The 268247-nt window shown below is 43.5% G+C and overlaps 1 protein-coding gene across 6 annotated transcripts; it reads left to right on the top strand.

The window, feature by feature from the left end:
- The first annotated feature begins 94674 nt into the window (after positions 1-94674).
- Positions 94675-267844, top strand: LHFPL2 (LHFPL tetraspan subfamily member 2). 6 transcript variants are annotated; one of them, XM_061189382.1, is made up of 5 exons: positions 94675-95063; positions 109014-109092; positions 185394-185451; positions 242356-243001; positions 263643-267844. In XM_061189382.1, exons 4-5 carry the CDS (start codon positions 242572-242574, stop codon positions 263897-263899), a joined length of 687 nt encoding a protein of 228 aa, XP_061045365.1. In that variant the 5' UTR covers positions 94675-95063; positions 109014-109092; positions 185394-185451; positions 242356-242571; the 3' UTR covers positions 263900-267844. The 6 variants fall into 6 exon arrangements, with proteins under 6 accessions (XP_061045365.1, XP_061045364.1, XP_061045367.1 ...); XM_061189381.1 differs by having other exon boundaries at positions 94675-95183; XM_061189384.1 differs by lacking the exons at positions 94675-95063; positions 109014-109092 and adding an exon at positions 165477-165508.
- Positions 267845-268247: the final 403 nt, after the last annotated feature.

The raw sequence follows: 268247 nt of genomic DNA, 5'->3' as shown, positions 1-268247 counted from the left end.
GTAGAAAAAGCATCCAGCTTTGCTCTTTACTGATAGAATGACCATGGACAAATCATTTAACCTCTGTGCCTCAGTTTTTTTACCTGATGAAGTGATGGGTTGAAGTAGATAATCCCTAACTTCTCTTAGATCCCTAGGGTCCAGAACAATTCCTGGCACATAGTAGATGTTCAATAAATGTCGGTTGATTGACTCTCAACTGACTGAATTCTAATACAACAGTGAGAAATAATAGCGTGCTAAAAATAGCCTGAGATTGTGCTCAGTCTTAAAAAAAAAAAAAAGAACTAATTTGGTGATAGAAGTCAGCTTGGTGCTTTCCTTATGGGGGAAGGATACTAACTAGGGAGGGGCATGCTGAAACCTTTTGGGGTTTAGAAAATGCTCTATATCTTGATCTAGTGGTCTTTACATGGGTGTATCCATATGTAAAAACTCACTGAGAGGTATACTTAATGCACTTTACAGTTTATATGTTATACCTAATTAAAAAGTACTTTAAAACAAAAAACACCTGTCCTTAGAACAAAAAGAGCACTACATACTTATAAGTTACAAAAATGTACCTGGAACACACAAACATTTGTACATAAAACATTTTAAATGCTGCAAGGAAATCTATTTGATGAAACTTTTCTGTGAATCCTTTTGAAAACACAAATTTAGGTTTCTGTATTTACAAAACCTGAATACATCGATTTAGATTTCCTAAACTGAGATTTTGCTACCCAGGTTTTCCTGAAGGAGTCACACCCATGTATCAGTGCTGGGGGAGGGGTGTAGAGACCAGGAAATGACACAACCAAGACTGAGGGCATGGCCCCTGGCCCTAAAGGGCTTATGATTGGATTCTGTGGTACCAAGTTATTTCTAGCTCAACAGTTTTTAAGAATAGTCCAGCCAATACTAAATGTATTGAAGTAGTAATTATCCTTCCCAATCACCACTTAAACTTAAAATCTATTTTTTGTCCAAGTAGAGAATAGTCATCGCTTGTGTAGATTGGTTAATTTTCAGGCCATTCCAAGACCAGCCTGCTCACCCTGGCATCACCCTTACCGATCACCAGAGCAGGTAGGTTTGACTGACGTAGAGGTACCTGCCACATCCCTTTCACCTTTGTCCCATTGCCATGGGAGCCACCCACCAGATGGCACAAAGTCGAGGAGGAGAGCAGTGACTCACGCTGTCCTGGGCCTGACGTCAGGGCTCTGTGACCATCAGGAAACTGGAGAGACAATTTCATTCTCAAACTAATTCACTCAAGTAACCAGTCATTGAGCTTAAGCTATTTCATTTAATAACCGTTATTATTTTTCTGATAATAGAGATAATATGCATCATTGTAAGAATTTTAGAAAATACAGAAAACACATATCAAAGAAAATTAAGCAATCAATAAGCCACCCACCCAGAGTTAGCCACCATTCACCTTTTTTTACACCCCTTTAAGAGAGGAAGTGACCCACTTCCCAGATTGGTTTTCAAATCCCATTGTGCCCAGCTGAGGTCTCATTGGAGACTCAAGATGGTAGATAAATAAAATGTTGCCATTTTTGGTAATCTTGATTTTAATCCCATTAACGAATTGTAGATGATCCCAGGAATGTTACCCTAAAGGGGCATAACTTCTCCTCTCCCTCCTCTCCCCCTCCCTCCCTCCCTCTCCATGGGTCTCAACAGGGGACCTGGGCACAGAGAGGGCCAGTGTACGTACCATCAATCAAACCAGCAACTAGGCACCAAACTCTTATTCACACCAGAGTCTTGCAGAGAAGAGCAGAGGGGATAAACATAAACACATACTCTCCTCCCCTCCTGGGTGAACAGGACTTATTGTGTTTTTATTTACATTAAATGAATCAAAGCTCAGATTGCCCATGTGCCAGGATTTTGTAGCTGGGATCACTCAAGTCCATGCTGTGAAGGCTAGGACAAGGGCAGCTGATGGCAGCAGGGCCGGATGGGTGCACTGGATCAGACCCCACTCCCAGGAAGCTCACCTACCAGGGAGCACAGATGGGAGACACAGCAGACAGGAGGAGGAGGTCCCAGAAAGGGCAGAGGCAAGGTGGAGGGGGCTCAGAGTCAGAGACAATGCACCTTAGCGCCCGGCAAGGGAATTCATTTTCCCTTAATTTTTGCTTCTTGTTTTTTTACACCCATGAGAGCAGTGAGTTCTTTCTATATAAACTATTTTTACATTTGATTAGAGGAGCCTCTGATCTGTTAGGGAAGCAGCGGGTTTGGTATGAAAACATTATTGTTGGGGCTTCACAAGGGCGCATCTGGTTTTCCCTGGTCCTTAAGCCAGGGCTTGAGCAAAAGGGTTTGGGTTTAACGCATGCAGGTGATGGAAATATGTGGCCCCCGACACCCAGAAAGAGGAGAAGGGCCCTTCCCAGGGGCACCTGCTTGTGTTCTGTCACTGAGGTCCGCAGATACTCCTTCCCTGCAAGAGAAGTGGCTCGAGGTCCCCGGGCAGCCAGAGCCAGGAGGCCGGCCCCCACGGCCCCTTGCGACCCCACCCAGACCTCCGTGGCTCACATGGGCCCTTTCATTGCTGCATGTCTTAACGTGGTACTTTTCCTTAAATTCACATTCTTTACTAGAATAAGTACTGTAAAGACATTTTTTTTTTTTTCTGGCCGCGTTGGGTCTTCGTTGCTGCACGCGGGCTTTCTCTAGTTGTGACGAGCGGGGGCTACTCTTTGTTGCGGTGCGCAGGCTTCTCATTGTGGTGGCTTCTCTTGTTGCGGAGCACGGGCTCTAGGCACACGGGCTTCAGTAGTTGTGGCACACGGGCTCAGTAGTTGTGGCTCGCGGGCTCTAGAGAGCAGGCTCAGTAGTTGTGGTGCACGGGCTTAGTTGCTCCGCGGCATGTGGCATCTTCCCGGACCAGGGCTCGAACCCATGTGCCCTGCATTGGCAGGCGGATTCTTAACCACTGCACCACCAGGGAAGCCTGAAATGCTTTTTTTACCACTGTGGTAAGGGGAAAACTAATATCCTGGGTAATCATAAAAATACACACAATGAATACTCTTAATAAATACACACAATAGGTACTCAATAGATAAATAAATTGCTCTTACATTGGATCTAGGAACTGTTCCTGACCTGGAAGGAAAGAGTATTGAAGAGTGGTTAACTTTTTCACTAAATGATTCAGTGTCACCAGTGTCAGGGCTGTGACTTTGGTCTGGAGACAAGGAAACGCCCCGAGGGCCAGCCGCCCGTTCAGCGTGTGCCCAGGCCCCAGGCGGTGCTGGTTGGCGCTCCACGTGACTGGTAACTCTGCTTGCTGATGCGCTGCTGTCCCCTTCGCCTGCCATGGCCTCCAGGAAGAATCACAGCTGTACTCTTCTCCCAACAGCTTGTCTTGCTCGTGTGCCTGGAGGCCCCAAAGCAAGGCAAGCATTCGAAATAAGGTAAACATATAAGCACAAAGAAGAAACCAACATACACATCCTCTGCAATACAGCAGGAAAATCACAGAGGATCCAACCACAGGAAGAAGCCAGGAAACTCAATAAACAAGTTGGAGGCGATGCGACATACGGAGATGAAATGTTTAGAAGAAATAAACACTGAAGGGAGGAAAAAAGAGGCAACCTGGAAGTTCTTGGGTTAAGAAGTTCCCTGAGCCTTCATTTCCAGGATTGTAATCTGTGGTCCCAGGGACTATAAAGCCACCCTCCCAGGAGACTCTGTGTCACAAATGCCTAGAAATTTCTTCTGCTCTGCCTCACAGCCCTCTCACACCCCCTAGGTGCCCAGGTGGGCCTCGTCTGGTCCTGTAACGTAGCTCATCAGGGATGTCATATCTTGCTAATTATAGAGGCAAGGCAAGGAATTAACCTTCATTGAGGACACGCTGTATGCCAGATACCGTTTGACTTTTACAATAGCTACTAAACTCCTCACAGTAATATCTAATCATTAGGTAAATGGTTTTACCATTTTAGAAACTATCTTGCGTGAAGTCGCACAGCCAGTAGAGCTGGAATTGGAGCCCAGATTGCTTTTAAAATGTCCCAGCTCTCTACTCAGCCTCCCTGCAACCTCTAGTACTCAGCTTCCTTCCCTTCCCTCTGTCCTGCGCCTTTAAGGATCATTTGTAGGCAGTCCTGTTCTGACCATTTAGGACTGGGGAACCTCAGGTGAGTGATACTCAAAGCTAGAGTTGAGAACTCAGCCCCGAAGAATGTTTGGGATGCGTGGAGGGCAGGGAAGCCTTGAAGAGGCTAGTGTAAGAGTTCAGCAAGAGGTATGAGATTAGTAGGGTAAAAAGCTAATTGGAGGCTTAGAAAATAAAAAGCATTTGAAAGGAGTTGGAATTACTCAGCCTGGAGAGGAAGTTTATTAATGTTTTTCACGTATTTCGTAGGAAAATCGCCTTCCCCCACGCAGGGCTCTGAGGCTGGTGACCATCCTCCCCGTGAACACAGAGACGAAACCGACAGCACAACGCTAATAGGAGGAGGAGAGGAGAGTGACAGGTGGGTTCTCAAAACGCACTGCAGCTTCTGAGAGGGTGCTGGCTGGAAAATGGAATGGAATGTCCTATCTTGTTCTGTGACCAGTTGGCATCAACTAGTCTCTAGCTGCACTTACCATCTTGCTGAATTTTGGAGGAGGAAGGGGCTCTTACCAGCAACCCTGACTGCTGTCTTTTATATGTCAGTAGAACCTCAGTCCCCCTCTGTGTTTAGGGCTCTGAGATGAAGCATAACAAACATTTCAGATACATAGGCTATTTTGTACAGTTCAGTTTGTAATGATTTATCTTTGGGGGTTGGGATGAAAGAAGGTAATGCAAAGGTTAGCCTGTGTATGTGGACTTTCTTATGAGGAACATTACTTTGTGAGGATCTCTCCTTGAAAAGAGGAACACAAATAATGACCGTGTGGTTCAGATGGTATATTTTGGTTTAAATCGTTGTATAAATGAGAGAGCTCCATATTGGTCAACAGGACCTGGTTAGAGAAATGCTTTGATTTCTATAGTTAAACATTGTTGCCTTAAGTCAAAAGTTAAGTGGCTGAGCCATGGTAGATGATGCTGACAACTCCTCTAATGGGTTGGGAAGGAAAAATGTCAGTGAGAGGCAATTCGCTGCTTCTCACACAGCCGTGGAAGCTGTCTGCCCCTGAAGGCAGGCTCTGGTCTGATGCTGCAGGAGGGCTGGGCTGCTGCGGGGCTTCTGCTGGCTTTCAGACTAAGTCATCCCACTGATTACCCCTGGGCAAAGCCACCTAGTTACCAGGCATGGCCAAGCCAAGGCGGAGCTAGTCCATCCTCAGATGAGGAGGAAATGCCGTCTTGGGTCAGGGAGGGCAAGATGAAGGGCGCAGGTAGTGCCATTGCCCTCTCCTCCTTTGTACACAGAACACTGGCAGTGAAGAGAACTTGACCTTTTCTCGGTACTTATTATTATACAATTTAAAAATTCTTGCTGGTTTGACAGGCTTTAAAATGGAACATTACTGTGTGTTTCTTTCGGTGCCGGGAGATTGGACTTTTCCATGTATTTATTGGCCCCTATGGCTATTTTTCTGGGTGGCCTGATCAGCCCATCGCCCCCTCCCCAGTCTCACTGGCCCTGTCATGGGTTGGGGTGCGGGGGAAACAGTAGCCCACGCTGAGGGTAACGCAAGGAAAAGCCAGCCTCTGTTCGGACCTGAACCATTTTCTCAGCTGAGGCTGCTAGCCTCCCGTTTCCAGGTGGTGCGTTTCAAGTTGTCAGTTGCCTCTGCTTTCTATTCCGTCTTTGGAACTGTGTCAGCGGGCAGGAAAAAGTAAGGAGGCGGAGGGGGGACGGGCAAGATCCTTTTCCTTTCTTATGGGCAGAGCCAAACTGAGACTTGTGAGCCCCCTGCGAAGACTAATGGCGCTCCTTCCAAGTGATGTTCCTTTAATATCGGAATATTAATATTGAAATAAGAGCACTGGAGGCGGGGGGAGGGTTGGAGCCGGAGAGGGAAGGCCACTGGCAGCCGCCCAGTCGTTCCCCTGTGATCCCAAACTCGGCAAGTCTGGTCCCAATGGCACACCCATTTTCCCCACTTGGCAAAACAAAAGCCCTACAGGTAACTGAGTCACCCTTCTTAGAGGCAGTTTAACAACCCCTGGTTTCTTATAAAGCATACCCCTTGGGGTGATCTCACCCCCGAGGGCCATAGCCCACCCAGCCCCATACAGGAGTGGAGTTCTGGTGACCACAACTGTGTGTCCCTGGTGACAGCGCTTTCACACCTTCAGGCCCTCATCCTTGGGCTGGCCCATCCCTGAGTCTCAATTTACTGTGGCGGGACCCCTGAAGCCCATTTCCTCCAAGCGAGCGTCAGTGGTGGAGGTCCTCTGTATAACTGAAAACTTTCTTTCTACTTTTAGCCTTTCTTTTTCCGGTGTGAATAATCCCAGAGCCTTTCATCTGACTCTGTACTTCTGTCAGCTCTTCCGATCTGCCAGCACTCCTGTGATTCCAGCCTTGATCTAGGCTAGCCCATAATTCCCTCTTCTCTTTCCTCTTTGCTGGACTAGCTCATCCTTCGGGTGTAAACGTAAAGGTGCCTTCCCCTGGGAGGTTTTCCCTCTAGCCCTGCTGAACTGGACCGGTGTTCCTGACTGGCCCCTCTCCTGTGAGAGAGGATATCACACTTATTGTTATTCACAAATAAATGTCTGTCTTTCCCACCAGGCGGAAGTCTCCTGTCTGGTTTGTTTCATGGAATATCTTTGTCTCATGAAGCAGTGCTTGGCACTTAGACATGACTAGTTGAATGAATGTTCCGTTTGTTGAATTCAAAAGCCATACCTTCTGATTTCAGGATGACATTGCAGTCCCTGACTTCAAAGCCTGGCCCTTGTCCCCAACCCTTCCATCCTACCTGCACACCGTGTTTACTCAGCCTGATGGCAGCCCTGCCCCGCTGCCTGCTCTGGGGAAGTGTGTGTCTGGAGCATTGGCTTTCTTCAGAGGGCTTTGTTTGGATCAGCTGGAAGGACTTCAGCACCTTCATCAAATCGGGGTGAACATTACACTATCCAGACTCCTCAGGCAGGTTTTGTTTACTCTGGGATCTCCTCCAAGATATCAGCTGATGGCTTCGAACACTTTTTATGGTCTCACATTTGGACAGACTCAGATTTTCCTCCTTCATCTTCCAAACCTTCCCTAAGATTTTCCCCCTTCATTTGTTCAAGCTTTATTATAAATGCTTTTCCCTGTGTGACTTTCCCTGCAGAAAACTGGCTGCGTAGCTTCTGCCTAGAGCTGAGAAGTCCTGCAAATGCCAAGGACTAGCTGCAAAGGGCAGGCGGCATGTCTCCTGATGCTCTTTAGTTATCCATCCATCTTTAAGAGGCTTTTCTCCTTCCACAGGGTGGAGTAGGTGGGGTTTTTGGTGCAGATACAGTGGAGGTAAACTAATGGTTTCCTTAAGGAAAGTGGAGTTGGAAATTTTTTTTTTAAGGTCGGGGTTGGTGTTAATAGAGATCCACTCTTAGTCACCCAGGCGCAGACTAGGATAGCATGAACCTCGGTGAAAAGTGTTGACACAAACGTATTTAGGGGACTTCCCTGGTGGTCCAGTGGTTAAGACTCTGTGCTTCCACTGTAGGGGGTGTGGGTTCAATCCCTGGTTGGGGAACTAAGATCCTGCATGCCACATTGCGCAGCCAAAAACATACATACACACACACACACACACACACACACAATGTATTTAAAACACACACATACATTTGTCGGGCACCTACTATGTCTGGCATAACCAGTAACAAAAATACATAAGCCATGGTCTTTACCATCAAGGAGCCCACAGTATACTAGGACAAGGACAACATGGAATGGTGAGTGCCACGTAGAGGTAGGGAGGCGGGAGTTAAAGATAGGGAGAGCAGAACCATCTGGGTTGCATGCATGACCCCTGACCTGGCAGCACTGGTAGTGACTGTGGCAATGGGACCTAGAAAGCCAGTTTTAAAAAGCCTCAAATCCCTGGGGCCCAAGATCCCAGATGTCTTCACGGTCATCAAGATTGTTTGGAGAGTCTCATATTTTTCTCTCAGCTGGACTCCGAAACCAGGGAAACAACCAAAACACAATACTCCTGCCCCATGTATTGATTACCTATTGCTGTGTAGCAAATTACCACAAAATTACATCTGGAGACAAAGAATATTATCTTGTAAAACAAAGAATGTTGCCCACCATCCACTTCTATAAGGATCAAGTCATTAGCCACTGCAATTACTGATTGACAGTATACCCCAAAAGGAATGCAGGACGAGGCACTCTGTGCTTTGGGGGAAAAGACCCCTTAGAAAGTTAGATATATCTCAGGAAAACTTGTTTTGTGAACCTGGATTCTTGCATCTTCCACGTACTTAGCAAAGCATTGAAATCATTAACTGAGATAGTTCCTCGTAAGTAGCAGTAACTTTCTACTGAGATATAGGCTTGACTGCACGTACTCCTTAGCCAAAATCACACATATACTGGCCTTTTCCCTACCGCTTCAGAGGAGTTCCTCGCAGCTACCTGAGAGGCTCTCTCCTGGGCTACAGTCCTCAGTAGGACTCAACTCACGGCTCTTACATTGTGTGTGTGTGTGTGTGTGTGTGTGTGTGTGTGTGCGTGGTTTGTTTTTTCAGCCAGCAATCTCCTCCAGTTTCTGGGGGTAAGGAATCTGGGCGCATCTTGCCTGGGTGTCTCTGGCTAAGGTTTCTCATAGGGTGGCCATCTCAGTGAAGACTTGACTGAGTCCGGGGGTGGTAGGATTTGAGAGAGGGCACAAGTACCCATGATGGAAGCCACAATCATTTATAACCTACTCTCTCAGAAGTGACATCCATTACTTCTGTCATGGTCTATGTGTTAGAAGCCAGTCACTAAATCCAGCCCACACTCAAAGGGAGGGGATTACTCAAGGGTGTGGATACCAGGGACAGGGATCCCTGGGGGCCTTCTTAGAGGCTACCCACTGTGCCTCTCCCCTGGCCCCATTCTCCTCCCTTTCTCATTGCTTTCTTCCCAGTTCAGGTTTCGCTTATAAAAAGGACTAGTGATTGCTTCCCTCTTTCCTCTGTGTCACCGAGAGTGGGGAATGGCCTTACATCAGAGCAGGATGTTAGGTTGGATGTGCTGCTTGTACAGGTGGGGGACCCAGAAGCACTTGGCGGTGCTAGCAAAGCCTCCCTCTCAAGAGGCCCAGTACTGGACTTCCCTGGCGGTCCAGTGGTTAAGACTCAGTGCTTCCAATGCAGAGGGCACGGGTTTGATCCCTGATCAGGGAACTAAGATCCCACACTCTGCCTGGCTAAAATAATAATAATAATAATAATAAAGTTTAGCTTTAAAAAGAAGAGGCCAAGTACTGAACGGGAGGCAATATGTTCAGGAAGAGGTCATTTCTGGAAGTGTTTGGCTAAAGGGGAGCCATTTTTCAAATTATGACTTGAAGCCCCGGCCTGTCCCTTGATGCTGCTAAGTCATCTGCCATCTTCTAAAGATGCTTGTAGTCTCCTTGAAGGCACAGGGCCGAATAGCTATCTTGCAGAAGAGTACAGTTTCTGTGCCTTTTCAGGGCTAAGCCTTTCCCATATGGTCACAGAGGTCAAACTGTTCTTGGTACTTTCCCCATCTTCCCTTTCAGAACTTCCAATCCCTTCCTGGCTCTGCAACTCAGCATAGTCACCCTTAGTACCCAGTCATCCTTGTCTCCTGTGAGCTCTCTGCAAGATCCAGTCAGTCCTTGCCTCCATCTTAGCTGAGAAGCTCTTAAGGTACAACTCCTTCGTGGGGACAGGCAGGGGCCCTTGCTTATCCCAGGGTTCAGGATTTAAGCCCCAAAGTTATAAGGTGGCATGGGGAGCAACAGTTGTTATAACACAATGGTGATGAATGAACTTACCCACCACTCATAAAAGGTGTCATGCAAATACCTTGATCCTAATTAAACCAGCCTCCTTCCTAACCAGCCACCTCCTCCTCCTTGTCAGTCATCCTCCAGCTGATTTCCAGTGTCTTACAAATGCAGAATAAGGTGCAAATCGAATGCACTTTGATGAAGTTGGAGAACTACTCACTCATGGGTAAACCCCCTAACAAAGAAGGATCTGGCAGAAATGGAGCAGTTAACAGAGGAGAGAAAATTGACAGGGATATTGACACAACAGGCTATTCAAAAGAAGGTGATTTGAATATCAGAGATGGAAGAGTGGCCCTCAGGAAACTGATGAAATTCTTGAATATTTTTGCAAAAATATTCCTTTTTATCTTCCTGTCCTTGAATGTAAAATGAAGGAAGACATACTGTGTTGTTATATAATTTTATCAAACAGCTAATGCCAAAAAAACACAACTCATTCTTTTTATTAGTATAAGAATTGGTGCACAATTACACAACATCCATTTTATAGAGTAGATTAAATATGTATGTATAATTTTTGGTTTTGTTCGAAGATCAAGTTCTAACCAAACCCACTTTTTTCCTTCCTATTTACTATGATATTTTAGGTAAGGTTGGTGAGGGCACTGTTATGAGGTGCAAGGCAGGTCTAAGGAAGAAAAAAGACTATTTTAAGCAGAGGCAGCAGCTAACGGGATGTGGAATGGAACTTTTCCTGTAGTCTCAGGTGTTGGCTAAAGCTCAAAGCTCAAGCCAATGTGATAAGAACCCGCACATTCTAAGGAGAGGTGCTACAGAAATCCCACAGGATGTGTGAAGGAAAGGCTAGAGGTTCCTGAGGGCTCTTTGAAGGGAATTTGTAAGAGGAGCAAGCTTGGTTTTTTCCCTCCCTCCCCATGGGGAAGGGGATCCAGCCACCCAAAGCAAGAAGAGAGGGGGGCCAAGAGACCCTCAGGTTTGGGGGTGTCTTGCAAGAAAGGGAGACAAACTTGCCTCTCATTTCAAAGAAGCTTGTTGAGTGGTGAAAACACGTCGGCCTGCATAGTGCTGCTACCGGAATGGAGGATGCCAAGCATCTTGGGAGAGCTTGCCTGTGTCTCCTAGAGTCTGGGGCGTGAAGACTGGGAGTTGTGAAAGCAGGAGGCTAGAGTGGAGCTGGGTGACAGGGATAGCAAGATGAGGCTCTGCCATTTGAAAGGCTAAGAGTGAGAAGATTCCCATGCTTGCTTTAGTAGTTAGAGGGCTACCTTCTGGGGCAGGGGGTTCCAGCAGAGAGAGAGACTGAGAGATCAGCTGGAGACTGCAGTGCGGGAAGTCCCTGTAGTGGGGGTGGAAGAGGGTACCTCAAAAGTCCCATTAATATGCCTTACGAGAGAGCTAGACTGAGAATGCAGGGGACTCCAGACCTCCAGACACAAGCCACACACAGTGCATGTGTTGAACATGATGACCCCTTTGCTCTCATTTTTCCTCATCTGCTAAGCCCTAGAGGATCCGGAAAAGGTGGGATGGGGGAGAGAGGAGGAGGGTGAAGGAACAAGCCATGCCCCCATCTCCATTATAGGGCCGTAACCACCATGTCAGACCCGAGTCGGAGGGAGGGAAGAAACATTAAATTGGAGGTGAGACTCAGGTTGGGTGTAGATTGGAGCTTTTAAGATCCTGAAATGGAACTGATATTTGAAAGTGATCGAAGTTTTGAGATCTGCCTGGAGAAATCACCAAAGAACAAGAAAGGAGACCCAGACAGAGCTCATTGGAAGACAGTGGTTTTGGGGGAAAAAAAAAAAAAAGGACTCTTACCAAGTTCAGCTTGCTCAAAAAACTGATGAAGTGTTTGGGGAAGAGTAGTATTCCAATTTGGAATAGAGGAGTTTTCCCATTTCACAAGTGTACTTACTCCTGGAATTTCATACCCAAGACATCACTCCTTTCCTAAAAGAATGCACAGTCTAGTGGGAAAACTGGAAAGAAAGTGATTATGGAATATAATACAGTGTCATATTGGGAAAGTACAGGGCACTATATGAACAGAGAGGAGGGCCACCAACCCGATCCTGGGGGCCAGGCAAGGCTTCCAGTGAGGTGATATCTTGGTTTTTATGGAAAAGTCAGAGCTGACCAGACAAGGGGGGAGTGTTGATGAATTAACTTTTAGTTGTGTTGGTCATGTAAGTATCAACTGAAGAAAAAAAAAAACACACAACCTAAAAGTTGAGAATTACGTTTTATTCGGCAGACTTTCTGAGGACTTAAGCCAGGGAGGCAGCCTCTCAGCCTCTCAGATCCCTCTGGAGGACTGCTCCAAAGAGGTGAGGGAGGAGCCGGGATACATAGGAGTTTTTGCAAGAAAAAAAAGAAAATATCCAGGTAGTCAGAACATCAAACGATTACTTTTAATTAAATAAAAACCAGACATCCCAAGTTAATGAAGTTAGCACTTTTCTGTGTATGGGAAGATGCAAGAGTCTGGGCTTATTGAAATCACTGCTTTGATATACACCTTGACTATTAGGGCCAGCATCCTGCTTTTCTCCAGCCTGAATCCCCAAAGAGTGCACAGTCGGGACAGCTACAGTGGCTGATGGCTTGATGGCTGCCCCATCATTTGTTGGCTGATATGGCAGGTGACATTTTTCATCCACATACGTGAATATGGGCCTGGAGGTCAGGAGCCCTGTCTGTGTACTACAGATCGTGATTTGGCAACATCACCAGAGTGCAGAGTTTGGAGCCCTGTAGGTGGATCAGATCTCTCAGAAAAAGTACATATAGAGAAGACAGAGGCTGTGGCTACAAGTTGGTCAGATTTGGATGCACTTGAGAATACCTGTCCCCAGGACCTCAACAGCTACATCCTGTTCTAGGACCCTGGGGCAGGTAAGTACATGAAGAATGTAGCCAAACAGAGGAACCCCCCAAGGAATGGATGTTTGAGGGCTTTAGCCCAGGACCTCAAAGAGGAGCCCTAGCCCTGGTGAGCTGGGCTTAGGTAATAGAGCTGCACAGACTCTCTGGACTGCAGTAGGCAGATCTAAGAACAGACTGAGTGGCCACCTGTCCTCATAAGCTCAGATGCAAGTCTCCACTCTGTCTTATCGCCTTTAGAGAGAGACCAGGTAAACCCTAGAAAAGGCATGGCCCAAAAGATAAGGAAACAAAGAGAGGTTTATACTGGTGCTTGGAGCATTGCTGATGGACATTTCACCTTTAGGACATGTGCTTTCCCAGCAGCAGATGGCCACTGGCTGACGCACTACACCAGATAGCCAGGAAGATAAGAATCCCAAAGAAGGGGCCAAGAGAGAAGGCACCAACTCCAAAATTTGGGGCTCAAGAAAGGGTCTTGGCTCTGAAGTAACTATGTGCCAACCAGTTTCCTCCTAAGAGTTAAAGAACCATCCATGCCCCTAGAGGCCAAGAGGGATCCCCAATATTTGAGGAACGAATAGAGGAAGAAAAATGGGACATGACGCTTGGAAAAGTGAGAGAAACAGCAGGAGGGTGTGTTCCCATAAAAGCTGAGGGAAAAGAGTTTAGAAAGTTGATCAATATAAGAGCAAAATCGTGTCCTTTGGATTTAGTGGGGGTGGTCACTGACCACCTTGACAAAACCAGTTCCTGTGCAGTGATGGATTCAGGAGCCAGAATGCACTGAGCTCAGGTATGAATAAAATGTAAGCAACTGGAGGGAGGGAGTAGAGATTGCCCTTTCCTGATGCTGCCTATGAAGAAAAGGCAATAGTGTGAGAAACAAGAAGTACCTGTAGGAATGTAATGGCATGAGAGAGGGTTTTTCTCTTTTCTAGTTGTGAAATCTTAGAGCTTGTTTGCATGATGATGGGGAAGAGGGAGGGAGAGGTTGAAGAGGTGAACGAATGGGTCATAACTGATAAAACAAAGACTCAGGAAGCAGGGAGGGATGGATCTAGAAGAGCACAGGCATTGCACAAGTAATTAGCCTTGGATAACAATAGGAACAGTCTGTGACTAAGCTAGGGAAAGAGCAAAGAGCAGAGGAGATGGCGTAGATATAGGTAAGTGATAACTGGAGGGGAAGAAAGGTTGATGTTTATTTGCTTTCCTGGTGGGTAACAAGGGTGGTGAATAATATATCAATGAAAGCATTTTGTACTTTCAAAATATTTGCATAAATATTTAATCCTCCCAAGAAGCCAAAGAGATCTTCTGGTTGGTTCCAAATCTGGGTACACACCACAGGTGCTATATTACCCTTGGCTCTGAATTGGTGTTCTCTCCTCCCACACTAAGAACTAAGTTAGAACTAAGCTAAGAACTCCCTCAAACTAATCTTTCCCCACACACTGGCCCAAGCTAACTCATAAGTATTTCTTACAGCTGCTGCCATTGAGGGACTCCAAACAACAATGGGTTCTTTTCTACCTTACCTCTGTGCCACAAACTTCCCTGCCACCCAGTGGCAACCAGCACCAGCATGGCTCTCCCATGTTCGTGTTCTGGCCTGTTGCAAAAAAGGACCTTGACCAAATCCAGATCTATATTAGATGCATGGTGCTACCTCTTGGCTATAGCCAAGAAATATTCCCTGACTTAATGAGGGTCCAACTTGAGATGATTTGGGTTGAGGACACTTTGGCCAGTTATCCACTCCAATTTCTTACAGTGACTCAATATCCAAAGGACCTGAGGCAGTGGCCATGCTCCATCAGTCTCTCAGATTCCAGGCTGTTGTTTGTCCCACAGTCTTTCTCCCGGACCTTTCCATTCTCAGGTAGCACCATTACAACCATCTCTTGGGATCCCCTAGTTATTAGTTCACGATGGGAAGGAGGGGAGAAGAGCAAGGTTAAAATTGCAAAAAATGTGAAAGGCAGAGAATTGCATTGGATCAAAAAAAGCAACCCTGTGACTATTAAGTTAGGTGACATCTTTCTGCTTTCGTGCCAGTTGTTTTGAAGGCTACTCTGAAAGAGAAAATTGGAAAATGCTTTGGGCAATAATGGCATCATTTGACTAAAAAGATGCTTTCAAGACCAACATTTATTTGGGTATATAGACATATATTTGGGTTGCACATTCTAATGTATTTGTTTAAAAGTTTCGTTATTTTATGGTCATAGTTTATGACTCTATCAAGCAGGGCTCTGACAGTTAAAATGAAGCTCTTCCAGCTGAGATAGAAAGATTTCTTTTTTTTTAATGTGGATTCAGCATCCAACTTTGTGCCAAGTATCTTTAAAACTTTCCAGTCCAGAAGAAGATTGAGGCTTTTTGACATTGTGAATCAACAGTGCAGTTAAAGGTCATAGGTTTTAAAAATTTGACACAGTTTAGCTTTGACTTGTACATTCAAGAGGCAGATCTTTTTGACCCCAGAGCGAAGATGAGACTGCTAAAGCTGCTAGGGCAGCTCCAGAAAGCAAAATCGCTTTGTTCTGAAAGCAGCTGTTTTCCTGGTTGCTGTGATTTAATGTAAACCAAACAGATTTGCCATGCACTGGGCAAGCAATAAAACACAAGCTGGGACATTACGTCTGCTCAGGGAAACTGTCCTGGTGACCCAGGACAATTAATACAGTAGATCGTCCTGGCCTCTCCCTATCACCTCCTACCCTTTCTTTCACTTTCCATCCATTTCAGCAGCCAATCCAGCGGGCTTTTTGTACTTGTTCCAGGTGCCATGTTAAATGCACTGGACACAGACTTGGGCTCCCCCAGGCTTGACCCTTGGCGCAGTCCAGGCCTGATGGACACACTCCCTGTGGCCCTCTTATTCTTGGCTGTTTCAGGAACCACCTCTCAGTACCTCCACTGGACAAGGCCCAGTCTCTCTGGAGAACAGCCAGTAACTATCATAGTCTGTAACTCCTGTGGGGACCACGGGGCAATATGCAACAGGTGGGTTGTAGCAGGGAGTGAACAAAACACATTTCTCCAAAAATGCTCAGATCCTAAGTTGCTCTTTTTTTTTTTAAGTAGATGTCTCCCCAAAGAGGCCCTTTTGAATGCTGTCCTGCTGCTGGAGAAGTGCCTTCGTACCCTGACTTTTGCAGTAAAATCCCACTTAGGCTCAGTTTACATTTACTAAGCTCCCAATGTACACAAGTCATTGCAAGTATATCTACTCTGATTCTCTCCTCTCCCTGAAAACCCTCCCCAGCTCCAGGGCAGAACCAGTGCCACCCGGGCCCCATCTGCTGGGTGTCAACAGCTCTTTCCTCTCATGAAAACTATACATGACCATAGGTTTGGGTTTTTTTCTTCATTTTGGAAGAAAAGAAAAACATGCAGGGTAAGGACACAGTTATGTTGTCAGAGTGATTTTTTGGCTTTTGGCTAACTCTTGGTCTCGTGGGGGGAGAGAGGAGAAGGCTTGGTAAAAATTAGCTCAGTTTTTCCTTTTTGTAAACACAATCTGAAAAAAAATGTAAACCAGCTGAGTCAGCAGAGCATTTGCCTGCCCCAAATGGAGGCATTTGTGGTATCAAAGAAAGTTTACTTAAAGACATTTCAACTTGGGTTTCCTGTGAATGAGTTGGGAAGCAAGTGAATAGATAACACCTGAATGGAACTGGACTTTCTTCATTCACACAGTCCCCTAGAAACCAGTGCCCTTTATGGAAAACAGGGAGGTTTTTGTTTGGAGGATAGGTCTGGGGCATTGGAAGAAACCTCACACCAGAACACACTTTGATGTGCCCTGGATTGAAATTCTGTTTTCCCAGCCTTCAGCCTTGGGGTGGACATTAAGAGTGGGGTAACACTTCAGAGAAGGTTCTTGGACAGCAAGGTTTTCTCCTCCAAAATTATGATGCTAATAATCCAAAGTATACAGCCACGGTGGCTCAGGCAGCCAGCCCTACCTTAACAACACAGAGTTAGCGGAACCATATTTTTATTCATAGCGTCATAAATCAAGGCTCTTGGTTAAGGTGTTATATTCTACGGCTATTTCCTCTACAGAATACAGACTGAGTAAAGCACAAACTTTCCTACTCATGGTATGTGGTCCAAAATATGTTTAAAAGACTAAAGCTCATTAAGTTGTTTGGACTCACACATCAATTACATTTATATCTAACAGATGTAATATCCTTACTTTTTTCCATCTAAGTCAATCACACACACGCATTTGGCACCTTCAAGGAAGGCAGTGTTTCAGGCTGGCATGCGGAAGCCTTAGATGGGGTCCTGGCCATTGGGAAACTTCATTAAGGAGACACAGAACTGCGTGAAAAGTACTGATGTCTGCAACTTACTTGAAAATGCATTTTTAAAAGCAGATGAATTGATGGGTAGATAAGAGATTTAAAAAGTACGTGGTAACTCATTTATAGCAAAATGCTAATTATAGAATCTAGGTGATAAGTATATGGATGTTCAGTGTATAGTTTTCAACTTTTCTGTATGTTTGAAATTTTTTGTAATAAGACATTGGGGAGAAAAATCCACGTAGCTCTGACCATTGAAGAGAGCAAATGGCTTTCAGCTCTCACAGACTGGGAAGACCACAGAATATAATGATGTAGGTTACCGAGTCCTCGCTGTTCACTAAGCACTTTATGTGTACTATCTCATCTGCTCTCACAACCACCTATGAAGTACCATTATCCTCACTTTATAGATGGGACACACAACCTGGAAAAAATGGCGCAGAAAGGTCCAGAAAGCATGAAATGTTTGCGCAGAGTCACACAGCTGGTAAGTGTCAGGTTCAGGGTTTGAACCCAGGTCTGACTGACTCCAGAACTCAAAGCCATGACTAATGTACCACACTTGGGCCCCAGTTGTGGATGCCTGACATGGTGCCTTGTGTTGGGAGGAAAGCACTTGATGTTTGGGGGAAAGTGGGAGGGATGCCCTCATGCTAGCCCCGCCTTCCCCTCTAATGGGTTTCAAATGGTTTTGTTGTTTAATTGTTAATAGACACCCAGACTGCCACCTGGGAGTGTTATTCTGGTTTCATCTCTTTTTTCTTTCTCAATTTGAACAAGAAGTTTACTTAAACAACAAGCTGCTTGACTTGAAAGAAAAACTATATAGAATGCATTCCTTTTAGAGTAATTATCCCCACTTCAAGACAGATTGTCCTATGTGTAACAGCTACATACAAAAATGTTTTCAAATTGCCCGTGGTTTTACAATGATAAATGAAAAACACTGAAGGTCTACAATAGAACAAACTATGCACGGATTTTTTATGTTGTTGTTTTTTGTTAAACAGTGAGAGAGCAAAACAACTTACCGGAATGTAAAGATAAGAGCTGAAGGAGCATGCAGCTAATGGAAAGGGAGAATTTCCATGGAATCAGGAAGTTTTCCCCATCCCACCTCCACTTGAAATTGATCAAAACATACTATTTAGATTTTTTTTTTTTAATGCAGCTTGTTTGTGCACATACACCACTCCTGGATATACAATAAAGGAACAGGAAAAGGAAAATAAAAGAATAGAGAAAACTGTTTTGTAGTCAGGATGTGGTGGAAACAGATTGTGGGTTTTTTTGTTTTTGTTTTTTTTAATTTATTTATTTTATTTATTTATTTTTGGCTGTGTTGGGTCTTCGTTGCTCTCCGCGGGCTTTCTCTAGTTGCAGCGAGCGGGGGCTACTCTTCCTGGCGGTGCGCAGCCTTCTCATTGAGGTGGCTTCTAGCTACGGCACACAGGCTCAATAGTTGTGGCTCACGGGCTCTAGAGCACAGGCTCAGTAGTTGTGGCGCACAGGCTTAGTTGCTCCGTGACATGTGGGATCTTCCCGGACCAGGGATCGAACCTGTGTCCCCTGCATTGGCAGGCAGATTCTTAACCACTGCGCCACCAGGGAAACCCCAGATTGTGGTTTTCTAATCGTGAATGTACTCGTGGTCTGTAGGAACAGAGTTCTGGAGTAAGGTACCAGATTCCTTTTTGGTAGACACGGCTGGAACACATTAATTGTATCTTCATCCTCCATTTCCACTTGTGCAGGTGTGTCGGTTTCATTGATTGGCTGCCCATGAAATCAGAATCTGGTCTGTCTCACTGACAAACCCTGTTGTTTACAACAGGCTTCCATTAGGTGGTATAAAAATGCCTCTTAATCTTAAACTGCACCACAGAACCAGTCACCTTCAAGTTAATGTCATCTTCGTTCTCAGTCTTAACTCCTTCCTTGGGCTCTTTGTCGACCTTGGTGAGTGCTGGGGTCTCCTCAGTTCTGCATCACAAGAAGGGTACCAGATCCACACTGAATGAACATCATCTCATCTTGCCTCTTAGTGTCCCTGTGGAGTTGCTTCCAGCTATTTGTTGAATAGATGAAATATGACAACACTCCCTAAATCAGGCCCTTGATGTAGTTTTCAGCTGCCTGGGCATTCTCCCAGAGTTTGTAAAAAGAAGAAGAAAATCATTGAAAAACTAAATACTCTAGGCCCTCCTTTTTCACTTCAAAGACCCTTAATATCTCTTGACTGAGGTGCAGAGCCTTTCACATTGTCACGGGGGTCGGGGGGTGGGGTGGAGGGGAGGGGTTTGGCCATCAGACCTGGGTGCTACTTCTTGGAGGGTCTGGAAATCCCAGTGCAGCCCCAGGGAGGCAGCCTGAGGGTGCTGATCCAGTCAAGAGCACCAAGGCAAGGGTGCTCGGGTCACACAACAGTATGACTGCCCTTTGCCGGCCCACATGAGGCTGTCTGTTCAGGCCTCAGATTCAGCTTGTTTGGGGTTTCTGTTGTTTTCCCCTTCCCTCCACCTTTTAAATAGAGGAGAGTAGGCTGCTTCCCACAACTAGGGAAAAAGAATTAAAGCCCAACTGGATAGCTTTCCCACCTGCATGCCAACAGCTCTCTAAACCCACCACTGCCCTAGAATAGACAGCAGGAGAAAGGATTTTAAAAACCAAAGACAGGGAGCAGGGAAGGAATTTCTCAGGGCTGGGCCTCTGGGTCTTCTCTGAGTTGGCCCTCAAGATAACTCAGAAGTCAGGCTGTCAGAGGAGCATTTGCTTGTATTTAATGCCCTCCAGGGACTCTGAGCCCAGGGGTTCTAGCCGGAATCACTGTTCTGATTTCTCGGGGATGTGTTTGGTGTTTAGGCTTCACTAGACCACTCAGTTCCAGGACAATGCGCGTGAGGGGTTGTGCACGGGGGTGCTGAATGCCAGCCTCCCTCATTCTGGACTGAGAATCTCCGTCAGCATCTTGCCACCACTTTCCATGGAAGGCTCAGATCTGAGCCTGGCCCTTCAGGCCTTTAAGTCAAAGTATTGTGGGGTCAGATGGCAAAAGCTTTAGAAATGTTCAAAGGATTCTTAGAGATCATCTTATCTAACCCTCTCTCTTTTTTTTAATCTTGGTAAAATATACATGACATAAAAGTTATCATTTTGACCATTTTTAAGTGCGCAATTCGGTCACATTAAGTACATTCAAAATGTTGTGCAACCATCACCTTTACTCATTTACAGAATTTGTTCATCATCCCAAACTGAAACTCTGTACCCATTAAACAATACAGCCTTTTTTTTTTTTTAAACAATGAAGAAATCAACCAAAAAGGAGAAGGGCTGGCCCAATGTCATGCAGGTAGGACAAGGGTTTACAATCTTGGAATCAAGGGCTCTGACACATCACCTGATTTCTTAAAATAGGATTTTACACACACACACACACACACACACACACACACACACACACCCCTATATTCACTAAGTACTCAATTCCTTGTTCTGGAAGCCGCACTTTCAGAAGAATGTTGGCAAACAAGTGGGTGTCCAAAAACAGCAGACAGGATGATGGCAAGGGACCTGGGAACCCTGTCCCTTAGAGATAGAAGGAGTTGGTGATGGGGGAATTCAGGACAATAATGGGTGTTGTCTTCAAAAGGTTTAAAATACAGTGTGGAAAAGAGATTGAACACACCTGGCTCCAAAGGGCAGGACCAGATGGAGGAATGCACATGGCAGCAAGGTCATTTTTATTAGAAATGTCAAAGATCTCTTTAATAACTCAGCTAAAGCAGCAGGCAGTGAGCTACTGGAGATGGGGAGCAGAGGCTGGATGACCACCTGTGCTGACATATTGGGGAAGGAATTTATGCAGCTGAGAAAGTGTCCCTTCCCCTCCCTTCCATGAGTCACGTCATGAAAGAGTAGGAAGATGATGTCTGAGACCGAGAACCCGCCTACTTAATCTAGCACAGTTCCTGTTCTCCTGGGCCAGAGTCCTGAAACAAAGGGCTCTGGAAGCATTTGATGAGAAGGTGTTCGTGGTTTTAGCTGATGACGCACTTGGGCAGTGCATGGAACGGTTGGACTGTATACTCTCCAAACTGTAGGTTGTGACCTGTCATGAAATCAATATACTCAGCAATTTTTTAAAAAATGAAATAAAATTGAATAGAATATATCAGAGTGCAACACGATGGTAGGGGTAAATATTAGTCATTTTTCAAGAAATATTTTTGGTTATATTGTGTGTGTGTGTACTACTTCAATGTAAAATGTATGTTTTACCATGGGTTTAATTTTCTTTAAAAGTTTAAAAGCCACTACTTAACGCAAAGCATGGAACAGACATGTCTGGAGTCTTCGAAATGGATCACAAGTTGCTAGAAATGTCACATGCCAGAGGAGAGAGGTGACGGTCCCCGTCAGGCAGCTCTGACTGTTTGCTTTCTTGGCTCAGTACACTGTGACGTTCGTGTCTGTGTCCCCAAAGTTGGTCCCATAGGGTAAGCAAGTTGCTTGGCCGAGAGCAGTCAAAAACCTCTGCACACCTGAGGAGCGGACAGAAGGGCAGGTCTGACTTTTTGTTAAAGTCTTCCCATCACGCTGAGGGAATGTGGTGAAAATGAATTTTGCTCCTCAGAGAGTAAAGAGAAACAAACCCTGGAGACAGAAAACTAAGGGTACATGCAATCCTTCCCTCCCTATCCCCATACGGATCCCCACACCTGTGTGCAATTACTTCACTCTGTCTCACCTTAAATCAGGAATTTCAGTCTCCCTGGGACAGGACTATGTGTGCATATGCTGGGGACTGTAATTAAAAGGGAACTGCTAAGAAGTTCTAGAGAGGGTTTTGAATGGATAGGCACATTATGGAGTGCAACTTTTTGGACCACACTGTGCAAGAGGATGTCTATAGTAAGACCAGGAGACAGTTATACATATATAATTATATATATACACACATGGTGTTTTCCAAACTAAGGGATACTGCTGCCAGTTCTCTGCTGAATCCTTTCTATAATGCAGGCATGTATAACAGATCTGTTTTTGTCTGTCCAACATCCCTTCCCAGTTCTGACATCAGTATCCACCTTCCTCCACTTCCTACTGACAGTTGTTCCTGTCCTGCTACCCATTCCGTGTGGTTCTCGTGGGACTGCGAGTCACAGTGTATTGCCCCATCCCCCTGGCTTCAGGGATTGGTCCATGGAAAAGGCAACATACCCAAGCTGGGCCAATCAGGGATTTTCCTTATACATTATATTAAAACAGTAGGCAAGAACTCAATTTTTCCTGTGGGGTTGCTAAGCTTGGAAGCTGTAAGTTCGAACTGTTTTTGGCCCCATTTTCCTCCAGCCACGTTGAGGAAAACTACTGACAGAGTAAGAGAACAAGAAATCTGATGACAGTCATGCTACTTTGGCCAGTTCTACTCCCTACCACCCCCAAGCCCACCCCACTCATGTAAACGGACATATAGAGGGGTGTGTACGGTGGGGAGAGGTGTGTGCTTGTTGCTTAGGCTGGTAGGAGTTGGTTTTTTGTAATTTACACCTGAGAGAGTTGCTTCAGCATGCCTATAATGGATTGGGTTCAGGATTTAGAGTGTTGGAAATGTAGAGCCGATTCTTATTAACTGTGTTCAAGATATATAACTTGTCCAAACCTAGGTCTCTTCATCTGTACAAGGTATTTGCGAGGCTTAAATGAGCTGATAGTGTGAAAGTGCTTTGTATGATGATAAAACATTGTCTGAATGTTAATTACTAATCCAAGCACCTTTCTCCTACAAAAAAAGGGGGGGTGGGGAGTCTCCCTCGTGACCCTCCCAGCCAATCCACTCTACCCAAAGGAACCACTGTTCTGACCTCTTTCATTAGAGATTGTCAGAAAACCTGGATTTGTATCGCAATGTTGCTAATTATCAACAGTAAGACTTTAGACTAACTTCTTTGAGCTGTAGTATTATCAGTAAAATGGAGTTAATTAAAAAAAAAGAAAAAAGCCTTGGAGGGTCATTGCAAAGTATACTAGGCTTTCTAATATAAGCTTTCTAACAAAGATCCTTACAATGTGGTGAGCTAAGGAATAAGTGGTTTATTTCTCTTCTATGAAACCATCCAGGACAGGTGCTTGGGTTGGTGGGTGGCTTAGGCACCAGGTCTGATAGCAACTCATGGGTTTTAAGACCATTACGTTTTACACCAACTTAACCAACAGGAAAGGGGGAAAGAGCATGGAGGAGGCAGCTCCAGTTGAGTGTGGCACGCTCTTGCTCAGGATCCACTGGTGAAGGTGTAGACTTGTGACCACACTTGGCTCAAGGGAGGCTGGGAAATGTAGTCTCAGGCTGAACAGCCATGTTCCAGCTACAACTCTTGCCAGCGATGAGGGAAGAACAGATTTCAATGGAGAGCCACTGCACAAGGTGTAAAAGAGATAGTGCATTTAAGGTGCTTAGAATATTCCCTAACACAGGGTAGTTCTCAAATACTAGCTGTTGCAGTATTGTTAATTCTCTCATGCAATAGGAATTAGGAAAGAAAGCTTTTCCTCAAACTAGGCTACAAAATGACTCTTTCTAGGAAAAATGTTTCTGATCTCACTATCATATTCTGCCAGGTTCCCTTGGCAGCTCTCAGCACATCACTCACCCCTTTTCTCCAAGGACCTCCATTCCTCTGGCCCGAAGAGCTTCTAAAATACCCCCTAGTGACAATCTTGAAAGACAAGCCATGGAGAAAGTCCAGCGTCGTCTGCTGGAATGCCCCTTTTACTTATGAGATGAGCTCAGAAGAGAAGACAATTAATGATAAATGGGTGTTAGACTTGTTAAATTTGCCAGCCAGTTTTGGCCGAATTATGAATTCATGCAAACCAGTATGGAGACTCTGGGGATCTCTCTTGTTAACTCTGACACTGACTACCTCCTCTTCTGCTGACAGACTCCTGGGGGAGACGGGGTGTGGTGGGCCCCTGGCTGTAAGAGGATGGCTAAGATTGACGGTACGCCTTCTGATGCCATAAATAATGCAGGCCTCAGTTCCATTAGCCATGGAAATTTGCACTAGGAAACTAATGAAGTCTTTAATTATAAAGTTCTAGCTGTTTAGTCTTCCAAGGATACAGGGTTCCTAATTAGTACTCTGGCAGAGGCCATAAGCAGGGGGTGGGCTGTGCTGTGTAGCTGGATGTGTGAGAGACCACCCACAAGGCCAGGATGGCAGGAAGGCCAGAAGAGGGCTTGTTCATGAACTCAGCAGATGGGCTGCCAAGGAAACAAAATTCCTCACCGCCATTTTCCCTGCCCCTGACCCCACACTCTGGACCGCCCAGATCCGGGAGGAATTGGGCCTCGCTGAGGACAGCCCACCTGCACTTAGCTCATCCACAAACGTTACCTGGTTCCTTAGCAACCTTGAGCATCTCCATGAGTAATTAATGTGCAGTTTCACCCATCAGCTGTGAGTAGGACTGACTTCTTCCACCCTGCTTGTTATAGTTTCCAGCTGTGACCAAGTACAGGCATGGCTTAGAAAAGAAAAAGAAGTAGGAATGATTGTCTCCCCTACATGGACTATAAAGGCATATGGGGGAACCAGGAAGCGCTTCTTTGGTCAGTCACTCTTATGAAAGTGCCTGCAGGGTAGAGGTGTCTGGGTGGGGATGGGGAGGGGAGGTGGAGTGGTAGGATGGACTGCCCGAGGCCGTGTCCACACACGCAGTGTGAAGTAGAGGCCATTCTCCTGATCATTTGGGCTAAAATTCTTTCACTGAAAGATCCAGAAGATTGAAGCCAGGTTGCTTATCTTTATTTATTTCTAGCCTGACTGTCTCAGAAAATTACCTCAGTTTTCTGTTTCACTTCACTTGTCCAGCCAACCTACAGGGAACTCAGTTAATTGCCGTGTTCCTGACAAGGTTCAAGTCCCAAGTCCAAGAGGCCGCTCCTAGAGGCAGCCACGGTGTTTAGGTCACTGCAGTGTCACCTTCCCTATCACTGAAGGGAACTGGTGCCAACCTGGGGTAGGGGACCACGAGAATGCCATGTTGTCTGAACACTAAGAGCCAAATGGACCCCACCGTGGATTTCCAAGGGAAGGACCAAAAGACAGAGGAAGCCTATACTAGAAGCATCCAAAGCCCCTTCGGGTGGTATCCATAACAACTGGAGGAAACAATGGTAACAGGCAGCCTGACTTCAGGCTGTAGAGACTGCCCAGGGTAAGTCAGAGCTAATAAAAGTGCTCTGTAATGTCCCTGCACAAACTGTTGAGGTGCTTGCAAGCCTCAGAGCATTTTCACTTTGACCTGGAGCCCCAGAATCCATTCAGCTGGTGATTAATTGCAGGAAAGATCCTGGGGAATAGATCAGGAACAGAAAATGGTTTGTATCCGTGTGATCATTAAAATTTGATCAAAAGCTGGACTTGGCTTACATTTGGATGGCGTTTTCCGAAAGCAAGTTCTAAAAAGCAGCTCTCAGTCTTCCCCACCATGAACTCTCCTTGAATTCCCAAGTAATATGTTGAGGCAACACTGCATGATGAGTCAGAAAGAAGTGGAGCAAAGCAGATGAGTGCATTGGGATCTTTTTAGGTGGTAATGTGGAAGGCAAAGCAACAGAAATCGTTTCAGCCTTAAGACAACTGGTAAAAATCAGAAATCTTAGTAACAATGAGTATGGTTGACTTTTTTCTCTGTATTAAGAAGAAATAGTATACAAGCAATGTGAAATTTATATCCTGGCTAGGTCTTTAGTTAGTAAGTCTGAAGTTTGGACTTATAACATTTTCCCATAGTTACAAGGCCAAAGATCCTTATGTTGTAGATGTCACCACAGATGACCGTTACTCCAAAAGCATCCCATCCATCCATCCAGGCTGCACTGAGGACCACTTCTCCTGGGGCCCTTGTAGCACCTGAATCCACCCAATTTCACCTTATTGCACTGTTGTGGTTGCGTCTTTATATCTGTGTCCCCTAATAGACTCTAAGTTCATTTTGAGAAAACTCTCTGGCTTTAGCTCATTGCTGGATCCTCAGTAAGTGTTCTGTAAAGATCTGTTTAATGAAAAAAATGAGCCATTGTTAAGTTTTCAGCTCTTCCATAGAAATCTATACATTTCAACAGGAGAAAAATAAAACCCTAACTCTGGTTTTTTATAGATGATATCTGTTGTTCCCTTCTCCCATCCCGATATGAGTATACCCCATGTGGGACCATTCCTCATAAAGCTATAGATTTCCATTGCTTCTGTTGGAAAATGCATTTTGGCTTCGAGCCAGGATCTCAGGACTCCCAAAACGTGTTTATCCTGCTTCAGTGTTTTTAATGAAGACAGTTGCTTTCTGCCTCCCCACCTGCTCTTTTCTTTTCTTTTCTTTATAAACCACCCCCTGCACTTAGTGCATAAAGAGGATGTCTCCTAGGTTGTCACAGCAGAAAGAATGCCACCTACTCACATTCATAAGCACATACTTGTATCCTGGGGAACATTCCTTAAGTGATGTATTTGTATCCTGGTAACTGCCTCTTCTTCCTCCTTCCCTTCCCCTCCTTTCCTTTCCTTTCCTTTCCCTTCCCTTCTCTTCCCTTTTCCTTTACATTTTCCCTTTCCCTTTTCCTTTTCCCTTTCCCTTTCTTCTTCCCTCCCTCCCTCCTTCTCCCCCACCTTCCTTTCTTCCTTCCTTCCTTTCTTCCTTCTTTTCTTCCTTTCTTCCTTCTTTTCTTCCTTTCTCCCTCCCTCCGTCTCTCCCTTCCTCCCTCTCTCCCTCCCTCCCTCTCTCTCTCTTTCTCTTTCTTTCCTTTTTTTCTTCCTTCCTTCCTTTCTTCTTTTGAAAGGAAGGAAAATAAGAAGACAGTTTTGAACTTTTACTTTCTCCTGTCACAAAATCATTAAGAACTCAACTCCCAGTCTCTTCTCTCTTTGCATTCTCAGTTAGCCAAAAAGAAACAGGTATTCCCATCCGCTTTGAGAGCACCTACTTCATTTCATTTTTATTCTTTAACACTATTTCATTTGTGCATTCCTTAGCTTTGCTCTTACCATCTTGCAATATGCAAACACATCTCTTTCCATCTTGAGTTGCCGTTAACTCAGGGAAGATTTTGCCCTGGCAGTCTGGATTGTGGAGATTTGTGACTACTCAACTGGTAGGTGACTTTGGCGGTTGGGGTGAGGTTTGGAGATGGCAAAGGTATGAGAAAGTCAGTTGGGTAAATAACAGGTAAAGACTAATCTGCTTTGAAGGCAACATCTATCCCATTCATATTTTGTGAAAAATATTTACATAGCCAAAATAATATAAGTAGTGAATATTAATTTAAACAAAATATGTTATAACTATTTGGGAAGATGGGGAAAGAGAGAAAGGATATATTGGGGGTGGGGTAGGGGAGCATAAGAAAATTTTAAAGAGTTAAATTTAGCTCTTCCATAATAGAAAGTCAATAGACAATGTCCAACAGTTTAAAATCAAGAAATTTCCCCATACTTTAATATATAACATTTTCATTCATTTCATGCAGTCCAAAATACTTTCTAATTTTCATTGTGATTTCTTCTTGGACACAGGGATTATTTAGAGGAACATTTCTAAATTTCCATATATATGGACGTTTTCTAGTGTATTTTTGTTACTGATTTCTTTTCAACTGCAATATGGTCAGAGAGCATATGCTATATGACTTCAATCCTTAAAAATTTGAGACTTGCTTTATGACAAGTATATGATCAACTTGTATGATCAACTTCTCCATATATGCCTTAAATGAATATATACCCTGCAGTTGTTGAATACTCCATGTTGTCTATTAGATTATTTCTTAGTCATGTTGCTGAAGGTTCTGTGTTCTTACCGATTTTTGTCTGCTTATTCAACAGTTACAAAGTATGTTTTTAAAACTCCCAGTAAAATAATATTTTTGACTATTCCTATTTAGTTCTGTCAATTTTTGCTTTATATTTAAGCCATATTTTTTAGGTGAATACAAACTTACAATTGTCATATCTTCCTAATAAAATGTACGTTTTATCATTATTGTGTCCCTCTTTACAGATATAGTTTATTGTATCTGATATTAATAAAGTTATACCCACTTTCTTTTCATTGGTATTTACATTATATTTCTTAATCCATCGTTTTACTTTCAACACTTCTGTATTTATATAGATATAGATAATTCTTATAAGCATAGTTGTTTAAAATATGAGTTCAAAGATATTTGACCATTAATTGTCGCATTGCATTTTATGCAATTACTGTGATATTGGGGTTTGTAAACTTATTAAGTAACTTACTGTTACTCTTATTTGGTCTACATTCTTTTTTCTTTCCTCTCCTTTCTTCTTATTTTGAATTTTTCCCCAGTTTTATTGAGAAATAATTGACATACAGCACTGTGTAAGTTTAAGGTGTACAGCATGGTGCTTTGATTTACATATTTTGTGAAATGATTACAATAGGTTTAGTTAACATCCATCATCTCATACAGATACAATAAAAGGAAAGAAAAAAAATTTCTCCCTGTGACGAGAACTCTTAGGATTTTGTCTCTTAACAACTTTCCTATATATGATACAGCAGTGTTAACTACAGTTATGTTGTTATTACATCCCTAGTTCTTATGTTTCTTATAACTGAAAGTTTATACCTTTTCACCGCCTTCCTCCAATTCCTCCCTCCTCGCACCCAACCACAAATTTGATCTCTTTTTCTATGGGTTTGGGGTTTTATTTTTGTTTTTTAGATTCCACATATAAGTGAGATCATACAATATTTGTATTTTTCTGTCTGAATTATTTCACGTAGTAAAATGCCCTCAAGCTTCATCCATGTTGTCACAAATGGCAGCACCTTAAAGTTACATTGCCTTTTTTTTTTTTTTTTTTTATAATGAAACTCTCTAGGAGTTAAGCTGGCATTTTATTTTTTTATTTATTTATTTTTGGCTGTGTTGGGTCTTCGTTTCTGTGCGAGGGCTTTTTCCAGTTGCGGCAAGCGGGGCCACTCTTCATTGCGGTGCGCGGGCCTCTCACCATCGCGGCCTCTTTTGTTGCGGGGCACAGGCTCCAGACGCGCAGGCTCAGTAGTTGTGGCGCACGGGCCCAGCTGCTCCGTGGCATGTGGGATCTTCCCAGACCAGGGCGTGAACCCGCGTCCCCTGCGTTGGCAGGCAGACTCTCAACCACTGTGCCACCAGGGAAGCCCCCATCCATTGTCTTTTGTTTTACATAATTTTACATTGCTTCTGTTAAACTCACTTGTCTGTATCATTGTTGCTCCTTGAGTGTTGTCTGTATCATAATCAGGATCAGTTTAAGATTTTTCTCTTTGTTTTTAGTTTTACAAGTTTTACTATAATGTAACTAGATGTGGTTTTCTCCTTCTTTTTAAAAAATCTGTTTGAGATTGGTGAGATTTGTTGAATATATGGCATATCATCTGTCATCAACTTTGAAAAATTCACATTCTTTCTTCAAATAGTACTTTTGCCTCATTCTCTCTCAAATTTTTGGTATCTTCTTACTGTATCTTTTTTTTTATCGTTGCCTGTATGTTGTCCATTAATTTACCTCTTCACAGTTCATTCTGAATTATTTGCTCTGACCTATCTGCCATTTCACAAATTCTCTCTTCATCTGTCTTAAAGTCTTTGTTCAATCCATCTACTGAGTTCTTAATTTCAGTTGTTATCTTTTTCAGTTCTAAGATTTCCACTTGGTTCTTTCCTATAGTTTCCAGTTCTCGTCAAAAATTCCCAGTCTTTCCGTTTGTCTCTCTGAACATAGTAAACAGTTAATATGAGACTTTTCCTGATACTAATTACCATATCTGAAGCTCCTGTGGGTCTGTTTCTGTAGTTTGTTGTTTCTGATTTTGTTTGTTAGTTTGTTTCATGTTGTCTCATCATCTACTTGGTTATTCTTTATTGTGTGCCCAGCATTGTATTTGCAGCATTGCCTGTAGGATCAACTTTAGGTCTAGGGTGACATTTTCCTCCAGAGAAGAATACCACCAATTTGTGTTACCTCAATCCAAGCTCAGAGATGAGCTCTTGTGAAGTTGAGCTCCAACCCTTGTAAGGCGTTTCTAACTCCAGTTCACCCTTATTCCTAGAGTAATCTTTTTGGGGTCTCAATTTAGAATTCACCAGAGGTCCCCTTGGTGAGCACTAGTCCAATATGACTGTCAAAAGTGACCTTCAGCCTTTCAGCCAGCTCCTTCAGAGTGGCAAAAGTCCCCAGGGAAAACCATCTTCACATGCTGGGTCATTCCTCAGCCTCTCTCCTCTAGCCTGGGAATTCTTTGTTATCTTCATTCCTCTCAGATGCTCTCAAGCAGGCATTTAAAATATTTTGTCCCCCTCTTCTAATTTTCTTCAGTGGCTGCACTGGTTTAAGTTAGCCAGTCTATCATTACCAGAATATCAGCAATTTTTAAAAAATGAGTATGGAATCTACGTAATGACACCACATCATTACATCACTGAGGTTAAAAACGTATATCTCAGTTCCAGAGTGATGTATTCCATTTCTATACCAATATTAGAGCATAAAAATACTTTTTCTTATATTAGAAACTAGGAAGAAAACTGCCAAAATTAGAGTCACAATTTGGGGATTTCCAATTTTTTTCTTATGGTATGAAGTAAACTGATATAAGATGTCTCTCCCCATTTTCAGTCTTCAACTCTAATTTTTAAGCTTATTTTAGATATATTCTCACAGGGTAAAAATATATAAATGTAGAATTGCATAAATTTGGTTTGGCCTCTATTCTTTTAAGGAAAGTGTGAAAATGTTTTGGCCCTTGAAAAACTCAGACTTCAAATTTTTAAAAATTCTATATTTCTAAGATTTCTCCTCCTTCCCAAAGAGTATTTAGGTCCTTTCTCACTGGTGGCTATCTTGTGCCAGAATCCCGGGGAATCCTCACTTTAAAGGAACCAGCATCATGGTCATAAGACAGCAGTAAATGTGGAATTTTAAAAATTTAAAACAGGCAATGGTATCTAAGGTCTGAGATGACCAGAGTCCAAGGAAATCATTGAAATTAACATGTGCTGGAGCCTCTGGAATTGGGATTGAATAATTCCTGAGCTCAGGATCTTGTCAAAGCAGATTGAAGAATGGTTTTTGCTTGATATATTTTCCAATTAAATAATCTTATACACTATGCTTCCCCATAACTGCACCATTATAACTGGATTAGAGCATTTGGGATTTGCTTTTTAAAAAATCAAGCAGTTTATATGTAGATTGGAAGATTTGGACTTAAAAAGTTTGCCCAGTGCAATCTTGATACTCCCTTTCTTTACTGAGGTATGTAGATTAGAAGATCCTTTCAAGTAGATGGTGATTCCTTTCCATCATAGCAGGTACCTCTAGTTAGGTGAGTGAGTGACTGACTGACTATAACTTCCTGAACGAACTATTGTTGGAATAGAGCATAACCATCCATGCTGGAAATGCTAGCTGGCCACACACCAAGATCAAGCAATCCCAGTAAAAGTTGCCTATTCATTTTATTCATAAAAAACATTTACTGAGTACTTCCCATGTACCAGCACTGGGAATAGAGCAGTAAAAAGTCAGACTTGGTCCTTGTCTAATGGGACTTATGTTCTAATAGAGAAAATATAATAGTACTTAGCAGATAAGCTAGAGAATTGCAAGTTGTGCTGTGTCATCAAAAAATAAGCAGGATGATGTGAAAGAGAGTATCCAGAGAGGCCACTTTAGATAAGGGGATAGGGGAGAGTCTAAGGAAATCAACCTTGGCTGGAGGCATGAGACTGAGCCAGCCATACAAAGATCTGGGGAGAAAGAGGTCCAGGCAGAGGGAACAGCCAGAAAGGTATAGTCAAGGCCCAGAAAGGAGGCCCCATTAGAATATAGAGAGAACAGGAAAAAAAAAAGAGATTAGGAAGGTGGGCAGGAATCGTGTTTTTAGGGATTTAGAGGCCTTTGTAAAGGTTATATGTGAATCTAATGGTGAGTGAATATTTTCTCAGTATGGAGTGATCCAATATCTTCCCCATAAGGCCAAGGAAATTTATCAGGATTGATCTGTCATAAACTGCCTAGAGGTCTGTATTCTATGGGAAAAGCACCGAATCACTAAACCCAAAGTCAGGCCACCTGGAGTATTGGTCTCAGCTGTGCTCATAGTAATGGGATCATAATGATACCTGGCCAATCCATTTCATGAAGGTCTTATCAAGTCTGGATGGACAAACTCATCTGAAAGCGCTTGTCAACATGGAGAACTGCATGAATACACAGTGTTATTCTTTTGATTTCTGGCACAATCTATCACCTGTAATGATCCTTTCAAAGAAATTTCAGAGGAGTAACAAGCCATCTGGGTGTTACATCCTGGGTAAAGCAGAAAAGTCTGTGCCCACCTACAGGGCTGTAGGAAGGATTAAATGGAGTGGGCTGTGTGTATGTGGCACACCCAACACCCGCCCCAGAGGCTGTGGCCTCCGCCTCCTACCAATCTTGGTTCAGTGCCTTCTGTTCTATGTTTATATATACTATATCACCTCTAGTCACCACTTCAAAACATACCTGTCCTTCCCTGATGAGTAGTGATTTGAGCATATTTTTATAGACCATTTTTATGTTTCCTTTTGTAAAGTTTCTGTTCAAATATTTGCTTAGTTTTTTTTTTACATTGGGTTGTTTAGCTTTTATTACTGATTTGTAACATTTCTTTATTCTAATTTTTTCTTTATGTATTCTTGATATAGAATTTTTGTTTTAATCCATGAAAAAGGTAATAAACAAAAGCTTAGATGGGTACAAGGCAAAAACAAAACAAAACAAAACAAAAAAACTTACCTATCCTGTGACCCATGTTCTCATGATTCTTCTCTGTAAGGTAAAGAAGGATTCATTTATGGTATTCCCGCCAAATTATACCACTCAGATAAAATGCACTAGTTTCCAGAAGGCCTAAGCAATAACTTTGATTTGGGGAATATCAGGTACTGCAGAAGTCATCAGTAAGACAGAGAGAGAAAGAATTCTGGATTTTTCTGGACTCCCCAAATTACATGGAGCGCATAGCTGCTGATTCTGCCCATAGGTAGTGTTGGCTTTCTCCAGAATGTTAGACAAAATCCACACAACATTGATTGTCCATACATTTTCCCCCTCATTTGCGTCTTATTACCCAATTCCAGGCCAGATCACCCCGAATAATCTACTGCTCTAACACTCCCCACACTTAATCCAACATTTTCAGCAGTTTTCTCCTTCCTTCCTCACTAGAATACCTATAGCTAAGGTGACAATATATATCCCAGGATGATCATGGATTCTACCTGTTTTTCTGGCATAATTATCAATATATTGATCGCTCTTTCAAATGTGTGCTAGTTTGGAAAATAAAATACGTGGTAACCTTACCTGTAACTGAATGAATTTGAGCGAAGCCTGAAGGCAAATCTAGGGTGAGGAAAAAGAAAAAGCAGAGCTATAAGGCCAAGTTTAGAAGGTGCCAACCATTGTCTCTCCTGCATCCCCATTCCCCTACTCACTGGTCCTCAACCAGATTTGCTGGCATCATAGTGGGGATGAGACTGGTTCTCAGGAGAGGTGTCTGATAAGCAAACTGAAAGCAAGAGATTCACAGAAATTAGAGGTGAAAAGACTCAAAAGATAAGGGAGGATGGTCTTAAGGGGGCATCAAAAGGTTATATACACCCCATGAGGATGTGGGAAGACAGCATTTTGTTGCTTGAATTTTATCTCCATTCCCGAGGGGTTGGTGAGGTGCACAGTACTGACATCTGGGCTGATTCCCTTTGCTCCTTACCACTCAGGTGTTCCTGCCAAGGACCATAGAGGACTCACCCTGACCAGGCAGGTTGCCAGGATTAGATCTGGCTGCCTGGACAAGGAGGTAGGAGACCATTTGTCACTTGGAGACCATGGGAGTTATTTTCACTTTGATGAGCAAGTTTTTAATCTGCAAAGTAAAGAGAGCTAACCCAGATAGTCTCTAAGGCAATAGTTCAAAATATTTGTATATTGTTTAAAGAATTTGAAGAACTTTCTCCCTTAGGCCATTTTACATTATTTAAAATGTTTCTTTAACACAAGATGTAATTTCCAACACATGATAAATATGGACATTTTAAAAACCTTGTTACATCATTCTTTAAAATGTATCCAAATACCACAGCCATTTTATACCCACCATCATCATTTTGAAAATATATCAAAAAATTATTCTTAAATACATGGAAATTTTACATTGTTCCCTTTTCAGTTTGAAGTCATTTTATTCTACTTCCCCCAAAGAATTTTACCCTTGATATAATTTATCTGTATGCTTGAAAGCTTTTTAAAAAAATCACTCTCTCATTCTCTGATACAACAAAAGTGTGTGAACACATGGAAATTTAAAAAATTTCCTGTGACCATAAAGCTCAAAGGTAAAAAAAAGAAAAAAAAGAAGAAAAAAACTTTAGATGGAGTTATCACTACAATTGATCTGACCAACTGTAATCATTAAACATAAAAGTAAAATTTTATTGGAAATGTATCTCTTGGTAAGATAGATAGAGCTGCCTTAGTTTTTGTTTTTTAATAAACTTATTTATTTTTGGCTGCATTGGGTCTTCGTTGCTGCGCGCGGGCTTTCTCTAGTTGCGGTGAGTGGAGGCTACTCTTTGTTGCGGTGCGCAAGCTTCTCATTGCAGTGGCTTCTCTTGTTGCGGAGCACGGGCTCTAGGCGCATGGGCTTCAGTAGCTGTGGCTCACAGGCTCTAGAGCACAGGCTCAGTAGTTGTGGCACACGGGCTTAGTTGCTCCGCAGCACGTGGGATCTTCCCAGACCAGGGCTCGAACCTGTGTCTCCTGCATTGGCAGGTGGATTCTTAACCAGTGAGCCACCAGGGAAGGTGGGAGTTGCTATAGTTTTTAAGCAAGTTCAGTTATTTATGGTTGAGTATAATTTATCACATCAAAGTTATTCCCCTTTTTTTGTTTTTACAAATGTCAATGCTGAAGAACGTTATTTATATACGAGCAGATGGCAATGGAAGGATTTTTCTTACAGCAATATCACTCTTTTCTTTGAAGTCCTGAGTTATATGTAAAAAATGGCCCTGTGATCCATTATTAAAAATAATTTTTAATGTCCTATCAGCTGATAACTCATAGGTCCTCTTTCAATTATTTTGAAAGCCAAAACTTGGAAACTACCTTTCGCAAGAAATTAGACTTGCAAAAGGATTTATTTCCCAATCTTTAAAGTTGTTCACTTTCTCAAAACCAATATTTTGAAATGTTCTTTTCTTTGGCCTCCCAGGGGTCTTGCCTCTCTGGCCAACACCCAGAATAAAATGCAGGACAGGTGAGACTAACTTTTGTCAAGTAAGAAAAGGAGGACTGGGAGAAAAGAAGTGAGAAAGTAGAACCAGCCCGGCAAGGTACTTTCACAGACAAATGAATTGTAGGCACGAGCACTTGTATTCATTCTACATCTAGAAACTGATTCCAGCCTCCTAACCCATGAATATACACCCTGGAAGAAAATCTTTCTGATCCTCGGGACTACATGAACCTCAGTTTAAAGATCCAGCTCTAATATCTAAAAGTCCAGACAGTGTTAAGTTAAAGCAAAACAACTGAAAGAGAAAAATTTCAAGATCATTTTGTTTATTTATTTCTGATTAGGTAATACATTCACCTGGTATAAAATTAAGAGGCATTGAAGCACATACAGTAAATCTCCATACCCCCACCCCCTGCCTGTCAACCATCCATTCTTTTTTCTAAGCAATGGGTGTAAATGTGCCTTGTGTAATTTGTGGAGATGATCTATGCATATTCATGCAATTATGATCAGAGATATTCTTTTCTTCCTCCTCTTTCACAATTGCTACTGTACTATACATACTGCCTTGTACCTTACTTTTTTGTTATTGTTTTGCTTAGAAATTACATTGCAGTTTTTTTTTTTTAATATCATCATACAAAGAATAATACCCTCATTCTTTGTTGAACTGAACAACATTCCATTGAATGTTATAATTTGCCTAAACAGGCCCATATTGGTGTCCTTTTAGGTTGTTTCCAATTGTTTCTATTTAAACAATATTGTGATAAATATATTGTACGTATATCACTTTGCATATATGTGAATATATTCATTGCGAAACTTCTAAAAGTGGAATGTCTGGGCCAAGGGCCTGTATGTATTGATTTTAATTAGACGTTAGTAAATTGCTCATCTCCAAGGAGGATATACCAATTTAATCTACCACCAGCAAGATATGAGAGTGCCTATCTTAGGTATCTATAAATTCTGTAACTACTCCTATAACAAATCATCCCAAAACTTAGTAGCTTCAAACATCAGTGATCATTTCTTATCTTTCATAGTTTCTGTGGGTCCAGATGATGAGTCACTTGGCTGGGTCATTCTGGTTTGGGATCTCTCAGGAGGTACATTCAGCTGGTGGCTGGGGTCATTTCAAAGACTTCTTCAGTCAAGTGTCTGGTGCAGGACTGGGAAGAACTGAGTCTCCAGGTGATGGAATTGTGGGGACACTCAGGTGTCTGTCATTTCATGGTCTCTCTACACAGTCTCTCCAACCTGGTGGCATCAAGGTCGCCAGACTTCCTTTGGAAGCAAGAGGCAAGAGAGGTCTCTGGACCACAGGGTTTAAGAGGGCATTTTTTTGAAGGCTGACCCTACACTTGTACACCCTTGAAGATGAGTGCTTTCTGACATTTTGCGCCCTGGTTCCTCTCTTGCCTCATCCTATTCCCAACCCTGCTTATATGTCACATAGCATCTCTTCCACACTCCATTCTTCAGAAGAGTTACAAGCCCAGAGGCAAAGGGAGGGAACCCAGAGGAGGGAACTCCATCTTGATAAGAACAGTGTCAGTCACATTGTATAAAGAGCGTAGCGGATATATGCTCAAGTTTTGTACCTTTCCAATCTGAAACATGGCTTTCTATTTGTTTTTTAAAATGAACTTCTTTCTGAATATAATTGAATTGTGCTTTTAAATTTGCATTTCTCTTATTGTGAGTGAGATGAATATCTTTTGAGTGTTTACTTCCTCTTTGGCTGTCTTTAGCAGCTTTGTTCATTTTACTGTTGGTTTTCTATTGGTTTATGCCCATTTTTCTATTGGTTAAGCCAATGTGGGAGGAGGGGAGAAAGCTAATTTTTCTTTTGTCTGTGATGTGAGTTACAAACATTTTTTCCAGTTTATTGTTCACCTTTTGACTTTGCTTATGGTGGCTTTGCTTTCTTTTTTTTAAAAATTATTTATTTATTTATTTTTGGCTGTGTTGGGTCTTCATTTCTGTGCGAGGGCTTTCTCTAGTTGCGGCGAGCGGGGGCCACTCTTCATCGCGGCGCGGGCCTTTCACTGTCGCGGCCTCTCTTGTTGCGGGGCACAGGCTCCAGACGCGCAGGCTCAGTAGTTGTGGCTCACGCGCCCAGTTGCTCCGCGGCATGTGGGATCTTCCCAGACCAGGGCTCGAACCCGTGTCCCCTGCATTAGCAGGCAGATTCTCAACCACTGTGCCACCAGGGAAGCCCTATTTTTAGTTTTTTGAAGAACCTCCAAGCTCCTTTCCATAGTGGCTGGACCAACTTACACTGGTGGCTTTTCCATGAAAAAAAATTGTGGGTATGTGTAGTTAAATTTCTCTTTTCTTTTAGCCTTCTGGGTTTTTTGTCATATTTGGAAAGGCTTTTCTCACTCTGAAATTGTGAGTGTTCCCATGTTTTCTTCTATTCTGTGTGTGTGTTTGGCTTGGTTTAGTGTTTACATTTTTACCTTTGATGCAGTTAGTATTTATTTTAAGGTGTGAAGTGTGGATTCAAATGTCCTGTTTCCCAATGGCTCTCCAGTGTTGCCTGTGTCATGTTACATTCATGAGCTCTGCATGTCTTTTCCTTCTGTCCCGCTTGTTCCTGTGGGTCTTTATGTGATGGTCCCACACTGTTTTGAGTATTGTAGCCACATAATGTATTTTAACACCTGGTAGGATTACTTCCCCTTATTTATCATTTTCCTAATTGTCTAGGCTATTCTTTCTAGTTTATTTTTCCATGAACACAATTCCTTAAGTTAATTGCATGATGATATTACCAGTCATGAACTGTGATTAGGCTGAGATATTTGGGATTTTCTGCACATAAAAGAAGGAAATGGGAGGTAACTTGATGTCCTAGAAAGAAAACTGGCACTTACAGGGACAAATTTCAATCTCACATCTGCAGAATATTCTGTGGCCTTGATCTAAGCCATGATGATACTTAAATAGAAATGACCCAGAGTGGTAAAGATTAATGAGGAAAAAAAAAAAAAACCCTAACTTTTTATAAGATCATTTTCCTCTCTTAAGAATTTTAGTGTGCCAACTCTCTCAGGGTAATTGAATCTTTCTTAATGATTAGGAATCATGCAAAATTTCTGATTGTTTGTCTGTATTACTGTTTGGGTCTAGTTTGCCAAAAAAGCAAATTGTTCCTGAAAGCATGGTAAGGGGGTAGTGGATGGGATTCAGTCTTTAGAGGTTTTATTCACAAATATCGTGTTAGGCTTTTCCATATTTTTCAACAAACCAATGAATCTAATGAAAATCTCTTAGAAGTACATTTTTGTTACTTTTCCATTTCAGTTTCAGGGTTGTAAACATTCACATTTCTGTGTTCTGACTAATGTACAACAATATTAAAATCATAGAACTTGGCTCTTATTGCAACTTTCCTACTGAAGGGATCAAAGGCATTTGCTATTGTTCCTTCCTTGTTCTCCTGGGATACTGTGAGATCCTTCAGAGTCTCTTGCGTTACATACTTGTAAAATGCCTTGGATTGGCAGAGGTTTTGCTATTATTATTTAATAATGTGTCTCAGAATTTCAGTATTTCTATCATGGGAAAAAACCAAAGCTCGAAAGTTCAAATAAAGGATGAATAAAAAGCAAACAGAAACTGAAAACTGTATTGTATATCGAATTGTGGCTCCAAAAAGATATGTCCAAGTCCTAACCTCTGTACCTGTGAATGAGACCTTGTTTGAAAATAAGATCTTTTTTTTTTTAAGTTAGTTTTTAAATTGAGATATAATTGACATATAACTGTATAAGTTTAAGGTATAAAACATGTTGATTTGATACATTTATATATTGCAGTATGATTCCCACCATAGCTTCAGCTAACACCTCTATCACATCACATAATTATCATTTCTTTTTTGTGGTGAGAACATTTAAGGTCTAGTCTCTTAGCAATTTTGAAGTATCTAATTCAGTATTATTGAATATTGGAAATAGGGTCTTTGCAGATGTATTTTAAGTTAAGTTTCTCAAGAGGACATCATCCTGCATTTAGAGTGGGCCCTCAATCCAACAAGTGGTGTCCTGGTAAGGGAAAGGAGAGAAAGATTTAACACAGAGAGACACAGAGGAGCAGTTGGTATGAAGACAGAGGCAGAGACGGGAATGATGTGTTTACAAACCAAAGAACACTAAAGACGTCCAGGCAGTGAGCAAAAGCTAGGAGACAGGCATGGACTGGATTCTCCCTCAGAGCCCCCAGAAGGAACGAACCCTGCTGACACCTTGATTTCAGACTCCTAGTCTGCAGAACTGTGAGAGAATACATTTGTTATTTTAAGCCACCCAGATGGTGGTAATTTGTTATTGGCAAAAAAAAAAAAAAAAAAAAAATGGCAGACACAGGAAACTAATATAGACCTCTTTACCCATCAAGAGAGGCTGAGCAGAAAAGCTTTCATTCTCAGAGTCCAGGAAAATCGTGAAGTAGAAGAAATACCTCTACCCAGCTTCCTCGCTCCCCTCAGGTCCCCCCTACTGGGGCTCCCAAGCCCCAGAACCCGCTCTGCAGGCCTCACTCAGACTTCTCCTCTGTGATTCACTCTCCCCCAGATTCAGGAGTATCCTCACTTCCTCTTCAAATTTTCTCCTGTGCCCAGACATCCACCCATGATCAGCTTACAACAGCTTGCGAGCTTGTTCACAGCATGGTGGAAACCAATAACGTGGGGTGTTGACCTTCTCAGGAATAGTTTTATTTTTGAAACAGTTGGAAAGGGCCCTATCACAAAGGAATTCTCTCTCCTGGTGCAATCTCTGGAATTGGCATGTGGTGGGGTGGATAATTTTGCAGAGGGTCTTCTCCCCCACTTAGTCCTCCCTGCCTTCTCCCCGTCACTGCTTCCCCAGGACCCTGGATTCTGTGGCTTCATCAGAGCAAAGGAAGGACCCCATCACCTCCATCTGCACAAATGCCCTTTCCAGGCCCAGCGCCCTGCAATGAGTGGAGGCCCGGGTGGGCAAGGCAGATTGACCTGGAGGTTAAGGCTTGTGGGGTGCTGTGGAGAAACTGCTTTGAAGGAAAGGAGATCTTCCATGAGGGCTGTGTGGCCAGAACTGGCTACATAATTTTCAGGGCCCAGAACATATTGAAAATATGAGCCCGTTGTTCAGACTCATTAAGCATGTCATGATGGTGACAGCCGAGCACTGAACCATGGCAGGGCCCTTCTTTTTTTTTTTTTTTTTTATGGGGTATAGTTGTTTTACAATGTTGTGTTAGTTTCTACTGTACAGCGAAGTAGAGTTCCCTGTGCCATACAGCAGGTTCTTATTAATCTATTTTATACATATTAGTATATATAGGTCAATCCCAATCTCCCAGTTCATCCCACCCTACCCCACCCCTGCTTTCCCCGCCTTGGTGTCCATACATTTGTTCCCTACATCTGTGTCTCCATTTCTGCCCTGCAAACCAGTTCATCTGCACCATTTTTCTAGGTTCCACATATATGCGTTAATATACGATATTTGTTTTTCTCTTTCTGACTTACTTCATTCCGTATGACAGTCTCTAGGTCCATCCACATCTCTACAAATGACCCAATTTCGTTCCTTTTTGTGGCTGAGTAATATTCTATTGTATATATGTACCACATCTTCTTTATCCATTCATCTGGTGATGGACACTTAGGTTGCTTCCATGTCCTGGCTATTGTAAATAGAGCTGCAATGAACATTGTGGTACATGACTCTTTGAATTATGGTTTTCTCTGGGTATATGCCCAGGAGTGGGATTGCTGGGTCATGTGGTAGTTCTATTTTTAGTTTTTTAAGGACCCTCCATACTGTTCTCCATAGTAGCTGTATCAATTTACATTTCTACCAACAGTGCAAGAGGGTTCCCTTTTCTCCACACCCTCTCCAGCATTTATTGTTTGTAGATTTTCTGATGATGCCCATTCTAACCGGTGTGAGGTGATACCTCATTGTAGTTTTGATTTACATTTCTCTAATAATTAGTGATGTTGAGCAGCTTCTCATGTGCCTCTTGGCCATCTGTATGTCTTCTTTGGAGAAATGTCTATTTAGGTCTTCCACCCATTTTTGGATTGGGTTGTTTGGTTTTTTGATATTGAGGGCACGGCCCTTCTAAACATGGGGCCCTATGCCACCACATGGGTTGCGTGCCCATGAGGCTGGCCCCGCATGGGAGTCACCAAAAGCTTTGAATCAGAAGTGAGGGGCTGTGGTAACTTGGGTCAGTGGGCATCTATTTGTGGACTTGAGCTCATTCCAGAAACTGTGTAGCACAAAGAGACGCTGCCACCATCAAAGACATGGGCTTGGCAAGGGGACCTCAAGGGAGGTGTTGTTCAGGCTGCCCAGATGAGTTGGTATAGGTGATGGGGGAAAAAAAGTAAAACAAACATGATCAGGTATTTAAAATTCCTCTAGCAGGAAGGCTTCTGGTAGCTGAGGGAGCTCTTGTTTTTGGACCCCAAGGTCATCTTGCCTCTGCAGGATGCTCTTGCCTTTGCATGAACCAAGGGGTAAGGGTGTTGGAATGGGGAGTTTAGGGTGAGGGGGAAGGTTAGTTTGCTGATGCTGAGGGAGCTTACAGGGAAGGTGAGAGATCTGGGAGGAAAGACACATCTAGGGGACTTTTCTAAATGCAATTCTGTGTGGGTGGTGTAAACACCCTGCTTCTATACCCCTGGGCCCCACTCCTACCCCACACCCTGGCAAATCTTCAGTAAAGGAATGACTTCTCAGGAATCTGTGTAGTGAGCTTTCTTTGGGGGCATGAAGAGAAGGGTTTAGTTCAGGTAAGGGCAGAGAGTTGGGGTGAGGGCTAGTGTATTGCAGCCTTGTTAGCACAGACAGGTAAGCTTCTGCAGAAGTCACTGAATTGAAGGGGGCAGCTGAGCTGAGCAGCCTCAGAAAAATCTCAGTGAAAAAATTTTGCATTTCTTTTTGGTCCCTGAACTTGGAAAAATCAGGAGGGGGAAAAATATGGCTGGTGGGCCCAGTCTGGTTGGGGTGGGTCCAGTTACTGTGGAGAGAGGTGTGTGTGTGCTGGACTGGTGTTGGCTTAGTTCTGGAAGCCAGGGGCAGAGTCCGGAAGAGTACTGAAGCCTCAGGCTCCCTCCTGGTTGACAGCAGATAAGGCCCTGAGAGTCCCTGGAGCTAAAGCCAGGCAATTTCTGTTCCTCCTGCCAGACTAGCTTTGGGCTGTTTCCTAACCAGGTTCAAAATTGTTGCACTATTACGTTCTCTCTGGCTCCGGATATTTTGCTGATGGGTATAACCTTATTATTTTCCTAGTCAGCAAACACTGGGAACTGGTATTTAGTCTAGAAAGTGTTATCTCTATATAACTAGTTGGTGGGTTGTGAGTATATTTGGTTGAACTCACTTGTCAAACTGGTCTGAGGCCAAAGTACACGTTTTAGTAACTGTCAGTTCCTGAAACGAACTCAGCATATTTTCTCTTTCAAGTAGCACAAAAAGTTTTTATTTGTCTGAAGTAAATGGCCAACAATGTCCCACCTAAGCAGGTTCTACAGATGAAATACCTCAAGATATAATGTGCCCCCTAAAAACCCTGAGAATGTGTCCACTAATGTTTAATTTCTGTAAACTACACTGGTGTGAACGAAGCAGGAGCCATGGTTGATGTTTGTCATTCTTGTGTTGGGTGGAGCAAGGTATTTCCAGTTACCTGGTTCACCTCTGAGGCCACTTTTCTGAGAAACACCACCACCTTTTACCGCTCTTCCAAACTAAAACCTTAGCTGACCTCAGCTCTGGTGAGATTCCCAGGCACAGCCCACTTGCATATGACACAGCAGAAAAAAAAAAAAAAAGACATTTACTCCTAGTGGCAGGTTTTACCTCCAGTTCTCAGGCACAGAATTAACTCAGGGGGCTTCCCTGGTGGCGCAGTGGTTGAGAGTCTGCCTGCCAATGCAGGGGACACGGGTTCGAGCCCTGGTCTGGGAGGATCCCACATGCCGCGGAGCAACTAGGCCCGTGAGCCACAATTACTGAGCCCGCGCGTCTGGAGCCTGTGCTCCGCAACAACAGAGGCCGCCATAGTGAGAGGCCCGCGCACCGCGATGAAGAGTGGCCCCCACTTGCCGCAACAAGAGAAAGCCCTCGCACAGAAACGAAGACCCACCGGAGCCATAAATAAATAAATAAATAAATAAAAATTAAAAAAAAAAAAAGAATTAACTCAGGTATGTAATCTTCTAAAGCTATGGCTTCAAATCTACTATATGTACATTGGTCTCTGCTTATGGAATTGCTATTTGTATTCTTTTAAGCAGGCCAGAAAATGTTAATATTATAAACTCCTAAAATGTCATTTGGTAGCAAAGTTTAAAAATATATTGTGCCCTTAAGCCACAAAAATATAGTAATACTTAATTTTAGGACTCTATATTTTAAGTTAGGGTTGTATGTGGCATTTGATCCCTGAAAAGTGGTGTTTGCTAGTTTCAAGTAATCCTCTGCCTTTTTCATCCTTTACCACTTGTTATCTCTCCATTCCAGCCCACCACTCCTCCCTCACCCCCCACCAAGAGAAAGCCTGCAGGAGGCCAGTGGTTTTATTCCATTGTTTAAGGGACTGAGTGAAATCAACCACTTGGGGATTCCATCCGTCAAATCCAATGTTTGGGTTTGTGTCGTTTGGTAGATGAAAAAGTCCAAATTGGCTGTTTCCCAGTCCATTCTATATACCACCATGTGAAAGCCAAGACCAAGGGTCCTCCCAGGAAACAATAGAAAATAGGTAATTCTGTGAGCTAAGAGGCCAACAGTTCTCCATCTTTCCCACCAAAGCCCCTTCAAATTCCAACATGTTTGCTTGTCCATAGTCTCCAGAAGTGGAGGGCAAAGGAGCAGTCACAGCAGCCAGGTTCATTCAATTCATTCATTCATTCATTCCAACAAACATTTACTGAGCACTTACTATGTGCCAGACACTGTTCTGGGTCTTGTGGCTACAGCTGTGATCAAGATGTTGATGTGGAGGAAGAAGGTTCAAGAACCCACAAATCATACCATAATAGATGTAAGGTCAACCCCGGAGAGAAATATAGTCTGAGAACCTTACGCCAAGGACATTGTCATCGACTGTCTCTGCCTCTGCCCTCCATCCCACATCCATCCCATATCCATCCCACATCCATCCCAACAAGTGAATATGGCCAACGGCAGAGACCTCTCTCTTCTCATGTAAGACTACCCTTCCCATCAGTCCCAGCTTTGTCCCCTAGAACTTTACAGAACCATCATGCTGTTTCTTCCTGTGATCACCCTTCCACCGTTTGAAAGCAGCTGCCATGTTTCTATTATTCTTCACATGAAATATAGGGACAAGAGTGTGGGAGGATAGCCCCAACTGAGTCCATGCTAAAGTGCAGAAATGCCTGCGCTTTTCTGGAAACTGCTGGGGTGTCTCCACCAGAAGTCTGTTTGAATGAGAATGTGAAGATCCTATTAGGAATGAATTCACCCAAGGAGAGGAGTAAGACTAAGGTAACAGCTTGACCCACCGCTAAGCCTTGATCACTGGGAGAAAGGGACAAACCTGAGCAGAACTCTGGGTCCCAAAACAGAGTTTTAAAATACACAGGTGTGGGACTTCTCTGGTGGCACAGTGGTTAAGAATCCGCCTGCCAATACAGGGGACATGGGTTCGAGCCCTGGTCCGGGAAAATCCCACATGCCGCGGAGCAACTGAGCCCGTGCACCACAACTGCTGAGCCTGTGCTCTAGAGCCTGCGTGCCACAACTACTGAGCCCACGTGCCACAATTATTGAAGCCCATGCGCCTAGAGCCTGTGTTCCACAACAAGAGAAGCCATTGCAATGAGAAGTCCGCACACCGCAAGGAAGAGTAGCCCCCGCTCGCCGCAACTAGAGAAAGCCTGCACGCGGCAACAAAGACCCAACGCAGCCAAAAATAAATAAATAAATTTATAAAAAAATAAAAAAATAAAAATGAAATACATGGGTGTGTATATGCATAGAAAAGGAGGTAGACAAAATGGTGATTTTTTTACTTTCTGAGAGGTGGGGTGATTTTTAATGTTTTCTTTATACTTTAAAATATTTTTAATATTTTCTACAATAAATACATAAAACATACTAATAGAATAAAATTTTATTTAAAAAATCATGTAGAAACTAATTTTCCATAGTGATTGACTTTCTCCTTTTCACTGTAGAACAAAGGCCCTTTAGTTTACATTAATAAACAACCTTCATAAAATGCTGTTGAGATCAGCAAGCATGCATTGTACAATTGTTCCTGTGTTATTTGTTGGTATTAGCCCTCTCTCTCTCCAACTGTATGATAGAAAGCACCTGGCACCTGGTCCATAAAGACACTTTAATAGACCTTAATGACTTTCTTTAAACAAGCTGCCAGCAAATCTTCATTAGCATCTGTATAGTTTGAAAAAATAAAAGTGACCACCAGTAAAAATCTATTTCTCCTAAAAGATTGCAAATGATCTCTCTGAGAAGGCTGGAGACCAAGACATTAGGGCAAAATTTCTAGAGCAGTTAAGCACTGCTTCTTAACACATAATCACGTTCAACTAAAATTGATTTTCAGATTTTTAAAAGATTTACGAAAGTGATCAAAAACATTCACATGTGTGAAAATGACCATCCAGAGAACTTGGGTTGTAGTTACAGGATTTAAGGAAAGAGTAACTCTAAATTATATTTTGTGACCAAGTGATATTGAATGCATGGGATAAGATTTCTGGTAAACATCCTAATGCTTCCAATACTATGAATTCCGTTTTTCTTAACTCTGATTGTTGGGTGGTCATCAGATTCTGTTTCTTTCTAACGTGATGGTAATCACACAAACATGCTGTTTTCTATTTCTTTGCTGGGTTTAAGGTTACAGGGTGAAAATGGTCACAGTATACCAATTTTAAGGCTGGCTTACTTCAGACACATGTTTCCAGATGGGCCCTGGGATGGGATGGGATCTCCTTGGAAACCAGAGGCATTGAGAAGTTCGACAAAACTGGGTTAGGAGTAAACTTGACTCATTGACAGTCCATTGATGGTCTTTGGTCTGGAAAATGCTCTTTAGTGTAACTGAAATAAGTATTTCAAAATCGAAGTGGAGCGGGGAAGACTGAAAAGGTTAAAATTATTGTCCAAGACTTGAGGTTTTATGGACCAGTTTTTTTTTCTTCTCCAACTCTTATTTAATCTTTTTTTTTTTTTTTTTAACAAATACTTTTTTTTTTTTTTGGCCATGCCTCGCAGCTTGTGGAATCTTAGTTCCCCGACCAGGGATCAAACCCGTGCCCCCTGCAGTGGAAGTGCCAAGTCCTAACAATTGGACTGCCAGGGAATTCCCTATTTAGTCTTATATAATGATGACGTCTTCACAGTTGCTACAGAGGTAACTAATTTAAATGGGACACATTGAAGTGACTCTTGTTCCTAGAAGGAAGTATAGTATACATGAGGGATGCCTCTCACCTCAGAAGGAAGGTGAGTTTAGGGAAAACAAACTTGGAAAAGTTCACTTTTTTAGCTTTAGGAAAATATATTTGGGATCCTCTAAAATTAACTTGAAATGAACCCCATGTTGCATCTGAGCTAGTGATCTAGTAGTTCACCCAAACATTCATTTAAAGTCAATTCTCAACTGTTAGTCAATTCTCAACATTCTTTTGTGTGTTTGGGAGGTCTTCTTGCTAGAAGCACAATTTAGTGTCCAAAACTTGAACTCTGAAACCAATCTGAGTTCAAATCCCAGCTTCATTACTTACTAGTGTGACCTTGAGCAAGTCACTTAATCTCCCTGTGCTTTGGTTTTCCACATCTATAAAGAGGAAATAATAATAGTAGCTACCTCATACAATTGGTGTTAGGATTAAAAGAGTTAATATACATAAAGCAGAGAGAATAGTGCTTAGCATATGCCATGTAACTCCTCTCTATGTTGTTATTATTATTATTTTTAGAATTAGCCCTTTCTTTCCAAAATGTATGAAAAAATAAGAGTAACCACTGTTATTATTGTGGCCTAAAGGAATGAATATTTTTCCTGAAGTTTCTAATTTATTATCAAATTGAAAATCGAGCATTGGAGAGAATGCAATCCCATATTTCAAAATCATAAAGGTATTTGTTTCTCTACAGGTTTCTTTTTTGTGGTTCATTTTCAAATGTGACAGATGTGCCTTCTTTAAAGGGGTATTTGATGAATTCTGTATATGGGAGAAAGGCTGCAAATGTCAGTTTTTTTCAAGATAATAAAGCAGTGAACCTAAATGAGATTTTAATCTAAACCTTCTATAGGAGTAACAGCCCTTGCTATCATATTATATCATCTTCCCGTTCACTCCAGCGTCCTGTTTACCTTTTTTTCCTGCAGCTGTTTGTTGCTTGTTGACACTGGAAAATCCCCTACTCCCAGGACCCATTTAGCCTTCCAGGTCTTCATGAAACTATTCTCCCCCAGACAAGATAGATTTGTTTTGTTTTGTTTGCTTTTCTTGTCTTTGGTTCACTTTTCCTTTTATATTTTCATTTCCTTCAAGAGTTTTAGTGCGATTCTTTCTTTTCTCTTCCATTCCCTTTAATAGTTACTTGGCGTTTCCTACATGTGGGCTACACTTTCTGAACTGCGTTGCTCTGCACCTCTTTGGAAGACCTGCTTTCATTTTTCCTGTCCAGGTCATTTGTGCAAATCATTAAAGTTAGAGAATTAGTACTAATGACTGGTCAACTCCATCAATGCAGTCTCCCCTCTGTGAAAGTTTACTTTCCTGGTTCAATGTCTTTTACTGCAAAGCTTGTTAAGAGCCGTTATTGCTTGAAGAAGGTGCCTCCTGGAACCTTAAGACTTCCTGTTTATGCACAGGGCAGGGCCCCGTTGAACTCTTGACAGTGTGGGCAGCTCCTGAGCTTTGCCAAAGAGCTTCAAGTAGGATCCAAGAGGAACCACGACTGGGACTTAAAAGCAAGTGTCTGCTTAGCTGCCATGTCTCTGCTAGAGGCCGTGAGGAAGCACCCAGCCAGAGATGGGGACAGATTTGGTGCTGCCAGTAGAGAGGGCTGCACCAATGTCAGGGTCCCAGCAGGGCTGCCTTTGAGTCTGAAAGTGTCCTGGCTCTGGAAGAGGAAAAGTTACCCTTTTCTAAGTCCCCGGGCTGAGTGGATAAAAACCAAGGACTGAGTTCCCATAATCGTGGAACCAGACAGACTGTTGTATTTAGCTCCTGTTCATACAAATAGTGTTTATAGAAAATCCAGACTTCCCCAATTCCCTTCAGTGTCCACCAGGGTCTAGAGGGGTCATAATCTGTTTCCACTATAGTGTGACACTTGTCACAGATCTGAGCAGGTCTGCAGGAGCTCCAAGTCTTCTGTCCCCTGCTGAGTTTCTAAGCCCTACTCTGTATCACATGCTCCCTCTCTATAAAGCTGTCCCTATGGAATAATTGTTACTCACAATGCCAGCAAACTCCTGTCTCCAAGCGGGGATCTCTTCCCGGATTGGGGAGTGGGGCGCTTGAGGCTAAATTAATCATTGGAAGCTGCTTGATGAAGCAGAATCTCAGCAGGGAGTCCTGGAGAGGAGCCAGGACAAACCCAGCAGGCTTGCCCCCAAGGTGTCAAGTTTCTGGGTCAGGAAGAACCAGATGAGGCACTCGCCCACATGGCCAGAACAACAAAGCCAAGGAAAGAGTGTGCATTTTTCATCATGCAGGAGGGAAGAAAGCCATGGATTCAGGACCAGCCCCCTGAGGGGGTCTCACCCAGGCCTGGAGAAGCATGTGCCCCTAGAATGCCCACCCTCCGGCCAGGTTCTTGCTAGCATGGCCCTGAATAAAGCTGGCATCATCATGCATCCTGGTTCCCTGTTATCCGGGCTCCACACCATTCAGTCCCTTCCTGTCGGTGCAGTCATATTCCAGGTAGCAGGTGAGATACAGCTCTGTTCCAGTATAGTCCTCCTAGATTAGACATACAGGGTTAGTATGTGTTGTATTGTTAAAGCCCACCGCCAGTATTCCTTCTAACCAGGTTCCAACTGTGCAATTGTAGAGAAGAGCAAACGACTCCTTAAGGTTATCACGTCTTCCTCCTTTTAAAAGCCATTTTCATCCTTATATGCTGGTCTCACAATACTGCTTATCTCTTACCTCAATAGTCCTGTGTAATAAATGACCACAAAATCTCCATGACATATAATGGTAACCAGCGTTTTGCTTGGGTGTCTGGGGTGGTCAGCCAGGCCATCTGCTCGGGTGCCTCACACATCTAAGAGTGGGCTGGCTGTTGGCTGGGTGACCAAGGTGACTGAGATCAGCAGGCTAGCCCGGGCGTGTTCTCATGGCATGGTGGAGGAACACAAGGGAGGGAGTGGAATCATGCAAGCCACTCTATTTTCTGTTTATGAGGTGTTGCTAACATCCTACTAGCAAACTCAGTCACATGGCCAAGCCCAGATTCAAGGAGTAGGGAAACACATTGCCTCTTTAGGGAGAGGGGCCATAGAGTAACATGGCAAAGGGTGCTGGATACAGGGAGGGTTGCAAATATCACCCCCATCCTGGTCTCAACTGGGGTTAGGCTCACTCCATAGAGAAGATAAACTCCCACAATAGCAATCCCAACATAGTGATGAGTTACAACCCACAAAGTCAAATCTTTGTCCCCATGAGCGATCTAGAGAAAGATCGCTTTGTTAGAGTGCTAATAACAAGAAATATTTACCACAAAGTTGGTTCTTGTTTGTTTGGTTTTTTAAACAAGTGTTGGGAGATAATTCTCCATGGATCGCTCTCATTTCTTCATGTCTTGTGAATAGAGGCACTAACTGCCATTTGTTCCTAGCTGTATTTCCAAGTATGTTTATATAGCAAATAGACTTGGAAGATAGAGTAGCTCCCTGTGGAGCAGGGTCAGAGAGCAGATGTTTTCCTCTAGAGCAAAAGCCACCAGACCTGCTTACTGCCCACTATAAAACATTCAAGTTCCCCAAGCCCAGGGTCTCAGTTGTGACACAAGCCACTGTCTGTGCACATTCACCTGTGTCCCTCAGCATTGCCCCCATGGGATCTGGGAGGGAGGGGGTGTCAAGAGGCACCAGTGCAGATGTGAAGCTCATGCTGCTTGCTGTGCCATGGACAATAAAATTTTTTGTCTCTGACTCAGGAGTCTTCTACAAGCATCTATGAAACTATGGCAGGCTACTTTGCTAGTTTGTAATTAGGGCAAAAACTTAGACCCTTCATGATTCTTGACAAGTCAGGTAGCATCTTCCCAGTCATGTCCATGTATCTTGCTCCTAGAAACACCATGATCTATAGCCACTACCATAGAACCCTCCCTGTTGGCCAGAGCACCCTGATTGCTACCCTGTCCTTCCCGCACATTATGGCAATTCTGTCTCCTTTGCTCTGATGATTAACTGCCACCATCCAGTCTGTCATTTCAGAATTCTGTCATTTCCACTGATACTAGGGAGCCCATTTCTGTGACAGCATCTCCTACTATCAACCCTGGTCCCTACCAAGAACAACCACCACCAAACTTCTCTAGGATGTCAGTGCCTCCCTCACCTGTACCCATTCTTGCCTTAGTGAAGGGAACTTTCCCTTGGCCATCCTGAGGTGTATAGTACATTGGTGGTTCCTATGGTCTTGCACAATAAATCTATTCTAACATTCCCACATATCTGAACTTTATGACCTCTTCATCAACACAGTGCTAAGGCAATTCAAACATTTCCACTTCATTTCCTGTGGCCATTGTTTGGTGCAAACTTCAAGGAGCTATCCCAGCAGTATATTAGGATCAGTCCTAGATATCATTTCCCTGATGTTCAAGCATGGGAGAGGGCTCCTATATCAAAAAATTCTCCCCTCCAGCCTTGTATTCTGCTCTTGCCACCAATTCCACCTACCCACCCCTGCCCCAACGGATTCATTTAAGACCCTCCCCTCATGTGATCCTTGGTTCCTACTGGTCCATAATAACCGGGTCCTGCAATGTCTTTGGTGTGTAAGATTTTTACTCCTGGAGAAGGAGCTGTGTTTCTCTGCTCAGACTATGTTGGGACCTACTCTTTTTTTATTATCTGGAGACAATAAAAGGAGGCAGGGTAATCTTGAGGCACAAAGACATCACGGATGTGTCTGCTCTCCTCTGCAGGGGGAGGGGCTTCAGAGGAGTGTGCTTCTCAGGCCCATCAGTCCAAATATCCCCAAACCAAATCTCAGGTCTTCCCCTTTTTTTTTAACCCTGACTTTGACATAAGAGATTTGTTGAAGCTGTGATTTAATTTCCTCTGCAGCTCTGCCATTTTTATAACTATTCTGGGGCCAATTTTGAGCACATTCTATCCTGCAACTGCTGGAGGCCTTCTGGCTTTCATATCATACCTTCAGTTGATAGTTGGCTAAACTGAATCATTGGTTTTTCAAGACTTCCAGAAAGTTAAAATCAGGCCAGCTCCCCAATCTTTTAATTTCCCTTACCGCCATTCCATTCAAGTGTTATAGCTGCCATATAACCCAGTGTTTCATCTTTTACCTGTACCTGTACAGGTGAGTCTTAGGGACCATGATGCTACTGCATGCCGGGGGTTATCCCTGCCACACTCCAAAATCCCATCTGGAGAGCACGCTTTTTAGGACCACTGCTACCAACTCTCTTAGCCTTGGCTCTCTTAAAAGCAGAGTCTGAGACAAAAGCTCGTGTCAGCTGGTTTTCTTGGGAGTGACCCCAACGAGTAGGAGTGAGGAACCAGGGGAATAAAACTGGGAAGGAGGGAAAGCCAATGAAAGAATACAATGTATAACAATGTTTGCCTCACCCCACTCCTATTAATGATTGAGTGCTCCACTATTTATGTCTTTAATATTTTGATTAGAATATCCTTTCTGGGTAAATTTGAATATTTTTAATGAAGTTGCAATCTTTTTCTCATGTTTTTAAATTGCTATTCTGTTTGAGATTTTTTTCTTTCTGTTCTTTGTTCATTTATTTATTAAGATCCAGGCTTGGTTTTTTAAAAATATCTTCAACCATTTTCGTAGTCACTCTTATACATTACTAGTAGGATAAATATTGATAGAACATTTCTAGAAAGCCTTTTGCAGTGTGTATCAAGAATTTTTAAAATGTTTCCAACCTGTTGAAATCTCTCTAAGACAAGCTGGACCCAGGGCCCTGGAACAGGGTAGGTTTCAGGGAGCATGGCTTAAGGGTCTGGGTAACACAGGGTTGACTTTTCATGGTCACTTTCGCCTAATTTGTTGTTTGTATTTGTTGTTGTTATTGTTAGTGATATTTCAGGGCATTAGAAATTTTAAGCTTTTATCTGTTCAAACCTGTTGACTTTAGAAAGTCATCCCCCACCTGAAGTCAGAAAATTTCAACCATATTTTCTTCTAGTTTTTTCTCCAAAGATTTGATATTTTAAAAACATTTAACTCCTCTAGACCTATAAAACCACTAACATAAAAAATGTAACAACACCAAGTGCTAGAGAAGGTGTGGAGAAACTGGGTCTCTCATACATTTCTGGTGGGAATGTAAAATGGTACAATCTCTCTGGAAAACAGGTTGTTAGTTGCTTATATAACTAAATGCTACCATACAACCCAGCAATTATGTCCTTGGGCTTTATTCCAGAGAAATACAAATTTATGTTTACACAAAAACTTATATGCAAATGTTCACAGCAGCTTTATTCACAACAGCAAAATATTGAAAACAGCCCAAAGTCATTCAATTGGTGAATAGGTGAACAAACTGAGGTACATCCATACAACAGAATAAATACTACTCAGCCATAAAAAGGAATAAGCTATTAATGGCTGCAACTAGATGGACCTCAAGGGCATTATTCTTAGTGGAAAAGGACAATCTCAGGAGGTTACCTGTGTAATCCCAATTATATATAACATTTTTGAAATGACAAAACTGAAAGATAGAGAACAGATTAGTGATTGTCAGGACAGGAACGGTGGTAGGCGGGAAGTAAAGGGTGTTGAGGAGCCCAGGGGAGCGGAATGGTTGGGGATGTGTAAGAACATAAAGAGGTAGCATGAAGGAGTTGTTTTGTGGTGGTAGAACAATTCTGTGCCTTGTTTGTGGTGGTGCTTACACAATTCTACTCATGGGATAAAATTGCATAGAACCGCACACTCACGCACACATGCACACACATACACACACACAAATGCAGGTTTTAAAAAAATGGTAGAAACTAAGTATAGTGTGTAGTCTGGTTTAAAAGTAACTTTTCGTTGTCAGTTTCCTGGTTTTGTACAGCAGCTATGGAAGATGTCATCACTGGGAGATGCTGGGTGAAGGGCACTCAGGACTCTACTGTTTTTGCAACTACCCATGAGTCTATAATTTTTTTCAAAATAAAAGTTTTTAAAAATGTAACACTTTAATTAATCTGAAACTTATTTTATAAATTGTATGAGGTGAGAAACTGAATTGATTTATATCCACATGGTTACCCAAGATCCTACTATTATATCTTGACTAATACTTTCCTGCCCCACTAATTTATGGAACCTCTTATGGTTTTCATTGAACTCTTAAAAATTCTGGGATCTCTTGCTAAGTTACCCAACTCTACTGTTCTATGTGTTCTTTCATCTTGTGCCAAAGTCTCACTGATTTAATTGTTGTGACGTTACAATGTGTTTCAGCAGATGATAACACTAGTGATTCTTTATTGCTCTTAGTAATAATAAAGAGGAAGGAGAAAGAGGAAGGAAAGTCATGTTTCCTGAATACTTACCATGATCCAGATATAGGGCTAAGATCTTCACTTGGATTGTATCACTTAATCCTCCCAATACTCATATGAAGTAGGTTTTATTATTATTTCCCTTTAACAGATAAGGAATGAGAGATTCAGAGAAATTGGGCACTTACTCAGGATCACAGGCTAGTAAGCAACAGAGCCAGGATTCAAACCCAGGCCTGTAGGATTCCAAAGACTATTCTTTTAACTACTGTAACATACTGTCTTTTTTTTTAAAAAAAGAAAATTTATTTCACTTGTTTATTCTTCTAGTTCAACTAACAAAATCATGCAGTCATGTTCTGAATAGAAAAAAAAATGATATTTTGGTTGTATATTCTCAAATGTCTAAATTAATTTTGAAAAGAGTTAGCTATGTTGACATTTACTTTTCCTATGCATGGTCATGGCATTCAAGTTTTATATCATTCAAAACAGTCAGTTTGATTTTAAAAGTACTTTAAATATCTTTGAATAGGTAATTCAGGTTCATGATACAAATGTCAAAGGCACAAAAGGGTACACAGTGAAGTGTGTGTCCATCCCAGCCCTTCCCACTGTTACCAGTCTCTTACGTGCTCTTCCAAAAATAAACGATGGAATTGTTAAGTGTATATGTGTATATAGTCTATACATACACACATACTACTTTGCAACTTGATTTTTTTTTGTTTAAAAATCTTAGAGTCTATTCCATGTTAGTATATAGGGAGCTGCCTATTCTTTTAATGCCTACATTGTTTTCCATTGACTGAGTATAATAAAATTTATTTCACCTGCCCCACATTGATGGACATGAAGGTTTTCATTTTTTTCCTATTATAAATAATGTTATAAAGAACATCCTTGCACATACTTTATTTCATACATATGCAAGAATATGTGTATATTAAGTCCCTAAGAGTGAAATTTCTGGATCTAAGGGTTTGTGCACTTATAATTTGAATAGGTGTTTTCCAAACTGACTTTCAGAAACTTGAACAAATTTACACTACCACCAACAAGAGAGTGCCTGTTTTTCCAGAGCCCTTATCGAATTCTTTATCTTTGCCAATCTAATAAGTGAAAATAATATTTTATTATAGTTTTAATTTGCCTTTCTCATATTACAAATAAGAGTGAGCCTGAGTTGTCAGTCATTTTCTTAATGGTTTGTAGGAGATTTTATATATTAGAGGATTTTACCCTCTCCTTGTAATTTAAATTTTTCCCCCTAGTTTGTCTTTTTTTTTTTTTTTTTTAACTTTTTAAACTTTGCTTATGCAGAGGAGTTGCCATGCAGAAATTGTTTCTTCTCATGTAGTCAAGTCTGTCAATCTTGTCTTTTATGGTTTCAAAGTCTTGTGTCATACTTAGGTTCCTCTAGTAATTGTATGGTTCTTTTAAGCCTTTCACTTATCTAGAATTTATTTTGTCTTTGTTTGGATGACTACCCAGTTGTCCCAATATTATTTTTAAAGTGAGCCATTTTTCTTTCCTGATTTGAAATGCCAACTGAGTCCATCTATACTAAATTTCTGTTTGTATTCGGGTCCATTTATGGACTTTCAAGGCTGTTTCATTGAACTTTATGACAATTCATGTGTCAGTACCTCACAGTTTTACTTATTACATTTTGATAACATGTTTTATTATCAGATAAAGTTTGTGTCTTCACCACTTTTATTTTTCAAAACAGTGAGCTTGTTTATTCTTAACTGTGATGCTGGGTCCATACCTCAGGGCTCCAGCCAGCTCATATATTCTTCCCAGGCCCAGTCCTGAGTCAGGGTCTCTATTTCTTGTTCTCATGCACATTTAGAAGACTGCTTAGCAGAAATGTGAGCCCGCTTTACTCATCCCCCTCTGGCAGGGGCTTCCCTAAAGGCCTTCACCAATAGTGCTTCCACGTCCTGGAAGGATTCACCCTCCCTGGATCAAACACAGCACTTGAAGTACTTCTCTTGCTGAAGTTCTCAGAGTAAGTTCTGAGGTTTGATGTTTTTCTCCAACTAATGTCAAATAGCAGGCCTGTAATTTTCCCAAATTTAAAAGCATTTTCCCCTGGCTTCCTGGCTGGTTCAGACTTGCAAAAATAGTCTCGATTTCAACCTCACTTCCTCTAACATTGTGCAAGACATTGTGTGGCAAAGCCTTAGAACATAAAATGTTTCTGACACACTCTGTGACTTGCCAGTTTTTCATTTGATTCTTTTTCCTTTTTATAAAGACAAATTAGAAAGCAATCACTCCGTAACCTTTGGCTTTGTTATTTCTTTATCCTTTGTGCTACCCAGTTCTATTTCCTTGTCTATCACTCTTCTCTATTGATTTTGGATGGTTTGGTGTTTGCCTTTGTGCTTTGCAAAGAGAGCCATTGACTTTGAACAGATCTAGAAACGTTGGGAGCTTTTGGTGACATAGCCAATCTTAGTGTTGCTACTAAAGGCATTAGTAATTGCCTTGCAAGTGAGTTTATTGTCTCAGTGTATGATTATGGAAATAAAGACCCACACCTCAATAAAGACTTTTTTGGTAAAGACCTTCAGAGTTATCATCTGCCTATTCATAACAAGAACCAAGAATGACCTGTTGAATGTCCTGCTGAACCACTGATGGCAAATGTGTCTTCAATTTCAACTCTAAAAACTAGGATACGCTGTAATGGAGAGAGAATTTTGGAAGGAGAAGCAGGAGAATATAGCCTTAATGTGCTCTGGCTAGATGGAATACCTCACCACGCTCTGGAGAAAAAGGCTGCTGAACAACTCATAAATAGGAGGTTGTATCATACAGACTCTTCTAGATGGTCCCTAAATGATAAGCGCTGGGGATAATGTGAATAGTGAAGGCTACCTTATTTTTTCACCTTTCTTCCTCACAAATTATCCCCCAGATTTTTACCCAGTCTCTTGCGTACAGCACATGAGAAATTAGTGGCCAAAGGGCAAGCAGTAGAAAAGAGTGAAGGAAAAAATTTAAGTCATCCTCAGGCTGGATGACTAGATGCTAAACAGTTGAAAGTTTCCTCTAGGGACTTCCCTGGTGGAGCAGTGGTTAAGAATCCACCTGCCAATGCAGGGAACACGGGTTCGATCCCCGGTCCGGGAAGATCCCACATGCCGTGGAGCAAAAGAACCCGTGCGCCACAACTACTGAGCCTGCTCTCTAGAGCCTGCGATCCACAACTACTGAGCCCTCGTGCCATAATTACTGAAGCCTGTGCGCCTAGAGCCCGTGCTCTGCAACAAGAGAAGCCACCGCGATGAGAAGCATGCCCACCGCAAGGAAGAGTAGCCCCCGCTCGCCGCAACGAGAGGAAGCCCGTGTGCAGCAACAAAGACCCAACAGAGCCAAAAATAAATAAATAAATTTTAAAAAAAAAGAAAGAAAGAAAGCTGCCTCTAATTATATAGCAAGGATGATGGTGAGGGATGATCTCAGCCAGCTCCCCAGCCCCAGAGATGGTGCCGTGAGAATGACCACAATGAAGCCTTTGCCCAGGAGCTAAGGTACTTGCTGCTGGCACATGTGGATCCTGCCAGGCTGACCAAGCATCCCCTCCCTGTCACTGGCTCTGCCTCTGGAGAGGTAAGGAGCTAGCCCTCCATATAAAGCGCTTAGGGGTTCATGGGCTGAAGTATAGTGATGCTCCAAGCTAAAGGGAGTATTTCAGAACAAGAAGTGCACCTGCCCTTTGACTCAGCAATTCCTGGGTGAAAACCTGTGAGGACATTAATTTGAAAAAATGGATTTTTCGGTTGCTTGGGCTGTGGTGCAAAATATGCCCCCCCCCCACCGAAATCATCAATAAATTCTATGGTTCTCATGAAAGCAGTAATTTTTAAAATTAATTAATTAATTAATTTATTTATTTATTTATGGCTGTGTTGGGTCTTCGTTTCTGTGCGAGGGCTTTCTCTAGTTGCGGTGAGCGGGGGCCACTCTTCATCGCGGCGCGCGGGCCTTTCACTGTCGTGGCCTCTCTTGTTGCGGAGCACAGGCTCCAGACACACAGGCTCAGTAGTTGTGGCTCACGGGCCCTGTTGCTCCGCGGCATGTGGGATCTTCCCAGACCAGGAATCGAACCCATGTTCCCTGCATTGGCAGGCAGATTCTCAACCACTGCGCCACCAGGGAAGCCCGAAAGCAGTAATTTTAATGGCAGCTGAGGAAAGAGCTCACACATAAGGTGATGGGTGAAGAAACGGGTGGCTGCATAGTGAGAGCTGGGCTGATGACTCGCAGGTTTGTGAACTGATTCACCTGCCAGTCAAGCAAGACTGTGTCCAAGACAATGAAGGTAGAATGAAGAAATGCCTCATGAACACTCACCCATATCATCACAGGCTGAATCACTCTTGGTTCATTCAGATTTTCATGTGTTGGCTCTTCCTGGATATTCAGGGAAGCAGGGGTCCTGTGTCCAACTAGAAGTCGGAAATCTTTTGGAGGTCATCTTATTCTTGATTTTCATCTAATGGGGCATTCTCACATAGGTGAGTCACGGTGTCTTGGGTCAGCTTTCTAGCCACATCTGTCTCTTCCTCGACCAGACCAGCCCTGACTCCTCACTAATCACGGCAGTGAGTGGGGTGAGGGTGGAGTGGGGCAGGGAGCAGAACAGAGATCCTTTCTCCCCTGGTTGAGCACATCTGCGGGTGGCCAGGGAGAGATCCTGCCTACACCACACCTCAATTTTCATTACCCAGCTCTTCCTCCCTATTGATGAAACGACTCCCTCAGGTTTACTCTTGGTGGAGTATCTGGAATCTCATAATCTCATAACATTCATTCCAACTTGTTATCTTCCACAATTTTTACCTCACCCAATATTTGACATAAAACGACATAGGCAACGTGACAACTTGGATATGAACTCAGTTCAGGGAAAGAAAGCAGTCATCTTTAATCTGATAAAGGATACCTAGCAGAATCCTACGGAACATGGTGCAGTACATAATGGAATATTACCCAGCAGTGAAAATAAATGAATTACAGCTCTGCAATAAAATAGGTGGGTCATAGAAACAATGTTGAGTAAAACAAAATGTAATTCCCAGAATCTACATATATAATAATATAGCAATTTTATGAAGATAAAATCTAGCTAAGATGAACTAGATAGATAGATATTTTACTAGTACCTATATGTAAAACACTATATATGTGTATTCATTTCCTGTGGCTGCTATAACAAATTACCACAAACTTGATGGCTTGTGATGACAGATTATCATTCTCTCCCAGTTCTGGAGGCCAGAAGTCTGAAATCATTCTCACTGGTCTAAAATCAAGGTGTCAGCAGGGCTGTGCTTCCTCTGGTGGCCCTAGGGAAGAGATGGTCCTTTGCTTCCCCCAGCTTCTTGCGGCTGCCAGCATTCCTTGGCCACATCACCCCAATGTCTGCCTCCAAGGTCACGTTGTTTTCTCCTCTGCTGCAGTTAAAGCTCTCTCTGCCTTCATTTTATATGGACACTTGTGATTGTACTCAGGGCCCACCTGGATAATCCAAGCTAATCTCCCCATCTCAAGATTCTTACCTTTGTCACATCTGGAACGTCTTTGCCGTATAAGATAACAATCACATGTTCCAGGGATTAGGATATCTTGGGGTCCATTATTCAGCCTACCACTACTGTGTGTGTGTGTGTGTGTGTGTATATATATACACACACACACACACACACATACATATACATTTTTTTTTTTCCTAGAACGATAAATACTAAATTCAGGATAAGTGGTGCTGGGACAGGATTGTACAGTCTTGTAAGAGCTGGTTCTGCACATCTCTTCCCAGCTCCACACTCAGTTACTTCAGCTTGGTAGCTTGAAATCAGTCACGTGGGAGTATTTACATTGCAGAAATGGATGAGCACTGTAAATGAGAGCCTTTTCCCCAGAGAACTGGTTTATACTGTCAGGAGCGTGATTACTCTCTTGGTGGGTGAGGCAGAGGGGTGAAATTGGGTTTGGTAACGCTCTAGTTTTTAAATTGGTAGTGTGTTTATAGATGTTTGTCCTATTATTATGTTTTGAACATATATATATATATGTACACACACACACACACACACACACACACACGCACCTGTATAGAATATTGAATTTTTTATTTAAAGAGAAAAGAAAATGGAAGGTAGTAGGAAGTTTCTGATCTTTCAAAAAAAAAAAAGAAACCTATACCAATGGCTGGCAAGGATGTGAAGATACTGGATCTTTCTTCCGTTACTAGTGGGAATGTAAAATGGTAGAGCCACTCTGGAAAATGGTATGGCAATTTCTTACAAAACTAAACATTCTCTTATTATACAACCCAGGAATGGCAGTCCTGGGAATTTATCCCAGAGAAATGAAAACTTGTGTCCACATAAATCCTGGACACAATGTTCATAGCAGCTTTATTGGCAATAGCTAAAAAAGTTGTAACAACCAAAAAGTCGTTCAATAGGTTACTGGTTCAACATACTACTGTGTTTTATTACTGATACACGCAAAGACCTGGATGGACCTCAGAGGTATTATGCTGAGTGAAAAAAGCCAATCATAAAATGTCACATATTGTTTGAATCTATTTATATTATATTCTCAAAATGACAAAATTATAGAGAACATATAGTGGTTGCAAGGGGTTAGGGCTGGTGGGGAGAAGAGGGGTAGTGAGCGAGACTGTAACAGGACAGGAGGAAGAGGAGTGGTGGGTAGCAAGAGGGAGATCTTTGTAGTGGTGAGATATTCAGTATCTTGATCATTGGGATGGTTTCATGAATCTATGTATATGATATAATGGAATAGAACTATATATATGCATTGTATCAATGCAATTTTCATGGTTCTGCTATTTACTCTAGTTACCTAAGATGCAGCCATTGAGAGAAACTGGGTGACAGAGACATGGAACCTCTCTTAGTCTACCTTTGTAACTTCCTGTGAACCTGTAATTAAATTCACAAAACTAATTAAAGGTAAAAGAAATTTAAATTTTTCAAAAGGAAAAAGCGAAAGGCTGTCATTAATTTTATACCTGCCCCTGCAAACTCAGCTCAAAACCTAACTTCTGTGCTAATATTTCCTTTGATTTCCCCCAAGTCACCCTTCAAATCAGGGCAAGTGCCAAATCAGAGCCCCCACAGTTGTTCAGCATCATCACCGAGCACCCCCGCCTCCCTGTGTAATCTATTTCTTCTGAGAGTCATCATTTAAGATGCCTTTCACGCGTTTCTCCTTGTCTCTCCGATGTGTTTATGTAACCTCTCTCTGGCTCCCTTAATCACACCTTATCTTGAGTGAGCATCCCCCAGATCTCTCTAGGACAATCTGTTTATCAGTATGGGGAACAAACACAAGGTTTCTTCCTTACCCTGACTTGTTGGAAGTTTCCTTCTGCAACCTGTTCTTAAATCTCTGTCCCAGCCTGCCTTGCTACCCTTTGTCACAGACACTGACCACTGGGAAGCAGGTTAAAAGTATTTTCTGACAAAAGCAGCCCACTGAGTTGTATATATTTCCTCTTCTTTTATTATCACATTCCCATTTTCCCTAGCCAGAGGGTCAATAATAATTTTTTTTTTCCTCTTCTCTTCCAATAAGTGAATTCCAGCCAGGATCAATAACATCCCTGAATAGGCCAGGAAATTTTAACTTTGCTAAACCAGGAGGTAGTTAATGGAGGACTTTCTGATCAGGGGCTCTCAGCTTATAACATACAGAGTTACAGGCTCTTAGGGGAGAGGACCTTGCAGCTCTCACACATCCCAGAGGATGATGCCTGGGACCAGGGCAATTTCAGGCTATGATATTCCTCTCGCCATTCTTTCCTCAACCATTTCTGCAGATTCCTGCTGAGACCAATGCCTGTTGATGAGGTTTCCACTTCCTGCCTCTAAGTTTTCTTTCTTTTTGTAAATTCATTTTTTGTCTACATGCACAAAGTTAAAGTCAAATTGTATCACAAGACTTGTGAAGGAAAACAGCACTCCTCTACCTTCTACTCCAGTCCCATTTCCCAGAGGCAACAATTTTGAACTCTTTCAGTGGTTTCTCCAGATATTTGCCATACTTACATTGCTATTACAGACATATCAGTTTTTAGACATACCCACACTATCTGTTGACTTTCTAACCAATGGTAGAGTGGGGATTGAACTTTCTTTCACTACCATCCCTCCTTCCCCTCCCCCAATAAAATATAAAAACTTTTAAAAATGTAATTGACATTTAGTTTTTATATTATGTTCCCAGCCAAGCTAAGCAGTGTAAGGTAATTATATTTCTTCTCTTTTACGATTTTTGTCTTACCTGCAGTTATTTGCCTTTCCTTTTTCTTAGGCTTGTATATACTTGTCTCTGAATCTTTCTAGACTCTCCCACAATATTGTAGACAAATTCCCCTTAAAACAATTTTCCTCATGGTAAAGACAGGTTTTCTGATCAGGTTTTTGTTTGTTTGGTTTTTAATCTGGAGGTTACATTCTGGGAGCCTGAAGGCTTTCTACCCTTATGTGGGCTGGTTACTCACCAGGCCTTCTGAACGACCATCAGTCTAGGGCTCCTCTTTACTCCTCTCCTTGGTCCTGGGCCAAGTTGGATCCTTTGAGGAGGAGACACTAAGATAGAGTTAAGAGAGCAAGAGATTTATTGAGGAGAAATACCAATGCAAGGAAAAGGAAGAGCAGGACTGGACAGGAGAGCTGTCAGATTGTGTTGCAGACCCAACTCTACCAGCCCTATAAGGAGTGCCAGTGCAAACAGTGTCCCCTTGGGAGGCCCCATGATAGTGGAAATGGCTCGGTCCTTTTATCGCCGCCTTGCTCAATTGTTGAACAAGGGCCACCCCAAGAATGTAATCTTGCCTCAAAGCTGAAGCATAACCCAAAGGAGCTACCATCTAGAGGCTGTCAGCTAACCACACTTTTTTCAGTTGGGCAACAAGTCATTTTCCGAAGGGGGTCTGAGCAGCACATTTCTAGGTCTGCACAGATCACATTTTCTGAATCCCATATCTTCCTCTTTCTTATTTTACTCCCTCATTCTGTTGGAGCACACTCTCAGTAGTTCCTTAAAGCACTTAGAATGTAAATTTTTTGAAACCTAGAATATCTATAAATGTCATTATTCTATCCCCATACCTGATAGTTTGGTTGGGTATAGAATTCCACATCCCTTTGACTTATAATTTTGAAGTAATTGTAAGAAGGTAACTGCTCTATTGTCTTCTAGATTCTGATGTTGCTGTTGATGAATCTGATGCCATTGTGTTTCCCACCCCTCGTATTCTCACTTTTTTCCCTACTATTTTCTCTCTCTGGAAACTTCGTATCTTTATTCCCAGTGTAATTCCCACTGTAATTTAAAATGACGTGACTTGGTAAACTTTTTTATTCATTAGGTTGGGTACATAATGGGCATGTTGAATCTGGAGAATAATGCCATTATACACTGAGAAATTTTTTTAAATTACCTATTTAATAATTTTCTTCACTTAATTTTTTCTGTTCTCTCTTCCTTGAGCATCTGTTAGTCAGAGGTAGAACTTTCTGGATTGATCCTCTTTTGTGATCTTTTCTCTCCTATACGTATCTTTTGTCTTTTTTCGTAAACTCTCTAAAAAAGATTTTATTTTCCAATCTGTCCATTGAATTTTTCATTTCAGCTGTCATGGCTTTCATTTTCAAGGGTCTTTTTAAAATTCTCTGATAATTCATTTATAACATCCCGTTCCTGTTTCATAGACACAACATCTTCTCCTATTTGTTTGAGGATGTTAGAGTTTTGTTGTTCTTTTTTTTTAAATTCTGCTCTCTGTATTATCTCAATTTCCTCCAGGTTCCTTTTTTTTTTTTTTTTTTTTTCCTTTTCTTGTATATTCTGTTCTCTGTCTTTCAGGTTGAAGGTTTTCTTCAAGTATCTGATGATCTTTAGTTGTCTGATCAAATTTAAGAGTGAGATACTGTAGAGCTCACTGAAAGGTATACAGGTAGGCTTGTTAAATGGTAGGCTCTGCTCTGGAGAGACCAAGTGGCAAGCTGACCTTTTAATTGGGGGTCCTGAAAGGTCAGGATCTATAGAACTTTTCTGTGGAATCTTTAAGTTTCTCTCAAAGAAGAAAACTCTAGTCTCCTATCTGTGTGCTGCAATCCTGGCTGCCATTGTTTTGAAAGCCAGGAGGGAGAGAGACTGAGGGACTCTCCATTTAGTACACAGATTTTTATTCAGCCCCTGTTTTCAATAGGGTATATCCTTCCCATCCTCTCCTAAGATCTAAGACGTGCTGGTATCCCAGAATGGGGAGCTTCTTATGTTTACATGTTCCAGAGAATAAACATCTAGCTTCTAAACTAGGGGTTGGGGGTAGGAGGTGGTTGCCTGCTGGTGGGGGAGAAGAAAGACATGGAGCTATAAATTCTCTTTATACAACTTTCAACTCGTCCCCTGTTTTCATTTCCATACTTAACTGACATCTTCCATAATGCCTAACACTCCACTTCTTGAGACTTTCCAGGGTTCTGTAGTGTGAACTGTCTTGCTCCTCACTGTGCCTCTCTCTGCAAGCACATTCTTACATTCAGCTTTCTCCGCTCTGCTGTATCAGTCACTTCTCCTATGTCTACCTCTTCCAAAATTTTTATACCTTTAAGTGGCTGTTGTCTTCTTTAATTTGGAATATATATATACATATTTGTTAAATATCTTTACTAGCGCTTTTTCAGACAGAAGAGATATAAATGTATATATTTAATATACCATGTTTAATTGAAAATCCCTGACATGAATTTCCAGTGGGTTTACAGGAAGACCATAGTAATTTCCCTTTAACTTTATTCCAATTCTTGCAAATATTTGGGCATCCTTATGACACAGGGAAAACAGCAGTTCTAGAGTCCCATGACTCTCTGATAATGCTGTTTCCTTGATTGTCCTGGATGTTACACAGTGTTCTTCATGCAGTGTGCTTGTCAGGCAAGACTTTGGTTCAGTTATTTCCCAGCTCTTTTGGAATGTACTATGCCATGACTTTGTTTTGTGATTCATATTCCAAGCTTTGGTATTAAGGGTGGAATAGGAGTGAACATTGTGTAATATCATAACTTCCCAGTAGAAATTCACATCATAAGTCCTCAGATTTTTAAACTCAAAGGCTAAGCGTTGGCTGCCTAGAGAGAGTAAATGTTTCCACAAAAGGAAAAGAATAACCTTTTTGCAAGGATAAAACTGTGTTCTCTACCTCTTCTAAGATAAACATAAAATTGCTCACGGTGAAAAGGACATGAAAAGTTGTCCAATTCAACCACTCATACAAGGCTTAGAGCCCCCCACTCCCCATCATCCCCATCAACCTGTAAAAGGAGGGTGGAGACCGTGCTTGAACTCATCTGGTGATGAAAATTTACTCTTCCTTTAGGCAACCTCTTCCCCCTTCACAACTCTAACTGTTCTGATTTTTATTATCTACCCCTTACTGAGCACAAATGATGAGCCTAGCTCTCTGCCATGAGCTTTACATATATCTCATTTAATCCTCACCACAGCCCTGGAAGTGTTATCATTCCAATTTTGTAATTCAGAAAACTCAGAGAGATTAACTGTTTGCCCAAGATCCCACAGCTAGTGAGTGGCAGGGCCAGCAGAACAGTGGTCTCTCTGGCTGTAACTCCTCATATTTTCTATTGGTTCTTCCTTTTGTCAAGCCCATAATACCCCCTTTTGATAGCTTTCATCCACCAAGGCTATTTCTGTCCCTTGGGAGCATAGCGGGAAAAACCTCACCTCTCTTCCACATTAACACTCTTCAGCTATTTCAAGATATTTATCTGATGTCCTTTCCACTCCAGGCTAAAGCTTTCTTAAAAAAAAAAAAAAGAGGAAGAGAAGAAAGGAAGATCAATATCTGTTTTAAAGATATTAAATGTATTTCTCCCTTTAGTTTCTGAGTTCTTTTCCTACTTGTGACGCTGCAGGACCACTGGTCCAACCTCATAAGAGGGCATACCCTGGATCTCTTCAGTGTGTGGTTGGAAGCTGCTGCCCAGAAGATAGCTATGACTCTGCCCCAAACTGATGGTTGCAAAGGGCCAAGATAGGCCTATATAAACTGGGAGCATCTAATACATCAGCCTCTGAAGTTGCACCAATCATAATGGAATTCCTTCGGGAAGAGACCCAGATGAGTCCGGGGCAGTATTAATTGCTTAATAAAAGGGTTCTTACATAGACTTTGTTGTGTGCCCTAAAACAACTTCAAATTATAAATTGACGTTGAACCACTGCCCATATAAGTCCCACCAGATAGCCTGGTTCCTTGGTTGCAGGTAGATTTGTTTTATGGTGCTGTTGCCCAAATTTGCCTGATCATAAGCCCCTCAGATCTTATTTAAACTACAGAGTTCTGGACATCACCCCAGACCTCCTGATCAGAATCTGCAGGGGAGGGATCTGCAGTTTTAATAAGCCTTTCCAAGGGATTCTCATCATCACCGAGTTTGGAAAACACTGTTTTGAAGAGTTCATTGCCTGAAATTCCATTCCTTGTTTTTAAAATTTGGAGAAGAAAAAGAGTTGAATGAAGATTATGAGGGTTAATTTTATGTGTCAAATTGGCTGGGCCACCATGCCCAGATATGTGGTCCAGTGTTATTCTGGATGTTTCTATGTGGGTGTTTTTGGATGAGATTAACATTTAAATCAGTGGACTTTCAGTAAAGCCAAGTACCCTCGGTTATGCAGGTGGGCCTCATCCAATCAGTTGAAGGCCTGAATAGAACAAAAGGCTGATCCCCCTTGAGCAAAAGTGAATTCTGCAGCAGACGGCCTTAGACTTGAACTACAGCATGGCTCTTCCCTGAAGGGGGTGGATAGAATAGTTGAGAAGAGAAGAAATGAAGAGAGCCGTAGTATTCTTCTGAAGGGGCAAGGGGAATTGAAAGGTACAAAAGAGCTGTAATAACCTTGCTGTGACAACAACCCATAACAAATACTTTTGGAAAGCAGCAGGAGTAGAGACTGAGGTCTTTTTTTAATACTAGATTTGTTTTTACATCAGACTAACTGAGGTATAATTTACACACAATAAAACCTACCCTTTTAAAGTAGAAATTGGATGAGTTTTGATCAATGTATAATATAAATTCATGTAACCACTATAAGAATCAAGATGCAGAATATTTCCGTTACCTCAAAAGTTCCCTTGAACTCTTCTTTAGCCAATTCCTTCTGCCATACCTGGCTCCTGGCAACCACTGATTTGTTTTCTGTTGATATAGTTTGATTTCTAGAATTCCAAGTAAATAGAATCACATGGAATGTAGTTTTCTGTGTCTGTCTTCTTTTACTTAGCACGATGCTTTCAAGATTTATCTATAAAAAATTTTTTTAAGTAAAAAATAAATATTTTAAAATAAATTAATTAAAAAAAAGTTTTTTAAAAAAGATTTATCTAATACTGCTGCATCTATCAGTAAGTTTTCCTTTCTGTTGCTGACTAGTATTCCACTGTATGTACCACAGTTTATCTATTCACCAGTTAATAGACATTTAGATTGTTTCCAGTTTGGGGCTAGTATGAATAATGTTGCTATGAGTATTCCTACTCAGGTTTTGGTGCAGACATGTGTCTTAATATCTCTTGGGTAAATACCCAGGAGTGGGATTGCTGTGTCATATGTTAAGTGTATGTTTACCTTTATAAAAAATTGACCAACTATTTTTCAATGGCTGTACCATTTTGCATTTGCAACTGCAAAGTAGTACTGAATTTTTTTGACAAAGACATGATGTAGACATGTACAACAATTCATTGCAGACAGATCTACAAACACCTTTCTTTGGTGTCATCAGTGTTACCGAGACCAAGCTCACTCTGCTTGCTGCACAACAGGCCAATAAATCAGGAGACGAGGTGTTGAGGCAAGGAATAGCGACTTTATTCTGAAAGCCAGTAGACCATGAAGATGGCAGACTAGGTTCCCCAAAAAACCATCTTATCAGGTCTGGATACCAGTTTCTCTTATGGAGCAGAGAGGGGGAGGAAGTGAGGAAGTAAAGTAAAAGGGCCATTAGTTTTGCCTGGCTTGGCCATCATCGGGGAGGGGACGTGTTCATTTCTTCTTTTCTGCAGCCATTCACAGGTGGGCAGGGTCAGATTATCTCCGTGCGAGCTGAACAAAGGTGTGTTAGTTTAACATTCAGGCAGAGGGGCAGGGTTCCCTGAGGCAGGCCATTCTGTATGATTATAATAGCAAAAGCAATGAAAAGCAAAGAAACAGATCCAACATGGGGTCAGATTTTGCTCTTCCCTGTTACATCAGCAGGGACAGAGAATTAGCTTTGTATAAAACACTGCTTAAGAGCACTGGACCTGGAGTCAGACTGAGCTGGGTCCATCACTGGATTCAACAGTATTACTTCTGTAACTCGGGAAAAGTCACTGGATCTCTCCGAGCCTATTTCCCTCATCTGTAAAATGGAAATAGTAATAGTTCCTCTCTGCTTAGGCATGTTGTGAGGATTAAATGAGATAAAGCACATAATGTACTTAGTATAGAACCTGGTACATAATGAGTGGTCAATATAAATTACTCTTATTGCTCTCATTACCTTCTTTGAAATAGTATTTGTTGCAATCGGGTTTAACTAGGTGAGAACGTGGACTATGAACTTGACTTCTTTGGAGTTTCTTTTCGGTAATAACTTAGAACTCAAGAAAACCATAGGAAGCTGGAAAGGATGTTTTGTCATTGAAAGAAGGTATTTGTGGTTATCTGGAATGAAAAACCAGCAAGTCTTTCTACATCCTCTCTAAATTTTCTGACTTTAGTTTCCTAATCTCTAAAGCACGGGTAATAATTCTTGCCCTTTCTCTCTCACTGGTTTGATGTGGCAGTCAAAGCAAAAACACTTTCATTAGAAAGTGTTATAGAAAAATCTGCCACCAGTGAAAGTTTTAGAAGATAGTTTTCATAAGAGATGATTTAGTTAGAAATAATCAGAAAATGGTATCCTTTAAAAATTTCCTTTTTTCCAATGTTACATTGGAAAAAATAACCTGTTAGTTGGGGAAAATTGCAACAAAATGCTATTAAAGTAAGACTTGTAAGAAATTGGTACCAAGAAGATCAAACTACCACATAGGTCCTAAGCCAGCACTAATGTACCTCTAATGTAAAAAAGAACATCATACACCTGGTACCTTTCAAACCTACAGTAGGCTAGCAAGCTGAATTCAACATGGTATTTTAGTGGCTACAGGAGAATGGTTTGTCTGTGTATGCATCCAAACATCTGCTTTCAGTTACTTAGTTAGATGACACATGAGTTTGAACATGCGACTTGAAATCTTTTTTGAGACCCTATTAATTGCATGAAAAAAGCTGTTTACACAATGGCATTTTCTACAGTCAGGAAAGTTTTAATAGAAATATAAATTATGTAACTCTCCATCGCAACCATGTGAAGAACAGAATATAAAGTACAAAGTTGCACTTGGGAACAGAGAAGTAATGTGTATTCAGAATGGAAAAGAATTCATTGTGCCTTCCATAATTTATGAGCACTTGCAGCAGTCAGCCTAAGCATCTAAGTCATGTTTTTCCCTCAGGATCCAGATCATCAGGGTTTGGTCCTACCTGTCCTGTGGAGGAAGTCTAATTCCACCTTATTTCCCCAATAGGAAGAGGAGAGAGAGGAGGGAACCTTTGACACAGCTGCCCCCAGCCTTATCTAGGTGATGTGGACTCTCAAATGCAGATACTTAGCATTTCTTATTTAATAAGTTGCTTTTTTTAACCAAAGTCAGAGCATTTATCATAAATTATTTTTAAAACTCAGAAATAAATGAATAAAGTTGTATTTTAATATGTTAATGGATAAATGTATTCATCCATGTTTTTTCTCCTATAAACTTTTAGTGTGGACATTCTGATATTTACTATGTGGACTGAAATTATTATGTGTGACCAGACATATAGAACATGTGGTTTACTCAGAACTCAGCCCAAAATGTCACCATTCAGAAGCATACACTGAGCACCTATCTACCTCAAGAATACTTAGAATTATCATGAAAATGAAATATGATCATGTTTGTGAACATGACTAAATATTATATATACTAAATAAATAAATAAATAATAATAATATATATATTTATATATATGTATATAAATATATATATATATATATTACAGATGAGGAAACCAAGACCCAGAAAGGTACAATAACTTACCCAACATTTCACAGCTAGTAAGCAGGAGAAATAGAATTGAAATTCAGGTTCTGCTATGTGGCTGTTGCCAAATAACAGATGTATAACCCAAAAAACTCAGGACACGAAAACTCTAGAAATATATTTTGACCTGTGACCCCAAGGAGAACTGCAGGAATACCTCAGTTGTTCTCCAAGGAAATCAACCTCAAAATTAAGACATACATCTCAAATATCACTACTTTCCTTAATAACCTGAATAGGTCTGTAATCTATACATTTCTTAGTATTTCCTAAATTTATTTCTAGTTCCAACCCGGAATATCTCTTGGGATAAGAAGTACCTTAAGTTTACTAGCAGTTGTGTTTTTCAGTATTGCTTTTATATCAACATAAAATATTTTTCACACTTCAGTGAATATTCCCCATTTCTAATGTTCTGAATTTTGGGGTACATATTCTTTCCCTATCCATACTTTCAGAATTTTATAAAGTTTGCTTGTATCTTCCTCCCTAATTAAGAATACTCAGTTTCTGAGTCTGTCTGAATCTGGCCTCATAAGCAAGTCTCTTCATTGCAGAAGCTGACTCAGGGCATCTTGCAGATGGAAAAAAAGATAAAACCTGCCTACCTGGCCTCCTTCACAGGCCTCCCCCTGGTTGGACATGGTCTCCTTCCCCCTGTGTCCTGCAGGTCTGCCTTTAGGACACCTACTCCCTTCTCTTCTTTCCACTCAAGGATTAATAACCAACTAGAATTTAGGTTCTTTCTTGCCCTTCATTATTTCACACAGTTGATAGGCCACGATATCTCCTACCTTTCTGATGAGTGCTAAAATTTTAGTTTATGAAAGCTGTCACATTACAAAAAATTTTTTTAATGAATCAAGCAAAGGATGTGGGAGAAAGAGAGAGAAAAAAACCCACTATCTTTGGCAATCAAAAGTTCTGTGCTACTGTATAGCACAGAGAACTGTGTTCAATATCCTATGATAAACCATAATGGAAAAGAATATGTTTTTAAAAAGAATGTTTCTATATGTATAACTGAATCACTTTGCTGTACAGCAATAATTAAAACAACGTTGTAAATCAACTATACTTCAATTAAAAAACTAAAAAAATAAAATAAAATAAAATTTTTTTTATAATTTTTTTTTTTTTTGGCTGTGTTGGGTCTTCATTGCTATGTGAGGGCTTTCTCTAGTTGTTGCAAGCGGGGGCTACTCTTCGTTGCAGTGCACAGGCTTCTCATTGCAGTGGCTTCTCTTGTCGTGGAGCACCGGCTCTTGGGCTTCAGTAGTTGTGGCATGTGGGCTCAGCAGTTGTGGCACACGGGCTTAGTTGCTCCACGGCATGTGGGATCTTTCCAGACCAGGGTGTGAACCTGTGTCCCCTGCATGGCAGGCAGATTCTTAACCACTGTGCCACCAGGGAAGTCCCAAAATAAAAATTTTTAAAGGAAAAAAATAGTTCTGTGGATCACAAGTGTGGTGGGCATCAGAAACATCTGTAGATTCCTTGGCTCAACCCCAGACCTAATAAATGAAGCTCTCTAGGGTGGAGTCCAGGAATCTTCAATTTAACTGGGCCCCCCCAGGGTGATTCTGATGTAAGTGGTCAGAAGCACTGAAATGGTGTGATGTGATCAGTCAAACCATTCTCTTACGGAAAGAGGCAGTGTAGCTGATCTAAAACTAACACTATTCATGACTTCTCACTTGTGATAGAAAATTCCACTTAAAACTATGAGCAATCTGGGGCTTCCCTGGTGGCGCAGTGGTTAAGAATCCGCCTGCCAATGCAGGGGACACAGGTTCGAGCCCTGGTCCGGGAAGATCCCACATGCCGCGGAGCAACTAAGCCCGTGCGCCACAACTACTGAGCCTGCACTCTACAGCCCACGAGCCACAGCTACTGAGCCTGCGTGCCACAACTACTGAAGCCCGTGCGCCTAGAGCCCGTGCTCCGCAACAAGAGAAGCCACCACAATGAGAAGCCCGCACACCACAACGAAGAGTAGCCCCTGCTTGCTGCAACCAGAGAAAAGCCTGTGCACAACAACAAAGACCCAATGCAGCCAAAAATTAAAAATAAATAAATCAAAAAAAAAACAAAAACAAAAACTATGAGCAATCTTAGAGGCTCTTATTCTTCTGAATAATCTAAAACAAAAGACTAAAACAAAACAAATGAAAATATCCACACATCGAATCAAATAAACGCTGCCTGAAGCAATAGCAACCGCTTCTTGCCCATGATTTGGAGAGAGTGTTTTTAGTTCTTCCCCATAAAGTAGTAGAAAAATAAATGAGTAGAGATCTGTGGGCTCCTCTTTCATGGGCCCTCTGGAAAACCTTTGGTTTTTGCCCTGAATGAGAAATGTTTAAATGTCCACATGCACAATCAGATAATTTCCAAAATGCCTTTCCCCTGGTCTAACTCAATTCAGATAACTGTGTTTGTCTGTGAGAAACCCTCAGGGAAAACATTCAGGCCGAATGATCTCATGCCTGGATTTTGCAAAACAATATGTGCACAAGAGCAGAATTTGTATCATCATCGAATCTGTGCCATTCTCCAATCCAGCCCCGGAATATTCTTCAACAACGTGTCTTCTTCTCCATGTCTGAGTCATTTCCTAGGCCTGGATCCAGGACAGCCTGCAGACCCCTAGCCACCACGCAGGCCACATGGGGAAGCACTTCTGTACTATTTCTAGGAATGGCGTCTTTTAAAATTATTTTACACTTATCTCACCCATTTTGCTATCCCAGGTGGTTTTAAAAGGGGGGATTGCGTGGCTGAAAGTGATGTTTTATCTTTCCTCAAAATAATTTAAAATTTCTATTGTGTCCAACAGAGAGAAAAGTCAAAGTTGTGCCGTGGTGGTTATGACTGTCCTTGGAGATATTGGACTAGTCTCTTGGGGCAAAATTCTGGAGACTTGTTTACTGCCTTTGGAAATTAGTTGTCTTTGCACCCCTGTTTCGCGGGACATCTGGGGTACTCAGACTCTACCTCTTTTTCAGGGAGATAGAAGAAGCAGGAAACGTTGTTCTGGATAGAACCTCTGACCACAAACAACTGATAGTAATATTTCTTGGTGCTTGAGTTTATTAGACTACATCTTTGTGGTTGAAAAGCTTTGGCATTATTTTCCTGGTTGTCACCTCCAGAAAGGCACATAGCATGTGTGATCTACACATATATTTTCCCACTGAGGAGAAGAGTCAGGGAGAGTTACTCTGTGCTCTGTCTCTGGAGAGGAAGCTACAGTTTTCAGACAAGCCTGCTCAGAAGATTGTCCTGGAGGCCGGTCTGGGATCCCCCGAAAGGGGGCACATCCAATTTGGTGACTGCAGGGTGAGACTCTGAGCCCAAACTTCCCCACACATTGCCTGTTCCAATTAACTCTTTTGGCTTGGTTATAAGTTCTGAAATCTCACCATTGGAAATTCATTTGAGTTGATAGATCTCCTCTTTAAGAGGTCAAATAAGAATGAGTTGGGGGCCTAGAATGTTCTTTCTGTAGCTCTTGTTACCTTACCAACCGGGTCCTATAAAAATCAGGTATCACCTCTTGCAGAAACCTCTTTCTGGTCATTGGCCCTTCTTTGAGCTCTCATAGTCTAGGGCCGTGTCGTCACTTCCTGTCTGTGGTTAATGTTCTCTACTGGCCTTTCTGAAGGTAGGAACTGTGTATGTTCATCGTTATATCTTCACTGGACCTGACACATGGTCTTCACTCTATAATAGTTGAATGAGCCCCAGTTTCTTCCGTTGTAAAATGGAGTTGATGGTGGTAATGCTCCCCTTCTCAGGGTGTCTGTGAGCATGAGGTGAGATAATCCATGTCAAAATGTTGGTCAACTATAAGGAACTGTGCAAATGGAGGTCATTATAATAACTTGAGAGGAGGTGGGAGAGAAGTCCCAAAGAGGGACACACAAACCTCACCATTTTGGCTATTTTCCTGGGGCCCATTCTAAGTGATTAAACGTAGAAGTCATTATATATTGGACTTCGCTCTGTCTTTATACCAAGATCCTTTGCTCTGTGTAAACCTGAAAGGATTAATCCCATAGATGTTCCCAGAGCTCATCTTTTTGTAGAATGAATAACCAGAGGTAGGAAAATCAGATACTAATTTTCACAGAATCTGTTTGATAACTGCTTCGGTGGATAATGGCATTAATTGTTAAGGCTAAGAGCGAAAAGAAACCGGAATCTGCTCATTACTCACATGGACCATAGTCAAGCGGGAGACTGTAGCAAATTCTAGAAGAGATGCCAGTTGCTTCCTCCCCACTCACATCTGCTCATTAGAGAACCTGCCTCCCCTCCCAGCCCTGTTCTCAGCTGTTTGGACAGGGCTAGAGAGCCACAGTTCAAACCTTCTCACCTCAGAGAAGTAAAGTCATGACAGGGCTATGCCATTTGGATTATTAAGAGTTTGAAGAGAGACACTGAGGAAGAGTCTACCTTGGAAACATGAACAGGGAGGCCATGTTGCGCTAGGCTTGAAGCACCGGTGCACATCAAAGCAAAGAGAGCCAGGCCTTGACCCTGACCTGCCATTTTACCAGGCCCTGTCTGTTACCATTTCCACTGTCACCATGCCGAGGTCAACTCTAAGAAAGGATCTGTCATTTAAAAGGTAGCTGAAATGCAATGGGAATGAAGAGGATTAGAAAGCAACACACCTGTATTTAAACAAGACAGGAAAAAAAATAAGTAAATAGAAAAAGAAATAGTGTTTATTTATGGTAAGTGCTAGACCATGCAGCAGTAAACTGATAGAGCTTTTTTTGGATATTCTGGATGGAATTTCTAGGCTGGTTTAAGTTCTTTAGGGACTGATGATGCTGGTGTCTTATTATATTTATTCAGGTTAAGAAAAAATAAATTGCCTAAGGCAAAAGTCAATGTCATATGAACGGTGGAAAATGGAGGTAAGAAAGGACTCATGTCCAAGATTAAAACTGAGGAGATGAAGGAAGTGGTGAGGAGGTAACAGAGGAAATGTTATTATCCAAGCTTGTCATCTGTGCCATGTAGTTTGGCCGCCCTCTGGAGTTGGTGGCAAGAAGAATTTTGATGGAGGTAATGGTGTCAGAATTGGCTATGACCTGGCAGAGCATTCTAAGTCATATTCATAATTGAGTTGTTCTTACTTGGAGATAGTATTTCTCCTTGAGAGAAAGAGGGATTCATAGGAAATCTGGATTGCTGTCGCAATGTAAACATAAAACACCAAGCTATACTTATAAGACGCGTATATGGTATACCTTTAAATTTCAAGACTTCCCAAAAGACTTTTGCTCTGTGGTTATATTTTTACTATTTTTGCAGATAGAGCTTCAAAGGTCCTCCTCTTATACTTATAAGGTCCTAGAGTCTTTATTCATACTTGTGCTCTCTTTTCCTTTGCTAGTCCTTAATCTTTTTTTCTTCTTTTTCCACGTATTGTATTGTTTTTTCACTTTTGCTTTTCTTTCTACCAACCTTCTTTTTACTTTTTAGATCTTTATCCATTTTAAAAAGTAGCTGGACTTCTGAAACATGCAGTCAGGAAGAAAGCAGGCAGTCCCCCTTCCTGTTTATCGTCCTTGCTTGCTTTTTTGGCATAAACCTCACACTCTTATGGTATTTCAGGCCCACCACGTATTAGAATAATAATGTGAAAAGTTTAAAAGAACTGTAACCCTGAGGCCATTTGCAAAGTGTTCATTCTGCACGTACAAAGTTTAAGTGAGTTTGAATGTCAGCTTATCTCCGATTCCCATTTGTTGTTCATTTAAGTGATAAATATACTCAGTTTATTGCTCTAATCTTGTGCTGGCTGAACTCAGGATCTGCCTGAACCATTTGTGGTCCTTTTCCAAGTCTACAGCATTTCCACTGATTGCCTCCTTATAGCTCTTCACTGTGATCCAAGGTTCTCCTTTACTTGCCAAACTGCATATTATGTGGGGAGATTGGTGGTGCTGGGGGTTTTCTTTTGGACTACTTCTTTACTTTCATAAATAAAAAGTAAGCTATGTAATACTCTCAGGCAGTAGGTAATCAAATCTATTTTTTTTCTTTAATCAATTGCTCTGTGAGTGCCTACCCTGAGCCAGGCACTGTGCTTGATCCTGGGGATGTGGTGATGACAATCATAGAAAAGGTGACAACAATGCACCTGCTCTCATGGTGCTCATAGTCTAGCACATGTATCATAAAGAGAAGTAATAAGAGGGCTAAGGTGCAACCCCTAGAGGCCCAGTTTTACACTAACCTCATAGAAGAAGATTGCATTCTTCAGAGATTTAGTTAGAAAATATTTTATTACATCCTCCTGAGGGTCATTCTGGACATCACTGTTGAATTTAAGACTACTTTTTCTTATTCTCAACAGCGGTCAAGACCTTCTGCTCAGCATCCTCCTAAGGGGAACTCTATATATTTTAGTAGAGTAGCTATTAAGCTGCCCTTTTCTATTGTACCATTTATCTCTTGAAGGTCTTATTTGTCAGGAGTTCCTGCAGAGCTCACGCATATTGTCAAGCATCTAACTGGTCCCTAGGGGGTTTCCTTGACTCCAGAGAGAATAGCGCACTAGGATATAACCTGAATAATAGTGGACGGCACTTTAGAAAGAGATTTTTAATTTTCAAGGGGGAAAAGATTATGTTCTGGAAGTATAACATGCATTTTCTTTTAGATAATGCATTTGCTCATTTGGGCCACTAGGTTAAAGGAGGTAAGAAGCCCTAAGTAATATATTTTTCATCAGAACTACTACAGCCCCAAATCATGCTAGGTTTTATGTAGCATCCAAATGAAGTTTAATGCCTGACCTTATATAAACAAAAGGTGTCATTATTATAAGCAGGGCTGTTGTTCCAGTCCTGTGTTACTAATGGCCTTTTGCTGAAGGTAATGGCTGACTTTATATGTTTAAGCAATTAAAACATATAGAATCCTACAGTAGAATCCTACAATGTTATATCTTGGTTTCCATGATCTGTTTGTACATTTCCATCCCATTACCTTTTGAGGAAGCTTACCAATACATGCAACAAGCCTAGTGCTTCTACCTTGTGAGACCCTTTGGATTTTCGAAGGCAGCTGCTCTGCAAATCAAAGAATCCCTATTTTCCTTAAGAATTTCTTACGTACTATCCTGGCTGCCTGCTTCCCAATCCAATTGGGCAATAAGTCCTACATTTCTTCCTTTGCTGTATCTCTTACAGTGGTCCCTTCTTTCTTTGTCTTCCAACACCTTTACCTGTACTTCTGTGAAAATTCACTACCTCTCCCTAGACATGATCAAACAGTTGAAATTTTGGGAAACGTAACATTAGGCTCAATTTTATGATTGTCTTTTGGAGAATGTGGGAACAAAACAATGGGTATCATCACTACCAATCATTCTGGGGCAAGATTCAACATGACATTTAGTTGTAGCTTCACCTGCAATTTGCAAAAGAGACTAGGACTAACACTTGTAGACACAGAAAAGTGGTATACCTCCTCCAAGTCTAATTCTGACAATTCTAGGCAGAGCAAGTGCCCACTGTAGAAACACTTTTATATCACTTAGAACTTCTCCCCTCCTCAAAAACCATCAATGGGCTCCCATCACATAAAGTGTAGAATCTAAACTTCTGAGCTGCCTTTCAAGCACTAATATACACAGAAAAATTCATCTAAATTATTTCTTACCTGTCTTCCCCAACATAAAATCTCTGTGCTTTCCTTCCTTTCCTCTTTGGTTACAGCTGTTTCCTCCATCTGAAATGCCGTCCTTCTTCTCTCTGCCTGGCAAAACCCAACAATTCTCAACACTGATGACCTCACTCAATCACCTGTGGAACTTAAAAAAAAGAAGAAGAATTCAGCAAGTAGATCCCCACTTTGGAGGTAGAGCCCAGCACATATATTTCTTTAAAATGCATTGAGAACCACTAGCCTGCCTAATCCATTAATGTTCAGTACAAATCCCACCTCTTCTGGGAAGACATCCCTGACCATGCCAGGGAAGAAAGTCCTTCCTGCTTGCCAGTATGAGTACATTCAATGGCACCTAACACTTATAGCCTTATATGACCCTGAGTTGGCTCAGAAGTTCGTGGACCATGAAACCAAGTCTTATAATCTTCTATTCTTGGGCCATTAGTGAAACTGAGTCCTCGAAAACCAAGTTCTCTTACTGAGTTTAGGTTTAATCTCTCTATCCAAAACTTTATACCCTTTCATGTCCCACCCCGTTCCCCTCAGGATCGAGGAGTATCAAAGAAAAGGGGTAGATTGAAACCAAGCAGGACTCTTCCGGGCCTTTCCAGGTACAAAAGCCCCCCTGTGTCCCTCATTTCTTGCTTGTAGGGAAAAAAAGGCTTTAGTCTCCTAGGCTTTCCCCCAGTTCCAAAGAGCAGACTCAAGCAGTTAATGATTAGAGCAACAGAGTCACAGGACTCCTAGCTCCTCCTGTAAGGATATAGATAACAATCTTTGAGTTGTTCGGTAGAAACTAAGATCCCCACCCAGGTGGAGGATAGTGACTACATGCTGACCACAAGCACGTAGACCCCAGAGAGGCTGGAGCCAGAAGGTTGAGATTTCCAAAACATCCCCCTGTTCCTGTAACAGAGAAGAACAAACCTGACATCATATTGGATCTATTCCTTTAGCTCTAACCCCTGTGCTCTCTCACCTGCACTTTAGCCATGCTGGCTCTGCACCTTTGTAAAAGAATGTTGCCTACAACCTGAAATATACAGGATAGCCCATTCTCAAGGCTCTGACCTTCAAAGGTATAATACTTTTCCATTCATATAAAGATAAAAAGTTTCAGAACAGAGAATAACATTTGTCTTGCTGGAGGTTTACAGGAACATTGTGAAGAGCTATGTGGACAGCTGCAAGAACAAAGGATTCCTGCACCAAGAAGTCTGCAGCAACCAACCACACCCCCTCCCTTTTTAGTATAAAAGAAGCTTGAATTCTAACTCAGGTAAGGTGGTTCTTTGGGACATTAGTCCACCATCTTCTTGGTCTGCTGGCTTTCCACATCAAGTTGCAATTCCTTGCCCCAACACCTCATTTCCCGATTTATTGGCCTGTCCGGTGGCAAGAGCTTGGATTCAGTAATATTACCTCACTACCAACCAATCAGAAGAAGGTCCACAATGCATCCTTCGACCCTCTCCCCTAACACTGTATTTAAAAACCCTTGTCTGAAAGCCATCAGGGAGTTCAGTTCTTTTGAGCATGAGCTGCCAGTTCTCCTTGCTTGGCTCCCTGCAAATAAACTCTTTGCTGCAAACACTCACTGTCAGAGTTTGGCCTTCTGTGCTGCAGGCACATGAGCCCTTGCTTGGTAACACTAGCACAGCGCCATGCCACAGTGACCTTTGTAAGTATTTCCCAGTTGTTTGCCACAGGCTGGAGGGGCAGGTGTAACCAAAAATAGATATGGAGCATGTGATGGAAGAAAACCAAGGCAGGATGTGGGAGCAACAGGGAATTCTCTAACACCATATGTCCACAAGCGAAGGCAAGCTGCAAGAGGGCAGGAGCTCAGTTCAGGCCAGATGAGCCCAGCGTGGGATCCTCAGAAGTGGGGTGAGGTGGAGTGAAAGTCCATGCAAAGTTCTAAATGCACTGCATTTTAGAGGCTTGGGGAGGCAGCTTTCAATTGGAGAGAGGCTGCCCTCCGGTCCAGGCAGATAACTTTGTTACTGAATTAAGTCCTATGGACCCTGCTCGGGCTCTAGCCCAGCTGAGGCTCTCTGCCTTAGCAGGGGAGGGTTTGTTTTCTGTTGGGGTTTGAGCAGCCAATAACGAAAGTGAAGCTGAGATGGACACAGCAACAAGCTTTATTCACTGGCCAAAGAACGAAGAAGCGGGAACTAAGTTCACCGATCAACTTCTCACCCACTTGGTGAGAGGTGTCTTTAAAGAGTAAAGACGGAGGAGGAGTGAGGCTGATGATGGGGAGGCATATGCATTAGTCTATTGGGGAAGGGGCAGTGCTTTTTCCGAGGGAGTGGGGTGCCACCCCCTTTTTATCCTTTTTTTATTCCTTAATGTCCAGCCCTGGCTTTTGGTAGGTGTGTTGTTTAATAAGCTAATGTAGTAAAAATCAGCGTATAATGAGACTCAGGGTTTGTTGGAGGTCCGATCTGTCATCATCTTGGTCCCAGCTGGTTTCATCTGGTTTTTTGTCTGTAGCTTCCTTTCTTATCTCTGGACCCTCTAACTTAAAGATTTATGTTAACTCCTGCTAAAGGTGTGGGTTGGCAGGTTTTGATCAAAGACCTGGAGCAGCTCTGACAACAAGTTGAGTCTCCAGGGTGGGTTTAAGGATATTAAAGAAGAGATCCCAGACTTGGATAGGGGGCTGAAAGTAAGGCACAATACAGAAGAGGAGCTGTTCCAAGATGGAGTTGGAGGAGGAATCAGGATTTGGCGGGTGGAAGAAGCAGGCCCTCCTCAGAGAGACAGATAAACTTCTGGAGTCATGTTTTCATCATTCATGAGATACTTGAGTACCAGACTTACATATTAATTGATTCCTTTTATTCCCTTTCCTAATTCCCAGAGTAGTTAGGCACTTTAAAGATGGCCGAGCCTACGTGCTGTGCTGCAGTAAAAGGGGCAAAGAGAGGGACCACTGCCCAAGGCCCTGTCTGCTGAGAACCACCTCTTCTCCAACTGCTGTCCCACACTCTGTGGACTTGCCCGGGGCAGGCCAGCCAGAAAGGAGCCTTTGAAAAGTCACCCAAAGAAAACTCGACAAAGAAACCTTCTGTTTGGGAATGGCCTGGGGTGCCTGTTTCATCACAAACCCTTCCATTTCTGTGATTCCACACGTGGTAGATATTTTTTAAACAGAGAAACTAGATCTTTCCGATAATACATTCATTGAAACATTCCCACCCTACCACAGCTGGAAAAGTCCTCCAGCCCTAACATTTGATTAGAAACAAATTAAGGAAACTCAGACAGTCTGCTGGCCCAGGGGTCCCTCTCGCCTCCACGGGTGGGTCTCAGGGTGGTGAGGACCCCTGAGGCCTCTCCACTTAGTCGTCAAGAAGGAAGCCACCCAAATACTGGCAACTGTGCCCACTTCCTGCCCTTAAAATCCTCTGTCTCCAAACTTCTCCCCTCAGTTCCCTGAACACTTGCTCTGTGGTGTTATAGGGGCAGCGTCTTATAAAAGGAGCCTGAGACCACCACCTCCTGTGTGTTGGCTGAGAGCAAGTCCTGTAGCTGCTCTGATTTGAGTTCATTTAAATGTCCATCCTCACAGCGACCCCGTGAGATGGGTGTTATAAGACCAATTTTAGAGGGTAGAAAACTGAAACACTGAGAGGTTAAGCAAGGTGCCCACTGACATTTGGGAACAAATAGAAAATGGGGGCTTCCAGCCCAGGGCTGTCTGTTTCTGATGAATAATAATAATAGCTAAAATGTATTGAGTATTTATTACCTGCCAAGCATTGTTATAAGTCCTTGACATGTATGTCCTCACAGCAAACCTACAAGGTAGGAGCTATTATTATCATTTTCCTCCTTTTGCTTATGAGGAAACTGAAGTACAAAGAGATTAAATAACTTGTCTGAGGTCACAGTGTTACATAGTATGGCTGGGTTTGAACATAGACAAGTAGTCCAGGCGCCTCACTGCAGGCAGGCCTGGGTCTTCCTTACTCTGTTTGTACTGCCTGGGCCTTCTCAGGCTGGTGGCAGAAGGTACCGTGTATCAGCAATGCAGGACACATGGTGTGATAGAAAATTGAGGTGTTTTTAAAAAGGATTATTGAAATATATAGGGTCTTAACAGAGATGAAGGAAATCCATGAGGATTGGAGTGGACAGAATTTTTACTGACATGAGGAAATGTATAGGTCATGGTGTTAAGTGAAAAAAGAAAGTGACAAAGCTACCTACACGGTTGAAGTATATCTGAGTATGATCTCAATGATGTAAAGAGATACATAAAAATGATGAAATAAATGAACTTACAGTTTTTTCAAAAAAGATTTGTTAATTTTTTAAGTCAAGCAACGAGAAAGAAAAATCTTTCCACTGGACTATGTTATTCTAATTCAGTATAGTTCAACAAGGATTTTTGTGCACCTGCTGTACCGGTGGCTCAATGACACAGGCGTCTTGGCCTGGCCCTGAGAAGCCTGCCCACTGGTGCAGGCTGGAGGGGCTGTGAAGTCTCCTCCCCACTACCGCCCGATCCTGGGTAAGCAGACTTAACCCAGCCTGGCTGGGCAAACTTTTGGAGTAGGCAGATGTTTCAGTTGTACACTTTCTACCATCTCCTTTCTGCATCCTGCTCCCACCACCCAGCCAAATGGAAGGAATTTTAATGTTTGTAAACTAAAAATACATCTCTCCCTGTCACTCAACATAAAAATGTTCCTTAATGCTGAATAACTTTTTTTTAATTTGCTAATCATTAACAAATAACCTTGAACATATTATTTGTATTGAAATTAAATCAGTATTATATATGTACAAAGAAAAAAGCCTTACCACATTTCAGTCTCACCTTTCTATTTTATACTTTCTCAAGATAAACCGATGGCTTTTAATATAGGGGTGGAATTGTTGGGTCATGTTTTAACCCCTATGTTCAACTTTTTGAGAAACTGCCAAGCTGTTTTCCTAAGCAGCTACATCATTTTACATTCCCACCAGTGATACCTGATGGTTCCCATTTCTCTATTTCCTCACCAACACTTGTTATTTTCTCTTTGTTTTTTATTGTAGTCATCCTAGTAGGTATGAAGTGCTGTCTCATTATGGTTTTGATTTACATTTTCCTAATGACTAATGATCTTGAGCATCTTTTTGTGTGCTTATTGGCCATTTGTGTATCTTCTTTGGAGAAATATCTATTCAGATCTTTCACCCATTTTTAATTAGGTTGTTTGTTTTTTTTGTTATTGAGTTATAAGAACTCTTTATATGTTCTGTATACTAGATCCTTATGGACAGAAGTTTTAATTTTTGATGAAATGTAACTTATTTATTTTTCTTTTTTTTCTTTTGACTGCCATATCTAAGAATCCATTGCCAAATCCAAGCTCTGGAAGATTTACTCCCATGTTTTCTTCTTAGAATTTTATAGTTTTAGCTCTTATATTTAGGTTCTTATCCATTTTGAATTCATTGTTTTATATGGTGTGAGGTAAGGGTCCAGCTTACCCTTCTAATAAATACTTTGAGAGGTTACTGGAAATTGGTCATGAGACATTGAAGAGTAAGACTTGGGTCAGTAGACACTTGGTCTCTTCTGGAACTTCCCACTCAGCAAATTATATCATCATGAGTTTGTCTCAATGGGGGATATAGTCTAACATAAGTTCTCTCAAGATGTAAATGAAGTGAAACCTAGAAATGAATCTTTTAAAAGCATTTCCTCACGATCCCACTGCCATATAGAATGTTTGGTTAGGTTACTTTATTCAAAAAATGGCCTATAATTAAATCATGATCCTGATTGTATCATGATTTGGACAATAAATTGTGAGACAAGAAACCAATGTTTGGTTCTCCCATTCTGCCACTACCTGAAATGGCTCAAGATAATAACTGAACCATCACAGCTACAGTTTGTACTTTGTAAAATGTTATAAACTATTGCTAATACTTTCCATAAAACTTTGTGAGATTTGGGGTTTAAAAAATGTAATAAAACTTTGAGTTCATTAAAGTTCAATGTATGCATATAAGCAAGCATTATTAAATGGCTTTATTTTGCAATATTGAGAAATGAGAGACATTAATACATTTTCTCAAGGTAATTTCATAAGTCAGCTCCTTGAAGAACACAGTAAATGCACAAACAATCTCTTACATTAAAATGTTAGCAGGTTGCTGGCATTGTTACCTTCAGGCATTGGCAGATTTCCTTTACTTACAATGTCATGAGCTTGGAAGCTTTAAGAGGTGTTCTGGGCTGAGAGAACGAGAAGCTATGCTTCTGGACCACAGCCAGTTTCAGACAAAGAATAAGAAAGATTTAACAATTTGTTTTCTAAGTTTGAAATGTTTCTCCTGAATTCCTTTTGTATTATCAGTAAACATGGCAGTTGCTTTTTCTTTTGAGGTCTCCGAAGTTAAAATGCACTTTAAATAATGGTTTAGTTCTGAACAGGCATATCATATTGTCTTTCTATTGCTGAAGTGGCTAGTTTCTATCAGGCCAAAGAAAGTTCAGGTTTCTAAGAAAACGTTGCACTGACAGGAAAAATCCCACATTAGAAGACACAGAGATGGTGTCTGATGTAACTTTATTTTTAGGATATGTTTATCGATTATTTTTTCATGTTAATTTTGATCCCATCAGCAATCACTAAATGCATTAAGCCTTGCATTGAAACTTTATTTTGACTTGAGGATCAATAATTCCCTTAGGATTTGAGGGCTTTATCTGGTTCACAAAGATATGAAGTTTTCTAAAGTAGTATTTTGTATGATTGCAAAAGAACAACTCAGAAGAAGGGAACTTTTCTTTTTACTTGTTATTAAGTTGTTGAACTAGGTAATGAGGTGACACCCATCAGGAATACTGATTTAGACCACTAGTAGGTTTCACATGTCCCCATAATAAATGACAATGATATATAATTTAACCCAACCAGGATAAACTTCTAAAAAGAGTTTCCCAGCCTCTCTCAAACCCAGGATCATAAAATCGCCTGGGAAAGTCTTTCCCACAGCCTGTTAGCTGACATTTTTCATTTGGCTGGAAAGCATGCAGTATGCCAAGATTTATCAGCACTATGTAATGTTGGTGTAGTTCAAGTTATTGAGACAGAAGCTGGTATCTTCTAGCGCCTGAAGGTCTGTTCCTGGCTTGAGTACCAAGGAAGGTATAGCTGAGCCCAACTCCACCATCTTTTGGCAAAGGGAAGAATTTGACATTGGTCTTTAAAGTTTCCAGGAGGGAAGCTCCAATGTCACATATCTGTGGCCCTCCCACTCATAGGTGGGGTATGTCACATTCACCATGCCTGTCCCGGAATCTGGTCACTCGTCCCACGTTTGCTGCCTCTGTGGCTGACGCAACCTGCTATGCATCCCCCAGCCTGGAAACCTGGAGGCCATCCTTGACTTCTTTTCCTTCACTGACCACCCAGTTGGTGCTGCAAGCCCACCGCCATCGCCAATGTAAGTCCTCATCCCCTCCCCTGGAAGGTAGGTCTCTCCATTCCCGGTATAGCTCTCATCCAATCCATCTCTTCACATAGCAGCCAGAGCAATCTGTCTAAAACAAGATCTGATGGTTCCTGGGATTTAAAACCTTCAATGGCTTCCCATGGACCTCGGATTGAACTTCTTAATGTGACTCCTAGGGTGTCAGTGGTCCCACTGCCATCACCCTCCTTCCCCAGTCAACTTTTTCTCATCCCTCGCTTTTCCTCTCTGAATACCCTCAGTCATGCATCCTCTGGTGCTTTGGGGCCTTTGTGCAGGCAGTATCCTTTGTCTGCGTGGACTGCCGTCTACTTTTCACCTTGCGAACTCTTACTCACCCGTGAAAACAAGGTCACAACCCCCAGAGACCCTCCTCTAATACCCTCCCCTCTCCTCACCTGTTGTCACTGCTGCTGGGCTCCCATGGCACCTGCTCTTATCTGTAGCACAGCACTTTTACCTAGATCCTTCCTCCCACCCCCAAAAGGCTGGGTGCCTTTAGAGGACTGGGACATGCAAACTCTGTATCCCAAGCTTAGCACAGTGTAAGCTCAGCATTGTGTATTAGAGGAATGCTATGTATTACAGCTATTTATTTAATCCTGGCCCCACTGGCAATCAAAATATGCATTGATCTTCATTGAACTACATCCATTCACTAGATTTTATGCTCTTTGAGGATGGAGTCCATGCTTAGTCATCTTTGTATCCTCCCTATGCACAGTAAGCGTTTAGCAAATGTCTACCAAAATTATTCCTGGTTGTATCTGATAGCGCAACCATTTTCTCCTATCATTTTTCTTTTTTTAAAGTGAGATGTATTTCATGTACCATAAAATTCACCCACTTCAAGTGTATAGTTCAGTAGTTTTTAGTATACTCACAGAGGTGTGCAACCATCACACAACCTAATTTTAGAACATTTTTGTCACCCCCCCCAAAAGAAATCTGTACCAATTAGCAGTCGCTCCTCACTTTTCCCTACCCCCAAACTCCACCCCAGCCTAGGCAACCACTAATCTATTTTCTATTTCTATAAATTTGCATATTTTAGGCATTTCATATAAATGGAATCGTACAATATGCAATCTTTAATCACTGGTTTCTTTCACTTAGCATAATGTTTTCAAAGTTCATCCATGTTATAGCATGTATCACTTCTTCATTCACTTTTATGGCTGAATAAAATGAGAGCATATTGTGTGTATATATACCACTTTCTCTTTGTCCATTCACCAGTTGATGGATATCTGGATTTCCACCTTTTGGCTATTATGAATAATACTGCTTGAACATTTTTGTACATGTTTTTATGTAGACATGTTTTTATTTCTCTTGGATATATAACAAGAGGGAAATTTCTGGGTCATATGGTAATTCTATGTTTCACCTTTTGAGAAACTATCAAACTGTTTCTCAACATAGCTACACCATTACAGTCTCACCAGCAATGTTTGAAAGTTTCAGTTTCTCCATTTCCTCACCAATACTTGTTATTATCAGTCCTCTTTATTTTAGTTATCTTTGTATGTGTAGTGTGGTTTTCACTGGCATTTTCCTGATTGCTAATGATGTTGAGCATCTTTCCAAGTGCTTATTGGTCACTTGTATGTATTCTTTGGAAAAAATATCTATTTAGATTCTTTGCCCATTTTTTATTTTATTATTATTATTATTGACTTGTAAGCATTCTTTATGTATTCTGGATACACATCCTTTGTCAGGAACATGTTTTGCAAATATTTTAACCCATTTTATTTTTATTTCCACTTTTTTGATGCTGTCCTCATGTCACACAAAAGTTTTTAGTTTTTATGAAGTACAATTTATGTATTTTTCTCTTTTGTTACTTGTAATTTTAGTGTCATGTCTAAGAAGTTATTGCCTAACCTAAGGTCATTAAGATTTACTCCTATGTGTTCTTCTAGGAGTTTTATCATTTTAGCTCTTACATTTAGTTGTATGATCCATTTTGAGCTAATTTTTTTGGTATGGTGTGAGGTAGGGATTCATATTCCTTGTTTTATATGTGGATATCAAGTTGTCCCAGCACCATTTGTTGAAAAGACTATTCTTTCACCATTAAAATGTCTTGGCACTTTGTTGAAAATCAGTTGACCATAAATGTGAGAGTTTATTTCCGGACTTTCAATTTTACTGCATTGAGCTATATGTCTATCATCATGATAACACTACAGTGTTTTGATTTTCATATCATTTTTAAAAAGAAGACCAGGAAAGCTGTGTATTGGAAAGTTGGGAAGAGTGGTCTCCTTGAACTGGGAGAAGATTCTTTTTGCAAGAATATGGATGTCAGGGAAGGAAATAAACATCTACTGAGCACTATTATATGTTAGGCATTATAGTAGATGCCTTCACATATGTTGTGATAACAATCATGTAATAGTTGTAATAATCCCATGCAATAGGTAGAATTATCCCCATTTTAAGGCAAGGAAACTGAAGTTTGGAGAGGTTAAGTATCTTGCTTAAAATAATTTAGTAACTGGTGAAAGAAGTGGGATTTGTACACAGTCCCTAGGACTTCAAACCCATGGTCTTTTCATAACAAGGAACTTTTCTTACCGCACATCTAGTGAACACAAGCTGCATCTGAAGGCAGTGGAGGGACTTGAATTCATTAATATCAAACATTTTTCTCATGACACTCTAGGAAATTAAAGGAGTACTTGTAACTATTTTGAGACAGTTGTCTAACAGCAAAATTTCACAGGATATTTCAAGAAATCACTCTTCAACTATAAAAACTAGCTTTGTGGTTAATTTTAACTTCACAGCATATGTTATTCTCATTTATATGACCTCAAAAGTGTTGAACATTATTTTGTATAATTAGCATAGCACAATGCCATCCTGTTGGAAGAAAAGCTAGAACTAATCTCAGCTATGTGGGTGGATTAGCCTTGTCCTTAGTTCTTGTTTTCATTGAAAACCTTCCCAAGGTTGCTCTGAAATGAATACAGGTCATAGTTGTCAAATGAGTTCTATGTGAAATAATAGAAGATTTAGAATTGAGAAAGATTTGTGAAGTCAGCGAAGAAATGGCATCATTTTTTTTTGCATAATTCAGTTGATACAAGCTCCATTCTTTTTCTTTTCTTAAGTGAGAGCACAGAGAGTATCTTCTGGGTCCCAGAGTCTGGGTAGAAGTTAAGTTTAGATAATGCAGATTCAGCCATGACAGAAACACAGTCTAGACAATTCTGTCATCTCTTGTTAACTTTTTACCCTCTCTGCTCTGCAGGGCAAGAATCTGTTGCTTTCTTTCAGTGAAGATGCTGCACCTAGATGTTTAGATTGTTCAGTGTCGCTTATGTAAAGATTCCCATGACTCAATTCCTCTTAGAAGTTAGTGCCAGGAAAAAGTTTGCCTAACTTAAGAACAACCATGATGTTTTTGCCAGACCATGAGAACTATATTATTCATTGTATGTCATTCTTGTCTTGACTCTTGGAAGCCCAGAGCTAAATTTAATGTTCAACTATGTTAAACCAGGACCCCGGCAAGAGGATCTCTTACCTCTTCTGTTGTTTTTAATAACAAGTTACTCCAGGGCCATTTGGAAGTAGGTAGAGTACATGTTATAATCCATAATACTAAATATTTTTATTATCAATAGAAAATAATATATATTCTAACTCTAGCACTGTGTGAAAATAGGGTGCCCAACAGTTGCTAGTTTTACAGATATACATGTTTATGCTCCATGTTTCCAGAAAGAGAATTGTAAGAGAAAGAAAAAGAAAAAAAAGTTTCTTATAGGCCAGGTTTTCAGATTGGAGATTAGGTTTTTTCAGTCTGGGTTATATTAGGCACAAATATCCTCTTCACAATGCAAGAAAACAGCAGGAATTTCCTCAAATTCTCATCCTAGCATTGTTATTAAAACAGGCTGAATATTTTCCAAATTTCATTGTAGGTACTAGTGAGGGTAACAGTAAAACCTTACCTATTAGAGGTTTTGAGAGCAACACATAATTCATAATCGAAAACATAAAGCTCCTGAAAGCACAAGTCAGGGACCAGATGCACAGCATTGTTCTTATAAAGGGCTACAGCATGCTTTCTCGGGGTGGTTTTATGTGTGTCACGAATACTGTAAGACAGCTAATCCCCCAAGCTTCTTTGTATTTTGTACCTCTTCCGAGAAAGGTTTGTAATCCAGGAAAATGTCTGCAGGTGAAGATTCAGAGTGAATAAAAGTTCAGTGAATTGAGTTTGCCAGTTACATATTATTGAGCAGCTAAGAATGTGGCAGAATTTGCATGCAACTTATAAAGTAATATTGCAATAAAACATTCTCTCATATGGAAATTTCCACCTCACTTCACGGTAAGCTCAACTGGATGAGGGCCAGATACATTTGTTTATGGCCGTGATGACATAATAGGAGGAAATAAATGAAGCACCTTCTTGGGTTTAGTTTTGCCAGAGTCACATGGAGTCTAGTTCTGGAACTAGAGGCAGGAAATTTGACGATTACTTTAGGAGAAGTCAGTGGCAAATTAAGACTATTGCTTCATTGATAGAAGAAAGGAAGGCCTGGAGGTAGATACTGTGGCTGGAAGATAAAAGTGGCTGACAGCCCTCAGTTTCTTCCAGAAGAGAACAAATGCCCACAGTTCAGTGCTCTTATTTCTCTCATGACTTAGCCGTGGTGTATTTTCAGGGCCATGTTTCTCTTTGGCTTGAGTGTGGACAGTGTCCTTAATAGATCCGTGAGGGAAAAGGAAGTCTTTTCTACAGTTCATTGAGATTTCATCAGGAGCCCATGGCTGACTTGGTCCTACTGCCATCCCTTTATGTGGTTATTGGAAAATCCTACATGCTCATCTGCACTTGTAATATTTGTTCTCAGTTGGAGACGTTTTGCTATCCTCATTCAACAGATAGTCTAGCACCTTGGTAATGGGGGGAAATTTCTTTTGTATTTACAGGCTCAATTTTCACCCTTGACTTAACTGCCAGTTGGAAGCAGAAATTGAGATATGACATTACTAAGTCCATTGGAGACTTTGGCCAGGTCATTCCTATGGCCCGAAAGATGGCTTCTGTCTCACATGGCTTCTTTGTATAATTCGATCCATGGAATAAAAAGGCAGAATGAAAATTTTTAAGAGAGTGATTTTTCATAGGACCCCAAGTTGGTAAACTATAATTTTGCTAGTTTCCTTGAAGAGATTCTCAGCTTAAACTGTTTCATTTTTTATGTGATCTTCAAAAGACATGGATTTTCAAGTTTGTGTCTAGCACTGAAATCCTATGATCACAGTTTTAGGAAACAGAAAGCTCTCAGAATGGGGGCGGTGGGGGCTGGTTCTGAGTGGTAGATTTTTATGAAGATGAAGAGACAAATTTAAAGTTAATCAACGAAATAGAGTTATTTGTAGTGAGGTGGATGGACCTAGAGTCTGTCATACAGAGTGAAGTAAGTCAGAAAGAGAAAAACAAATACCATATGCTAACACATATATATGGAATCTAAAAAAAAAAAAGGTTCTGAAGAACCTAGGGGCAGGACACGAATAAAGACGCAGATGTAGAGAATGGACATGAGGACACAGGGAGGGGGAAGGGTAAGCTGGGACGAAGTGAGAGAGTGGCATGGACTTATATATACTACCAAATGTAAAATAGATAGCTAGTGGGAAGCAGTCGCATAGCACAGGGAGATCAGCTCTGGTGTTTTGTGACCACCTAGAGGAGTGGAATAGGGAGGATGGGAGGGAGACGCAAGAGGGAGGAGATACGGGGATATATGGATATGTATAGCTGATTCACTCTGTTATACAGCAGAAACTAACACACCATTGTAAAGCAATTATACTCCAATAAAGATGCTAAAAAAATAAATAAATAAAATAAAGTTAATCAATATTCAGTATGCTGACAATCATAATATATCCAATGTATCTGTCATAAATGCATAGTTTATTTACATTCCAGATTCATACTCAGAATAGGATAAAAAGTGTTCACACATGAAAATACCTAGCTTTGTTGATGCCAGTTACACTAGGTGGGGTATAATGTTCAGAGAAGTGAGTGATCTGCACAGGCAGGTAAGTTCAGAATCACAACATTTTAGCCAGGCACCACTGTAATTTTACCTTATGACCCACTGGCTCATAATTACTTTCTCCCAGGGTCTTCTTGTCATCTGACCAAACATTGTAGGTACCCTTTAATTTCTTATAATTTCCTCCTCACTTATCTCCCAGTAAATATTTCTTGAACATTTGGCTGAAGCCCATGATAGAAGCAGCACTCACAATAACCCAAAGTTCCCGCTGTCGTTCTTTCTCCAGCCGTGCCTTTCCAGAGAACTTGGCAGGCACTTTCTTCTTGAACTACACCTTTTAGCCTCTCTCTCCTTCTGTCCTCCCTCCCCTGCCCATGCCTACTTTCTTGCTTCCTGTTAAGCATAATTTATCTACTCTTCAGATCCAAATGATCCTATCTGGGGATACTTGCTTTGATTTTAGTCCAAATAGCAACAAACGTGGTTCTGAAAAAAACTTTCTTTTTAGATTTCCCAGGTGGTTCTCCTGTGAATTCAGTAACACAGGGTATAAAATGGGTGTAAACTCCCTTTTTTACATATTCCGGTAGGTATTTACTGTGTCAGACATTGCGAAAGATACACAGATATGAGGCTTGACTCTAGCCCTCAAAGAGACTAAAATGTAGATGAGGCATCAATTCAAGTTACATAGATATGAAACATAACACAACTCAATAATATGGATCATCCTGTGATGCCATGTTCAAGTACCCACCGTCCACGAGGGCAGACATTTTTGTGTTTCTCTTTATTCGCCGATGCGTTCCCAGTGCCTGAAACAGTCCCTGGCATATAGTAAGTGCTCAACAGATGTGTGGAATGAAGTAGAATCTATTTTCTAAGCATGGAATTCAGTACAGTACAGTCTACTCTGTTACCAGCATGTTTCTGTAATGAAAGCATGTGTAACAAATTAACTCATTCATGACTGATATGTAAGGAAAGGATATTAGTAAAATGCAGTGGTTATGTTGGTTCATATGCAATTGTTGCCAGCACCTTAATATTCTGCACCATCAAGAAAAAGCAGCTGCAAACAAAACACAGCAGAATGCCAGTTGGGGAGGACACACAGTGCTATGCCTGATGTTCATTCACTCCATGTTCTTTCTCTTGGATTGGTTTGACCATGAGCTCTAACTTGGGAGGGGTGAATTCACCTCTTACTTGTACATTTTGTGCTTACCTTCCTAACTCAGCAGCCTCAAACAACTCTCCTTCCAATCTCTTCATCAGTTACTTCCATCTTTTTATAAAGGTAAAGTCCTATATTTATATTTACTGTAATATTTATTAGGAATTGAACGTGGCTCTTAAACTCTGCTAGCATGTTTTTTGGAATGGTTACTGTTTTTGTTGGTGCTCTGGTTGCAGTGTTACATAACTTCTGAGTTGTTTCTTATCCTATTTCCCCCATAAGCCTTGTTATTTCTAGTGCATGATTTCAAAAGTGGGAAGATCACACACATCCTTTTATAGAAGAAATGTTGTACTACAAACTTCATTTTCAACGAAGATAAGTGGGATTTGGCTGTGGGAGAAGATGAAAGACAGCATTCCAGTTCTGGCAAGAGCATCAGCACCTCCCATGTTTCATACAGTATGGAACCTTCGGGGGGAGGGGAGGACCCCCCCCCCACGCTGGTGAGAGTGCCAGGCTCCAAGGAGTGGGTAGGTGGATGGCTTCGAATGGAAAAGTTTTTAAGTAATTCATAATTTTCTGTGGCAAAGTGCCTCCTAGAGCTTCTAGAACAGGAAGTAGCCTGCCAAAGCGGTGTTCTAGAACCATTAGCGTGTAGGCTAGGAGTGTGCAGATGGATGCCAGTGCAAAGAGGGCCAAGGCAGGGAACCAGGGAGGAGGTCACTTAAGCTATGAAATCCCGAATCAGCGAGAATTAGGAAGGTGGCAGGGGGCTTGGAAAGGACGGGGCAATTGGAAGGACCTTAAAGAATCAATGGGAGTGGCTATTGGCAGTGGTGGAGAGAGGCCCCAAACTGACTGCTAGGGTCTGAGTTCAGGCGATTAGTGGCTACAGGTGACCCAGGCGAGAGGCTGAGAAGCTGAGGACAGGAGCAAGTTTGCCAGGAAAAAAAGACAAGAAGAGTTTGCTTGGCAAAATGCTGCATCCCGACGTTGAAATCACAAGGAATCTTGTCACCTTAATTCGTGGCCATTTAACTCTGGGTTCTTTGCTCCCCACCCTGGGGGCGGTGAGGGGCAGTTAGTGAGCCCCCTCTCTGGGCAAAGATGCCTTTCCAGACTATTAGCTAAAGTGCCTTAGAAATTCACCCCGAAACCATATTTTAAGTTCAGGGGAGGATGTTTCAGGATCCCAAGCAATCAATTTACGTATATTCTTTGCGGCTGTTCGCACTGAGTTTCCTTTCTTAGAGACTCCCAGGGCGAGGAAATTTACGCCCGGACCCTCGACTCCGGGCGAGGAAGGCGAGGATGGGGGTCCAGGCACCCCCAGCCCACCCTCCCGCTTTGGATTCTCCAGGACCAGCGGGCGGACATTCTTCCCGCTCGGGCCCCGCCTGGGGAACCGCTCCGGGCGCTGCCGAGCACGCTCTCCGCCGAAAGAGTCCGGGTTCTCACCCCCGACGCCGACTTCGCCGTTCCCCGCCTCCCCGGCCGGGCGGTGCGCACTCTCCGGGCTCCAGACGATTTCCCGGAACTGTGCTCGGAGGTTTCCAGGCGCGGCTCGGGGGACTCTGGCGGGACTCCGGGAGACGCTGCCGCCGCCCGGCGGGCGCAGGGACCGGCTCCCAGGCCCCCGGGCCTCCGCCCCTCCTCTCGGGGATCCCCTTTCGCCCACACCCTCCCGGGCCCCGCAGGACACTCCCCCCGGAGGCCGGGCCTCGTCCGCCCGCCCCCGCCGCGTCCCCGGCCGCCCGCCCCGCCCCGCGCGCCGCGCCGGGAGAGCCCCGGGCCCCGACCCCTCCCCCCGACGCCGCCCGAGAGCGGGACGCGGCGGCGATGGTGACTGGGCAGCGGCGCGGGGCCGGGTCCTGGGCAGGGAGGCTCGGCGGCCTCTTTCTTTCTCTGCCCCCGCCCCTCTTTCCCCTTCCTGCGTGCTAGCCCCGGCAGCGGCCGAGGTCGGCGCTCTCTCCTCGCCTCCTCTTCCTCCTCCTCCCCTGCCCGGGGACCCTCTCCCCTCCCTCAATCGCCCCCTCCTCTCGCCGCCTCCTCTCCTCTCCTCTCCCCTCCCCTCCCTCCTCCTCCTTCCCCGAGTGGCCGGCCGGGCCAGAGAAAGAGAGACCGAGAGAGAGAGAGAGAGACAGAGGTGGCTGCGAGGAGGCGTAACGGTAAGCCCCGGCTTGGGGAAGGCAGCGGGCTCGGAGCCGGGATCGCCGAGCCGGGACCGGCTGAGTTGGAGTCGCCGGGCCCGCGCGCTCTGCGGAGGGAAAGCCCGCAGCCTCCGGCAGGTAGGGCACCCGGCGCGGGGCTCGCGGAGCCGTCGGCGACCAGCGGAGTCCGGGTTGCGTGCGCGGCGGCCGGCGCGGGAACTTCTTCCCGGCGCCCGAGGAGCCCGAGGGGAGGGAGGACCGGGCCGGGGAGGCGCTGGCGGGACGGTTGCTGGACGCTGGGAACGGGAGGGAGCGCCGCTTCGGCTCTGGTCGCCGTGGTCGCCCGCAGCAGAAGTGGAAAAAAGTTGTGCCTGGAAAGACGATTTTCCGGGAAGCCGGCGCGAGCCCAGCTCTCTCGCCGCTGCCGGCGGACTGAGACCGGCGCTCGGGTCCCGGGCGCAGCTTGGCGCGGGGCTCGGCGCGCCTGGTACCGCGCCCGGGGGCCGCCCCGCGGTCGCCCCCGCGGGGCCCGGTCTGCGGCGTGTGGGTCACGCCGGCCACAGACGTCAGCGGCTTCTCAGATCTGGGCTGCATTTTTGTGGGCAGCGCAGGGATTGGGGGTGCGGGCTGGAGGAGGAGGAGGTGGGCGTGGAATGGGGAAGACCACATCTGGCCTGAGTGGGTTGAACCCAAGGGATGGGGTGAAGGACAGCGGGGGACTCTGTGTTTCCGGACGTTTTTTAGGCACAGAGTTGTGTGTGTGTCCTTTTTCCCCTTTCATTCAGCTGTCTGGTGTCCTTTGAACTCAGAAGGGCGAAAGCATTTTCTTCAATCCTGTTCACCTTTTCTCCCGTTTCAGGAGGGTCGTGAGTTTTATGAGAATCCTTGAGCTGTTTCCTCAATGGGAATAAAGTCTCACTCCCCCATCCCACCCCCACCCTCACTCCCACCTGGGCCATTTCCTGTATTTAGCGCGTTTTCTACTGTGATTGTGTGCGTTCATGTAGGTTTCCATCAGCGACCCACAAGTAAAAGGAGAGCTTCTGTCTGAAATCGCAAAGCGGCCTCTGTAGACAAGTGTGTGCTGGAGCCCGAGCGGGGAGAGGTGTGGGCGGGAGGGAGAGGGGGAGCTGTTAGAGCCTGGTGCGGAGAGTTAAACCTGAGTAACCGAGTTCCGAGGGACGTTTCTCCTCCGCACGTTGCTTTTGCTTCGCCCATTCGCCTGAGAGAGCTCCACCCGCGCCAGGTTTAAGCGATGATGGATGCGAATTTCTTTGGCGTTGCTCTTTCCCGGATATTCCTCTTTTCTACTGGTCCTCTTTAAAAAACGACTTCTCCTTTTCAAATGTAAGAGATAGGGAACACATGCTGGTGGGGAGATTAAATGTTTTTACAGATAGGGAAAAGAAAACCCAAGATTCTCATTTCTTTTTGCTGTCATACTGTGATAGACTTGTTATTAATCTTTGTCAGAGATCTGATTCTGATGAAATAATATTGGAGGAGTTTGAGGTAATACCAGATAAAACCCAACGTCATGATAATGTTTTTCCTAAGTGGTTACACAGGGAGCAGATAGTGTGTGTGGATTGTTGTGGTGTGTTTGCAAAGGGTGCAGCAAACATTTTATGCCAGGAAAAAAGACATTGTGTGGTGCAGGAGTTGGTGGGGTTAGGGAGGGGAAATCATTTGTCTTCAGAGCAGTCCAATTAAGAAGAATAATTACACTGCAAATGAACATTCTTGAATATATGAGTCGCGAGACATGAACCAGTAATTTGTCTATAGGAAGGAAAATGAATCTTTGTGGATTAGAGCAAAACGGTGCCTTCTGGAAAAAGTAATATATGCTCTTTATACATGTGGATGGGCTCAGATGTGTGGACTGACGAATTAAAGAGATTTTATTGCATGTAGTGTTTGGGCAGGGCAGGGAGGAAAAGTCCATAGTAGGAGAAGATAGAAAATATATAGAAAAGTATCCATTTTTAATGGACAACGTATACAGCTTCTCAACTTCTTTATTGCAAAGAATTGACAAAAGAGGAGACCAAAATGTAGGAGACCCAAAATTGGGGCTGTTGAGTTTCCAGAGGTGTCACTTACTACCTGAACCTGGGACAAGTTATTTAATTTCTCTCAGCCTTGGTTTCTGTGTCTGTAAAATGATGGTAATAAAGTTCAAGTCAAAGAATCACCTGGAAGTCTAACTATGATTATGTACTTTTGCATAGAACTTAGGGTGGTCCCTTATGCTGGGTGAGTGCTCAGAAAATGTTGATGATGGTTGTCAAGTATTTCAAATGCCCGGGAGAAAGCAGTGCCATTCAGAGAGCCGGGCTGCAAGGGGAGCTGACTTTGAGCGACTGCTGATTTTAGGTCGGCCGATGGTCGACCCTTAGTTGAGGCTGTCCCTGTGCCCCCAGCAGCCCACACTCAGAAACATTTGATCTTTCTAGAACTTGTAGGCTGCATCTTTTTGGCCCCTCTAGTCAACCTTTTCTGGGACTCCAGCTGTGGGGAATGTGTAGTGCAGGCTCCGTGTGGGTCTGAGGACCTGAGCACAGGTGTGGCCTGTAATTCCAAGCCTCACTGCCCCCTTGCAAAGGCACCTTCTCAGGTTCCAGGTCCCACCAAAGTCAATATCGACATTTTATTTAAGAAAAAAAAAGAAAACTTGAGTGGTGGACATGGTGTCTCTTTTGGGAATTCTAAAGCAGTGTTTTCTCAGTGTTTACGGCTCTTAGAAAAATACAAATAGTAAGCAAATACCTGATCTCTAGAATTTATTCCAAAAAGCACCTTTAAAGTATGTCTTGGGGTTAATGGAACATTGCCCAGTTTTTCCTAAGGTTGTACCTAGTTGCAGAATGAACAAAAGGCATTCTTAGCAAAACAGTAGTTTTTGGAGCTGGGGAACTATGCTGTATATTTCTTTTCTAATCTGGGAGGAATGCCTGTTTGCTCATTCATCCATTCTTTTATCCAGTCATTCAGCAAATACCCATGGAGCCTCTTGCATGGGCCAGGCTCTGTTCTGGCCTCTGGGAGCATAGCAAGAACCAAGAGCAGACCTCTCCACTCACAGAGCACTCATTCTAGTTGGAGAAGCAAACTCTGTGTGTGAAGGACCTCCATAAACCCAAGAAGCTCTCTTTTTTGTTTAGAAGTGCCTGCGCTGGGAAAGCAGCGTGCTGGGCGTGCTTCTCTTCCACAAGCCAGCCAGCTTGGAGGGAAGTGATCTGGCTGGGGGTGGTGGCCGGGGCCAGCTGGTCCTGTGGGTCCTCCACAGGGAGAAGGAAGAAGGGGGAGCCTGTTTCTTTCTGTGCTTTATAATAAAGCATGTGTCCTGTTTGAGTAGAATCACCAGCCAAAGTGCCACGAGAACAAACGGGTTTTTCTCCGAAGTGAGACTTCACAGCCTTAGAAAGGCAAAGAAGGAATCAAAGGTCAGATCTGATCATCAGCTTATAAAACCCAGATTGTGTCCAGGGAAGAGTCTGGTCTGGTACTTAAAATACTGGACCCTTTGCTGCAGGAGGCGGGCCCGAGAGTAAAGGGAAGAGTGGAGACTTAGTCCCTCATGTACCTTCAAGGTTTTTTTCTCCCATTACTTTTAAGGTTACAGTAATACCTGGTACAGTAAGAATGCATTATGTTTGGAGTCTAGAAGGCTCGAAATGCTATAAGGTCATCAGGGCACTGAGAGTAGCTGTTTGGACTAGAGGCAGAGTGGTGTAGGGAAGTCCCTGAGGGTGCTGGGTCTTGGGTGCTGAGCTGGGGAGTCTGAACTTCATCTCGAAACCTGTGTGGAAGATGGGGAACTTGCAGCAGGTGATGGACCTGATCATACTGTGCTTTAGAAGGAACTCTAGGTGGGCTCGGTGACAAGGAGGCCAGGGCCGGGGATAGCAGGTGAGCCGGGAGGTTAGTACAGGAATCCCGGTGGGACTTGGTGAGGGAGAGCGGGAGAGACCTGGAGAGACTGACCGCACTTCCTCGGTCATGTCCCATGGGTGGGCTCTTAGTAAGAGGGAGTCCAGGGTGACTGGAGTGGGTCATGGCGCCTTTCACTGAGTGAAGCAGCTATGGGAACCTCAGTGTGGGGAGATGGCGAGGAGTAATGAGTTCAGTTGAATCCACAGCTGAGTTGTGAGCTGTCCAGGGAGAGATGCCCAGCAGAGCATTGGATCCACAGGCAGGAAGAGAGGTCTGGAGCTGGAGATGAAAGATGGAGTTATTTTTACAGTAGCAGCAAGTGGTTGGCTGGTCTCTTGAGGTTTACTCAAGAGTGAATAGTGAATAGTGAATAGTGTTCAGGGTGAGAGTAATCTGTGTCCTTGTAACTGAATTTTTCTCTTTCATCCTTTCAACGGGACTAACAGGGTAATCAAGCCCCTGACCTTGGCCTTCAATGACCAGACTCTTACTGGTGTTATTTTGCCGACTTGTGAGACCTGTTTATTGTTTTGAACTGAGATAATTTAGAGGAATGTACATAGAATGGCTCTGAACATTTTTAATAGCTAGGATGTACAGCTGATAAAATCGATCCTCCTCCACCCCCGACACATCTACATATTCTGGACAGACTGCGTTCTTCCCTGAATTCCTAAATAGAAACCCTAATCCCTCATTGTGATGGTACTTGGAGGGGGCACCTTTGGGAGGTAATTAGGTTTAGATGAGGTCATGAGGGTGGAGCCCCCATGATGGGATTCGTGTCCTTCTAAGAAGAAGGAGAGAGTCTGGAGCATGCTCTCTCCACCGTGGTGAGACTGTGGCCATCTGCAAGCCAGGAGGAGGGCTTTTCCTAGGAACCCAGTCTGTAGGCACCTTGAGAACTTGTACTTGGAGAACTAGTGTTTTCCTTTCCACCAGGGACAAGGCTTATCTGCCTTGTTTTTTGAAGTTACCATATGGCCCTCAAGGGGCTGTTAATTTGAATTTCATTCATTTGTGGAATAAAATAACGTGTGCAAAGTAGCCCCCAGTGAATGCCTGTTAAAGGGCGGGCATGCTATTTGATTTGTGTACAGCCTTACTCCTCTTACTGTTGTGGATTTAGGGTACGGCCAGTGGGAATTATTAATCATCGTTAGTCTGTGTAACCAGCAATAATGCCTCGCCTTGCTCTTGCCTGCCTAACTGATCTGCCATTGAAAGGAAAACTGGTAGCCTAGACAGACTGCAAGGATGTAGGCTAAAATTCTGACTGGTTATTTTGGACTCTTGGGGTTACAGGTGACTATTTTCTTTAGTTTTCTGCTTTTCAGGTTTTTTAAAAGTAGATGTTACTTAAAAAACCAAAACAAAACAGTTGTTGGTGTTTTCTTCCATTCTTTTTTTGTGCAAAACTGTATCAGCAGTTTTGGCCACAGCACCATACACCTCCTTACATTTGGGTTACATCCATGGTAAAGCGGGTCTTTAAAAAGACTTGAAATTCCTATTTGTTGTAAATGTAGTTGTGGAGGAATGTAACCAGGCCTGGGTCCTGTGACCCAGAGCCAGAATGGGGCAGCTTCCTCCCAACAATAGGAAAGGACCCACTCCTTCCTGTCGGTACACTTTGTATGTTTTCATAAACACTGTTAAGTGTGATCTGAGAGGTGTTTCACTTCTATATCTAAATGTGTAAACATCTGTCAGATTGATATGTACCTAATTAAATATCTATAAATATATATATATATATAAATATACTATACTCACATGTGAGTTTTTTTTTTTTTTTTTCTTGTTTTCAGTTGTTTCAGTGTTCAGTAGAACTCAAACCAGCAGTGAGATCTTAAATATCCCTTTAGCATCAACTTCCCCACATTCCCGGAAAGTTAGAGGGACTCTCTTTCCTCTACTGATTCTATTGTTCAGCAATTTCTCTCTTTCCACACTGAGCTGTGTTGTCAAGGGCACCTGGAGTTCAAGCTTCCTTTCTCCTGGGGCAGGCTGCAGTTGGGCTGAATTTCACATGTTGTTTTCCAGTTTTGAGGCAGTTAGCCAGTTGTTTAAAGACGCCTGTAACTGCATAGACAGTAGCCACATTTAATCTTCAGATAAGTGGTGCATGACACACTTATTACTCAGGACAAATTAACCTCTTAAAAATTTATAACTTTTCTCTCACCCATAGGGATCAAATTTTCTGAAATTAAAAATAATAGACTGGCCAGTCTCGCAACTACAGACTTACCAGTAATTGGTGTTTTTGTGTTTATAAATGGCTACCCTTTGTATATGAAATATACACGTAAGGAAAACACGGCTCACAACTTGAAAAACAATCTAAAATCACATCTTTTTTTTTTTTTAATGGTTAACTGTCCATTCCTAGAAGATGATTCTGCACAGGGAAGTATGTCTAAACAGATATTTACTCTGTCATTTGCTCATTCTTATAGTAGCCACTTCAGGGCTTTTCTGTGCTGGAAGCTCATAATTTACCAACCTGATTATGATTCTGCACAGATGCGTGCTGTAATATGTAGCCTATGGTGCCGGCTTACACAGGTGACTATAGGTCTTTGGGTTTGAATCCTTTCGGTAAATGGGTTGCTTAGGTTGTCTTGTCTTTTTTTTTTTTTTAATGTGTTTTTTCCAATTTGTGCTTGGGTCTGTTGTTCTTTTCTTGATTAGTAAAGAAAAGGCAGCATTAAAGGGAGCTAAGCTGATGTGGGGAATGTTTAAACTATAATCCAAAGCCCAAAAGAACGGTAGCCGGTGCAGAGGCCATACTGAATAATAAGAACACAAGTGGTGGTAGCGATGAACAGATGGGGCAGGTTGTGTATACACCTGTGTGGACAGGCGGCCGGGGGACTGTTGAGGATAGTCTGGTCAGCTGTGCTGCACAGGGACCACTGTTCCCCTTGGTCTGGAAACTAGACTCATGGACCCTAAGTATGTTAGCTTTCTTAGCAACTACATTAGTCAACAAAACTTACATGTTTTTAAAAAAAATTTAAACATTTTAAAACAAGAACTGTCGTCAGGTTAGATTTCCTCTAGCTTACATATGTGTATTTGATTTTTTTAAAAAATTATTTTATTTATTTTATTTTTGGCTGTGTTGGGTCTTTGTTGCTGCACGTGGGCTTTTCTCTAGTTGCGGCAAGCGGGGGCTACTCTTCGTTGTGGTGCGCGGGCTTCTCATTGCGGTGGCTTCTCTTGTTGCGGAGCACGGGCTCTAGGAGCACCGGCTTCAGCAGTTGTTGCACGTGGGCTCAGTAGTTGTGGCTCGCGGGCTCTAGAGAGCAGGCTCAGTAGTTGTGGCGCACGGGCTTAGTTGCTCCTTGGCATGTGGGATCTTCCTGGACCAGGGCTTGAACCCGTGTCCCCTGCATTGGCAGGCGGATTCTTAACCACTGCGCCACCAGAGAAGCCCGTGTTTTTGATTTTTAAAATCTTGGCCATAGGACTTCCCACTTCTTGTCAAATTTCAGCTTTCTCATCCTGGTGTGTGTTGTTCAGCCCATCGGGATGATTTTGAATTCTCACCGGTCATCTCTCATGTCAGCCACCCCTCTGGGCTGAGTGCTGTTCTTTGATCCATTCTGCTCACCAGTCATCCAAGTTCTTTGAGTCCTTTTCTGCCTCTGCTCTGTTCAGCCTCCCCAGTCATTCTCCTCTTAGTAACCAGGGGTGTGTCAGCCTTTGCAGGCAGCTAGAGGGCAGAGGGTTGGAGTCTGTTCCACGATACAGAGGAAGCTAATCATACTCGTGACCTCGACCTCATTAACATTGTGCTGGCCAGAGCGAGCCAGCATTCCGTAGTATTGTTTGACTTTGGATCGTCTCTACTGATTTGTGGTCGTGGGGTCCATATTCCTGCCCCCTCAGGGAGCCTGATAGGTAGAGGAGCCGGAGGAGAATGTAAGGGACGTCAGTACTTACAACCTCCTTTTAATGCCCTAAGGTGGGGCTTTGGATTGTCAGCTGTCACTGGGCCCCCGCTGATGGTGATTTGGCTCCAAGACAAAGCAAGTCTGAGAAGACTTGTGTAAGGATTGTGAGGGAAGAAGGCCTCTTAGAGTGTGGAGTCGCAGTGGGTGGGCTGGTGAGCTGGTGCCTCTCCAGGTGGGGTGAAAGTCTCCCCGTGGTGGCACTCTCCATGCCTTAAAGCAGGGCTTCTAATGCTTGAAGGTACACAAGAATGATGTGGAATCTTGTTAAATGGCAGATTCTGATGAAGCAGGCCTGGGCTTCTGCATTGCTGATAGGCTCCCTGTGAGGCTGGTGCCACTGGTCCTGTGGAGCAAGGCCTCACCTAGACTGGGACACGACTGAGGCTACGGATTAGTCAGCTGGAGACTCAGACCTGTAAAGGCTGACGCCAGGAGGGTACCTGTAGGGGCTGGTTTAGAGTTTGTTGCCGGCTTCTTGGGACTGTCTTTATTGGGATAACCCTGAGGGCTCTCAACCCTGTCACTGCCATTTGGCCTGTAACAGCCGCAAGGAGCAGCTGTGCCGTGGGGATTCCCTTCCATCCTTAGGGCAGGGAGGGAGGTCATGGAAGGTCTTCCTGGTGGAATATGGTTAAGCTAAAGGGAGAGGTTTTGTTTTTGCTACATTTTAATGAAATTGACTTCCTCATTACCTGATGATTATATTCCATAATTTTAACTACTTAAAGAAGGCTCTGACTTCCTCCAGTTAAGCCTGCCTTTTCTCACATGCAGTATCACTTTGAAGTTATGTGACTACAACGTTTTAAAAAGTTACATATTGTTTCCTTTGGAAAGTTGTTTCTGAAACTTGCCTGACCCTCTGCTGGGTGCTGGTTAGACCTATGTTCTCAGACCCTGTCCTGGAGTTTTGACTTCATAGGTTTGGTGTGGGTCCTGGGAATCTGAAATTTTTGAACAAAGTGTCTAGATGGTTTTTATAATTGGGCACGTTCTAGAAGCACCATTTTCGAGAAACATCAATTTAGAAACCTGTCCATCTGAGCCTGTGTTATCAGTCATGTCTGAGGGGCACCCTTACCTGTTCTTTTCTTGGCCTCCTAGATACTTGGTTGTGAAGGGCTGGCTTTTGTCCCATTGGACGCACTTCAATTTTTATCTTGACTCATGTTTTCATTCTTACAGTAAGGCTCTTTCTTATCTTGGATGGGACCAAATCAGAGTCCCTTGTCAACAGTGTAAGAGTCAGTTCTGAAGCCGTTATTTTTAGGAAGGTTTTACAGACACTGATTATTAAGTGCTTTGGGGCATTCTTGGAGATACTGGGCTGTACACTTTGGGCCTCTGCAGAGAAAGGAATGTCTTGAGGCCGACTTCTCCCACTCTCTCCCCTGCTTGGGTTCAGACACTGGAGATAATATTAGCGTGTCCCCTTCCTAAGTAAGCGCTGACCAGAAATGGATGGAGAAGGGATCCTCATCCTCCAGAGACAGTTTGGTTCTGACCCAGGTGAATTGACAGATGGAGGAGATGGACTTTGCACGTCATTGTATCAACATTAACCTCCATTTTTACAAATGCAGGATCCATCTCACCTCCATCCTAGGAGGTGGAGGTGTTTTCATAAGCTGACACTTAAGAAACAAATGAAGTGGGAAGTGGTCAGTGTGATGGGATTGGCGGAGTGTGGAAGGGGCTCTGTAGCGAAAAGCTGGAATTCACTTATTGTTGTGCCTAAAATTTTACCTTTAGAGGAATTCGGGTGAAATGGTTCTCTTTAAACCTCTTATTCAACATGTAAGCATCCATAGAACAGGCACTACATTAGTTACTTAGGACTTAACAGGAAGAATTTCATAAAATGCCAGCAAAGATCAGGGTATGAAGGGAGTGGACTTTGATGGGGTGAAGTGTGGGCACTGTGAGGGCAGGGCTAGGGCAGGGCCACCGAGGACAGCTCAGGTGTCCGGAGGAGCCCAGGATACCTGGTGGTGGGGGGCAGTAGGCGGAACTAATTCTCATTCACTTAATATGTGTGTGTGTGCACGCTGTGTAATAAGGGCTTTAATATCTTTGATGATGCATCTGGCATACTTCTTTCTATCTAGTGTGGCCATTTCACATATACCTGACCAGTTGTAATGAAAAGCCAGGTGATCTAGATATGAAAGTTAAGGTTAAACACCGTAATTGTGCTTGGGATTATGTTGCTCTTTTTTTTTTTTTTTTAGTCTATTTAATTTTGAGAGAGAAGCTCAGGAAATGATCCAGTTTCTGTACCTGCTTATCAGGAGAACTTGGCCAGCAGCAGAAACCTTTCCTTCTCCACTAAGGGCCTTTTCCCAGTCAGTTTTGAGGAGGACTTGACTCTTCTGAGACCTCACGCCACCTAGAAAGTGCTTTAGGGCATGCCTTCTCTCTCATAGCTGCAAAAAATATTTACATTTTAAAGAATTTCTCAGCTCTTAGCTGGCTGAAAGAAACTCTGAACTTGGCCATTCTGGTGCCCAGCTGAAGCTTGTCTGAGTGGTCTAGGGTGTTTTCAGAATAGCGTGGAGATGGTGGGGAGAGTCTTTTTGCCACTGCTTGACCAACAGAGAAGTTACACACAAGTACATCCCAGGGACCAGAACTCTGGGAACTTTTACAAACTGACCCACTCCAGAAAGAAACTTGACCCTTCCATGAAACCATGGGAGCTTTCTGGATGGCTTCATTGTTTCTTTCCTGGAGTGGTCAGATTCTGTATCTGGGTGGGAGGAGAAACATTGTCCCTGTTCCTGAAGCTGGAGTTTCCTTTGTCTATTCTGAAATAAAGGAGGGCCACAGAAAAGGATGGGGCATTTCTTAGGGAAATGAAATCCTCCTGAAGTACTACATCCCCACCCCAGAGGTGGGCCCGTGTACTCTTCCCCATGGTCCACAGGGCTAGCATCATTTCTAAGTATCGATAAAAACAGCATTGTGTGGACTTCCCTGGCGGTCCAGTGGTTAAGACTCCACACTTCCACTGTAGCGGGCACGGCTTCGATCCCTGGTCGGGGAGCTAAGATCCCGCATGCCTCACGGTGCGGCCAAAAAAACCAAAAAACCAAAAAAAAAAACCCCCAAAAAAGCTTTGTGTATTTCCTTTTAAGCATAAATGGACATCACAGTCCCTGTAGAGTGTGAGGCCTTGAGCACGGAGGTGCTGTTGGGGTATCAGACCGGGCTATCTCTGTACCCCGTACTCTGCTCACCGCCACCCCCGTGCTGGCACTGCCCCCACTTAGTGCTTGCTGCCTTTAGGGAGCATCAGAGTCACCCGGAGGCTGGTTAGGACACACACTGGCTGCACCCCACTCCCGGAGATTCGGAGTCACTAGGTCTGGGGTGGGCCGAGAATTTGCATCTCCAACACGTTCCCAGGTGATACTGATGCCGCTGGTCTGGGGAGCACAAGTTGAGAAGCACTGTCACACCAGGCACTTCTCCACCTTCTGGAGGGTGTGTTGGGACGGGCAGACTCTGCTCCTGATGGCGTGTCTGCCGGGGTGGAATCACTTAATGCTGGAGGAACGGGTAGTTCAAAAGCCGTGGTTCACTGGAGGGAGCCCTAGCCCTGTCTTCTTACCCTGGGGCCTTCTCTCCTGCTCGTTACTACAGAAGACCAGGGATGTGGCCTTTGGGGTAGCTGAGGGGGGCATTCCTTGCCTCCTTGCAATCCCTGCTCTCTGATGTTGCAGAAGGCTTTCTGGACCATGCCGCTCTCCTACAGGAGACCCCTCATGGGCTTGCCATTGGCCTTAAGAGAAAGTCCAAACTCTCCTAAAAAGACTGCCAGTCTCCCTCTCGGCCTCTGAAATACTCCTTTTTCTTGTGAACTCACTATGTTCTTCTTGCTTCCTGGGCACCCATTTTGCTGTTTCCTCTGCCTGGTATGCTCATAGTCTGGCCACCTCTTGCTTATCAGACCTCAGCTTAGCCATCACCTGCTCTGGGGAGCTCCCTTTGACCTCTCTGGGGTCAGCTGGTGCCTCTGCAAAGGCTCCATGTCACCTTGTGTTTTCCTCACTTCAGCTTCTCTCAGCTGCGTCAAGTTCATGATTACCACCCATTTACTTCTCTGTCTTTGTGGACTGTCAGCTCCCTGAGGGCGGGGAACCCATGACATGGTCATTCACATGACTCCAGGCTTGGCATGGTGCCCGGCATATCGAAGGCCTTCTTTTTTTTTTTTTTTTTATCTTTATTGGAGTATAATTGCTTTACAATGGTGTGTTAGTTTCTGCTTTATAACAAAGTGAATCAGCTATACATATACATATATCCCCATATCTCCTCCCTCTTGCATCTCCCTCCCACCCTCCCTATCCCACCCCTCTAGGTGGTCACAGAGCACCGAGCTGATCTCCCTGTGCTATGCGGCTGCTTCCCACTAGCTAGCTATTTTACATTTGGTAGTGTATATAAGTCCATGCCACTCTCTCACTTCGTCCCAGCTTACCCTTCCCCCTCCCTGTGTCCTCAAGTCCATTCTCTAAGTCTGCGTCTTTACTCCTGTCCTGCCCCTAGGTTCTTCAGAACCTTTTTTTTTTTTTTTTTTAGATTCCATATATATGTGTTAGCATACGGTATTTGTTTTTCTCTTTCTGACTTACTTCACTCTGTATGACAGTCTCTAGGTCCATCCACCTCACTACAAATAACTCAGTTTCGTTCCTTTTTATGGCTGAGTAATATTTCATTGTATATATGTGCCACATCTTATCCAGAGAGTTTTTTTTTTTTAACATCTTTATTGGAGTATAATTGCTTTACAATGGTGTGTTAGTTTCTGCTTTATAACAAAGTGAATCAGCTATACATATACATATGTTCCCATATCTCTTCACCCTTGCATCTCCCTCCCTCCCACCCTCCCTATCCCACCCCTCTAGGTGGTCACAAAGCACCGAGCTGATCTCCCTGTGCTATGTGGCTGCTTCCCACTAGATATCTATTTTATGTTTGGTAGAGCATATATGTCCATGCCACTCTCTCACTTTGTCACAGCTTACCCTTCCCCCTCCCCATATCCTCAAGTCCATTCTCTAGTAGGTTTATGTCTTTATTCCCGTCTTACCCCTAGGTTCTTTTGTTTTTTAATTTTTATTTATTTTTATTTTATTTATTTATTTTAGGCTGTGTTGGGTCTTCGTTGCTGCGCACGGGCTTTCTCTAATTGCGGCGAGTGGGGGCTACTCTTCGTCGCAGTGTGCAGGCTTCTCATTGTGGTGGCTTCTCTTGTTGCGGAGCATGGGCTCTAGGCACGCGGGCTTCAGTAGTTGCAGCACGTGGGCTCAGTAGTTGTGGCTCGCGGGCTCTAGAGCACAGGCTCAGTAGTTGTGGCGCATGGGCTTAGTTGCTCCATGGCATGTGGCATCTTCCCGGACCAGGGCTCGAACCCATGTCCCCTGCATTGACAGGTGGATTCTCAACCACTGTGCCACCAGGGAAGCCCCCTAGGTTCTTCATGACCTTTTTTTTTTTTTTCCTTAGATTCCATATATATGTGTTAGCATACGGTATTTGTTTTTCTCTTTCTGACTTACTTCACTCTGTATGACAGACTCTAGGTCCATCCACCTCACTACAAATAACTCAATTTCGTTTCTTTTTATGGCTGAGTAATATTCCATTGTATATATGTGCCACATCTTCTTTATCCATTCATCTGTTGATGAACACTTAGGTTGCTTCCATGTCCTGGCTATTGTAAATAGAGCTGCAATGAATATTTTGGTACATGACTCTTTTTGAATTATGGTTTCGAAGGCCTTCTTGATCATTCTGTGAGATAGCTATGGCGGGGAGGAAACCAAGACACAGGTGGGTTAAGTGCCTGGCTTACCATTACCCTCCAAGTTAAACACCAGGATTCTCACCCACTTCTCTGATCCAACCCCTTGGCCAAGTGACACTGGCCAGGTTTTCTGCTTTGAGGCCAAGGAGCCTTAGGCACGGTCTGCAGGTCTCTACTGGGGCTGTTAAAAGACTGGCTATTCCAAGTTAACAAAAATGGCCCTCTCCTGTTGTTTTTCAGGTAAACTGGGAAGCAGACTCTTGAGTTCACAGCTGGCCTGTGGTTTTTGCATCTCATCAAGGAGCTCCTCCTCGTACAGGTAAGGGGTTGCTTCCTGCATCTGCTCATGTTCAGGCTGGTTGTGGGAAAACTCCAGCCATGCAATGCGCTCTGATAACCACCCCAAGGTCTCATGCATTAAAAAGAAAATCCTTAAATATAGGGTGGCAGCTCCTCTAAGAAAGGTGTAAAGGGACTTCCCTGGTGGTCCAGTGGGTAAGTCTCTGCGCTCCCAATGCAGGGGGCCCGGGTTCGATCCCTGGTCAGGGTACTTAGATCCCACATGCATGCCGCAACTAAGATGTCAGCATGCTGTAACTAAAAGATCCTGCCTGCCGCAACTAAAAAAAAAAAAAGATCCCACGTGCCGCAACTAAGACCTGGAGCAGCCAAAAAAAAAAATTAAAAAAACGAAAGGTGTATAGTGGTCACCTGCCCCATTGAGTTATCGGGTGAAGATGTTTATTGACCTGCCTGTCTTTCTCCTGGATGTTGCTGCCCATCTCAGTGCCCAACGCTCTTTCCTTTTTGCTGGGCACCCTTCACCTCTCCATTTGAGTTGGTGCTTTAGAATTCCTTTTCCTCATTTAAGACTCAGCCAACATTTCACTTGTTATTTACAAACTGTCTGAAAGAGAGGGTGTTCGGAGCATAGCCTTTTCCCAGCTTTCCGGCGGAACGAATCGCTGCCCCTCTGCTGACACAGCACACTGCATGTGCCCGTGGTGAGCTTTACTTACTTGTTTGTACACGTCTTTTCCCCTAGTGTGTGAGTTCTTTTTGCTACCATCTCCTATCTCGCATGGTTTCTGGCATGGAACAGACTTTCAGTAAATGAGTGAATGTTCATCTGAGGAAAAAAAAAAAAAAAGCCCTAGTAAACTAAACTGAGGCACAGCTACAAAAAAATGATAATGTATTCCTAAGGCAATGAGCTGATGTGTAGAGTGCCTTTTTGGATTAATGACATGGCTGTTTGCTCACATTACCACGGGTAATTGAGAATGTGCCATAATATGTTAAGTGGTCAGGAGTTTAGATTCTTACCCCTATTGAAAAGGATGAGAAGTCAGGAGTTTTTGTGTCATTGTCAGTAAGGTGCTAACTGACAGCCTGGGACCCTGAGCCACCAGCCCCCTTGGCTGCCCCGGGAGAGACATCTGTCTGCCAGCCCCTGGGAGTCCTGGGCAGCCCCAGGATTGAACGTGTAACCAAATGTTTGGCAGTAAGGGAGCAAACAATTGACTTGACCAATTTATAACCCAGAGGAAATAAAAATATTTCTAAAACACAGTTTAGGTTTAAATAATTTTAATAAAAAGCTTTTAAATCATGCATTTCCATTTCCCCTGTAGTCTTAGTATGCTGGGATCTTTGAGAGACACACTGATTGGCTTGATGCCATTTTGCTTCATCCTGTGGGTTGGGAGTAGCAACCCCCAGGGCAGTGGTTTACCTGAATCTGGAGCCAGAATGGGGCCTGGGTCCTTTTAGGAACTGGCAGGTGGCTGAGTTCCCAGAAGCCAGGGTGGAGGTGGGACGGGAGGGACTTCGATCTGATTAAAGACCGGCGGTCACACAGGAGAATGCGGTCTTGGGTGTTCGTTCCTGCCTTTTTTTTTTTTTTTTTTAATTTATTTATTTTTGGCTGTGTTGGGTCTTCGTTTCGGTGCACAGGCTTCTCATTGCGGTGGCTTCTCTTGTTGCGGAGCATGGGCTCTAGGCGCGCAGGCATCAGTAGTTGTGGCTCGCGGGCTCTAGAGCGCGGGCTCAGTAGTTGTGGCACACGAGCTTAGCTGCTCCACGGCATGTGGGATCTTCCCGGACCAGGGATCAAACCCGTGTCCCCTGCATTGGCAGGCGGATTCTTATCCACTGTACCACCAGGGAAGTCCCCGTTCCTGCCTTCTTATCCTGCCTTCTTATCCTGCCTCTACATGAACAATACTCATTGTTCAGCCTTTCCATTTGCTTTGTTTGGCTGTGTGCAGCATGAAAGCAAAGAGAAAGAAGTTGTTTTCTGGTTTCTGGGTGTGCTTTCCACAACCTAGTAGAAGTACCAGCCAACTAGTCTCACATAAAAAAAGCGGTCACGTCTCCATGGTTTCTTCTGCTTGGTGCTGAGCCCCAGCCAGAGAGCTGCCTGAAGGAGAAGTTAGTGAAAGGCAAAGGAGTAGAGGAAATTTGACTCTCACGTGACCCTGTTCATCTTAAAGTTCCCTAGGGCTTGAGAAGAGGGAAGGTTTCAGCTTTGCCCAGGGATTTCTAGTCTCCATGGACTCCATTTTGTCTATCATACTTGAAAAATAAATGAAGAAAATTACAGTTTAAAAGCTCAGATGTTAATATATGAGTGAGTTTTAGCTTTCTAGTAGGTTATGGAATTTGAGATATTACCAACTGTTTTCTGTTGTACCATGCCTGCAGAAGCTGAGTGCAAGGTGGTGAGTATGTCTGGTCTTCATGCCGCCAAACACATGGGGAGTACTTCCCAACTGATAATATTGGCCACTCACTGAGCTCCTAGGAGATCTCTGATTCTCAGAATGTCTCCTGTTTTATGATAACAATTCTAATCTGGTTAGAAAAAAAAAATGAGGCAGGTTAAGTCATCACATTACTGAGCTGGTCCCCCTCCACCCAGGGCATCTCACACATCAGTGTGCGTTTGGGCACACTTCACAGAGCTGTCTCATTGAATCTTGACAACCCAACGTCATCCTAATTAGAAAGTCCAAGAAGTGATCTAGTTCCTGAATTTCCTTAGAGCTTCTGAACTTTGTTTTGGATTTCTAATGTGGTCTTCTTTCATTCAATTAAATGTTTACTGTTTCTAAAGAACAGTTTTACTAAGAACTGCTAGTGCCCCAGCAGCAGTAAAATTGTGTTATCAGGGTGTGCGAGCATGTGTGTGTCTGTGTGTGTGCGTTTGATATAGCCATTTTGGAGCCTTGGCCTAGATCCAAAGACACTGTCCAGCATGGGCCCCTTGTATCCAGGGCAGACATTTGGGAGCAATCAGAGCAAAGGCAACAAAGACACAGCAACTGGTCTGCTGGTCCCGGACTCCAGTGTCATTAGCATGCTGGTCTCTGACCAGCCAGTTCCTTTACTGCTGAAATGGGTGGGAACTCAGATTGCAGCTGCTGACAGATACACACACAAAGTGGCAAGTCCCCCCTTAGGTGTATGGTTTTTCCGGGTGAAGCCTTTATCTTCAGCTTCAGGTGAGCCTTTATCTTATCTTTCTCTTAAAGAAGAAGCAAAATCTCCAAAATCGGTTTCCAAGTTTCACTGTAAAGCTGCACCCAGGTATTGACATCTCTGGGGAAGAGTTTGCTTTTTTCTACTTCCAGAACACAGTTGACGCATAATTTGGGAACCACTTTCTACTTTGATCACGTCACTTGTCAGCTGTGATTTGATGGCTGGTTTGTCTTATCTACTATGGGAGTTTTGATATTGATGTGAAAGAAAAACTTAGAAGTACTTGTTTCCAGGGAACGTTGGTTTTGAATGGAATATCTTAGGCTTTTGCTTTACAAAAGGACTGTAGGTGTTGTTTTGATCACTCTCATGTCCTCTTCCAGTTATGAAATGACTATTTTCTGTTTCTTAAGAGTCTTTTTACAGTTATTATGGATCTGAGTTGGAAGGAGGCCTTCAGATAACTAGGGAATAAAAGTAACTTTTTCAAATAGGCAAAAGAGTGAAAAAATTTTCTCTTCCATCTCTTAGTGAGAAAGAATAAATTCCCTGCATTTTAAATGCTTCCTTTTCTCTATAGAGCATTTCTTAGAAGGAGCGGTTTCTGAGGCTTTTGGAATTCTCTTCTCTCAGGTTCCTTCTTCAAAGCTAGAGGAAACCTTCGTTGGCTCCCTTTAGACTGATGCCACGGATGCTTATCTTTCCTCTCCTTTATTTCCTGGTGGGCAAGCCCTGCTGCTCACCTCGCCTGTGTTTTATGTGCCTGCCTGGGGTTGCTGCAGAGAAGTGCTTCTACCCTTTATGGCTACAGTCTGAAAAAGAAAACAAATAGCTGAAGCTCCATCAAGTCCCAGCAGGCTGGGGAAAATAGTTCTCATCCTCCTTGTTCCTGGGTTCAAAGTGCACTTTGCATTTTACGGGGGTGATCAGCCCTCCCAGGGTGCTGGTTTGAGTGGGCCTGCGTTTGAGCCTGGTGGACAATTAACCACACCGACCTCCTCCTCTTGCCTTTGCCTTTCTGGCTGAGTTGACATTACTGCTCTGAGTGAGAAGCAGCTGCTGCTCCTTTGAGCGGAGCACCAGGCAGGGGTGGGGGGACATTTGATCCTGTTCAAAGGGGATGTCTCTGAAGCATGAAGATTGAACTGATTGTGACCCCACCCGAGGGAGGAAGCAGAAGCGCCCTCTGGAGAGCCGGCCAGGAGGAAGCCATCAATTACTAATCCCGTTGGCCTGTGGGGTCTTTAGGGTCTCATATCCATTTAAAAGAGAGAGAATTAGGGTTGAAGGTAATAAAATAGGCCTTAAATTAGAGGAGCAGGGGGTCGTTCTTATCAAATTTTGTGGTTGTTACAGAGGAATAAAAGGCAGAGGAGATAATTTCGTTAGCCCCTTTAAGATCTGTATCACAGGGCGATGGCATTTGGGGATGGAGCAGAGCCTCACAGGGGCTGGCCAGTTGCCTCCTGGTAAACCTAGAGCCCGATTTCCATAGCACTGGGGAGGGCTTGGGAGGCCCAGTGATCATTTAGGGTACTGTGGCCAGGAAAAGAGTTTCTCCTGCTGCAAATGAGTTAGCGACTTCAAACCAGCTGATACAGGTCTTGATGGACCACTTGGCCTGTTACTCAGGAACATGGCATTCACACTGAAAATACAGACATCCGCCGGACAAGAGAGCTCGTTCAGAGCTCTGGGACGGTGTCTTTACCTCTGAGGAAGGCTTGCCAGTCATCTGTTGTCGAGGTCACTGCTTCAGAGCATGATGGCCCTGGAATTCCCGCAAGCTGAGCAGTGTTCAGGTGCGGGGGAGTGAGCAGAACGGTGAGGCTGTGCCTTCTGTTTGATGAGCCCTGTTCTGTTCACGGTGCACTTGCACTTCTGCTGCTTCATAAAGACCCTGCTGGGTAGGCAGGTATTTCTGTCCATGTTTACAGAGATGGGAGGAGGCAGAGAGAGGTTATATGACTTGCCCTCTCTGGGTAGGGAAGTGGGGGGGGGGTCTGGGATTCTATCCCTGGACTTCTGACTTTCAAATTCAGCCCTCTGTGATGGTAATGAGAAGAAACCGTGGAAAGAGGAAGAGGGGGTGAATGATAGAGAGTCCTCCAGGAGAGGGGAGAGAAAAGTTTGATGATCAATAGATAGTTCTCTGTACCAGCCACCAGCTGGCACCATTCCCCAAGGCAGCCTGGTTTCTTTCTGAGTGAGCAGAGTGATCCAGGTGGGCAGGGCCAGGGAGGTGGGAGTTGGGGGAGGTTGGAGAGAGGGCAGGATGGGAAGGGCTCTTTGTATGTATGAAACAGTCCTAAGTAAAGTGTTGAGTAACGTCTGGAGAGCCTGTGTCTATGATCAGAAAGGCCAAGGCCTCAGCTGTCTGCATCACTGCTTCTGGGTGGTTTATTCCCAGGGCCCAGCCTTTTCCGTGTCCATCTTCATTTACACTCTTACTATCTCATATCTGCTTGCTTTCCAGTCTCCAGCTTCTCCCTCTCTGCTGTAGACATTTCCGCTTAATATTTGTGAACTTAGCTCTGAATAAAAAGAAAACTTCTATTAAGATGTGCTAATAAAAACCTCAACCACTAGTAAGTACATTTAATCATAGCTTCAGTTTGTATAGTTCTTATAAAATTCTATCCCCCGATTGGTTCAGGAGCCGACATTTCCCCGTACAAGTTGGTAATGGAGACCATAGATGCCTCCCTTTTGGGTGGACGTGGTGCTCTTGGGAACTCCAGCCAATGTTTTCCTGAAATGTTGTCTGAGGGGAATTTCGGGGGTTGGAGGAAGATTTTCACTTGTTTCACTGGTGCTTCTCCATATCCTGTACAAACATCTTTGCCCTTACAGTCCTCAGAGGCCCTCTTACTTTGGCCATGTACTGTTCTTTTCCTTCATTACTGTGGCTAATCAGAAGTTGGCTGGACTTCAGTGACTCTTAAAAGCCTTTCTCTCCGGCTGTGTCCAGGCAGTTGAAGTGCAGTGTCAGAAATGATGTGAGTTGATGAAGAAGAAATAAACAAACCCAGGCAACATGTGAGGAAGCCTTGGCAGCCCTGCTCCTGTTTTTCTGTAGTTTTGATCTCAAGGAACCAGATTGCCTCTGTGTAGAAGGAACAAGGCTGTGAGGGTCCCTGTGCCGGGAGCCTGAGCTGTGCCTGCCTGTGGGCCTTCTGTGTTAGGGCTACACTTAGTCTCCTAAACTTTGGGATGAAAATTAATCGTTTATGTTCGGCAGAGTGCAGAGAAGTCACACGTCTGCAACCTGAGCTATATGAATATGGAGTAAAAATAGCATCTGTTCAGGGAAGCAGAACATTCCAGAATGCTTCAGTCCCCTCTTGGCACCAAAGCCAAGAGTGGAGAATAGGAGAGCTGGGAGGGACTTGAAAGAGCTTCTTGTCCAAGCCTTTTAATTTCAGTCCAAGACACTGAATGACTTGGCCCAGGCTCTGCCCAAGCTCTGTCTTGTTTGGACAGCTTCATACGTTTGGTCCCTGGCATGTTTTATAATAGGTGCTTCATGTGCACTTGTTAGGCGGGTGAATGATATACATGAAGCTATGACTTCAGACTCCCAGTCTAGTGCTCTTTGAGATACTTTTATAGGCTGAAAAGTCTGTAAGAAGTGGTGTCAAGTAGCTTGTACATAGTTGAGGCTTTCTTGAGATTACAGGTAGGTTAGAAAATTGAGACGTAGCAAGATTAAACTGATGCCTTAAAGTTGGTGGTGCAGTTGACGGCAAGACAGGCTTTCTCAGGCTTGGGGGTGGCTGGGAGGCAGGATGCCACGTGGTAGCCTGGGTGAGGGGTGCCCTGTGGAGTTGGGCGGAGCCTGTGCCTTGTGGAGGTGGTGGTCCCAATCAGTCTGGAGGAATCAGGACAACTGTGGAGGTTGGGCTTGAAGTTGCCCCTCTACCCAAGAACAGTACCTGACAGCCAGAGCCCACTCTCCTTCTGTGGTTCAGTGCTTCCTTTTCAGAGGGACATGCTACTTGGAGCTTATCACACTTGCAGTCTGTTGGTGGACGTGTGTGTGCGTGTGTACATGGGGCTGTGGGTATGAGCGGAAGGCCCAGATACGTTTGAGCACTGTAGCCAGAGGAGGAGGACTCAGTCCTCCACACTGATAGATGCCACTGACCAGTAAATCAGGCTCTCCACCACTCCCAGCCTCATTTTGAAAATTGCAGCCCTGCTGTCAGTGGCCCCAGCCAAGTAAATAAACCAAGTTGTGCAGTGTCATGTGCCTAGAGACCCACAGTGGTGGCAAGCACACAGCTGCTTTCAGGCTGGTAACTCAAAGCATTGCGGTTCATTTATCTCCCTTATTTAACCTCCCAGTTAACTCACAAAAAGATTTACCATTGCAAGCGAGTTTTAAACTTTAGAGTAGTTATAGGAGATTAATTCAAGATGAAAAGTTGCCAAAGAGAATTTGGAAGGTCAAGATATTCTGTTTGAATTCACAATCACTGAAGCGATGTCATTGTTTACTGCTTGGTTGGTTTCATCCACCCACTCTGGCCCAGCCTCCTAGCCTGGCTGAGCATTTTGCATCTTTTTAAATTGACCTCTCGGCTTCACCATGTGGCCTTGATGTCCGGGGATGAGTGTCCTTCCTCTGGAACTCTTGGCACCTGACCACTTTCAGGTGGACTTTCTGTGCTGCCTCAGAGAGAGAGAGCACAGTTCCTTCTGGAAACCTGTTCCAGCCGACAGTCCCTTCACAGGTTCACCAGACCTCTGCTGATGCTGGCTTTGCATGACATCTCCTTGCTTCTCTTCAGGAAATAGGCAGCAGACATCCAGTCTCCTGGTGGGTCTAACCCTGATTGATGCTTACAGGAAGGTACCACTGGGTTATCGGCTTCTGCTCTGTGTTATAGATCACAGGGCTTATTGATCTAAAGCTGGCAGGCATTCTGCAGGCCAGAGGTGGGCCTGACCAGGTCTCCATAGCAGCAAGAAGAATGATGACTGTTGGATAAGTTATTAGATCTTGAATAAAAAGAACAAACTTAATCTTGCACAGTGACATTAATCATTACTTTGTTTTTTGGTGAAAGTCAGGCCTGGGGAAGTAATCTTGTGACAGTGCCGGCACGGTCTGGTGTTTGAACTTCTCATGGGGGCTGTTCCTTGGCACTGATATGGTTCTTTGTGATCCTATGCTGTTCAGTGCTAGCATAGTGCTTTGGAAGTGAACAGTAAATATTATACTCGAACCCAAAACATTTTATATGAAAAGCCATGCAAATTAGAAACAAATTCAATTTTTAAGAATACATATATGTTGATAAAAACAGTGTGTTTGGAACATCTGGTTTCTTGAATTCATTTACATGTGGGGAAAACTTGATTATTCTCTGAAAGTACAAAGAAAATTGAGGTGGGAGTGCCTGACTTCCCAGCTATGAGCCCTGAGCTTTTATTAAGGGTGATTTAGAAAGCAAACCTTTTAAATTTATTTATTTTATTTTATTTATTTTTGGCTACGTTGGGTCTTTGTTGCTGAGCACAGGCTTTCTCTAGTTGGGTGAGCGGGGGCTACTCTTCATTGCGTTGCGTGGGCTTCTCATTGCGGTGGCTTCTCTTGTTGTGCAGCACGGGCTCTAGGTGCGTGGGCTCAGTAGTTGTGGCGCACGGGCTTAGTTGCTCCGCGGCATGTGGGATCTTCCCAGACAAGGGCTCGAACCTGTGTACCCTGCATTGGCAGGCGGATTCTTAGCCACTGCGCCACTAGGGAAGTCCCAGAAAGCAAATCTTTTAGTGGAAAAGTGTTTTGATACTGCCTGTTGATGAAGGCATACTTTTTGTTTATTTATTTACTCATTTTATTGCATGTGATAATCGTTTCAATTCAGTAGTTCTCTTTCTCTTTTTTTTTTCTTTTTAAGCAATCTATGGGGATTTGTAACCACAATGGCAAAAAAAAAAGGCTCATGGAGGTTTATATAGTAGTGTTCATGTTTACAAAATTCGATGCTGAAATGTGATGGAATTCTCTATTCATAGGGTTCCAACTTGCTATAAAAGTTTAATAAGTTAGAAGATTGATTTGCATTCATGATTTTCTTATTGTAAAGTGAAATCATAGTATATATGTACATTCATTGGTCACTCCCCAAATAAGGTATAAATCATGTAGGTACAGTTTTATAGGGAGTAGGAGAGTAAGAATCAAAGTTTGTAATTATTTTGCAAGCATCTTGCTCCTGTTTTTGTAACACAAATCAGAGAAGTCTTTCATGCGCCCATCTGTTTTTCTTCCATTTATACCTTCTGTATTTTCTGTAGGTGATTTCCTCCCTTGCCGTGCTCTTTCCCCAGAACCAGTATTAAATCCCAGATCATCACCCCAGTTTCATCACCCTCTGTTTGTAAGGCCTCAACCGTCACCCTCTGTTTGTAAGGCCTCAACCGTAGGGTCTTCAAGAGAGGACCAAGTTCTTCCTCCAGTCAGGCCAGGTCCCAAGGATGTCTTGGTCTGTGTCTCTGGGTCCCTTCTGGATCCCAGTTGTACCTAACAAGCAGCCCAGCTCACCTTGAATCTGAAGAGTATGCATTTTCTATAGCCTAAACTTGTTAATGATTAAACACACAGGATTAGATGTTGTTTGGTGAGTATGCAGCCTGTTTAAGTATATATTTTACCAGTTAACAAACACTAGAGAGCTATATATCAGGCTCTTGGGAGGAGAGAGTGTTCGGGAGACAGCCCTTCTCAGCCCCATGTTGTCACAGGGGGGAGTGGGCTCTGTGTTTGGGCAGGATCTGGGATGGGGCAGAACCAGCCTTGAGTCAGGCAGGCCTAGGTTCCAGTCCCCACTCCCCACTCCTAGGATCCATGGCCCTAGGCAAGTTACCAATCTCTCTAGGCCTTGGTTTCCTTATCTGTGAAATGGAGAGAATTGTTATAATAATAGAGGCAACCTCTGTAAGGCACATCTGGAACACAGTAAGTGGTGGTTATCACCACTGTTAAAATAGGAGCAAGTCAGCTTTAAGTAATCCAAGAACTCTGAAAGTTTCTCCCGAATTGTTGGCCCCTCAAGCCAAGGTGTTCAAAGCGTTTTTGTAGCTGACGTTTTCAGGCATGTGGTGTGTTTAATGCTGGTGCCGCCCTTTCCATATTGAAGCTCGCTGTGAGTTTCCTGGCACTCCTTGCCTTGCTTGCCCTTTCTTCAGCCGGCAGCTTCTGTAATCTGGCCTTTCCCAGGGCTTCCTTTGCCTTAAGGATCAAAGGAGTGTGTATTTTGACATGAGGTAAAATTAATAGTCGTCATTTAAAAGTTAGTCCTGTGGTCAGATTTGTTAGTGGGTATGTGTTTCTCAGGAGTGAGGGCCACGCTCCATGGTGATGTGTGGGATAGCTAAGGTTCTCCCTCCTGGGGCAAAAATCTTTGTTGGAAAGGGGGGTTCAAAACCCAAAAATTGTATAACAAGTGTTTATGTTTATCCTGGGAGAATGGCAACACGTCACGTGCTGTTAACGGGCCTGGCCCGCACTGCAGTTTGTGCCAACTCAGCGATGTAATATATTTCACTGAGGGAATTGTGGGTTTTTTTGTGCCATGGATGGGTGTCATTGAAACCTTATTTTAAGAGGAAAATAGCAATTAATGTTAGAAATAGGAAATAGCTTTACAAATTTGTGGTGGAAGAGACCCAATAAAAATGACTGTCAGAAGTTCCCCAAAGGTGAACATCAGAATTTATGAAAAGTGTTTTCTGCCTGGTAAGTTGACAGCTTTTGATTTGTAAGTATAAACCAAAGGATGAGTGCCATGAACGGAGCAGAGCATGTGTGAATGTTACTGTAGGGAAGGAAGAAAGTCAGTCCCTGGGCTGTTCAGGCAGTCATCTGTGTTGTCTTACGGACAGGTGGCAGAGGACCGGCTGTGTTTGGTCAGATTAGGCCATGTCTGTGTCATTGTTGCTATTGTTCTCCTGCTGGGCGATGACAGATGGGAGAGGCTGTCCTGAAAGAGCGGCTGTTAATCTGTAACTCAGGGTTTGCTCGCACCCATGCATAAACATTTCAGCTCATTATTTTAAGAAACAAAAGACCACAGCATACGGGAGCCCCTCAGTTCTGATTTGTTTAAAGTTCGTTTTTTTGGTTTGCCTGTCTGTAGTATTACTGATGTGACTGGGTCATCTAAATTAAAAGGGAGTCTTAAAAATTAAGTTAAAGAATGATTTCATGATGAGAATTATGATTTTCAGACTTTGAGGAGAACTCTTTTTTTAAAATGACATATTCCAGTGGAGCCATGGCATCTGTGCATTTGACTCATAGAAATTCAACTGTACATGCATGGTGCAAAAACAGAGGAGAGAGAAATAATGAAAATGATGGGGAACTGCTAACAGTCTGCTCAGTGAGAGTGTGTGCTTTAGAGCAGGATTTCTCAACCTCGCCGCCATGGGCATTTTTGTGCTGAATCATTCTTCGCTGTGGAGGCCGTCCTGTGTATTGTAGGATGTTAAGCAGCATCTCTTGTCTCTGCCGACTGGACGCCAGCAGAACTCGCCTCCCCCAGTTGTAAAGATCCGACCTTCTCCGGACACTGCCCCTTCTCCCCTGGGGGCTGGGGGCAGGAAACGGGGAGAAGCAAGATCATCTTGGCTGAGAACCACTGCCTTAGAGTGAGAGTGTTAGGAGGTTCTTTTCACTCTGTTGTTACCTCAGGTGACCTGGGTTCCAGGTCCTCTCATACATCATCTTGCCTTACTGGGTATGATTGAGTTAAAAGAAAATAAAAACTGAGGCCTAACAAGTGTAAATTGCAAAGGATAACTCAGAGAAAATGAGTTTAAAGCTTTGGGGATTATGCCTCAAGGGAGAGTGGCCTCAGTGAAATCTCTCCTAGAAGTTTCTGAAGGCCAAATCCTTATAAAGAAAAGCGACTGGTCCAAGGGGGAAGGGGGGAGGGTGGGAGGAATTGGGACATTGGGATTGATTTATATACACTATTGATACCATGTATAAAATAGATAACTAATGAGAACCTACTGTATAGCACAGGGAACTCTACTCAGTGCTCTATGGTGACCTAAATGGGAAGGAAATCCAAAAAAGAGGGGATATATGTATACGTATAGCTGATTCATTTTGCTATACAGTAGAAACTAACACAACGTTGTAAAGCAACTATACTCCAATAAAAATTAATGTAAAAAAAGAAAAGCGATTGGCGCTTTTACACAAATCCTTGCCTTGTCAGTTCAGAATTTCCTGGTAATAGTTGGGGCTCATTGCCAATTTCTAAACCCCAAGTCTGTTTATTGAGTCTGGATAATACCACTGGGCTGTTTCCCTGCTGTTTTTGACCAGTTTTCTGAAAAGCAGTCACTGGTTCCTTTTTCTCAGGCTCAGCATCCCGAAACAGGCAATTCTGAATGGATATGTTCAAGGCTCGGTGCAAACTACCTTTGTCAGAGTCTTTGAATTATTTTTCATACAGTATGGCTGGGGAGGTTCTGGATTTTAAAAACAAGGTTTCTTTCCTTGAATCTGGGTGGGCTTGTCACTCCTCTCACCAGTAGAGTGTGACAAAAAGTGTCAACATGTGACTTCCAAGTCTAGGTCATAAAAGGCCATGCAGTTTTGCCTTGATGGTGGGAACACTGCTCTTCAAGTCCTGAGCCGTAATTTAAGAGGTCTGCCCTACGGTCATTGTGGCAGGTGCTCCAGGGGACAGTCTCAGGTAAACCCAACCTTCCAGCCAGCCCCACTGACATGTGAATGAAGCCATCTTGGACCCTCCAGACTAGCCCATCCATCTACTACCTAACGACCCCTGCCATTGCTGCATGGAGTAGAAACATCACTCAGCTGCTCCTTGCCCAGATTCCTGGCACACAAAGTGTGAGACGCTATCAAAGTTGTTGTTTTAGATGACCCCTAATAAAATAAATCAACCACTTTGTCTAGTTTGCTATAAAACTTATTCCAGAAGCTTCTTGAGAGGTGGTTTCTTGGTCTTCTAAAGAAATTTTGAAGGGTAATCATGACTGCACATGTTATGCCTCACTGCCAACTGTGATGCCTCTCGGGCATTAAAAATATTTTAATTTTAACAAATATTGCTTAATAACAACTATTCAGCAAATAAAAGTGAAGTTGCTATGGTTTAATCTGGAGATAAGGGTCAGAGCCCTTGCCTTCTTCTGGTGCCTTATCCCACATTAATGCTTCTTTGCCCAAGGCAACTCTTTGGAACCTCCCTGAAGCCCACAGTTTGAAAGAGCTTTTCAGTTATTCTTACAAGATTAGATCAATTTGCCCTAAAGCCAGTACTGGGGTTGCATGCACTCTAAAAGGTATGTCTCCTGGAGGTGATCAGAATTAAAGTATAGGTTGTAAAAATTGAATCTTTGGGAGTATGGCTGCGTGTCTGTGTGCTTGTGAGCAGCCAGAATGACTATCCCTTAGGCTGACCCAGTTAGGGAAGGAAAACATACAATTATTTGTACTTACCTTTTTCTTACAAGAGAACTGATAGTGTCCTTGTAAATGTGAAGTTACTGGCACTTTTAAGAAGCCTGGAAATAACACAATGACCGTCATAAGAAGAGACTTGTGATGCTTCAGATTTTAAGTGTGCATAATGAGTTCTCCCAGAAGCCAGGGTTTGCTTCAGGATAGTCAGGATTAACAATTCACATGCAGGGATCATTTCTCCTAACTTAGGGCAGGTGGGTGGGGTGAGCTGCCCACATATAAACAAGTCCAGGTTGTTAGGGGTGTGGGCGTCTGGGATGTCACTGTTGATACTGATGTCAGTGATGAGCATCATACTAGTCTCAGGAACTGTTGGCTGTAATCTGACAAGGAGGGTGGTAGTTACCTTCTGCAGAGCCGGGGAGGACTGCCGGTGAACATCAGGCTGCCTTAGGGCGAGCTGGAAGGCTACCCACATTCTGAATTCCTTGTAGCATCCTTTCCTTTTCTCTCTGGGATATGTCAGTTCACAGTCCAGGGATTAGGGGGGCTGAGCATCTGTTGGCATGGTGTTCTGAAATTTGGATATGACTGCCTTGGAATTCTTGCCAAAATCCCTTTCTGGCTTTGTGATTTTTGTGTTAAATGTCCTCAGAAGCAATCCATAGTCAGAATGGCTACAAAGAAAACCTGAGAAAGGATGTTTGCATTTGCCAAGGGAATGGGAGAGTGGGGAAGAGAGGAATAGAGGGAAGAGTGAAGGAGGAGGACAGGAGAGAGGAGGAATGGGTGAGGGGCTGGAGGACACAGTGTGACTGTTGGTCCTGAGAGCATGAGTACCACTGGCCCCTTCAGATCCCACATCCCGGCGCCAGCTTTGCAAAGGTGAGCTCCCTCTGTGTCGTCATCTAGGGGAGTTACCTTTGGGTGGTCCTGCTGGCGTGTTGCCTCATCAGATGGCAGAGAAGAGAGGGCAGGCTGAGGAAGGAGTGTGGTTGTGTTTCTTGTATATCTATCATTATGACCATCTTGGTTATTTGTATTTTTGGAGCCAAGTGAGCGGTTCTCTTTGTGTCAGAATAGAGGTTCTTATTAATTGTAGTACCAGGTTTTGGCTCCAAATTGGATTTTTTATTTTTGGACAATCTGAGTTCTTTTGTGTTAGTCTGAACAAAGGGAAGGGCTTCTCATCTGTAGATTGGAGATCGTCTGGCAGGTTCTAAGTTAGTTTGAAATCTTGGGCTTAGAGTTTATGAAAGAACAGATTAAGAATGCCTACCATGTATGGATTTGTTTTTTTATTTTTTTTAATATTATTGATTGATTGATTGAGTTTTGGCTGTTGGGTCTTCGTTGCTGTGCGCGGGCTTTCTGTAGTTGCGGTGAGCAGGGGCTACACTTCGTTGCGTTGCGTGGGCTTCTTATTGCTGTGGTTTCTCTTGCTGCGGAGCCTGGGCTCTAGGCGCCCGGGCTTCAGTAGTTGCAGCACGTGGGCTCAGTAGTTGTGGCTCACGGGCTCTAGAGTGCAGGCTCACTATTTGTGGCCCACGGGCTTAGTAGCTCTGCGGCATGTGAGATCTTCCCGGACCAGGGATCGTACCCATGTCCCATGCATTGGCAGGCGGATTCTTAACCACTGCACCACCAGGGAAGTCCCTATATGGTTTTGTTTTTAGAAAACAGTTTTCTGTCAGCTGCTGAGTCCTGATGACTTCTCAAACATTTGGATTGTTTTTAGTCTAATTGCCAAACTAACAATGCAGCGTTGAGGCAGGGGAAGGGAGGAAATATGGTATGTGTCTTCCTCTTGCCTCTCCTTTCTTTCTTCATCTGCCTTTGCTTTCTAACAGGTATTTTTTGTTTCAGTTTTCTTGATGTCCTTTTGATTTGCTTTTCTGTTTACTGTAATGGTTCTAACTGAGGCAAACCCACTCTCCTCCCCTGCCCCTCCACATTCCAGGGGTGTTTGCATCTGGAAGGGGGATTTTAGGATCCCCAAAGGCTTTTTAGGATTCCCCAAAGGCTTTTAGGAAATAGGGACCAGGGATCCTAAATGTCTACATAGGAATCCCTCCTGAAATGTTAATTAATACTGCCTGCATTGTAGATGGCAGTCAAAGGCTCTTCCACAATTTGTGGTAGAGAAAGAATCTTGACCCTTGATTTATAAACTGTGACTAGCTAAGATAAAACAAGCTAGTCGAGTTGAGTGGTTAAAAGGCCAGGCTTTGGAGCCAAACTGCCTGGGTTTGAAACCAGCTCTAACATTTGCCAGCTGGGTGATCTTTGGGAAGTTAACCAGCTCTAACGTTTCCCAGCTGGGTGATCTTTGGGACACTACTTAAAGCCTCTTTGCTTCAGTACCCTCATCTATAAATAGGGGTTAATAATACTTCATAGGTTTTTGTGATGATCAAATGGGTTAGAATGATACTTGGCATATTTTAAGTATTCAATAGTTACTTCTTTCTGATAAAATATCATTTTAAATGATCTCAAGGCCTTAACCCTATTCTTAAATCTTTTAGTCTTTTGTTTTCTTTTTCTAAACATGAGCTATATTGATGTTCAGATGTTTATATTTACAGACCCAATATGAATTTTACCACAATTTTAAATTCAAATATAACAAAATGATTTAAGAGTATTTCTTTTTTTAAAAATAATTAATCTATCTTTGGCTGCATTGGGTCTTCGTTGCTGCACGTGGGCTTTCTCTAGTTGCGGCGAGCGGGGCTACTCTTCGTTGCTGTGCGCAGGCTTCTCATTGCGGTGGCTTCCCTTGTTGCAGAGCATGGGCTCTAGGCGCGCGGGCTTCAGTAGTTGTGGCTTGTGGGCTCTAGAGCTCAGGCTCAGTAGTTGTGGTGCACGGGCTTAGTTGCTCCACAGCATGTGGGATCTTTCCAGACCAGGGTGTGAACCTGTGTCCCCTGCATTGGCAGGTGGATTCTTAACCACTGTGCCACCAGGGAAGTCCCTAACAGTATTTCTTAAAGACTTTTAATGAAATTGGGTAGAGTCTTGCAATAGAAACAATGTTTGTATGCTAGATACCGTGAGAAGAACTTATAATAGTCTGATTTAGGACTGCTTTTCTAATTCTAGAGGTGGCGCTAAAAAGTAGATTCTTCCTCCTTAAAATGAGTGGGCTTTACCCAGAGCCTCAGATGTTCAGAGTATGGGTAATAACGAGCTTTCTTGACCTTCCGCACCCTCCTGAGACCCAGTGGAGATGAGCCCCCCTAGCCACGGAAGGTGGGTAGAGTTGTTCTAGTAGCATTTATCTGTTGGGCCCTGCTTCCTAGGGGTCCAGCTAGAAATGGTGCCCATGCAAACCAGGCCAGTCTGCCCAACGGCATTGAGGGAGACCAGACCAGATTCAGGGCCAGGACTGTCCAGGTATATTTTACCCATGAAGGCTTTTAAAACTTAGAGCTAAATCCCGTCATCCACTAATGTTTCTAACATAGCATTGCCACCCAGGTCATCAGTCAGCAAGCATTGTTTCGAAGTTCTGTTCTTCAACTATTGTAGAGTACTCTCTGGTGACCTAGGAAAGAAAGTGCTGTTATTATTATTATTTTTTTAAATTCTATCTATCTATCTATCTATCTATTTATTTATTTATTTAAGCCGCTCTGGGTCTTCGTTGCGGCATGCGGGATCTTTAGTTGGGGCACGTGGGATCTTTTAGTTGCAGCATGTGAGCTTCTTAGTTGCGGCATGCACGCAAGATCAAACCCAGGCCCCCTGTATTGGGAGTGTGGAGTCTTACCCACGGGACCACCAAGGAAGTCCCGGAAGTGTTGTTATTAAGTGGCATTTGCTTGGGGTGTACTAGGCCCCAGGGAGGATACTGACCAGGGCTCTCTTACAAAGACAGCTGTTGACTCCTTCCAGTTTTTTTCCTGGTAATCCTTTAATGGATCATAATATTAACATCCCCATTTTGTACCTGATGAAACTGAGTCACAGGTTTAACAACTACTGCCCGCGGCCCACCCCCCACAAAAATAAGCTTCCTAAAAACTTCCTCCCCCCAAACAACTTCCCCCATCACAAACAATTCCACCCCCAAAAAGTTTGTACAGCCAATAAGTAGGAGAACTGGATTTTGGACCACATCTCTGTTTGATCCAAAGCCTGTTTTAAATCACTACTTTGGCCTTTCTCTTAGTATGAAATAGACATGGATAGTCCATTTTGAAATGGATTTAAAAATTTGAAACTGAGAATAACAAACAAGCACAGAGAGATGGAAATCACTCATGATAGGAGAAGGTTGACTTTATGTAAACAGAAGACAGTAATAATTAGCATCTGTTTTATGCCAATCTTCACGATCTCCCTATGGAGTATTAGATCCATCTTACAGATGAGGCAATAGAGGCTCAGTGAGTATAAGTAACTTGTGTAAATAACACAACCAGTAGGTGAAAAGCAGGGATATGAATTCTTTTCTCACCACACCATGCTGTGAAAAGGCTGGGAAGGTCTCATTGCCTCATCACTTCCAGTCACTCCTAGGGTACATGGGACAATCCTGGAATTAAGACCCAGGAAAACCAAGTGTATCTTCTCAGTATCTTACGGAATCAACAGCCTTTACCTTAAATTCATTTCTCATCCAGGAAACTTATCCATGGCTAAAGAGAGAAATAGCCCACAAGGGAGGAAGAGGACTGGCAAAGGAGGCATGACCTCTAAGTTGTCGGTTCCATGGACTTGGCCTTGTTCCTGTGGCCTCTGCTCTGCAGAACCTGGAAAAGAGCCAGTGAGAATTGGCACTCTTTGCACCAGCAAATGCATCAACTTTGATGCACAACTGCCTGCCCCACTGAGCCACCCCATCTTTCTGGTGCCTTATCTGTCAGGAGGACCTGAGGGTTGCCAGGTGTGCATGTGTTGGAGCTCACTGGGGAGGAGAGGCTGGGATGTGTCTGTCTGTCCTGGAGCAATTAGTGGACCATCCCACGTGCATCATGAAGGATGGCTCTTTGCTCAGCCTTAATTCATTAGGAAATCGCTATCTCCCCAGCTCATTTGGTGCTGGCCTTAAGGGCAGTGTAAATAGAGGACCAAGTACTGCTACAAAATGGAGTCCAGTGCTTTTGATTCAGCCCCTGGCACCAGGCCTCTGAGCCATCATTACAGGAGCTGGTTTCATAGCAATAATTCTGGATATTGGGGCAAGGAACGGCAGCCTTTGTGTAGGGGAAATGTGCCATGGGTAGGTAGTTGACTGCTTATTAGTTTACTCTTTCAGCCAAATTATTTTTGTTGCTGTTAAAAATTAATTTTAATAATTGCTTTTGGATCAACTGTTGGATAACTGAGCCAAGTTTTCACGCCCAATGAACTTTTATAGCAAACTCTCCTCTCTTTATGGGGTTATTATGAGGATGATACTTGTAAAGCACTTTAACTGCTTAACAGAAGACTCTGGATAAATAGTGGTCGTACTTTCAGAGTTTTGGATTATACGATGGCATTCCAGTCCTAAAAGATGCAGATCATATTCTCCTACTAACCATTTACTTCAGTGGCTATTTTCCTATTTTTAATTTCTATAGAGCCACCTATGCAAAAGACTTGGAGTGATTTTTATTTTTCCATAACTTTATTCAACTGTTTAAAAAAAATCTCTTTGAGAGGAAATGTTTTCAGAGTATCAAAGTTTGAATAGTAAGTAGATAGTTGAAAATGCTCTATTGTCAATGAACAGCCAACTTTGCATTAGTTTGTAACAAAATGTCTAGTGAAAGGGGAGTCCTTTACTATCAAAGAATGTTTTTTTCCTACTGTTCTCTTCTGTTTTGCCTTTTGTCTTAGGGAAAACACCAAAACATAAAAATTGTTATTTTGTTATTTCAGAGTGAAATACAATCCCTAAAAGGGACTAGCATACAATGTACTGTGGGTTTTTAAAGAGTGAAGCACCTATTCTGTGTGTGTGTGTGTGTGTGTGTGTGTGTGTGTGTAGTCTAAGGGCTTGTCTGTACGACATGTGGGGAAAATGGAATTAGAAAAAGACTCCCCTTTGTGGCCTCAGTACATTCTGAGTTTTAGCTATAGATTTTCAGTAAGACTTAAAGTTTGAGCTCCCATATGATCCATTATACACACAGCAGCTGTCGGGATTGTTAAAAATGTAAATTAGAGTACATTCATTCACTGCTTAAAATCTTCCAATCCTTTCCTGTTGCACATAGGATAAAATCCAAATTCCTTGGCATGATGCATGAGGACTGGTGTGATTTGGTCCTGTCTGCTTCGCCAGCTGCAGCTCATCCTGCTCGAGTCCTGAGACCTTTTTCCCGGTACTCAGCCACCAAGCTTCTGCCCTACTCAGGACCTTCACATGTGGCCGTTTGCCCTGAGATGCTCTTGTCCCAAGTCTCTGGTGTGCCTTCCTGAGGCTTGGAGCTCAGCACTACTCCCCAGGCTCTGGTGTGTCAGTTATTGAGAAAAGAGCTCAGAAGCCTCCTGGGCCAGGGTCAGATGGTGATTCTTATCCCAGCAGGGTGTAGGGACGGACAAGGAACAGAGGTCAAGGCCCAGGCTGAGTTCCACTTTGAAAGTCTTTCTTCTATACCTCAGCCTACATTGACCTTGCCCTGCTCTGTACTGTCCTTGGAGCCAGGCCACACAGTTTAGAGCTGCCTGTTCCCTGGCCCAATCTGCTGTCAGCTTTCTGCTGGCAAGGCAGGGACTGTCATCCCTTGCTTGATGAACACTGGCATTATGTCTTGTTTGATTTTAAAAACTAGAGCCTTGGAAGAATTTATACCACTACCCGTTTGTTTGATGGCTTGTAGCAATTCATAAACTTTTTTTTTTTTTTGCAATAGCTAAGCAATGAAAACTGAATCTGGAGCTGTACCACTTAACTCCGCTTCTTGCTTCTTGGGAAGAAACACTTATACATCCTATTAATGCCCAGGCAACGCTCCTTTCTTTATTTAGGGTCTAATCATATCTTCTTTTTGCCACGTGATAGATGTCAGCATATTGGTATAATCCCTGCATATGGCCAAAAATCACACTTTTAAAACAGATTAAGAATTATTCAAGAATGCACAGGAGAGAGAGGGAGAGGGAGAGAGGAAAGAATGAGAGGGAAGGGGGTGGGGAAGGGAAGGGGAGGGAAGAACAGTAACTGCTAGAGAAACTCTTCTTTGCTGCTTTAATTGTTAGAGAGATTGGACTTTGAGGTTGGTCTGCATTGGAGAGACTACAGATGGTGTAGTTTTCCCTGGACTATGTAGCCTTTTTGCTTAATATCTTTCTTATTTGCTGATGCTCTGAATTTTTGGAATATTTGAAGGGGGGGCTTCTCCCCACCCTCCTGTAGTGTGTACCACAGTTCTAGACCCATAGTTGGCCTCCATTAGGGACCTATTAACTGGTAATTGTTTAGATCCTTTGCTCCTTGAGTGGAATCTTGCCAGCACAGTTTACCCTTGAACAATGCAGGGGTGAGGGGTGTCAACCCCACCTTGCAGTTGAAAATCTATGTATAACTTGACTTACCCAAGACTTAACTACTGATAGCCTACTGTTGACCGGAAGCCTTACTGATAACATAAGCAGTCTGTTAACACATATCTTGTATGTTACATGTATTATATTCTGTATTCTTACTCTAAAGTAAGCTGGAGGAAAGAAAATGTTAAGAAAATCATAAGGAAAATATATTTACAGTACTGTACTGTATTTATCAATACCGTAAGTTCACATCATCTGTTTACAAGGTGAATCGTCTGTCAATACCTACATCAGTATTGTCTTATATGATACAAAACACTGTAGATGTTATATGTATTGTTAACACTAGACATCAGAAATGAAAAGAGTGTGAAAAAGAAATTCATATTTATTTATAGGTGTAACGATTCATGCATTGATAATGAAGAAGCAATGTAATTGCTTTATGGTGGCCTAGTGTAATAATCAATGTGATTGCTTCACAGTAGCCTAGCCTATACACTAATGAGTGAACCGTTATACAGTTTTTATGGCATACAGTCAATAATAGTACAATATTGGAAACATTGTTATTTTTTTAAAAAATCACTTACCTGTGATGATAGACTGATACACAGTTTCTCCAGTTACAAGAGAGAGAGGCATACGCTACAGTAATGTAATTCTTAGAAAGCAAAGTTATAAAGCCATAAGAAAACGAACACATTATTAGTTTTGTATTAAATATTACTCACCTTAATGCTCATGTAAGTATAGACTAGTATCTACTTCTGTACATCCATGACCTACCCGACTTTTTCGTAATTTTTTTTGATATTTCTAGGCTACGCTGTTCGTCTGTAAATTTTTTAAATTGTCACAAATCTCCAAAAAAGTTGCCAGTACATTTATCGAAAAAAAGCCTGTGTATAAGTAGACGTGTGCCATTCAAACCCGTGTTGTTCAAGGGTCAACTGTATTTGGTGGGTGTGCTTAGACCAAGTCTTTTCCGGTGGCCATGGGCTGCCTTCTCTCCTCTCTCTTCTTTCATCACCTCTGGGTAAAGTTTCATTTTAGCACCATTCCCTACCCGGACAGAGCACATGCCGAGTACAGAGGGCCCGCCTGGCATTCCCTGAACTAGGACCTGCGGTTCCACCTGCCCCTCGTGGAGTCACGGAGCGGGAAAGTGCGCGTGTGCTGCCCAGGAGGCTGGTCCAGTGGGCTCAGGTGGGGCAGACTGGAGGCAGCTCTGCCCAGCTCTGTCCAGGCCAGTCTGGCTAGATGACTCCAGGAGTGCTGGGAGCTGTTAGCCAGGCAGGCTGTTTCTCCTCAGCAGCTTCTGATGTATGGCAGTGAATTTTCACCCTATGAATAAAGGATGACTCTTACTGTCTCTAGAAAAAATTCCTTTTTTTTTTTTTAAAAAGATGTATTAGTGACTTTTTCTCCCCCCAAATAGAAGAAGCTTAATTTTCTGGTTTCTTTTCTGTTGTTTCAAAAAAAATCCTTAATGTAGAAAGTTCAAACAATACAGAAAAGTACAGGTAGAGGGCAAGCCATGCCAAGTACTAACCTTCTAAAGATAATTATTGCCCATATTTTTGATGATTATCATACATATATACACACAACCTTAGATACATGAAGATACATGAAATCATATTACAAGGCATTGTTTTATTCTTTGCTTCACAATAAATTGTGGTTGTCTTTACATGTCAATAAATTTAGACACCTCCTTTTTAATATCTGAAGAATATTCCATTTTATGAATGTGCTGTGGTTTATTTAATCAAACTCTTATAGATGGAATATTTTCCCTGTTATGAATAATACTCCATTAAACGTCCTTGTACTATACTTCTCTAATGATCTCACAGGGTAAATGGATTAAAACTACTGAGTCAGAGTATTTTGGATTTTCATGCAGGTTGACCAACTACCATCAGAAAAGTTGAACCATTTTTTATTATCCCATAATGAAGGAAAGCCCTTGCTGACTTTATTTAATGTTGTACTTTAATGTATTTTATTTTTAAAAATATTTATGTATGTATGTATGTATGTATGTATTTATTTAATTATGTGGCTGTGTTGGGTCTTAGTTGCAGTACGCAGGATCTTCGTTGTAGCATGCAGGATCTTTCGTTGAGGCATGCAGGCTCTTCATTGTGGCACGTGGGTTTCTCTCTAGTTGTGGCACGCAGGCGCAGTAGTTGTGGCATGTGGGCTCTCTAGTTGTGGCACACAGCTCTAGAGCACGCGGGCTCAGTAGTTGAGGCACATGGGCTTAGTTGCCCCATGGCATGTGGGATCTTAGTTCCCCAACCAGGGATTGAGCCTGTGTCCCCTGCATTGGAAGACAGCTTCTTAACCAGTGGACCACCAGGGAAGTCCCTTTGATATATTTTAAATGATTACATTTTCCAAACTTTTTAGCTACTTTTTTTTCTTGGCAAATTTATTTGGGATAACTACATAAGAAGAGATTTAATGATTAATTTTGTAGCTTCAGTGGTTAAAAACCAAAAATGAATATCCAGTGTACATTTTCCCTCACATTATTCTGGTATGCAGTTGTATCTTTTTTTGGCTTTCATATTAAGTAGTCACCACATTGGAAGTTATGTAATTAAAACAGTGCCCTTTTTCAGTCTTTATTTTGAAGAGTCTGTCATGCTCCATATTTTCATATTACTCCTAAAACTTTGCCAAAGAGGGCTTTTTGACAGTAAAAGTAGCAAATACTATTTTGCAATTTGATAGGGATTTTAAAAAATAACTCTTGAGTTCTTATTTGGAGGTGTAATCTTCAGGTGAGTATTCTAGCATTTCTACCAAGGAAGCACTGCTTTCATGACCATCTCTGGTTTCTTCTAGAATGCTTTCTCCATTCCTTTCAGTCTGTGAGAGTTTTCCCAGATCCATGTGATTCATGACCTGTTGTTCCACCTCTTTGAACTTTTGTCTGCTTGATCTCATTTGTCCATCCCCTGGTGTCACCTGAAACTTTTTACCAGTTCATTGGTTAATTGCTTATCTTTCTTTTACACTTTCTTGAGTTCATGTAATGATAGGGAGGGATATCATGTATCTTCTTAAAAAGCTTTTTTGCTGTGTGTTCTTTTACTGCCTGGAGTGATTTAACATTTGAAGTTCATTATGTGCTCCCTTTGTCTGGGCCTTACACAGGTCCGCAAAACGCAGACTTTGGCTGTTGAGATTATTGCAATACCGAGGTGTAGGCACCTTTAGCTTAAGGGAAAAAAACAATACCAACTTCGTTTGTTTGGAACCTTATTTGGAATTTGAAGGGATGAGTTTTAAAGTAGTTTGGGAGAAATTTTTCAGTGTCTTCTCTCCTCATTAGGTAAAGCCTTCCAGAGGAGACAGACTTTTCATGTTGAATTTTGATTTAAAAGACTGGGGTCACTAACTGGAGGGCAGGGATAGCTATTGAAGAGGCTAGTCTAGAATAACATGGGAATGAGAGGTGGGAAACAAGAGGAGGGGAGTAACACAAAAAAGATGCACAAAAAAGACATCTTGGAGAAGGTTGGTGGAGCAGATATGGCAAATTTTATTTGTAATTAGATCATAGCTTATTTTTAAATGTCCTTTGTTCACGTCAGAGTGGCAAAATATAAACCTATGGAAGGAGATGCACGACAACTTTGGGTGTGGATTCGTAGAAGAGAGGGGTCTGTGATAGACCCAATGAGGCTGCTGTCTTTTCACACCCAGTACTCAGGCCGCAGGGCAAACCAGAATGCGGGGGACTTTCACTGGGGATGTTGAATAAAGTGCGTGCTCATCCATCTAGCTGAATGCCAGGGTTCCAGGCTAGAGTTGACTACTCTGTGACAGTTCATGTTGTTTTCTAGCAAACAGCTGGATTCCCCCAGTGTCTAAGCCTTCTCAGGGTGAGTTGTGTGAAAACGACTCTTTCAGGACACTAAGGTACTAGTGAACTGTTGCTTTAGTGCTATTTAATAACTCACAGTCTTAGTGCAGTAAGTGGTAATTAATTACTGACTCTTTGAGCCACAGGGGAACCATTTGGTAATTACTGCTTCATTGCTGTTTAATAAATTTCTGTTGTACATTAAATAGCCCTCTGCAATAATTCATGGCCTAGTCCCTAGTGGCAGAAAAAAGTTAATGCTGCTTCTGGAGATGCTCATCTGAAACCAGACAGTCACTTAAGCAAGGGAAAGTAAAGGTGCAAGAAAATCTTTCAAATTAATGGTGCCTGGACTTCTGGATTTCATGGACTAGTTTTCTTGGTTTTTTTTGTTTGTTTGTTTTGGTTTTTTTTAGTGTTTAGAGACATACTTAAGGTTGTTAAATTTTTGATTTTGTCAATTATTTTTCCCCTAAAGAAGCCTGACTCGAGAGCTCATTGCCTAGGGCATAGTGGGCACTTGGTAAACACCAGCTGAGTTGAATGGAGTTACGCATTTTAGGACAGACTTTTTGCTGATGACACCTGTCTAATTTTATTCCTCTTTCATCAGAGCTCATACTGGAGATGTTAATTTTGTGAAATGTGTTCTTGAATATGGCTGACTAAGGAAATTTCACTTTATGTGGGGATTGTGAGGGTTAAATAGCAAATGTGAAAGCTTTGGAAGGGCATCAAACCAGATTGTAAATGTAAGGTAATTAATATTGTCCACTGACAATACTACACAGAAATGATTAATCTTGGATTATATTAAATTCTGGGGAATTCTAAAATGTAGAGCTGATTAATCTAAAGATAACTCATCCTCAGGTTGTTGTGTCTTGATTCCTGAGCTAAATTTCTGACAGCTCAAAGGAGAAAGTCTTAAGATTGATTTAATTAAAATTGATACTTTAAAAAAGAAGCATAAAGGCTGCCTTTTCTGTGATTTTTCCTATCATAGAAGCCGGATGTGTCATAAGGTGACCTGTCTGAATTCTATCCAGTTTAGGTGGTATCGTGGTCATGGTGGTGGTAATGGTGACATAAAAAATACTAAAAATCCTGGTGAGTATTTTGAAGGATGGTGGAAGGAATGATTGGCAGCTAATGACATAGAGAAGTGGCCCATGGAACAGGTTCCTGGAATGGCTGATGCCCAGGTTAGTGCCATCTATTTCCCAGATAGATGTCATCCTGTTTGGAGGCCAAGTGATGCATTAGTGCATGTCTTGCTTCTAATGACCACCAGCTTTTGAAGTTGCATTGATTGCCTGGATGTCCTGTAGAATGTCTCATTTTGTCGGCTAATCAACAGTTAATTGAAACACTTTTCATTAAACTCCTCTTTCTAATAATGTTTAAAACATAATTTAAACCCTAGGCAAACCATGGCTTCTGTCACCTGGCTTCAGAAGCCCATTAATACAGGCAAAGTCTACTACAGTGGGGCTGGAAAACCTTTTCCTACCCTGGAGGTAATGGAAACCTCCCATCACATTTTCTGATAAAACACATTTTAAGAGATGAGTTTTCAGACGCATTATTTTGTACAGGTTCATTCAGCAAATTACTAATGTATGAAACTGTAAACACATTGATCAGACCTAAAGTTAAGTACATTCTTGAGAAAATTCACCATATCTTTAATCCTAGCGGTTTAGCGGTTTAAGTAGAAGGGATTTAGAGAGTTCATAATAAATGCAGGGAATAGAATAAACAAAAAGGATTAAAGGAAATGTGTCCCAAGCAGCACTGATGTAGAACCTTGTTCCTCATTACTCTCCCCAGGGATCCTGCTGGCTTTATTGTAAAGCCAGCCTTCAAGAAGCCACAGAGCAGACAGGTATTTTAATAACACAAATTAAGAAATTAATTTTAATGGTCAGAGTGTGCATGTGATGTTGGTGTGAATACAAGGTTCTCTGATCACATAGCAATCTATTACGTGTCTTTGTTTTGACTTTTTACAATTTGTGTTTGTTCAGCAGCTTTACAATCACCAGTCAACAAACTATAGCAGATTGAATTCTCATGTCTCTGTCTCTGCTTTTGGTTCTGAGATTGTATCCATGTGAGATTGTTTCATGGTTTTAAGTGGTGAGCAAGTACTATTTTATTTAAAATATTTACTGTTATTGTAATTTACATTCCATATAGATGCATGAACCACATTTAGCTCACTTTGAATAGCCCATTTAAGAAATTGACCCTTGAACAACGTGGGAGCTAGGGGCACCAGCCCTCCACGCAGTTGGGAATCCACGTTTAATTTATAGTCAGCCCTCTATGTCTGTGGTTCCTCCATATCTGCAGATTCAACCAACCAGGGATCATGTAGAATTGTAGTATTTACTGTTGAAAAAAATCTACATGTCACTGGACCCGTGCAATTCAAACCCGAGTTGTTCAGGGATCAACTGTATTTCATCATTTTGTGTGTCATAGTTTGCTCAACTAGCCCCATATTAGGGCATTGGAACTCTTTTCGGTTTGAGGCTGGCATAAATAATCCTGCTGCAAACATCTTTAAGCAGATTGCCTTTCCCATTGGAGTTCATTCTTGGGGCTGTATTTCTCCAAGAGAAGTGCCTCCTGGTAAAGGGTGTGGACTCGTGTAGCTCTTGCTCCATTTTGCTACTTCCCATTTGCTTCAAGCGCCCTCTGAGGAGATGTAATGAGAAAGAGAAATACGACTGGAAGGAAAAGGAACTGTCTCTGAGGTGTGGAACCTTTTTATTGGTTCAACTATCCGAGAATGATAGTTGTCGGATCTCTAAACTGAGGCTGTGCCTGCTGTGAGCTAACAGGTGAATTAGGCATTTGGAGGTAGCGGTTCAGAGCACAGGCTGTGGGGTTAGCCAGGCGTGGCTTCACCTCCGTGGCCTCGGTTTCCATTTCATAAAATGCGTATGTTAACACCTGCCACATCGTGGGTGGTGGTGAGGTTTAAATGCAAGGATGTGCTGTAAAGTGACTCACTGACAGAGGTCTGGCTCAGGTTCAGTGCTCAGTGCGTGCAGCTGCCGTGATTTGCTCTCACTTGGGGCCTGTGGCAGCAGACCTCTGATGTGGAGTCATGCAACGTTGGCAGGTTGGTCCCCAAGTCCTTGGACTCTCGGGTGTGTTCACTGAACCCCAGGTCAGTGCGCTTCTGCCTGGGCTAAGTCCTCACCGTACGACTCATTCTCAGGTTTATACGTTGAATGAACATTGGTGGTGAAGGGCCTCTGTGGCTTAGACTCCCACACAGAACTAAATCTAATAAGAGTATCAGCATCTCTGTGTAGCAAACTTACACCATCCTTTTTTTTGTTTGGTGAAAAAATGGAGAATTTGAGAAGGATGTGTTCCTTTCAATCCTGTATTTTCTTAGCTTGAATAAAATGCCTTTAGAGAAGCAGGCAGGTAAGAATTTTAACTTATTCGGGTTTTATTAAGAAAATGTTGCACCTTTCACTTTCCTGTGACATTAGAAGGAATCTTTCTACCTTAAAACCACCTAATTTTATCAAGTCCAAGAAGTGTCAATGTCATTTGGACCTTAATTTTTTTTTTTTTTCTTTTCTATTTCCCTTCTTCAGTGCCTTCATCGTCCCCTTTAACCATATGTGTACTTTTGGATCAATGACTTGTCTTTCTCCAGAGTTTGTATCAGATATGCCTTCCTTTTCTGGAAATTTCAGTGGAATGTCTTTTAAGTATGGTACCATATTTTGTTAGTATTTTGGGGGGTTAGAGTATAAACTAATGTGTGAGTTTTCCACATAACTATGTTTTTTAAAAGCACTTTTCAATTTTTTGGTTTTAAAGAGTTAAACTTCCCCACCCATTTACTCTTTGGTATTGAGCGTCCAGCCACAGCACAACATTTACACTTGTTCAGCAGTGTTTAAGTAGGAATGTGGTGACTCTCTGCACCCATGTTTCCACTGCTGGAGGGACTGAGGATCTGAGGAAAATGACTTTAGGGTGAGGAGACTAAAAGGCTGGAGAAGAAGCCCCCGTCCCTCCCCAGTCCTCTGGCTTCTCTTCTTTCTCCAGCAAGTTAGCAGGTGGCCTGAGGAGAAGGCAGCCAACATGGGGGGTTTCATCCTGTGTTGGCCCTAACCCTGAGGAATGCTTGTGAGGGGTGGAAGGTTTTGTATTGTTTGGGGTTTTTCCCCTTCTAATGCTGTTGAATTCATCAGTGGTATAAGTTTGCTACATAGAGATGTTGATACTCTAATTAGATTTAGTCCGTATCTGTTGGTTCTTAAAGAACTGACATCTTTCTGTTGGGGTTCTGCCTCACTCACCAGAGCCCTTCACTGTGAGTCTTAATTCCTGTACAAACCTGAGAATAATTTGCATTGTTCGTGGGCACTTGTCCTGGGCAGAGGAATTCAGTGAATGATCCATGACTCTGCACTCTTGGGACTGTCTGCTCTGGGACCTACATTCTCAGTGGTAGTTTCGTGACCATGGTAGACTCATCTCAGCTTAATAAATCTCAGGCCAAACCACATCACCCCTTCAAGAAAAGGCATTTGTTCTGTTACCTCACTGTCACAAAGAAGTCAAGGGTCCAAATATTTATCATCCTCACTGACACCTCACCTCTCCTTTCATCACCAGACCAAATGGTAGGCGTTGTTCTACTTAATTGTATTTTCACAGTTTTTCCTCTGAGGCTTCCCTGCCTGCTGTTACTTGATCTTTCAGACGTGGGTGCCCTCCTGGCCTGTGGGGTCTGGCAAATGGCAGACCTGCTGGTCAAGTGTTGGGCAGATTTAGATGTGATTCCCTTTTACTTTTTAGTGTTTGGGGAGTTTCAGTTAATTCTTTTGCTTTTTTAAACAGCTAATTTAAGTTCAGACACAGGCCAAAGTAGAATGTTGTCCTGGTTGTCTACTGTTTATGTTCATTGTGGAAAGTATTTTCTCTGAACATTTACTTTAGTTACCAACTTCATAGTATTTTGTTGGTACTGTCTCTCTGAAGGGGCAAGTATATTGTCTGCTTGCATTCATTAGTCATTTCTCTCTATGAAAGCTTTATGATTTGATTTTTCAAACTCACAGTACAGAAACTATCCTTTGACTTGGGTTATAGTTTTAGCTCCTTTTTTCATAATCCCTAACCCCAAACTGAAGGGCTTACTGATGAGCTCTTACTCTGAACTTTGATGTGGCCGTATATTGGGAGAACACCATGAAGTAACAGGGCTTTTGTTAGAATTGGTATCTGGTTTGCTTACTTGACAAGAATATATCTGTAATTTTATTTGAAAGGCTCACTTCTAAGTGAAAAACCTCACCTTGAAATTTTCAAAACTATTTGGGAATTTAGTAAGTGCAATGCTTTCAATTTCAGTCTTTCAAAATAATTTTCATACATGAAAAACCTCCCTTTATTTGATCTCCTCTGTTTCCCTAAGAAGCATCTCTTTCTGAAGAGTATATTGCCTGCTCATTATTAATCTAAGTGAGAGATTAATTGCTGAAAGTCACAATTAAGATTTGCTTGGCCACTTAAAATTTTCTTTTAGCCAGAGATTTGACTTCTGAACAGTCACTTCAAAAATTCTATCTTTTCAGGCATTTTCTGAAGAGAACTCCAGAAACTGCCAATGATTTGGGGGACAATTTGAAAAATCCCAGATTTAAGGGCTAAGAAGCATTCAGAATGGCTGAGGTGGTTACACATGCAGAAGGACGTCTCATTTTCTACACCAAGTCACAAGTAGACAAGATCCCAAGGCTAGGCAGTAAACCTTGATGTTTCTTATTCATTTAACTGTTGGGCTGGCAGGCAGAGCCTGTGTATAGACATATGGCCTCTTCTTAACAAAGTTCAACCTGCTGGGAGGAGGGTTTATCCTTGGCCATTTAATCTTGGGAAGTTTTTATCTCTAGGAATCATGGAAGTCACAAATAAAATACATTTCACATTAGTTGAGAAAATAAAACTATATCTATAACCCTTGGAAGGACAGAGGAATGACGTAACAAAACAAAGAGCACGGCTGTGTCAAAAAGGGGCTGGAGATCAGGATGCTGGGCTGACAGTTAAGCACACCAACAGTTAGAGCTCAGCATTTCCTGTGACGTGTTGCTTGAAAAACTAGGGATAACTGGACCTGGATTAACTAACACGCCTGTTACTGAAATGACTGTATGTTCAAATTTTGTGAAATAAGACTTTCTCATATCTCTGGGCTTTGCATAAATGTAATAATGCTAACCATGAAAACAATATCCTTTATTTTTTTAACTTGGAATGTTATTTGAAATATAACATGAAATAATTCATGAGGTTATTGGTTAATAGGTGGATAGACATTCATGATTATCCATTGTTCTCACTTGAGAATACTTAGGAGAGTACTATTCTGGAACTCCACTAGAATGATTTCTCTACCAGAATGCAACATTAGACAGATCTGTTTTGATCAAGTGAATTAAATTGTGCTATGAAAAGAATCTCATTGTGAGGTTGCCTTGACCCAAAAGTTCCTAAATTGTCCCTGTCTTGGTGCCCTAAGTGTCTTGATAATGTTTTCAAAAGAAATACCTAACAGTTTTGTTTATTAAGTACTGGTAGATAAGTACAAACAACCTACTAAGTATTAATGTCCTAACAACTTAGTTGCCATTTGAAAAAGTAATACCTACAAATTGAAAAAAAATATATGTTTTTCTCTTTGCAGAATTTTAAAATTTATTTCATTCTTAAATACCCACCATTATTTGCTAGTGGGATGTGTCACTAAAACCTTGGAATTAGATTGGACACTCCCACCCTTATTTTTTGCTCCACATTGATTTTCAGATATACTTGGCTTGGTATCATAACAGTTGTAAAAAACTCAATTTCACAAAGATAGGATGTCATCAAAAGTACAATCTGTGAATTAACTTGAACTAATCATTTTTACAGTGTCCAACACTTCACTCTGTTTTCTTTGAAAAATTGAAATACCCTTCCATCCTCCTGTGAATTCACTGTGGCTCACGAGGGCACCTTGGCACGTACTGTGGGAAACCTGGTGTTAACCTGTATTTGTTCTCTACAACTAAGTCGGAGTTGCCTGAAAGGGCCTGTGTATTTAACTGCATTATCCAGAAGTTGCCTCCCATTGTTATTTAGTTGGTTGTTGTCAATTTTTGGTGAGCAACAAAAACATTTCTAGACTTGGCCTCCTAGAAATTATTTTTTTTTCCTTTTTTAAAAAAATTATTATTGGAGTATAGTTCATTTACAATGTTGTGTTAATTTCAAGTGCACAGCAAAGTGATTCAGTTATACATACGCATATATATATATTCTTTTTCAGATTCTGTTCCATTATAGGTTATTATAAGATATTGAGTATAGTTCCGTGTGTTATACAGTAGGTCCTTGTTGTTTATATGCCTCCTAGAAATTCTTATTCTGTATGTTTGGGATGAGTGGGTGGAACCCAGGTATCTGCATTTTTAACAAGCTTGCCTGGCAATACTGATGCATGTGAGGTTTGAGAACCACTGAATTCCATCACGGATCTCTTAAGTTCAGGGACCATGTTGCTTTTCACTTAAACACCTTCTTATGCCTATACTATAGCATAATGTACATTTGACAAATGTTAATTGAATGTATTGGACTTATTTATTGTCTCTTACTTCACTTCTCTCTCCTTCACAACTTCTTTTGTTCCGTCCCTTAAAACGGGGGGCCGGGGGAGCGGGAGGAAGGATTGGGTCTGAGAGTTTTGTGACTTTCCAAGCCTCCTGTCCACAGTCTTCCCTGTCTGCCCTGCCAGTTCCTCACTCTCCCACACATATCCTTTCATCTTGTTGAATCAGTAGCCCGTATTCCCTGAGATACACTTGGTACGTTTCCTCTCTATCTTTCCTTGCTTCTGTCCCACACTAAGAGATGTAAGTTTCCTAAAGTGGGAAAAACTCTGGGTTTGGGAGAAAATTGAAAAAATTTATGTGTTAGGCTAGAAGAGGCTTAGATTATGATTTGATACAGTACTCCCATTTTAGACTTGAGGAAACACAGGGAAGAGATGTGATGTACTCAAGGTCACACAGGGAGTGAAAAGCCCCACTTGGAAAGTGCATCTCCTGGCTCCACGCTCAGGGCTGTTTCCACTCCCCGCCAGACCCACCTCATTTCTGGGGGTGCTACAGGATCATCTGTGAGTTTTCCAAGTCCCACAGGTAATTCTGGTATGGACCAGAGGCTGATAACCAGGCTTGGAAATACGCTTTGCTCACACTATTATCATGTGTAGTATGTTAAACATTACTTTGTGTTTTATTTAGTCAGTACTTACAAATTGTTTCCTTTTAAATGTCTGAATTTTCATTTCATATGAATTTACAGACTGTGGAACATGGACAACTTAGAATCAATGTTTGTGTTTTAATGGGAAGAAGGCAAAAACTTGAACAGAAGAAACTATCAACATTATCATAAAAGGAGGAATTTGTCTTTTCTGGATGCTTATTTATAAATTACATTCTGCCAGCATCCAAATGTGGTTTGCTGACCAGCCAGCCGAGCATTTCCCTGCCCAGAGCCTCTTTCTCCTTCTGGATTCCTCGCTGGGGTCTGAGTGGTTGGGCTCTGGGGGCCTGACTTTTGGACAGGTGGGACATGGCTGTAGTGGACATTTTCACGCAGCGGGGTGACGCCTTCACCCCTAGGCAGAATTGGAGTGACTAGATAAGACTCACGAGGATTGCCCAAGGAAGATCAGTGATTTTTACTGTGCTTCTCTTTATCACATTTCTGGTATATTTTAGAAGAGGTAAGACCAACTTATGTTGAAGGAAAATTGGGCACTGTGAAACTCATGAAAAATACTCTTGGAACTTTGGAATTCCAGGGCTACTTCATTCAAATATTCTATCACTCATTTGTGCCTGCAAGCTTCACTCATTTACTCAGCAGAATTAAAGTTTCTCTGAGAGCTCATCCTCCAAGAGCTTCTTACCTCCCGCGAGATGATGCCGAGCTAGGTTATCTTAAGCAGGAGTGTGTGTCCTGGAAGTCCAGCCTTCTCTATTGAGAACTAATCTTGTAGCTGTGCATCTTTTCAATTCAATTTCAAATAATATTTGTTTGCCTTTAAAGGTAGACATTATAATGATAGTGGAGGAAAAGAAATGTATAATTTGGATGTCATATGAAGTTGCTTGTAATTTATTATCTCTTGTGACCTATTTCTTCAGTCCAGAATAGCTGGAGAATTGAGAATGCCACTTTTTTTTTTTTTTTAACTGATGAAGGAATGTTTCACCTTTATTATCTAATATAATCAAGAATAAATTTAACTTAAATCCACAGATAAGAGTGATATCACTTAATACCATTATTGGTAATGTAAACCCCCCTTTCCCTCAGACTACTCTTTCCCAGAGGTGCTTATAAGGAAAAAAATGCTATTTGTTATTGGGTTTCTTTTCTGGTTTTTCCTTGTCTGGAATCTCCTCTAAAGATGGGCAATTTCAGAGAGAAGGAATGCCGTAGATTCTCCTAATGCCATCCTGAACAGCCAGGACTGCTCGTCATGTCTCTCATCACTGAGACATCATCTATCATGATAGAAAGAGTGTGCAGATTCCAGGCGGCAGAAAACCGTCCACTCACTGCACTAGAGTTGCCTTTAAGCACTGATGTGGCTTAAACTGCGTTTGACCTGGTGCTTCGGATTCAAGCCAGTAGGTGACTCATTATTTCAGATGTTTGGTTTGTGCTCTTATAGTTGAAGCACTCGGTAAGGAAAATAGAAAAGCTTGTTGTAGAAATATGGTCTGTCTCCAGGAAGGAGAATCCCTGGCTCCTGACTGGGGGGTGGGATGTCAGCACAGGGCTCATCTAACTTGTTGTTTTACTTTAAATCCTGGTTTGAAGTGGTCCTGGCAACTGTCCATCAGCGTGTGTGTCAGTGGCATTGCTGGCTGTGGTTGCATTCTTGATTGTGAGTTCAGAACATGCTGGGTACAAAGTCTGCTGTTTGGTCACTGAGGGAGAGCTGTTCACCCTGAGGATAGGCCAGCCAGGCACGGGTCACCAGGCTCCATCCTGAGGGGGAGCAACGATTTAAAAGGTTAACCTTGTCAGATGGTTTCTCTCTGCACTTTGGGATGTTATGTGCAATTATGTTCTTTCTTTGGTCATTGGAGGCTGTCCATTTTCTATAGGTGATTTAGTAATTGTGGAATGTTTAGCTTTCTAGAATCAAACTAAGACTATTGTAAGATGTTGTTTTAAAAATTATCTTCAACTCTTGCATTACGTTTGTAAGTGAAACATTCTGCTAACTTGTAAATTTGTCTCTTTTTTCTTATGTCTTGGTTCTTAACTATCCCAGGGGAACACTTAGGAAAAATTATCGAATCCCTCCCCAAATAGTGTGGTATAGGAACTGCTGAAGATTTGTAGCTCTGTGGCTATGAACTCACCCTTACATACCATTGTAGACTTATAGTCATTATTACTTTGTTACAGTATTTTGATTAATTTATTAGATGGTGACTGTGTGTCAGATGCTTGTTTTGAGAGCTTTCAGCTGGTCGAATAATAGAGTCTATCTATTGGGTATGTGCCAGGAGCCCCATTTAATCCTCACGGATACACTAGACAGCATAATTTACAGATACAGCGAATAGCTAATTCTCAGAGAGGTTAAGTAACATGCGCACGGCCACACAGCTAGCAGGTAAGAGCTGGAAGAGTTGACCTCTCACCCACACTGGGGTGATGAGAGGATGTGTCTCAACCAAAAACTCTACAGCCTGTCCCCTAAAAACGAGGGGCAGAGCTACCATGCCACCTAGTGCTGACCGTCCTTCAGCCTCTCAACTTGTCTTCTTGCAGAAGAGCAGGATAGCATAATGGTTAAAAGCAAGGGCGATGCCCGAATTTCACACTTACTAGCTTTCAAACCTTGGGCAAGTTCCTTAGCCTTTTTATGTCTTCCTTTCTGCATCAGTGGATAAGACAGTGCCTGCGGTTGTGAGGCTCAAGTAAGTTAATATCTTAAAGTGTTAGAAGAACAGCTCATAATAAGCAGTATGAGAGTGTCTGCTACTCTTGTATATTATCTTGAGGTCTGACTAGAATGAAAAGTCCTCTCCATCTCTCTCTTTCTTGCCTTATCAAGCAGGAAGCCCTGGGTCAGCTCGTGGGAACACTTCAGAGCAGGGAGGGTCCTGAACTGTCAGTTGGTGAGGTCCGCCCCCTCAGGCCCCAGTCCAGTCTTTACCCTCTAGACCATGTGTGTTGCTCCCAGGTCTTCCTCCCATCGTTGGTCTGTCCAGTCTCTGGTCCAGTTCCCTGTTCTCCCCAAAATGTGTGTGTCCTCAGCCTCTACCACATGTGCTATAAATACACCATTGCCCATCAAACACTGATTGAGTATCCCAGCCTGTTGTCCATATGTTTCACCTAGTGTGGACACAATGATGTATCATAAATTATGACCTCTCGGAGGCAAGGAACGAGTCTGTGAGAACCTTATAGAGCAGTTTTGTTTTTTTTTAAATTTTTTAATTTAATTTTATTTTTTTATACAGCAGGTTCTTATTAGTCATCCATTTTATCCACATCAGTGTATACATGTCAATCCCAATCGCCCAATTCATCACACCACCCCCCCCACCCCGTGGCTTTCCCCCTTGGTGTCCATACATTTATTCTCTGCATCTGTGTCTCAATTTCTGCCCTGCAAACTGGTTCATCTGTACCATTTTTCTAGGTTCCACATATATGCGTTAATATACGATGTTTGTTTTTCTCTTTCTGACTTACTTCACTCTGTATGACAGTCTCTACAAATGACCCAATTTCATTCCTTTTTATGGCTGAGTAATATTCCATTGTATATATGTACCACATCTTCTTCATCCATTCGTCTGTCGATGGGCATTTAGGTTGCTTCCTTGACCCGGCTATTGTAAATAGTGCTGCAATGAACATTGGGGTGCATGTGTCTTTTTGAATTATGGTTTTCTCTGGGTATATGCCCAGTAGTGGGATTGCTGGGTAGTATGGTAATTCTATTTTTAGTTTTTTAAGGAACCCCCATACCGTTCTCCATAGTGGCTGTATCAATTTACATTCCCACCAACAGTGCAAGAGGGTTCCCTTTTCTCCACACCCTCTCCAGCATTTGTTGTTTGTAGATTTTCTGATGATGCCCATTCTAACTGGTGTGAGGTGATACCTCATTGTAGTTTAGATTTGCATTTCTCTAATAATTAGTGATGTTGAGCAGCTTTTCATGTGTCTCTTGGCCATCTGTATGTCTTCTTTGGAGAAATGTCTATTTAGGTCTTCTGCCCATTTTTGCATTGGGTTGTTTGTTTTTCTAATATTGAGCTTCATGAGCTGTTTATATATTTTGGAGATTAATCCTTTGTCTGTTGATTCATTTGCAAATATTTTCTCCCATTTTGAGGGTTGTCTTTTCATCTTCTTTATGGTTTCCTTTGCTGTGCAAAAGCTTTTACCTTTCATTAGGTCCCATTTGTTTGTTTTTGTTTTTATTTCCATTACTCTAGGAGGTGGATCAAAACAGATTTTGCTGTGATTTATGTCAAAGAGTGTTCTTCCTATGTTTTCCTCTAAGAGTTTTATAGTGTCCGGTCTTACATTTAGGTCTCTAATCCATTTTGAGTTTATTTTTGTGTACGGTGTTAAGGAGTGTTCTAATGTCATTCTTTTACATGTAGGTGTCCAGTTTTCCCAGCACCACTTATTGAAGAGACTGTCTTTTCTCCATTGTATATCCTTGCCTCCTTTGTCATAGATTAGTTGACCATAGGTGTGTGGCTTTATCTCTGGGCTTTCTATCTTGTTCCATTGATCTATGTTTCTGTTTTTGTGCCAGTACCATATTGTCTTGATTACTGTAGCTTTGTAGTATAGTCTGAAGTCAGGGAGTCTGATTCCTCCAGCTCTGTTTTTTCCCTCAAGACTGCTTTGGCTATTCGGGGTCTTTTGTGTCTCCATACAAATTTTAAGATTTTTTGTTCTAGTTCCGTAAAAAGTGCCATTGGTAATTTGATAGGGATTGTGTTGAATCTGTAGATTGCTTTGGGTAGTATAGTCATTTTCACAATATTGATTCTTCCAATCCAAGAACATGGTATATCTCTCCATCTGTTGATATCATCTTTAATTTCTTTCATCAGTGTCTTATAGTTTTCTGCATACAGGTCTTTTGTCTCCCTAGGTAGGTTTATTCCTAGGTATTTTATTCTTTTTGTTGCAATGGTAAATAGGAGTGTTTCCTTAATTTTTCTTTCAGATTTTTCATCATTAGCATATAGGAATGCAAGAGATTTCTATGCATTAATTTTGTATCCTGTAACTCTACCAAATTCATTGATTAACTCTAGTAGTTTTCTGGTGGCATCTTTAGGATTCTCTATGTATAGTATCATGTCATCTGCAAACAGTGACAGTTTTACTTCTTCTTTTCCAATTTGTATTCCTTTTAGTTCTTTTTCTTCTCTGATTGCTGTGGCTAGGACTTCCAAAACTATGTTGAATAACAGTGGTGAGAGTGGACATCCTTGTCTTGTTCCTGATCTTAGAGGAAATGCTTTCAGTTTTTCACCATTGAGAATGATGTTTGCTGTGGGTTTGTCATATATGGCCTTTATTATGTTGAGGTAGGTTCCCTCTATTCCCACTTTCTGGAGAGTTTTTATCATAAATGGGTGTTGAACTTTGTCAAAAGCTTTTTCTGCATCTATTGAGATGATCATATGATTTTTCTTCTTCAATTTGTTAATATGGTGTATCACATTCTTTGATTTGTGTATATTAAAGAATCCTTGCATCCCTGGGATAAATCCCACCTGATCATGGTGTATGATCCTTTTAATGTGTTGTTGGATTCTGTTTGCTAGTATTTTGTTGAGGTTTTTGCATCTATATTCATCAGGGATATTGGTCTGTAATTTTCTTTTTTTGTAGTATCTTTGGTTTTGGTATCAGGGTGATGGTGGCCTCATAGAATGAGTTTGGGAGTGTTCCTTCCTCTGCAATTTTTTGGAAGAGTTTGAGAAGGATGGGTGTTAGCTCTTCCCTAGATGTTTGATAGAATTCACCTGTGAAGCCATCTGGTCCTGGACTTCTGTTTGTTGGAAGATTTTTAATCACAGTTTCAATTTCATTACTTGTGATTGGTCTGTTCGTATTTTCTATTTCGTCCTGGTTCAGTCTTGGAAGGTTATACCTTTCTAAGAATTTGTCCATTTCTTCCAGGTTGTCCATTTTATTGGCATAGAGTTGCTTGTAGTAGTCTCTTAGGATGCTTTGTATTTCTGTGGTGTCTGTTGTAACTTCTCCTTTGTCATTTCTAATTTTATTGATTTGAGTCCTCTCCCTCTTTTTCTTGATGAGTCTGGCTAATGGTTTATCAATTTTGTTTATCTTCTCAAAGAACCATCTTTTAGTTTTATTGATCTTTGCTATTGTTTTCTTTGTTTCTATTTCATTCATTTCTCCTCTCATCTTTATGATTTCTTTCCTTCTGCTAACTATGGGTTTTGTTTGTTCTTCTTTCTCTAGTTCCTTTAGGTGTAAGTTTAGATTGTTTATTTGAGATTTTTCTTGTTTCTTGAGGTAGGCTTGTATAGCTATAAACTTCCCTCTTAGAACTGCCTTTGCTGCATCCCATAAGTTTTGGATCGTTGTGTTTTCATTGTCATTTGTCTCTAGGTATTTTTTGATTTCCTCTTTGATTTCTTCAGTGATCTCTTGGTTATTTAGTAACGTATTATTTAGCCTCCATTTGTTTGTGTTTTTTATGTTTTTTTCCCTGTAATTGATTTCTAATCTCATAGCATTGTGGTCAGAAAAGATGCTTGATATGATTTCAGTTTTCTTAAATTTACTGAGGCTTGATTTGTGACCCAGGATGTGATCCATCCTGGAGAATGTTCCGTGTGCACTTGAGAAGAAAGTGTAATCTGCTGTTTTTGGATGGAATGTCCTATAAATACCAATTAAGTCCATCTTGTTTAATGTGTCATTTAAAGCTTGTGTTTCCTTATTAATTTTCTGTTTGGATGATCTGTCCATTGGTGTAAGTGAGGTGTTCAAGTCCCCCACTATTATTGTGTTACTGTCGATTTCCTCTTTTAGAGCTGTTAGCAGTTGCCTTACGTATTGAGGTGCTCCTATGTTGGGTGCATATATATTTATAATTGTTATAGCTTCTTCTTGGATGATCCCTCAATCGTTATGTAGTGTCCTTCCTTGTCTCTTGTAACATTCTTTATTTTAAAGTCTATTTTATCTGATATGAGAATTGCTACTCCAGCTTTCTTTTGATTTCCATTGGCATGCAATATCTTTTTCCATCCCCTCACTTTCAGTCTGTACGTGTCCCTAGGTCTGAAGTGGGTCTCTTGTAGACAGCATATATATGGGTCTCGTTTTTGTATCCATTCAGCAAGCCTGTGTCTTTTGGTTGGAGCATTTAATCCATTCACGTTTAAGGTAATTATCGATATGTATCTTCCTATTACCATTTTCTTAATTGTTATGGGTTTGTTTTTGTAGGTCCTTTTCTTCTCTTGTGTTTCCCACTTAGAGAAGTTCCTTTAGCATTTGTTGTAGAGCTGGTTTGGTGGTGGTGAATTCTCTTAGCTTTTGCTTGACTGTAAAGCTTTTGATTTCCCCATTGAATCTGAATAAGATCCTTGTCAGGTAGAGTAATCTTGGTTGTAGGTTCTTCCCTTTCATCACTTTAAGTATTTCATGCCACTCCCTTCTGGCATGTAGAGTTTCTGCTGAGAAATCAGCTGTTAACCTTATGGGAGTTCCCTTGTATGTTATTTGTTGTTTTCCCTTGCTGCTTTCAATAATTTTTCTTTGTCTTTAATTTTTGCCACTTTGATTACTATGTGTCTCGGCGTGTTTCTCCTTGGGTTTATCCTGTATGGGACTCTCTGCACTTCCTGGAGTTGGGTGGCTATTTCCTTTCCCATGTTAGGGAAGTTTTTGACTATAATCTCTTCAAATATTTTTTTGGGTCCTTTCTCTCTCTTCGCCTTCTGGGACCCCTCTAATGTGAATGTTATTGCGTTTAATGTTGTCCCAGAGGTCTCTTAGGCTGTCTTCATTTCTTTTCATTCTTTTTTCTTTAGTCTGTTCCACAGCAGTGAATTCCACCATTCTGTCTTCCAGGTCACTTATCTGTTCTTCTGCCTCAGTTATTCTGCTATTGATTCCTTCTAGTGTATTTCATTTCAGTTATTGTATTGTTCATCTCTTTTTTGTTTGTTCTTTAATTCTTCTAGATCTTTGTTGAACATTTCTTGCATCTGCTCGATCTTTGCCTCCATTCTTTTTCCGAGGTCCTGGATCATCTTCACTATCATTATTCTGAATTCTTTTTCTGGAAGGTTGCCTATCTCCACTTCACTTAGTTGTTTTTCTGGGGTTTTATGTTGTTCCTTCATCTGGTACATAGCCCTCTGCCTTTTCATCTTGTCTATCTTTCTGTGAATGTGGTTTTTGTTCCACAGGCTGCAGGATTGTAGTTCTTCTTGCTTCTGCTGTCTGCCCTCTGGTGGATGAGGCTATCTAAGAGGCTTGTTGAGGTTTCCTGATGGGAGGGACTGGTGGTGGGTAGAGCTGGGTGTTGCTCTGGTGGGCAGAGCTCAGTAAAACTTTAATCTGCTTGTCTGCTGATGGGTGGGGCTGAGTTCCCTCCCTGTTGGTTGTTTGGCCTGAGGCGACCCAACACTGGAGCCTACCCGGCTCTTTGGTGGGGCTAATGGCAGACTCTGGGAGGGCTCACGCCAAGGAATACTTCCCAGAACTTCTGCTGCCAGTTTCCTTACCCTCACGGTGAGACAGAGCCACCCCCTGCCTCTGCTGGAGACCCTCCAACACTAGCAGGTAGGTCTGTTTCAGTGTCTCTGGGGTCACTGCTCCTTCCCCTGGGTCCCGATGTGCACACTACTTTGTGTGTGCCCTCCAAGAGTGGAGTCTCTGTTTCCCCAAGTCCTGTCGAAGTCCTGCAATCAAATCCCGCTAGCCTTCAAAGTTAGATTCACTCCCGTTGCCGGACCCCCACGTTCGGAAGCCCGACGTGGGGCTCAGGACCTTCACTCCAGTGGGTGGACTTCTGTGGTGTAAGTGTTCTCCAGTTTGTGAGTCACCCACCCAGCAGTTATGGGATTTGATTTTATTGTGATTGCGCCCCTCCTACCATCTCATTGCAGCTTCTCCTTTGTCTTTGGATGTGGGGTATCTTTTTTGGTGAGTTCCAGTGTCTTCCTTTCGATGATTGTTCAGCAGTTAGTTGTGATTCCGGTGTTCTCGCAAGAGGGAGTGAGAGCACGTCCTTCTACTCCACCATCTTGAACCAATCTCGAGTCGAGCAGTTTTTTTTCCAAAGCGTTTTATCACGAAAATGATATTATTATGGGACCTTGGTTGTGAAGGGAGAGGCACCTTGGGAAGACACTCGTGCCTTTAAGTTCCCAGGCCCCATCTTCCTCAACCATGAAGCTACAAGGTAGACTCGTGTCCCCAGGTATCCTAGGGCCTTGGGCTCTTGACTTTAGCTCTTCCCCCTTCCTTATTCAGGGAACCTGCAGGTCTTATTACCCATCCCCCTTCAGGGCAGTGAAACATTTCTCTTCTGATTCCCACGAGGAAGAGAAGTGAGTCAGGCATTCCTGCTGTAGAAACTGCTCCTGGGAAAGGACTCCATGCAGGGAGTGATGGCCCAGCTCCTTGGGCATCTCCTTTCTCCCCACATAAATGTCAGAAGCTGGTGGGCACCTGGCACTGCTGTGGAATGCCCCTCCCAGCCAGAAACCTTCAGTGATGGAGGTTGTGCACAAATTGCCAAAACCAGGTGTGGAAACAGCCTGTTGCTTTTTGTTTTGTTAATTGTGGTAAAATGCTCATAACATAAAATTAACCATCTTAACATGTTTAAGTGCACAGTTCAGTGGCATCACGTCCATTCATGTTTTTTTGTGCAGTCATCACCACCATCCATCTCCAGAACTCTTTCTTTCATCTTGTGAAGCTGATGCTCTTTACCCATTAAACAGTAGCTCCGCACTCCCTCTTCTCCCAGCCCAAGGCAGCCACCCTTCTGCTTTCTGTCTCGATGAATTGGACTACTCTAGGGACCTTGTGGAAGAGAGATCATACAGTGTCCTTTTGTGACTGGCTTATTTCATTTAGCATGATGTCTTCATGGTTCATCCATGTTGTAGCATATGTCAGAATTTCCTTCCTTTTTAAGGCTGAACAGTATTCCATTGTGTGTATGAGCCACATTTTGTTTATTCATCTATCTTGTGATGGACTGTGGGGTTGCTTCCACCTTTTGGCTATTGTGAATAATGTTGCTGTGAACATGGGCGTACTGCCCATTGGTTCTTGTTCTGATGGGACGTTAGGGACCTAGGAGTAGATTCTGTTCTGACTGGTTGTGTAAAGGAACCTCTATTTGTACAGCTTTGAATCTTTTTTGAAATTCAGAAAGAACAACCGCCTGATTGTCAGGAGTGATTCAGCCAAGTGTGTGTTTCTATGTACCTGGATCTTTCACTAGTTGAGGAGTGATCGGGCAGAACTTAATGAGGATGAAATTAGAAGGGAAGAAAGCAAAAGATGTTCCAAAAGGGTCAGTTTGGCACCTAATTTGTGAAACTTTGGTAGAGAAAAAGGGAAAAAGAACTTCACTCCCCTCACAGAGCAGAGAATTTATGCAGTTTACCTGGAGAACTGTAAACCACTCGGGAGATAAACCCAGGTTAGCTCTTACTTTGTAGAACTACCCGTGTATCTTTTAGAGCCAGGAATCCCCTCCACACGACGGGCTGCGGTTTGCAGAGGCTTCCTTCTGCCGTGTGAGGCATTCATCCTCCCACTCCTTTGCTGGAGGTATGCCCTGTCCTTCCTGAGCTGTTGGGACCAAATGCCTTGCCATCTCTGGCTTCTTCTGGTCTCTTCCAGAGTTCCCTGGCTGGAATTCTACTGCCACACCTATATCTTCCCTTTGACCTCTAACTGTAGGTCTGTATTGCTTGTTAAAAAGAATATTGTACTGTATGCTAATTCATTAATACATATTCTTGACCATTGAAAAGATCATCAAATGGAAATGATTTGAAGGGGACCATTTCTTTTCAGAAAAACTTTCCAGGTGTAGTGTTCGGCACATCCTTCCCAGCCCTCCTCGCTGGCTGTCAGTCCTGAATTCAGATGGGAATCAGTCTCAGCTCCGTCAGCTGCATGTTCATGCCAGTTGTGTGTGCCCAGATAGAACCATAAGAAAATTTGATGAATGTATGCAATGCCCATTATTTTTTTTCTATCCATGTTCTAAATCATGCCTAGTTTTTGTTTTTGTTGCCTCAACTAACCAGCTTCCCTTATGTTCCTTTAAGCCGTCACAAGACAACTACCCCTGACTACCACCGACTTCTGCCCCCCTCACTTACCTTCCAAAGGACTTGGTTTTAACAATGCTAATTATTCCACAAGAATGTCTATGTTTGATAGTTGTCAGAATGAAAGAGCTCCGTTAAGGTGGGAGGGTAGAGATGATGATGTGAAGGATTACAGGGCCAAAAGGATTGCAGGCATTTTCTTTCTGTTGGTCTCAGAATTTACTTTGAATTGCACATTGCCATCCTATGTTTCTATCCCAACTCTTCAGCCTTGCTCTTCCCAGATGATTTCATTGAAAAGCAATGGCAAATAATGACTTGTCTTTTCTGCTAGAGCCTTAACAGATAGTTTATTCCCAACTGTAAACATTTTAGTAAGCCTTTTGTTTAGTGACTCATTAATTTGATGAGGAAAATGTCCTAATAAAGATAAAGAAACTGTAAGCTGTTTCAAAAGCTGCAGCGGGAAAAATGTTCGGGCCCTTGTAGGTCAACTGCTTCCCCTTGTTCCTTGCATTTTGTCTGTTGCTTGGTCATGGGAACAGACAGAGTGGTCATTTAGGGGTTATGTCCTCATCTGAATTCCCTTCTGTGAACTTAGACGTACGTGCCAAGAATGATGTCTGACTTCTGTGGAGTCTTTTTTCTACGGACAGGGACTATATCCGAGGTGGTTTTATGAAAAACAGTCAATGAGATTTCCCCCTTCCACCACAAACTAGTGCGTTAAATATGTCACTAGGTTAGCACCAAGAAATACTTGGTTAATTTTTACTAGAATGTCACAAACCCCCAGGTATAAAGGGTCAAAGATTCTAAAATAGATCAGAGGCTTAAGAGACGAGGAAACCTCCTTAGCTATAGGCCTGTGGTTGCATAAGGCAGAATCTGCATTCTCCATTTGTATAAAATTGTTCTGGGGGAATTACGACCTTACATTCTACATAATTTTGGTAAGACTCAGTGTTCTCGCATGGATATAACTATTTATTCGTTTTGCTTCAGTGTCTAATGAAATATAAACTTATTTCATGTAAAATACTCTTTGTGAGAAAAATATAACGATCTTTATTAAATCCAAGAGTAAACATCATAGATATTTCAAAAACAATTGTCCAGGGATTTTTCACTTAAATGTCAAGAGGCAGTTGTATGTCTCTGTGATTCTCAACCTTTCAGGAGGAAGACGCAATTGAAAACCGGAAAAAAAAAAATTAAATAACACTCTCCAAACTTTCTTTGATAGAAACTTTGCTTGCAGTATTCATTAGTTGTAAAAATGTATAAAGTGAGAAGGGAAAAATGAGTTTGTAAAAATAAAAAATCAAGAGGCAAGGTAAACTGAGGCTCTAAGTACATTATAAAGAACTTGGATTTTGTTTTACTTGTATAATCAGTTAGTACCTTTATCTAAGTTTGTATCTACTCTCTTGCCAGGTACTTGTTAAAAGGAAATATAATGATCCAAAGGTAACCTTTCATTACAACATACCCTTAAAAGTATTGCCCAGTGTTTTATTGCTGACGGGGTCTTCCTGGACTACCTTGGCCCCCCTGCCCCTGCCCCCCACGAAGAAAAAAGTGGCATAACACAGCCATCTGCGTGTAGTGTGTGCATTTGTATCATGATGCAAGAACATTTCATAGCAGACACGACAAGTCAAGTTTGATAATGATATAAATATGTTTTGGTTAGATGTCTTTGTAATTACATAGAATTATGAAATGCTCTTTGTGAGGTGTGATCTTGCATACTACACAGGTCGTATTCTGCAGTGACACCCTGCAGGGGCCAGGTTTAATTCTGGACCCCCTTAACCTCTCATGATTGTCAAATAAACCAGTCTTTGGTGTAGCAGGGACTACGGGAAGGGCCAGGATTCATGCATCCATTCGGCTGACAGCATGTGCCCTGCTCTGGGCTGGGTGTTGGGTGGGGCCTTGGGCACATGAGGTGAAGCAACTCATGGTCTCTTGGAGGAGAAGGAGACAGACAAGAGCCCACAGGTGCGCTTCTACGCCACAGGTGCTGCCCCGGGGTCCATACAGGCTGGGGCGGGGTGTGCCACAGGAGCCTCTCTCACCACTCACTGCGGTTAAGGAGCGGCCGGGAGGGAAGTCAAGGGTAGGTGCCAGCTGAGCTGAGCCTTGACAGCTTACGTCCAAATATTAAAGCTGTTTTTTACAATAACCTTTGAACCACACTGCCTATGTAAATTAGGTGACTTTATAATTTTTTTAGGGAAACCTTTATTACACTCCCGCTTCATATCTAAATGGAAACAATGCAGTGGAAAACATAGTCTGGGCCATTCAGGCCTGACTTTGTGTCCTGGCTGCCACCTAGTAGCCACTTGACCTTTCTGGACTTTACATGAAAGGGGATAATGAAATAGTCGGCATGTGTTGGTTGGCAGCATTAAATGAGGTAGGCTACGTAACGATCATTATTAGTCCCCGCCCCTTTTCCCTTAGCACACCAAAGTTGAATGCCTCGAAAAAGGTATTTTATTTTGAAAGGTGCCTGATGAACTCAAGAAAGAAAACAAGGCTAATGACAGGATAATGAGAGTGACTAATATTAGGCACCGTTTATGGTTCCTGGCACTGTTCTAAGTGCTTTCTTCACATTTCCTCATCTAATTCTCTCAGTAATTCAGAGTTAGGTGCTGTCATCTCATCCCCACTTTACAGATGAAAAAAGTGAGGTTAGAACAGTTACGTAACCTTAGTTAACCCTGTCCGTCTGGCTCCAGAGCACTTAACTGTCAGAATGGAGCTTCCAAAGAGGATAAGGAGGCTGACAGTAATAATAGTGCTTCATCCTTTGAGGAGCACTTCTGTGTACCTTGTTATGTTTGTTCTTCATAAGAAAAAAAAAGGGGATGGCTAGAAATGGGATTAGAAAACTGAGGCCCCCAGATGGGAGGTGATTTGCCCAGGGTTACTGAATCCGTACGTGGCTGAATTGGTGCAAGAATTTTCCTGCTTGATTCTTGGGAGCGTTTATGGAATGAAGATAGATCAGTACAGGAATCCTTTTAATAAGTGAATGCTGTTAAATTTTTAAAATACAGAACAGACTCATGGAGGTTAATTGCATTGTTCAGGTGTCACATATCACTGTCACATTGCCGTGGCCAACTGTAATTAGAAAGGGCATATCAGCTCCAGAGCCACACGGCTTCTGAGCAACCCAAGTGAAAGAGGTGGGGAAGTACCAGTGCATCTGTCTTCTGGTCCGCTTGGAGCCGGGGTGCCTCCTCAGGCCGCCTCCTGGGATTCTGAAGCCACCAGGGAGGAACATCACTGGCACAGGGCCCCTCACTTGCTGTTATAGCCCAAATTGCCTCCTGCTACAATTGGAAGGGAGATGGTAAGGATTTGCCGGGGCTTGTGTGGTGAGGGTGATACGGAGGACCTGGGCCGCCTTCTTCTGATGCTAATCAGGCTGTCTGCAAGTTGAAGGCTCAGCGCAATTTTAAAGAAAGCAAGAGAGACAAGAAACCAAATATGGTTGGGTCAAAAGCCTCTTGGAATTATGTGGTGTTTTGCCCTGTAGCTGGAGATCCAGTTACAGATGACTGTGATTACGGCCTTTGCAAACAGTTGTCAGAGAAATTCATAAGATTTCCAAAGGCTGCAGAAGAGCAGATGTGGAATTAAATTTCAAGCACAGTTACTCATAATGGCTTACATGTGGACATGGAGTATTTAGGATTAAGGCCTGAGTCCTTGTGTCCAGGAGGTGTGGGATGCTGAGACTGGAGGTGTCAGCATTTTCTGGTGGTCTTTTCCTGTAGTATCAATTGTTCTTGGCTAACAGAACCAAGTGGTGAAATTCTTCCACAACAGCTAGCTCACAGTGCCTAACATTGTCATCCTTTGTCCTATTTAGTAAGAAGACTCTAACCGGCTTCTTTGCCAGCAGGCATCAACCATGCCAGCAGATAGATTGTGGAAAGCGTGAGTTTCTATGGCCAACTTTAATTGGCTGTGAAACAGACATTTTCACATTGTTAGCAAAGTTCAAAGTATTCAGGCTTGCCTTGTTTAATATCTGTTTTTTCACAGTTCAAATGGCAAGGACTTTAATGACTGTAAGAAATACCTTTATTTTATTACTAATAATGAAGGTCAAGATCGAAAGGATAGGTGTAATTATAATAATCTTAACAGTTGTTCCTTTTGAAGCAATAGCTACTAAGTTTCTCCCATCTCCAATAAAGAGGTAAGCTTACTGAGTTAAAAAATCTAGTAAGTGTTCATTAGGCAACAAAAACAAATAAAAAGAATGTTCCAAGCCTTAGTATATATAAAAAGAATATTCTAGTTCTTGTTATATTGAAATGCCCTTTTCTAGAGCTTTTCAAATAATAATTGCTAGAAAACGCAGCTTATACTATATTAATAAGCAGAGAACCTACAGTGAGTGGTGGAACAGAATTTAAGGATCAACTTTTTTTTCCCCCTATAAAATCTGGAAGTTTCTGCCGTTGCTTCATTGGATGTGTGCGCCTGCTCTGTGGGGAAGAGAGCTGGAGAGCGTGTGGGGCTTGTGTGGGATCACTCTTGGGACACTTACACGTGCCACGTGGGAGTTCTCTTCACAGACTCGGCTGCCAGAGTGTGTCACCATTTCGCGGTGACTGAGACGAAGGGTAGAGGGAGAAGTGGAGGCTGCGGGGCGGGGGCACGCCAGCTCTGCGACGGCTCCGTGCGCGGGGCTGCAGTTACCGCAGTCAGACGCTGCTGTGCCTGAAATACACGCACTGCTTCTGCAAAACCAGGTGCGGTAGCGCTCTTCTGCAAATGAGGCAACGTGAAACTCCAGTGGGGTAACATGGAGTAACAACCGCCAGTACTTGCCTACTGCTTCATGGTGAGGAAACCATCTCATTTAATCCTCACAGCTGCCCGCTGAGGTAGCATGATGATGAGCTCGTGTTAGGAGGGGAGAAGCTCTCAGAGGTTTGAGTAACTCGCCCCAGGGAAAGGAGACCAAAATGGACAGTTTTTGGCCACCCGTGGTCATTATGTCTCCACACCGAAAATGGTGAAGCCGGTACTTAAACCCAACAATTTGAACCCCAGAGTTGATGCCGTTCCTCCTTCTCAGGTCCTTTAGAGAGGCACAAGCATTGTGTAAAAATGGCCTTGCCATCCCTTCCACGTTAAGCTCCGGCATTGCATGGCCTTCTAGACCACTGGGAGGTCGTATGAGAAGGGTCTGACCTCAGGCCCCATCTGTAGAATGGAGTTAATAGCTTGTCTCATGTAATTGTTGTAAGTGATCCGTGGAGGGCCAGGGCTCAGTCCATACGTGATGAGGAGGAGGAGGATTGTTGTTACTGTTAAGGTGCTCCGTGCTCTTGAGGTTTTAGTCGTGAGAGGTTCTGTCTCCCTGGATGCATGGCTGGGACGTTTCTGTGCTGAACATCCACTCCTGACCCTCCCATGCTACACACACCCACAGTAGCTTCCTGGGGGCTGGTTTCCAGGGATAACAGCTTTTGAACCGCTCTCATCATCTGTTTCCTATTCATTCCACATACCCGAGTTCAGACTTTCAAGATTCTCATACCTCATCAAACAGTGGAGACAGCTGGGCCTCTGGTTCTTGCTGACTCCGACACCTTCTTAGGGCCAGTAGTATTCATAGCCTCTGTCCAGAGCTAATCTTTTAATTCATCCTTTAAAGGTTTATGGAACATTTTTGTCCCGAGCAGAACCGAATGCTTTATGTCCCTCTGCATCACTTAAGCAGGAGTGGACATGTATCATCTTATCTCATTTCCTAGAAACAGGCAGAGACAGGCCCACAGGAGGACCTAAAATCTGAGGTCACACTGCTTCCCTCGTTTTCATTGCCAGCGAGAGGTACTTCCCAGCAAATGCTACTGTTCTTCTTCTTACCTTTCTTAAGAAGGTTTTTTTTATCCCGGTTGTCTTTTCTTCCTCATTTACTTATGGGAAATTGAAAGAACATAGGAGGCTCTGTTCCTACTTTTTCAGTGTTAATCTAAATTTTGTGAAAATCCTAAACTGGTCAGTTCCTCCCCTTCCCAACTGAAATCTCCTTGAGCTTAGAATGCCATCTCCATTTACAAAGTCCTTCTCATCAGCTGCTTGCCGAGAGCTAGAATCATTTAGGTCAGATTGTTTCAACATGAAATAAGACTGAAGATCCCTTATTTATCATCTAGAAGTAAAACCATTTATAAAACCGTCACTCCTTTAAAAAAAAAAAAAAAAAGAAAGAAAGAAAAACTGAGCCATTGGTACGAGACTGAATTGGGGACAAAATTCGTTCCCTTATTTTTAATTGTAGGGCTCCTGTTTATGCAAAGTGGCCCAGGGATAAAGAAGTAGCCAGTCTGAGTTGAGCTGGATAAAGATGAACAAAAGGGTTGAAAACATTTATTGAGTTATTTATTTGCCTACTCATTTCCTGTTATTGTTAACTGAATGAATTTCTCTACCAGCCTCTTCCTAAAACATCTTCCTTCTGATTATTATAGTTGAGGAAGCTCCAGGGACTTGCTTGGTCTTTTCCTTCACCTAAAGATCCCTGTTAAAGTCCTTGATTAGATATGATAAGCTGGAATATAAATGAAAAGTGGTAAATGAGATTCCAGGAGCAGTTTTCAAGAGTCCTACAGCTCCATCAGTCCGCTCAGTCAACCAGTATAAATTACGCAGTATGGTGGGCATTTCGACAGATGCATCTTTCTACTTGGCTCAGTCCTGAAATCTGAGAATATTCCAACCACAGCTTCAGTAGTTGCTCTGCTTTGACCCATGCTGCAGGAAAATGGCCAGACCAGAATCACTCAACTTGGGGCCCTTCATAGGCCGTGTGAGGGCCTTTTTTGCTTTGTTTGAGGGCAGTTTTCATCTTTTTCTTTTTTCTTTCCTTTTTTTGCAGACTCAGATTCAAAAAGGTGGAGGAAATAAACTTTTGTACTGAGGTTTGAGTGTCATACTGAGTGTGTTACTGAGTGTACCTTCTCAGAAGGGTCTGCTCGAAACACAGCTATTTATGAATAAGCAGCCTCCCTGCCACTGAATTGTAGCTTCTAGGCAGCAGAGAGCTGGACTTGGAGTCTCTGAGCCCTCACAGTGCTCACGTATGTTGTTGATGGATCACGTGGTAGTTTTGTCCTTGTTAGAGGACATGTAGCTAAGAGCAAGCATGCTACTGGGAACCTAGTGTGTGAGATGAGTGGAGTGGAATGGTGTTGGAAGCCTTATACTGAATGATTCCTGGAAGAGAATTCCTAGAGGAAATTGGCAGTAAAGTGAAGCCATTCATCTCACCCCTTGATCTCTTAGCAGGGGAAAGTACCTGTCCCCGGGTGGACTGAGAAGCCCCTGAAATATATATGACCCAACCCATTCCCAAACAGGTTTCCATTTGAAATGGAACTGCCAGCAACCTTCCTTCTTGCAAGAAAAAGGAAATTATCAACTACACCTGGTTGTGGGTGCTCAATTCCAAACCTCTCCAAATGCCCCCTGCTAGAGGGAGCCTGAACTCAGCCTCATTTGGACACCAATTGGCAAAATGGTCTCATTCCTTCTTCTCTCTGCCCCTTAGGTCATAGTTTTTTCCTGCTCTCTCATTGCTTTTGAAAAACCCAGTAATATTCCTTTTATTCTTTCTGTGATTGACATCTTTTTTTTTTGTCACAAAGGTAATGTGCTGGCATTTCCTATCTTTACGTTGATCCTCTGAAAAGGTGAAGTGCAAACAACCATGCCATAGAAGAGAACATACTTAATATCTTTGCGATGCTATCCAAATTCTTGAGAAACTTATTAGAACTGGATTATCTTGGTGTTTGCCAGTTGAGAACAAGCCAACAACTGTACTTGTCTTTCTTTCCCAGAGGGCACAACAAGAAAAGACAGAAAAGTTCAAGGAATTAAAAATAGAGCTTTCATTAGGAGGTCAGGTAAACATCTCTTTTGAGTTTCACTGAAAAATTCCAGGAGGTCAAGGGCAAAATCTCCAGAAGACTTGTTTCAAGGGGTAGCTCAGTGGAAAGTTCACCTTAAAAAAGATTTAGGAAACCTGAGCATGATATTGCTTAGGGGACTCTTAGAAAAACAGAAAAGGAAAAGGACACCAAAACCCAAAATTTCTACTCATTTGGAAAGTGTGGAAGACCTGGGAATGATTTTCACCAGTGACTATGAGAGACCTCTTCATTGCACATGAGTTTCTTTCTTTCCAGAAGCTGTAGAGTCATTTCTTAAACTTGTGAATTTGAGTCATGAGTGCAGACACCCATGGTGCATATAGGGTCATCTGGGCGGAGAGAACAGCATAACCATCCTTGTAAGCCAGGCACATTTCTGATGTCTGTGGTTTAACCTATAGCATGGTTCTTGGTTATTCACTTTGTGTTGTTCCAGTTACTAGTTTCAGGGTTCAAATGACATCTTTTAACAAGAGTTAAGCTCTTGTTTAACTTTTTTAAAAAAGTTGAAATAAACAGTCACCTTTGACTCTGAAGGAAATTAAACCACAGTTCAGGTTACCAGTGGAGATTGTGGAATTTCTGTCCTGGAGATCTTCAAAAGTAGAACATGAAAATTAGGTCACTTAAGTAAGTCTGTTTGGAGGCTAACCAAGATGGCATCTTGCAGAGTTCCCAAGTTTAGAAAACAACTCATGTTAATATTCATATATCCTTAGAACATAAGGAAAATCAGTACTTTGTTCCATTGTCTTTTGACTTCTTAAAAATGTTTGACTTCCCCATGCCCTGAAATGACTGTGTCTCTCATTTGTGTTGTATGCTAATGTTGCTTGTGGAAATTTGGGAGTGAGTAGGAGGGAGGAAGGAAGAAGTCCTTTTAGAAGATGACATTTGATCTTTTCAGAGGGTGGCACTGGGAGCTCACTTGGCTTCAACAGAGCTGACTTGACTGAGCATATTAACAAACTCCCCAAAGAGCAGTGCTTAGCTCGAGGGCACTTCCTGTAAAGAACTATTGCTTTACTAAATGATCAAACTTGCTGGCTTTAAATGGTCTATAAAATGTGAAGAGGTTGGTTGGTTCAGTGACATTGGAAGCTATTAACTTAAAAAAGTTAAGAAGATTGTCTGAAACAAGATTTTTAAATCATCTGGCTCCAGTAGGAGTCTAGAATGACAAAACTGAAAAAGTCAAGAAAAGTTTTTGTGGCATGCCAAACCACAGTGAGCATAGTTCTTAGTGACTTGCTGAATTCCCAGTGTCCCCGGGGCTGGCCGTCTACTTCTGCAGACTGCATCCAGCTCTAGCCTACCACATAGTGACAAACCAGCTTCCCTCCCACCTACTGACCTTAAAGACACACTGTTCATTGGCTTTTGAGCATCTGTAAGAAAGAATTGGTTTTTTAGAAATGAGAGACGTTATAAGCTATTCAAGGTGCTCAGCAGACAGGAAAACAAAAGGTAAAATTGGAGGGCTTTTGTGTGTGCGTGTACCAGTAACTTATGAAAACCTTTCTTCCATTCTTTTTAGTGAAGATAGATTTATCTTAAGAATTTTAGTTAGGTCAATGTCCTATGTGACTCTGTTTCTTGAAATTGCCCAGTCAATGTAATATGGATTTAAGACATTCCCAGGGACCTAGAAACTAAAATATACTACCTTCCCTTTGTTTTTCTTCTCTTTGTCTTTTTTGTTTGTTTGTTTTATTTTCCTGGACAGGCAAAAATAAAGGAGAGAACTCTTAAGCTATAACATTTGGTTTTAGTGCTGTTTTCTTTCCTTGTTCCATTTAAAAAAGGACACATTCATTAAAGTAAGACCCTATGTTTTTAGTTCTTTCTCTCTTTTAACTTTCCATTTATTTGAAGTTGGTTCTGCCATGTGGTGGTTTTCAAGATGTTTGTTTATTTACAGTGAAACCCTTTCTTTCAAATGAAATCTTGTGTTTAATATATGAAACAGATAAACTGCAGCTGTTCTGGGGGTTGCCCCTCGGCCTCCTCCTGCCTCATGGTTCCTGAGACACAGCTGAGTAACCCAGGGCCCTGAGGAACCTGGTTTTTAATCCCCTGGCATGAACACAGGATTAGGAGGGAGTGCCCAGTTTGCTGTCCCCAGCTTCGCCACCCAGACTTTTTTGTCACTTCTCTTCTCTGGACTGAGTTCCCAGTTTGAAAAAATGATGGCTTTGTATCAGATCATCTCTGAGGTTCTTCCTGCCCTAACAGTCAGCAGTTCTGAGCTATACACAGAGAGCTTTGAGGCGCTGAAACGTTCGGTGACTGAGGAATACACACAGTGAGAGCAGGAGGCCTGGCTAAAGGAAGAATCGTCCTGTTCTAGCGTGAATGGTTCATGTAAATGAAAGGTCAGGAACCAAAACTGATGCATCAGCAGAATTGTCTCTGAGGAAAATGTTATCTGGAGATTTCAGTGAGGCATCCTCTAACACAGAAGAGTGTTGCGGAGAGAGGGATTTAAACCAGTTGCAGGTTGCTGTTTACCATTGATTGTAGTTGAATTTGCTGCTTAAGTGCTTAGCTATTGATATTAACAAATAAAATAATATTCTCTCGCTAGAGAAAATTCTGTCCTATCACTGTGTGTGTGTGTGTGTGTGTGTGTGTGTGTGTGTGTGTGTGTGTTGGGAAATGCATCTGAGGCATACATAGTTCAAGAATCTGCAGCCAGTTAACACATTTGGTTAGAGAATGGGGTATGGTGAAGCCAAGGTCAGGGTTCAGTAGCTCTGGGGGCCAGTTAGCTGGGCAGGGCTCTGGGGCCAGACTGTACTTTTAACCCTGACCAGCTGCTTCTCACATGTGTGCCATGGGTCACAGGGAGGGTTAGAGAGCCTGGAAGGATATCCGAACTCAGCTTTTCCTCCTGGGACCTTGCAGGCAGGTCCTGGTTATGGAGGGCTTGGCGTCTCATCTTGGTGGATGGAGGGCATGCTGCCTACATCTTTAACAGCTATGAGAAAAATCTTTTAAATTCTCCCTGTGAGCCAGGGTCTCGGTGCCTGCTGCTCGTGGGTCTCTCTAGCCTGAAGACAAAACTTCCAAGGCTAAGTTAGAGTAGAGATTACTGAAATAATGCTCTATAGTTCTTGCTGTGACAGTACCCTCCTCTTTTTTGGGAATTGGGAGAAGGGTTGGCATTAGAAGAGAAATCTGCTTCTATTTTAACTCCTTAAAGTCCATTGTTCTCTGTAGCTGTTCTCATTTCTTCATTGAAATACCATTTTGTAATTATTTGAAACACTTGGTTTTCATCTGTAAAAGAATAGCGTACAGGAATCTTATGAAAGTTGTTTGGAAAAATATGATTCCAGGGCACACAGTTCCCCCAGAGAATGGTTCTGTATGAATAGATTTTTACTACTAATTACACACAGAACATTTTCTCTTGTTTCTTAGCATACATGCAGTCATGTATGAGCCCTCAGTAGGATTTCATTTTTGCCCAGGGAAGCAATTAGATTTAGCTGTAATCTGTCTTCTATGAAAGATAAGGAAAGACAAGTCATCTGAGCTAACGTTATCTCGAGCACTTCTTTGATGAGAAAAGTATTTGTTTTCATTATAAACATTACAGAAGTATAAAACTTAAGTGCCTCTTGATCTCTGCACCAATCATCATAGTCTTGAGCCAATTGTGAAAATGGGTATAAAAATTAGAATTTTAAAACGTCTGTTGATTTTTATCCCCGGAATTAATTTACTCCAGGTCAGTGGCTTCCGAAGTGTGTGTTTTCACCGTCGAGTGCTTTCGTCAAGCAAGATTTTAAGTGGAATTTTAACGCAGAAGAAAAAGATAAAAGCAGAGACCCCGAAGTTGTAGCTGGGGAAGCACTCTGCTCGCTTCCTCCTGCACCCCGCCAGCGGCACCCCTGGGGCCCTGTGCTCGAGGACCCTCTGCAGCACGCTTAGAGCAGACGCCTCGCCCAGTTGCTTCGGCCCCTGTGCGTGTTGAGGTTGGGCCTTCCTTCACCTCCTTGACTAACTCTTCTGAACGGGGCACTCACGGTGACGTGTGTTTCCCATTGCTGATTCTGGGTGGTTATTTTTAGTTAAGCAACTTAAAAGCAAACCACCTAAGCCAACCAGTGATTTTTTTTTCTATCCTGAGATTGGACCTTTACATTTGACTCATCTTTTGAGTTTAGCTCAAATGCCACATTTGTCACTGCTTTTAGTCTGTGCCAGGAAATTTTTCTCCTTGTGGATTTACGTTCAAACCTGTAACTACAGTGCTTGCGCCATGGTGGACGCTCATGTTCACTGACCTTGTAGGAATGAGCTTTTTCCTTTTATACCCTATTCTGAGTAATTGTGTTCCTGCCTGCTTTCTTTCCGGCACTGGATAATAACACATAATGCAGCGTTATTCCACACTGTAGATAACGCTGGAGTATCTCTTAATCTTTGATCAGACTGGACTAGCTCAGAATCCTACATGAGAAAAACAGCCTCGTGTAAATATACAATTCTCGAATCCATGTTGTGCGGGTAAGGTGGCACTGAGGATGGTTGGTCTTAGTCTTAATAGGTGTTCATATATTCATAAGCATTTTTCGAGCACCTGTTGTCTATAGAGTAATTTGGCTAAGCCTCGACGAGACAGATCAGATATTTCACATGCAGTCACTCCTTTAGTATGCATCCCTGTGAGGTAGATGCTATTAATTTTTTTTTACTATACAATAGCCAGCTCTTCCCTTACTCCAGGGTAATCTCACCCTTAACTATGGCTTCAGCCATCTCCTGATAATTTCCCAAATTCTGTTGTCTGCTCTAAACTCCTTGCTTCAGTTCCTGCCTTTTGCTTACTGGAATCCCCCCTACCTGGTTGCCCAACCAGTTACAGTTGGCCCTCATACCCATGGGTTTTTTTTTTCTTTTTAATATTTACTTATTGGCTGTGCCGGGTCTTAGTTGCGGCATGCAGACTTCATAGTCATGGCATGCGAACTCTTAGTTGCGATATGCGTGTGGGATCTAGTTCCCCCACCAGGGATCGAACCCAGGCCCCCTGCATTGGGAGCATGGAGTCTTACCTACTAGACCACCAGGGAAGTCCCTATCCATGGGTTTTGCGTATGCAGGTTCAATCAGCCTTGGATTAAAACCTGCCAATACAGAGGGCCAACTGTACTTCAAACAAGAAGTAAAACTGTCACTGTTTGCTGATGACATGATACTATACATAGAAAATTCTAAAGGTGCCACCAGAAAACTACTAGACCTAATCAATGAATTTGCAGGATACAAAATTAATGCACAGAAATCTCTGGCATTCCTATACACCAACAACGAAAAATCAGAAAGAGAAATTAAGGTAACACTCCCATTTACCATTGCAACAAAAAGAATAAAATATCTAGGAATAAACCTGCCTAAGGAGGCGAAAGACTTGTACTCAGAAAACTATAAAACACTGATGAAAGAAATCAAAGATGATATAAACAGATGGAGAAATATACCATGTTCTTGGATTGGAAGAATCAATATTGTGAAAATGACTATACTACCCAAAGCAATCTACAGATTCAGTGCAATCCCTATCAAATGGCATTCTTCACAGAATTAGAACAAAAAATCTTACAATTCGTATGGAAACACAAAAGACCCCAAATAGCCAAAGGAATTTTTTTTAAATTAATAATTAATTTATTTTTAACATCTTTATTGGAGTGTAATTGCTTTACAATGGTGTGTTAGTTTCTGCTTTGTAACAAAGTGAATCAGTTATACATATACATATGTTCCCATATCTCTTCACCCTTGCGTCTCCCTCCCTCCCACCCTCCCTATCCCACCCCTCTAGGTGGTCACAAAGCACCGAGCTGATCTCCCTGTGTTATGTGGCTGGTTCCCACTAGCTATCTGTTTTACGTTTCATAGTGTATATATGTCCATACCACTCTCTCACTTTGTCACAGCTTACCCTTTCCCCTCCCCATATCCTCAAGTCCATTCTCTAGTAGGTCTGTGTCTTTATTCCTGTCTTGCCCCTAGGTTCTTCATGACCTTTTTTTTTTTTTTCTTAGATTCCATATATATGTGTTAGCATACGGTATTTGTTTTTCTCTTTCTGACTTACTTCACTCTGTATGACACACTCTAGGTCCATCCATCTCACTACAAATAACTCAATTTCGTTTCTTTTTATGGCTGAGTAATATTGCATTGTATATATGTGCCACATCTTCTTTATCCATTCATCTGTCGATGGACACTTAGGTTGCTTCCATGTCCTGACTATTGTAAATAGAGCTGCAATGAACATTGTGGTACATGACTCTTTTTGAATTATGGTTTTCTCAGGGTATATGCCTAGTAGTGGGATTGCTGGGTCGTATGGTAGTTCTATTTTTAGTTATTTAAGGAACCTCCATACTGTTCTCCATAGTGGCTGTATCAACTTACATTCCCACCAACAGTGCAAGAGGGTTCCCTTTTCTCCACACCCTCTCCAGCATTTATTGTTTGTAGATTTTTTGATGATGGCCATTCTGACCGGTGTGAGATGATATCTCATTGTAGTTTTGATTTGCATTTCTCTAATGATTAGTGATGTTGAGCATTCTTTCATGTGTTTGTTGGCAATCTGTATATCTTCTTTGGAGAAATGTCTATTTAGGTCTTCTGCCCATTTTTGGATTGGGTTGTTTGTTTTTTTGATATTGAGCTGTATGAGCTGCTTGTAAATTTTGGAGATTAATCCTTTGTCAGTTGCTTCATTTGCAAATATTTTCTCCCATTCTGAGGGTTGTCTTTTCGTCTTGTTTATGGTTTCCTTTGCTGTGCAAAAGCTTTTAAGTTTCATTAGATCCCATTTGTTTATTTTTGTTTTTATTTCCATTTCTCTAGGAGGTGGGTCAAAAAGGATCTTGCTGTGATTTATGTCATACAGTGTTCTGCCTATGTTTCTCTCTAAGAGTTTGATAGTGCCTGGCCTTACATTTAGGTCTTTAATCCATTTTGAGTTTATTTTTGTGGATGGTGTTAGGAAGTGTTCTAATTTCATACTTTTACATGTACCTGTCCAATTTTCCCAGCACCACTTATTGAAGAGGCTGTCTTTTCTCCACTGTATATTCTTGCCTCCTTTATCAAAGATAAGGTGACCATATGTGTGTGGGTTTATCTCTGGGCTTTGTATCCTGTTCCATTGATCTATATTTCTGTTTTTGTGCCAGTACCACACTGTCTTGATTACTGTAGCTCGGTAGTATAGTCTGAAGTCAGGGAGCCTGATTCCTCCAGCTCCGTTTTTCTTTCTCAAGATTGCTTTGGCTATTCGGGATCTTTTGTGTTTCCATACAAATTGTGAAATTTTTGTTCTAGTTCTGTGAAGAATGCCAGTGGTAGTTTGATAGGGATTGCATTGAATCTGTAGATTGCTTTGGGTAGTAGAGTCATTTTAACAATGTTGATTCTTCCAATCCAAGAACATGGTATATCTCTCCATCTATTTGTATCATCTTTAATTTCTTTCATCAGTGTCTTATAATTTTCTGCATACAGGTCTTTTGTCTTCTTAGGTAGGTTTATTCCTAGGTATTTTATTCTTTTTGTTGCAATGGTAAATGGGAGTGTTTTCTTAATTTCACTTTCAGATTTTTCATCATTAGTGTATAGGAATGCAAGAGATTTCTGTGCATTAATTTTGTATCCTGCTACTTTACCAATTTCATTGATTAGCTCTAGTAGTTTTCTGGTAGCATCTTTAGGATTCTCTATGTATAGTATCATGTCATCAGCAAACAGTGACAGCTTTACTTCTTCTTTTCTGACTTGGATTCCTTTTATTTCTTTTTCTTCTCTGATTGCTGTGGCTAAAACTTCCAAAACTATGTTGAATAACAGTGGTGAGAGTGGGCAACCTTGTCTTGTTCCTGATCTTAGTGGAAATGGTTTCAGTTTTTCACCACTGAGCACAATGTTGGCTGTGGGTTTGTCATATGTGGCCTTTATTATGTTGAGGAAAGTTCCCTCCATGCCTACTTTCTGGAGGGCTTTTATCATAAATGGGTGTTGAATTTTGTCGAAAGCTTTCTCTGCATCTATTGAGATGATCATATGGTTTTTCTCCTTCACTTTGTTAATATGGTGTATCACATTGATTGATTTGCGTATATTGAAGAATCCTTGCATTACTGGGATAAACCCCACTTGATCATGGTGTATGATCCTTTTAATGTGCTGTTGGATTCTGTTTGCTAGTATTTTGTTGAGGATTTTTGTATCTATGTTCATCAGTGATATTGGCCTGTAGTTTTCTTTCTTTGTGACATCTTTGTCTGGTTTTGCTATCAGGGTGATGGTGGCCTCGTAGAATGAGTTTGGGAGTGATCCTCCCTCTGCTATATTTTGGAAGAGTTTGAGAAGGATAGGTGTTAGCTCTTCTCTAAATGTTTGATAGAATTCGCCTGTGAAGCCATCTGGTCCTGGGCTTTTGTGTGTTGGAAGATATTTAATCACAGTTTCAATTTCAGTGCTTGTGATTGGTCTGTTCATATTTTCTATTTCTTCCTGGTTCAGTCTCGGCAGGTTGTGCATTTCTAAGAATTTGTCGGTTTCTTCCAGGTTGTCCATTTTATTGGCATAGAGTTGCTTGTAGTAATCTCTCATGATCCTTTGTATTTCTGCAGTGTCAGTTGTTACTTTTCCTTTTTCATTTCTAATTCTATTGATTTGAGTCTTCTCCCTTTTTTTTCTTGATGAGTCTGGCTAATGGTTTATCAATTTTGTTTATCTTCTCAAAGAACCAGCTTTTAGTTTTATTGATCTTTGCTATCGTTTCCTTCATTTCTTTTTCATTTATTTCTGATCTGATCTTTATGATTTCTTTCCTTCTGCTAGCTTTGGGGTTTTTTTGTTCTTCTTTCTCTAATTGCTTTAGGTGTAAGGTTAGGTTTTTTATTTGAGATGTTTCTTGTTTCTTAAGGTAGGATTGTATTGCTATAAACTTCCCTCTTAGAACTGCTTTTGCTGCATCCCATAGGTTTTGGGTTGTCGTGTTTTCATTGTCATTTGTTTTTAAGTATTTTTTGATTTCCTCTTTGATTTCTTCAGTGATCTCTTGGTTATTAAGTAGTGTATTGTTTAGCCTCCATGTGTTTGTATTTTTTACAGATTTTTTTCCTGTAATTGATATCTAGTCTCATAGCGTTGTGGTCAGAAAAGATACTTGATACGATTTCAATTTTCTTAAATTTACCAAGGCTTGATTTGTGACCCAAGATATAATCTATCCTGGAGAATGTTCCATGAGCACTTGAGAAGAATGTGTATTCTGTTGTTTTTGGATGGAATGTCCTATAAATACCAATTAAGTCCATCTTGTTTAATGTGTCATTTAAAGCTTGTGTTTCCTTATTTATTTTCATTTTGGGTGATCTGTCCATTGGTGAAAGTGGGGTGTTAAAGTCCCCTACTATGATTGTGTTACTGTCGATTTCCCCTTTTATGGCTGTTAGTATTTGCCTTATGTATTGAGGTGCTCCTATGTTGGGTGCATAAATATTTACAATTGTTATATCTTCTTCTTGGATCGATCCTGTGATTATTATGTAGTGTCCTTCTTTTTCTCTTCTAATAGTCTTTATTTTAAAGTCTATGTTGTCTGATATGAGAATTGCTTCTCCAGCTTTCTTTTGATTTCCATTGACATGGAATATCTTTTTCCATCCCCTCACTTTCAGTCTGTAAGTGTCCCTAGGTCTGAAGTGGGTCTCTTGTAGACAGCACGTATACGGGTCTTGTTTTTGTATCCATTCAGCCAGTCTATGTCTTTTGGTTGGAGCATTTAATCCATTTACATTTAAGGTAATTATCGATATGTATGTTCCTATTACCATTTTCGTAATTGTTTTGGGTTTGTTATTGTAGGTCTTTTCCTTCTCTTGTGTTTCCTGCCTAGAGAAGTTCCTTTAGCATTTGTTGTAAAGCTGGTTTGGTGGTGCTGAACTCTCTCAGCTTTTGCTTGTCTGTAAAGGTTTTAATTTCTCCATCAAATCTGAATGAGATCCTTGCTGGGTAGAGTAATCTTGGTTGTAGGTTTTTCTCCTTCATCACTTTAAATACGTCCTGTCACTCCCTTCTGGCTTGCAGTGTTTCTGCTGAAAGATCAGCTGTTAACCTTATGGGGATTCCCTTGTGTGTTACTTGTTGTTTTTCCCTTGCTGCTTTTAATATGTTTTCTTTATATTTAATTTTGGATAGTTTGATTAATATGTGTCTTGGTGTGTTTCTCCTTGGATTTATCCTGTATGGGACTCTCTGTGCTTCCAGGACTTGATTAACTATTTCCTTTCCCATATTAGGGAAGTTTTCAACTATAATCTCTTCAAATATTTTCTCAGTCCCTTTCATTTTCTCTTCCTCTTCTGGGACCCCTATAATTCGAATGTTGGTGCGTTTAATGTTGTCCCAGAGGTCTCTGAGACTGTCCTCAAGTCTTTTCATCCTTTTTCCTTATTCTGCTCTGCAGTAGTTATTTCCACCATTTTATCTTCCAGGTCACTTATCCGTTCTTCTGCCTCAGTTATTCTGCTGTTGATCCCTTCTAGAGAATTTTTAATTTCATTTATTGTGTTGTTCATCACTGTTTGTTTGCTCTTTAGTTCTTCTGGGTCCTTGTTAAATGTTTCTTGTATTTTCTCTATTCTAGTTACAAGATTTTGGATCATCTTTACTATCATTATTCTGAATTCTTTTTCAGGTAGACTGCTTATTTCCTCTTCATTTGTTAGGTCTGGTGTGTTTTTACCTTGCTCCTTCATCTGCTGTGTGTTTTTCTGTCTTCTCATTTTGCTTAACTTACTGTGTTTGGGGTCTCCTTTTTACAGGCTGCAGGTTCGTAGTTCCCGTTGTTTTTGGTGTCTGTCCCCAGTGGCTAAGGCTGGTTCAGTGGGTTGTGTAGGCTTCCTGGTGGAGGGGACTAGTGCCTGTGTTCTGGTGGATGAGGCTGGATTTTGTCTTTCTGGTGGGCAGGTCCACGTCTGGTGGTGTGTTTTGGGGTGTCTGTGGCCTTATTATGATTTTAGGCAGCCTCTCTGCTAATGGGTGGGGTTGTGTTCCTGTCTTGCTAGTTGTTTGGCATAGGGTGTCCAGTACTGTAGCTTGCTGGTTGTTGAGGGGAGCTGGGTCTTGGCGTTGAGATGGAGATCTCTGGGAGATTTTCGCTGTTTGATACTACGTGGAGCTGGGAGGTCTCTTGTCGACCAGTGTCCTGAACTTGGCCCTCCCACCTCAGAGGCACAGCCCTGATGCCTGGCTGGAGCACCAAGAGCCTGTCATCCCCATGGCTCAGAATAAAAAGGAGAAAAAAAAAAAGAAAGAAAGAAAAAAGAAGGTAAATAAAATAAAATAAAGTTATTAATATAAAAAACTTAAAAAATAATTAGTAAAAAAAATTTTTTTAAGTAAAAAAAAAAAAAAACGGACAGACAGAATCCTAGGACAAATGGTAAAAGCAAAGCTATACAGACAAAATCACACTCAGAAGCATACAGACACACACTCACAAAAAGAAAAAAAGGGAAATAATATATATATCTTTGCTCCCGAAGTCCACCTCCTCAATTTGGGATGATTCATTGTCTATTCAGGTATTCCACAGATGCAGGGTACATCAAGTTGATTGTGGAGCTTTAATCCGCTGCTTCTGAGGCTGCTGGGAGAGATTTCCGTTTCTCTTCTTTGTTCGCACAGTTCCCGGGGTTCAGCTTTGGATTTGGACCCGCCTCTGGGTGTAGGTTGCCTGAGGGCGTCTGTTCTTCGCTCAGACAGGACGGGGTTAAAGGAGCAGCTGATTCGGGGGCTCTGGCTCACTCAGGCCGGGGGGAGGGAGGGGTACGGATGCAGGGCGAGCCTGCGGCGGCAGAGGCCAACATGACGTTGCACCAGCCTGAGGCGCGCTGTGTGTTCTCCCGGGGAAGTTGTCCCTGGATCACGGGACCCTGGCAGTGGCGGGCTGCACAGGTTCCTGGGAGGGGAGGTGTGGATAGTGACCTGTGCTTGCACACAGGCTTCTTGGTGGCGGCAGCAGCAGCCTTAGCGTCCCATGCGCATCTCTGGGGTCCGCGCTGGTAGCCGCGGCTCGCGCCCATCTCTGGAGCTGTTAATCTCCTCTTCTCGCGCACCAGGAAACAAAGAGGCAAGAAAAAGTCTCTTTCCTCTTCGGCAGCTCCAGACCTTTTCCCGGACTCCCTCCTGGCTAGCTGTGGCACACTAGCCCCCTTCAGGCTGTGTTCACGCTGCCAACCCCAGCCCTCTCCCTTGGATCAGACCGAAGCTGGAGCCTCAGCTCCCAGCCCCGACCCGTCCCGGCGGGTGAACAGACAAGCCTCTCGGGCTGGTGAGTGCTGGTCGGTACCAATCCTCTGTGCGGGAATCTCTCCGCTTTGCCCTCTGCACCCCGGTTGCTGCACTCTCCTCCGTGGCTCCGAAGCTCCCCCCCTCCGCCACCCGCAGTCTCTGCCCGCAAAGGCGCTTCCTAGTGTGTGGAAACCTTTCCTCCTTCACAGCTCCCTCCCACTGGTGCATGTCCCGTCCCTATTCTTTTGTCTCTGTTTTTTCTTTTTTCTTTTGCCCTACCCCGGTACGTGGGGAGTTTCTTGCCTTTTTGGAGGTCTGAGGTCCTCTGCCAGCATTCAGTAGGTGTTCTGTAGGAGCTGTTCCACATGTACATGTATTTCTGATGTATTTGTGGAGAGGAAGGTGATCTCCGCATCTTACTCTTCCGCCATCTTGAAGCCCAAAGCAATCTTGAGAAAGAAAAACGGAGTTGGAGGAATCAGGTTCCCTGACTTCAAACTATACCACAAAGCTACAGTAATCAAGACAGTATGGTATTGGCACAAAAACAAAATTATAGACCAATGGTACAGGATAGAATGCCCAGAGAAAAACCCATGCACATCTGGGCACCTAATTTACAACAAAGGAGGCAAGAACATTCAATGGAGAAAAGACAGCCTCTTCAATAAGTGGTGCTGGGAAAATTGGACATCTACATATAGAAAAATGAAATTAGAACACTACCTAACGCCATACACAAAAATAAACTCCAAATGGATTAAAGACGTAAATGTAAGACCAGACACTGTAAAACTCTTAGAGGAAGAACACTCTTTGACATAAACCACAGCAAGATCCTTTTTGACCCACCTCCTAGAGTAACAGAAATAAAAACAAAAATAGACAAATGGGACTTAATTAAACTTAAAAGCTTTTGCACAGCAAAGGAAACCATGAACAAGACGAAAAGACAACCCTCAGAATGGGAGAAAATATTTGCAAATGAAACAACAGACGAAGGATTAATCTCCAAAATATACAAACAGCTCATGGAACTCAATATAAAAAAAAAAACAGACAATCCAGTTAAAAAATGGGCAGAAGACCTAAATAGACATTTCACCAAGGAAGACATACAGATGGCCAAGAGGCACATGAAAAGATGCTCAACATCACTAATTATTAGAGAAATGCAAATCAGAACTACAGTGAGGTATCACCTCACGCTGGTCAGAATGGCCATTATCAAAAAATCTGGAAACAGTAAATGTTGGAGAGGGTGTGGTGAAAAGGGAGCCCTCTTACACTTTTGGTGGGAATGTAAATTGATACAACCACTATGGAAAACAGTATGGAGGTTCCTTAAAAAATTAAAAATAGAACTACCATATGACCCAGCAGTCCCACCACTGGGCATATACCCTGAGAAAACCATAATTCAAAAAGAGACATGCACCACAGTGTTCATTGCAGCACTATTTACAATAGCCAGGACATGGAACCAACCTAAATGTCCATGGACAGATGAATGGGTAAAGAAGATGTGGCACATATATACAATGGAATATTACTCAACCATAAAAAGAAATGAAATTGAGTTATTTGTAGTGAGATGGATGGACCTGAAGTCTGATACAGAGTGAAATAAGTCAGAAAGAGAAAAACAAATACTGTATGCTAACATATATATGGAATATATATATAAAAAAATGGTACTGATGAACCTAGTTGCAGGGCAAGGATAAAGAGGTAGACAAAGAGAATGGACTTGATGACATGGGGTGGGAGGGTGAAGCTGGGGCGAAGTGAGACTAGTATCAACACATATACACTACCGAATGTAAAATAGTTGGCTGGTGGGAAGCAGCAGCATAGCACAGGGAGATCGGTTCAGTGCTTTGTGATGACCTAGAGGGGTGGGTTAGGGAGCATGGGAGCAAGGCTCAAGAGGGAGGGGATATGGGGACATATGTATGCATATGGCTGATTTGCTTTGTTGTGCAACAGAAACTAACAAGGTATTGTGAAGCAATTTTACTCCAATAAAGATCTGTTAAAAAAAAAAAAGCCTCAGTGAGCAAATAGAGGCTACCCTCACCTGATCTCCTTTTCCCTTTGGGTTTCTTGGCCAAGATATTATCATCTACCCATACATGTATTCATCAACTGATACTAAGAACTCAGTCTGTCTCAGGTGCTAGTACAGATATTAGGGGTCCATACAGCACAGACTCAAGCACATTCAAGGCCTTGCCTTAATGGAGCTTACACTCTAGTGGACAAACAACTGACTTAGAAAAAATCTGTATCTGTACCTATATATCTAAATATGTCTATAACTACCCATTCATCCATCTGTATGGATGGCTGTCAGGCAGTGGTGAGAGCTTGGAGAAATAAAGCTGAGTGAGGATGGCAGACAGTGCTGGAGAGTGAGAGGATGTATGCTGTGCTCTTCAGCTCGGGCGGTGAGGGAAGGAGGTGACATTTGTACAGGGACTTGAATGAAGTGAGAGGGTAAGCCATGTGAATGTCTGTGATCTGGAGAAGGCCTCTGTTCCTAGTCAAGGACTTAGTCATGGCCATTTTGTAATGTTGCCGAAGCCACAGTTCGTAAATGTTAGCTAGCAGATGGATGGATGTACCTGGACCTGGGAGTCAACCAAGCAAATAATTATTACCCAGTGTGCTGGGAGTGACAGAGGCATGCTCAGAAGTCTGCATGGGCTCAGAGGAGAGAGGGATGGGAAGAGGTCAAAGGCAAGAGCAAGTTTAGAGAGGGCTCCGCGGAAGATGACACTTGAGTTGGGTCTTGAGCAGAGTTCCACGTATGGAATTGGGGAAGATATGGAGGCCAACGGGCAGATTGGGAGGACACAGCATCAGATTTGGGGTCAAAGCAGGCCATGAAAGAGGGGCACATAGCCCCATGACTTGTCATGGTGAGTGGTCGTCAAACCCAGGACAGGTGAGCTAAGGTCAGGTGTGTTCTTAGAGGATGCATTCATTAATCTGACCTTGAATGCTGTCCTTGGGGAAGAAAAAATGGGAGAAAGAATCTTGGGTTTTCCCCTTTTCTCCCCTTCCCAGGTGCCCCCTTGAGAGCGTTCCTTCCCCACATCCCCCTTATCCTGTGTCCTTTTCTGATTTTAAAGACCGCTTCGGCAAGTTTCCTGTTCTGAGAGCTGTTGCAGAAGTCTCTGCCATCTTGGCTGGAAGATCAGTCATTTATGTGTTTTGAGAAAGAACTCCACTGTGTGGTGCCACGGGGAAGGGACCTGGCTGTGATGCCTGAAAGCTTGAGGGAGAGAGGACGGGGCTCGGCCTTTGCTTCTGACCCAGGGTGAGGCTGTCTTGGTGGGGGGCTGGGCAGGAAGGACAGGCTGTGGCTCTCCTAAATGAGGGGTGTGGGCTCTGGGGTCACCCTTGGTCTGGGCACTCATTGGGAATGGGACGAATGAGCAGCGGGGACTCTGCAGAAAAGCTCTGGCATCTTCCACATGTGGCTTTGGCATTGTTTTGGTGTTAGTGTGTTTGCCTTCATTTTCTCTAATTTATCAGGGTAGGTTTCCTCTACCTCCCACTTTAAGTTTTATTCAGAAGGCTTTATAAATACAGTGGTTCTGTGATAAGATTTCTGTCGTGTATAATAGCTTTTTTTTTTTTTAATTTATTTATTTATTTTTGGCTGTGTCGGGTCTTCGTTGCCGCGCATGGGCTTTCTCTAGTTGCAGCGAGTGGGGGCTATTCTTTGTTGCGGTGCGCGGGCTTCTCGTTGCAGTGGCTTCTCGTTGCAGAGCATAGGCTCTAGGTGCACAGGCTTCAGTAGTTGTGGCTCATGGGCTTTAGAGCGCAGGCTCAGTAGTTGTGGCGCACGGGCTTAGTTGCTCTGCGGCACGTGGGATCTTCCCGGACCAGGGATCGAACCCATGTCCCCTGCATTGGCAGGCGGATTCTTAACCACTGCGCCACCAGGGAAGCCCCACGTATAATCGTTTTTATTCTTTAATACTAAGTCATTGTATTCCTTTGTGGTGTGCATATTCCTCTGCTTAGGTAAGCAGAGCTGTCCGAGGAGATGTCAGGAAATTTCAGTACCCACCTCCTTCTCTCCCTCCTTAGAGTGCAGCGGCTGTGCTCCCCTTTTCCTTGTGGGGTGGTGGTTGTAGTACAGACCTCATTACAGGACTCCACCGCCGAGGAGTATTAGGATTTATTTTTATTGATAAATTATACTGTACATTACTATGTGAGATTTAGTGCCAGCTAAGAATATTTTATTAAAGGTTCATGTACCCTTTGTTTGGTGGTGATGCAGATTTTTACACATTTCTTGAAATTTTTTTTTTCCTGAAAGTGAGAAGCGTTTGAAGTGATTTTATGCCTCCGGCCTTCATTCGGAAGGTGTCCTCACACGTGACACTGGCCTTCTGGGCTCTCTCTGGTGTAAATGAAGATCCTCTTCATTGTCTCTGTGCCACCAAAATCCTGTTACCTGCTCACTAATGTCAAAGGTTTAGCAAAGCTCAAAGCCTTTGATTATGAAGACTGAAGCTTAAGGTACACATACCAGTAGTGACCCACATGCGTTGTGGTATAAGCAAAGGCTGCCAGCCCTTCCCACAGTATAGGGGTCTTGGGGGCGCAGCGCGGGGGCATCCAGGCAGAGAATTGCTAACAACACACGAGAGGGAGTACTTTCCTGGAAAGTAGCAAGGAATGCCTTGTTCGTTTTGGTCTCCCCGGTGCCTGGCAGGTATTTTTTGACTGGGAGTAGATAAAATAATGGACAGATAAATGCTTTTATGTATATGTAAGATAACAAAAAGGGTAAATATTTAAGCTGGGGAAGCTGGGCTTCCTAAAGCAAGCTATCCATTTTACCACTAGAGCTACCTTGCTTAGAGGCAGACTCTCCCTTTCTCTGATTTCTTGCCTGTGTTTTCAGGAAATTGCAAATCCTTTAAAGGAAAGGCATTTCCACAATGGTGCGTTGGCCTGTCCCAATGGTGTAACAGCCCTGCCCCTCAATGAGCTTCACCTCTGTGAAGGCGATGCCACGTGAGCGTCTTCAGGAAGCATTCCATAGGTCAGACAGGCTGATTCCTGGGCTTCAAGGGGTTTATCATTGACGGCCAGCCCGGGAGCAGGGTCTCTAGTTGCTGTATATATGCCTTCGCCTGTGTGAGTCTGAATTACCCTGTTTGGAAATCTTTTTAATGAGTAGACGTTCTTTATTTCGAGTTTTAATCTTGGCATCTGTTTTTCAGAAACACTGGTCTGTTATTACTTAAAGTTTATTCCCAGATTTGGAATGCAGACTGCTAAGAAACGTCAAACAGAAAGGGCTTGTCAGCACTTACAGTCCAAGTTCCTAACGGGGCCGCCTGTTTGCCTGGCATGTGCCCCGGCTGTGCTGTGCTCACCTGCCCTCCTGTGACAACCTGGATCTGTCAAATCTCAAATGACCTGTTCTTGAACAAGTGGCTGTTGGAGTATTGGATGAGGTTTACTCATTGCCAGCGCTTGACGATATTCACAACTGTTTCTCTCTTGCAAAATGATCACGTCTATACTCAAGTTTAAAAAACAAGCAAGAATATTAAGAGTAGTTGTCATCTGGAGGAAGGTTTCTCAGAATTACTTAAAGAGCTCTTTATTTTTATTTATTTATTTTTTTGTTTGCTTATTTATTTAAAAAAAATTTTTTGGCTGCATTGGGTCTTCGTAGCAGCATGTGGGCTTTCTCTCTAGTTGCGGTGAGCAGGGGCTACTCTTCGTTGCAGTGGCTTCTCTTGTTGTGAGCACAGGCTCTAGGCGTGCAGGCTCAGTAGTTGTGGTGCACGGGCTCAGTAGTTGTGGCAAGTAGGCTCAGTAGTTGTGTCTCACGCGGTCTAGAGCGCAGTCTCAGTAGTTGTGGCTCATGGGCTTAGTTGCTCCATGGCATGTGGGATCTTCCCCGGACCAGGGCTCTAACCCATGTCCCCTGCATTGGCAGGTGGATTCTTAACCACTGCGCCACCAGGAAGTCCCTAAAGAGCTCTTTAACTGTGCACACTCGCTCCGTTAGCCTCCTCCACCACCTGTATCCTAAGGATACTCCAGGACAGAAGACATTATGCACCGACTTGAGGACTCCCCTGCGAGGACAGCATAACCACCACCCCGTACTCCTTCCATGCCTGCTGAGTCACCCTTCACCTCTGGTGTTTTCTCCTCATTCTGGAATTCCTGCTGTCATCTTGGCTTGATGATTTTCTCATTCCTATTAACCCAGTATTTCTCTCTTTCCCATATCGTGCCTTTTCTATCTGTGGCAAATTTTCCTAATGCGATCATCCATTCGTTTACACGGTAAACATTCATGAAACATCTGCCCTGTGCCTTGCACTGTCCAAATGCAGGAGATAAAATCCAAGTAGGCTATTCTGTGGTGCGCAGATACTTAAAAACTTACCCTTTAACACATTCATGTTGATGTGGGGAGTTTTGGATTGAGTCATTTCTCCTTCCTTATGAGTAAAAGGAAGTTTCTGTGATGAACGTTCAGCTTGTAGTCTGTGAGGTCTTTGGAAACTTGAACTTCAGGCATTCCCTGTGTGGCTGAGTGGCAGGGCAGGCATCGTAGAGGTTCAAGTCCCCAGGATTTCACATGAGTTATCACAGTCCAGCCTTTGGCAGTCTGCCACCCTCTCTACTTGGTAGACAGGTTCGTGAAATTTGACGCTCTTACGTCTTTCCTGGAAAATCTTGTAAGGTTCAGCAGTCCTTCAGTGGCTGACCCATTTCTGTTAAACTCCTGTTGTCAGACCCAAGGTTATCCCGGACCTGTTGTTAGAATAGTCAGTGCATTCCATTGACTTTTTTTTTTTTAACTCCCAGCCTAGGCTTTGAGTGACAATTTATACTTTGGATGCAGAAATGGGACACTGCTCTTTTTTTTTTCTTTTTTCTTTCTTTCTTTTTTTGGCTGCATTGGGTCTTCGTTGCTACGTGCAGGCTTTCTCTAGTTGTGGCGAATAGGGGTACCCTTCATTGCGGTGCACGGGCTTCTCATTGCGGTGATTTCTCTCTTCTTGCGGAGCACAGGCTCTAGGGGTGCAGGCTTCAGTAGTTGTGGGGCTCGGGCTCAGTAGTTGTGTCTCACGGGCTCTAGAGTGCAGGCTCAGTAGTTGTGGCGCATGGGCTTAGTTGCTCCATGGCATGTGGGATCTTCCCGGACCGGGGATCGAACCCATGTCCCCAGCATTGGCAGGCGGATTCTTAACCACTGCGCCACCAGGGAAGTCCCGGGATACTGCTCTTTGTGTTTGTTATGCTGCCCCTAACTCCCCTTAAAATGTGAACCAACTGCCCCAAGCATTTTTTGTATCAACATAGCACAGTAAAGTAGGATTTGGACAAATATTCCTTTAGTGGACACATGTAAGCGAGAGAAGTGTCTCTACCAAAAATATAGAGTACTTCTTAGTGAGGTAGAAGGGGTGGTTTGTGAGAGTAGTAGGGCTCTTACCATATTTTGCTTTCAGCTCATCTCCTTTGGTATTCACTTCTGTGCTTCACATCTTTGGGACCCATCATTGCCCCTATCCTTGATGAATAAGTATGGTCTTGGTTGTTGCAATATTGCCTGGTTGGAAATACCCTGGACTTGGGAGTCAGAAGTCCTGGGTTGGAGCCCAGATTATAGCGTTTACTGTGTGAGTCAATTTAAATTGTTCAAATTCCTAGTCTGTAAAATGGGAATAATAAATGATGTCTGTTCCCACCCCCACTCCAGCTACCTTCCACTCCTAGTGTTGATCAAATGAGAAAATGAATTTCAAAGTGTCCTGTAACTTACACAGTGCTCTGCCATGGGAGCCCCCATCCTTACCAAGTATGGGCTTTGTGAACTACCGCAGGGTTCATGAAATGCCTCTTTCTGTTACAGGACGGTTATTGAGACTTTCCCCTTCTACGGGCATCTGTGATCACAAGCAGCTGCCTCTTCACCCACCCAGAGGCAGCCTGGACCTCTGTGGGACAGCTGTTTATGATGACATTCTTTCTTCGGTTACGCTGAAATCTAGCCTCCTAACTTCAAGATAACTTACACTTCTTGGTTCTAGTTTTACAGAGTAACATGAAACAGTTCAAATCAGTGCATGTCAAGTTATAGAAATTTATAACTGAGAAAGGGGTCTTAAACTCAGCTTCCTGTTTTTGGCAATTCAGTTCAATAAATAAGAGCTGGGGCCTGTCACGTGGGTGCTGTGCTCCGGCACTAAAGGCAGCTATTGTTTCTCCTCCTGATCTCCGGAAGTGGAACCAAAGGGCAGGGAACCAAATGGGGATGAATGGGAAGCAAAAACTTTTTAACTCCTTAATGTGCAAAAATGTGGTGGTTTGAATTTTTTTAAGAATCCTTGCTAGAAGAAATAGTACCTGTATTTATTGGGCTATGAATAATTTAAATAGCTCAGCAGACTACTAATCTACAAATGAACATATTTACAAAATAGAAATAGAGTCAAAGATGTAGAAAACAAACTTATGGTTACCAAGGGGGGAAGCGAGGGAGGGATAAATTGGGAGTTTGGGATTGACATATATACACTATTATATATAAAATAGATAACTAATAGGAATCTGCTAGGGACTCCCAGTGGTTTAAGACTTTGCCTTCCAATGTAGGCGGTGCGAGTTCGGTCCCTGGTCGGGGAGCTAAGATCCCACATGCCTCTCTGCCAAAAAACCAAAACATAAAACAGAAGCAATATTGTAACAAATTCAATAAAAACTTCAAAAATGGTCCACATCAAAAAAATCTTAAAAAAAAAAAGAAAAGAATCTACTGTATAGCACAGGGAAGTCAGTACTCTGTAATGACCTATATGGGAAAAGAATCTAAAAAAAAGTGGATATATGTATATGTATAACTGATTCACTTTGCTCTACAGCAGAAACTAACACAACATTGTAAATGGACTATACTCCAATAAAAATTAATTTTAAAAAATCTACAAAAATGAAGACAAAAGAATGATAAATAAGAAACACAGACATTTCTAATTTTTATAAGCTCCCATGTGTTTAACAACCTGTAAATGAAAAACATATTTGCACATAGAGAAATGGAAAAATGGTGATATGGCAGCATGATAATGCCTTTGTGAGTGCTGCATTTCCAGTGCAGGGGGTATGGGTTCGATACCTGGTCTGGGAGCTAAGATCTAAGATCCCACATGCCTCTCAGCCAAAAAACCAAAACATAAAACAGAAACAGTATTGTAATAAATTCAATAAAGACTTTAAAAATAGTCCCCATCAAAAAAAAAAATCTTTAACAACACTGTAAAGCAACTGTACTCCAATAAAAATAAATTTAAAAAATAAAATAAATGGGTATATTTAGTACCTACTTTAGGGTTTTTGTGAGAAATAAATGAGTTAATTTCCATGAAGTTGATAGAACAGTGCCTGACAGTTAATGCCTAATACATTAACTATTTTTTATGAACTTTTGAGGACTGTGAGATTTGACATATTTTTAGTCTACTGTATTTTTTTGAAATAGCATTAAAAAATAAAAAACTGTAACACCCTACTTACCAACCATATCCAATAACAGAATTGGCATGGTTCATCTTTCTGATCACTTTGGTGGTTTCACAAGATGGGACTTGGCTGTCAGAAAAGCTTTATCATGATACTGAAAACTTACTCCCAGATACCATGCTTCTTTGGACCTTAGGCCAAATTTATGTATTCTAGGAGGTGCTTTTTCTCGGCAGTGTGAGTTTGGAGAACTTTAGGTGGGAATCAGGATTCAACCCTGCCTTCTCTGTTGTTAGGGTCTTGAGATGTGCCTTAACTGTCCAGAACTTTTGCTTGCCTTGTATGTAACAAAAGAGATTTTTTAAATGTTATCCTTGATTTGGAGGTGTGCTAATTCAAGTATTTTTGTGACCCATTTATTTAGCTTTTAGAGGTAATGAAACATTGATCAAGAACTTCATTTATAACAGACCCATTCATAATAATCCTAGTGGCTTATTTCACAGAAGCTGTTTCCAGATAAAAATACTGATCATGACTTCCCATGATGTTTCCTGAAAGGATAAAATTAAACTGTGGGAAATTCTTGGAATTTAACTAGTAATTAACTTATAAAGAACCTTTTTAAAAAATCATAACTGCCCCAAGCTATTATATAACAAAGGACCTTAGGAATTCAGAATTCTTTTATGTATGTATTTTTTCTCAACTGAAACCCAATGAGCATTGTCCAGTATCTTTGAGTTTGTAACTGAACTAAAATGATTTCTTTAGATAGAGGAGCCTTTGAGTCCAGTATTGGCTTTTCAACCTCAGGTCCAGTCTGGATTTATACTGATGCTGCACGTGTTAACCTAGTTATCTGGATGTAAGTTTTTACTCATGTACTGTATTATGTTACAATCCTAAATGGCATGATTAGGCTCAACATTTTTAAACATGCAGAAAGCACAAGTTAATTTTATCTGCTAGTCAGTTTCCTTTCCAGACTTTTACTTTAAGGAATGTCAGATTTCTATTTGGGGAGGTGATGAATAGACTACATAGAGTGAAAGGAGTGCTTTCAAGGGGCCACATGGCAGAGTGAAAAGAGCATGATTTGGAAACCCTGGATCTATGTGATACTGGGGAAGTTTCTCTGCTTCTTTCAACATCTGCTTCCTCATATGTTAATGGACATACTCCCTGTCTGGAAAGGTTATAATCTGATGCCACACAGTCCTGGGGGCACAATAAATTCCCAACAAATGGCAACTGTGATATTTCACATAAGAAATTTGTTCCATTTATGTTTAATATTTCAAAGCAGTGCTGAAAGACATTTTGGTCTATTTTGTGACCGTATTAAATAGGCTTATAATTTTAAAAGGTTATCTAAAGACTTTGAGAACACCAAAAGGAATACTTGATTTTGGAATAAACTAACTAATCATTAAGGAAATTCTTCTTCTCGATTCCTCTGTTTACTATGTGAGGGTTTTAATGACCATTTCCCCATTTCTCCAATTTTTGACATCCTTGTGAATTTAGCTTTAAAAAAAGTTAACAGAATAACTGAAAAAGGATATAAAGTGCTGCCAGGATGGATTCCTCATTCACAATTTTATATTTCATTCCATAATTTGTTTTTGGATTATTTGAGCTTTTTATGTTTGTTCATAAAGTGCCCTCAAGGTCACAGGTTGTGTTTTCAAGTTGATCCCCTTGTGAGGGGAAAGGAAAGGATGTCGTAAGGTGCGTGTTCATGGGCTGCACCTTTCTCCCTGCTCTCTTATTTTTTTCTGGTTCATCAGTGGTTTGGACTTTGGGTTAGTGCATCAGTGTTCCCAGGAAGGGGTGGCTACGTTGTAATGCAAGCTGAACTTATATGCAACCTGGGGGCCAATATTTGAAACATCACATATTTTAATGAGACATAAAATTGTATGGTAAGCCTTTCTTGTGTGTTTTAAAAAAAAAAAAAAAAAAAGTAATGTTTTGTTCAATTTGTTTCTCCAGGTGGCATTTTTCTGAAGTTGTTCATTGAGACGTCCCAGCATTCCTGCAGATATAATAGGTGAGTCAATGAAATCAGATACCCTTACTATCAGTGATTCTTTGGAAACCCTTTCGAGGTGGGTGGCAACTTACTTCTTGAAAGAGGTGTAGTGTTCCAAACTTTGGGGCCCTGAATGATAAACACTAGTTTTTTTGTTTTTGTTTTTGGCTAGAAATACCACTTTGATGAATGTACACAAATGTTGTAAAGGACCCTGTAAAGTTTCACTAATGATACTAAGTTTAATGCTGTAAATTCCATACCTTCAGTTCTGACATAGTTTGTTCTGTCACCATTTACAAACAAGTTTAAGACCTCTTTATAATGGGCACAGCTGGCTTTAAGTTGTCTTTCCTTTTGAGCTTCTCTGTGGATCATTCACCCTTTGTTATCATTTCTCTCTGAAAGGGGAAGTAGAGATGGCCAATTCGAATTACCCAATTTTAGTTTTTGATGACAGCATGGGTAGAGGAATTGCCTAAATAAAAGTTGAAAACAGTTGACTAATAGGTGATTTATGATTAACTCTATAGATTTTAATTTATAAAGGTCACTTTGGGAAAATATTAGTAACAGAAATAGGGGCTGAGTAAGCTCCTACAGTATGCATTCAAGGAAATCAAAGTGGAAAGTTAAATAATTGTCCCCAAAGACTTTGATCCAGCTCTGTTTCTCAAAATGGAGAGGCCTGTTCAACCTGGTCCTGTAGGGGCCTTGCTCTTGTCATGAACTTGAGGGTGGGGGGCTCAGGCCAAGGGAACCAGTGCATGGTATGTACTTGGGACTGACCCACACCCTGTCCAGGAGGGTCTGCCACGTGCAGGGGATTTGAAGAGTATTTTCACAGATACCGTCTCATTTGTGGAAAGGTGATCTCTTTTGTTCACAGATTCCGGGGAAGGAAAAATTGCTCTTATGTCGTGAATTGAACTATTGATTTCTCAAATGTTTTTAAATTGTCCTAACAACTGCTGGTTGGGTTAGGTGAGGAAGCTTGGCTTGTTTTTTGTTTTTTGTCTTTTTAAATGGGAACTGTAAGCACTTATGAGTTATGAAATTATTTGAGCAAAGTTCCTGCTCATGGGAAAGCCGAGGCTGACCCAAGACAGGTGGGTGTCCTGTTGGCACTTTATCAAACTGATAATCTTTAAATATCTGCTCCATGTTTATTTAGCGGGGGTGGGAGAAACTGATTGTCTATTAATAAAGACTATTAATAAAGAATACATACCTTTCCCTGAACATTGAAAATAAGGGATTTATTACTTCTGATATTCTGAACCAGGTGTTCATAAACCTGTTTAAAATTTGGCTAATAATAACAGTCTGCCGTGCGCTGTTCGGATCCAGAATTCCAGAGACCTGCCAGCCAGGTGATAATTGGGGTTGGTGGTGAGGCCTGCTTTTGCTCATACAGTTCTATGAGGGAAATATTCTCAACAGAGACAGGCTTGTGCTGGTGAAGGGTGTTTCTTTCCACTCAGAGGCACTGTCTGCTTGAGTGAAAACAGGTCTGATTGCCATTTTGCCTGTTATGTAATGAGTCGAGTGCACCCCCGAGTTAAGTGGCTCCATGTTTCCAGTGTATTCCAATGATGATTTAGTCCCCCTTTGTGAGTTGTCACCCTGGATCAGTTACAGGCTGGCCTGTTTAATCCAGCTCTGGGGAAAAGCCAATTCCATCTGCCAGTGCCTTCAGCAGCTAATTCGTGTTTGCCCTTGAAATCCCTGTCTCTGAAGATTTAACCAGATAAAACCAACCTGCTCTGTATCTTTTTTGGTTTTTGTTTTTTGAATTGTGAATTCATCCCATGTAAATACAATAAAACTTTACCAAATCAGAAAACCTAAGAACAGCCACTCTGATTAACAGCATCTGAATTACGAAGAAATCTGATCCTACCTTCTGCTGTATATGGTCGCTCATGTTATATCAGCTTGGTAGAAGGTTTCTCTTGAGCAAAGAGAGTCACTGCGGTTTGGGGAGAGTCTTATCACCAGGAGGCCCTAGGCTGAGGCTCCACCTCGGCCGGACGCAGACCTGGGTTGGAATTCCAGCTGTGGTGCAAGCTGGCTGTGTGACTGAAGGCAGCCTTCCTTACCTGATGGAACTCTCATCTCTTTATGTGTGGATACTACTTCCTTCCAGAGTGGTTTGGAAGAGTGAACAAGGCATGATGGCAGCATGCGTGGTACATAGTAGATGACAGGTACCCCCTGCCTGGCTCCTGACCCCAGGCATCTTAGAAAAGACATTGGACACGGGGTGGAGGGACTGCTCTGCTGGGTAGCTCCTGTGTCTCCCTGGTAAAGTACAAGGCGATTCCTGCTCTGTTCTGCCCCACCTACTCTGTGAGAATTGTGAGGAGCCTTTGAAAAGTAGGAACTTAGGGTGTGTGGTTAGAATCAGAGGGCTTCTATGGCAGGCTTTTTTTTTTTTTTTTAAATCTGACTTTCTGGGCTTGAATCCTAGCTCTGCACCTTATAATTAGGTATATGACCTTGAACAAATTATTAACACCCTCTCTGGCTCTCACCCTATCTCACAGGATTGCTGTGAGATTAAGTGATGTACTGTGTGTAGAGTGGGGCATAAGGAGCTAGTACCTGGTGAATCTCAAGAAATATGCCAGTAAATTTGCCAGAATACTTTCAGAAGGGAGACAGAGAATCTGACTCAAAAGAACATCCGTGGTTTTAAAATCTCTCCAGTTTGAACCTCGGCTTACCGTGCTGCCTTTTCTATCATGTTATGATAGTTTAGACCAGGGAAGGTCATCTTTGTCCTGAATAAACTAAGAGTGACCATATCCTGCCATGTGGGACTCACTCATTCAGAAGGGCAGAGCGTTGGGAGTTAGTCTTCCTGGATTTTCTTCATGAGTAAACAGATCTTTCCCCATCTGGAAGAATTCTTACCAGAACTGACCAGATTTGCAAAGTGAAAGCTCTAGACCTGCATTGTCCAATATGGTGGCCACATATGGCCATTATGAGTATTCGAAATATGGCTAGTGTGACAGAGGCACTGAATTTTTAATTTTATTTAATTTTAATTCATTTAAAATTTAGAACTAATAGTTAATTCAGTTATTGGAAAACTTTTACGTATGTGTGGGACAACTTGGGCATCTACTTTTCAACTGTAAATTTTTTAAAGTTTAAATCAGATCAAGTATTTCTGATGAAAATTTAGTGCCTGAGTTGAGATGTGCTGTAAGTGCAAAATACACAACAGATTTTGAAGTGTTACTGTGAGAAAAAATTATGTCAATATTTTAATACTTTTTATATTGATTCTATGTGGAAATGATATTTTGGATATTTTGAGTTAAATACATTATTACAATTAATTTCTTTTTGCTTTTTTAATGTTGCTCCTAAAATTTTAAAATAATGTACATGGCTCACAAAATTCTATTGGACAGTGCTTCTCTAGACGATCCTTGAAAGAATCAGATCATTTCTAATTTATTAAGTGAAGTACAAGTTTTTCCAATAGACTGCAGATTATGAAAGTGGTTTTTTTCTTCTTTTAAGGTTTTTGTTTCAGTTTACCAATTAACAAGTTCAGAGGAATTTTTTAAAATACTTAAAATTGGAAAGAAAAAGAAAAGGCACGTAGCAGATGTGTTACCTGAACCTTACGTGATACAGCCTGAGGCTCCATTTAGACATCTTGGCTGTAGTCTTTCCCCTCAGCCCTCTTACGAAATGTACGAAGGGAGGCACTTATAGCCGTCCACCAGGATATGAACCCACACACTCTTTTTCAGCTAAATATTCTGCTTCTTTGATGATTGTTGGCTCTAACATTTGATGCAGATACCTTGCTCCCCGGGTCACATTTTGCCATGCCCAGGAGATCGGTTTAGGAACTGTCATCCAGGAGAAAATAACTTTTAATCACCTATAGCAAGTAGCACTCCCTTCTTACTGCAGTACCAGAAATACAGAGATACATTCCTAAGGGAATAATTGCTGGCTTGATGTTTAGTTGTAACCAGTGTGTGTATGAAACGTGAGAAGATAATACAATGAAAATCATCGGTATTCTGTTTCACATGTATGCCCTGGGTGACACTTAAGTGTATTTTAAGTGGTGGGGGGAAGAGTGTTAGATTCAGAATCATCTTGGTCTGGGTTTGAGTCCTGGCTGTGTCACAAAGTGATGGTAGTGAGGTTTCCTAACTTCTCTGATTGTGTTCCTGTGTAATTGGTGCCAGCAAACACCAGTCACTTTCCTTGTCAAAATTCTTCCATTGTAAGTACTTTATCTGTGACACCCGCACCCCTTTCTGTAAGAAACATGGCAAATACCTTGCCGTCCTCATACTTTTCCATACTGAGCAAGTGAATGAGAGAGTTTACTTTCCAGTACTGTAAACTTTATCCAGGAATTAAACAGAATTTGATATTTATATATTAGATAGAAACCATTATCAAATTTCATGAAGAATCTTCAGCTAAAGAAAGGTGGCTTTTCCTTGCAGAGAGTTTAACTGTTTTTAAATTCCAGTATTAGAGTATAGAATTCATTTCCACCAGCAGCTTGAAAGCAATTAATAGAGAGGAGAAGCACTTAGTAAGAGAGGATATTATAGCTTTCTCCTTTTACTGAGGGTAAATTGGATGAAATTTACATTCTCTGGATAGAAAATGATAAAATAAAGTATAAGTAGGCAGTGGTTTACAACATGTAGCAAAAGCAAATCAAAGTAATTAAATGCATTAAAGACTTAAACTGAGTGCAGTTCTTTTTCTATTTCTGTTACTTGCATGTTGACAGGTTGTCTTTTTTCTGGTCAGAAGTCTGGCTGTAGACACTGTGCCTGTCTGAAGGAGAGTCCTGAGCGTTCTTCCCAGCAGGGGCATTCCCTTTCTATGAAAAGTGGCTTCCCCTGGCAGACTGTAAACCTCCTGAGAGCTGGTCTGAGTCTTTTATTATACCCTCTGTGCCCAGTACAATGTCTGATGCGTGGTAGGTGCTGAGTGAATATCAGCTGAATGGATGGAGGATAAATGATGCTTAGACTGTAGAGCTGGTTCTGTAACATTCTCTGAAGAGAACTCTACTTCAGGTACATTATAAGCTGCCCAGCACAATGCCTGACACGTGTTACGTGCTCAGTAAATGTCGGGCAAATGGAGGCGTGAATGTGGGCTTAAGTATAACTTCCAATTTATAAAGGACTTTTGGGAGTATGACCTGTTTGTTTATTTTTTTGATATTTAAAAATATCTTTATTAACATGAGGTCGGAAATAATTTCTTAAGAAACAAAGAGCATAAGTCACATTGGAAACAATTGATACTTTGGCTACATTAAAATTATGAACTTTATCAAAAGGCTATATAGAGAGTGAAAAGATAAAATTTTTAAAACGCTCATAAATTCACAAAGGAGACTATGTAAAGAATGCCTGTGAATCAATAAGGAGGATAGGCAACCAACTGAAGCAAAAATCCAGGAGTGGAGAAGGGTGGCGAAATACTTGAACAAGCACTTCATAAAGAGGAACCGCAAGGAACCAGTAAAATGAAAAGTTGCTCAACCTCTTGAGTAATGTGATTACAAACCCCCCACAAGATACACCCTCACCTCCACCTGATAAGCAAAAAGTTTTTAAGTCTGATAATGGCAAATCCTGACAAGAACGTGGAACAGCATGAAGTCTCAGATACCGCTGGTGAGAATCAAATTATTAGATTCACCCACGTTGTTTTTTTTTAACTTTTACTTTTCTTTTTAACTGAAAAAAAGTTGACATACAGTATCATGTTAGTTTCAAGTAAACAACATAGGGAATTGACTTTTAAATACATTATGAATTGATCACCATGATAAGTCTAGTAACCATCTGAATATAACCCATTTATAATTTGGGAAGCAAAGAAGGTTCTTTTAAGCAGAGAGTTGAAGTTGAACATTAAGAAGGCACCACGAATGACAGATTGACCAGAGGCCAGGAGCCCAGGTAGGAAGGTGTCAGTGGCAAGAAACGACGAGGGCTGGGGAAGAGAGGGTGGGCAGGGCTGCAGCTAACTGATGAAGCGCAGTCCTGGGGGAAGGGGGAAAGGCGCCTGTGGGGTTAGCTCTGGGCAGGGGCTGGGGCAGCTCTGGGCAGGGGCTGGGGCAGCTCTGTGGCAGAGGGAGGGGGGGTTGCAATAGGGTAAGATTAAAGTACAAGGAGTAGATGTTAAGAGAATTCCCATGTGGTGGCCTCAGTTCTTTTGAGAAGTAGAAGTTCATCTGCTTTGGGGAGAGGAGGTGAAGCCTGGGGTTAAAAAGAAGAATCCATGATTCCCTACATGGAAAGGAACTCTTCTCAGTGCTGATGTAGCCATCTTCCTATGCATTCTGGTTCTTTGTCTGATGGATTATTCCACAGGGAATTCTGGTTCTCCATCTGATGCAGTTGGTCCACAAGGACCTTCTGGATCTCACATCAGTAGACATAGTTTTGTTGTGATCAAATGCCTAAGTCTATGAAAAACGCTATTTGCAAACCCTCCAGCAAGTTGATTTGGTTCCAGCTGGTACCTCTCTTGTCCGTCCCATATACATGGAGAAATGCCATAATCCTTATATAGAAAGCTTTTCTGCTTTAATGGTCCAGTCTTTAAATTGTTCCTTGAAAGGAAGGGGGTGAACTGACCTCAGGTGAATGAAAATACACTGGGATAGTGTAGAGGTGTCTCCCTCATTATCACCATAAAATATATTTATGCTTTTATATGAAGCTTGTTAATATAGGTAAATAGTAGCTGCATACATTTTTATTTGGTATTCCTTTTTTTTTTTTTAATCATTTGCCGTGTCAAACCACAGCAATCCATGCTTACAACCAAAGAAGGCCGTAATATAGCTCTGAAGTTCCAAGATCCTGCCCCCATAAACACCCTCTCTACTCTTTTAAATTTCATCATGGCTTTGTAATAGAAACTGACTTCTTCTGAATTAAATATTGATTTAATCTACATTTCCTTTTGGATTAATTCAGTAACCAAAATAAAGTGTTCGTTATCTTTTCCCTGTCTTGTGCTCTCACGCTGTGGGGAGACCACTAGTCATACAGCGGTCCTCTCCTTCCAGACACCAGCATCCCCTGAGCCACGGGGCAGCCATTTACCAGGTATTATAGGGCTGGGGTGCCAGGCAACCTGTAAAGGTGGGACTGGCCCCCAATCTCTGTGCCTTATGTTACCAGCCCAGAACAGCCTGTGCAAAACTCTTAAAGCTAATTGGCAAGCTCAGGTGGACTTGGAAATGTACCTGACTTTGATCCAAATTATTCTATATACACAGCCAAGTTGTGTTAGGAAATGGACACTTCCTGTCATTAACTCACAGCTAATGAAGACAAATATGACTGCAAATCCACTTTAGAAATCTCGTGTGACTAATCTGTAGGAGCTGGGTTCTCTCTTATTGCCTCACTGCCTCATTTCTCTCTTCTTCCTTCTTTCTCAAACTGCATTCCTGATTCAATTAAAGTTCAATCTATTTTTCTCCTACTGTTCATGGAATGACTATGGATTGGAAAGGCACATTCAGCCTAGGGTGGTGGTCAACCGCTGTCATGGACTCATCATTGTTCAAGGTCAGGGTAACCAGTTTATTGGCCATTTACACCTCACATCAAGTATATTTAAGTCTGCCCTTCTAGAAACTCAGGCATTTTGGTACGAGGGTAGTTACAGAGAAAGTCACTTGGGCAAAAACCCAGGAATTACATTTTTATTTAACTGCTGTGATAGTCTATGTTTTATGCTTGTATATTTATGTCATCTGCACATCTTAAAGACGGGTGTTTTTTTTTTAACCTGCTCAAAGGTCACACCTCAGTCTTTCTTGTGCCCTTGAGCACTGTATACTCTTGAAGCCAAGCAGTAGTCCTTATGTACTTACTCTTGTGGCTGGACTAGAATTGCCAGAAGATGTTTGTATGTGTTTTTCTGCCAATTATCAAAATAATCCATGTTCATACAGAAAAGTATAAGCAGGAAGGGAAAAAAAAATCAGTTCCTTTAGGGGTCACCACTGCCAATCTCGTGACAAGGTTTTCTTTTTGTACCTTCTTTTCTTCACATAATTGAGCACATATTCTATATGCAACTTTATATTCAGTTACTTTTTTGTTTAATATTATAAGCATTTCCCCATATCATAAAAAGTTTCTTGTTTAAAAAAAATTTCAGTGGTTGAATATTGTCTTATGGTATATATTTAAATCATTTTAACATTTTATTTTTGACATTTGAGTTGTTTTCTGATTTTTTTTAAAACCATTAAATATAAACTTTGAATATGCTTTTATAGATATTGATTCAGTTTTAAAAATATATCCAGGAAAGTTGGGCTGTCATTGGCAGTATAAGAGAGTACTTGTTTTGTCATGCCCTAAAGATGATCAGATCTTTCATCTTTGCCAGTTTGGGATGTGAGAATGGCATCTCATTTTAAATTTTACTGTTTTTATTACTAATGAAATTGAATATTTTTCATAAATAGAAGAGTCATTTGTTTTTTCTCTTTTGTGATTGTTTATGTCCTTTTCCGGTCAAATTGTCATTTATGATAATTGTGACATTTATGATTTTCCATTTTCCTAGAAGGATGTGTTGGAATGCGTAACTTTGAGCATGGTGTCTTCTCACTGATAGTTAATTGCGTGCCAAATTGGCCTGTATTTGCGGGGAAATCAGGCGTGGAAGTGTCAAAGAGAACACACCCGGAGGTCGTGATGTGGCTTGTTGGTTGTGACAGTCAGCATCTGGAAAGTCAGGTCTACCCAGTGAGCACCCGTCCTCCCTCACCCAGACCTTGTGGGTACCCCACCATCACCCTGCATCCTGCCCTGTCCAGGCAGACGTGGTATAATGCCTGTTGACAGAGGAATAATAAAAACACAACGTGTTGGCTCATAATGAAGTGTTCATTGACCCCTTGAAGTGATTCTTACCTGCTTCTTTTCTGCTCATGTTTCTTCTCAGGCTGCTTGGCTTACTTTTCTTGCCTACCCCTTAAGATAGTTTCCAGGCAGTCCTCGACCCCGTCCCTCCTGCATCTCCTTGCATTCTCCAAGTTCTCTACTGTACTCCATGCCTTCAGTTGCTGCCCACAGGCCAGACCTCCCCAGACCAAACCTCTTCTCCAGTCTGCAGACCCATGTAGCCTTCTGCCTGTTGGGGGTTTCCCCCTGGTGTACAAAGTACACCTTGAATAACCTCTAACACATATTAGTCAAGTGAGAGGCCCTGGGCATTACTCTCTATTTAAAGCGTTTTTGATTTGAGGACTTGACATTTTTCCTTTGGGTCTTAATTCTTTCCCTATTCCACATGTGTTGTTTTTCTGTAATATTGGAATTATCCTTTATTAGCTATTTTTTTCAACTTCACCTCCCATGGAATCAGGCAAGAAATACAATTATTTTCATAAGATTTTTTAAGGGAGTAAAATTAATATTTTGGAGAATGAAAATATGGTGAATTGTCTCCTAAGGATTGAAAGACTTTATTAAGATAGCAAAATATCCTTCCCCAGGGTTACGTTTTTTTCAGAGCTTATTGGAAATATGGTGCTGGGAAGAATAAAAGGAAATTTAATACCATGGAAGCTGGAAACAGCCACTGAAATCCAATCTTTAGAACACATATAATGCACTAATTCCCAGAGATTTAAGACAGCTCCATTCGCTTCTTGAGGCTCTCAGGCTCCTTATGACCAAGACATGAGAAGGTTCTTCAGCACGAATATACCATGACATATTTTGTTTACTATGAATACTGACTACACCTAAATATGGGATGTCCCAGGGTTCTGCCTTCCCTTATCGGTATCAAGTTGCTTCATTGTTGTACCTTTCTTAGATGGGGTTTCCCCAGTACAGATCCTGTGACAAAGATTCAAGCACAAGTAGGCTACCTGGGAGGTTATCCTGGAAAGCATTGTTAGGGGAATAGGCATGTGAAATAGGGAGGAGAAGAAAGCCAATAAAGGGATGCTCTTGAGCAGGTTGCTCAATCCCTGGTGAATTCTAGGAAACATTCTTCAGAATCATCCCATCTGAGGGGCCAGCAAGCTGGGATATGTCTCCTCCAACTCACATTCGTCATTTATGGGTGCTCCTCAGGCCAGCGCTTAAGGTCTGTTCCTTGCTGGGGCCAAAAAGAGAGCCCTCAGGTGGAGGTCCTGGGTGCTTGCTGTACACATGTTCAGGAGAGGGGGCTGAGGGCGGTACGACTGGGGCACCAGCAGTGCCTGCTGAGTGACCTGCTTTAACATTCTTAACATTGACAGACGAGGTCACTTGAGAGAGAGACACCTCGGGCGGTCAGAAACAAAGCACATGCAGAGACTGTTAGTAGAATGTACTTAAGTCGTATCAGTGCCTGATAGATGTCAGAGTGAATTTAAAAGATACTGAGAATTGGCCATTGATGCTGAAACGGGGAAGGGAAGATGTAGAGGGAGTCTCTGAGAGGTGTCTAGATGTTGTTCCTAAAATGACATATCATGCCTCAGTCACAAAGGCTGATAAGCCATTACGGTAACAAATGGAACAGCTGGATTGTCCCAGCTCCTTATAGGGTCGCAGTTTCTTCAGTGCTAATCAGCCTACAGAATTATAGCTAGGCCCACAAGGAAATTACGATATTTTTTCCATGCACTCAGATCTGGAAGAAAACAAAAATCTGGCGGAAATCTGTGGCCAGCCAAGTGTGAACAGGGCCACCTTCATTACTTGGGGAAATTCCTGGGGAAGGAAAAAAAGGTGGAATCCAGTGCTGGTAGTGGACCTTAAAAAGAATCCTTCTTATACAACAGTCTTGATGATACATCTTAACATGGAAAATATATCCTAATATCCTGTTGTCTGTTCTGTTGGTATCATCTAGGGGACAAGGGGATAAGATCTTGACGCTATCAGCTGTCTAATTACTTAGACCTGTTTCATGATGGCGGAACAACAGGAGAGTGTTCCTGCCCTAAAAGAGTCCCCAGTGCAGCCATGAGACAAGCAGAGAAGTAGCTGCCACTGTGATAAACTGATTATATTGGGGACAGAGGAAGGAGCAATTAAATCTGCTGTTTGGGGAGGCATCCCAGAGCTGTGACATTTGACTTGGGCCTTAAAGATGACTGGGTTTCACTCAGGGATGAAGGAGGAGGATGGCAGTCCAGGCAGAGACCAGTGAGGGCAAAGGCAAGGGGCCTGAAAGTGCAGAGCGTGGTCAGGCAGCGGGGAGTGGTTGGTGTGAGTGAGATTGTGCCGGTAGGCAGAAGTCAGCCTGTGAGAGTCCTGAGGGCCTCGCCCCTGCCTGTGCCATCTCCCCTGCACCATTGTCAACAGGTATTAACCACTTACAGCCACACCATTTCTATTGGCTCATGTCCACGTTCCCATCAAACATCCTGCTGTCGTAGAAACAAACAACTTAGGTGCAGGATGATGAATGGCGCTTATAGAACTTGTGTGAGGTTCGGAGTCCCATCAATACAGCCTTTTGGCAGTGAAACCTACATTTTGTGCTAAGTGACTGGTTAGTGATCCCTGTAAAGCCTGTGGATGCCTTGTTGAAGGGGAAAGTGACATGCTTCATACAGGTGGTGAATATTATGCATAAAGTATATTATTTATCCTCTCTTTGCCATGTATTTTCTATCAGTCCATCGAGCCCCAAGTGTTCTGTGTTCTAAATATCTAGCTATGTTTAACAGTACATAGAATTAATTACTTCCTCTTTTATCATTTATGGAGTGTTTTTCCCCATGGAATTCCCCATTCCTCTGTAGATTCACTTTCATTCCGTCCTTTGAAACTGCATTCAGGCTTCCAGGAGATGTTTCCCTAATGATTTCATAACCTAAGATGAAGACTTAAAAGTAGTTGATGCCAAAGAAAGAAATGTGAGGACGTCTTGAGTCTGATTTAGTAAATTGGCCCCTGGCTGCTCTGTATCTTTGGGTGAATCACTGTCCTTTAGTGAGTGAATGTAAGAATAATCAAGTCTAAGAAACAGATCCAGCAGCCAGACACATAAATCCTTCTCTCTACCCCTTGTCAGTCACTCCCCCCAGCACGAGAGAAAAAACAAAAGTAAATAGGATATGTGTTCAGTTTTGTATTTAGCATCCAGTTTGCAGTGTGCCTTTGCTGTGCACTGGTACTCTTCTCCAAGTGCAGGGACTGGGGTGGGGGTCTGGTCCTTGAATTTGCGGAGATTGCTCTTGTCGTTTCCAGTCTGATAAGTGCTGTCATCCTAACAGCCCTAAATCTTGATTTGACCTGGCCTTGCCCACATGAATCTTCACCCACTATTGAGACCATCATAGTCCAATGACCAGAGTGTTAGATTTATTGTTTCCATATCATAGCCATTGAAAGCTTCCAGTGGAGAACCTGGTTTTGAGGATGGATGAGCTTTTTTCTTTCTGTGTGAGCAGAAAATTTTATGGGAGGGTACAGATCGGTGGCCAATAGATAAGAATTAAAGTAGTTCTTGAGTGGTTCGTCAGCCCCTTGTGGAAGAATATTGGCTATGCTATTTTCACTGAATTTTAGGCTTGTGAAGGTTTGAGTGAACCCTAACATCCATTCTGTAAGAATCAGGGCTTTTGTCGATGCTCAAAAATATTATATCTGAAGATGAAGACTCCAAACCTTTGTGTATCAACTTTGAGGAAAATTTTTTAGGGCTAATCAAGATGATTTTGAGTAGAAGTTTCTCCATGTCTAATTACCTGAGAGATAACTGTGGTGATCTTTAGCTTTATGACCTCAACACAGGACTTCTGGTAGTATGTGCCACTTTCACACATTAGAGAGTATTTTGGACACATATGACATTTCTGGGACGTTCCAAAAGACAAAAGTATGCTAAACTAGAATTGTTCTCCAAATCCAGGATTCATGACCACACTTTCCAAAATGCTGTTAAAAGTTCCTTGGCTTCTATAAACATATTTGTTCATCATGAAACAAAGTTAAACAGGATTTATTTTTATTGTGGGACTTCTCAGAGACTTTACCATGCTAGTGAGTACAGTGGCTTTTCAGGGGTGGCATATAGAATTCGGCATTTGTCCTGGGATCCCTTTGATCTGAAAGCACCTGCAAACCGTCTCCCAGAGCTCATGTCACTCTGACACAGTGGGGGAGATGCTGACATGTGCTAGATTTAAAGTAGATTTAAAGTCTTCCCATCCAGGACTGGAGCCTATTTCCCTACCCCTTGAATCGGGGCTGGCCTTCTGACTTGCTTGGAGTGATAGATGCAGCCCAGGTATTGTGTGAGTTCCAGAGTCCAGTTCTCTAGAAGTCCGGCAATTTCACTTTTGCCCTCTTGGGGCTTTGCCCTGAGACCTCCATGTGAGGAAGCTGGTCTAGCCTACAGGAGGATGAGAGGCCGGTGGAGGAGAGCCTAGGTGCCCCCATCAACAGGCAGTGTTACCTGCCAGATGTGTGAATGAAGCCTTCGAGGGCCTTTAGCACAGCTGACCCAACTGGGAGCAGTGCGTGAGTGAGCCCAGGCAACCCACGGAATTGTGAGAAGTCATAAGTCACTGTTGTTTTAAGACACTAAATTTTGAGGCTCTTTGTTACACAGCCATAGTCAATGGATACACTAACATAAGCAGTAGCACCCGACAAAAACTTTGAAACAAGACAGAAAAAATATGGTTGTTTATCTAATCAGATACTTTCTATGAAGCTTTTCTAGCTTAAAACTAAATTTCTGGACAGGGATTTTCCAGAAACCCGAGTCACATGAATAGTTAACAGGAACCTAAAATGTCTGGCATGTGATTCGCAGCACCGGAAAATGGCACCTAATCACAGACAGAGTGGTCCAGGGCGGTCGTGCTAACACTGCCTCCGGAAGGTTAGAGGACCTGAAGGAGTAGTTGGAGCCCGTTCACCTGACATTTTCCCGAGGGCTGGCTGACACCTATCTCTGAAGGTGACCAGTGTCACTTAGGGCTCATCCTTCCAGCTTAATGGTTAGATTCCAGCAGACATCTGTTCCACCTGCCGACCAGCTGTGGGGATGTGAGGTCTCATGATCTCGCCAGCATTCCCGGCATAGAGCTAGTTTAATTTTTCCTGGCTCCGTGGGGCAAATCTGATTAGCAGATGTCGAAGGGGCCCGTTTTCGGCAGGCCCTGGTGAGATGTGGAAGTGGACGAGGCCTGGGTGCTGCCCGTTGCCAAGGCCTGACTGTGGAGGGCCCGGGCCTGGCAGCACTGGGTCCTGGGACATCACACCCACCGTCCTCTCAGTGCTTCAAGGCCAGGAGGAGCTGTGGACGGGGACGTCAAGGCTGCAGGCTCGTGCACTGCAGCTGGGAGGCCTCAGGCAGAGCCACGTCAGTCGCTACGTCCGGGCCTTAAAATGCTCGGGCTAGAGGGTCGTGACAGTCAGGCCACAGCCATGCTGGCCGCAGTGAGTTGGGAAGAGGCAGAAGGATGCGAGAATCATGGGAGCTGGAGCTGGAGAAGACCCAGTTGGTCATGAAGCCTCTTCCTCCGTCATGGCCAGATGGTTCCCCCGGGAAACTCTGGAGTGCTTTGTAAAATCTGTTTCCGAATGACTCAGGCTGGGAGTCTTCCAGCTGTTCCCTTGGGACATGGGGTGGCTTTTTCTGTGAAGGAAATACTTTCCTCACGATTGGTTGGGACCTTTTGTTGGTTGGCTGCAGCCCCATCACTCCTGGCTGGTCTCCCTTGGACCACCCTGGACAAGTCCCCCTCTCCCTCTTGCCTTCCCGCAGCTAAATCTCCATCACACTTCCTCTGAGCAGCAGTGAAGCAAAGGAGGAGGAGCCTGCTTCCCAGTCTCCAGGCTTTCTGAAATGACGACTTTCTCCAGCTGCTTCAGTATTCTGACCCCCTACCCCGAATCGCTCTCATTTTTTATCCCTGTTACATTTCACATATGTGAACCCTGGGCTGGTAGTTCACAAGCACTGTGAAGACTATATATTCCACCATGGCCATGTCATTTTCATTGAAAATTCTTTGGAGTTTTGTTAGATTAGATCGACCCTGGTTTATACGTCACCGCCCAATGGGTGCAAAAAAAACTCTAAATGGAACTTGGCTCCTCCAGAAACCAGTAACAGCGATATCCTACATCATACACAGCGACTGGCACGGCCGTGTGAACACCGTGGTCCTAGGGCATTTCTTTTGGGGGTTGATGTATCTCAGGGTAAGTCAGTAAAACAAAGAAAATAAGCCTGTGTGTCTGCACAGACCACAGCCACGTTAGGGACAGTTGGTAAGCGAGGGATCGTGGTTTTGTGGGTCTCTGACTTTGCTGTCACTGATGAAACTGGGACACGAAAAGCTGGAGCTATGCAGTGTGACTTCACGGTCAGGACATGTGGTGTTTGTGGGCCATGAGGACCAAGTTGCAAGAGCGGTTTAGATCAGGGTTTTTCTGAGCATGTTGCAGAGTGCTACAGTTCCTGGGGGCATTTTAGGGGCTCACTGGATGTAATGGTTGTGACAGGAGCAAGGTGGCCCTTGTCAGCTTCTTACTTTTTAATCAGCACAGCTCTGCTTTGATCTGTTTCATATACAGAACTGGGGTTGCTTGTCAGATTCCGTTTGATAAATAGTGTTCTATGCTCAGAAGAAAGTTTGCAAACCGCAGGTTCAGAGGACTGACTTCTAGTAAAAACAAACACAGAGAGAAGCCTCTTTAGCCGAGCAAGTAACGATTACATTTCTGGGATCCACATAGATCAATCCGCAGACATTTGGAAGCAGCGAAAAGCAAAGAACTAAACAAATAGATGTTTCTGGGTAACTGTTATGTCATCAGGAAACTCTTAGTCAATATAAACAGGACGTGTAGAATGTGACCTAAGTGGCAAGGGGAACAGGAGGCCAATTCTGGTCATCTGTGCAGGTGACTCTGCCAGAAAGTGTCGTTCTTAAGTAAGCCCCATTGAGCCGTGGAGCAGAGGTTATAAGAGTCATGTGATAAAAGCTACCATTACTGAGAGCTTTCCATTTGCTGAGAGCTGTGCCTCGGATACATGTCCGTGGTAGTAAATGTAGGTTCTATTATTATCCCCATTTCACACATGGGGAAACTGAGGCTCAGAGTTTGAATAACTTGCCCAAGGTCACACAGCTGATAAAGTAGTGGAGCTGGGGATAGGTCCCTTTGGTTAGAGTTTATGTCTGTAAATGTTCTGCTACATTGCCTCTCTCTGTTAGTCCCTTTTTAATTTTTATACATGTGTGTGTTTTCCTCCCTAATGGTTTTGCTAAGTGGAGTACCTAAGGTTACCTAGTTTGAAAAATGTCTTTCTTGTCATAGTTACAACTTTATGATCATCCCGCTCCAAGATGGCTCCATATAAAGCTGAAATGTAGTGTTGCGTGTAAATGATCCTCATTGGTTAAAAAAAGAATGTAGAGAAAAGGAGCTAACAGTCTAACCTTACGGGAGGGTACTAATACTAAGCAGGCACGTGCAGCTCTGGAAATGTGTGTTTGTGCCTGGATTTAATGGCTCACAGTCACGCCACAGTTTTACTGGTGCAGGGGAAATTAGGACTCTTGAAGCCACAGCAGCAGGTAGCGTTGCTAAGGCAGATGGGAATAACCTTTGCACAGGTTTTAAGTTCTTAAATGTTGGGTGTTTTTCTCAGATGGTAGCTCAGCTTCTCCAGTCCATCCTCTGTGTCACACACGGCCTTCGCAAAGGCTGGGTAAGGGTAGTCTTTGTGAGGATCTGCTCTTCGCTTACTTCGTGCCCTTCCAAATGTGCGTGAACTATTCCTTATTTCTGCCAATAACCACATGGTTCCAGTGAGAGCGTTAGGTTCTGCTGAAACTTCTCTCCAGTCAGTTGACTCTGCTGGAGCAGAGTAGTCCCCTAAAGAGTGAATTTAACAGGCATTTAGTTTTGTTTTTGTAGGTGCATTTGGAAAAGCTGGAACTGTTTGAGCAGCTATTGCACAGCACATCCAGGCAGCTTGAACAATCTGCCTCCGTGCAACACACCAATTTTAAACAAGACTGAAGCCTGTGGTGCGTTTCTCTCACGGAGCCAGTGAGGCCCCCCGGGAGAAACATGAACTTGTGTGGGTGCTTAGGAAGTATTGAGCAATAACTCTCTCAAGCCACAAGGGCCCCATTTGCCTAGCAGAAATTTATGAACAGGGCCCTAGTGGCTTATACAAGTTCATTTTTCTCTCCCAAGTGCCTCGCTCACTTCCTGAAAGTAATGTTTTCATCGAAAGATTTGACCATACTGGGTCTTTACAGAGACGCCTGAGAAATCCCACCCTTGATGCCGTAGCAGATGAGGATGACTTTGCTGAGACAGGGCCTTGGATGTGGCCTCCTGGTGGGGAAAGTGTTGGTTAAAGGGGACGTGGAGAAAAGGTTGCTAAATAACAGGTATCTGTCTGACCTGATCTAACAGTTACCTGAGGTCTTGCAGGTCGTGGTAGAGCTGGGTAGTTTGGACCTGAATGGTTGTGAGAGTGCCTCACAGTGACAGGCAGCTTGTCAGTGGTTTCCAAAACATCTGTCTCAAAGAGGGCGGTTGAAATTCCTACCGGGGAGCGTTTCCAGTCATTGCCCATGAGAAACGAGAGTGGGAGTAAGTGAAACAGATCAAGAGGAAATGAGTCTGTGCTCCACTTGGGATTACATGCAGATGAATTCCATATTTTGGTTAGGGAATGTTTTCTTTTAGAAAAGAGAAGACAAGAAAGAAAAGCTTAGAGTCTGACCGAGTTACTAAAAAGCAGACTGAGATGCAGATTAATGCCGGCCGAAACGGTCGCTTCAGTTGGCCGTTTTTGTGTTCTGGTGTGTGTGTGTGCACGCGCGTGCACAAGAAAGTGACCCAGGACTTACTCGCACGCTTTTCTGCCCTTGGCCTGACATCCCCGCCAAGGTGGCCTGACATCCCCGCCAAGGTGGCCTGACCTCGCCGGAACGAACTGTTTTAAAACTGCTGTAGTCAGCAGAGCTGTGGCTTCTCGCTGCATCTGCACCGATCGGTGACTTGAAGATTCAGACAAATACAATAGCTGCCCACCCCTGCCTCCACAACCCCATGCACGGGGGACACGTTCCAGGACCTCCAGTGGATGCCTGAAAACTTGGGGGTACCAAACCCCGTATATCCTGTTTTTTCCTATCCACACACACCCGTGATAAAGTTTAATTTACAAAATAGGCATGGTCAGAGATTAACAACAATAATTAATAATAAAATAGAACACATAATAATATACTGTAATAAAAGTTATGTGAATGTGGTTTCTCTCTGTCAAAATATCTTACTGTACAGCTTTAATGCCTTTTCCATCTTAACCACTTGTCACGCACTGTGTCTGTAACTTTTGCAGTTTGAGGCGCAACAGCCAAACCAGAACGAATTTCTTTTTCCTTCTTCACAATTTCGTAGATAGAAGATTCATTCTTACTGAATATTAGCAACCGCAGCATATGATTTTTTTTCTTTCCTTATTAAGTTGAGAACTTTTACCTTTTCACTTAAAGAAGAAGCCTTTTACGGCTTTTCTTTGGCGGATCCGAATTGCCAGCATCACTATTCTTGACTTTGGGGCCACTGTTCAGTAAAATAAGGGTGACTTTAGCACAAGCACTGTGATATAGCGACAGTCAATCTGACAGTTGCAACAGGGCTACTAAGTGACTAACGGGTGGGACGAGCTGGACAAGGTGATGATTCACGTCCCGGGAGGGACGGAGGGGGACTTTGGGAGATTTCGTCACACTACTCAGAATGACACTTAATTTAAGGCTTGTGAACTGTTTATTTCTGGAATTGTTCATTTAATATTTTCAGACCATGGTTGACTATGGGTAGCAAACCACAGAAAGCGAAACCATGGATAAGGGGGAACTGCTATAATATGTATTCATCCTATTGACAAAAATCACAACTGAGGTTTTCCTGACTTAATTATAAGAAAGTGTCTATCGATTTTGATTTAAAGATTTTATTTGCCCCCTCTGTCCCCTGTGTGTAAATCATGGAATGGAGACGCTGATTTGCTCTTTGCCCGTTGTGTTCAAAATGTGCTACTTCCGATGATGCCAAACCAGACCTGAGCTCTGTTTTGCCCGATGAGGAGTCGTCCAACAGGTAGTTACGAGACGCCAGCTGTGTGCGCCAGACGCCGTGTGAGGATATAATAGTGAGCAGGGAGACAGACGGGGTCCCTGCCCTCCTGGAGGTCACGGTCTACAGCCGCCTGGCAGCGGAGCTCTCGCAGCCTGGGGACTTGGAGTAAGGGAGGCCCCGGGGAGCCGGGCAGAGCTGAGAACCTGGAGACTCTCCGTTGGCAAGTCGGGTGTCTCCTCATTGCTGCCCTGGCACTGGTGGGTGGTCAGTGATTTTCCTAAGCTGCCCTCGGGCCCCCAGCTTGCTCCCAGGTCAGTGGGCGGTGCTGTCAGCCCCTCAGGACCACCAGGGAAGGGAGTGCTGCTGCCCCCGTCCCGCCCCCGCCCGGGTCTGCCTCCAAGGCGGTCCCCTCCACTGTCTCCACAGTCACCTTCTCCGCCCGCAGCTCCCAGACCACGGTGCCGCTAGGCCTTGCCTCATCCTCCCGGTACTTTGTCCTCATTGTCACTGTGCAGCTCTCCCCGTCTCCTCACCCCTCCATCTGTGTGGACCTGAACGTGACCTGATTGGCTGAAGAAGGGCTCTTTTTTCAGCCCCTGCACGGCCTCCCTGTGCTGCCTGTGCTTCTGGGACCTGCACGGGGGGCTGCCGAGGTGGGGCTGGAGAAAGAGCTGCAGCAGCTCCTGGCCCTATGCCCCTGCACCTAGGCGGCCAGGCCTGGGGGGCTGGAGTTGTCTCTAGGGATAAGGCTGAGGGCGGGGCCATCCTGCCACTCTCGTCCTCCCAGAGGGGCAGTGAGACAGGTGGGAAGCCCAGAGCGCCTGGGCGGGAGGCCGGGGGCCCGGCGCCTGGCCCGAGGAGGCCTGCGGGCTCACCCGCCCTCCCTGCAGGCGGGCCTGCGCTCTAGAGGGGCGCTGAGCGGAGACTGCGTGTGCGGCCCTGTGGGGATGTGACGCCGAGTCAGATGAGGATTCAGAACTAACGTGTGGGGCTTCCCTGGTGGCGCAGTGGTTGAGAATCTGCCTGCTAATGCGGGAGACACGGGTTCGAGCCCTGGTCTGGGAAGATCCCACATGCCGCGGAGCAACTGGGCCCGTGAGCCACAACTACTGAGCCTGCGCGTCTGGAGCCTGTGCTCCGCAACAAGAGGGGCCGCGACAGTGAGAGGCCTGCGCACCGCGATGAAGAGTGGCCCCCGCTTGCCGCAACTAGAGAAAGCCCTCGCACAGAAATGAAGACCCAACACAGCCGTAAATAAATAAATTTAAAAATAAAAAATAAAAAAATAAAGGCAGAACTAACGTGTGGACTGTCCAGTAAGGGAGAAAAATCGTGTTCTTAAACCCACCCTGCTCTAGAGAGTGCTGTGCCGTCAGAGGGGCTCCAGTAAAACCTGGGCCACCCGGTGGGGGAGACCGTCTAAAGGGAAAGTCTTCCTGGAAGAGATGGCATTCGAGCTAGACCTTGAAGGACAGATGGGAGGGGGATGCGAGATGAAGGGGTGACGAGATAACAGCACCCAGGTGGGCACGGTGGGGGGAGCCCCCCACCCCGTGGGGCGATTCCTGGAAATCCCAGGAAGCAATTCACAAGTGGCCTTTGCTGGTAGATTCCGCAGAGGGACAAGGGCCAGTGGCTTTGGCAGCTCTGTAAAAGTGGGTGTGTTTGATTGTCTTGCCGCCGGGGCCAAAGCCATGTCCCCCATTCAGAAACCCAAGCCTCTCTAGGGACCCTGCTGGAGGAAGCATGCTCTGGGGTAACACGAGGACCCGTCGATTGTTAACTTTTCTTTCCCTGATGGCAAATCAGAGCCATCACACGATGCTGGAGTATTTATTTCTGGAGGATACGGAGGTAGTTGGACAAAAGCTTAACTACAATGGGTTTTTTTTTTAACATCCAAGGTCACAGCTATTAAATTTCTGTAACTTAAGGATTCTAGAATTACAAATGGCTTGCCTCTTCAAGTGCACCCTTGTCATAATTCAAACTCAAAGCATTCTAATGCCATTTCTTCTACAGAAATACACTTTTTAAATGGGGGTGCTATTTTTCTTTTTCAAGTTTAACTTAAGCTCGGTTAAGCTCAGAACCAGTGGTTCTGGTTCCCGTCCTCTGTCGGCTAGGTGGGCGCAAGCCAAAGATGGCTCTCACTTCTGTAAGTTTGCAGGTACTCGGCAGTTGCTTTAATTATTACCATTTTCCTGTGGTGCATGTCTAAACTGTAAGTTCTCTTTTCTGTGGGTTTTGCAGCACAGTATTATTTTATAGGTTTATTTTTTATGTTTTTCCCCCCTTTTGAGTGTTACCGGATCCCCAGTCACCAGAAGGCCAGGATCTGTTTCAGTAACTGATTTATCAGGTGCTAGACTGGTGACATTGCGAGAGTTTATGGAAGGGCCCCCACCTCCTTTCCCCGGGCACTTAGTGACTGGCTCGGCCGTGAGCGCAACACCGAGTGTGTTCTCCACGCGGTGGAAGGTGAAATGGCTTCTACGAGCAGTGGTCGCATTTGAAGTGGGAGCTCTGGAACCTCCTCCAGCGGCTTCTGTGTCTCACGCCTGCACTCGGGTCATTCAGGAGGAGTGAGAAACTTCAAAGGAAGTGCCACAAGGCCTTGGGCCTCTGGTCAGAGTGTTCGTAGTTTGTTATCAGTAAATACTTGGAAGATGCTCTCCCCACTCTCTCCCCCTCCCTCTAGTTCCCCAAATGTTTCATCTCCTCCACCTTCACTGCTGGCCAACTGTGAGGTCCCGTTGGACGACTTCTTTCAAAGCGGCTGATTTAGCGTCTGTCCTGAGGGCCAGCACCAGCCAGGTCTGGGTTGAAATGGGGGTGATGGATGGTTGGGGAGGTGAGGCTGCAACTCCCTGGTGACACCTCAAGCAGGTAAAAGTTCTCAACTTAATAAGGAACTTTTACCTTTTCACTTAAAGAAGAAGCCTTTTACGGCTTTTCTTTGGCAGATCCGAATTGCCAGCATCACTATTCTTGACTTTGGGGCCACTGTTCAGTAAAATAAGGGTGACTTTAGCACAAGCACTGTGATATAGCGACAGTCAATCTGACAATTGCAACAGGGCTACTAAGTGACTAACGGGTGGGACTTCCTCTCAGTGGGAGGTAAGAGATTTTCTGTTCCTTTGTTCTTAAGGCTAGTATTCAGACCATTTTCCCTCCTGGACACCTCAGGCTCTGCTCAAAAAGGCTTCCGTGGTTCCCTCTGGCAGTGCTAGAGGTCAGCGTTGTTCCCTCACCAGAGACACAGGGAAGTCACAGACCTTGGGTTTTCCTTGTTGCTAAAGGCCACGAATGTGGGATGTCCTCTCTGTCCCCATAGCAAGGTAGCGGCTGCCTTGCTGGGCTGTGTGGTTTGTTCAGACAAGCAGACCATTCCAAATCGGCCCCAGAGAGCCGCTTCAAAAAGACCATTGTCTGCCCCACGGAGAAGCCGTTGTCAAGGGCTGCCATTAAAACAGTGAATTTTGGAGCTGCTTTAATGTGCCACTTACAAGTCAAGGCCGGTTTCGGAGCGGCGGCAGCAGCGGATGTTTGAATAAGTGCCGTGGACCGCAGGTGCCAGGAGTGATCCCAGACACCTCTGTTTCCTCCCCATCTCTAGGAGACTAAAAATGGCCAGGGTGGTTCTCTTCCCAGCCAGTTCCCGCTGGTGACCACCAGGTCCCCCCCTGCATTCTGCAGGCTGTGAATGGGTGGCCACCATAGTTCCTAAAAAGGATGGCTGAGGCCAAGGTCTGTGGCCTGTTGAAATCCGTGACTGATATTTTAGAACCGAAAAGAGGAGCTTGCATGGAAGCTTGCATTGCTTTTGGAAAGATACATGTTTCTTCCAACAATTTTGCAATGTTGGCAGACAAAGTGTTGCAGCTCAGAGATCATCACCAGTCCCTTTTTAAGGAAACAAACAAGACAGTGACCCAATTCAGGCCCTTTTCAGTTATTTTACAGTGTATGGGTCAAACATTATTAAAGAAAACTGGACGAGTCCCATTTCATAGTTTAGTTAACACGAAGCTTGTCTTTTAGAACACAAGGGGATGCTTACGGATGGGCATGGCATGTATTGTGTTTGTTATGTGCTTAGCACTTTGCTGGTGCAAGATGAATGCCAAGAAAGGTCTGTTTTTCCTGAAACAAGGAAATTGTTGTATATGGACGAGTGTGTAGGTGTGTGTACTTTTAAAAACACCTTCTGTTTGCCACACAGTGTGCTAATCACCTTGAGAGGCCACTTAAGGGTTTTTCTATATGAAACGTGGAGAGAGCCTTAAACGCTGAACTGTGTGGTCCCCACCAAGTGCAGTATGAGATCAGCAAAGGGAGAGCTTTGTGTGGGTTGAAATGGAATTTTAAAATATACCTTATTAACTTCAAGGCAGGCATATGGAAATGCTAATAACTTTTTAAAAAGCACAATTTTTGGCGGGTTTGTGTAGAAGTTGTGAGTAGGGGTGAGGGATAAATGCCAGGCGTGGCTGTGTGGTTTTAGGGCTCCATCCCACAGGCCCACATCCTCTACTGCTGATGTGGGTAGCCTGTCCGGAGACCAACCCCCAGAGGCTACAACACCTCATTCCCTCCCCTAGGTGTCAGTGCAGAGGGTGTGAGAGCTGACCGTTTCTCTGGGCAGGGGGATGGTCCAAGGTGATGGGTCAGTTAATCAGTTAACAAATCTTTGTTGAGCACCAACTGTGTATAATGATAGGAATAGCCACTTTTATTGAGCGCATAGGTATGCGGGGCACTGGGCTAAGCACTTGGCAAGCAATCTTTTGTTTATTTCCTACAATAACTCAGTGGACTACTGAGTTAAGTGCTTCTTCTCAGTTCACAGATGAGGAAACAGGCTCAGGGGGAGTTAGTGGCTTGCCTAGGGTCATCACACTGCTACTGAGTGGCAGAGCTAGCATTTGAACTAGGTTGCAAACAGCATTGTGTTTCCTGATGTGGGCTTGGTGCTGGGCACTAGACAGTACAAAGGATATGTGGTGTGTGGCTGCAGACCCCAGCAACCTGTGGATCTCAAACAGGACAGGAATGGTGTGAAGAGGCAGCTCACACAGCACGTGCTCCTCTCCCCAACACAGGGATCATATGGAGAAGGGGAAAGTGCCGATACAGGTGCAGTTGCTTACCTTCAGAATTAGTACAAAGAGTTGAATGTGAAGGTGGGTGTCATGGGCGATGGTTCTTGTCAATTTTGGAAACATAGTCTCTATGGTGTTATAGTCACATATTCAGGTAGGCAGCTCAAAGAGTAAAACAGGCTGCTGTACTGTAAGGCAATATGGAGTGGTGGAGACTGGGGAAAATTGGAGAACTGCCCTGTCTAAAGAGAACAGCCACTACTCAACTCCAGTCATCTTTTGTCATGTGGAAATGTAAGTTCAATATTGCCAGTGTACTGATTTTTTTCACCTGAAAGAAAAGCCAGAAATTTGGATTTTTACATTGTCTTCCAATCTTTGAATGTCTGCTACTAATTTTTAAAAAGTCTAATGGATCAACTGTTGTATATAACCCTCCAGTTTTTGAAACCTCTGAAAGAGTTGGAATAGAAGTGGGGATGTAGAGGTTGGAAACCCCAAGATAGTAGACCAGGAGTGGCAAGTGCATCTCACATCAGGTCCAGCTTGCACCAGTGTTTCTCAAACTTCAGTGTGCATGTGAATCACCTGGGGTCCTGTTCAAATGTGCATCCTGGTTCAGGAGTTCTAGGGTGGGGTCTGTTGAAAAGATTCTAAGGCAGTTTCTAGGCTTAGTGGGGAAAAGCACTGTGATAAATTAGTGTCGTCTACTGTGAGCAAAGAAAAGGGGAGTGGCCTGACATATTCGCCATCCCTGTAGTACAGCAAGGTGTAGTACAGCAAGGTGATAAGGTGATACAGTATCTAGGCTTAGTGGGGAAAAGCAGTGTGATAAATTAATGCCGTCTACTGTGAGCAAAGAAAAGGGGAATGGCCTGACATATTTGCCATCCCTGTAGTACAGCAAGGTGATAAGGTGATATAGTATCTAGGCTTAGTGGGGAAAAGCACTGTGATAAATTAATGCCGTCTACTGTGAGCAAAGAAAAGGGGAATGGCCTGACATATTTGCCATCCCTGTAGTACGGCAAGGTGATAAGGTAAATTGAGCACTTATGGTCATTTCCAGGGTTCCCCTAAAAAGTCAGAATTTGAGAACACAGCTAGGTCAGAAGCTTTTGAATTTTACATTCTCCCTTATTTATGCACGCTTCTCCACATAAGAAGAACTTGGATTCTTCTCTCTATCATCTGGGAAATTGGGATAAAACTATCAAACTTTCAACTTGGGTGGGATAAAAGGAGAGTTAAGTGATTGGCTCTCTGTTCTTTCTGCTGTATTTTGAGGGTTAAAAAAAATGTCTTGCATATGTTGGTGTTCTGTTACTTCCATGTGGCCTTGGCATCCCTTCAGCATGGGGTCCATGGTGGGAGGAAAGGGTGGGTGCCGAGGAAATTGCTTTGAGCAGAAATCATCTTGTTTCCATTCACTTAGAGCTGTTCTTGGAGCCCTCTTCTGGTCCCCTGCCTGTGTTCAGTGCCCTTGGAGTTGCATGCCAGGAAACAAGATGATCTTTCTAATTGGGCAAGTGGGAAGAGAGGGACTGGGTGAGCCAGGATGGGCTGGCAGTTGACGCCTAAAAATAGATCTTTTTCCTCATGAATAAACATTTTTGGGGGGCAAAACGCCTTGCTAACCGTCCCGGACAGGTCAGCAGAGGAGGCCAGCAGGGCCAGGGTGCAGCCAGGTGGGTGGAATGCCAGCCAGCATGGGGTTGCCATGGCAACAGGGCCCCTTGGAGGAAGCTTCAGTGGCCTCCAGGGAGTGGGGGCTGATCTCAGATCTGAGGCCAAAGTATATGTACAAGCAGGGGGTGGACGGGGGAGTGGGAGGGTGGGAGGGTGGGAGGGGAAAGGGGTCTGAGATTCTGCGGTTCTAACGAGCTCCCAGGGAATGCCGATGATGCTGGTACAGGGGGCACACTTGGAGGGGCAAAGGGTTCGAGTCCACCATGATCTTCAGGACTCTGAGGAAGGGTGAAGGCACACAGGCAGGGGAGTTAACCCCATTCCATTATTTTTATCATCTTGTATTTCGCCTAAGCTAAAAAAAAAAAAAAAAAAAAAAATGGCAGTGCTTTAACAGCTGTTTCTCATCATACTGAGATGTTTTCCTTGCCTGGTGGTGGTGGTGACACTTTAATATAACAACAAAATTACGAGTGTTGTGTATTCTAATTTTGCTGGTAAAAATGTATATGATTGGGCAGACTCTACTGTCAATATAATAATTAATTCAGTAAAATGCAGCCTGTGCTAGTTGATGTATGAGTGAGGCTCTTCTAAAATAATGGGGCAGATTTTAGCAACATTTTAAGAGCAAAAGAATAGCTCAGACACTAGAGCTGGGAGGTGAAAGTCATTTTGATAATGTAAAAACTTTGACGAGAATGTAGGTAGCTTGCCCTGTGCAGGGGATAGAACCATTCCTTGAGAGGCCAGGGTCCTTATCCAGTCTCTCAGAGAACGAGCATGACAGGCTGGTCGCTTGTGTCTGGACAGTAGAGGCACCAGCTGTTTGCAGGGCCATGGCCAAGGCGGACCTGAATAATGGCATCCTTCCCCACACCCGCTGTGCGCCCACTCTTCACGTGATCCCATTTTCTCCCTGCGCCTGTTCTCAGGCTATGTCATGGGTCTGTTCTTGACGTGGCCTCCTCAGAAACTGTAGCAAAGTCTGACCGTGGAAGCCGTGACTGGGTGACCATAGAAGGAAGCCCAGCGAGCTCCCTTTTCACGGGTCTTTTGGTCGACTCCCAATTCCCTCATGGGAGGACGCCTAAGTCCCTTCCAAGGGTATCAACAGTCAGTCTGATTATTAAAGCTCTGAGACCGGGAGGCTCCAGCTTGTGATTTTGATTGTATTCCAGAGATGGTTATCAGTTTGTGTCAGGATCCAGAGCCCATTGTGGTGGGGAAATGGTGCGGTCAGGTCTGTGGAGGAGCCCACAGCCTGCCTGCCCCTGGGGATGGGGTCCTGGAGTGACGGAGTCCAGTGGGCAGCAGTCACGATGTGTCTGTGGTTATCCACAGACACCCCCAGCCAGGCTTGGCAAGGGAGCCAGGGCTAGGCCTCCCTACTTCCTGCATGAGGGCTCCGGGCCTGGACAGCCGCAGCAGAGGGGGTGGGGTTGGGCATCAGCAGGTGGGGCTGGGGGCCGGCAGCGGGGCTGACAGGGAGGAGCCCTCTGCCTGGAGTTTCTCTCCTGGTCTCATCATGCTCCCGTGACTCTGGACAGCTCTGGTGGAGACGCTAGGTCCTGGTGCTTCTCCGTCCCTGCCCAGCGTCCCTGGCCGCTGTGGACGGTCCCCTCCCCACTTTGGGGAGCATGAGACTAGCAGAAGCAGGGACTGAGACGCGAAGGGGGTCTCTGCACCAGAGGGGTCCGGAGGGGGCTTTCTGAGGATCGTCTTTCTCTCTCTTGCCCCCACAGTGATTTCCTCAGGGTGAGAGTTGAGTGGGACGCCAGGCCCCGTGCACGTGGGTGCTGAGCGTCGTGCTGTAGGTCAGAACCGCCTCTGCAATTCCTTGGCAAAAACCCACCATCTCTGGAACCCCATTCCTCTATGTCTGACCCTGTGGTATGACCCAGGACTCAGGTGAAGCCTCATTTCCCTTTGTGGGATACAAAGAACTAAAATGGAATGGGGAGCAGTCCTGGGACACTAGGGAAAAAAAAATTTTTTTTTTCTTTCCTTTTCACTCCTAAGAAGTTGATGGTTTTTCTCCCCACATTCCAGCACACTTGTTCAACTTGAAACAAAATGCTATGAAAGCTTTTAAGTTTTTGCCATGGACTTACAGTACAGGGTGAAAAATAATATTCTAAGATTTGAAAAGCTTAAGTTGAGGTGGCTGGGTGATTTTGGCAGTGTTTCTCTATGTGAAATCCCTGGGCCTCGTCCCAGCCTCTACCTCCCCCGTCACGGGTTGGCAGGAGCGGTGAGTTTTGCCGGAGCGGAGGGGGGATGGCAGGAGCCTGCTTGGGCAGAGGAGTCCCTGGGGGCCAAAGCTTGGGCCCCAAGGGCCTGCAGCCGCTTTAGTAACACGGGAAGTAGGGAAAATGGACCCCACGTCTGGAGTTCTGCCTTTGTGTTCCTGTTTTTCTTTGAATCGAAAGGGTGGTTGGGAAAAGAAAACCCAACGGGCACAACATGCTTGAGTCAGCACCAGGGACGGGCGAGGCGTAGGGACAGGGAATCACTGAGTCACGGGCGCTGCAGCTGTGAGAGTCCTCCACAGCTCCCTTTCTAGCTGCCTCATTTATGGGCCTGCCACGGAGGCCCTGGAACAGCAAAGGACCCGCCCAGGGACACACAGCTGGCTGGGCACGTTGCTGGGAGAGGAGCAGGTTCCTGGAGTCCCAGGCCAGCGCTCCAGCATGATGCCCAGGACCCAGTGACTTGCCCATCCTCCCTGTGGCCCTGAGCACACTGCTGGGTCCAGGCCCAGGACACTGCCCTTGCCTGTTCCCTCGCTCTCTGGGCCCTGAGAGCCCCCGCTGCGTTCCCTCCAGGAGGGAGTGCAGGGTAATATGATGCCAGGGCTCTGGTTCCCAGAGAGCCCCCGCTAGGACCTTCTGGGGCATAGTGATGAGCTTCCTCGTCCCCGTCCCTCCTCTCCCTCCACCAGCGTCCAGCGTCAGGTGGAGGTTTGGCTGCAGCTGCCCAGCTTCTCCCTCCTGGGATGCCATCTGGGGTGCTGCTGTCTTGAGCTGCCTGGAAAGGCTGGGTGAGGAGCATCCCTGCAGAGGCTTAGAGGGGGAGCAGTGGTGTCTGCATCCCCACAGGGCTGGGAAGGCTCAGGGGCCTCCACTCTTTCCTTGTTCTAAGAGCCTCTCTGGCTTTTTTTTTTTTTTTTTTTTTTTTTTTTGTCCCTTTCTTTCTTAGAGTAATGGCTTAAAATCTGAGGCAGTGACTGCAGGTTTGGAAGGGAATGGTGGACCTTGGGCTTAAAAAATTTAATAAAACAGCCCTAGTTCCTGGGAATGAAAAGAAACAATTTAAGGTGTTGATAAATGCTTGGCAGAGTTCTTTTCCTCTTTTCAGAGCTGATCCTGCAGATTAGGGTTTTGGCACATGGCTTATTACTTAACAACCCATACAAGCAGGCAGAAATGTAAATGACTCTTTCTTTTCTTTTCTTCTGCTGAAATGGGGGCTCTGACCTTGGAATACAAGCCTTTAGTTTAAGCACTGACATCTTTCCAGCGGGAGACGACTTTTTCCCCTTATTTCCTTTGTTCAAGAAGATTGAAGAGTCCTGCTTTTACTTACCTTTCCCAGGGTGTCCGCACCTCCCAGCCCCAGCTCTCACAGTGTTAACAGACCACTTACAAACTGGTACTTGTATTGTTCATTCTGATTGATTCTCACATATATTTGTCACATGTCTTCTAAGGAATGTCACGGAGCAACACTTTGTTCATATGGTTTGAATTACTGTTGTACCTAATGGAACAAAGCTTCATTTGTTTAAAAATATCCAATAGTTAAGGTTTAATGGTCAGTGCTCCCCCGTTGTATCTTCATATAGGAGTGTGACTCTTTTGTAGGGGGAGCTATGCCAGGAATGTGAAAGATGTCTTTCTCAAACCTTGGTTTTTGAGAAGATGAACTGCACTGAGTTAGGCCTAAGTTAATTTTTCCTGCAGTTGAGTGGTGAATCCCTAACGTCTGTGGAAGCACAGAATTTCAGCCTACTGGACCCCATTTGTAAGGATGTAAGTGGACTCGGTGAAGGAGAAAACAGGAGATGAGCCTCTGAAATCAGTCATGTGCTGCCCGGTCTACACAGCACCAGGTATACACCGAAGCAGGGCTCATTTGGCACCCTTGGCTTGACTCAGCATGTCTGCCTGTCAGCACGCAGCAGGCAAGTGTGCTGTCAGCCTGCTCACCATCCTGGGAAATGCTCCTAATCCATGCATGTCTTTTCCTGATTTTTGCCTCTGTAATTACTTGGAGAGCCTGTGAATTGGACCTCATAATAGTAAACTGACACTAGAATCATCTGGATGGAAGCACCGGTGTTTTGGTTAATAAGATGGAAAGAGAAGTATCTGAGATGGTGGCGGTACCTCTCAAAACAACCCCACCTAAATGGCTTTCTCACGGTGTTTCGGTTTTTGTTCTGTTTTGTTTTTTAAGTACTCCTAGTGCAGATGACCCTTGAACAACTTGGGTTTGAACTGCATGGGTCCACTCATACACAGATACTTTCCAGTAGTAAATACTACAGTACCACAAAGTCCGTGGTAGGTTGAATCCACAGATGTGGAGGAACCGTGGATACCAAGGGCTGTCTAACTAGAGGGGTGGGATAGGGAGGGTGGGAGGGAGATGCAAGAGGGAGGGGATATGGGGATATATGTATATGTATAGCTGATTCACTTTGTCATACAGCAGAAACTAACACACCCTTGTAAAGCAATTATACTCCAATAAAGATACTAAAAAAAACAAAAACAAAAACAAAAACAAAGGGCTCGCTACGCAGATTCACCCCTGTGTTGTTCAAGGGTCAACTGTTCATTAGTTAAGAACTGCACTTGTCAGTTAACTGAGACGCACTTACAGCGCTTTAAACTAAGAGTCTGGTTGTTTTCGTGTAATAAACAGTCCTGAGGTAGGCCAATCAGATGTTAACTTCGTGATGTTGTCAAGGACCCAGGCTCCTCTGTCCTTCTGCTCCATCACTAGTGCAGGACTGTTCATTCCTTAAGTCCCCATTGGGGCCTTATGCTCACATTCCCCAACCATAGAGGAGCCAGTGTCAAAGCTGAGTCAGGTCCTTTGTTTTTTTTTTTCAGGTTTTTGTTTTTCAGCTTTATTGAAGTATAATTAACAAATAAAGTTGTAATAATATATATAAGGTTACAATGTGATTATTTCGTATACATTTTACATTGTGAACGGATGCTCACCATTGAGTGAATTAACACATTCATCACCTCACAAAGTTTTTGTTTTGTTTTAGAGGTTTTTTTTGTTTGTTTGGTTGGTTGGTTTTTTAAAAATTCTTGGTGAGAGAGCCAGGTCCTTTTTAATAGCTTTTGCAGAAACCCCTCCCCATTTCGTCCACTTAAAGCTTATTGGCCACTCCATCTGCAAGGGAGGCTGGGAAATGTGGGGTTTTTTTTAGCTGGGCACATTGCCACCTCCCCACTCCCCATCCCCCATATGATAGGGTTTCTTTCAGAGCCAGGAATGAGGTAAGGCAAATAAAGCATTCTTCTTTGGTGTAAAATGTAAGGGAGCACCAAAAAACTCAGTAATCAAGATAAATGATGTTTTAATGCAATGTTACAGTGCCATATTAGAGCCTGAGGCAAAAGAAAAAATTGGTAATGTTGATCCAGTCTTTATTTAAAATTGTGACTTTTTTATACTGGATTTTTAAATGAGTTTAAATTTTTTAGATTATTGCCTATTAAAGTATTTATCATGATTAATCAATTTTGGGCATTCCCTTAAATTTTGTGCTCAGGGCAAGTGCTTTACTATCCTCACCCCAGTCCCAGCCATAGGTTTTCCTAGTCAAGAAGAAGAGAATGATACCAGGTAGGAACAGCAATAGTCTCTGCCAAGGAACGATCCCATTGCTTACCCAAATCCTTACCCACTGCTGATTGCGAATGAGTAAACTTGTGGTTGGCAGGGGGGCGATATTCCTACAGCCTGAGAACTGCTCAGAAACAACCCCAGTCTTTCGGGAGTAAACTTGCAGTAGCACCTTTGTATCTGCAGGTAGAATTCTCAGATGGGTGTAGGTGCTTTTGGTGACCAAGGATGAGTGTGTGTGATCAGAGTTTGGTGGCCACTTTAGGGTCCAAGTGGCAGAAGTCTGACCGAATAGGTACAAAGTCAGCAACCATGGAGCCTGGAACTTCTGGGAGGAACCTTGACAGGACAGCTTATCAGCTGGTGTAGAACTCAGGGCAAATGATCTCACTAAAGGATGGGCCCTCACTGGGAGAGAAATTAATGAAGAGATCACCTTCAGGGTAGAACTCTTCAGCTCCCCACTCCATGTGTGGACACACCTCTCAGTATGAATGTTTCTGATTCAGCTTGGTTTCGTGTGGGCCTTAGTGGTTATGGCCTTCCACAAGTATTGGAAAAGCAGTAGACTAAGGCCACGTGTGTGTGAAACCAGAAATAGTTAATTTGCTGTTTTTAAATCCTACAACGTACAGTTGACCCTTGAACAACACAGGTTTGAACTGTGCTGGTCTACTTGTACAAGGATATTTTTCCAATAGTAAATGCTACAGTACTCTATGATCAGCGGTAGGGTGAATCCGCGATGTGGAACCCTGGATACAGGGGAACCGTGGATGTGGAGGTTTGACTATAAGCTATACTTGGATTTTCCGATTGTGCAGAGGAAAATCCCCTGTGTTGTTCAAGTGTAAACTGTAATTTGATTATTAGATAGTTTAGAATTTTTTAAATAATTTTAAACAATCATCTAGCATTTCAGAGAAGTTCATTTTAAATTTCATGACAATCATTTGTAGTTTTAGAAAAGTTCTACTGACGGTGTTTAGTTATGAATTGGAGTGCCTTTGAATATTTATACTAAAAATAAAGTGTCTAGTGGATCTTATGGCTTAACTTGGTATCATGAGAAAGAGTAAGATGATAATCTCCCTTTTTGGTAATACTTCTGGTGTAGATAAAATGGCATGCGAACAATCTACTGTGCTGGGGTTAGAACTAGTTTCTTTCTTTCCCCCTTTCTTCTTCTAGTTTCCAGAAATTTTAAATCTTCAGGTAGATTTCTTAAATTATTTTTACAAATTGTTAAATGAGTCAGTACCTAAAACAAAAAGACAAGTGCTTTTGGAAGTGTTGCTGCATTCACAGGGGCGATTTTTACAAGGATGTTAAAAAAAATTTTGTGGCTATGATTCATACCCTGATGCTTTTATAAATTCTTGCATTGCAGAAATTCATGATTCAGTCTGTCAGATGATTTCCCTTCTTGAGACTCTACAGTGTTGCGAAAATTCAGTGATTTGTTTCACAAATCCTTTCATCTGTGTCCTCACGTAATGCTTTGTGTTTTTAAAGCTGTGAGCATTTTATCACCCAGCCCCACCCACGCCAGCCTTGCTGCATGGCCTGGCTCCATCCTACACTAGGCCCTGTTGCCTGCAGACTGCAAAACACTTTTCAGAGGCACTCTGTGGCTTCATGCTTCAGGGAAAGTACTATACTTTGTCAGTTCTTTTCAGCCTTTCACAGGAACGCTGTGACAGTGAAATGAGGTCATCAGTAAAAGTACTTTTCAGTTCTTAGGAAGACACCTGCTATAGGATTCCAGGTGTTGGCCCGGGTGAACTTTTAATTTTAAGGTATGAAGGGGCTTGCCTTCGCCAGTTAACATTTGGTTGCCAGTTAACATTTGGTTGTGTCCAGTTGAAGAATTAATTTCTAAAACACAATTTTTCAAAATTTGTTAGCATTAGACTGATTAAAATAGAAGTATCTTGGTTGTCAGTATTTATTAGCTCTTTCAAATGTGGACACTGTATCTTGGATGTTAGACAGAATGCTCTGTATTTATTGATTCGATTAAGTGGCCCATGCCTCAGTTTCCCCATCCATGATACAAGATCCTAGCACCCACCTAAAAGCTGAGAGGGAGGAAGTTGAGCAGCAATGCATGCATGCATGGTGCACGATTAGCCCAGTGCCTGCTGCTTTATAAAGCCTGTAAATGGCACCACGGCTGTGAGTTACTGCTGCCTGAACACATTCTGCATCAAATGCACAAACATGGCGATGAGTTGAGAAGAATACAGTAAAGGACAGTGAGAGCATAAAGTAGGGAGCATGCAAACAGAGTTGAGTTAGGACCATGGTACCTATTTTATACGGCGTCTTTTAACTCAGAAGCCCGCAGCAGCTACAGTTCTGTGGCTAAATGCCCACATGAAATGCATTGGCTTAAACATGTCAGGATTTTCGACAGATGGTGGTACTTCCAGAGATCGACTGTAATCAGTGAAAGGTCCTGGCAGCTGTCAGATTCAGAAAATAAAGAAGGAGGGTTATCAGAACTGAGAAACAAGAGAAATGGAAAGTAGAGATTGATGAATATTGGGTGTTGCAGCTCCCATCCCTGCTCACTCTCTTCAGGACTTGAGACTGGAAATGTTGGTGACACCTCACATTCTCATCCAGGCAGTTCAATAAACATCATGGATCTGGATGAATAAAGCTGGGGGGGTGGGTGGAAGGGTATAGCTGATTTTTCCAGTTGAATGACATTGGTCAGCTTCTCTTTTGATGAGATTAAAAACTGTTGTAATAATGAAATTCAAAAATTTCACCATCTTTTTTCCTTCCTCTCCGTGTGAATGAAGTAAAGTCTAAAATCCTTCATTCCTTGGCTCCCCTAGAAGTACAGTGAAGCTGGCCATCTTTACCAATTTTTAGGCAGGGAACTTTGTGTATCAAATTGGCAAACACAAAAAGGGGCAGGTGAAATCATGAGATAGGACGCTGATCCAAATTTTGATCCTTTTGAATTAAAAATTGTCCCCAGCACTGGGGGTGGACAGTGCCTCCTGGGAGGCCGTCGGAAAGTCATGGTGCCATTTATCAGCCTTCCTCACGGCTGAGCTCTCCGGAACTTCTCATTTGTACTTTTGAAAAATCTCCTCAGCATTAAGAGCTTCCCTGAAGCTGGATCTTCAGCGTCTTGCATCCTGATTTCCAGACAGAACTGAGTTAAAAACATAGTAACTGACTCCGTTTGTTTTTCTGTCTCCAAGGTGTTTGGCCCTGATTCGTCCTCCCGGCCCCTGCGGGAGAGGAACACTTAGTTACTCACTGACAGGAACAAGCTCTGGAAATGGTGACTTGATCAAATGTTGGCTGGGGGAAGCCCAGTTCTCCCTCGAGCAGGACTAAATGTTTCCCAAATTAATTCTGACACAGTGAGTTTAGATTCAACTTTCTGGAATTTCTCAAAATGATTTAGGGTATTTTAAGTCAACTCTTTATTTGTTGCCTGTTTTTCCAATGTCTAACCCCTACTACCTGTTGGGTGCTTCATTTATGTCAAATATTTTACTTTCTAAGCTGTGCTGTGGGAGTTTTTATTGTGTAAAAATTTCCCTGGAATGTAAATGCCCTGTGATGTCTTTGATTTGATGTTGGGGTCAAATGCAGGCCGCTGTGTGGCCTTCCTTCAGGAAAGAATGGAGGCTTGTCTTGTTTTACTCATTTGGTTCTCAGTGTGCATTCAACCGACAGCAACATAATAGCGTATCGGGGTAAAAAGTCACTCGCCTGCACGGGGTTTTTGGGTGGGCAAGAGTTGGGCTCAGAAGATTATAGATGTACGGACGCAGGGTCCCATGTTAATGTGTGCAGCCTTGAACGCTGGGCACAAGCCTTCTACTATTCTGGGTTATTTATTTTACTTTAATGAGCAAAGAAAAATATGGTGCATTTGAATGACATAATAATAGACAATTGCATGTTCTCGAGTTATAAGTAAATCATGGGTCAGAAAAAGACAGTGAAGAGGGTGTTTCACTAAATATGTTCAGGCTTTGTCTCACAAAGACTTGGTTGTATTTTGGAATGGCTAATTAGGAGTTAGATCCAATTTAGCGTTGCATTCTCTGTGAGTCAGATGACTGTTTGAAACAGCTTATTTCAGACTTCAGCTACCGGATAAAGTCACCGACTGTTTCCAAACCCAAGACGGTTTGGATGCTGATTGACTCACAGTGTTTGCGTTCTGATTGTTCCATCCAAACCCAGGACGCGTGGGAAGCACAGATGACATGGGCTGGGCGGGAGAGGCAGCCCTCTGTTCCCCGGCTGTGGAGGGGAGGTGCAGGTGGGCCCTGGGCGGGGGCTGAGAGGCGCGGGGGCCCAATGAGCAGTGAAATCCCACCTGTCCCACCGAGGGGCCAGGGAACAGCTGGGGGGAGATGTCCTGGTCTGAGGTTCCTAATCACTCCCTTCAAAGGCAGTGGACTCGGGGCAGCTCTGGGGGCTCTGCCACCCTCCTCAGCGGGCTCGGCTGTGTTTCTGGGATCGAGCTGTAAGACAGCTCCTGGCCACAGAGGGAATCTCCAGTGCTCGCCTCTCCCCACTTCTTTGGCATTTGCCTGTATTACTTTTCTTCCTTGCTGCTTCAACTTAGGACTGTCCTCTTCTCCTTCCAGTGACCAGCTGTCACTATTTAGATGCTCACCAGCTCTTACCATGGGACCCTGACCCCAGATTCAGCATGTTGATTTGATTTGTGGCCCAAGTCGTTTTTTTAAAGGTGTGAATTTTTACCTTTTTCTCTTTGTGCCAGGCTGTTTCTCTTTGGTCTGTAGCTTTTTTTTTTTTTTTTCTTTTCTTTTCCCTTTATGCCTACCCCCCTCTCGTCCCCACAGGGATTAAAGCAACTTGATTTTCTCAAGGTTAGTACCATAGTAGTTGTGTTTCTAACATTCTAGCCGTAAGTGCCCTTGTAGAGACTGTTTAGACGTGAGCTATGTGGGCAGCTTGTTCTTACCGGATGGACAAACAAATGACCTGCTCAATTCTGTCTTCAAGGTCATGGGACTACAACTTTCTTTTTTAACAGTATCATTGCTGCCATTTACTAAAAGCTTACTGTGTGTCAGGCTCTGTACCAAGTACTTGACATTAATTTTCCCATTTAATCTTCATATCAATCTCATGAAGTAGATAGTATTATCCCTATTTTGCAGCTGGGGAAATTGAGGCACAGGGAAGTAGTTACTTGCCCAGCTTTATTCTGCTAGTATATGCCATTTGCCAGGACTTGAATCTCATCTCAGTCTATGTCCTGTGCCTTAACCACAAGTGGGTACCTTCTAGGGCAGAATTGTCTTTCAGGGACATATGGCAACATCTAAAGACATTTTTTATTGTCACAACTAGGAGAATGCTACTGGCATGTAGTGGGAAGAGGCTAGGGATGCTGCTAAACATCCTCCAACTACAGGACAAAGAATTATCCAGCCCCAAATGTCAAAAATGCTAGTGTTGAGAAACCCTGTTATAGATAGAGCAGACAATTTGCGTTTAACGGTTAAGGGATACCAACCAGGTGATGTTCTGAAACTTTAGTTATTTCAAGAAATATTCCTCGAGCGATATAGAAAAGCTCAGTTTTTTGGCAATAGCAATTGGAGACTTAAAAAAAAAAAAAAGAAATATTCCTCGTTTGCATAGTTTTAAAAAATATTTTTAAATTGCTCACTAGGGAGAAAATATATATAACTGTTTACATTTTGTGAACTTCCTAACTTTTGAAATGCAAAAGGGTGGCTAACAATTCCTGTACCTCCGTTGTGATTTGGTTATTGGAGCAGAGCATGCCATTTGGATAATTACATCAGAGTTTTTCTTTGGTTCTCACTTAGAGGCTTCGTACACATAAATTCTCTGCTAGATGTCAGCAAAAAGTTTTAAAATTGTGAAATTTGGTGTCCTGGCCTCGTTTGGGTCTCATGAGTACGTGAGGCTCCTGTGGTCCCACAGGCCATGTGCGCAAAGCCCCATAGACCAGCCGGGGAGGGCGCAGGCTTGGGGAGCAGGGTCTGCGGGGCCTCGGCTGCCTGCAGGTTCCGGGTGGCGCAGTCCTCGCAGCCTTAATCACAACCTTCTGTTTCTGTGTTCCAGCCATGTGCTCAGCCCCTCTGCTCAGCAGGCAAAACTGAGCGTTCCCAGTTGGAGAAGTTTAAGGTCTTCCTGTTTGTCTGATACTCCTGGCAGCGAAAACGTCCACATCTGTGCATTGTCCGGCCCGTTTCCTTCCCCAGCACCCCTCCTCACGCCCCCAGCAGCCTCGAAGCGCTGTATTGTTCACATTCGTCCTCATCTTGACCTTGTGCTAACTGCCTGTTTATTGTAATGACTCCTCAGATAAGGTACTCCTTGGGACTTTTTTTGCATTTAATTAAATGCTTGGGGCCGGGAAATTGAGGATCTAACTAAAGTGCAGTGCACAGCATTTTGAAGTGTATCTCAGACCACAGTGAGACTGACCGGCTCCTGCTTAGCCGTCTCGTTACCTCTTTTTAGGATTCTGCGTTTCCTGGGTCGTGAACGGCCCTGTAGGCCCTGGTCTCTGCGGACCTCGGGGACCCGCGCCCAGCTCCCTCCGCCTTGCCCTCCAGGACACATGGTCCCCTCTATCTTCCCCGTTGGCCTGCGCTCCTCCATCCCTTTGGCAGTTTTCTCCTATACCCAGGGTACGCCCTGTTTCTCCTGTCTTCTTACTTCACGGCGTCACTGGGGAGATCTCATCCACGCCCCTTGCATCCCTTACGCCGGAAGACCCCAGAGCTCCCAGTGCCTCGTGTACGTCCGCACAGACCTCAAGTTCTTCTCCACCCAGACTAGACTCGTGATCTCGCCCAACATGTCCCTCCTCCCATATTCCTACTCCAGGGAATGGAAACATCCAAGTAGCTGTACAGAAATCTGGGAGTCCTCCTTGACTCCTCTTCCCAGTAACCTCCAGGTCCAGTTACTCTCTGAGTCTTACTGCCCCTCCTAAACATTTCTCAAACCCGCCCCCTCCAGTGCCGTAGTTCTGGCCCTTACGCTTCCTTGCTTGGATCCCTGCCAGAGCTTCCTAACTGGCCTTCCTGGCGCTACAGATGTGCCCCTTTCTACATCACCGGCAGCAATCCGCTGGATGGAGGGGGCCGCTGCCCCTGTTGAACAAACCTGGTGGTCCCCAGCTCCCACTGAGCCTGCGCGCAGCTCTGGTGCAGCTCTGCATGCACATGTACACTCACTCGGGACAGGTTTATTCCTTCTGTGACTTGCTTAACCCTCGAAAGTGTCCACGGAAATGATCGACAAACAGTCTGTAACAGGAATGGGAAAGAGTTTTATTTGAGCTGTACTGAGGAGGATAGCCCCACAGTCTCTCGGGTAACCCTGAGGAACTGCTCTGGAGAAGCATGGTTTTCAGCACAGTTTTTTTTTATCTTGTCAGAACAAAGAGCATCAAACAAGTCAGAGGTACATTCCTTCAAGGTTTTAAAAGAAAAGCAAAAACAAAACAGCGAGTCAGTATGGCCTTGGCATCTGGGAAGGGAGTCTTATCATGGAAGGAATACCAGCATTGGCATCCCAGGAGGAGAGGCATTTAATCTTTATTTTTAACATGGACATTCTTGACTTCTGGTCAATGTGCCCTTTTCTTTAATAATTCAAGCAGATGTACAGTGTATGTTTGATAGACCACCAGCAGGCTGTTTTAGTTAGCATAAAATTCGAGTTAAATGATGTATAAGCCAGAATGACTTCCCCATACCTCAGTATGTGAACATTTCTTCCATCACAGGTATCCTAGAGATGAGTTTTCTAAAAGGCAAGTCGGATTTTGTCACTTTTATGCTGAAAATACTATAGGGGCCCCTCATCATAATGTATAAAACAGAGTTCAGAAATCCCAAACATGACCTATCCAGTCCCTCCCAGGATGGCTCCTGTTCTCTCCTCCCACCACGTTTCTGCTCCCCCCGCCCCGCCCCCCGCCAGCTTCGAGGGATGACCTTGACCCTGACAGACCATGTGCTCAGCACTTGTCCCCATGGCCTTCTCTGCCTCCAGGCAGAACAGGGCGCCCCTCTTGACTGCTTCCATAGCACCAACTGCTCTGTGCTGGGCGCACCCGCTGACTTCGCTGTCGCCCCGCTGGCCTGTGACCCCTTTGAGGATGGGGAGTCATCATTTTGGTGTCACAGCACTGGTTCCAAACCAGGCACGTGAACAGATTTCAGAAGTCACTGTATGTGAATGTGATCTTTCACTCTCAGAAATGAGATCATATGGTTTCTGAGGAATGAATACTACCAGCCAGCCTGCTTCAACTTTGCTTTGTTTCTGATGAGGAAATTAGGGTACCCATAGCCATTGAATGTCTTACATAAAATGAAAAACTTTTAGTTTTCTTAACCACATCCATTGGAGCCCCCTTCCTTCCTCTCCTGAAAAGGTCCCAAGTGGTCAGGAACTGAGAGAGAATTTAGTGGGAAGGGACAGCTTGAAAAAAGGGTTGCAAATTCCTTTTGGGGATCACACTTAATACTTACAGACTCTTCCCCTAGTGTGGTCATTTATTTTTTTCCTGAGCCGAATTAATGCATATTTACTCTATCCAGTACAAACTATTTCTATGAATGATAAAGAGTTTCACTAGCAGCGTTTTTTAAGGACCAGAAGATATCACGCTCTGAAACAGAGGCGGAAGAGGGCAAAGCACACCAGCCTCCTAAAACCGTCTGGGCTTCACGTCAGGAGCGTGTTTATCTTTTAAAGCTGTCGAACTCTGTGTGTCCTGGGAGTTTCTTTCTTGATCGAATTTGGATCAGAAAGCCAGACTCACTTAAAGGTCATCCTAGTTCCTTGAAATCATTATAAAAAGTTCACAAATAATCCTGTAAGTTAAAAAGTGAATTTGGGGACTTCCCTGGTGGCGCAGTGGTTAAGAATCCGCCTGCCAATGCAGGGGGACATGGGTTCGATCCCTGGTCCGGGAAGATCCCACATGCAGCCGAGCAACTAAGCCCGCGCGCCACAACTACTGAGCCTGTGCTCTAGAGCCTGTGCTCCGCAACAAGAGAAGCCACGGCAATGAGAAGCCCTCTCACTGCAACGAAGAGTAGCCCCCGCTCGCTGCAACTAGAGAAAGCCCGCACGCAGCATCGAAGACCCAACTCAGCCATAAATTTAAAAAAATAAAAATAAAAGTGAATTTGGGTAAAGGGACTGTCAGAAAATAAGGTTAATTTTCATTCTTCTGTTTAAAATTCATCATACTAAATAGCTAGCAGATATGCCTGGATTAACTGTCATTCACCCTTTCAGCCATCATTTCTACTTACACACACCAAAAAAACGTGAGGGTTATCAGCCACTTCTGTTTTGCTCAGAGCATAAGCAATGTCAGCATGATCCAGCCCTTTAGCTTTCTTTTAAGAAATGTTTTTATGCCACCATCCAGGGTTATCCAACAGAAACAGAAAAATTCCAGCCTTTCCCCACCCCAGCTGTGACTCTCCCGTTTGAACTAACGATAGATTTACTTCCCAATTATTATACTCCTAATAAAACCTTATTGTGTTTTCCTCAGGGTTCTCCCTGATCTAGTACTGCCCTACCCACCGCAGCACACTTCTCAGTGGCTAGTCACGCTCCACTCGGCCTTGGTCTGTCTTAAGTCTCTGTTTTCTGAGTCCAACTTTAATGACATTTCCATGAGGCCAGTAGGAGTATCTTTGTGTCCTACCCCTCCCTCTCCCCCCCCCCATTACCCAGTGTGTCCCCTACACACCTTGGACTGTCAGATCTTGGACAAGGGCACCTGCCTTGTCTTACTTCTTTAGAGCTTCAGTGCCTAATTCAATAAAAGTTAGCAGTTGCTAATCACCGTGATAAACAAAGGTCAGCAATACACATTAATAGAAATTCTCCAGTTTGTGAAGTCCACAATATGCGACTCCTTTATAAGTGCTTTAGTTTCAGCAGATGTTTTATGAGCATTATTTTCAAAGAAGGGTGGGACTTAACGAGATAAGGACAGAGGAAAAATCCAGAAATCAAATATTCTGGGTCCTGGGAAAAATAAGAGCTATTTTTGCAGAATTGGTGCAGTTTCACCCAGTACCACAGCAGTCCATTGCTTCTGATCTTTGAAGCCTCTGGGCCCTTGGCTTCTTGGCGGGGGTAGGAGGTGTGTCTGTGTGTGCACACCTCAGTCATCAGCTCGTTAGTCACCTACACAGAATGGCCTTAGGAGGGCTGCACTTTTCTTCTTGTTCACATCACAGAGGCTGAATACAGTTCAGCCCTTGCTTTTGTGAATGGCCACCTCCGCTAAAAGGCAGTTTGGAACAAAGATCAGGAAGTTAGGAGAAATGAAACTGGACGTGTTTGTGAGTGGTGTTCTTGTTGACGTAGCTTTCTTCTTACAGCCCATGTCTGCAATTTAGGATCTGTGTGGTTGACCGCCAAATAATCTGTCTTACCAGAACCTCTCCCACCCAGGCCTTTGCTATCTGTGATTATCATTGTAATCAGATCAGTTTTACTGAACGTTGGTAAAATACTGTCTTTGACACCCCGAGACCAAAATTAAAAAAAAAAAAAATGTTTTTTAAATTCTATCCGTGATCTCACTGATAGTACCAAGTAAAATTGAAAATCGCTTTAAATTTATGTCAGCTCAGCAGCTTCATCACCAGGCTGTTGGGTTGGAGTGTTGGATTTTTAAACATCATTTGAATCATTTCAAATGATCGTAACAAAACAAGACATTTTATTATATCATTAATAAGAATACTTATCAGAAATAAGTGCCCCTCGATGGATGCAAATCAGCCTTCTGGGGCCATTTATAACTAATGAGAGAATTGCACTGCTTGACTTTAATAATTCACCAAGGAACAGAGAATAAATAGCAGCAAACATTAATTTTATTGGACAGTTTCATACAAGTTTATGTTTTGAAATAAAAGGGATATGACTTGATTCCTGCCTGCAACCAAAGCACTTAAAAAGGAGTCTCTCATGTTGTTGGCATCTCCAGCTGGAGAACTTGTACTCAGATGCCTTTGTTAATCAGTTGGCACCCTTCTTGCAATAAACAGGAAGCCAAAATATAAATACTTTAAACAGTGATCAAAACTTTGTATTCCATCATGTCCTTTGGCATATGGCTATGAAATTCCTTATAAGCAAGCATTGTACTTGTCTAGAACAGAAGCTAAAGTATCTAAGAAAGGAAGGACCCTCTTTATAACCATGGATTTTTCAGAACCAAGTAAGGGTTCTTTAATTGCTGGCTCCATATGTGAAGCTAAGGATAGAGAGGACCTCGTTTTCAGTCGTTAGCCCGAAGACTGGAGTGGGGACCGCTCTGCTGTGTTTCCAAGAATGAGAGAGACACTCTGCACCTGGAAATGAAAGGTTACAGGTGGGTTCTCCCTCCCCAGAGGAGAAAGGGGATGATAAGAGGGAGCCAGTCTAGCCCACGCCCTCTGACCGTGACCCTTGGACAGCACCCTGTGCTCAGATGGACCTTCTCTTCTGCCTCTGCACTTGGCACTTCTCGTAAGCGTGTCTTTCTCCCCTGCAACCGGAGCCATAGGACTTAGAAAGCCACCTGCTCCAGGGGGAGCCCCTGGTCTGGGAGAAGATGATAAGGGTGGTCATGTTCTTGAAATGACTGAGTTTGGGAGCTAGAAGTGACAGTGGCGATCTGCAGCTCCAACACCCCACCACTGTCTATCCGAGACCCTGAAGCCAGAGCAGCTAAGGATGTCGCATGTGGTCACACACCATTAGCCAACAGCCTAGACCAGAGCCCGTGTTCCCCTGCTTCCTGTCTAGTGTCTTTGTTCCCACCTATGACTTTGCCATTTGACGAGCTTCAGTCTACAGAAGGATATTGATAGTAGAAGGTGATTTTTTGTGGCTGTGTGGAGACAGCCCACCAAGAGCATAAAAATAAGTGTTGACCAAATATGATAATAGTGATGATTCCTACTACCTGTTGAGTACTTCAGATTATACCTTGCTTTACATGCACGGATTTTTAATCCTTGTAACACCCTTTGGGGTAGATACTTTGAACACCTCCACGTCATTGTTCAAAGACACAGAGCTAAAGGTACAGCCAGGGTGATAGCATTGAAATAGGTCTTTTGTATCCTTTTTGTATCCATTTGTATCCTTTGTGCTGTAGAACTCTTTTTACCTGGAGAAAATTGATATTTGATGGTGAGGCTAATTACTCACATGCCAGGTGGGCCCTAGAACAGGAAGATCTAAATGGGGAAAGGAATGCCGTGGTGTGACTTCAGAAGTGGCCTTGTTGATGTGGGATTTGGGGATGGGGAGGCTGGATCCTGCTCCAGAAAGTGTACTCCACCTGCCTGGAGTACTTACCATCCACCAAGCACTGTTCTAAGCTTGTTACTTACTTTAACTTAGTTGATCTTCACAACACGCCTGTGTGGTAGGTTCTATTCGTATCCCCATATTACAGACACAGGAACTGAGGTACAGAGCCACATTTGGGCCCAAGGTGACCGCCTAGGAAGTGGTAGAACCAGGATTCAAATCCAGACAGTCTGGCTCCGGACTGAATCACCACCCGAGGCTGCCTTTCTGGATGAGCTCATTGGCTGGAAGGGTGGGTCAGTGGGTTTGGTGGCAACCTTGAGAGGGTGACTGTTGAGCACACCTTCCTCCTGTGCGTGAGCCTGAGAGACCTTCCGCCAAACATCGTCCTGCCCACGTTTTCTGCCGGCACCCAGAACGATCAGCCACCCTGCTCATGGGGGGTTGGCACGTGGGATGTGGAGAAAGGGCCTTTCTCTGCCACATGTGGGTGTCTTCTCCCGAGGCCCGTGGTCATCAGAGCCGTGGGAAATGTTTGCTGTAATGAAGTCTGTTGGCTCCAAACACCTCAGAGAAATATGTGTCAGCACCCCAGGGTGCTCCTCTTTCTTACCTAACCAAAACACAGTCTTATTTTTCCCCTCCCCTGATTGCCTGGGGCTCCCTTGCCAAGCACCTTTCTGTTTCTGAGCCACGCGGGTTCAAAGGGAGGTGCCCACGGCGGCACCTGGAGTCCAGGGCACTGGACACGTGCGTAAACTGGGACAGGTCCGTCTTCGCCCACCTGGCTTAGCAGCCCTTACAGGTGAGAAGGTGGGGAACAAGTGGTTGCGATGTCTCAGGGAAGTGAACCTAAAGCCGTTTGTATTCCCAGCCTTTCCAGCACTTCTGCTTTTGTTTTTAAGTGGCCTGGTCTTCTGATCTGTACTCTCATCTTCTGAGTTCATCTCTGTTTACAAGGCCGCGCTATTGTTAGAAGCTGTAACAATAAGTCCCTGTTCCCAGAAAGAGTCTTGGATCCTATGAACAAGGACAAGAGTTCAAACTTCCACAGTGGGGTTTTCTGTGACCGGCTTGAACTTTGAGTCTGCAGTGACTTCATCTGAGCTGCAGTGAGAAAAGCTCACTGGGCCTCCTCCTCCCACCTGGCACATTCCTGAGTCCTTAGGCCAGTTCAGTAATGCAGGCCGAGGCCTTGCCTGCCTTTAAGGGTGGTCCCAAAGCTGCTGGCAGCTCCGTGTTGAACTTGCTTTGCCTCGAAGAGTGTGCATCCCTTTGGGAACTACACTTAAGCGCATCCGTTTTCAAAACACAGTTTGAATCCTAAATGTCTGGGGAATTCCTCTAGTTAATAAATGAAGGAAGTTTAAACCTGTCTATGGTTCTGAATTTGGCATTCTCATTAGGGAAAGTTGAAAAATGCTGGGTGGCTTGATATCTGGCTGTGAAATCACTGAGATGGATAGTGTTTAATGAACTGGGCATGGGTGCAGCATACAAATCTGTCCTGCTGACTTTTTAGATGTTAAAAACATCTAACATTACAAATGTGTGTGAATGTGTGTCTGTATGTCTGTGTGCATTCCTCAAAACACAGTATTTCATGGGTCTTAAATACTTGAGAGAAGTAAGGCACTAAAGAGGGGAAATTTTTGATGCATGAATGAAGAGCCATGTTTGTGAATATCCACTTGTGCATTTTGTTCTTTATTGCTTGTGTGTTCAATACATAAAGCCTTAGGCTGTTTCCAGATCCTTCTCTGAGCTCACTGGCTTTCAGGAAGTGTGTACTGTGGACACAAGACAGGGCAGTTCAGACGTTAAGGCTGCAAGTTGTACCTTTGGTTGTGAAAAACCAGCGTCAGTGTGAGTGAAATAATGAAAACAGTGAGTTTGAACATTTCAGTGATGCTTTTAGAAATATGAACCAGCCTACAATAAACTTTGGCCCTTTACTTTAAATCATTCAAAAACTTTCTAAAATACCACTACTACTTAGCAATGTTGGTTAGAAACAGAAGTGACCTCAGTGAGAATATAGAAGGTGTTGTGTTTTTTTCTTTTAAAGTGAGCAATGGCTAGCATTGTCTTGGTCCCTGGGTAAATCCCGAATTAGGTCTTGGTTTTTAAGGATGCGGGTTATCTTACATCATTAGGCCCATTTCACTGGTAACATCCTTTAGTGGGTAATTAGAAATGTGTCACTCTGCTGAGAGCTTTGCAGGTAAATCCGATGGCAGTGTAAGCCTTGTGGTGTCTGTTTTGATGGGATTCTGGGTGAAGGTTGCTGCTGTTGCGAGCTGCTCCTACCCTGTGCCCTCCAGGAAGTTCCTGGCTTGGGCTTTGGGCTGGCACCCCTGTCTGTGAGTCATGCAGCTGGCCTGTCCCCTGGGCCACGCTGGGATGCCGCTGTGCTCACGCTCACGCCCGTCACCTCCTTAACGGCTGCTTGGAACCTTGGCACTAAGGCCCACCTGGAACATTAACCACTCCCGTTTCTTCTGTCAGTAGCACTAATTGGGTCAGGTTTTCAGGGCCAGTGGAGATACAAGGAAAGAAAAACGTTTTTGCCATTCTTTAACTACCTGTGACTATTTCCAGATTAACATTTTTGTCTACTACTAATTTTTGAGTTTATAAGATGATACCACATATATGTGTGTGTGTGTGTGTGTGTGTGTGTGTCTACATATACAGACTTGGTTCAAAAGGAGGCGATACCTAACTTAAAACAACTGTATTTTTAAAGTGACAGGTGTTCTCATGAGCTGATGAACGTCTTCCTCACGGAAGCCACCAGTTTTCACCCTAATGCTATGTTCTTCTCCTTCCTCTCTGAAATGACTGTATTCCTGGAGGGAATATTTGGGTTCTCATGGTGGAGATGACCTGAAACCAGTTAAAAGTGTGGTCACGGCCATTTGTCTGCCTGTGACTTGCTTCTTCCACCTCATGCCCCATGGGCTCAGCTTTTCACTCTCTCCGCGTTTACTGCCCTGCATCCTGGGCTGTCGTTACTTCTTGTTTGCAGCCAGAGGCCCAGGGCTTCGGTCATCCCCACTGCCCTCCTCCGTGGTCTCTTGCCCCCTTGGTTTGTGGATACCCTCACTCCAGCCCTGTGGACTCCATTCCTTGGAAAGACCTGGCCTGATGCCCATTGGAGACAGGCCCCTGGGCAGCCCCGCACCTGCGTCCTGGTCTGACACCTGGTACCAGCTGGCCCTGGACGTGTCTCCTGCGCTGCTGGTCTGGCTGAGCCTCCCTCCAGGCAGAGCTGAGAGCTCCCTTCTTGTGTTCGTTAGAAGCACACTTCCTAGTTGCCATCCTAGCTGGCGGCTGCACAAGGTAGCTGGAGCCATCCCAGGATGGAAGAAATAGAAGGAAAGCCGAGGCAGCTCCGTGTGAGTCAGGACTCTTTGGAAAGAGGCTCGGAGAAGCGCCTGATGTGGGAAGCGAGTCTTCCAGCTGTCGCTCTCAGAGCCACTGCTGATGTCCTCATTTACTCAATTGGGACTTTTTCTTCTTTCTTTGTACTTCCATTCATTAACCCTAAAATAAGTATATTAAGAAAGTAAACTTTTTATCGAAGCAGTTTACCTCAATGAGTTGTACAGTGAATGTTTCTGAGATAGTTGCCAAGCTTTCATGTGTCTCACTAGATGAATTTTATTGTTGTTAAATTTCAAATGGTTCTTCGCCGTGTCTGTCGTAGGGGATGGTGGAGTTGAATGGATCCCGACACCAAAGGCAGGATGCACAGGCACTGGCTCTGTCAGGAGCTCAGCCCTCAGAGGAGGTTGGGTTGTGCCGTGACCCTAAAATCTCAGCATCGGCAGCAACAGAGGTTTGGTTTTTTCACCCACACTGCATGTCCGTCAAGGGCCGGCTGTGCCTCTGCTTCGTGTTGTCAGGGATCCAGGCGGATGGAGAGGTCTCTGGGATTTTTCTGATTTCTTGGGAGTGGGACGAGAGCTGGACAGCCAAGCACCAGCTCCTAAGCTCCTCCGCCCAGAAGTGGCATGTGTCACTTCTGCCCATGTTGGATTGGCTGAACAAGTCCCGTGGTCAGGTCTGATGTCGATGGGGTGGAAAAATATCATCTTCCTCGAAGAAGAGACAGAATATTTGTAAGTATAATACAGTCCTTCACAAGAGCTTTCCCAGAAGCTTCCAGTCAGGAAGGGACTCTTGTTCTAGTTGATTCTTGAGTTTACTTGGTGTTTTATGGGCTTGTGTGAGAGGCTCAGAAGTAACAGGTGGCATAATCCTCTCCATTGATCGTGTTTGGGCTTTCTTAAGCTGCTGGAGGGGAACCTGGCTGACGGCCTTGTATCTTGTGCACAAGCAGCAATTCTTTCTGCCTGTGTGCAGAAGGGACAAGAAGGCCTGCAGTTGCTGTCAGAATGAACATCCGCGCTCCCCAGTGCTGGGGCGGGCTGCCCAGCTGCCCACTTAGATGAGCCAGAAGCCCATCCCCTAAGGGTTATTTATCCTCAGAGTTGGGTCACTTAAACAGAGGGCATTTGCAGTCCCCCTCCGTGACACCAGGGAGTTCATGAAGCAGGAAGTATCTTGATTTTTACGTGTAAGGTCTTACAAGTTTTTTGTTTTCCACCCTGTGTTACTTTTGTCCATTAAAACTCTCTGCTTTCTTATTGATCCTGAAAATACTAGTGAGGCTCACGTCATGGCTTATATTTTGCCAGAATTCATTATGAATATGAAAAATACCTTCTGTTTAAAATTATGTAAAACAGTAACATTAAAAGGCATCTCTTGAAGCTCAAGTTGTAATTCCGCTTCAGCAAACGTGAAACCTCTGACCCCACACAGTGCGTACAGGGCATAGGCATGTGGGCCATGGCTAGCAGGACCTTGGTGCCCACCATGGAAGTTGGTTCTTCAGTCTCTCCTGTTGGACAGAAACAGAAAGACACGTAAAGGAAGACTTGCCTCCTGCAGACTTTTAGATGATGACATTTGTAGAAAGAAAAGGAGTTACAAAATGTGTAAGTGGGGGACTTCCCTGGTGGTCCAGTGGTTAAGAATCAGCCTTCCAATGCAAGGGACGAGGGTTCGATCCCTGGTTGGGGAACTAAGACCCCACTTGCCGCGGGGCAACTACGTCCGCGCCCCGCAACTACTGAGCCCGCGCGCTCTGGAGCCCACGCACCACAACTAGAGAGAAGCCCACAAGCCGCGACTAGAGAAGCCCGCATGCCGCAGTGAAGGATCCCACATGTCACAATGAAGATCCCACATGACGCAAATAAGACCCGACACAGCCAAATAAATAAATCAATAAATCAATAATGTGTAAATGGGCTTGAGAAATCTTAAAGAATGGATCATTTAGAAAATAGGACCAGACAGGTGGACCTGTTGTCCCTGGTTGCTGTTGCCTCAGGACAGAGTGTAAAAATGACCCCTCTAGAAATGTGTGCTCAGAAAGCAAATTGATTGGATACAGAGGAGTTGGAGTGGGCATCGAGGAAGACACGTGTGACCGGCCAGGACTGGTGAATTAAAAAACAAACTTGACACTGAGCGGCTCCTCAGCGAGTGATCAGACCCAGAAAAAAGAGGCTTGCTGAGGTGTTCTGGAGAGTGGAACCGTCACTTCTCTGGAGGGGCCACCAGGCAGCTGAAACCACCTCTGGGTTCAGTGGGAGAGAGAAGCATCTTGCAGAGGGGAGCCAAGCTGGGGTCAGGTGATAACTGGAATGCCTGAAATTACTTAGGTCTACTTGGTAAGTTCCTTGAGATTCCCTGACATTTGCAGTGGCCAAGGCCACCTGAGCACGTACTGAGTGGCTAGCCCAACTCTGGAGAAGGAGAATTCGAGAGAAATAAAGGCCATGTGGCCAAACTTGCAGTTTCGAGAAGCCCCATTTTGCCATTCGTAGAGTAGAGATTACTGAAAACAAAAGCTGATTTTCGTTTGTGGTCCAGAAAAACTGCCAGGACCCCGAGAGAGGCAGGGTCGAGGTTCTGTCAACTCTGGCAAGTTGGATTCCACGTCCTGTCAGCCTGACATCTTGGACATACAGATTAGCTTGGACCTTAAAAGAATTTTGCAGGGCTTCCCTGGTGGCGCAGTGGTTGAGAATCTGCCTGCTAATGCAGGGGACAAGGGTTCGAGCCCTGGTCTGGGAAGATCCCACATGCCGCAGAGCAACTGGGCCCGTGAACCACAACTACTGAGCCTGCGCATCTGGAGCCTGTGCTCCACAACGAAAGGCCACAATAGTGAGGCCCGCGCACCGCGATGAAGAGTGGCCCCCACTTGCCGCAGCTAGAGGAAGCCCTCGCACAGAAACGGAGACCCAACACAGCCAAAAATAATTAATTAATTAATTAATTAATTTAAAAAATAAAAAAAATAAAAAAAAAATTTTGCAGAAAAACGACTGCAAGTGTACTTAATTTAGTGAATACTGTGCATGTCCATCCAGATGATAGAACATGACTTGCTCATTAGAGCAGACCTTTCTAAAGTGTGGGGATTTTCGAGCTCTGTTTTAAGTTGCATCTACAAATGTGAAGACTGCAGGAAGGCCCCAGAGTGGGGCTGTCACCCTCCACGGCCCGACTTGCTCTGCTGCGGGAGGGCCGGTGTTAGCAGCACCCTTGGCCTCTGCTCGCTACATACGAGTAGCACCTCTCCCCACTCCACGTTGTGACAACCGAAAATGTCTCCAGACATTGCCAGGTGTCCCCTGCAAGGGGGGAGGGGTGCAGTCGCCCCCCGTTGAGCAGCACAGCTTGAGGGTTTGCCCGTGGAGTCAGGTGGGATGGAGCGGAGGGGTTTATCCCTGAGGAAAGGATACTGGCAATGAGCAGGAGGTGTTGAGCATGTTGGGGCTGTAGCCTGAAGAACTGTGTAATTATTAGTGTACTTGGACCCTCCTCTTAAACAAAGTCAAGGTGTCTGCATTTCCATAGTCAGTGTATTTCAGGGAGTGACCAGGACAAATGAGAGTTTGCAGAACTTCCTTTGGTAGCTAATTTTTTTACAAAGATCGTGGAAGGTGCTGATCTGCTCACGCCAGCGCTGTCTCTTCAGTTCTAACACCGATTGTGCTCCGAAGAGGAGGTCGCGATGGACGGGGGTGCCCCGCACGCCATCCGAGGATTCCCGGATAACACGTGAGCGGAGGTGTGAGGGGGCGGCTGGTTTCCCTGCAGAGTCGCCCGCCCCTGTGACTTGCGTGGCTCTGCGAGCTGTGCCGGGGACAGCTGGTCTGGCTGTGTCCTGATGCGCTGGGCCACCCGCCTCCTCGGCCTTCTCTTCGGCCTCAGCGCCCCCTCCCTGCCCCAGCACCAGGGAACGGCTCTGTGCAAGCGGACCGCACCCGTGTGAGACCTCCTCCCAGGTGACGGACTCTCAGAGTCCAGTGTGTAAAGAAGCTCCTGGGGGCTTGTTAAAAACGCAGTTTCTGGCAGCACCTCCAGAAAGTTTGGTTCAGTGTGTGGGAACCAGGAACTTAGGCTTTTTGAAACAGGTGGCCCACATACCCCTCTAGGAGCTGGGGGCGTCCAGGGACCACACTCTTAGAAGTAGCACTCTAGAGGGTCTTTTCAACTTCTGGAAGGCAAAAAGCACATAAATTCTTCTTTCCTAATTCTCTTATCCTTCTGGGAGACGCCGGGCTGGAGGCCATGGTGTTGAGCCTTCGTGGGACTTGTGCATCTGAGGGAGGTGGTAATAATGAACACGGATATTGGCCAAGAAACTACCTGTGGTGTGGGAGCAAAGTGCAGTCTGCTCCGAAGCATATCGCTTGTTTGGGCCACGTGGGTCAGTGTAGTAAATGTATTATTAATCACAGGAGTTCCTATTTTTTTAGTACTTACTGAACCTCAAAGACTATGTAAAGTAAAATCCCCTTGGTGAAGGATTTTAGCTTCCAGGATGGCCTCTCTCAAGACAGGGCGTCTTCACTGTGACATCAGAACGACCACCACCAAGTGCCCCCCACCCCCGCTTCCTGCCCAGAGCAGACTTGTGCTCACTGCCTCACCAACATTTGGATTTTTTTAGGGCCAGAGAGGACCAGACAGACTGTTCTGTCTGTTTCTGTCTCTGTCTTTCTATATACACACACATACACTTATGCATATGTATGTATGTGTAAAGTTACTGATTCTGAGGTGTAGCCTCAATCATATTCCTCCCAAATGTGATGCAGTAGGAATTACACAGCATCACCTACAAAGGATTCTCACCAAAAATGTTTAAGCTGAATCTAAACTAGCCTTTAGATTTAACCTCCAGTTTCTCTACAGCAGAGGATAGAGAACAAGTTTAAATGGCAACATGAGGAACTAGACAAATTGTGGGGTATCCTGTAAGACAACTGGCCTGGTATCTTCAAAAAAGGCAATGTCAGAGGAAAAAATGCAGGCGGCACAGGGGTAGGTTAGGGACAGAAGGACTATTTTTGACTAAAAGAGACTAAAGACATAACGAAATGCAATGCATGAGCCTTGACTGAGTCATGGTTTTAAAAAAACAGCTATAAAAATTGAGGCAGGGTAGGGAAATTTGAGTGTGGACCCAGCTTTTGGATATAACGGAATTATTATCAGTTTTCTTGGGTGTGTTAATTGTACTGTGGTCACGGAGGAGAATGTCCTCAGTTTTAGGAGGTGTATGCAAAAGTATTTAGGGGTGAAGTGTCAAGACATCTGTGACTCATGTTCAGACGGTTCAGAGAGAAGATGTCTGTGTATGAGTGTGAGTGTGAGTGTGTACGCTATGGATCTGTACAACGGATACGGCAACATGTTAACCGGTGTTCCGTATGCGGTGTTCATTGTCCGTTCTCTTCACCTTATATCTATGTTTGCAAATTTTCTTAATGAAGTTGAAAAACAGAACCAAGGTGAGTAAGGTGGTGGTGGTCTTCAAAACGTGGTTTGCAAGGGTCTCCTTCTCGGGCTTTGCTGTTGCCGTTACTGTGAGGGTGGAGAGTGTGGGCATTTGACGCAGCTGTGATTGAAGTGCGCTCTGTCTGCCCCACCTTTCTAGAGGCTGCGACCTTTGTTCCCAGGCTTCTGTACTGTAATCTCCTAGTCAACTGATGCTGGGCGGTTCTGCCTCACATGCACTCTCTTCCCTTTGCACTGACAGCACGAAGCTGCCAAGGAAAGGACCCCTTTCAGACCCCTTTCAGAGGTGTCAGCTCTGCTCACACCTCCCCCTTTTAAATATTAGGGCTCTTTGGAGAGCTATGTATGACGATTCCCATGGACCAACCATTTGTCACTCCTCCTGGCTCTGTATTCGGACTGTGGTATATTACCCTAGGTTTCTGCAGGAGTCTTGTTTGTTTTGGGTTTTTTCCTTATTCCTTGCTAAGAGGCTTTCCTCTGTGGACCTTCGTGACAATCATAGCATCTTTTTCTGAAAGTCAGAGGGCTGTCCACATTATCCATCAGGGATGTGGTAGTAAAGCCAGGTGTTCTGGAGGGGATATGTATTTAGTGGGCCACAGAGAGAAGATGTTTACATGGAATGTCAACAAGGGTCTGGTTTTACTACAGGATCTTTGGAGGAGTGGGAATCACAGTGAACAGCAGTGTGGTGCTAAGGAGCTCTGTGCTGAATCCCTGGGTTAACAAAATCTGTGACAGGGATCTGTTTTCCCATGATGTGGATGTTATCTCAGTACGTGACTTTCCCTGCACATCTGATATGACCAAACTGGGGCATTTTACCGGAGTACAGAGCACTGTAGAAGCCCCTTGCTGCACTTCCAGATTTTCCCCTGTCCCACTGACCCGAGGGCTTTTCTTGGATCCTGAGGAAAGCCAGTTTTTGTCAGTCAGCCTTGCATATTGTGGCTGTTCCTCTAATAGTAGTAATTAGCAGATTTGCTGACAAGACCAAAACATCTTATTTCCCTGTTGCAAACAGAAAAATGAAGGCGCCATTCCAGCCACTCTGGTGTGGATGTGAGAATCTGGTATAGTGGAGGGGGGAATTGTTTTAGTACAGATGGACAGGGGACTCTACTTTCTGAATTTAAGCACAGGGGTCCCTAGATAATCCTGCCTCAAATTTGGCATGAACCATTTTGCTAAGCCTGAATGTGCCATCTTCCTTTCTCCTGAAGTTTCACATCCTTTCTCTTTAGAAGTTGCAACCTAATTGCATCCCTGACTCTGAGGTGAGCTTGCTGACCAGAACAGTATACACTTCGCATATTCATTAAGATCCAAGTCACCTGAGAGGTTGTAGCAGAGTCTGAGGTTCTGCAAGAGGACAACTATGTAGAGGTTTTCTATTCATATTGAAAAATTGCCATTCAACAGTAGAGGGGCAGGGATTGAGAGCAGCTGTGCCCATCAGTAAACTGGCTTTCTAATCAGATGGGAAGATCTTGTAGAGCCTCATTCTCTCCTAACAAGCAGACTCTCCACCTGCAGACTGAGAGTGTTTGTAAGCCTGGTGGGTGGGCCCAGCTTGCATGGGGTGGGGCGTCCTCCCGGGAGTGATCCTAGCTTGTTTCCTTGTTCTCATTTAGAATGATCACTTTCATTATACACAGTCTCCTCCAAAGCTCTTTTGTATTGGTAACTTTTTACTCAAAAGGCATTTCTATTTGGTAATATTGGGGGTTGGGGGAGGTGAGAATGAGTGAGTGGGAGTAGGTTATACTTCTGGCCTAATGCTAATTTATTTTCCCCAGCTGAGCTTGTCAGCTGTGTTAGGCAGTAGGGAAACAGGAAGTAAGACCAGGACCTCACCCTCAAAGCCCACCAGGGAAGCTTTAGACATGAGTGACCTCATCCATCTCTAAATAGCCTCTGCTTAATCTTTTAACGGCCAAGTTTCTGTTATCCACGGAGCACTTCCGTTGGTTAAACAGCTGTCTGACCAGTGTCATCCATGTTAGGGGAAAAGCTTCTGAGGCAAAGGAGTTGATATTTACTAAGCACCTACTATGCCAGGCACTGTGCGAGGTGCTTTCACAGGGTGTTGCGTATTTCTCACAACAATATTGTGAGGCAGGGTACCCTTTCTTTCTTCATGTGTCCATGAGGAAGCTGAAAGCTAAGGTTCTGAGAAGTTAGATGTCAATATGGCCAGTCTGTGGTGGAGCTAGATTTGGAGCCCAGACTTGATGAACACCAAAACCCTTGCGTGCAGCACACCACCTCTCCCTTCCCCAGTGCCACACACACACACAGACACACACACACACACAACCATGACAGTTAAGTTCCTCTGTTCCGAGTTTTGCGCTAGCTAATTTTGCAAAATAGCATCTTGTATAAGTGCAGTGATGTGAGGATTGTTAAATACACTGTGTTTTATAAGGTAAGTAATCACCTCTAACTAGGATGTTAGCCCGCATGGTGGAGAAGCTTTGACACCCACTCCCTTCTTTCCCCACTTCCCTCCCTCTTCCATAACTCCCCGCCCAACCATTGCCCACATGCCATGAGGCTCTTTGTAGTTCTTAGGGAGTTGAGATGACCTCAGTTAATAAGATCTAATCATTCAGAACAGAGCCATGTGCCCAGATGTCAGATGTGAGCTGTGATTCTTCCTGACCTTGGTGGGCTGGGGGCGGGGGTAGGCGGGCAGTAAATGGGGCTGTGAGGAGCCCTGCGGCCCATTTCAGGGTTCAGGCCTCCCTGAAGGGGGTTTAAGCCGTTAGAGAGAGCCCTCTGGTAATGAAGCCGTTTGTCCTTGGGAACAGAATGAGTCCTTGTGAGATCAGAAACAATGCGCATGTTGAGTTTCAGACCTGGGGTGAATGGAAGCTCGGGCAGAGAGGCACATGTGATGAATTGGGACAGTTCAAGGGACGCATTCTTCACAGGCAAGTCTCTGTTGTCCACAAGTCCCCTCAGTGGTAATGATACTTAGTCAATGGTCATTAATGCCTCTGTTTTGAATAATTTCCCGGAGTAAGGCATCAGTTCTTCTTGGAGCTTTATTTTTCTTCTTTGCATTTTAACTTGTGTAGCTCATTTTGTCTAAAAATCACCCTGTGAGAAATGGATGAAAAATAAGTTTGGGTGACAAAGTTTTATTATTTGTCATAGCATTGTTTTCCTTTTAAATTCTCATTTACCTCTGAAGCAGAGACTCCCTCCTATGTCTCTGCGAGTAATTTGATTCCCAGGAAATAAAGTTGGGTGTTACTACTCTCTACTGTTAAGCAAAACGTTTTGACGCAAGTTTTTCTAACTTAGCTCATCTAATACCAAAACAGCAGGCAAAGAGTTGTGTAAACTTTAAAAAAAAAACGCAGGCAGTCCGTTGATATAGTTCACTGGCAGTCATATTTTGATCTGTCTGGATCCCTGTGCTATTGGACTTTTTCTAATCAGATATAATAGAGCAGGAGCCACGTCCCAAGAGCATGCAGCTGGGGCAGGAGCCCCATGCGCAGCGTGCCCCCGGGTGGGTGCAGGGACTGGCATGGGCCCCTCTGTCGTGCTGCCGAGAGATAAGGGTAACCACAGACGTCTCTGAGAGCGCGGTGAGGGAGACCTTGAAACAAAAACACCGGCCGACAGCGCCGAGGACGGCGGCGTGTTGGCGGGGGCGCAGGATTCGCCGGGGCAAGGTTCTGTGGGCACGAGGGGCGCCGCCGGGCAGGGCTGCGCAGGGCGTGGGGCAGCCGTGCCGCGGGCGCGCACCGGGGTCTGAGCACCGGCCGGAGTGCGGGCGGCCGGGCGGGCAGGCGGCGGAGGCGGGGCCGGCGCCGCTAACCGCTCTCCAACCCCCTCTCCCCCCGTAGGTGAGGCTTTCGGCCGCGCGGAGCTGCGACATGGCAGCATGACAGCCCTGGAGAGCGCTGCCCCACGACGCCGCCGGGACGAGGGAGCCCCCGAGCAGCGGCCACTGCCGGCCCGGAGCGCCTGAGCCTCCTTTCCGCGCCTTCCCCACCGCCCGCCGGGCTCGCCTGTACAGTTCACCCCGTGGCCTCCCGACTCCTGACGCCTCGAACATCAATATGTGTCATGTCATTGTCACCTGTCGCTCGATGCTCTGGACCCTCCTGAGTATTGTGGTGGCGTTTGCCGAGCTCATTGCCTTCATGAGCGCAGACTGGCTGATTGGAAAAGCCAAGCCCCGCGGCAGCGCCGAGCCCAGCGAGCAGGGCGGAGGCTCCCCGGAGCCCCACCACCCCACGCTGGGCATCTACGCCCGCTGCATCCGGAACCCCGGCGTGCAGCACTTCCAGCGGGAGACGCTGTGCGGGCCCTACGCCGAGACCTTCGGAGAGATCGCCAGCGGCTTCTGGCAGGCCACCGCTATTTTCTTAGCCGTGGGCATCTTCATTCTCTGCATGGTGGCCCTGGTGTCTGTCTTCACCATGTGTGTGCAGAGCATCATGAAGAAAAGTATTTTCAACGTCTGCGGGCTGCTGCAAGGAATTGCAGGTAAGCGTGCGCGGAGGGCGAGGGGGCCTGAGAGCCATGTGTGTGCAGCACCCTCACTGCTCGTTCATTTGCTGCCACACTTGAGGAGGACGCTCTTCTGTCCGGTTCCAGGCAGCAGGCGCGCGCTGCCCCCCATCGCTCCCTTTCCCTGTGTCACTCCCCTGAAGCGAAGGAAGTGTCTGTTCTCTGCTCTCACCTGCTCCTCTTCCTTGCTTATTTCCTCGGGTTCTAAGTTGCTGGGTTTTGTTTGAGTAACTACTCCTACTTTCTGCTTTTCCCATTAAATTAACAGCATGCTTTGCGCGTCGTGCGTCCAGGGAAGAACTGCGGTGTGTGAGGCCCCCCTGCAGCGGGCCCTGTGTGCTGGGATGAGCGTGAGCGTGGGGCGTTCATTCACAGGCAGTGAGCCTGGTGCTGCCACCCACTCTCGGCCCCATCCCCGGCCCCAGGATGATTTCAGCGTTCGCAGGCGAACAAGCTGGCTGGAAGGGAATTAGTATCAGCTGCTCTGTGTTTAATAATGTTCTGCTTTAAATTGTCTGTCTCCTGGAGACAATTGTCAGAATGTTCTGTGCACTCAGATCAGAAATTACAATCTAACTCTTCCACTTTCTGGGAGTTTCTCACTAATGAGCTTGTTAGAAATCAGTGGAAAGAAAAGTATGAGCACTTTACAGGGATCCCAGAGGGGAGGCCGTGAGCTCCAAGAAAACTTCCATGGCCACCCGCATTTTCATAGGCTGTCCCATGTGGAGTTGAAAAGTGGATCTGGAACCAAGAGGGTATCAGTCTGTCCACGCTCAAGGGACTTGTTCTGAGCAGCAGAAACACACACACACACACCAGAGTTTGACACACACACACACACACACACACACACACACACACCAGAGTTTGAAGACATCCTCAGGAAGCAGAGGAATAGACTCTTGCTTTGATTCTCAGGAAGAAAATTCACTTTTTAAACAACCACAACCAAGGTATTTATTAATCTGAACTCTAACAGGAGAAACAGCAATCCACTTACAACCCTCATTGAAGGGCACATCCCGTAGCTGCATTCACGGGGCTGCTGACAATGAAGATAAGCACTGAGCCTGGCATCCAGGCCTGTAAAGAAGCAGACCTCGAATGAATTAGCTCTTGCCTGCCTTATAGCAAACTCTTGAGCTCAGCAGGGCTGGCTTCCAAACAGACAGGTCAAACAGCAGTTTTTTCCCCAAACAGCTGATAAGATGATGTTTTCTGTTTCTCAAACCTTAGGGGGCCCCATGTGTGTATGTGGGGGAGAGGGTAATGGGCCCAGAGAAATGACAGAGGACCTGCTTCACAGTCATGCTCTGTTTCAATGGGGGATATACTCGTGACAGATCTCAGGACCCCTCATCTCTTTATCTGCCAGGATCAGCCGTACGATGAGAGACCCAGGCACTCATAGGCACTCACGGAATTTGGGAGGCCAGGATTCTCATTTTCAGCTTTGCTACTAACTTGCAGTTTCACTTGAGATAAATGCACCAATTCTGTGGATCTTGGCATTCCTCTTCTGAAAGATAGGGAGATCGGAAAATATGATCCTATCTTAGATTTTTGATTCTGTGGAGCTCATTGTCCCCCTTTTGATTCACTTCTCAAATCTGCAGTTCATCCCCTAAGCTTGGATTTTCACTTCCCAGAAATGTTCATTAAGGTAGGTTTCCATACTGGTTCATCTTTTTCTTGTCAGAGAAATGCCTCTACTTTATCCCCCCAGGCACACAGTGCCTCCGGGGGGCGGGGTGGGGGGGGGGCATGTGTATCTTACAGCTTGCTGCGGAGTGTTACCAATGTGTTATTAAAGCTTTTGAAAAGTCAAAATAAACATGTAGATGAAGGGAAGCCAGTTTACACAAATAATTAATCCTGTTGAAGAGTCCTGGTTGACCAGAGAGGCGTATTTATGCTCAGTTTGCCCTGACTATATTTTATTTGCTTATCTTCGATGACTTAATGCCTTTATTATGAGTTTTGTCAATATGCTGGTATGCAGATGAGACTCCTGGTTTGTCATCCCTAGGAATGCTTTTCATCTTGAGAAACTTAGTGCTTTCCAGCAAAGGAATGGCCATTTACAGTAGGGTGGGACATCTTGGGCCATACCACCACAATCGGTCTTTTGCAATCAATTTGCAGAAAATTAGATGTCTTTCAGTCTCAAAGACTGTTTACATGCAGTTTTTAATAAGGTGTTACTCCAGTGAATTTAGTCTCTAAGAATGTGGATTAGTCCAACAAGTCTTTTGGTGCTCTTGTTTGCTATTTCACATAAATGGCAAGAGTGTTCATTTTGGCACAAAGATGAGTACATATTTTAGGTATTATTCATACACTCCAGTGAGTTATTCTTGACTTTTCTCTTTCTCTCTGCCTCAGGCCTCTAGGAAGAAGGGCTGGGGAGAAGGGAGCAGTAGCACACCCAGGATGCTGGGCTGTTGGTCATCTGTCTCCCCAAAGTCTTGATTTTTCTAAAAGAAATTTTTCTCCTCATCCCCTTTCACTTATGTTCCCCATGCATACATATGGCATCTCAAAACGTCTGAAATTGCTAAAAGTTGGCCAGAGGCAGAGATTCCTGTACAGTGAGATTCTGCCTCTCTAGGGGGCCACTGATCTAAGGCTAAGAACTGAAATACAGGAAAGTGGATTCTCTTCACCTCCCAGCCCAGCAGCACCCCTCTGAGAAGAAATCATGGGAAGGATGGACTGACTGAACGCTGGTCAGCTGGCTCCCTCATGTTGGGGAGGGGAGGAGGGGCACATCTTTGAGGGATGCTTAGTGGGCTCTTTCTCCAATAGTAGAGATCTCCACCAGGCAGTTCAAGCCAGCATCAGTGGCAGCCGTGGCCCTTGAATCTATGGCTTAGAGAGTTGCCCCCTGGGTGTCTGAAGCAGCTGACTTGCTTTCTGTCCTCTTGGCCGGTCTCTAAGAGCATCTGGTCAGCCCCAGCCTCAGCCAAGGACTTGCTGCAGCTGTGAGCATCAGTCTCTGCTCTCCCCACAAGCCCTCTCTCAACTCTGGATCTGTTTGACATTGAAACAAATGGTGAGAAAGGAGACTGTTGCCAAAGCAACGAAAGGATCCTTCAGAAAGATACTCAGACTGTGTTTGTTCTTACAACTCGCATTGGCAAAAATGACATTATTGTAAAATGTAACTGGGTGACAAATTACAGGCTATCTAGTATGCCTTTACTATGCCTGATCTTAAAGGCCACAGGCTGCATAGCTGTCACTGTCCATAGTATAATAAAAACCATCAAAATCTTAGTATTTTGATTTTAGAAGTTGGGTGTAAAAGAATCTGCTACCTCAGTGGAAATCTCAAAATTTGGGTTACTTAAAAAAAAAATGAAAATACAGCTATTGACTATTAAGCTAATTCAGATAGCAGGATTCGCCTTCAAGGCCTTACCTAATGGTGGGCACCCAGCTGACACTTCTGAAATGCTCATGTACAAATGCCCCGGCTGTTCAGTAGGCGCTCTCAGCAGCAATTAGAGCTCAAACCTCATCTGGCCCTGGATCAGCCCTGACCTCACCTTAAAGTGTCTGTGAAATGTTAACCAGTCTGCCTCATCTCTTAGCCTCAGTTTTCTTACTTGGAAAATGGGTATAATAGTAGTACATACCTCAGGGTGGTTTTGAGGATTAAATTAGATAATATATGAGAAAGGCTTTTAAGCACACATAGTAAATAGTAAGTGGTAGTAGCTATATGATGATTATTAAAGTATTTATGCTTTCTTGGCAGGTTTTAGTACATTCTTTTGTGTTCCCTACAATTGCTGCATTCTAAGGAATAGGGTCTTTAGAACTGACCTTGTTCTGTCAAAACCAAATGTTAACTACATTGTAAAGTGCCATTCCTGGCCCCTTAATAGCCTGCCTTTGTTGGAACTGAAGAGCACAGAGCCGTCCTGTGGCTCCTATGGGCCTCTGGGTGTCCTCAGGCATTTTTTTAAAAGCTGAATTGATAGGAAAACAAAGAGCTTCTTCCTCTCACTCATCTTCCCCAACCCGTACATTCTCCATCCTTTCCTTTCTGGAGGCAGCTTCTAGTGGTTGAGTCCTGATTGCAGGTGGCTTCTCAGGCTCCCCTTGCAGAATAAATCACAGGCTGATTGGTCTTCACTGGGTGAGTACTCGTCCGGGACTTGGCAGAGCCAGAAACACACGTCAGTTCATAGCCCTCTGGGATTCATTACAAAAGCTGGGGAATCAGCCAGCAGGGTCGTTTTCGCCAGCTGCCTTCCTTAGGCTTTGACCTGGATGTGGTCCACAGTGAAAGCGTAGAATGCAAAGATCCAGGTTTTCCATGACAGCATCAAGCAGTTTGGGTTTGGAAATGCATGTAGGGCCCTCTTAGAAGTCCGTGGAATCCCCGGTGACTCAGGTCTGGGACGGGGCCACGGCAGTGAGCCCAGGAGTTGGCGCACTGCTGCTGGCCCAGGCTGTTCCCCTGGGGTTGCCACGAGGCTTGGACTAGCGTGTGAGCTTCTGGCCTGGCTGCCTGCTGTCTTCCAGTCCTGCCTCGCCGGCTCTGTGCTGCTTCGTGTCTGGTTGGCTCTCACGCTGTCTAGTCCCTGTAGCCCTCTGTCTGTCTGCACCGCGTTCAGCCCAGCAGGATGGCCTCAGCGAGCTGCCCCACCAGTCTGACTGGATAGATCACTGTGGCGCCATCCATGCTCACTGGCATCGCTCTCTGCAGCGGGGGGTCAGGGCCTGCTGTGCAGACTCAGTTTTCTTGGAAGTGAGCAATGATTGAGGGTGAAGGAGAACAATATGAAAAAAAGAAAGGGCAAGGAATAAAAGACGGATCTTAGAGAGAAGACAAGTGGAGGGTTTTGTCTCTGCTGCTTGTAGAATTGCTTTGTCGTAGTCCGGCACGCGTGGGGAAGTCGGGGTGGGCATGTGAGATACACCATGACTGCTCTCTGGGTCTTGGCATTGCTGTTTTTCAGAGGGTGAAAGATAACCACGACTCAACCTGGTCGCAGCATCCATTTTGACTTATCTCATGCCCTACCTGTTCACTCCCAGTGACCACGTCGGTCACTGGAGAGGAGAGAAGTAAGAACAGGACTTGGGAAACGTGGGGAGAGGGGAGGAGATTCCTGACTCTTTCGGAGACCTGGCCCCATTTTACACCTGAAAAATTCACCTTGCTTTCTCTGAGAAGGTAGTGTGACCTTGGTTGCCCGACTTCAAAATACCTTCAAAGAAAAGACATGAGGGAAGTAGAGGGAGCATCCCCTACTTCTCCTTAGAATGAGGCACTGGAAGCTTCTGGCTGTCTAAAGGAGGCTCTGGATTTCTGGCTCTCCAGACAGATAACGCCTCCACCAGAAGTCAGATGTAACCGTTCTATGTCTGAGTCAATTTAAGAGTACCCCTGACGATAACGCATTTTTTTTTTTTTTTTTTTAAATGTTGATGGATGTTTTTACAGATCGGGATGACGTATTATTATTATTTTTAATTAGTTTTTTTTTTTTATTTTTTTTTGGCTGTGCTGGGTCTTCGTTTCTGTGTGAGGGCTTTCTCTAGTTGTGGCGAGCGGGGGCCACTCTTCATCGCGGTGCGCGGGCCTCTCACTATCGCGGCCTCTCTTATTGCGGAGCACAGGCTCCAGACGCGCAGGCTCAGTAGTTGTGGCTCACAGGCCCAGTTGCTCCACGGCATGTGGGATCTTCCCAGACCAGGGCTCGAACCCGTGTCTCCTGCATTAGCAGGCAGATTCTCAACCACTGCGCCACCAGGGAAGCCCCACGATAACGCATTTACTCATTCATCAACCTTGCGGAAAACTAAAGAATGCCAAAATGTTATAAGGCAGGCCAGAATTAAATTTCAATCCAAGGAGCTTTTATTGGATGCCCAATAAATACAAAGACCTATAGACTCAGGTCTACAATTTCTTGAGTTTCTGCTCCAAAACCATATTAGAGAGTCATTGCTTTAGAAGCTGTACCCTAGAAAAGCAAAAACAAAACAAAGTATCATCATATATAAAGGGAGCAAAAGAATTCAACTGTATCATTAGAGGAAAAACAAAACTACTGCCTAAGAGCAAGTGGACCAAGCAGGCATTAATTTGAGTAAATCTAGGGACTGGGATCTCTTTTTAAAGAATCAGTTGGAAAATCTAGACGAAAAATTGCAAACTCTCTTAAAATTCAGATAGAATATGCAATTGATATGCAAATAAAGTACTTTGCTATGGTAACCACTTAATTGTAGACAAATAATCTCAGAGCCCTGGATGATCTATGTTCCAATTCCAGTAACAAATCATCACGTTAAGTATGGCTCTGAATATTTATACAAGTGGTTCAGGCACTGTGATTTAAGAACTTAATGCAACGGTGGTGTTCTTCTAAGCTCTGAGGTCACTTCAGAAGTAATCTGTGCACTCTTACGTGCCCAGGCACAGTTAGCCATAGTTATGAGTTCAGTTGTTGTATAGAGGCTTCCCAGTAGCTTTATTAATTGGCCCTCAATCTCATTTATTAAAAGATAGCCCCCAGTACAGATGAAACCTAAAATACACATATTGAGAAAATGAAGCCAATATTAAAAACTTCAAACCAAAATACTCAGTGGCTATGTGTTCAGAGTTGAGAGGCCAGCCTCAGGGCCCTAAGTGTTGAAAAGGTGGCACCTGCTTTGTTGCAGGAATTATTTAACATTATCTGGACCCCAAAACTTTAGCAGGCAAGAAATTTACTTACTGTTCTGAAAATTTCAGAGCTCAATAACTAAATTTTTTAAGAGTCTTTTATTCTGCTATGCACTGCATTTGATTTTGGGGGGGGGGCAGCTTACTTTGAATTATGAGTGTATTTTGGTTAGAGTCAAACAGGAGCTCTTTCTAATCCTACATGTTGGATGAATAATTTATCAAGAAATAGTTTATAAAGTTCTTCCAGCTGCATAGAAACAGTTTAGGAAACACCTTCTCACTTGGAATGCAAAGTAAAATTTTATCACTAACTCATGGGAAGGAATAATCTGACTAAATTAGTTTGTTGGGATGCATTTTAACAGGTAAGAGTTAAAGTTTTAGAAACTGCCAGGGAAGTAATTTGCATATAAACATGAATCATTGCTGAGAAAGGTTTAGGGAGGCTTCAGCGTGGGAGAAACTGCATCTTTCTTGTGGATTGTTTCTCCACATATTCTAGGGGCATCTGACAATTCTTAATTGATGGTCATTAATTTTGAGTAATTGTAACAGAAACTTCCTCTGGGGGGCTTGGCTGTAAGGTCTTTTTATGACAACTATGCTCTGATTGTCTTCCAAAGAATTCTCTTTATTGCTTTGTCATCCATTCTCCACCCACCACCCTGGAAGAGTATTTTTCTTGCCAATGATAATTCCATGGAAGTGTTTTTAGTAGAAAACAAGTACCCTACTAGACTCCAGGGAGACGGTATAGGCATTAATACAAGCTTTAAGTAAAAAATTACTGACACCGATCCTTCACTTTTCTTCTCCTTCCCCTCAGAAAATCTTGTTGGTTAAAAACCTCTAATGTTATTGATCATGTACTAAAACGACATGTAGATATAATCTGCTCTGCAAAGACACTGGTTATCAGCTGAAAACCCTTTTCATTACCAGTGACCTCCCATTTCTGACCTCCCATTTCTGATCTGGCCTTCAAAGCAGAGTTTTTAAATGTCAGTTGGGCCCAGTCTAGCTTGTCCATAAATCCTTGAAACTTTAAAATGAGGTGCAGTGAAAACTCTTTACCTTTTTATTTATACAGTAAACAAACAGGCTTCTTAGAAAGATGTCCCCATCCTAACACACACACCCCAGCGGCCTCTCACTGCCTTTGAACAAGGGTGGGTCCACTCTACTAAGGTTTGTCGACTGAAAAAAAAAAAAGAAAAAGAAAAAAGCACAACGTGAGAGTTGTAAGTTAAGTTTTATTGGGGGCAAAATGAGGACTATAGCCCAGGAGACAGCATCTCAGATAGCTCTGAGGAACTGCTCGAACAGGTTGGGGGGAAGGTCAGTATATATGTGATTTTGGTGAAGGGGGTACATGCAGTCAGACACACATTTTTTGCAGAAGGTTGCTGCTAGTCTGGTGAAGGTTACTGCTAGTCACGAGGAGAAAATGTCTCTGTTAATGATTTTAGTGCTTTTCTAGATAAGAGAAGATGCAAGAATTTGGGCTCATAAAATCTTCTCCTGCAAATATCTATCTGAAGGCCTGCCTGTTCTGCCAGTTTTTCCCAGAACACAGAGTGCCTCATTCCTGATCTCCACCCTGAACTCCTTTCAGGGGGTGTTGAAGGTCAGCGGCTGCAGTGGCCAGTGACTTAATCCTTGTAGAGGCAGATGGCAAGCGCCAATTTTTAGTTTCCACCAGTCCTCAGCGAAAACGAGAAAAATAAGGACAATGTTGTAAGATTTCATAGTGCTAAATGTGTTCAGTTTAAAGAACTGTCCTTTATTCTTAGATTACATCCTTTACCCTTTTTGTGTTAAAATACCCTTTTTTATGAAATGATAATGAGAGGAGATAACGGTTATTTTTAGTGTCCTTATATTAGCAAAAGAAAAAATATTGACCTCCCCGTAATTTTTCTGGAGATTTTGCTAGTGTCTGAAGTCCAGAAGCTTGGGAACCACTGTTCTAGAATATGAGCAAGGGTGTGGATTGTGACTTTTTCACAGCTCTCTAATGTTCAGAATGGGGCCTGCTACATACACACTAGGTGCTCAGTGAATGTTGTTCACTGACAGAAACATAGTCTGTTCTGTGCTCACTAATCCGTGCTAGAAACTGTGAGTTTCTAGGCATTTGGAAAGAGTAAAGGATGTAGTAAATGCTGCTAAGTCTCAATCCTAGCATGTACTCTGCCCTCCTAGACAGAGCATAAATAAATGAGTCATCATCCAAAGAACCAATAAGAATCATTTCAGAACTGGCAGTCACTAAAACCAAATTCTGTTTGGGCTTTATGGAATAAATCTTCAATGAAAATTTGAAAAGCCTTAGTGGGCAAAGTGATTTCAAAAGTAGAGATTAACCAAAGGTGGCAGTTCTTGGGCAGAACTCCTTGATTCATGGTATAACTAATACTTTGTTATATTACTCTTATTTGTAAATACTGTTTGAATACCCCTGACTTTGAATGGCTAACTGGCATTTTGGTACTGAGGGTAGTGTCTTGGCATCTGGAGAAGTCAAGCAGGCTGGAATAGCATTGTTAATTTAGCTTTGGGGCTTGGGAGGCAAGGACCAGAACTTTTCTTGGGTAGAAGAGACCTGGGGGGCCCCATCCTGGTGTCTGTAGTTGTCATAAGCAAGATTTCATGAGAGCCTGATGCCTTAGATTGAGAGCAGCATCCCCTGAATGTAGACATTGAGACAAGCAGATCTCTTGTTAGCACAGGATTAACTAAAACCTACTGCGTACAGGTAATGGTGAATGGGGCAAGGGTTCAGGGTTAGGAGGAGGTCAAAGCAAAGATCCTCAGCTCTGTTCTGTGAATTAAGAAAGGCTACTTGGAGGAGGCGGGATGGTTAAACCATGGCCCCGGCTGCTGGAGGAGGGATGTAATTTGGGGGCTGTCTGAGAATGCTCTCGGTGCTCGATTTTGTCTAATCAGCTACAGATGTCTCTCCTGGAAAGTTCATAGGATATGGGTTTTTTGTGGACCATTTTGTGTACGGCATTAGTATTCTAGGTAGATGTGCAGTTTCAGATGGTTCCCAAGTGCACAGAATCTCAAAGACTAAAATGTAAACAGGTTATATGGCTTACATTTTCTCCCTCTGGTCTGATGGGTTTTGTGCTTTATTTCCAGTTTTCTGCTCACACAGATTCTTCAGGAGAGGACATCATAGCGAACATTATGTTGGTTTGACCTGTTCATAGGTTTTCTTTCTAGAAGTTTTTTTTGGCCTATGGCAGCCACTCCAAGGTGACATCTATATTGCAGTAAAGGAGGCTGATGACACTCAGATTGTAATGCAAGAGAAGGAGTGGATGGAAATTCTTTATCTTGCTGTTGTCTTGCTATAGGGTTAGCAAATCAACCTGCCTGAGAATAGGTGAGCCTTTATTTTTGTGCAGCCTTCCTCTCCCCGTCATCCCCTCACAGCATTCCTGTGGTTTTTTCCACTTGAGAGCTGTTCGTAGTCATCTGCTCTCTAACGTCTCGTAGGTATATGCAAGCCAGCTTTTGAGGATATAGCAATCTCCCCTCTTCAGCTGCACAGATGCTTTTGTTTTGGAAGCTAGTCTTTGGTGTGCAGTAAAGCAGCAGCCTGGATTTGAGTCCCAGCTCCACCACTGATTAGCTGTGTAACCTTACTTAATCCCTCTGTGCCTCAGTTTCCTCGTCTGTCAAATGATGATATTAATAGTACCAACCTCATAAGATCCTCTCACGGAGAGAACTCTCATTTGAGTTATATTTAAAGTGCTTAGCCGGTGCCTGGCACATCGTAGTGCTTAGCACTTAACTGCTGCCGTTGTTATTATAACAATTATCATTATGATCACTAAAAGGTTCTAATCACCTGTAGAAACTTCCAGCCTTAAAGTCTTAGTTGCGAATGTGTAAAATTGGGGGAGGGTGTTTATAGCGTAAACTCCATGTCATCTTTGCTTGGAATCTCCCATTTTTACCATAGAAGATCTTTCCAAAATGTTCTTCCAAAAATGAGAAGACTAGAAAGGAAATGGGAATCAGCAATGACACGTGCAGTTGGTCGACAACACAGTATGTGTAGAGGGCTGTGCTGGCTTTGGGGTGGAGATGGAGATGGAAGCCGAGGAGCAGAACACACCCTCCACTGCTGTCCAGTTTATAATCCAGCGGGAGTTCATCTGAGCCAAATGTACGTACTTTGAGGCATCTAAGAGACCTTGGAGCCAGTGCTGTTCTATTATGGGACAAATGCATGGTATGTCACAGTAAGATTCCTAGTTTTTACTATCATTGTTCTGGATAATTTTCCAGATAGTTGGTTAACCATTTACTTGTAATTTTTTATTTAAACTTTTTACCCATGAAGTTCTGAGTTGCCTCTCTTCTTAAAACAGAGTGTAGGGGACCTAGTTCAGCCTTGCCTTGGTGAGTGAGAATGATCACTACAGGCTGTCTCCAAAGTCCCTGCACAGGAGGAGTATACAGGTTCATACTGTGATCTTTGGACAGAGAACAGCTTGATGGCAAGTTCATTGGTCTGACATGGTGCCCTCCTCAAAGCACAGTCTTAATAATACCTGACAGTTTGCCTTAGGGTATTGTGAAAGAGAAAAGGTCCCTACCTAACAACAGTTGATGACTTTCAAATAGCTATTAGGGACTGCCAAAATGACTTCCAGCTGTCAGCATGGAAGATGACTCAGGAAAAAATAAAAATTTAGACAGAAAAGAGAGGTAAACATACAGATAAATGTTAACTAGCAGGCCTAGGGTTGTTGTGTATCACTCTGTACATCAGTGGTACCACATGATGGTCCCAGACTTAGAGTTAAATAACTAAACGTGTTATTCCTCTTGGAAGCAGAGAATCACCTCCTCTCCCTCCCCTGACACGCCCACCCCCCCCCCCACCATCACTCCACCTGCGGTTGATCTATGACACTGTCCTCAGGGCTGCTGATGGGAGTGGGTATTTTCCTGGGCCGTCAGCAGTTCTACATTCCTGCCTTCAGTGCCGGCACTTTCTGTTAGTCTCTCCATTCTCCAGCCTCATGCTGCTTCTAGACACTGCCCTTACCACTTCTGCAAACTGCCATGGTCCACCTCCCTCCTCATTCCCCCTGGTGTACCCTTCTGCCACCTGCCATTTTCCTCAACTTCTCCAGGTTTATCCCTGCACTGCGCCTCCCTTCCCAGCTGGTGTCCGGGGCAGTTCCCACAGTCAGCCACAGCATGTCTTTATAGATGTCATTACCGCAGCCAAGCATAGTTGGAAACAATTTCAGAGTTTTGAGGCTAAAATGATCTCTAGATTACTGAAAACTTATTACATTTAATTGACTTACTGCTTTTTTCTATGTCATCTCCCGATAAAGATCTATTTTCTGTAGCCAGAAAGGAGATATTCAGTGCTTGCAGTCAAGTAGAAGGCCAGTCCCATGGTTTGGTCCCTTTGTGTGTTTCATTAGTAAGTGTGGCTGGTGTGCTGTTAGCCAAAACTGCCGACCCCTGGGATTCACTGTTATTGAATGTAGCTTTTCCTCCAACCATTTAAAAAACTTGGCAAGAACTTAAAATGGCTTCATTTTAAAATGTAACCATCCACATCATAGCACTCTATCTTTTCATTCATCCAACAACTATTTACTGAACACCTATTACACGTCAGATATTGTTCTAGGCAATTGGGATACATAAAGAAAAAACTGCACAAAGTTCTGTATCCTCATGGGGTTTACATTCAATCTGGTGGAGACACAATAAACCAAATAATTGTACAGTATGTTAAAAAGTGATGGGTGCTATGGAAGGAAAAAACAAAAGGAGTAGCCAGGGTAAGAGAGGTTGGGTATGCTGGGGTGATAAGGGGGGAAGTTGCAATGTTAAATAGGGTCGTCAGGGTAGGATTCGGTGAGGAGAGATTCAACCAGAGACTTTAAGGAGATACAGGAGTTAGCCACATGGGCAGTCAGGAGGAAGAGCTCTCCCGGCCAAGGGAGCAGCTGGAATGAAGGCCAGTAGGCTTTGCCGCAGAGGGATGTGGGCCCTAAGAGAGGAGTCAGGGAGGATTCTAAGGGTTTTGACCTGAGCAGGTCTAAGAATTGGACTCCCATTTGCTGAAATGAGGTCCACAGGGCAAAGGCCAGGTTTTGAAGTGGGGAGTAGGAATCAAGAGTTAGGTTTGGACATAGTTTTCAAGTACCTTGTTAGATATTCCAAGTGGAGGTCAAGTAGGCAGTTGGATATGCAAACCTGGAGTTAAAGGTGGAGATCAAAATTCAGGAGATGCCAGCCTAGAGGCAGTGTTTAAAACTGTGGGACCGAGTGTGATCAATAAGGAGAATGTGGAGAAGAGGACAAAGGATTGGGCCCTGGGCCCTCCAGTGTTCAGAGATTGGAAAGGTGAGGAAGAACAGCCAAGGATACCGAGAAGGGAAAACCAACATGGCTTCCCATCTGGAGGCAGGACACTGGCAGATGATCATGCAAGGAGCACTGCCCTGTCTCCTTAGCTTTCCTTTACTACAGTATTGTCAGTACTTTCTGAACTTGCTGATTGAAGCTGTCACCCCCAGTAAGCCTGGAATGCTCTCTGAGCTGTGTCCCAGAATGGGGATGGGATGCAGGAAGCCAGTCACTCACCCGTCTGATTTGTCTTGCTTCTTGTTAGAGAGATGGCCGCCTGGGCAAGAGGTTGAGGGGCAGGGGGTGCGGTGACAGGGGCAGCCTCCTGGCACAGCTGAGCTGAGCACCGCAGAGACTGGAGCTCAGTCTGAGTCGCAGGGTAGACCTGATAGGGATAAACACCACCAGGTGAATTTTTTTTTTCCCCCCAGAGCTATGTTGACTGGGAAATGGATGTTTGATAGTTAGATGGTTTCCTGCTGGGTTCCTAAATGAGTCAGTGGCTGTTTCGAAGCCAGAAATAAGTTGAACTCTTGACCTCTGTTACCCAAGGTTAACTGTGTGACATACCCATCAGAGGTTTATGGTAAATGCTAAAGATAAAATTGTGATGTAAATCAAGAAGGATAAAGCTTTTCTGCCCTCAAGGGGCTCAGAGTCCTGCTAGGGCATTGCTCTATCCTCAGGGCCGAGAATAATGCCTGCCACTTAGTAGGTAACTCAGTAAATTGAGTTGAATATACAAAAATAACATACGATAAAGAGCTGAAGAGGGATGTGCACAGGGCAGTGGGAACACACAGAGAATAACATTCTGGCAGGAAGTGGTGACAAATGTCACACAGAGGTGACATTTGGGCTGGGATGGGGGGAGGGTATTTCCAGGTGGATGAGTGCCCAAGGGTTCAGCATGAGTGAGACCCCTTGTTCAGGGAGTGGGCACTCCTCAGGAAGACCTAGTTGGAGCCCAAATGTATCAAATGATGCTAAGCCTGCTATCCGCTGTCTGCTGTGAACTCGCTCTCCAGGGATATTAGTATATTTCAGAGCTTCAGAATGAGCTTATTATGGCCTAGCGGAGGCTGAGAGTGCATCCCTCACTGGGGGCTTCTCCACAGGCTGCTGGTAGCAGGAACAGACGGCCATCTTTTCTTCCCGTCCTTGGAAAATTTCCTTTGCAAACTGAGGTCTAGTCAGTCTTTACTATTTAGTCTGGAAGCCTGTCTGCAGAGGAGGCAGGAGTATGATGTCCAAAGACTCGCTTGTTATTCTGTACAACAGGGGCCAGCCTCTAGTTCTCACTTGTCAGGCCAGGAAAAAGGGCCTCCTTCTGTACAGACAGTGGGTGACCCACAAAAGGCAAGAAACCTGGAGTCCGTTCCCTTGGCCAGCAGGTAGTGAAAGTGTGGGGTGATTGGGTGACAGACTGGCAGGGACGGAGTTGTGGCCGACACAGCCAGGGAGAGCCTGTGAAGTAGCCACGGAGCCTTCCGCACTCTTCCTTCACAGGCTGAAGAGCAGTGGCTCAGACTTGGCTTCCCCGTTCCTAGCATCCCGGATGCTTAAAGCTGGAGGTGTGGTCACCTTCAGACCAAGTAAAATATTATTTATTGTATTCAGCAACTCCTAGTCTTTCCAAAATTGGGGGCTTGGCAAGATTATGGAGGTTGTTTCCCCCACCTAAGGGATTTGATTAAAACCTATATTTGATAACATACTATTTGATTTCAAGGCAGTAGCAAGAAAATTACCTTATATAATTTTGTGGCTGGTCTAATCACAGTCAGTGCTGACTGTTGATCAGGAAGACTATGACTTGACTTTTCCCAGGGTGTTTCATTCATTTTATTTTTTAGCACCTTCTTTTTTAAGGCACTGGGAACTCAGCCATGAAACACAGCTCCTACCCTCTCCCTTTCAGAGCTCATGGAGTCTAATTATTTGAATTAAACCCAAACCACGTGTTTAGGTCACCCATAGACTCTAAAAATTCCTGTGTAGCAGGATAGAACTGCTGGGAATCCAGGGTTGAGTCTGAAAGCTCCTTCCAGGTAGGGGAGAATATTACTAAAATGGCAGAGGGACATGATGGGCGTTGCAGTATGATAGCTGGTGCCCATGAGAGAGCCAGCACCCCGTGGTGAGCCTTGGTAAATTGTCAGGGCTCTGTCTCCAACCTGGCGTGGCATCTGTGGGGTAGTCCAAGTGACTAACCATCCATTCCCTTTCATTAATTTCTTTCTTAATTAATTAATTTCTTCCCCAAATAAGGTTGAGTCATCCCCGGGGTGACCCCATGGTGAGCATATGCTGGCATCTTCTAGTCCTCTTGGTACAATGAACTGGGAGGCTGTTAGCAAGAGAAAAGACAGGCTACAAGGGAGAGGATATCTCTTAAGGCTGGGGAAAATGGTACCTTCTTGGGTATCATCAAGTCGAGCCACTGCAGAAGTTACCAGCCCTCCGAACTGCCTGTGGTTTCTTGCAGTGGTGGCTGTTTTCTTGGGTAGTTGGCCAGCATCATCCTGCCTGCCTTTCCTCCTCCTCCCAGCTGGGCCTGTCGCAGCTCAGCCAGGCACCAGGAAGAGATGCCAGTCAGAAGAAAATCACATGCCCACTGGCCTAGCCCCTTATTTTCTCTGCCACCCTCCCAACACACATTCACACACAACCAAAACTGTGATGCATTAAGGCAAGGAGATGGAAAGGCCCCAGAGATAGGCTGGCCTCACTTCAGGAGCTGCGGGGGAGAGCAGACCATTTTCTGGTGTGGCTCTTACATGAAATTCAATCCAGAGCGCACCTCAGCTGACAGTCCCTGGTGCACTCCAAATTGATGACTAGAAAAGCCACACCACATTTGCAGCAGACTTGGTATATGTCTTACTGTGTTCTCTTGCCTGCTGTCTGATGTGCCCATCTAAGAAGTCGTGGACTTTAATTCTGTCTCGGTAGCTGGTGTCATCAAGCCTATTTGGAATCTGGGGCATATGTTTGCTTCTAGGCCCTGGGATTCACAGGCCTGGAACAGGCAGTGTGACAGGAGAAGCCAGCCAACCAAGAGTCTCTGCATCTCCTTTCCTGCCGGGATAACTTCATTCTTGTTGATTGGCATCTGCCAAAGTTATTTTACCCTTTCTCCCCAGGGGCACTATGGTTTAGAAAAACTGTATTGCAAAACAGATTGCACTGACATTGATAAAGTTTTATTAAGAGTCTGCTCTGTGCCAGGCACTATTCTGAGCACCGCCCTCGTGGAGCTTGAAGTTGAGAATGGAGGTGGATTAACAATCAGAATAACTAAGTGAAGTATCAGGTTGAACCACATGAAATGACCATTTTTGTAGGTAAAAAGTGGACAGATATTGACAGTTTCATATGACTCAAAGTAATATATTCCGTTTGTCAGTAATAAATGCTAAGGAGAAATAATAAAGCAAGGAAGGGGGATAGCAAGTTAAGGGAGAGGTAGGTGTTTGAAATTGTAAATAGACGGGACCAGAAGACCAAGGAGGTGGCATCTGAAGATGGCTGGAAAGCTGTCTGGAAGAAGGGCGCTGCAGCTGAGAGGAGCACAAGAGCGAAGGCCCGAGCGTGGCTGATGCTAGTGTGGCTGGAGCAGAGAGCAAGGGCGAGAGAGGCAGGCGACGGGGAGCCGGGACAGACAGGACCTTGAGGGCCAGGGAGGGAAAACTGGAGTTCACTGTGAGAGCTGGGAAGCCTTTCTGGGCTTCTCGATAATTTTACTCGGAAGCAGAAAGAACCTGTTGAGATGACGGCTGTGACTAAGGAGCGCTTGTCAGGGCCCAGGGGCCGGCGCCCAGGCCGCTCCGAAGCTGTGCTGGGCTCCGGGAGCAGTGGAGAGTCCGGCCCGGTGAGGTGAGGTCAGGGCCGCGTGTGGCCGCCTGAATCGTGAAAATTTCTGGAATTCCTTTGGTAGAAGAACCTTTTTTTAAATACCTAGAAAGATGACAAATGCTTGTTCTATTCTTGCTCACCTGATGGCTGGCTGTTTTCTCTCTCCGACTGTCTTGTGTTTTCATGGCATTAACCAAGCTAGGGGCAGCTCTAGTGAGTGCTGGGAGGACAGGCCCACCAGCCAGGCTGCCCAGGTTGGGAGCCTGTCGTTTGGGCACACAGCACATGCACTGCGGCTTGCAGACATACCAGAGCCACTTTCTGTCACCCTCCCGGGGGACTGCCCTGTGGGCTTATAAATAATCAAGCTGAGGATTCTGACAGACTCTTAAGCAGGCACCGCTTTTATGATGCGTCTCCCTGCTGTCCTTATTCTCACATCGATTGGCCAGTAGCAGCCACAAGATTTTAAGAAGGCCTGAAGCACTTCAGGAACCTTATCTGAGCTACCAGCAAAGAGAACAGCTAAGGAGAAGTACAGGGGTGAATGTTCCTGAGTGTTCTGCAAAAAGGGGTCTGATGATGATATTAAAACAATAGTTATTTTAAAACTGCTGGCTTCCCAGAAGGATCTGAGACAGCCACATTATTTTGTGCATCCTACAAGCCAGAGCCCAGCACAGGGTAGCAGAGCTGCTACGTGACAGCAGACTCTGTGCTTTCTGTCTTCTGTCCCTAGCCCCTATCCAATGCAGGAAAGGGCGTGGAGAAAAGGGAACCCTGCTGTGATGATGGTGGGAATGTAAATTGCTAACAGCCACTCTAGAGAAGGGTTGTTAAGAAAAGTATTTTGCCATAAAGAGAAACCCTTACAATTCAAGGGTTATAATGCATATTAAAATGCATTAATTTTACTAATTGGACTTGTTTAAGCCACATAATACAAACGATGTGTGCAATTAATATTCAAATATAAACACTCTGGTCTTTTAAAAGAGAGAGCCGTTAATACTCCCTTGCCCACAGGCTGCGTGCTCGAAGTGCCTCTGAATCCTTACACAGGTCCCAGCGATGGTGCCTCTGGTTTCCAGCGCAGTAACTTAGGACCTGAGGGAGGAAGCTCCCAAGGTTCCATGTGCCTTGGGTGAGGTTTCCTAGGGAACAAGGTGGGAATTAATCGGGATTTATCACAGGCTTAGAAATACAAAAGAATTAGCTCAGTCATCGTAGATCCCCCCAGCTGAGTTACATTTGTTCAGATGGAGAGTAGTTTATTCTTTCAAGGGTACTAACTGTAGCCTCCTCTCCCGCAGTTATGACACCTTTCAAGATATCCACCCCCGCCCCGCCCCGCCCCCCCAATAGGCCGGCCTGTCTATTCAGAATTGGTAAACTTTACACTGCTTCTGCTTCTGCATGGAAGGGGCCTGCCAAGGGCTTTAACCTGTTACCTAGCGCTAGTCTGGCTTCCAGGTGGTTGTTAGGGACACAGCAAGTACTCTTTACAGACTGTGTAATACTCACACCCACCTTATGAGTTAAGGATTAGCTCACTTTACAGGTGAGTAATCATACTTAGGTTCAAAGACTTCTCTAAGGTCACCCAGCTCGTAGAGGGCAGAGCTTGGATTCAGACCTCTATCTTACTCCAAACCTAGAGACCGTTAACTACCACGTGACCGAGCACCTGGTGAGTTGCTGCTGTGGTCCACCTTCTTGCTGGTTTGTGTCCTAGCCTCACACAGGGACTACAGGGGCTTTTCTGCCATGTGACTTCTAGCCAGACATCCAGACCAGGATTGTTGGTCCGGGACTGTGCCTGTGCCAGAGCACCAGCACGTTCTCCACGGGCGGCCTGATCCTCGGGAGGATTTGCTCCACGCTCCCGGTCACTTCTAACAACCAGCATCTCTCCAGGTGTCTGGGCTGCTGCTCCCTTCACTTAACGCCTCCCAACGCTGGATCGCATTTCCCTAGCTACGGATCACTGCCACCCGGCTCCCAGCACCCCGACCTTCGGAGAAATAAGGGCTGCACAGTTAGAAAAACTTCTTTGGTGAATCGCTCTTCTTCAGACCGTGAGCGTGTAAATGGATTCCCTCTGTTCCACCCCTGCTAGAAAGCCCCGCGAGGCCTTCAGAGGAGAACAAGGGGATTAATTTGGGAAGTAGGGACAATCAATCAATCAGACCCCAAAACCCACTCTAGTGCCATGATCGGGGAGAAGATGCTCTCCATGACAGCTGTGATCTGTGGTCTGAAACGCAATCTTCCTCAAACCGAATACTAGCACAAATGCAGTCGTGTCCTTTTTTTCAGGAAGTTGCTGTAAATGCCTAGGAAGCTTTGGTGTGGTAACCCCAGAGAATTTCAGTAAAGGTAGGAAAAGAGAATTTAGAGTAAGCTTAAATTAAGAGGACAGAACTGCTAGTCCAATGGATCTAAAAAACAGGTCTTTTTGACTGTGAATTAGCGATCTTGATTATGTAGGTGACATTCTTCAAAGAAAACTATTTCTTCCTGCTACGTCGAATAAAGCCATCTTCTTCCCGCAGCACCCTTTCTACCAAGAAAGTTTTGTCGGTAAGACCTGAGGCCGCTCAGTTCCCTTCGTGGTCCGGGGATCCGGACGCCCTTGTAGGCAGCTTCCGCCGTGCGTTGGGGAGGCTCTCCCTCCCAGGCTGCCGCAGGCACAGAGCAGGCACCTGGGAACGACTGTCTGTGCCTCACTCGCCTTGCCTTATCCTGCCCTGGAGTAGCTCCTAACCCCCAGGGCTGGCAGGCAAAAGAACTCTCAATTTCACAGTAGCAGCTGGAGGAAGAGAAAAGTGGGCTTTAGTATGGCAGTGCTGTGGCGGCGTCAGCAAAGTGGAAACAGAGCTTCTTAGTGTCTCCTCAGAGCTGAGTTTACTTGAAGGCACTCGGACCAACGTTCTTAGGGAGTTTGCAGGTGGCCTCTCAATGTATATGTAAACACAGAGGTCTCTGTCCTAGGTATGCGGCTGGTTGCTGGTGAATGCCAGCAACCAGACTCCCCGTGGGTTTATCTTTAAAGCATGACACCCAGCTTAAGATGTGGTCTCTCGCATTTAACCATGGTTCTCTGTGAATTCCCTCAGACCGGGGTGGGCAAACTTCTCCTGCCAAAGGCCAGAGAGTAAATATTTCAGACTTTGCAGGCCACAGGGTCTGTAGCAACTCTTCACCGTGCTGTTCCCGCACAAAAGCAGCCATGGGCAGTCCATAACCGAACAGGCATAGCTGTGCTCCAATAAAACCTGATTTACAAAAACAAGACCCCACTTGACCTTAGTTTGCCGACCTCTGCCTTAGACCAAAAGGGAACTGCTCACTGCAGTAAGAGCCCTGTGGGAAGAAGTAGTAAGAAGGTTACCTGCTTTTCTAGAAGAGAAATTATTAGTGGGTTCACATTCCAACATGTACAAAAAGAAGCTAAAAATATTTTCAATAAAGTGATTGATTGTCTTGATTAGGCCAGATTAGTTGCCTAAAACAGTCCCTAACAAACACTTGCTATTGCAGAACGGATGCCATTGCCCAGAGCAGGCAAATCAAGTAGCCATTACACAGATCGGTACAGTTACTCACTTGCCATTGGAGAGCCGTGGGGCTTTCACCTGTTTTTCTTCTGCCCTGCAGGCCTCTTCCTTATCCTGGGTTTGATACTCTACCCTGCTGGCTGGGGCTGCCAGAAGGCCATAGGCTACTGCGGACACTACGCGTCGGCCTACAAACCCGGAGACTGCTCGTTGGGCTGGGCCTTCTATACCGCCATCGGGGGCACGGTCCTCACTTTCATCTGTGCCGTCTTCTCCGCACAAGCAGAAATTGCCACCTCCAGTGACAAAGTACAAGAAGAAATCGAAGAGGGGAAAAACCTTATCTGCCTCCTTTAGTTTGGAAGAGACATCGGTGCCGTTTTCTTGCTCGTGTAACCTTGTGAAACACTTCACTTCTGGTTCTGTCGTTTGAATCAAGTGAAGAGCTAGCCTTTACCTACCAAAGCCACGTTCCACAGCCCTGAGCCTTGCCAGGACCAATGACAGGCAACACCCAGCTGCACAAAGTGACTGCACAGGAGGGCCACAGTGCAAACTGTAAGAGATGGAACATGAAAATAGTACATAAACCCTGACATGCAGTTAAGTTCTGTCAGACTCCATCTCCCCCCAAGGCTCAATGAAGGATGATGATCTAAACCATTAAAGCAGCAGTTTCTCTGGTAACAGAAGAGACCATTGGCCAGATTTGCAGGCTGTTTAGAGACGTTTCTGCACAGGTTGCATGCCTGTGAGCATCTCTGCCTCAGAGTGAGGTTTGGGGGTTGGTGCTTTTGTTTCCTCCTAGTTCTTTCAAACTGTCTCAGCTGGAGACTACAATGAAGACTGCACACCCACCGGGGAGAGGATGTGTGCTAAAGGGCCGAGCAAGACACTGTCTGTTGCTTAGCTGACCCGAGGGGTCAGCAGGGACAGTGTGGAATTCTGTGGTGGGACTTATTCTAGGCTGAATTCCAGAGTCAGGTGGATCAATTGATCTGTCACTCCAAGAGTTTAGAAATTTGAGTAAAGGAAGAATAAGGACCTGTCCAATCATGAGAATGAAAGTACAAAATCCTGCTAGTAGAGACAAATTCATTCCACTCCCCAGCAGCCAGGCTAGCACCAGTACTGGCCCCGTCTCCTCTTCCACTGGAGATCACATGTTGTTCTTCTAGGGCTAGGACTGCGCTTTGACTGCCAAGGGAAACCTCACTCTGTTTCCTGATTCCAGGGACAGAGGTCTCCGAGCCAGCTGTGGCTCATTCATGTGGTGACTGGGAGAGCTTGCCAGAATCTCAGCGCTTGCAGGGAGACCTTTTCCCACTGTGTGGTAACCATGCTGTATTCAGCTGTATTCCCACCCCCAGCAGCAGCAGGATGGCATTCTGTGCAGAAAAAGGAGCTAGAGACGGGAGTTAAGTTCTTCTAGTTACTGGTGTTGGTCCTGAAAGCAGACTGAAATAACATTAAATTGCTCTAACTGGTGAGTTGCATCAAAGGCTTCATTCTCAGGAAAGCACAGAGTAGATAGAAAGTTAATGCAAAATGAGAGCTAGACCAAGCTCATAGCACCTGCCTATACCTGTTTACAAAATGAATGAAACACCACTATTAAAAAGGATTCAGGGGCTTTTAATCTAGTTTCTATAAATCACCAACATAATTGATTCAGGAAAATGATATTGGCCATCACTTCAAACTTACTTTGGAACGATCAAAGTGACCAGAAAGAACCTAGTCTGGTATTATCCTGAGCTTCAGAATTGCAGAATGCAATAGAAACACTTCTTTGCAACTTAAGCAAATGGAGTGGACCTGCCAAATTTCTGGAAGGACTAGAAGGACAGGTCTCTTTAGGCTTATGAATCTGCTTACTTGAGGGCTTGCTTTGTTTTGAAAATTTAACAAATAACTATGAACCTTGTTTGGGCAAGGTATTGTGTGCTAAGCACCACCAGGCATAGAACCCTGATTCAGATTTTACAACCCTGCCCTGAGTAAATCATCTTAAAGCTGTGTGAGTCTAAAACCATGCCTTGCTGCAAAACAAGTAATTACTTTAGTTGTTCCATTCCAGTTTAATTCCATTCTAGCCTTCGGCCTGTACCAGAAACCGTTTTCTCTCACAGATAATGAGCTAAAGGGCAGGAAGGTGGGGGCATGGAACCAGGTCTTCATGAGCTCACCATTCTTAGACCAAAGTTCACAGTAAGCAAGATGTACATCTGTGACTTCAAGGGGTAAATATGTATCCTCATAGCAGCCTGTCATAAGGGCTCAGGACACAATAACTGTCTGATGCCACACAGAAATAATAGGTTATGGCAGCCACTGTACAGGACTCCTGTCCCTTACTGTGCATCTGTATGCTCTAACCAAGTCCTGACGCCATCACGGTCATTGCTTTTTAACCCTTGGCAAGAATTTTCATTTAAAAAAAAAAAGCAATTCCCTCCATCAGGCAAATAATTTAAAACCCAATTTTTTTTCTTAAATTTATCATCACAAGATTCACTCTACTTTTTCTTCTATATGAGATAGAGAACCCATGTTATAACACTAATTTTACAGTCTCACTCTCCTCGCAGACAAGTCATAAGCCTAGAGGATCCTCTAAGCACGTCCATCATCTTTACTGCCTGACTGCGCCTTCACTAAGGGGCGGTGGGGGGTGGGATATGCCTGGGTCACTCCGATAACAGAAGCCGTGAGTGAAAATGTGACCTCTCTTGGCCAGAAGAAAGTCACTTGACAGTGTTTACTTCATTAGTCTGAATGCTACAGAAGACCCCCCCAAAAAAAAAAAAAAAAGCACATGCACACAAACAAAACCCCAAACCACTAAAAACTGCTTAAACACTGATTTGTTAAGCAGAGCAGAGATGAAATTTCTCTAGCAGAGAAAGAGTAAAAAGGTAATGTGGGCCTTTTAAACCTTTAGTCCATTTAGCCAGGCTTCAGTTGGGATAAATGGAATATCAGAATCATGCTAGTCTAGACGAACACTGCATGGCTGTTTAAAAACCACTGAATAGGAGGAACGTGTTAGAAGGAAAGAGATTAAAAAACAGACAGTCGTTGACCCGCACCTATTTTTCTAATAAACTTCTATCAATCATGTAATTGCCTCAGTCTAAAAATCTAATATACCTGGACCATTACTACTACCAGCAAGTCTTATTTATTTTTTGCCTGCGTTTGTGCTTAAAGTTTTGTGATGGGGCTGGGCTTCTCAATGAACTCCAAGAAGGCAGAAATGTTTGCTTTGGATTCTGTGGATTTTTTAAACCTGTGTGCTAATCCAACAATGTTACATTAATTGTGTAAGGGTTTTTGTATAGTTATCAAACATCTGTGGTGTAATGATCTTTGTTAAACATGTATTCTGTAAAGTGCCATAGTCTTTTTTATGTGTAGCATATTTAAAAAATATATATGTATATTATACATACACAAGTCTGTGTGAAAGATGTGCAATAACAAAGGTGTATGTATGTTTCGTTTTTTGGAAACTGGACAGGAGTCAGAACAGAGATTGTTTCTGTTTTGGCAAAGGAGAGTTAAACATTTTGCCTTCATGGCCTAGTCATTAACCCATAACAATTTTAATGCTACACAAACCTATGTGAAGAAAAGACTGGTATGAGATCATTTTTTCCTGGGTCTAAATTAAAATAATCACTAGATTTATGTGAAAGTTAAGCCAGCAAGACAGGCCCGGTTAATGCTAGTCTTTCATGTGAAATGTGAAGCTGCCACGTTGCCTTTTCTGTTTGTGTGATAACTAGTAGCTGGTACATAATCACTAAGGAGCTATTTCTTAACATGCTTTGATAGACCACATTAATGCTAGACCACTATTTAAGGGCTAATCTCACACCGTCTTAGCCATAAGGGTCTGCTTAGAACAGACCTCTCTGTGCAATAACATGTGGCCACTGGAAATCCCTGGCCTGCGTTTGTATTTGGGCAGCAATGACTCCCAAGGGCCAAAAGAAATAAAAGCACGACTGGGATTTCTTCTGAGACTGTGGTGAAACTCCTTCCAAGACTGGGGGGTCATGAGGTGCTTTGGAGGAACTCAGCACCATTTGATATTCAACAGCCACTTGAGCCAAATATAAAATTGTATTACCGCTGATGGACTCAATTTGAGCCTTTGAATTTCTGGTTATCCTATTATATTGTAAACTAATACATCATTTGTCTAGCATTGATTAGGTTCCTGTGCATATGTATTTTCACAACATGTTCCCCTACCCTCCCCAGATATGAATTAAACCAGATTTTGCAAACTCATTCTGATTCAAGTCTCAGTATATTGGTTTCAATATGATGTGTTTAATTTCATCAAGAAAATATCTACCAATCAAATTTTAAACACTAACTTATATGTAATAGTGATGACAGGAAAAAAGATATTCAGGTATTTTAACTATGCCATTCACTAGTAACATATATACACCTACCTTAGGTTAGCTTTAACTTCAAGATAAGTATATATTTCTTTCTTGGAGAAGCACTGATGTAATTATAAATAGGGAGAAATAAAACCCTCTCAAATACTATACAGATATCTTAATTTTAAAGTAAAGAAATATGGAAATGCTTCAAAGTATTTAAAAAGCTTTATAAACAATGTAAAGAAATGTGTATAACAAGGGAAAAATCAACAGAAGGACACATTCACCCCTTCCAAAAT

Source organism: Eubalaena glacialis, chromosome 4 (genome assembly GCF_028564815.1).
Source record: "Eubalaena glacialis isolate mEubGla1 chromosome 4, mEubGla1.1.hap2.+ XY, whole genome shotgun sequence".
Taxonomy (NCBI): domain Eukaryota; kingdom Metazoa; phylum Chordata; class Mammalia; order Artiodactyla; family Balaenidae; genus Eubalaena; species Eubalaena glacialis.
Note: the sequence above shows the minus strand (reverse complement) of the source record. Positions and strands in the feature narration are given on the sequence as shown.

Coding starts and splice junctions, on each gene's coding strand:
- LHFPL2 (XM_061189382.1), top strand. CDS start 242,572: ATGTGTCATGTCATTGTCACCTGTCGCTCGATGCTCTGGACCCTCCTG. Junction 243,002..263,642: donor GCTGCTGCAAGGAATTGCAG/GTAAGCGTGCGC, acceptor TCTGCCCTGCAG/GCCTCTTCCTTATCCTGGGT.